The sequence below is a fragment of the Numenius arquata genome, chromosome 4 (assembly GCF_964106895.1).
Source record: "Numenius arquata chromosome 4, bNumArq3.hap1.1, whole genome shotgun sequence".
Lineage (NCBI taxonomy): Eukaryota > Metazoa > Chordata > Aves > Charadriiformes > Scolopacidae > Numenius > Numenius arquata.
The window spans coordinates 8,351,300-8,639,657 of NC_133579.1; the positions used below are offsets into that span (position 1 = coordinate 8,351,300).

General features: G+C 42.9%; 2 protein-coding genes across 3 annotated transcripts; both read right to left on the reverse strand.

Annotated features, from left to right (window-relative positions):
• Positions 1-50,113: 50,113 nt before the first annotated feature.
• On the reverse strand, positions 50,114-187,312 carry CHD7 (chromodomain helicase DNA binding protein 7). Of its 2 annotated transcripts, XM_074146348.1 has the most exons (38): positions 187,064-187,312; positions 139,782-141,639; positions 109,277-109,698; positions 101,060-101,198; positions 97,577-97,714; positions 96,426-96,491; positions 91,172-91,227; positions 89,630-89,744; positions 87,856-87,939; positions 86,998-87,135; positions 86,780-86,901; positions 86,056-86,299; positions 79,383-79,559; positions 77,739-77,882; positions 75,155-75,410; positions 70,494-70,704; positions 69,748-69,943; positions 69,361-69,528; positions 68,525-68,704; positions 68,125-68,235; positions 67,834-68,039; positions 66,669-66,868; positions 65,910-66,069; positions 62,730-62,819; positions 62,076-62,179; positions 60,575-60,704; positions 60,222-60,294; positions 59,950-60,004; positions 58,996-59,224; positions 58,619-58,827; positions 57,801-58,478; positions 57,225-57,385; positions 55,334-55,561; positions 54,679-55,122; positions 53,875-54,096; positions 53,321-53,461; positions 52,756-52,860; positions 50,114-52,004 (listed from the first exon to the last, which is right to left on the reverse strand). In XM_074146348.1, the coding sequence occupies exons 2-38, from the start codon at positions 141,462-141,464 to the stop codon at positions 51,051-51,053; spliced, it is 9,039 nt and encodes a 3,012-aa protein (XP_074002449.1). In that variant the 5' UTR covers positions 141,465-141,639; positions 187,064-187,312; the 3' UTR covers positions 50,114-51,050. The 2 variants fall into 2 exon arrangements, with proteins under 2 accessions (XP_074002449.1, XP_074002450.1); XM_074146349.1 differs by lacking the exons at positions 53,875-54,096; positions 54,679-55,122; positions 55,334-55,561; ... (28 more) ...; positions 101,060-101,198; positions 187,064-187,312 and having other exon boundaries at positions 53,321-53,428; positions 109,648-109,698; positions 139,782-141,522.
• A 19,923-nt stretch (positions 187,313-207,235) lies between these two features.
• Positions 207,236-252,387, reverse strand: RAB2A (RAB2A, member RAS oncogene family). The gene is made up of 9 exons (XM_074146121.1): positions 252,204-252,387; positions 251,976-252,081; positions 241,895-241,966; positions 239,031-239,098; positions 229,049-229,131; positions 227,595-227,687; positions 223,852-223,963; positions 211,289-211,357; positions 207,236-208,932 (listed from the first exon to the last, which is right to left on the reverse strand). Exons 2-9 carry the CDS (start codon positions 252,019-252,021, stop codon positions 208,837-208,839), a joined length of 639 nt encoding a protein of 212 aa, XP_074002222.1. The 5' UTR covers positions 252,022-252,081; positions 252,204-252,387; the 3' UTR covers positions 207,236-208,836.
• Between the last annotated feature and the right edge of the window lie 35,971 nt (positions 252,388-288,358).

Sequence of the window (288,358 nt, forward strand, 5' to 3'; positions counted from 1 at the left end):
GACGTGCTCTAAGGAATTTAAAACATGTTTGTTTGCTGAAGTGGTGGCCTCCGGTTCACAGCTTCCTTGATTAATAGAAAGGTTGATTTGCAATAAATATGGCCTGGCAGGGTTGAGATTGTACATAAAATCCTAGAGTAAATATCTGCGAGGGTAGCCCAAAGGGTTAACCTTACCAATGCACAAATACTGGCTCTCCTCCTGTTACAGTTTAAATGCTGATTGGAAGGAAGAGATCATTCTAGGTCAGTATGTCCTTTACATTGTGAATAGCTTGACAGAGGCTAATAAACTCCCCTGCCTATGGAACCGATAATTTATTATATATTCCCAGGCATCACATGCAATTTTTTATTTATACACATATTGTTTGTTGGTTTCTTTTTAAAGAGGGGAAGCAGGGCAAGCCGGGTCAAGAAACGCGCTTAAACCCGAGGACACAGAGGGCCCCGGTCCCCTGCTCGTAGCCTGATGGTGGGGAATAACAGCCTGGTTGCTGCTCCCCGCACTGCTGCGGGGATTTTGCGTGGCAGCTGGGCATCGCCAAGAGCGGGACCCTGGGCCAGCGCGGGGATCCCACGGGTGCACACACAAAACACACACACACACACACATCCCGCAAACCCCTCTCACGCTGCGAAGCCATCCCGGCCGATTTACGAGGGACCTCTTGAATTGAGATAATTGCAAAAACTAACAGATTTCAAGTTTATTTCCCGAGGGGAGGGATGCTCCTCCACAGCCTGCTGCTGAGGGAGCCGTTGCCCCCCACCACGCTGCTCCGAGAGCAGCCTGCCTCGCGCTTGCTGCATTTCACATCGATGAGGTAATTCGGCTGCGGATGAGGTAACCCCGTGAGTTGCCCACGAGCTGGAAGAGGTTACCATATGATGGCTCATGCAAACACCCGGCCCCGGTCCCCCCGGACGGCGGCTGACAGCTGCGCTCTGCCGACGCGCCGCGACGCCGGGCTGGTGGGCGGCAGCAGCCCCGGGGAGCCCCCCCTCTTGCCACGGGGGGGGCCTCGTCCATGGGCACCCACCACACACGTGCCACACACCATCACAGACGTGCCAGGCGATGCTCAGCTTTCCACCCGTCTGGTGGGGGACCCTGTTTTTCCGGCACCCCTGTGGGCAGGTTCACCATTCGGATGGCTCTTCCTCGTTTCTAAATGCATGTGCCTTCTCACACCCGGGCGAGGTGGTTCATCTCTTCCGCAAGCGCTTGGGGAACGACTTCCTCCTGCGGTTGTAGGCGTTAGACCTGGGGGAAATCCCTCTTTCCCCTGCCCGAGGGGGCGCAGGGGAGAGGAGGGGCGTGGGGGGCCGCAGGGCAGCAGCGTGGGGAGCAGCCCGGGCAATCCCCACCGCTTCGGTTTGTGAGCCACTGACGTCTCGTGTGTGTGTGCTCTGCACAGGTGCTGTTCCTAGAAAGTCCCCTAATTTGCAAGCAGTGAGAAAAAGTGACTTTTGTGGTTAGGTGGGGCTGATGACTGCGCCCCTCTCCTGACTACAAGCATATGCATCAGAGGATCAGAAAGAAATTCTTTCCTGTGAGGGTGGTGAGGCACTGGAACAGGTTGCCCAGAGAAGCTGTGGATGCCCCATCCCTGGAAGTGTTCAAGGCCAGGCTGGATGGGGCTTTGAGCAACCTGGTCTGGTGGGAGGTGTCCCTGCCCATGGCAGGGGGGTTGGAACTCGATGATCTTTAAGGTCCCTTCCAACTCTAACCAGTCTATTATTCTATGATCTGCAAGCCTCCACTCGCCCAGCAGGCAAAAATCTCAAACCGAAGCCCCAAAAACCAAACACCTTGTCTTCAGGATCTCGCACCATTGCCACTTACAGTGCAGCACAGTCTAGGAGACCTACCAGCTCTGCTGTGCTAACTAATCCCAGTGCTGATCCCTACCCAAGTGCTGGGCAAAGCACACCAGTGTGATGAACTTGTGAGAAGGAGGAGGAATTCACCACAAAAAGAAAGAGACACAGGCTTGTCACTCCCTGAGCCTGATCAGTGCCAGGATTTCTCAAAGTTCCCTTGCAACTAACAGGGTGGCCAGGATCAAATCATACCACAGCTCCCAGTGGCTCCCAATAGCTACCTGTGCCTCCATGGACCCTGCTTAACCTCACAAAGCATGTTTGAGAAGTTCGTTTTAACAATCTTCATCTCAGCAGCAGCAGCTGCTGGTCTGGAAATCTGTTCTGGCAGACCTCAACCCAAATTACATGTGACAAGTGACCCAGGAGGACCCCAAGGGGCTAAAGTGTCACTTGATGCAGGCAGAGCAGCCAGGTTGAATGTCTTCTGCTCCATTCCCAGGTTAAAAAGCTCGGCTCTCCTGGCCTGGCCAGTCTGGAGGAGGTCTAACCAAGCACCGGTGGTAAGTAAGGCACATCTGTGTCAAGCAACCGAAGGAAGCCATTCCCCTCAGCCCTGGGGGTACAAGGACCAAAGAGCTCCTAGTAAGAGGAAAAGTCTTTCCATCACCCTCTGGTGAGCTTATTTGGCCAAAAATGGGAACTACTGTGAGCAAGCCCTGAAGGAAGTCATGTCTCTCCTTCCCCTTCCTCCCAGAGCAGCTGCTTGTACAAGGAACAGGTCAACACGAATGACTGTTATAACTGGAGTATATGAAGGGACACAGACGCGTTACTGCTGGAGTTGAGCTCACCTCACTACAACACAAGGGCTGAGGCCAGGATTCTTCCCCCTTCCGTGAGCTCGCAAGACTGCCAGAGGGACAGACAGACCTCCTGAAGTCTGCCCAGCAGGGATTCACAGGAGTGAGGGGAGAAGTGGGGACACATCACATTCTCCTCCCTCCCTCCCAGCTCAGAGAGCCAGCAGCTCCACACCAGAAACCCCACGGCAGGGCCCTGGGGAGCTGTGCAGCGGGATGTGTGTTGGACTCCAGACATCCCAGCTAGATTTTTTAAAAGATGTGGCTAATTTTATAAGCTCTAGTGGTTGCTGCCATGTGTAATGAGGTACAGTTAATCATATCCCCCCCTGCCTCATGCTGTAGCTGGATCATCTGTGCAGCCTCTCTTGCAGGGAAAAACAAGGTGCAGCGGGTTTGACACTTCCCTCTCTCGGACCGGGTGCTGGTCACCGTTTGGTGGGACACCAAGCCTGGCAGAGCAACGACCTCCCTCCACCTCAAAGGGGTCTGCAAACAGCAGCTGGCAGAGGCCTGGGGCATGCCTGCCATGGCAGACCTCAACCAGACATATTCTGGGTAGAGGGCAACATGGCCACAACCATGCAGTCTGGGTGGCCTGAGCCCTCCTGGAGCAGTGCACGAGCAGTTTGGGTGGGATTCACCCCTCCAATCCTTGCCTGTGGTGTAAACGTCACCATCGAAGCTCATCACACCCTTTCATGGTCCAGGGAGGGGGACAAGCAGGCCTCCTGGGGGCACAGCCGCCTCTGGTGGAGATAGATATGGCCCCGGATGAATTGCTCTCCAAAGGTGCCATTTCCTCTCTGGTGGCCAAAAAGGGTCTCTGAGGTCATTAGCTCGGACACCTCCTCTGAAGAAGCCTGTGTTCAGTCAGGCCAGTCCCACCCTTTGAACCCGCTCAGCAGACAGGCTGGCAGCCACCCCACTGCCCTGGTGGCAAGGGTCCTCATCCCCAGGGCACAGACCCCAAACCTCCACTGCCCTGCCTCGGACGCAGCTTCCCCAGGTGCCATAACGCAGGCAGGGCATTAATTACGTCAGGAGCTGATGGAGAACCAGCAGGAAAAGAGTTAAGAGAGCCAGGGCTTGTTGCTATTCAGGAACCCAGGCTACCTCACCTCCCAGGATAACCATCAGCCAGCCCTTTCTCAAGCGCTTTTTTGGCAGGCTTCGTTGTCAGAAAACCACCTGTTACTTGGGAGAGATTCAAATGCATAATGAATTAAAAAAGCATATTGTGTGTTACTATCTAACCCCCAGACAGATGTGTTATTTAAGTGTGGTTATGATCTGTGCTGTTAATTTTAAACAACATATGATCAAAGATCATGTCTGGCTTTGTGTTTTGCTTCCTTTCAGGTTCTGGCTTGTGTGTCCATGCCAGACAGTTGTGGTTTCTGTCATATGGCAGGAAAAGCTTATTTTACGTGCTGCCTAAATTTATATTTTATAGCACATTAAAACAGCCCATCAGAATTAAGTTATCGCATTGTTTATAATGGTGAGTGAGTCGCAGCCGTGGAAAAGAGGGCACCACACGAAGGGATTTTTGAGGCACACCTACTCCCCACACTAAGGACTTTCAGCCATTTTAAAGACAGCAGCAGGCTGAAGCGCAGGCTGAAATATATAAACCACATCACCGCTCCTGTGGGAAGGCTGGAAAACTGTTGGAAGTGGCAGTCCTGCCAACCAATCAGTCCAAAAGCACCAGCCGGGTCCTCGGCAGACAGGGAGACACGCTTAACAGATCATGAGATTTATTTATTTATTTTTTTTTTAAATAATACAGTTGGGGTTCTTTTGATTTGCTCCCTGGCCTGAGCCTTCAAGCTTTGCTGCCCAGCTGGAATAGCTAGACATCTGCCCTGAACGAATAGGTAAGTAAATAAGCAGAGTGAAAAAGAAAAGGGCAGCCCCCCTTGTGATTTCTGGGCTCTAAGAGGTGAGGCTTTAGCTCAGAGGCAACGTGTAGTTGAAGACGTCGGGTAAAGTTGCAGGAGCCCTGGCACGCTCAGAATGTCAGAGGGGCAAATCTTTCCTTGATGTATGCCTAACTGTGGCTGCTTTCCAAAAAACCCCACACAATTTAGGGCAGACGTAAAGCACGGCCAAAAAGTCGCTCTTGCTGATTCCGTGTGCAGAACACGGGGTTCACCCCTGCAGCATTTGAGGATACGGAGAGAATCTCAGTTCGGACTTCCCAGATAAACCTGTGAAGCCGCTGGAAGTGGAAGTGGGATTCATTGTGAGAGAACTGAAAGGGCGAGAAGTGGTTTAACGTTTGCGGTCGCGGAGCCAGACTCAGCCCTCCTCAGCATGGAGGGAAAGGCAACGCCGCTGCCCCTCGCCCACCTCTGGGACCCTTGCCCACCTCCGGGACCCTTGCCCACCTTCGGGACGTGTCAGGGCTTCAGCCCTTCTCTGGCTACCAGCCTTCTGCCAGGCTGCAGGCAGCTGCCAGGCTGTGACCACCCTCCCGGGGAAGGCAATAAGCCTCTGACTAATCAAAGGAGTTACTCAGCCCCTTTTACAGGAATCAGTCATCTCTTCCGCCCAGGTGTGCCGGGGAGGGCTGCTCTGACTCAGACCAAGGGCAGCCTGCCCCAGCTCTACCCAGCACAGTGATTTCCACCCAGGTCCCTTTCCCAGCCTTTTTAGCTGCTGAAAAACCGTTCTCTGCTTGTTTCTGGGTTTCAGCTTTGCCCGCTACCAACCCCAAGGAGGTTTCCTGCTCCCCCGGCATCGATGTGCTCCCAACCCTGCACGGAGCAGATCCATGAGCTGGGGTGTCTGCTGGCTGTCACTGTCCTCACGAGAGGCAGGCCAGCCCCCGGATCGCAGCCATCACAGGAATAAATAAAAGGAAAAGCCCCCTCCGAGGCTGTTTTGAGACATGCCATGGTGGTTCTAGCCCAGCCAGCCTCCAGCTGCGGTTCTACTACTCTCCAGCCATTTGGCAGAGGTACCACCCCTCCTCCCTGCTGGAGACAAAAAAAAAAAACATTGCCCAAAAAATCTCTCCGTGAAGGGGACCAGATGGGAGATATCTGTGATATATCTGTGCAGGCTGTCCCCACCTCTGGGAGCCCGGCTGAAATGCTGTGTGAAGGCTTGGAGGCGAAGCAGCGAGCGCAGGTTAAAGGCATCAGCACTGCGCTCCTTTAACGTAAAATACATCCTGCTCCGGGGCTGCTGCTGTGCGAAGACCTGAAAACACCCTCGCCCGCATATGTGAACATGGAGAACACGAGGGGTAAGAGGGGATTGTCTGAGAGAAGAGACTAGGGCTGAGGAGAGGATTTTAAAGAGCACAAACTCATTTCATATGGCTGAGCACCGGCAATACCAGGGGAAATTCAATGGATTTTGTTGCACCAGAGGTCAGAATATAATTGTCCCTTCTGGCCTTTAAAACCTGTGAATCTATAGAGGAACCTTGAAATGACCAGATTCCTCAGGAATTTGATTCCTGGGGTTTATTTATTTATTTTCTTACCAGCTGCCAGACACAGCATGCTCCTAGACAAATAAGGAGGTGGTAGCTATGGTGGTGAGTATATCAGTAGTGCTAAACTCTTGTGGGGCTTCCTGGTAGAATTTCTATCTCCCTCCCTCCCTCAGAGGAGACAAGGTTAAGGGATATAAGTTTCATCTTAAAAAAACTAAGAAACACGGAGCTATTTTAGAAGTGAATAGGTGCTAGGGAGAACTAAGCAACTTCGTGCGCAAGTACTCTCTGAGTAGATTTTTTTTGAACAGCACTTTCCCAACCCCCATATTGAATAGCTCTCTGTTGTCCTTGCAAAGGGCCAAAGAGCTAAAGATAGCTCCACTAATTGCTACTTCCCTTTGTCCCTTGGCTCTAGAGATTCCCATCTTCCATATTATTACTTCATCATTTTAATTGTGCAAAAAGCTTTTACGCATCACAGTATTAATTAGAATAAAATAATAATAATAATAATAATGCAAAATATAAAAAGAAACAGTTACTAGTATCTAGGTAGCATCATTTTTAGAGCAGGTACTTTGCGAAAGAGAATTAGCCAGCGCTTCTGTCTGCACGTGCTCCTGATGGGCGGCCTCATTCTGCAAACAGGGGACCGGTCCTGTGACCCGCGCTCACGCCAAGGGGCCGTGCCCAGCAAGTGCGTGGCTGTCTCCTGAGACACGCACTAAAGAAAATAGACAAAAGTAAGTATCAGGGGGGCTGTTCCAGCCCTGAAACAGCCTAGAAAGAGAAAGCCTAGAAAGTTAGAGGTGGTTTACGGCCGCTGTCGCCTTCTCCGTGGCCCTGGAGGTACAGGACAGGGTCTACTCGATAACTGATATCCACATGGGGAAGCAGCTTGGAAACATCTGACCCTCTGATACGAGGCACAGACATTCAAGCCGACCAAATTACCAGTGTCATTCATTTGCACCTTTCAACTTAATGATACCTTACAGGGAAGGAAAATTCAAATTAAAAATTGAAGCTATTAATATATCTTTGAAAATGGTAAGGGAACAAGATTAAGACCAATAGGAGGCCACTAATCTTGGCATACTTCTGACTTGTACCCTTTAAATCATTGTAATACCTTGTTCAAATTCAAACATAAATAGGATTTTTTATGAGGGCGTTAGTGCTCCTGCTGCATCAAAAGCCATATTACATTTTACGATTCCTAGAGCTGGGAATACTCATTCTCAAAATAGAAGGCCACCTCACCAGATGATCGTAATGCAGGTGACAAAATAAAGTTACATTGAAAAATGCATCTGTAGAAAGTGAAATGCAAAGGCAGAAAAAGAACTTCTCTCCTCTACACCTTTCGGCGGGGCTCAAGGGGCACACAAGGCAAGTAGGATGTATTTTGCAACTTTCTAGTGGAGATACAGTATATTCCAGAGTAACCACATCCTCTCCCTTCGGCTGCTTCTCCCTTCCTGGCAACTCGTTGTAACTCACATGTATGTGACAAGCAATAAGCCAAGGACAGGCAGCAGGAGGGAACTCGTCCCAACCAATCAACTGCGTCTTTAAATTTCTTTTTCCCCCCCTCTCCATTCTGCCTGTCTGTCTGTCTCTGTGAACGCCTGTTTCCTTGGAGGGGGGGACCCAAACAAACCCTGAAGCAATCCCGAATTTTCTTGGTAGGGGGAAAAAAAAAAATAAAATTCTGTTCTCCAGAGATCAAACCTTCAGTGAATCATTTTCTACCGCTCTGACATGTCAAATACTCCAGTGATTCACCAGTCATGGAGCTCTGATTCACCTGCAGTAAACAGGGCTGATTGCTTCCCAGAAGCGCCGTGGTTTGCATCGCTCTCTTGAAGGCTCCGCTTCCACCTCGCAGCCCTGGGCTTCCCACCTCCCCACCACACACCGCTGCCACTGCCCCCCTGCCACAGCAGCTTCGGGTCTAGTCCGAGGGGCCGAGGGAAGACGGTCTCGGGTAAATGGCCAGGGAGAAGAGAAGTTAGGAGGGCTCGTGGGCCTTCCCTCGTTCCCGTCTAAGCATGAAAAAGGGAAGGACAAAGAAGAAGGGACGGGGAGGGGGTTTGGTATTTCTTTGTGGCTCACATTGGGTTCATCTCCCTGCCAGCGCAGGACGCGGTTTCTCCAAGAGGGAGCACCAGAAATAGAACTGACGTTACATCTAATGAGCTTTTTGGTGGCATATTCATTAAGTTTGTAGAAAGGGTAAAGAAACGCAGGAAGCTTAGTCTTGGAAAGCCTCCAACTGGACCCCTTTGACTCATTAAAGGAGGGAGTAAAATGAACCGTGCCCCAGGGCAATCGTAAAAGGATAAGCAGGAAAACAGGAAAGGGTCAATTCATTAAGGACTGGGGGACCCCAGTGGTCCCAGCCAGGGACGGGGCTGTGGGATGGCCGAGGCTGGAGCCCAAGTGGCAGGGATGTCCGCTTGCCCTTGGCGTGCTGGTGGAGCCACCACTGCTTTGTTCTGGACGAGCCCCAAAAGGCAGCAGGCACCTCCCTGGCTGCGGTGAGACAACCCTGGAAAACCCTCTCTTTATCCCAGGAGGCACTGCCTGCCCCCTGAAATTGCCATATGAGTTCCCCGTCCACCACCACCAGCGTTCCCATCTCCATCTCCGGCTCAGACTGGCCTTCCTCTCCACCAAGGGGAGGGGGAAGGGGGGAAAAGTCACACAGACCCTCCCGAGCCTTGCAGGGGCAGGGGGAGGAGAGGGGGAGGCAAACTCAATTGAGCAGCTTCGCGGGGGGCCCCAGATTTGCTGAAACCAGTCACGCCAGCTGCAGCCCAGCCATGATGAGAAAGGAGGGGAGACAGTGCGGCAAACAGCTTCCACGACCCCAAGGGAGGAGGAGGAGGAGGAGGAGGAGGAGGAGGAGGAGGAGGAGAAGGAGGAGGAGGAGGCCCAGGCTGCTAAACTGACACCAGGCAAAAGTTGGCCACGTTTTCCCCCAGCCACGGAGGAATAGCGCAGGCAAGTCAGATGTGACCGTGTTACAGGAGCCAGGAGAAAATAAAAACAAGTGACAGCTGACTCTTGAGGACTTTTGCAGGGGGAGAGGAAAGGGGGGGGGAAGAGAGGGTGAGGAGGGAGGGAGAGAACTACAAATACTGGGGGAAGGGCAGAGCACAGCCCAGGAGCCTTCTGCAGCAGCAGATGGAGAGGGAAGCTACCGCTGATTCCTGCAGAGTCAGGGAAGGAGAGAGACAGCATCGCACCGAGGTGATCACATGAATAGGGAATGAAGGCGCAGAACAAAGAATGGGTTTTGGGGAGAGGGTGCGGGAGCCCCTGTGCGGGACCCCCAGATCTGGGGTGTCCTGGCACGGAGCCCCGGGGTGCTGCGGCGGTGGGCAAGGCTGCTCCGGAGGCTGCTGGAGGACAGGGTCAGAGCCAGCAGAGGAGGGACAGAGGAGACTTTTGTGCAGTTACTAAGGGGTGAAGCTCAGTAAGAACCCCAGAGAAGACATAATTCCTCAGACCAGGACCCGAACACATGGTGGGAAGGAATATCTAAATTCCCTTGCTTGGGGCTCGGGGGCTTCCCGTAACCTGCTGCGGGATGGAGCTGCGGAGGCTGGGAATAGCACTGCCTGCCTCTCTGCTGGTCCTGAGGTCCCCGATGTGCCGGCAATGATTGTTATGACAGTCATTCTCGCTGTGATTGGCACCTCCCGGTTAGATCAAGGTCACTGTTAGAACACATCTTTTCATTAAAATGGTCGAGAGCCTGTCAATGACCACAGGCCACGGCTAATTAAGGGAAGACCCAATGCCCCCGTGTGGGTCAGTAATCAGGCCTGATGCTGAGCCACCCACCCCAGGGGGAGCCAGGGAAGCAATCCTGCCCCCAGCACCCTCGTGCATGGGGAGGACATTCCCACTCCCGGCACGCCGGGCCACCCACCAGCCTCGCTGCTGTCACACCAGAGCCACAGCATCACCTCCTCTCACACAGCTCGTGAGAGGCACGATAGCATCCCAGGCACCTGGGGACGGTCCCTGTGTCATAAAAGGGGAAGGACAGATGACAACAGGCTCCTTACAATGCAATCAGGTGCACATTTGAGGGACAATGAGCCACAAGTGGGCTTTAGATTTGAAGAAAATCCTTTTATAAAAATACCTAAATGTGACCGTGGTGTTATAATAACTAATTCCTGGGACAGTGTGGGGTTCGTGCTGTGCAGGACTCAGCAAACGTGCCGAGGTCATCTTAGGAAAGGGCACCATGGGAATGGGTCCATACTACTTGTGTAAATTAGCAACTCAAACCCCAGCACAAGTGGGATGCAATTACACTGACCAAAGAAATTTTTGTTGTCAAACACCGAGGTGAAGCCATACACTGCCAGGGACCCCTATACATATTAGTGTCTCTTATTTTAGACATTTTGGATAGTACCTGCCCGTGGTCCTTAATTTGGCTAAACAGCGTATCAATAAAAGTCAGCTTCTTCTGCAAAAAGAAACAGAAATAAATCTGTCTTGAAAATCAAGGAAAACAGTGTTATTCCAAAGGCTACTGGTGTCTCATAGTCCTGTGTTACAGCACTTCTGTCCAGATCCTTTCCTGGGGCTTTCTTATTTAATTTCTCATCACTAAAGCCAGAGTTCCTCATCGTGGAAGATGGGCCTCTGGGCTGCCTCCAGACCTCCATGAATGTTTTCCATTTACTTTTGCCATCCAGTTGCCATCTTCTGGTCACACTACCTTGTATTCTTATGTGGCCAAACTCTTCCCAATTCAACACCTTACTGAGGGGTTGTGATATTCCCAAGAGCGCTACGTGAGCCTCCTGCAGTACAATTCAAAGCAAGCGAGCTCACCCATGCCTTCTCCCCTGTTTGAGCAAAACGTTTCCACTTTGTTCCAGTTCAGAATGAAAAGACATTTGGAAATCTTGACTTCTCTTGCATCATCCAGGTGTGTCTCCCTTGTTTTGTGGTCGTGTAAGCCCTGCCCAGCTTTCCATCTAGACATCAGAGAGAACCATGTAACTGGTAACATGGCGTTTAGTAACATGAATGCACAGAACGTCACATTTTTCTGGCCCAGTGAAAGAAGTTTGACTCCCTAAGCATCTTCTGATACACCAGATAGCTTCAATGGCTTCCTGGCAGAGGAGGAAAGGGAAGCTCAGTCCCCCCACCCAATTTGTTCTCAGGCTAAGCAAATGCTTTTCTGCCTTTCCATCAGTTTCTCCCAGTTACCGTGGTTTATAACTTATATATTAGGCCCTACGCCTGAAAATCATTTTGTAGAATATCCAGTGCAACTGGAGCCTGGCCTTAGCAGACCTTGCTTGGCACAAGTTAATTAAATAATGACAATAATGATGCTTAATTTTGCCTGTGATTGCGAACAAATCGCAAAAGACATAGCAGGGACTTACAGCCTCACACACGAGACAAGCTTGCCATTGCAACTTTTTAAAGCGCGCTTTAAAGAATTTTTTTTTCGAAACTGCTGCAAAAAAAAGGCAAGCTATCTGTAATGTTGTCAGCATCTCACTCTGATCTGTAACCGCCTAATCCAGGCCAGGACTTTGAGAAACCCATTACAGTGACACTAGGCACCCACTGTGAGAGTCAGTCTGGGAGCTAGACAGCTAGGAAAAACCACAGCTTTGGTCTGGGTCCAGCAGCCTAAATAAAAAGTTTCCTTTGCATGCTTTGCATTCATCGCAAAGGAGCTCTAGCTAGCTCTTTTATACAGTAAATACGCACCGTCACAGAAACGTATCGCATTAAAGTCACCCTGGTAAAAGCTCGAGCCCAGGACGTTAAAAATGAGGTGTTGTAATTATGTTATCTCAGATGAATTCCTGCTTTTTATGACTCACGGTGTTCATGCAGAAATGTCAATCCTAATCGTACAAAGACCATGTGTTGCTTTGTCCCCACCCCAGTAAAACATCATCCAGTTGGCTTTAAAAATAATGACTTAGGTATAAACATATACATTCACCTATATAGGTGTATGTATGGAATTGTGATTGTTTCTTTATTTTGCGTTTTCCATTTGCACTCCGATGATGCTCAACATGCTTTTCACAAACATGAGGGTGTTATCCTGCTGAAACTGAGGTTTTTCTGTAATTCACAGGACTCCAGAGGCTCAGGCTTAAGTAAAATATCAAATGTTATGAGTTCGCGATCAATTGCAAGAACTGCTAACACTATTAACATCTTACAAGATAAATGTTACATACTAAAGCAGAAGAAATAGGCAACTTAAAACCACAACTCACCTGAACTACCCCTGAGCTTATATCGCTAGGAATTTAACAGCTGTATCTCCTGACTGCGGTACTAACAGTGCTTTCCTAATAGCTTCCTATGCACTCAGTCTTCATGCTGCTGTTTCAAAAAGAGAGAGAGAGAGAGAGAGAAGGAGAGAAAATTGAGCACTGAAGTTGGGCACTCTCAGAGGGGAATACGGTGGGGAGCAGCGAATTTCGAGCAGCGCTAATTCCCATGCTGCTAATTGGACAGAGGCCATTTCCTGCACGCTAAAGTCAAACAGGACAGGAGCATATGGGCTTTCAGAGAGAGAGCTGGGCTTTTGCAATGGAAAAGAAAACACATGTTAGGAAAAGAAAAAAAAAAAAAAAAAAAGCAAGCACCCTAGAATCCCTGCAGAATATTGGTGATTGCAGAGAAATTACAGACAAATTACAAACTTAAAAGCTATATGCACAGATGCTGCTCCTATTGCTTCTGGGAGAGCTGCACCTTTGAAAAGATGGTGCTCATTCCTTGGGGATACGCCATTTTCAGCGCCCAATATTCTCCCTTGGCCCTACTGTTAAAATAGGATAGGGTTTTATTTGTTTTCTTTATTAATTTTTAATTATTTTTCACTTTGTCTGCGATTCATATGGGTTTCAATGGCAGGATGCGATCCTCCTTTGGTAAGCTTTTCTGAGAGCAGCTGGTGTAGCTCTCGGGCCTGGAGGAGGGTGGCATGCTTTGTAATGTCACAGTGGCCACACCAGCCAGCCACAGAGGCTTTTTTTCGGCTGCTTCATATTCAACCCAGCAAAACATTTATCGTCAATGGGAACTACATTAGGATAAGTTTCAAGCATCTCCTGCTCTTCTTTAAACAGGTTAAATTCAAGTAAAAGGGACTCACATGCCTTACACAACGAGTTTGGGACAGGCAGGGGAAGGTCACGCTTCAGGGCTGTGACAAAGCTGGGATGCTAGGGGTGAGAAGGATGCTCTTGGAGGAGATGCTGATTAACCCACTTCTCTGTATCTTCCTGTGAAGGAACGGGCGTAGGGCAGGGTCAAATCCAGGGCACTGACAGAGCATCATCCTGATCCAATGTGGCAAGGACGATGATGGTCCAAAAGAGTCGATTTTCTTCTATTAGCTGCTAATCAAAGGTGTCTCTTTTACTTTGTTTGCCAGTTTGTTCTCCCCTACAGCCGTCTCTCCTACACAACCCCCCCCCCCGGCCAAAAACAGATAGGCGGAAGGTGTTCGTGCAGGGACCGAGCATGGAAAATTTCCGCTGCCAGAGCCAGGGGTTTATAGAGTTGACAGCCACGTAAAGCCAGAGGGACACAATGGCTCTCGTGATGGAGCCGATCACGACGGGCAGCACAAGCAGCATCCTCCTCCTCCTCAGAGCACCCAGCTTCCGCCTGCAGCCCCTCAGCTGCTGGCCAACCCACCGCCCAGCTTTGCCGCTGCTGGGGCTCCCTCGGTGGCTTGTCACACCTGCCCTCCCCTCGGAAAGCTGCCGGAGAAGAGAGCAGACAAAGGACGAGCAGCACAGCTGGAGCCGCTGGAAGCCGCGGGGCTACCCGGGACTGGCTTTGCACTTGCCCAACACTCCTCTTCCGTAGGAAGCACCTTTCCTGCCGCCCTGCGAGTTCAGCTCTTCAAGCTCCCTTGTGTTTATTGCTTGCCATCGTTTTTAAGGCATTACAGCAGAATTCCTTGGGTTTTTTAGTATTATCATCACTGCTTCTGGCTGGTTTAGCTGCTGCAGACCAGACATCTCCATTGCTGGCCGTGCCCACGGAATGCAAAACACTTAACGTGGCCTGCCTTAATGCCTTAATGAATGTCCCAGGGCAGAAGAACCCTCCTGGAGCACATGGACACCAGAGCAGCAGAGAAGGGGTTAATAAAGGGTTTAATACCAAGAGGCCACACAGCAAAGCCCAAGTTAGGGCCAGCTGCACCCCTCCCCCTGGCCTCCATCCTGCTGCTGGAGCCCTGGCAGCGCTGCATCACTCAAGTGCTTCTTTCCCCACTGAGCTCCTGCCCCACTTGTGTGATGTAAAGCAATCCTTTTGTTTCCTCTTTAAGACATTAGCCTCAGGGGCCATTACAGGGAAAAAAAGGTAGCTGGGGCTCTTTTATCTGAAGGAATCCATTAGGAGGAGGGGGTCCTTTCCTTCCTCCATGCTGCAGGGAGCAGCTCCTGCCTTTACAGTGCTCCAGGGACATCTCGCTGCTCCATGGCCACCTCCTCCCTGCTCCAGGGACATCTCTTCCTTGCTCCAGGGACATCTCCTCACTGCACCGTGGCCACCTCCTCACAGCTCAGGGGCCACCACCTCACTGCTCCATGGCCACCGCCTTGCTGCTCATGGCCATTTCCTCACCCCACTCCAAAAATGAGGCAAACACAGGGTCACCGTGCAGAAACTATGAGTCCTCAGCACACACCCCCCTCTAAGTGAAGTGAAAAGGAGGACATGCATTTTTAAATCCACTTCGGTGTAGCAGGCTAGCTTCCTCTTTGCTGACATTTTGGGTGGCTGAGAGGTGTTTAGTGCTCTGTCTTTGTGGCTATAGAAGGCTGAAACTCATTCTTTCTTTGCTTATTCTTGCACTGAAAGCAGCAGTTCCTGTTCATTCACAAGACTCTGGGACCTGAGGCTTTAAATAATAACCCCAGGTATTACAAGACTTTTAATAGGCTTAAAACCACTGAAATAATAATAAAGAATTGAAAAATAATATGACAGGGAAACTAATTGGGCGGGGTGGGGGGGGAGGGCTCTTTTTGAGCATACCCTTCACATTTTCCCAAATCATGAATCACAGAATAAACGTTTGCTCTGTACGTTGCACGCCAACCAGGACCTATCTCAAGTTAATATAAATTGCCCGCATTCCAGTAAGACGTTAACAGCAGATAGGAGCCTGCCCTGCTCTGGCTCCCACCGCCCTGGAGACCAAGCAGCCGTGGTCAGCTCAGAGCCAAACCAAGCCAGGAAGCCCAGATCAGGGGCAGGGTCTATTTACCCAGGCTTGGTGTTAACTGCTAACACCACACTGTGGCTTTTGCCGCAGATAGAAGCTGGCTTGCACAGCAGTGATTCAGAAGGCAAGCAGGGTGAGGACACCAAAATAATCCCAGCCAAATGCAGCCTTCAGCACAAAAGATGCAGATCGGGGTAGAAAAGGTGCCAGCGTGCCGCGCTCCTCCTTAAGTTGTGAGGGACACGATGCTTTTGGAAGCCCTACTCAGCACCTGCCTGCATCCCTGCACGGGGAAGCACCCCCTAAAGCCTCCCCCACAGACACAGCCATGATGGGCACCGCTGAGTAGCCTAAAACAGAGGGAATAAACAAGGGCAGCTGCCGGGGCCATGGTGGGAGGGTGTGTGTGAGAGGAAATACGTGTGAACGCACAGGCAGGGCTGGTGTGAGCAGGAGCATTACCATGTCTCCTTGTCAAAACCATTGCCACCCGCAGCCCTGCCTTGCCCTGCCTGGTGTCGTGACTCCAGGACGGGGAGGGATGCGGATGGGGAGGGAAGGAAGGAGTTGCAGGGTCCCCTCTCCGCTACAGTTGCTTTATGAAACGTGGGGTCTTGAGGAAAGGTGTGGGGACACACACACACTCCTCTCTTCAAAATGCAGCGGTCATGCACACCTTGAAGCTAAGTGCCGAAGCACCAAAATATCTCAAGTTCACACAGTCTGGCAGGAGGAGGGAAAAAAACAAATGGAGAAGGAACTGCTGCTGGGGAGGACACCTGGGAAGACCAACATCCCCACCGCCTCCTCTGCCGGGTCGCCCTCTGCTCTCTTGTAAACCTCCTCCCCACTTGCCATATGTCACGCATGCCTTCTCCAAGCCCAGCCACACAATTACGCCAGGCCTCAGCATGGCTAGGGGACAACATCACTTTCCCGACAGTGCTGCCCCATGGTGGGTGCTCGGGGAGACAACTGACCCCCCAGAGAATGGGAACGGGATGAGTCTGGTTACTTGAGGCAGGGACAGACAGACAGACACTCAAAGGTAGCAGGAATGGCACTGGTGTGAAAAATAATTAAATGTGTATGACTTTGCACACCAGAAGCTACCCATTTTGCTATGATGATCCTCCTTCGGCTTAGGCTACTGCCATAAAAATGGGTGAAGATGTTTGGTGCCACTGGTAGGGTAGCACGCAAGCGCTAACCTAAGCAGCCCCTCAGGCAGGGCTCTGGCCCCAACATCCACATCTAGGGTCAGGTGTCAGCAGTCATAACCTCATCAGCAAAGTGTCTATGCCAGTCTAGGTCAATTGACAGAAGGAGAGGACCCTACAGTTGGTGTACACTTTGTAGGAGGGTCTTGCGATGAGGGAAAAGGTGCAGAAAGGAGGAGATGGGGTGCTGGAAGGAGGAGAGGGGCTGCTGACCCCCATCCAGCAAGCCTACAAACCATGGGGCAGACCCTGAGCACGTCCGGTGATGCCTGCAAAGATGCGTTAAAAGCATCTCGGTTTCCAAGCCCAGCAGATTCCCTGCAAGGAAGGAAAGCAACTAGCAAGCCCATAAGCTGCCCATTAGCGAGACCTCGGGGCTACACGCTTCTCACAGCTGTGCCACCTGTCCCTCAGTGCTTCAGGGGAGCTGAGCTTGACACCACCTTCGCAGTGCCTTGAAGTGGGTTTCTGCACCCACGGCAGAGCTGGCTGGCTCCCAGGGAGCTACATCTGGTGCTGGATGTAGCACGGGCGTCTTGCTCATCCCAGGCTGATGGTCCCAGCAGGGCTGGTGAGCAAGCAGGGGTTTATGGCCTCCCGTCAGCGAGGACAGCTGCTCAGGCTCTGCACAGCATCGTCCCCGGCCACGTAGGTATGTGCTCCTTGATCCGTGCGAGTCAGGTTGATAAGAGCCTGGGAGAACTGCAAGGGATTACATTTTGCATCCAGTTAATACAAATAAAGCAGGTCATCTTTAGGCGTATCGCAAACAGGGCTCATCTTTCTCTATCCAGAGAGTCACTGCAAACACCAAGAAACTCTCCTAACAGCTCCTACGAGATGATGGAGGAACGTGATGGAAACCCCACCATTTGAGATGTGATTGATTGGACAAAACATTGAAAATATGATGGCTCTGAAGCTGCCAGAAAAATACATCAGAGCTGATCTCATCTATGACAAGTGTATTGTGTACTTACGGATGGATCTATACAAAACCCCACATCTGTCCCAGGGTCACAGGCATAAAACAGTGGGAGTCACTGTAAACAGGCTTATAATTATTTGGGAATTTCTTCCATTCATTAAAGAAAATTATTTTGTTTCTCTTTCCACTTCCTTACTCATGAAGAACTTGAACCGCAGCCTACCAAGGTTTGCGGGACTTTGTTGGATCAAGATTTGCACCACTTACTGACAGGAGCCAGCTCTGCCAAGATGTGAAGAAAATGGAATCTTGGGAATCCTTGGGAATTGCTTCTTTACCTCCTTGATGTGCAAGCGACAAACACCACCAACAGTGATGTTTCTTGTAGCCCCACAGGCAGTAGTTACACCGGGTGCCTGTTGCACGTTGCCATCCCAGTCCTGTTGCTTCATCTGCAATTATAAACGCTCAGTCTTGGGAAGATGCAGCAGGCATTTTTGCTGAGCGCTGCTTTGTGCAGAGGCAGTTAACACTTGGAGAGGACACTGTGCAAAGGACCAGAGGAGCTTATCGACTGCACCCTGTCCCAGGTACAAGCAGATCCCGGGGCAGGGGCCAGCCCTGCTGGGAAAAAGAGAAGCTGGTTATCTTCTCTGATGGACTGGCACACATTGGCAACTAGAAAATAACTAACGCTCAGAAGTTGTTTAACCCAGCACATTTTAACCTGCTTGGGTGTCAGTTCTGGATTCTGGCCATGGATACTCCTAGTCCTCATGAGAACATCACTCTCTCTGCAGGAAAAGTGGTGCCCTCAGGAGCGAGTGCCCTGGGCGAAGGGGACCTGCAAGATGCAGGTGGGCCACCCCAGCCCTCCCATGGCCCCTTCACCCTTGTGCTCGCAGAGGCAGGAAGGTTGTTGCTCAGCCCAATCTCCGGGCACTGCGGTGGCTGGGGCTGGACTGCCTTCACCTGGACTTTATGTCATTCATTTCTCCTCCACTGGGAAATGAGGCCCTGGACATCTGCTGCTGCTCAGCCAGGCTGCGATGCTGGTATCGGAGCTGGCACCGGCTCAAGAAGGGACTACACCACTTTATTGTGCTGGTGCTGTTTTGCTGAACCCTGCCCCGGAGGCCAGGAGGATGGGTGGACAGAGAAGAGGTAGGTAGACCTGGTCCTCCACATCTCTGTGGTGCAGGGGAGCTCCCACCCCAGCAGGTGCTGCAGCCAAAGCACTGGTCTCCAACAAGAAGGGGACTTTTCCAGCACTTGACAAGTGGCTGCATGAAGGGAACTCATCACTATGGAGAAGGGAGAGGAAGTTTTCCTTGGCTTGGCTGGGGGGGGGGCTGGAGGCAGGAGTGGGAAGAAACCCTTCCAACAGGAGGGAAGGTAGGCAGGGGAGGGAGAAGATAGGAAAAGCACGAAAGTTCAAGCAGGAAGGCAACGTCAGCAGGCAAGCAACAGGACGGAGGGCACCTGTTGGAAGAGCTCCAGGAAAGTTCCCAGATATACAGGGAGTCGAGAATGTGTTGAGTCAAAGTGTATTAGGAAATAAATCTGGTGGGCAGAGAGGGAGGTCTCTGCATCTATCTTGCCTTCGGAAATACTTTGGATAGTGTCTCACAGCAATTGCCCTGAAAGGCCAAGAAACTCACTGCAAATTGCTGTATGAGCCCCAGGACAGCAGTACCCTCAGCCAGGAGTGATTTATCAGCGTGCAGACAGTGAACGGCCGTAACAGGAGCCACAAACTCCCCCCTAATTAAAGAGGGGAGATTTTTCCCAGCAGGATCTTGATGGGTCCTCCCAAGCCACCCCACAGCGCACCACTGAGGCTGGGTCAGCTTGCAGCCTTCCATCCCTCACTTGCTCTCCTTTGGGACAGAGCCCTCAGCTTCTGTGGGTGTTTCTTCAGACCTCACCAGATAAAACTCGAGGTGCAAGTGAGATGGAGCTGTGAAGCCCATTGCTGGGAGCAAACTGGCTGCATCCATGAGAAGGAGGAGGGCTGGGGCTGTAACAGCTCACCCCACGAATGCTGTGGCAAACACCACACCAAAGGATTGGGGTCTCCATTAGATGGTTTCCCAAGGATTTACAGCTCAGCCATAAAACTGTGCGAAACTGGGCGAAAGTTGGCAGCCTGGGATCAAAGTTGTGGTGTTACCGTTCACCCGCAGATTTGCCTCAGCTGTTTCTCAACCCTGGCCCTGCTGAAGAAGAGGAACGGCAGGCTCCCAGCTGGGGTGATGACGTCTGAGCACTGCGTGGCCAAAAAACCCACCCGCGCAAGGAGAGGTGGAGAAGGATCCGGTACAGGATCAGTGTTTCTGAGCCGTCGTGTGCCCCAGGGATCGCTCCGCGCTGAGAGAAGACAATAAATAACAGTGACTGATGGCGGTAGCAGCGTGCCCTGCCGCAGAGGGCTCTGCCGGAGGATGCCAGTGGGATTCACAGGGTGCAGGCTCCCACAGGCAGGATGGTGGCTTGGGGTACCCAGGTGGTGCCCAGCTCCAGGCTCCCCAGGCAGGCGCTACCCACACGCAGCAAATTAATGCCCCCCCCCCCCCCCCTCTGCATCCCACCCGCCCCTCGCACCACCTCGGTGGCCGCCGGGGAGGGGGCCTGGGGGGACGCACGCAGTGGTGTGGGGGACGCAGGTGCCCGTCACCTGCTCCCAGTGCCAGCTGGGGGAGAGGAGGATGGATGGATGGATGGATGGATGGATGGATGGATGGGGCGAGTGGCCGCATCTCATCCCCCTCTTCCCCTTCCCCTGCCTGCCGGTGGAAGAGCCTGGGCTCTGGCAAAAGGGGAAACACATTACTAAAAACCACAGCCATTTGCAAGGCGAATCAGGTGGAGTCCTTGAAATTACTTGAAATGCTTTATTTTATTTTTTTTAAAAAAAAAAAAAAAAAAAAAAAAAAAAGGAAAGTGAGCTGCGCAGCGGTCCAGGTGGGAAGCAGCAGGAGAGCAGCCTCGGGGTCAGTAAACGGCAGTGGCAGGAGATGGACCGACCTGCCGAGGCTGCAGGGTGGACACCACCACAGCATTTCATACCCCCTGCCACCCCCCCCTGCATCCACAGGGCCACCACCTCCCCGAAAGCTGCCTCCCCATTCAGCCGATGCCCGGCGCGGGGGCAAGCGGGGCTTCCCAGCAGTGAGCCATGGCAGGTTTTGAAACCAAAACCTCGCCAGTGCTCCCCCCGGCCCCCCCACTTCTCCCTTTCCAACTTCAGGCTCCTTTTTCTTTCGGGTATAAACCCCTGCTGAAATCGAGTTAAGGGAGGCCTGGGCTTGTCCTTTTAAACAGATGAAGTGGGGAGGGTGTTGCGGGTGGGGAGGGGGAGTAGGGGGGGTGGGCTGCTATAATTGGATCACTTACTGTGTGACTAATCACAGCCGCCGGTAACCACAGTGACTGTGGTTTTAACCTTACTTGGTCATTTGCAAACCACCCAGATGACCCAGCCATCTGCAGCAGGGTGGGCGGCCGCGGCGGGGGGGGGGGGGGGGGGGGCGGAGGCGTACAAGCCTCACACCCCTCCCTGACCAGCCCACGGGTAGGGTGGGGGGTGATGGGACCTCGGAAGTGGGTCCTGTCCCTGCATCTTGCGCGGGTGGCCTCCCTCCCAAATGGTCCCAAGACCAGTGGTTTGCATCAGGGATGGGCTTCAGCCAAAAAAACTGGCTCCAGATCCAAAATCAGGGGGGTTCCCCCAAATGCACGGTTCCGGCTTGGCCCATTGGACAAACCCACGTAGCTCCACACCTCCATGTCTGATGTGACTGATGGCACCCACGCTTGCTGCGGAGGTGGCATCTGGCCACCCGCATCTTGCCCTGGTACATCTATTTCTGGCAAGGGGAGCGATGGCTAGATTACGGACGACAGAGCAGATTAAGTTTTGATTCTTATTTATTTGAGTAAGAACAATCCTTAAAAGCCATCATTAACCTCCTTACCTTTAATCAGCCAATTGCTGGGAGCCCTGGTAGCCCTGCTTTTACCGGGTGACCTGGTGAACCTGAAAGCGGTTCAGGGCAGCAGCGCGTGGGCTCATCGGGAAGCCGAGATATGGCGAGAGGTGTGTGTCAGGGCATTCTCCTTTCTCCGTAATAAATTCGGGGCGGCCCAGTGGCCGCCCCGGTGGCCCCCGGTGGGCCTGGGGAACCCCCACCTGCCCCGTGCAAGCACAGCCACCCCAGCAGAGCCGGGTGGCCACCACTGCCGCTCGCTCGTTTTGAGCCCCGGCGCTCAATTTCTCGAAACGAGGACGGAAGGAAGCAACAAATGGGAAGGAAACGGGCCTGCTTGTGAAATCCAAAACCGGATCGGTAAGAAAAACATCATAAATTATGGATCCCCCTGGAGCCGCCGGCAGCCTGTCATTGTGCATGATCTGTCTCCATTGTACTTTTTTTCTGTGTGGGTGAAACTGTTGTAAACTAACACAGGGCGAGCTGGTTTTTTAATTTTTTGTTTGTTTGTTTGTTTGTTTGTTTGTTTTGTTGGGTTTTTTTTCTGCCGAAGGATCAGTGCTCGCTGCTGGAGGAGCCCTCTGCCTCCCAGCACAAACAGCCCATTGCGAACCAAATGTTTCGTGTAACCGATAGCGGCCCCAGTGGATAGGCAAGCCCTTGACGAGGGTGAAGGGGAATGGAAGGGGAGGGGGGGAAGGTTAGAGGGGGGGTGGGGGGGGTGGGGGGGGTGGTGGTTTTCAGCTGATCCTGCTCACTGGAGCTTAGCACCGGTGGCCGCGCCAGCTGCAAGGATGGGGACGGGCAGCCTCGGCCAGCACAAGGCCGCCCATTGTTCCCCAGTAGGGCTGCTGGAAAAGACAACCGGATTAGGGTTGTTGAGCGGCAGCGCAGGACACCCGGGAACCGAAGCGGGGGCTGTTCCCGGCCATCAGCCCCCCTCAGGTCCCCGGGGCTGGCCTGGGGGCGGAGGGGGAAACACCCAGGGTACAGCCCGCCCGGAGTAGCAGGGGTTAAGGCTCTTTAGGAGGGGGGGATTTTTGGCCCCCCAGCTGGACCAGCCTGCCTCGGATGCCAGATGCAGGCGGGCAGGGGGAGGGAGGAGGGGAGCGGGAGCAGGGAACGAACTCAAGGTCAAACGGCGAGGGGAGGGGGAGGAAGAGGAGGTGGCGGGGAGGGGAGGAAGGGTGTCCCCCCCACGCGGGCGGAGAATCGCTCTTTATCCACCCTCCTTCCCACCCCAGAGGCAGCCTCTCATCAGGATATTTATGAAGACACGCACAAATGGGAGGCTGAGGGGAGGCAAAAAAAAAACACCCCCACCAACACAACAACCAACCACCCCACCACCAACCACCCAACCCTATTTTGCTCATTCTCTTTCTTCAAAGAGCAGATGTGCCGTGGCCTGCAAACCGAGAAGGACACTCCCTTGCTGTTAGCTAATTTAGCCTGACATGCTGGGTTTTTGCGGTTCGAAAAGGAGAAGTTTAGTAACCAGCCGCTACCATTAACCAACACACCTTCTCGCACAACCGCCCGCGCCGGGCTCGGGCGCCCTTCGACCTTACGGGCAGGAAAAAGAAGATTTGGTGGTGGGTTTTTTTTTTTCTCTTGCAGGGGAAAAAAAAAAAAAAAAAAAAAAAAAGGAATAAAATAATAAAGGCAAAAGGCTGGGCAGCACCGAGGAGCCAGAGAGTGTGGCGGTGGCCGGCTGCGGCAGCCGCAGGAGCCAAGCCAGCAGCCCGCTTGCACGGGAGCCCAAAAAGTAGACGAACAGCATCAGCGGCGAGGGAAAGGCTGTAGCATCACCCCGGTGTTTGCCAAACACACACCGCCCCCGCGGATTCAAAGAAATAAGTCTTCCTAGCGGGTTTATTTCATCTGAACTGGGGGGGGGTGTGGGGGGGTGGTCGTTTTTCCTTTTAAGCCACTTTCCTGCTTATTTTCTCTATTTCTGGCCCCGGTTCAGCAGCTCGTCAGAAGGTGGGTTAGTCCCTCATTGCGGATTCAAACGCGCTTCTGTGCCAAATTGACCTGCTGTTATCCCCCCTTTCAGCTACTGTAACCAACACCGCACAAACAATGAATTATGAGATTAGAGTTACAGAAAAATGGCCTCATTCTGCAGATGTTGTGTCTGGAGCCGGCTGCTGCTGCGGCCTCGTGTTTGTTGTGTCATCTTCCTCTCTCCCCCTCACTCCTCCTCCTCCTCCTCCTCCTCCTCCTCCTCCTCACAGCCCCACCTTCGCCGGGTGGTGATGCCTGCCAGGGACTCTGTTTTACGAAGGGTTAATTAGCAGCTTCCAACCCTGCCCCCTTCCCCCCCTCCCTCCAAAAAAAAAAAAAAAAAAAAAAAAAGGAAGGAAAAAGAGGGGGAATGGGTGAGAAAGAAAAACAACATTGATAAGAGAATAGCCATTGTATAGACAGAAAAGCAAATAATTGACCTGGAATACAAAAGGCCATAGCGAAATTGTTTTAAGACATATTGGAGTTTCGCACGGGAGCGATGCTGCGGGGGCCAGAGAGGGGTTTCTTTGTTGTGTGTTTGCTGGGGGGGGGGGGGGGCGGTATGTGTGTGAGTGTGTGTGTGTGTGTACATGTGCGTGTGTGAGCCGGCATCGCAGCGGCTGGTACCGGTGGGTGGAAAGTCCATGTGTGCACCGTGGCAGGAGGACGATGCAGGACCACAGCCTCCAAAACAGACTCACTAAAACTGAGGAGCATCAGGGTGTCGTTTTGGGTTTATTTTTCCACAGTGGATCCAAATTTTCAGCAGTGCTTTAAAGCAGATGTGGGGACAAGAAAAAGAAAAGAAAATAAAACAAACCCCTGAAATAAAACAACCTCTTGCTGCTGAGAGTTTTGCTCTTGACTTCAGCTGGGTAAGGAATTTGCCCAGGAAGCCGGTGACTGATGTGGACCGAGCCTGACGGATACACCTCATCATTCTTCTCCTTCCCACCATGCACAGTTTACACAGCTCAATAATTATATCTTATGTGCAATTTTTAATGCACATTAGGGAGCGATAAATGGAAATAAAGGCTTTCTGCATGCTGAAGGGCCAAGGCTGTGCTCCTGGTTAGTGGTGGGACAGTTTTCTTCAAGGGAGTAATGATGTGGGGAAAAAAATGCAACCGTGGGTCGGTTGAAACTATTTGCCAAAGTTCAGTGTGTTTTTGGTGAACAGTTCTGACAGTTAAAAAAAAGTACTCCAGTGTTTCATTTGGGCTTTTGAAGTGAAAACATCTACAATTTTCAAAGTGAAAATACTTAATTCTGTATTTTAAAATGATGTTCCGTTTTGGAGATTATTTATGTTTAAGAACTTCAAGAGGTAAAACGAAATGGTCTTCTTTGGCATGAAATTCATCTTTAATTATTTCTCGTGTTGCTGAGCATTTTTTTCCAGTTGACTGAAACCTATTTTGTTGTTGTCGTTGTTGTTGCATTTGTGTAAAAGGGGGAGCTGAGAGTCCCCAGCCTGCCTGGCTCTCCCCTGGTGCAGAAGGAGGTGTAATTGCTGGGGAAGGTAATTGCCCACTCAGTGACAATAAGTCTCTGTTCATCGGGATGCGGCCAGGGATTCCTGCAAAACCCCAGGTCAGATGCCGTGGAAGTGGGCTGAGTGTGGAGCTGGCTGGAAGAAGGGCCAACAAACTGCTCCCTCCTCCTCTACTCGGTACCCCCCATCCTGGGGGGCCCAGCCCACATGGGAAACACCCCCTCCCCCCCTCCCCAGGAGGTTGTCTTGCACCAGAAAGCCAGGAGTTTCTGCATCCAAGAGCAGATGGCTCCTTGCCCCGAAGTGGGGCGGTCCCATGTCCTCCAAGGAAGACACAAGTGTCTCTCTGAATTGCCTCAGGTCACATCCATCCTCCCGCTGCCCCCCACGGGCACCCGCTCTGGCGTGCTGCGGTGCTGCCATGTGCCTTTGTAGTGACTGGGACCGCTGTGACACTCCAGAGGACGAGAGAACACGAGGCAGGAACAGGAAGGCGGCTGCAAGAAGAAGCCCCATGGAGATGCTGCATCTGCTCCATCTTTTTCATTTCGCTAGTATTTTAATCTCTCAGCTAAAGTGAACAGCACGTTGCAGAATTTGGCTTGATCTTTTGTGTTTTCTGCGAATTCTCAACCTACCATTGCATCTTGTTGTGCTTCAGGCGATGTGTAATTTTTCCAGGCTTTGCTTGACACCAGACTGCACAAGCAGGAGCTGTAGGTAGGCTCCAACACATTAAAAATATTTAGCGTTCCTTGAGGAGAAACACGCTTTTCTGAGATGCTGCAGTCCTGTTAGGCAGCAGGTTCCAGCTCCTCTCCTCCCTGTGTCTCTGGTCTCAACTTCTCAACAGCATCATTTCCCCTTCCACCTTATGTTTTTCCCCATTGTTTTTACTTCCATTTTTTTAAGGCAATCTCATATTGACATTCTTATCCCAGTCCCGTGCTGCCAAGGCAGGTTATAAACATTAGTTTCCCTATCAGCAAATTCCACTAATAACATGACAAAGCAACATTTGATAAGCATCAATTATTGAGACTCAACAGTGACAGAAAAAGGAACTAAGAGTCCAGTAGCCTGTGCTCCTCATCCTCTGTTTAGATTCTTTGACTTATATTCATAGAATCATAGAATCGTCTAGGTTGGAAGGGACCTTCAAGATCATCTAGTCCGACCATCAACCTAACTCTGACAAAAAAAAAAAACATCACCAAACCATGTCACTAAGCACTATGTCAACCCGTCTTTTGAACACCTCCAGGGATGGTGCCTCAGCCACTTCCCTGGGCAGCCCATTCCAATGCTTGATAACCCTTTCAGTGTAAAAATTCTTCCTAATATCCAATCTGAACCTCCCCTGGTGCAACTTGAGGCCATTTCCTCTTGTCCTATTGCCTGTGACTTGGGAGAAGAGACCGACCCCCACCTCTCTACACCCTCCTTTCAGGTAGTTGTAGAGAGCAAGAAGGTCTCCCCTCAGCCTCCTTTTCTCCAGGCTGAACACCCCCAGCTCCCTCAGCCTCTCCTCATAAGACTTGTTCTCCAGACCCCTCACCAGCTTCGTTGCCCTTCTCTGGACCTGTTCCAGCACCTCAATGTCTTTTTTGTGGTAAGGGACCCAAAACTGGACACAGCACTTGAGGTGGGGCCTCACCAGTGCCGAGTACAGGGCGATGAACACCTCCCAAGTCCTACTGACCACGCTGTTGAGGAACAGCAAGTTACTTTTGTTAGCGATTAACAGCAAGTGTCTTCTACCATGCTATTAAGAGCTTTGCATCCTCCAGTCCACTTGCCCGGGACATTTCAATGGAAGTTATGCTTCTGTGTTTCGGTGGAGTTCATCATGCTTGGAGACACTCCAGGAGAAGAAGATGGAAAAAAAGATTAAATAGAAAGTTCCTCAGGAGCAGAATATGAGTGTAGCTGTACGCTAGCTACTCCCCAGCCTATCAATCCAGTCTTACCATGTTTGCACAAAAAGAATTACTTCAGTTTCCTTAGAATTTGGATTGCTCCACAAAGATCTGTGAGGTTGTGCTATGGCTGAACAAAATCTGTTTGGTTTTGTTTGGAATATGGTTTTTGGAATTTTGTTTTGTTAAGCGGTTACATTTGGTTAAAGCCCTCCGTAAGAATCAAAAAGGAAACTGAATTTCTGGTTGCATTGCTGCCTTTTTCCCTCCCCCAGCCTTCAGACAACAACAAGAAGTCACTCATGAGGAAGGCTTGAGCCAGGAAACCTAGAATTAATTTGAGAAAGTTACAGGGAACGAGAAAAAGGTCTAGTAATGGCAATTGCATTAACCTGAGTGCTCAAATCCACTATTATCGCAATCCCAGTGTTAAGAAGCCACCATTTGGTGCTACGGTGCTCTCAGCAATACCCACTGATGGGTTGGGGAAGGGCAGGGGGGGGAGTTGCTCCCAGCAAGGGGGCAGTTGTGGTAGCGAGTGTTTTGGCTGGATGGTGCCAGGTCTGCCGTGCCATCGCCGCAGCCCATCCGCTTTGCCCTGTACCCATCTCAGGAGGGTCTATGTTTCCCTTCATGCTGGTGATAGACGAGCATCCAGATACCTGACAGCATCCATATCTTGATTTTATACTTTTTTTTTTTTTTTCTATCTGCATCCGAGATAGGGCTTTAACCTTTGCAGGAGCATCTTTTTTAACCCTTTTCGGAATCACCCCGTGGCTCCCACGTGACACCTCTGCTGTTTGGTATTCTCTCGCGCTGTTGCTACCCAAACGCAGTGTAATCTCTCACTGCTCATATTGTCCTTATATAGATGCCGTACCAAACTCCTCCCCATCGACTACAGCATCGAGCACCTGTTCTCACATCATTAACTTTATGTGCTTAAATTCTTCACGAATATCACTGCTGCTGGCCTATAGCACTGCTGTGTGTTGAACCCTGATGGATAATCTATGAAATCTGCAAAATAGCTTCAAGGATGTAATACAGAAGTTTCTCCACCCAGATTTACACACTGGTTCCCAACCGTCCCATTTGAGTTTGCAATATACATGCTTGTCTGTTCAGGAAAACATTTATTTAGCATCTAGGGGATAAAAAAAAAGCCCAGTTTATCCATCCATTATTCTTCCAGCTCAACTGGTGGTAAATCAACAGCCTTAATAAAGCGTTACGTTTTCCAAATGAACAAAAACCCACTTTGGGACTCCTGGAGGACAGCACAAGCGTCTTCCTACAGCTCTGCACGGTCAGCATCAACTTCAACCCTCCCGATTGCCTTTTTTTTTCCCCTTGGGTGGTGATTTCCACAGGAGCACCTCGACACGTGGCCCTGGTGCTCACCGTCCCCCATCCGACGTATCTGCTTCCTGTCGGCAGCAGCATCGCAGCGGGTCTCGGGGGCCAGCCCCCCTCCTCCCTCCTCTGTTCCCAGCTCATCCCCAGGAGGTGCTGCGTGGGCTCTCCCCACGTGACGGGGAGCAGCTGCACTCCTGCTCTGCCCCCCCTCTCCCCTCGCTCCCCCCCGCCTTGCAGCTGCAGCCCATCCTGGCTACAAAGGACGAGGAGCGAACTTTTTGTGGCATATGCTGTTACAGTCGGCTTTGCTGCATCTTTTGTCTGGATTTGTTGTCTTCGAAATAGCTGAAGCCCCTTTTGCTTTCTCAGCATTCACTGCGCCCGAGCGTTCAGCCAGCTGACGCATTAGTATTTCGTCTTCGTAAGCTCTCATGGCTGCTATGAATGTGGTTAAGAGTCGTTAGGCCTGGGACATCACAGCACCCTCTTTCCTTCTCCCACAGCATGGACAAATTGCTGCTTCATGCTTAGAGAGCTGCCCTCAGCCGGCCACCTGATTCCCATCCCATCCCTCCCCTTCCCATTGCATAGCATCCCATCCCTTCCCTTCCCACCCCGTCCCATCCCTTCCCATCCAGTCCCATCCCATCTCATCCCTTCCCATCCCATCCCTTCCCTTCCCATTCCATCCCACCCTACCCCTTCCCATCCCATCCCATCCTATTCCATCCCATCCCGTCCCTTTCCATCCCTTCCTTTCCTATCCCATCACATCTCATCACATCCCTTCCCATCGCATCCCTTCCCTTCCCATCGCATCCCATCCCATCCCATCCCATCCCATCCCATCCCATCCCATCCCATCCCATCCCATCCCATCCCCAGGCTCCCACAGAACCACGTGCTAATGAGTGACCTGAGACCCTTCACCTTCCCAGTGTCTCCCTAAGCTTTGCCTTTGCGGTGTTGCAAAGCCACCCAGGTTGGCAACAGCAAACCCTTTTCCTCTCCTTCTCCCATCTGTGCTGCTCCCTGAAAGGTTTGGGAAGACTTATTCAGGAATTATTTAGGAATGCCAGGCACACTCTCTCCACAGCACGGTGCGCAAGGAGGTTTCCCTGTGACAAAAAGGTCACCTTTAGAAACAGGGGTTGTTCTGGCAGCCCTCTGGTGCGTTCAGTGCTTGGGGTGGTTTTGAACATTTGGGTGTCGTTGGCACTTACATGGTGCCCTGAAAGCGGCACGCTGCCCGGGCTGGGCACGCGTGGGGTTTTGGAAAGCTTCCACAGCCATAAAGCTCACTGTGACTTCTGGTAAGAGCATCTGAAAAAATTATCCCAAACCTTTCTGTGCTCTCATACACACACAGAGGACATCATAGAAAAATATTCGCTTTTTCTAAACTTACTCAAAATGCAACTATTGCTTTTCTCAAATCTCTCTCTAAAGCCAAAGGGGGTGGGAGGGCTTCCTTACATCCCCAGATAAATGTGGCTCATGTGTAGGAACAGAGAGACTTTACAAAATAACACCAAAACACCTCATGTGGTGTTGTCACATACGAGAATACAAACACAGCTTTGGTGCAAAACTATTTTATGCCAGGGAGTCTGGAAGTAGCTGGTGTAGATAAATGAGTTTCAGAGGCAGTTAAGTATGTGCATATTAGGTGAGAATTCTGATGCTCAGGAGAGCGTCGCGGCACTGCGTTACACACGTTAGCAGCTGTAAAAATCATGAATGTGCATTTAGAAACAGGAATTGGAGGAAATTATGTTCTTTTCTTCAGCGCGTGTAGAGCAAAAGAAACGTTTTTTTTACGGGAACTTTTCACGCTGCCTCTTTTATTCTGCATCCTCTGTGTATGATACCGGTCTTATTAACCTCTGCCTCCTGCACTCACCCATCAAGTACAATAAAATGGCTCCTCTGATGTCCTTGGTCTGCAGGGAGTTTCCAGAAATGGCATCTGTGCTGACATTGAAATAATCTGCAGTCCGAGGCAAGTATGCAAGTTATTGACGAGGCTGCCTGGCAGCGGCGGCCGGCTCTCTGAACCGCTCCGTTCTTGTTTACTTAAAGTCCTTTTCCTTCCTCTCTTTATTTGAGAACACAGTATGCCATGCCACGATGCTATCAAATAGTGGTCCCACACACAAGGGCCAGCCAGGGACCACCGATACTCGCAGTGGCACAGAGGACTCGTCTCTGCTCCGCCGGCAGAAGCCGCAGGCTTTCGCCGCCCCTGAAAAATCAGGTTTCTGCTCTTCATCTCCTGGCACCGGTCCCACGGCAGGATCACAGCGAGAGCAGATTATACCCACCGCATGACAGGAGTCAATTCCTACTGACTCCAGGTAGCCGCCGCGGCCACCGTTTCGATCAGTGCGCCGGTAATTAAAAATTGGTCAAGGTCCAGCCGCTTCCAACTGATACGTTGGGCAAAATTGTCTGGATGAGAGGGAGAGAGGGGTCCTGAGGCACAGCCGGCAGCTCGCAGACCCCCCCACCACCACCCGTGCGGGGAGCTGGAGCCCCGTGGAGGCTGTGCACAGCTCAGACTTACCAGAGCCTGTCTCTTCCAGCAGCCTGCAGGGGTGGGAATGAACCCCCAACTGGGGTCCGTGCCACAGCAGGATGCAGCAAAAAGTCATGGGGGGTATTTTCAGCCATCCTTAAGTTGGCAGGGACAGTATGCCCCTGAGAAGGACAGCTCCATCTCACTTACAGTAACTCCCTGTACTTTTCAGTACAACAATAAATATTTATTTATACAAAGACACCAGCATGAGACCTTTCTCTGATAGCACTTGTAGTCTGCTATAGCTGAGAAATACGGAGTATCAAATTTAACCCCCACAAACATCACTGACAAACCCAGTACCTGGCCTCCCAACACACCGCTGTCTTCTTCTGAGTTATCCCTTCCAGAAAAGGGTGCAAAAACCAGGACAGAGAGGAATTGTTGCCCAGATCTCCTACGGCCACTTCCAGACTGTCAAAAACCGTGGCTCAGACACAATATACTGAGATAAACCTGGTGCTCCGACTTTGAGCCTTTGATCTTCAGCCGGTTTGCGAAGAGAGAAAGAAGAACAAGGTTAATCACAAACAGCTGATGTAGAAGTTGCTGGCCTGATACAAAAATGGCAGATCCCCCTGTAACCACCCACCTCCCGGAGCAGGAGCCTTCACCAGAAAGCAACTGCCTTCCTGTTGCAGGGGACCCGACAGGTTGTTTCCAGAGAGAAGAGTGTATTAAATAAGTTTTCCATCTAACCTGGGCACGGGCTGGTTGGGTGTACCAAGGAAGGGGCCACAAAATGAGCTCGCAGGTCTAGTGGGTGTTTATAAGAGATGTTGCATGATTTTTCCAGCTAGGCTGCCATTTGGGCTTCTACTCTAAAGGGTTGCACCTCAAGAAGTTAAATGGGATGCTGAAAAGTTTATGAATGCGGAAAATCATAGAATCATCATCATAGAATGGTTCAGGTTGGAAGGGACCTTAAAGATCATCGAGTTCCAACCCCCCTGCCATGGGCAGGGACACCTCCCACTGGAGCAGGTTGCTCAAAGCCCCATCCAGCCTGGCCTTGAACACCTCCAGGGATGGGGCAGCCGCAGTTTCTCTGGGCAACCTGTTCTGACGTCTCATCACCCTCACAGGAAAGAATTTCTACCTAAGATCTAATTTAAACTATATATTTATATTAGATCCCCTCTTTCAGTTTAAAACCGTTATCCCTCATCCTATCACTCCACCCCCTGATCAAGAGTCCCTCCTCATCTCTCCTGTAGCCCCTTTAGGTACTGGAAGGGGCTCTAAGGTCTCCCTGGAGCCTTTTCTTCTCCAGGCTGAACAACCCCAAGTCTCTCAGCCTGTCTTCATAGGAGAGGTGCTCCAGCCCTCTGACCATTTTTGTGGCCCTACTCTGGTCCAACAGGTCCATGTCCTTCCTGTGCTGATGGCCTCAAAGCTAGACACAGCACTCCAGCTGGGGTCTCACCAGAGTGGAGCAGAGGGGCAGAATCACCTCCCTTGCCCTGCTGGCCACGCTGCTTTTGATGCAGCCCAGGATGCGGTTGGCTTTCTGGGCTGCCAGTGCACATAAGCGAGAGCCCCTGCTCTCCCCCCCTTTCCATGTGGGCACGTATATCTCAGCGTACACACAGCAGCCTGGCCCTCGCTGGGTGTTTCCCCCTGCTCTCGGCACGGCTGGGCTCAGCCAGCCCGGCCAAACCTGTCCCCCATCTCACACCAGCACTGTCCTCTCGTGAGAAACTGGAACCAGGACCTTACACCTCTTCAGCTCAAAACCTTTTACTTCTGCAAACTGTTCTCCACGCCTCTGCCATGGCCTCTCCTCTGTTATATCTTTCTGGAAAGAGGGTGTCCATCGGGACAAGGAGAGTGAGGGTCTCCCCCAGACCAGACACGGTCCCTGGTGGCTGGCACCTGCTGCTCCGCTGCCCCCCAAAAACTGGGTTCATCACGCAGGACTTTTGCCAAGGAGATTTGGGTACCACCACCCTCCTTCCAACCACACTGGCTGATTTTTGAAAAGGGATTATAAGCTTACAGTTTCTTGTGAAAAAAAAAAAAACAAAACAGAAAAGGGGGGACAGCACCACGGGAGTAAAGGTGGCCTGTGGGAGGCTTTTTGTTGGATCCCTCTGGCAGCATCCGGGGCTGAGGATATCACAGAGGAGAGGGGGACAAAGCTGGGCTCTGCCCAGCCTGAGGCTCACTAAAAATCCTGCTAAGGAGGAGAAGAGCGGGACTTTGCACCGGGCTCAGGCCTTTCCCAGCTCCATCTCTCTTTGCCACCGAGATAGGCAGCACCGGCTGAAACAAAGAGAGGGCGAGAGCAGCTGTGGGAAGCTCTTCCAGCGAATAAATATTTCTATTCTTTCCCAGCCTGACTGGAAGCATTCATGGGCTGTGAGGAGATGGTTACTCCCTCAACTGCTTTGCTTATCTCAGCCGCTCTAGGTGGTGGTTGTAGCAAATGGCACGCTTGCGAGATAACAGAGGCTTTAAAGGGCTGCTGTCTCGCAGAGAAAGGGAGATGCTGACTCAGCTGCTGGAAAAAATCGAGCAAAACATGGAAAAGGCACAAAAGTTTGTTCGCGGCCCGCAGAGGAGAAAATAAGGGAGGGATTCTGAGAATAGGAAGACGCTGAATTGAGAGCGCATCCGCTGGCGAGGGGAGGGGGGAGGCCGGGCAGGCCAACAATGGAGCACAACCAAACACCACAAAGGCAGGAAATGCACAAGTTCAGGTTCACACAGCAGTTCAGGTTCACACAGCACGGCCGGGGCGGCTGCCCCACGCGTGGCTGCGGGGGGGGGGGGGGGGAACCCATGACATGGCTGCACCCACCCGGGGGTTTCGCAGCTCTAATCCCCCTCCCCGAGCTGTTGGGTGGGTGGTTTTTCTCGAAATAAGCATGTAACACCTAGTAGTGGGGCTGTGGAGCCGAACCGGGGGTGCGAATGGCACAGCGTACAAACTATCCACACAGAGACGGTTTTATAGAGCGCTGGGGAAGCGGAGTATTTTTTTCAAAGCCAAAAAATGAGTAAAAATCAAAATAGCGGATGTCCCCTGTGACCTCTGCTTGCTGAGGATTTGTTAAGCCGCTAGCCAAGTTTTACAGCCCAGCTACTTTAGCTTTTGGGTTTGATGAGGTAACCAGACCACTGTAAAACATGAAGTCTATGTTACTGAGCATCTTCAGTGCTGCTATTTCTATCAGCATTTCGGCTGCTGATATTAAGCACCAAAGCAGGAGCGTGTAAGCAGTCAATTTTCACTCACTGGTAATTGTGTGGGTTTTTCTGCTATAACGTTCTTAATGAATAATACTTACAGAGGGCTTTTAATATGCGTTGACCAGAGGGTCTTCACGGGTTCACTTTTATTGCAGAAACCAGCGTCACTAGATGCTGAGCATGACAGCGGAGCAAGGGCTGTGGGCATAAGGGGCAAAACCACATGAAACTGCGCTTGGTTAGCAGGCGTGTTTAGACTCAGAGAGAAAATGGTTCATGTAGACTTCAAATCAAAACGTAGACGGGAGCCCAAGTCACCCACATAATCCAGGGCCAAGTTGCAAATGACTGCCCTCCATCCTTTGCCCTGGTGGCGGTGGTTCCCAGGGCTACAGGTCCACAAAGCCTCCCCATTTGGCAGAGGGGAAAGGACGGGATGATGGTCAACTGATGCCCTCAGCCCACCGGAAACCAGGCTAGCAGGGCAGCATAGAATCGTAGAATCATTCAGGTTGGAAAAGGCCCTTGGGATCATTGAGTCCAACCATCAACCCTACACTACAAAGTTCTCCCCTATATCATATCCCCCAACACCACATCTAAACAACTCTTAAACACATCCAGGGATGGTGACTCAACCACCTCCCTGGGCAGCCTATTCCAATGCCCGACCACTCTTTCTGTGAAGAATTGCTTCCTGATGTCCAGTCTAAACCTACCCTGTTGCAGCTTGAAGCCATTCCCTCTCGTTCTATCGCTAATTACCTGTGAGAAGAGACCAGCACCAACCTCTCTACAATGTCCTTTCAAGTAGTTGTAGAGAGTGATGAGGTCTCCCCTCAGCCTCTTCTTCCTCAGACTAAACAGTCCCAGCTCCTTCAATTGCTCTTCATAAGATTTATTCTCCAGGCCCTTCACCAGCTTCGTTGCCCTCCTCTGCACTCGCTCCAGCACCTCGATATCTCTCTTGTATTGAGGTGCCCAAAACTGGACACAATACTCCAGGTGTGGCCTCACCAGTGCTGAGTACAGGGGGACAATCACCTCCCTACTTCTGCTGGTCACACTATTTCTAATACAAGCCAGGATGCGATTAGCTTTCCTGGCCACCTGGGCACACTGCCGGCTCATATTCAGCCGCTTGTCACCCCTGCTGCCATGGAAGTAGGGTACAGCCCTCAGAGGCTGAGAAGGGAAGGGCTGGTTTCCATGGTGGGCCTTCTCCCTATCCTTTTGGAGGTGCCGTTCCCAGTGTTTCTGGGGTCACACACAGCCCACAGCTGAGCCCCCCTGCCCGGCTTTGCCGCTGCCAGACCAGCTGAGCTCATCAGCATGTAAAGGAAATGAGACGGCAGCTCCGGTCTGCTTTGGGTGCAAACCGGGAGACCATAGAGCCACCCAGAAGACACACAGATCCCCGAGGGTCTCAGCCTCTCACCGAGAAGCAGAAGCATGCAATGATTTTTGATGGGGCGACCCCGTTTGCTGACGATACCTCGGCAAGAGGGAGATGCCTTGCTCCCGGTCGGCTTCTGCGGGAAGAGGGAAGGCAGAGGCTGCGGAGGAGACCCTCTCTCATCGCAGCCAAGGAGCAGCATCCAAACTCTCCTGAGCAGCCAAGGGGTCTTATCCAGCATCTGTAAATCTCCAGGTCAATTTATAGCACTATATAAAAGTTTAAAAAGAAGGAAGAGGCCGCCGCTTTGTAGGGAAAGGAAGTGGTGGGGAAAGGAGTAGGAACAGGCTTAATTTGTGCAGTAGCCTGGAAAGAGTCCATAGGGAGTTTGAAAAGCAATTGTATTTTGGATCCTGAAATTAAGCAGAGAGTTGCTGGCTCTTTGGCTGAGGGTGAAGTGGTCAAATGTCATAACACGTGAGGGTAAACAGCAGCTTTCAATCCCCTCCGGGAGCCCCAGCGCGAGGGGTTTAGATGGGGAGGGAGGGTTACCGCACCGCAGGAATACAAAAAACTGACACAAATCAAACAAAACAAAAAAAAAAAACAAAAAAAAAAAAAAAAAAAAAACAAAAAACAAAACAAAACAAAAAAAAAAACCAGGACAGGAAAGCATGGACGGAAATTTCAGCAAAAGGCCCAAGACTGCCACAGCAGCAACACACAGAGGCTCTAGTGTGGTTGGAGAAAGGAAGAGGATGCACGGGGGGGTAAGGAGGGGACTAGGGGGAAGGAGGGCTGGGGATTATAAACCACTGTCAGCTTAGTTTCGTTTGCCAGGAAAATAAAAAAAACCCACCAAACTATTTGTAGGCACACGGATGAGAACAAGGAGATGAGATTCAGTCAAGACAGGTTTGTCAAGAACGTATTGCAGCAAATCAAATTAATTTCCTCGTGTGGTAAAGTAATAGGCTTCGTGGATCTACTTGAGGTTAGCAAGGCTTTTGACACAGTCTTCCAAACATCCTCCTAAGTCAATTGGGGAAGCAAGATCTGGCTCGAACTCCTGCAACACAACTGAAAATCAAATTGGGAACTGTATGAAAGGATTAAGCTTATGGATAAAAGCAGATTCCGTGAGGCCTCCTGGTGCAAACAGTGTTTAGAAGGGAACAGAGATCACGCCTCCATAGAGAGTCTCGAAATATTTTGAATGGCAATGCTCACACTTAAAATAGGTCTTCATTCAAAATGACAAAGTGGATAAATGTTCATAGAGTCCGACAAGAAGCAGCAGATTACTACAATTACAGAGAAATAACGCATGGAGGGACAACCAGCCAGGGGACCTCTGGGGGAGCAGAGGATCACAAGCTGAGCATGAACCAACATCATGCTGTGACAGAAGAAGGAAGTTGGGTACCAGGAGATGGGAAGGAGAAGAGTGAAGATGGATGGTTGCATGGACTGTCCCAGCCCAAACAGCTCCGGAAAGACCTTATTGCTGCCTTCCAGTACCTAAATGGGCTACAGAAGAGATGGGGAGGGACTCTTGATCAGGGAGTGGAGCCATAGAACAAGAAGTAATGGCTTTAAACTGAAAGAAGGGAGATTCAGATTAGATCTTAGGAAGAAATTCTTTCCTGGAAGGATGGTGAGACACTGGAACAGGTTGCCCAGAGAAGCTGTGGGTGCCCCATCCCTGGAGGTGTTCAAGGCCAGGCTGGATGGGGCTTTGAGCAACCTGGTCTGGTGGGAGGTGTCCCTGCCCATGTCAGGGGGGTTGGAACTGGATGATCTTTAAGGTCCCTTCCAACTCTAACCATTCTGTGATTCTATGAAAAAGGGCTGCCAGTGCTGGGACCTCCTTTAAGACAAAACGAAGGGAGTGGTCTGGAAGGTACAACCGTCAGGGATAGACTGGGCCAACCGTGGGTCAGTCCAAAGACAAAAAGACACAATAACTGATTTGCAAGGCAGAAAACATGGCTGCCAAGGAAAAGGGATCCTTTGGTTCTCCTTGTTCATGGAGAACAGGAATAACAGTCACTGGCAAAAACTACGGCAAGGAGAGTAAGTCAAAATCATAGAATCATAGAATGGTTAGATTTGGAAGGGACCTTAAAGATCATTGACTTCCAACCCCTCCCACCAGACCAGGTTGCTCAAAGCCCCATCCAGCCTGGCCTTGAACACCTCCAGGGATGGGGCATCCACAACTTCCCTGGGCAACCTGTTCTAGTGCTTCACTACCCTCACAGTAAAGAATTTCCTCCTAATATCTAATCTAAATCTCCCCTCTTCCAATTTAAAACCATTACCCCTTGTCCTGTCACTACATCTCCTGACAGAGAGTCCCTCTCTGGCTCTCCTGTAGGCTCCCTTCAGATATTGGAAGGCTGCTATGAGGTCTCCCTGGAGCCTTCTCTTCTCCAGGCTGAACAAGCCCAGCTCTCTCAGCCTGTCTTCGTAGGGGAGGTGCTCCAGCCCTCTGATATCATTTTGTGAGCATTTTGATCCCTCTGATCAAAATGTGAGCAAAGCACAGCATGGTTTGTGGGATCTCTGTCTCTCAAGGTCTTTAAGAACAAGTTAAGCAAATATGACCAGAAGAGGGTGATTAGCCCTCTTCTAGGGCAGTAGATTTGTTAGACCTGCCAATGAGAGGCAAATGTACACACTAGTGAAATAAAATACTTGAGCGCTAGCCCTTCAGCAGTAACTCAGGGTATACAGCCTAATAACTTAATAGGACAATTTAGGTTATTTTGTTTAGGACTGGATGCCGTAAGACCAGAACCCAGATCCGAGACGAGTTTTGCTACTACCTTCAATACAGCCAACTTTTCTCTCTGGGATTCCAGCTCCATGCAGCATCAGCCACAACTCTCAGTAATAAGGTTTATATCACCTCTTTTTATTTCTCCACTGGCCCGATCAGTCGTTCCGTGAAATGCCTAAGACAGCCTGGCCTTTTAAAATTACACACAAACACGTAAGGGCTCCAACAGCTTTTCCCATACCCGTAGGCACCACTGCCTGCACCCAGGTCAATGCGTCCTGTTATCTTCATGTTTTGCTTTGCTGACATTTATGAATGCCACTGCTCAGTTAAAGAAAATTTTATTGGGCTAAGAAAGCAGGATATGGTGATGTTCATTATTGGTATAACTTCTCCTTCCATTCATCATAGCCATAATTAATTTTCTAGCATGGGGATAGGATGAGATTTAAAGCCATCCTCGTGAAATGAATTAGTCACTTTTCTCATCTTATTTGGAGTTCTCTATTGTGAATACACTCCAAGTGTAATAGAGAGGCAATTTATGAGAATGAAATCTCATCTGTGTCCTATTCCTTGCCCTCTCTCTGGTGATTTTATTATGCCAGGGTGCCTCTTCCCATTTGTTTAGAGGGCAGGCTGCATTCGTTATCCTAAGTTCAACAGGTTGCTTAGCATACATCAACACACAGCGGGGAGGGGAGATCGGGCTTGAATGCACCATGTCCAACAGTCAAAGAGCACCATTGGGGTCTGTGGGTGAGGGATGTTGCTGCACGTAGCATCTCAACACCAAGGAAATCCTTAACTGGGGCTCATGGTGGTCCAAGACTCAAATCATTCCAGGGGGAGAAGCTGGATGTAACAACTTGTGGGCATGAAGCCTGACCTGACCCCGGGTTGATACCCAGGCACCAGCACACCTCCCATCGCTCCCAGTCTGGTGGGCAGTGCAGCTGAAAATGCAGATGGGATGGATCAGCCGTTTTCATCCAAAGACGAGTGTGCTATTGCTGAATCTGCTGAGACTTAAAGCCATCCTTCTGAAATGAATTAGCCCCTTTCCTCATCTTATTTGGAGTTCCCCTGTTGTGAATATAATCACAGCAGTGTGCGGAGAAAGCTGCCGACCTCTGGGAACAAGCACTCAGCTTCGAGGGAGCTCAGGAAAGCTGATGGGAAGAAGCAAAGGTTTTTGCAAGGAATGCAATGCGATGACAACGCTCCGAGGCCCTGCTTGGGGACTCGGCTGTTTGCAAGCAGCTAAAGCTCCCCAGGCCTTAGTAGAAGAGTTTGCACCTTTCGGTTCTGTCAGAGAACTCCAGCGCCGAAAATTTCCCTGGTGAGCTGGAGGCAGAGGCTTTTTCCACGTTGCTGTCAGTTTGCAGGTGGGTCCCTAATTAAACCAAGGGGTAACTATTCAGAAACTCTAAGGAGGCCCATAGCATCGATTGTTGACTCCTAGCCTTTCCCTTTCGTTGTTTAAAGTAAACACCACGCACAGAAGAGCAGATCCTGGCAATGACACAGTTATAATGGTCCTCTTGGAGGAGGACACGGGGATGTAGCTGGAACCGAGGAGGAACAACCACGGTCCTGAGCGATGCTCCTACCAGCGGCTGGGGTGGCTGCATGGGCTGATCCACCATGGCCACCATCTCCACTGCCGCTTGGAGACTGGTACGCTGAGACTATAATGGTTTGCCTTAATGGGCTGGGCTGCAAAGCCCTGCAGCTCCCAAAACATGGAGTGCGACTGCATTTGCAAATCTCCATCCGCCTCAGCACTGAATTTTTATTCTGAAGCGACCGCTTAGGCAGTTTGCGTGCAGATCCCAGATGAGACGAAGAGGACATTTTCCTGGTTTAATTTCAACTGAGTTGAAAATAAAAATTAGCACCGGTAACTTCTCACAGATTTTTACCTTTGGAAAGCGATTGCATTTGATTTTCCAGAAAGCTGGGACGTAGCTAATTAAAACCGCACATATCATCCTAACATCATATCCTCACTACTGAACTTCTAACCTGACATAAATACATTGCATAGTGTAACCTGTTTCTCCTGATTATTAACCTTGAACATGGCAACCTATAAATCATCAGTGAAACAGCTGGTGCTCAGCATTGCCCCAAAGGTGTATGATTACGATCATTTTATATATATCTTGGTATGCAGACATGAAAAATTCATTGAAGAGCTTGGTATTGTAAGACTTATTGTAATGAATTTTCTTAAAAACATAGATCATGCTTAAAATAGGTGTCTGCTCATTATAATGTAGCCATTTATATCTTCCTGAGTTACTTGTGCATAGCTTGGCTGCTTCTTGGAGTCAAATGTGATTCCTAAACAAATTCAGAGCGGTCAGTTTGCCTGCACTTCAGGGCAAGATTTTCATTTTTAGCTTTATGCCTTTATTTCTATGGGACTCAAACCTGCAAAAATATCTAAAGGACGACAGATTTTTCCCAGTTGGAGATTCCTCTGGGTGTTACATCCATCGCTACTGGGATTTCAGTAGCTGCCGTTAGCGTTTTAGCTGTGGGGATGGTAGCTGTAGATCCACATGAGGATCGGGGCCAGCAAACACATGAATTGTGCAACCGTAAACCAATAATAAAAGCAAAAGGAATAAACATACCATAAAACAGGACATAAAACCAGAACTTGAAAATGAGCTTGTAAAAACCACCAGTGTAAACTCTGCTGGACAGGACCTCGAGGAACATGGAGAGTTAGTCCAGAGGGAGTGGGTCACCTGGTGGCATTTTGGTCTTCAGGACGGCGTCCTCACCTTTTCCATCCTCCCAACAGCCAAGTACGTATATAGAGCCTGCACCAGCTGAAAACGTGCCCAGTGATTTAAAGCTGCCCAGCACCGACCTAGTGAACACCAAGAAGCTTGTGCCACACGTTCCCATCCTACAAATGTTTTGCAGGGAGGCTCTAACTGCTCACATCCAAGGTTGAGTGGTTGTTGGCAGGTGAAGGGAATAATGAGGGAAAGGCCCTGCATTTTGCTACTGATTCATACCAGCAATTTATCATCTTGTAGATGAAACCATTCTTTTCTGAAAGGCTTTTTTCACCTCCGGCTCCTCTCCCTCCTGAGGCAGCTCTGTCAGAAGCCCTGCCTAGGATGGGATGGGGAAGAGCCTTCTTGTGCCAGTCCTGTCCATGCATTTTCCCCAGGATAATGGGATCAATGAGGGATGCTCTCCCTGTCCTTGCTGTACTCTCCATTAACAAAACACAACAATACAAGGAGGATTCCATCAAGGATTCCTTGACTGCATTGGCCACATACCCCTTCAGTCTTCACCTCACACTGGAGGAGCATCACTGCTACCTTGAACCAGGAAAGCAAATCACAGCATTCCCACAGAAATCATAAAATGGTTTGGGTTGAAAGAGACCTTAAAGATCATTGAGTTTCAGCCCCTCTACCATGGGCAGGGACACCTCCCACCAGCCCAGGTTGCTCAAAGCCCCATCCAGCCTGGCCTTGAACGCCTCCAGGGATGGGGCATCAACAGCTTCCCTGGGCAACCTGTTCCACTGTCTCACCGTCCTCACAATAAAGAATTTCTTCCTAATACCTAATCTAAATCTGCCCTCTTTTAGTTTAAAAATGCTACCCCTCATCCTATCGCTCCACTCCCTGACAAAGAGTCCCTCCCCATCTCTCATGTAGCCCCTTTTAGGTACTGGAAGGCTACTGTAAGATCTTCCCAGGGCCGTCTCTTCTCCAGGCTGAGGAACCCCAACTCTCTCAGCCTGTCCTCGTAGCACAGGTGCTCTAGCCCCCAATCATCTTCATGGCCCTCCGCTGGACCTGTTCCAACAGGTTCATGTCCTTCCTGTGCTGAGAACTCCAGAGCTGGACACAGCACTCCAGCTGGGGTCTCACCAGAGCAGAGTAGAGGGGCAGAATCACCTCCCTTGCCCTGCTGGCCGCAGTTCTTTTGATGCAGCCCAGGATGCAGTTGGCTTTCTGGGCTGTGAGCATGCATTGCCACTTCATGTTGAGCTTCTCATCGATGAACTACCCCAAGTCCTTCTCCTCAGGGCTGCTCTCGATCCATTCTCCACCCAGCCTGTATTTGCACTCCACGTTCCTTCCAGAACTCCTGGTTCTGATTTTGCCTATGACAATTTGTGTTTGCTGCAAGCAGCAGACACACAGACACTTGCGTGCAACCCCGTTGCACATTGGTCATCAGTGAGATCAGCGCAGATTTAATTTGCTTTTGCCTGCTCACAGCATATTCTCCCTTACCTATCAGAAAGAGTGAAGACAAACATAAAAACCAGCTCCACAATCGCTCGCAGATTATTTCTGTAGAGCAAACAGTCAAGTCTCAGCAAGAAAAGCTGGTATCACTGCACGCAAACGTTGCTTGGGTCACCACGGGCATGAGGCCTGAGAAGAGATCTGAAAAGTTACCTTTCCATGAGGAACGAATGAAGCGCGTGGCAGAGAAGCATAATTTGTTCCAATTTAGTTAGGATCCTCTTGGCATAGCAACTTGCGACTGCTTTAGGGAGACTTCACTCAATAGCGTGCAGGGAAGCCCACTCATCCTTTAGCTTGTATACGATGAAATCTACTGATGAAAACAATTTTGCAAATCCAAAGTCAGGTTAAAAACACCCACCTCTGAGACGGTTGTAGTCAAATGCTACGCGTGTTCAAGCGCAGTTGCTGCCTAGCGTGATCCCTACTAGGCATACAGCAGAGAAGCTGATCCAAATTCATTAGATGCTGTTACACGGAAAGGGTGCCAAGAAGAGCTGACAAACATGAGGTATTTAGCAGCACGTGCTGAAAACAGGCTGAAAGATCTTTTGGAGCTTGCCTCTCGTGCCTTCTAGAAAATTTGCTTTTTTTCCTTTGGGTTAAATATAAATATACAGTAGGTAAGAAATGATGGCAGCTCTTCATGTGGCAAGGGAAACTAATAGGGCAATGACAAAGCTTGCTCAAGTGAAACACTGAGTGTTTGGAGCCAGCAGATGCCTTTTTCTTTTCCTGAATGCTCCTTTTTAGTGCAGTTGCACAGCGCCAATGACAGAAGGTGCTCCTTGGTAGGAGCTGGTACTTGGAAAGCTGGACTTAAGGCTCTTTTAAAAGTAGCAATTTCTGCTAAAAGCCCAGCGGACACTGGAGACATCAGCTAGCCACTTCTTGCTATCTGACAGAAAGCAGACAAGGCTGGAAAAAACCCGGAATATTATCTTCTCTCTGCCCATCCCCGATGTAGCCATGAGCTCCCTTGTTGAGACAGCTGTAAATAAAGCCAAGGAAGAACTAGGGGAGGGCTTTTCAGCCCTCCCGCATGACCGGGGAGAAAGAGAAGCTGTTGGCTTGGAGTACACTAAAGCTTCAGTGATCTGCCATCTTAATTTCAGCTTTGCCCCATCAGCAGAACAATCTGTACAGCAGAAGCCTTTTTAGGAGAGCACGAAGCTGGAATGACGCGAATCCTGCCACTTAACACCGGTGTCCGAACACGCCGTTTCGGTAACCGCATTAGTCAGGTGAAGCAGCTCCACCGTCGGATCCAGGTAGGGCCAAAGGAGCATTCAAGAAACACGGACGACAGCCCACCCTCCTCCTGGAGAAGTCTGTGCCCTGATTTATGTCCCCATTTTCATGATGTACTGCGCAGTCACAACAGAAGGAGGCCCCAAGGTCGAGCGGTAGCAAGTTGCGTGTCGGGAGCGGTAGCCGTAGCCGTAGCCCTGCCCTCAAACCTCAAGGGGGGCTCAAGGGGACGGCAAGAAGCGAAACCCAAAATCTCGGCACTTGGTTTTTGCACGGAAGCGGGAGAGAGCAGGGAGAAGCCGCCAGATTTGGTATCTCACAGCAGGGGTAGGGGGTCCGCCGTGGTACGGTGGCAGCAATTGATTGAGATGGGGGGGGGGGGACAACGGGGGGACACACCTGCAGTACGACAGCCCGAGATGTAATGAAGATGTGTCACGTTCAAGGATGAGCTGAAGCCTCTTACCCAGGCGGCCCTAATCAGGGCACCTTCTACCCGGGGCCCGAGGGACCCGCTCCCCCCAGACCCCGGCGCTCGCTCCAGCCGAATAGAAAAACAGGCACAAAAGAGCAGAACGCTGCTTGCACAACAAAGCGCGTTCCCCACTGGTCACTAGAGTGCTACAAGCTGGAATCAAGGCGATGATTGTGACAGCTGAGAACAAATTCAGCTCTGTTTGACAACTTCCAGAAAATATTGGCAGAGGACAGGGAGCCCGCACTGCCCAGCAGCACCTTTGTGAATTGATTAGCCATATAGCAGATGGCAAGCCTGCTGCAGACTGAGACAGCAGAAGATGGCCAGTCTGGTGGAGAAGAACTTGAAGACGACTGGGAAGAGGAGAGAGAGAGAAAGAAGGGAAAAAAAAAAAAAAAAAAAAAAAAGCAGCATGTCCTTACATTGACAACCCAAAAATGATATTTTTGGAAATGTCAGATGCACGGCAGATGAGGAGCAGGGCTGATTTTTAACATTTTCTGCCAAGTATTTATTACGAGCACCTGTCTGGCTCATAAAGCAAAATTATATAGCTTAGTTTAAACCTTTCGCTTTCACCTCTTGCCTTCACAAAAATCCTTAGAGAAAACATCAAAAAACAACTCTTCTTTCAAATATTCTTCTAAACGGGGCTTACGTTAAGTCATTACGGAATTGCCCAATACGTTTGAGAGAACTTACAGGCTTGTGCTGCAAGCGGGCATGCCTTGAAAGTTTGTTTTTAGGGAAACATATTCCGGACAAAGAGCAAAGGCTTTGCTTCCCTCCTCCTGCCACATATTTTGGGGAGGGGTTTGGCACACGTTTGGGGAAAATTCATATTTTTAATGGTTTTAGGAAATGCCTTAGGCTATTCAGAGCCCGCACAGCTGCTCATCAGTAGCCAGCCATGGCTGAAGGAGCAGAAACTATGGATGGGAGAAATATGCCATCTTTGTCTGGTGCAGAACAATGCCGCCGCAGTGAGATACAATGGCCGTCTCTTATTTTCTACTAGCCCTTAGAAAAAAAAAAAAAGAAAAAGAAAAAAATAAAGGGGCGGGGGGGGGGGGGGGGGAAGATCATGGAGTTTCCTTGCAGGGCCTCTTGAGCGGAGGGAGCTAACGTTAGCTCTGGGCTCACAGATATGCAAATCCTTCCCCCCTGCCCCAACAATGGCAGGAGCCCTGTGGGAGGAGACCGATGGCAGCGTACAGACCCGCCGGCGGCTGCTCCCAACTCCTACGTCCTTGGCAAAGCCCACGGGTTCCCGGGACTTCCCCAAAACTGGAAGGTGAAAGCATTCTCCGAGAAGACGAGAGCCTCAAAAGCTCCGGTGTTGGAGCTCACCGGCCGCAGAGCGCACCGGTACCACCACTACTAGACATTTTAGAGCTTGTATTTGCCTGCCGTTGGGTTTGAAGAGGCAACTGCCCAAAAGATTGATGAGTCCGTGGCGTAGCACCTCTAAATTAGACTGCCCGGGGAGGTGGTGGAGTCTCCTTCTCTGGAGACATTCCAAACCCACCTGGACAAGTTCCTGTGCAACCTGCTCTGGGTGGACCTGCTCTGGCAGGGCGCTTGGACTAGATGATCTCCAGAGGTCCCTTCCAAGCCCACGTGATTCTGCGATTCTGTAAATTGCCCCTTAGGTTAATAAGGCTCACGGATAAAAAGTTGGAATTAAAAGAAAACAGGATCTTCTGCAGCGAGACCCCAATTAACAAGGTTTGCATCTATCTACAGACTCCCAGCAAACATCCTAAAGGGGTGGGGTGGGTTTTTAATGTAGGCTACAATTACCAGGATTTAATGAAGTCCCTGACTTTCAGCTATTACCGATCGCTACATTTTTTAAGCGAAGGCTGAGGGAGTACCAGTGACAGGCTGGAAACTACCCAGCATCGAGCTACCGCAACACCAACGGCTCAAACTCTTACGATTCGATGGTTTCACCAGTGCTGCCGGCCATCTGTAAAAACTGGGGAAACAAACTCCCACTCAGCGAGACGAATCCTTTCCAACAATCTATTTTTTGCACTACAGTTCACGTCAGCCGAAATATTTGCATCAAATGTGTTACCTAAAGCTGCCCGCAGGCTCAGCTGGAATATTCACCTTGCATTCCGAAGGAGGTCCTCGGTTGCTGCCAAAACTCCCGTCAAACTTTGACCACAGCAAAAAATTCAGCTCCCTTCCCGTACGTTCCTCAGCCTGCTCGAGCTAACGGTTAGAAGGGACACCTGAAACACCACCTCTGCATGCAAGAAGCCAACTCCAAAGTCTCTCCAAGGCATCACCGAGGAAGCCGAAGAGGGGTACAAGAGGTTATTTATGCCGCCCCTGGAGCAAACCCTGCCGCCAGCGCCTCCCATCGAGCCGAGTCAGGAGACACTCACGGGCCGGCACCTTCCAGGTCTCCACGGGAAGAGTTTGGAGGCAGCAAGGACCAAGCCCTCAGATGCCGAAACGTTTCCGAACCCCCATCCCCGATGTTAATGATTCAGAGGAAGCCAGAAGGCATGGTGCAGAGCAAGAGTCCTCAACATCCCAGGGAATTCAATGGGAAGCTTAATACTCGAAATACAACCCATTACCACCTTCCCCTCCCCAGATGTTCAGCCCCCCCTCAAATAAAATACGCCTATTTTGCTGCACTGACTGGGAAAGGTCCTCGGTGGAAGAGGCGTTATGTTATCCCAATAAACTTTGACGAGGAAACGAGAGAGCGGAGCCGACAGAAGACACTTGGGACTGGTTGAGGGATTCATCCGCTATTTCACCAGTGACAGTTTCCAACTGGAACCAGCTCTCCTTTACAGTCCAGCTTTGCAAAGTAAGCCTGCAAGACTCCCTTTGCAAGTTCTTTAAAAAAAAAAATAGGGCTTTTAATCGCCTGAGCAGATTTGTTGCTGGTTTGTTGTTTCCCTTGGCAGGACTGCACACCACGCACAGACAAGGGAGGTGATTCTACCCCTCTACTCTGCGCTCGTGAGACCCCACCTGGAGTAAGTACTGTGTCCAGCTTTGGAGTCCCCAACACAGGAAGGACATGGACCTGTTGGAACGGGTCCAGGAGAGGGCCAGGAAGATCATCAGAGGGCTGGAGCACCTCCCCTATGAAGACAGGCTGAGAGAGCTGGGCTTGTTCAGCCTGGAGAAGAGAAGGCTCCGGGGAGACCTTCCAAAATCTGAAGGGAGCCTACAGGAGAGCCAGAGAGGGACTCTTTGTCAGGAGATGTAGTGACAGGACAAGGGGTAACGGTTTAATGGTTTTAAATTGGAAGAGGGGAGATTTAGATTAGGCATTAGGAGGAAATTCTTTCCTGTGAGGGTGGTGAGACACTGGAACAGGTTGCCCAGAGAAGCTGTGGATGCCCCATCCCTGGAAGTGTTTAAGGCCAGGCTGGATGGGGCTTTGAGCAACCTGCTCTAGTGGAGGTGTCCCTGCCCATGGCAGGGGGGTTGGAACTGGATGATCTTTAAGGTCCCTTCCAACTCTAACCATTCTATGATTCTATGGCTGTGTCAGCACCCAGACCCTCACTGTACCTTCACACAGATACTTCCTTCTTGAAAGCGATGACAACAACAACAACAAAGAAGTCACCTGTACTCTTCCATCCCCCCGGTAACATTTCTGGGACCAGCAAAAAGAGATGGTTGGTGGCAGAAGGTGGCTTCTCATTGAGACCGACAAAAAGGGTGCTCCAGCTGTGAATCAAGTGGAGAATAGGATCTGATCTAAGCATCTTAACTCGCGTAAGATTTTATTCATTTAGACACACTTTATAACTCCGTTAAGAATCTTTGCAATAATTAACATGTAAAAAAAAAAAAAACACCACCACCCCAAAACCCAAAACTCTGCATCAAATCCAAGAAAAACCTTCATATTTTCATGTAATACATTTCTTGGACATTAGATGGCAATCCCCCCACTTCATTTTTCATACCAGGGGCCCCATAGCCCTTCCAAAAATCGAGTATCACCTTCTTCCCAACAGGCGAGCGCTCCCTTTGGCCAGTAGGAACCCAGGCTGTGTGGAAAACCCATTCCAAGCACGGAGGCTCCCCCATTACCCTGGTGGTCGTTCTTTTCCAACCATCCTCCAGTTTTGGTTTTAATTTGATTAGGAAAGGCAGATGAGTAACATAATTACGAAGGAACGCTTGCAATAGGGGTAAGAGTCACTTATTTGTCCCCTTGGACACCCTATGCCACGACTAGGACATTTCCGTGCCAAAAACCTATAGGCAGAAATAAGGGGTCACCAGAATTTCCCCCTCATTGCGGCAGAGGAAGAGGGTTTGGAGAAGAAAAGAGGGTTAGTGTGGCATTTAACAATATAATTTCTAGTCTTGCCAATTAAAGAGAGCCCTCCCAAGGGATATCATTAGTCTGTGTAAATCTTTGCTGGGAATTATAAAACTGAATTAGGAAAAAAAAAAAAAGTGAAAAAAAAAAAAAAAAGGGGCTATTTGGTACCAGTCTGTGGAATACACCCAACGGGAAGCACCTCCCAACTTTTACCGTGGGCATTCTATAGGTAAGAGAAAAAAAATAAGACACGGGGCATTTAAACAACTGAAACAGCTCAAACGAGTAAAGCAGAGTATGTAACACACCTGATCAAGCTAATGTACCTTGGCTTTCCGCCTCTTTTTGTCCTGATCTAAATGTGATGTTTCAGAAAGTGGCAGGAGTAACACACCTCGTCAGCCGCTCAGTGATGTACATGGTGGGGGGAATCCTTCCTGACCTTCATTAACTCCGTACGATCTATTTAAGCGGCGCTACAAGACACCCCGACACCTCTTTCATTTCAGCAGTGCCTGCCTGTGATTCATTCACACAAAATTCACTTCCCTAAGCCTTCAATTTCTCTACTTTCATCATTTACGAAACGTCCTTTTCAGGCCAAGTTCACCCCTTTCCACATGTCCCCCCCCTCAGGACCTGCAAATTCCCAGTGGAGAGGCGAGCCAGGTTTGCAGCTCTCCAGCATTCCAAAAACAACGGATAATACTAGTCCTCCGACTGGGGTCCACCCACAGCTGGCTACTCAAATAGCTAATTTTTCCACGTGCTCCACTGAAAATCTAAGCTTTTATCCTCACTCTCGAGAGGGTTGTGTACGCGTGTGTCAAGGTGACAACACTGCGAAAACAGGAGTTCTCAAATGGTACATTATCTCCAATATCAAAAGGTCACAAAAGGGTACAAATCGGTAGCTCTCCAGAAGAGACCCTGGTTTTTATGAAAAGTGGGTCAGTTTTAGTTTCATGTAGGTTGTTTGACACAGTGGTTTCTGGCATCACAAGCTCTGGTCTACAGGATACCACAGAGCCTTTGTATCCCTTGCTGTCACTACAGCATTGTGTTTTTCTACCCATTAACCAAGGATAAATGACCTAGATATTGTGCCTATTAAAGCCTCATTTTTCTTTTGCCCTTTTGTTCTTTAGTGTACCACATTATCACACGCTGAACACATTTTAAAGTATTCTCAGTCTCTCATGCCCCTTTGAAGGGGTAAAGTAGGGTTTTTAGTGTGCATTTCTGTGGAGTTACTTAGAGTGGAAAATATGAAGGTAATTCAAGGTTTCTCTTCCTGCCTAGTCCCTCGAAGACAATCAGTTCAGCATTTACAGCCACTAATCTATAAAGAATATAGCAGAAAAATGCTATAAAAAAGCCACAATGCAAATACAGAAAGCGAACACCAGTTGTGATGTCCCTAAACACTACATTCTATAATTACATCTCTGCATATCATGGGTCACTTTTATTAAAAGCATCATTACTACAGTTGGCAGCAATTTACATCTTATCTTACATGATAGCAGTTTCCAAAGAAAAAAAAAAATAAAAAGACATCACAACAAAGAAAAACAATACATTTACAAAGTCATGTCTGTAAACTTCAAGGCTAGTTTAGAGTTGAGGTAATGCTGTTTAGCTTTGTGGCTAAAGTAACAAAGTCCTTTAATTTAAAAAAGGTACCTGATTTTTTTTTTTTTTTTGTTTATACCAGTGCATTACAAGATCACGAGACGATTAAACTGTAGCTTTATCCTGTAAGAACCTTCTCCGTGGGTTAATTTCCAAAAGGTACTCTTCACATTCAACAGCTGCCTTATTATTGCTGCGTCTCAAGACAGAGACATTCACACTATCATGAAGATTGTCAGAGAGAGAGTGTGTGTGTGGGGGTGTGCGCGCGCACGTGAGCGGGTGAACTCCCATACAGTCAAAATGAAGCACGAGTACGATATGTATGGTAAATTTCATCTTGACCTTCACAGCAAAAAAAAAAAAAAAAAAAATTAAATATATAACTTCATCCTTCCTTTAAGCAGCACTTCCTTCTATTAGTGCCACTTGATTACAAATTGCTGCTTAATTCATAATACCAATGGTACCAAAAGAAAAAAAAGAAGCAGAGCATTATGTCAATTTCCTTAAAAAGACATGATCACCTCTCAAATTTCATCTCTCCTAGGGATAATAAATAATGCACTGCACAATACTTAATGACCAAGATACCTTTTGACACATCTGTATAACATGACTTGAACTTTTTCTTTTTTTTGCTACACTATGTTACAGAACAGCTTATAAAAACTAAGTATGGACATTAACTGTGAGTGTAAACAGTAGGACTACCACTTGTCAAAAGTTTAAAACACTTTAACTGTAACTGGTACTGGTTATTCATCATTTTCATTGTTTTCTATTTCTTCCCCCCCATCAAGTGAGTCTAATTCTTCACCCTGTGCTATTTCATCTTCTAAAACGGAGGAATCTGCAGTTTTATCAAGGCTCTCCTCTGCATCACTGCCTTCGAGATTTTCTTCATCTTTAAAGGCAGTTCCTTCAGTTTTGTCAGCAGCCTTCTCTTCGTTGGAGCCCACTGCGTTCTGAAGTCCTGCTAGTGCTGGGAAACCGGGCAGAGTCAATCCTCCCAGTCCTGGAGGTAGAAACATAGATGGATAGAAGAGGCCAGGAGCCATGGTAGACAGCAGGAAAGGATTGAAGGCCAGAGGGTTTGTGGGCAATCCAGTGTTGGTGGTGGTGGTAGTGGTGGCAGTGGCGGTAGTCGCCGCAGTAGCAGCACTGACAGATCCATTTGCAGAGTCAGTAGCAGAAACAGTGTCTGTGCTTTTCTCAGAGTCTTTGTTCTCCTCTTCGTTCTCATTTTTCTTCTCTTCAGCTTTTGAAGCGCCATCCTCAGTCTCTCCTTGACCAGAAGCAGTAGTGGCATTTCCAGTAGTAGCCGTTATCGGGTTATTCAACAATCCGCTTAGTCCAAACATATTGGGCAATCCTGCCATCCCTGGCAACATCAGAGGCAACATGGCAGCCGGATTTTTAGCGTCCCCCCCAGCGGCAGCAGCTGTTGCTAGCCCTGGCGGGAAGCCCATGAGGCCTGCGAGCTGGAGAGACTGCAGGTTCTGTAGGTTCTGGAGGCTTGTGAGGTCCATTCCAGCAAACAGACTGTTCATTAGTAGTGGGTTGATTCCCGAAGTTGATGCTACAGCAGCAGCTGCTGCAGCTGCTTTGGCAATTTCACTTTTTGGCCTTCTTCCTCTTCTGCTCGCTCCTTCCTCCCTCACGACAGGTCCAGTGAGAAGACGGTCAAACATGGACTCTGGAACAAAACCCTGAAAAGGGGATGCGAAAAACAAGCTTTATTCTCCGTTAACTGCTGAAAGCTGTAAAAGCTAACTGATGGCGATAGAAGAAACAGAAGGGATTTCAACATACTCCAGAAGTGGTTTTTCAAATCGTGACTAGGCAGCTACTAAACTCAATCGCAGTAGAACACGTAAGAAAAACTAAAGAAAGCAAAAGTCACACATTTTGTACATTTGAACACAGCAGTGAAACAAAACATGCTGAAACTCTGTAGCTTCATTAAAAAATTCCAAACCTACTTCATACTGAACTTCAGTATAGCAATATTTTATTAAAATGAGTATTTGCAGAATTGTACCCTTTATTTTCAAACAACTGTTATAAAATAAAAGGCAGAAAATCTCATCTTTTGATGCTGCCTGTTGCCCAGATGATGAATCCTATTTCTGTTATGGATATGACAAATATTTTCTTAATAGTTCCTAACGTATGAATACCTGTGTTTATTAAGGATTGTTGCTTATAAGAAAAAAAAATAATGCTAAACAAATGCTGAAGGCTGCCTTAATGCAGCTGATTTTTCGAGTGTGCTTCAATCCCGTTCTGCAGCAGCTTCCTATCACCACCCCCCCAGAGCTGGGCAACTCCCACCCTGAGACTACAATTTCCTCAGCTCAAAACTAGCTATGAGATAAAGACTTAATAATCAATTTACACAGCCTTCAACTTTTCCGTGCTGTAATCTACAGTGAAGCGTGGAACAAGAGTTTCACTTACAGACTGTTTAACAATGTCAGTCCAATCTGGAGCAACAGCAAATTCAGGATTTTCTTCCAGCCATCTTGGCAAGTCCTTCATTGGAGGGGCCATAGCTCCACCCATCTAATGCAAAGGACAAGGTTAATACTTAAAAAAAGCAAACCAAACCAACTATTTATGTGGATATTTTCTATCTGTGCTCTTTCATCCCCGAAGGACGGTAGTAAAGACTTTCAGTTCAGACTGTGGAAAACCACAAGGAAACCAGCCAACGATACCAGAATTGAGAAGATGATGTTTTGAAAAAAATACAGTAAAATGCTGCAGCTTAGGCAGGACTAGTAACGAAATTCGTATCTGAAAAACCGTGCTATATAGTTTCAAAAAGTAAGAGTTATTTACTCAAGTGATTAATATGAACATATTAATTATGGAATTAAAGGAACTAGGTGGTACATTCTAGTAAGAATAACTGCTGGTGCCGAATTATTAAACTTTTTAAAAGAAAGCTTGGAGTAGAAAACTGGCTTTCCGCATGCAAAGACACTGTTAAAGGCTGCCACTGAACCAACTGCATTTTTACCTTCTTTCCATTTCGCTTATTTACAACAGGTACCCTTTCTTCTCCTGTCAAGGTGTTTATATCCAGTTTATTAGGGTTTCGACATCTATGTCGTTTTTGTTTCGGCTTCTGAAATGGGGAAAACAGCACATCTGCACTCTTCTGGAAAGAAGAGAAATGTATTGCTTTTTAGATTTTCCATTTTCTTGACAAAAATCACCAATCATGGAACCCCTTCCCACAATGGTTTTAACAAGGAGCCAATTACTTTAGCCTCAGATTATCTCAGAAAAAATCGTTTTTCTTATTAGATGAAGAAATTCTACAGAACTTGACACAAACACTGCTTTAACACATTGTTATACACAAATATTAAGAAAGGAAAAGCAACCCATACACCCTGGTGCCACTTGGGTGGCTATACTATAGTAAGTGTGGCTGAAGAGAAAACCTCTACTGAAACCCAAAGTTACAAAATCCAATGACTATGCCCAACGTGAGGAAATTCATTTTAACATCTGTAAAATTAAATTTTGTATTAATATAATACAATGCTCTTAGAATCACATACTTACTGGTACATAACTTGGCATATCTACAGTGTAAGTAGGATGCAATTTAAGCCATTCCACTAAATCCTTGTTTTTAGGAGCATCCTCTCCCACCAGCCTGGTCCCATCCTCTAGATTGATTACAGGGATGCGAGTGTCTGGGTCCAGTTGACCAGGAGATGGAATGTTCCTTGCTGGTAGGGCTTCCATATCTTCTTCAAAAGCTTTGGTCACTTCTGCATCCTCCTGAAAACATTAACATCTGTATTAATTCTCACTTCAAGAGAACAGTTACCTGGGAGAAACAATTTCAGGGACTGAAGCTAAATATTCAAGGAGATTTTGCATATGCAAGAGTTAATGGGGTTTAAATATTCATACTACGTAAAGCAATACCATTACATGAGGGAATTTTGTAAATTTAGCATCCTTGAACATTAAAGAACACACAGCTAAAGACAGAGCAGTTTTTGTGCATTTACAGTTAATGGCCCCCAAGACCTTCCTTTTTCTACACAGTAAGAAAGACGTACTTAAGCCTCAAAACATACATTGTTATAAATATGTTTTGATTAAAAAAAAAAAAAAAAGAAGGTATTTTTGAAAGTACAAGACACTTAAAAGAGCTACAATTTGGTATAGTTAAAACTTGATGCGAACAACATTTTGTTTGGTTCAAAAAGAAACAGCAGCTCTGAACACAGAAAAAGCTGATTGGGTAAAAACTGTACATTACTATCAGAGAGAGTATAACAACGCTTTAAACTCACATTCAGAAAGTACTAAACACAGAAGAACAGATATGAAACAAAAAGGTTGCTCTCTTACTACAGTCAATGATGTCCGTTTGTTGCTCATAAATAACAGATCAAGCCCTTCTACATTTTTCCTCCTTCCTCTCCTCCTCTTCATGGGCGGTTCTCCATCTATTAAAGAGCCATTTAGTAGATGCCTTGTGGGTGTGCGTGAAAGACCTGCTTGCAGCAGCTCCATTTGAGTTTTAAAGGCATCAGACACGGGTGTGGAGACATTAGGCAAGATAAACTTTGAAGTAACAGATGAAAAATTTGAGGTAGAACTTGTTGCCTCTCGTGAGGCCTTTGATAAATCTACAACCTTTTCTTGTCCATTTTCTGAGACCACCTGAGACTCACGTAACTGGGCAACCATTTCCATAAGATTTCTCCTCTTGGCAGCTCTCTCAGCCTCAATTTCAATCTTTCTTCGTCTCCTCCTCCTCTGACGTGGAACCGATAAATTGAGTGCATCTTCCTAATGAAAAAGGAGCATTTCCAAACATTAGCAAACCTCTATTTGCTATTCTGAATTTAAAACAAAAACCCAAACATATAACTCTGAAAACAAAGCCTTCACTTTATTCAAAGAAACACTTTTTTTTCCTATTTTATTTAAAGATGTGATATTTTTGATTTTTTCTATTACGCAGGACACAATGTTTTATGTAAGAAAAACGCAGCCTTGCCTTTGATAACTGAGGAGAAGCAGTGATATCTTCGCTGCCACTGACGCTGGCTTGACCAACCATGGAGAGCTCTGCAAAGCTCCTTTTTTGGAGAGGGCTGTCCACAGCTGTTGGAGTATACCCAGGTATGAGCCCCTGGAAATCAAACATCTGGCGCCTATTTACCGGCCACTTCCCTTTCAGCACCGCTTCACAGATGTTGTCTAATCGGTTGATCATTACTCGGTCCTGCATAAAGGAAAAGTACGTAATGAACCTTCAGTGTGAAGGTCGCCTTTTAAACTCAAATGAGTATAATGACACAGTCCAGCTACCAAAGCTTAAGAAATACATTCAAAAACAACTATTCTTGCAGGTCAGGATAAACTGATCGCCCTACGAGAAGCTAATACACAGATAATTTTGAAGAATAAAACATGACTAGAATTTAAAAGCTGCATTTATACTGGGGGGAAAGAGGAAGACAGACCAAGTTTTCTGTACGACAATGTACTGACTCATTTAACAGAAAGTTACTATTGTTTTACACTGCAAAACTTCAGTAGTTAGCAAAATCAACAGTTAGGAAAGGAAAACCAAAATATTTGCAATCAGCATCTTAAAGCTGCAGTTCTCAAGAACCAAGAGGCTGGATCTGCAATTCTGTCCTAGGAAGTGGATCCTCATTAGCGTCACTATTAATAAAGTTCAACATTATGAAACGGGCACCAACCTAGGGACATCTAATGAATGTCAATTTTCATTCCACGCCCATTATCACTTCAAATTTCACTGAAGCGTGTACACTAAAAATCTCTAATTATGTTTATTAGTCTACTTATGCTGAACCTATACAGTTGAAGGATTTTTTGTTTTACTTTTACACTACGACCAGAATAAGATTTTAGTCCATGTTTCCAAAATCCACGCTGAAAGCAAAGAAGATGAGTTATCATTTGATTTCTTCCATTGCAGCATTCAAGCGCATTCTGTTCTAGCCTGCCTGAAGTAGCAGAAACTTCAGAATGATGAGAAATACTGCTGGTTAGGGAATACGAGCATCAGTTAGCTTCCTGAACAGCAAAACAGCGCGAAAGCCACTAGCAAATCTCAGCAGCTGCAACCGACTGCTTGCTTTCCCCAGGAATAAGCCTATTAAGAGCAAGGTCCCACCACCCTGCCCCCCCCCATCCCAAACCAGATGGCCCTGTTATGGTGATTAGTAAGCTTAAGACTATTACTACTTTATTTCTCTCTCTCTCTCTCCCCTCACTGCAAAGGAGAGTACTAAATTATGTATGGATTTATTACGAGGTTACGGTTTCATATTTTTAAAAACATTTTATATTAGATAATTTTCTGCCTGGTTACTAAAATAAGATATAGCTTTATCCTATCTAAAACTGCTGCTTATGTTTGCAGGATACCTTAATACAATTACATCTGTCAACATTACATAATGGCTTAGATCATCTAGGTCACCAATACTCTTCTCTACAATCTCCTCACCCCAAATAAAAAGGTGATCTTACAAAACCTCTGCTCTTAACACTGTAGGTTGATCTGCAGACGAAATCCGTAATTCAAAATCATAAGTTTTCTTCCATCAATGGAAGTGTGAGAGGTGTGATTCTGCTGACATACAGTTATGGAGTCTGTAACAACTCATGTCTGTCAGTAGTTTGTTGCTTTACTAAATGACACTATTTACAGTAAAGCAATTCCTTTCATTTCCTCTGCTAATTTGAATAAAATGGAAGAATAAAATGCTACTCCACAAATCATTCATAGAAAAAAGACCCTTGCTCACTAGAAGTGCAGGATCGTACAAAGCTCACTGTTATTTTGCAAACACATTTCCCATATTTTATCTGTACTGAGAAAGACACATGCCATTCTACCCCTAACCAACCTTAGGCCAGAAAGAGAAGGCAAACGTTCTCTCATGAAGCAGCTGAACCACAGAAGGATCCCCATCTTCCATGTAGAATCCATCGCGTGTTTCGTCCCTTGCGGTACTCATAGAGGCGTTGCTTTCTTCATCAAAATTCTTACCCTGAGAAACTGTTCCTGCTGAATAACAACCACAGCCAGACATAAACTACAGAAGTTCCCAACCACCCAGTGTCAACCCAACTAGATAACGTTAAGACAACCAGGCTTGACGCAACATTTCTAACTCAGGTTTTTGTTCAGTGATTACTACAACATGGGCTTAGTCTTCTGCCTTTGGCACAGAGACCGTGCTTATTGGCTCAGAACGCTCTCTTGGAAACCATGCCTTGTGGGGGAATACCCCGCTGATGCTGGATGGTTTTTCTGAAAGCTTATCTAGCCACCTGATACATGGAAGGGCAGAGGAACCGCTACATGTAGCCCATCCTGGGCTCCGTAATGGCTCCACGCGTGCCACTTACCAGCTGGCACAAGCTGCAACAGCTGTGGGGCTCATGCTAAGCACACAGAATTGATCTGACCAAAGCGTTACCTTCAGGTTGGGAGGATTCTTCCGATTTATCATCATCATCCAGTTTCTCCTCTTCGTCTTCTTCCGAACCTTTCTCAGAAATAGATTTTGGGTCTACGTCTGTACTCATTTCTATGTCTTTCAATTCACATTTAACAGAGCCAGGCTCAGCCTCAGCATCACAGTCTGGTTTAGTGTCTTTATCTGCGGTATCTGTCTCCTCTTTGATATCAGGCTTTTCTTTGGCTGCTGGATTTTCAGACCCTTCAACTTTAGACTCTGTTTGTTCTGTAGTCTTTTCTTCTTGTACTGGTGTGGATGGGACAATAGGTGGTGTTTGACTGCAGCCAGCACCCAGAGGGTTTACAGAAGAGACAGTATTTACATTACCCGTCCCTCTGTTTTGAGCAAAGTTTTTGTGAGCCTCAAGAAAAGAGAGTTCAGGATCATTCAGAATGTGATAATCTGTCCTACTGACTCCATGTTTAGCAGCACCAATCAGTAAGTCTTTGTCATGTTTACCACACTCCCACCACTCTGGCAGGTCCAAGCTCGGTTGGCAAAGTTTTAGCCTCTCCCCCAACTGTGGGTGATGGAGAACCTGTTCACGGATTTTCCGCAACAGTTCTATACGATATAAAGTTCTAGAAGCACGCTCTTCTGTGATTGGCTCAATCATGGTGGAAAGATCAGGCGGTTCTGTAACGGCAACGATTTGTATTGTTTAACATCGATTGAATGTACACCTTTTTTGAAATCAGGACACCTGGACATGAGGTTTCAACAGTCCCCCTGTCTCATAACAGTCATGTTGATTCCTACAGTCAGTTAAAACTTACCATCATCCGGTTTGACCGGCATTCGGCACACTCGTCTACACATATTCACAAAGCCATTAAAATACTTTTCCAAGCTTTCGTCGGACTTTTTATCAAGCCTGGCAAATGCTCTGAATTGATTCCAGTCAAATTGGTGTTTTACAGGATCGAAAATAATTCCAAAAGTAGACACCACACGATAAAAATCAGCTTCTTCTCTTCTTGTCCATCTAGTCAAGGAAGAAGCAAGAGAAGTGAGGCCACTGAATAAACCAGAGTCCAAACATAGTTTGGACGCCCCCAAGCCCCCTTAGTTTATTCTTTCAAAACAGAAGGGCAGTACCAGTGACACACAAGCTCAAACGAGATTTAAAGAAAGATATCACTGAGAAACTCACTTTTGTCGTTTTTCCGTTATTATAGCTTCCCTTTCTGCTTCTAGTGCCCTCACTTCTTCCCGAGGCCGACGTCTCCTGCGGTCAGTCTTCATTAGTGCCTCTTGCCTCATTTGTTGCCTTTTATAGCTGCGCTGATAGGCAGTAATGAGGCGACGCAGACGGGTAGTCAGGGTTGAAGTGTTGGGCCAGTAGAGTTGGCCTAACTCAGCGTTGCTTTCACTCTGCTTGTCTAGAGAATAGAGAAGTATTTGTGCACTGCAAAACCACCACTAAACATTTCAAAGTTTCTACGGCTAGAACTGGATTCCTGTTTTATCTGATAAGAACATATGCCTCATTAATGTTGGTGCATAACAAATTAGAAACAGGATAACTACATTGGTAGGAAATAAAAAAAATAGAATCACACCATCCAACTCTAAGAAGTCAGAAATGCTTGTGAAGCATTTAGAGATAAGCATCAAGCATTATTATTCAATGTTATGAATACAAACATATTATGAATACTGTAAGTATTTAAATTAATGCAATGCATCTTTAAATTTATTACTAAGAAGATCGTTCTGCCTCTGAGGAAACACCTATGCTTATGAATTCCCACTTTATTATTCTCACTTAAGCTTGGCAATTTTCCTCCACACTGAGGAAACAACATATATGTAACTTCCAAGATTATCTCAGCAAAAACATCAACGGGTGCATTATGAAACATCCGGTCTTCATCATCACAATTTCTACTATGTAATTAGAAACCCAGAAAGCCATAATGTGGATTATTCAAAGACAGTAAATAATTGTTTTGAAAGACGTGAAGCATGAGGAGAATTGGCAGTAGAAAGTTTACTGTGATGTTTCCCCAAAACACAAAACTTATTCCCTCATGTGGTAAAAAAACAGTCCATCTTTTACTGAATGGTCCATATTTGCTTTTTAATTTATTTGCTATAGTCTTACTTGGGTGTATTTCTATGGACTCCTCTTTGTCTTCTGGAGGTGAGTTTGCAAATTCCTTGGGGAGAAGACAGAAGTTATTTTAGTTTTCAGTTTTGACCATATGTTATCCTTTCAGGAGAAAAATATGTCATCTCTCAAACACAGCAGCAAACAATCTTTGTAAGGTGTGTTTATCTGGTAGCTCTCAAACTTAAGAAGTGCACATTTAGATAAACGCAGAGAATCAGTTATAATTATATATATTTGTAATTACAGAAAGTTGAAGTTCTTACATCAATTTCATCCTTGAAAGGAGTTCTGGTTGGCTTATATTCTGGATCTTCATCCTCTCTGTCAAATTCACCGCTATAAAATATTTAAAAGAAATATTTTCAAGAAATGTATTGTTTCTGAGAGGGGGCTGATTTTCTGGACAAAAGCAAAAAAGCTACAAAAGCCATCAGTACAGTGTACTGAGTTACACATTTATATTTCATGCTCAACTGTGTAAACAGTTCTATGTACTTTTTACATTATATGACCACTTCAGATCCTCAGGCGAGATGTAAGCAAAATATGACATATGAACTCACGCCAACATATACAATGCTGATAAAGTTTATTAATTTTTTCATGTCCTCCTTACCCATCACCGCCATCTGCTAACATGTCTGTCCCTCTCTGTTCAGCAGCTATGGCCTTCGCATCAGGCATGCCAACCCGTTCCAGAAAGCACAGTGCTGGATCAGCTCTCATAGAATTGTACTTCTCATAACCTGCATGCAGAGCAGGAGACAAATATTATTTTTTTTTTAAAGCTATGACCAACTGTGAATACAACAGGTTTAGGCAGTAAAAGTACAATTTTCCAAATTAATTTATTTACTTTTAAATAAAACAAAGGAGCTGTCACCGTGCTGGAAAAAACCATTTCATTCATTTTTCATACTGGTAAATTCCATCAGCACAAAAACATCTTCACATCAATAACATTAACGAATAGTAGATACTGAAGAAAACATTCAATTTAATGTCTTTATAAGGTAAAGTAAAAACCTTTCACAAGTGAAAAACTTACTTTAAGTTTCCTATATGACTTTGGCAGTAGTTCTCCACATTCAATACTTCCTACCGGAAACATGCAGACGCGAATGGAAACACACACACATGCATTTTCTATGGCTCCAGCCCTGCTGGAACCCTCAATGTAGGCTGCAAAAATGCTGTATACATGGGTTATACGTAAGGCCAACGAACCTGTCTTATTAGGTTTAGGATGATGCATGTCAGTAAGATGACACTGTTCCCTCTATGGTTTTCAAACTGCTGTTTGCTTTTTTACTGCCCAAGTTGACTAGATGGAAAATGGCAGATCCCAACAGTGCACTGCAGGAAAATGATTTTTAGACTAGACTTGCCTCAGCTGAGCCCACAAAACAGAGCTGCTGTACATAGGCAGAACAGCACAATTCAATTAGGATTTGTACTACAACACACTGCTCCTAACTGCTGTAGAGCCTCAAGCCAAACTGTAATCATGAAAGGTTTTATAAGCCATCATTCTCCCCTTTAGTCAGGCTGGGCTGCTGAGAATACCTCTGCGACCTCCAGAGAATTGGGATTATAATCAGGAATCGCTCACTGTATATATCATGCCAGCTCTGCATCCCCAGCCTTTCAAAGTTAACAAGGCTGCATCCCACTCAAGGGAGCCGGGAGTTCTCAACACTGACATTTGTGAAATATTGCTTGGAACAAAGCCCAGGAGGCACTTGTACAGATTAATAGCAGAGGTTAAGCCCACCGTCCACTTTGACACTGGTTGGCAGAGTTAGCAAGTGAAGCAGCGCTGGAAGCAAAGTTTATGGAGATCTATCTTACTATTTGGCTATTATTTAAACAAATATGGTTTTGTTTTATTTACAGCCAAGAAAGTAATGTTTTCTTCTCAAATGTTCTGCAAACATTTAAAAACAGCATCTGATATTTACAGCTCATATTAGGTTTTTAATGCAGGCAAGAAAAAAAAAAAAGGGAGATACAAGCCAACAGTTCTTTGGAACAATACTTGTTAATATTATGACTGAACAGTCCTACACACAGAAAGCTTTACAACTGAGTTTTGTTCAGAGTGAGACATCACTTACCGTGTTTGAATACTCCAATTAAAAGGGATTTATCCGCCTCCTTATCCCACCAGTCTGCAGGAACTTCGGCATGGAATGGCTCAGGTATCCATACATCTACTTCACTGTGAAGAAGTGTTATATACATTCTCAAAGGTATTAGTGGGCAAAAAAAAAAACCACCACCAAAAAAACCAAAAACACCCAAACACGGTTCATGCTGTTCTCTAAATATGAATTTTGAGGGGGCAAAAAAAGGACCCAAAACCCAACACAGAAATTGAAATACCTTGAAAAACAAATAGGATGGTAAAAAAAAAAAACCAACCACCAAACAAACAAACAAAAAATCATTACGCTATTTTGGGAGTGGAATGCCAATGGTTATCCAAATAAGATTCATTTAAGGTCTTAGTATATTTTTTTTCTTTTTTTAAATTGAGATAGAATAGTCCTCCATTACTAGCAGAACTGAAAATCCGCCTCTGTCATTTCCCACATCGTTTCCTCCCCCAAGAAAATTACCCACCGCGCTTGGTAAAATAATAAGGCTGCTTGAGAACAGACATTTAAGAGATAAAGTGTGACAACCTTTAAATGCTGCATTATTACAGTACGTGTACTTTATAAAAGCCAGCGTCATAAAGCAAAAAATAAACCTGCACTTGCACTAACCTTGAGTCAGCACCCTCTAAGATCTTGTCTGCTTGGTCCCCTATAACTTCTTGTCGTAGATAGTAGAGCATGCGGACACGCAGCAGGACCCTGGAGAGGAAGGCAGAGGGGGGAAAAAGTTCTTAACTTCAGGACTGTTTGCCAACAGTGGCTTTTGGCAGCTGCTGCTGTTCATCCATCATCCTGCCAAGGCTGATTAGCCATGCTGTATGGTAGGCTTGAAGCGTGACAGATGGTGGCACATAATCACCTCTGTGTGGTGCTTTCTGCTGGCTTCCAACAGGCCTGCCTGGCAACCGCTTACACTGCACAGAGAGGGACCCAGCTCAGCCCGGCCCCGGCGCATTTCATTTAGTTCTACCTAGTGCAGCTTGTGAAGTTTAGACACGTACTCTACCACTGCCTCTGAAGTATTGAAGCAAGTTTGTAAACAACTGAGCAGATGGCTTTCAGTAACTGTTCTGCTTCATTATCTCATAAAATTTCCTCAGCTGCTGCCTTAATACCATTTTTGGAAGCACATCAGAAGTTGTAGGAATAAACGAGATATAAAATCTGGTTTTACTACCTTACAATAAACCCTCAATATGGAATGTCAGGTTTTTCAGATTATACAACTTTTTGCTTCCGAGAATTGAGGGGGGGAGAAAAAAAAAATCCCTCATTTCCCTTGGGACATATTAACTATTTTTACTCTTTATAGTTCAAACTGCTATTTAATTTCACCTGTGCACAACCTAAGCGCTACAAGGAAGTGAAAAATCTTTAGTGCCCATGTTTATTTTTCCCTATCTCTGCCACACTACAGTGGTTTTGGGAAGTGCCGTCAGGTGGTGTGGTCACACTTGAAGCTGGCAGGAGAGAATGGCAAACACTGGCTTTTCAAGGAGACTAGAAAAGAGGTCATATCTCTGTAGAAAAAGTACCTACCTGAAAATAATCCTACTTTCCTATGTTTACCCAATTCAGGGCACCCCCTGCTGCCTAGTTCATGAAGTAAAATCAGTACCAGCTAAACCGGAGATTATTCAGCCTGCCCTCTCACTGTACCCAAATCCATCATGGCAACTGTTGAATTGCTGCTGCTCCTGGAACAGCTAAGGGTGACCTGGGAGGCAGAAATCTGATCGCCCACTTGCATGAAAAATTTAGACCACCACCAGTTTTGAGAGCTCCCCATTAGAGATCTGATGCAACCGGAGCAATACGCGGTTCTACACGTGTTATTCCAGAAACCCTTGGAAGAGCAGGGATTTGAATGAAGGTCATGTCTGCAATTCAAAACATGTCAGACATGCTTCTTTTTGTATGCATGATAACTGGGACCAGTAAGGTGTCCCTGCTCCCTGTGTGGCTATGTAAATAAGCTGTTGAGGGTCTCTATCATCTTAGTATTAAGTAATAACAGCTGTTACATCAAGCCAAAGAGGAGGAGCAGGGGAAAAAAAAACCAACATCAACCAAAAACCAGAGGATCTTTGCGCCTTTCCAGAGTCCCATCCATTAAAACAGCATTTGTGTTAGATAAGGACAGGACACCAGTTCTTACAAAGCTTTGTCACTGTTGCCTTCTGAAGGAAATTACTCAGACTATTAATTGGCTTCCACCTCGGGCTAAACACATTGCATTTACCTGGGCTAAACACATTGCTTCTACAATTCACATAGTCCTGGTGGAAGTGAAGGAAAAAGATAGCAACTGAAAACATTCTTGCATAATGATTTATCAGTCTTTTCTATCCTTGTAATTGTTCTACTGCATTATTACAGGAGCCATATTTTAAAAATGAGTTTAAGTCTGATCTGCAAACTGATATAACAAGTAATGAGGACATGTTACCTGAGAGATTAAAATAATGTTACAGGAAAGAATTTAATTACTTTAAAAGCAAGTGAAATGTAATAACAGATCGGAGTAACAGTTTAGAAAAAAAATCAGAACACAGCTTATTTGGATGTGCACTTGCTAAGGTAATTCTGTAAGTATCTGTTTTCATCAGCTGAGAATTAAGCTTGGTTAGCATCTGGAAAGGAGCTAATAAACCCCTTAAATGCCTTTCCTCCTTCACATCACACCCCCTATTGACAGGCCACAGGTACTTTTCAAATCAATAATTTCTTTCCAATAAACAGTATTAGTAAAACACAATATATATTAAAAAGACAAAGTACTGATGACCTTTCAGTAACACCGCATTACAACTGTATGGTATATTTATACAATGAAAAATATAAATTTAAAACCAGAACAAAACAACCCCCCCTCAAACCTAAAAAGCAAACAACCTTCCCCTGAAACCCAAACCAAGACATTTTTGGGATAAGAGTTACGTTCAGTGTCTGTAAATGGAGACTATAGTAAGCAAAACTGAGATTGAGAACCAGGGCACTGTGGACAGGAGCTGACACAAAAATAACTAAGACATTACAAAACATAACCTAAAAGAATGTAAAAGAGGTTCTAAAGAGACACTTGTGCAACAATAAAACAACATAACATCCAAATCAAAACACAATGATCTTTATCCCCAAAGGCTGTCAGTTTAGTGACACGTTTAGAGTTGCAAAAATGAAATCAGGGCACTGATTCAGGTAAGAGAGCTCGGTGAGAAATTTTCTCTCAAACAAAAGAGAAAAGAAAAAATATTCTGTATGTTGTGGAGAGCAACAGAGGAAGGGAGAAAAAGAACAAAGAGAAGAGATATACCCACATATAGGTGAACTACTACATGAAACTCTGGAAAGGAAGAACTGGACATTTCAGTTTAACATTTAAGGAACAGAGCTTTCAAGGACATCAGCCTGAGAGACCCCACAAGAAGGGTAAGAAACAAACAGCTTTTGTTTAAAGATAGCCAATTGTCAAGAAAAATAGACAGTGTAGGGATACAGTCTTTCCTTTATATGGTAAAAAAAATAACCTCATCTGATTCCATTCTTATTTAGTAAGTAGAAAACAATTTTCTTCAGAACTGTGTTTTAAGCGCTGATCAGTCATAAAGAGTTTACAGAAGCATCCAGATATCTGCTATGATGATTATTCCCAAATTAAAAAGTAATGTCTTTTACATCCTATTAAACAGCCCAGTGTTCTGTTAAAAACATCCAAAAGAAGTTGCGGACTTTTCAAAAGCATGTCGTAAAAAAACCCCTCTAAATGAACTATTTATTAATACTTACTTATTACAGTGATGTTTGAGATGTTTCCTATAGCTGTCTTCTTGAAATAATACATCTGGATTACAGGTTGTGAGCCAATCGGCATCTTGCAGCATTGGCTGTGAACTCTGGGCTTTTACTTTCTTGCCTTTCCTCCCTCTGGGCACAGGTGCAGACAGACCTACATAAAACCCCAATATTTCTTAAATAGTCTGAATAGAAAAGCTTTCACGCCAAACTGCATTAGAAATATACATTTAAAGCTAAGTATCAATATGATATTAATTTCTTTGTGAGCAACACAACCACCAAAAACTGAACAGCAACATAATTCAGTACAGGAAATTGCAAATAAAATCAACCAAAACTTTCATGCAAATTTAGGTGTGAAGATTTCAAAAATTCAGAGCGCTAGCCAGAAAATGGTGTTATATAAATATTTCTTGTAAAACCTCTCATGAATCTGAATGGCCATAAGGAAACAAGCCTTCTGATTTATGGCAATTCGAAAGAGATTAACTCCAGCAGTCGGTGCCACTTGAAAATTATGCTAGAATATTTGTTCAAAACTGACTGAAGGGAAAGAGCACTGTATCCTACAAAGTGTCTAAGGGAGACTTCCCCTTTAAGTACAGACCAAGTCAAAGCCCACCTTACTCATAAAATCTGACAAGATCCTACGACATGTCAGAATGGCTATAGTTTAAACTAAATACATAGCATGACTGAAGCGATTCTTTCCTATTTACTAGCATCATTATTTGATTGTGGTAGACATACCGGAATGATTAACCAAAGCTCGAGTTTGCCCATCTGCAGTTGGAGTGATCAGATCCCAGATGAAACTTTTGATATTTTCATCCCCTTTGTAATGATTAAGACAATATACCAGGATAGTCCGGCAGATGGTTTCCACATCTTGTTCTGTTAGCTGACGTTTATAGCGCCCATGTGAGAGGATGTCAGTCCACCGACCCCAGCTATAAGAAAAATATGTTCAATACAACAGTTCAATACCAAAAACTGGTATTTTAATTTGTGACTTTCAATTTAAGTCCCAGTACCAGGCAAGTTGGGACCTCCTATGTTAGTGCTACTGCATTTTTGCATTTGCAGGTTACGTCAGGGAATCCAACCTCCAGCACCAAAGAGTTAAGAATGTTTATTTCACAGAATAGGCAATAAGTTCACTGCTCGTAAAGCTGCAATTGAACTACACTCAAAATAATAAAGTACATATGTTTAACTAATGGTCCCTGTAAGCTACGAATAGGAAATTCAACCAATTCCTACAATCATGGGATTTGGGGAATCATTCTCATTTTTGATCCTGAAATACATTATTAGCAATTGTTGTAGACAACTTCCTAAAATAAAGACAATCATCTGAAGCCCACTGTGTTAGCAGCCAAACACAGCTACTCACTTGCAAAGAGATAAAATTCAAATGGGTAAATCCAATGGGGAAAAATATAAACTATCAAATAGCTGCATTTAACTGGTGCCAAAATACCAGAATCTATGTAGAAAACCTCTAGACTGACTGTTGGTTTCACAACCACATCGTTCTTTACAAATACAATTTGTTATTCTCCACAATATTTAGAAAAGAGATTAAACCTGGATAACTCAGGAATTCTTTACGCTAAGAGAAACCAGAAACAAATATTCCATCATCACAAAACTACGTAACTTACCAGTGAGCTCACAGCCATCTGTGAGACACTCAGATACTTTAACTTAAGTAACACATATATAAGCAACTTATATACATAGTGATTTAAAAATCTCACTGGTATGTATACAGCGTAATGAGGTAACGGTTACAGAGGAAGAGATTATGTGAACATGTCCAAGAAAAGGACAAGTTATTTACTAGATATAATTTCTGTACTTTCAGTTCTTTAGCCACAATCAGTATACTTAATCTCCTTCATATCCTTACCCATAAACTAGCAAGTTCTTCTCCACCCTGAAACATTCGCTTCTTGCATAACCCTGTGATTTGTCCTGAGGCCTACGGGGCTTTGTGCTAGGTTTTTCTTCAGAATCACTTTCCAGGTCTGAAAACTCCATCAATTCATCCTCTTTGACTGCACTGTAGAGTCTGGTTTGCTTTCTTACTCTTGGTGTATCAATAACTAGGTTATTCTAGAATGAAAGTGAAAATGCAGAAGTTTAGGATGGGGGAACATCTTCAATTTAATTGTACTAGGAACTATCATAAAGCTCTTACCCTTCCATTTAAAGCATCAATATCCAGCTCAGCTTTCTTTGCCCACTTCTGCCAAAAATTAGGGTCATCCAAGGAAATGTCTGTCCTGTTCCCAGATGCAACAAAACTAGCCTAGTAAACGTGAAAACATAGGCATTGGTTTCTTAACTGCATGCTACAAAGAATATCTATTTTCACTCGTAAATACAATACTTAGGACTTATTAAGTGGTAGTTTCAAGAAAGAAAAAAGGCAAGCCTGGAAACTATCATGACTGGAAATACAGATATCCCAACATTTGTGAGGAAAATATCTGGGACAAGTACATCGAAAAACTAAACTGACACAGAAGGCAATTTAATACCACTTCCATTTATCCCGGTCACACTTCATTAATTTTCCTCTGAATGTCAATGCACACCTTTGCAAACGTTGAGCCTTTTCCTTCAGATTCAATAGTAATCGTGTGTGTTCGCCTTAAGAGAATCTGATCGATATCCTCTTCACAAAACTTAGACCCTTCATCTTCCTCATCCATCAGAGCACCATATGCCCCCTTTCGAAGAAGATCTTCTATTTCTTTCTTAGAAAGCTGTTGCACCTGTAACATGTAAGAGAGGGTTTGGTTCTTTTTGACATCAGCCAATGCGTACATCTGACAACATAATCAGACTAACTGTCCTCTTATTTAGCATTTTAAGAACTGAAACTCTAAGATAATGTGGTGTCAGTCAATTAAATATTCATGCTGAAGTCACCTTCAAAAGAAGAATACGAACAACAAAATTCTTAGCGTGAAGTTACAGGACTGGCTTAAACAATTTAATAATTCATTGTCACTGAATCCTTTTACTTTGGCTCTGATGACTGCTAAACTCCTCCTGGGAGCAAATTTAGCTTACTAACACGACAAAAAGCTAAAGCAAAAAAAAGTCCAAAGCAAAAAGGCCACACTGGAAAAAGCTGACTAGAACAACTCCAAAAAGTGCCAGGATCAACACAATGTAAAGGGTGGAATGATGAGAACGGATGAGGATTGAGGGAACATGACTCCACCTGCCCCATTTTGGCAATAAGTGAGCCATTAGATCGGCTAAGCCAGTTCATGTAGCCTCGCCCTTAATTAACCCTACTTTAAAATACACACCATACTCTATCTGAAAACCACTGTTGTCCAGCTAAAACACAAACAAGCAGGAAAAGTGCTACACATTCATAACATTTGTTGACCGTGCACCTTAATACATTAATTCTCACCCCATTTGTAGCGTTTTCTCTTCCACTCATAGATTGTAGCACAGCCTTATCAAGGCCAAGCTTCAAGCTAGCTTTGTCAAACATTTCCCTTTCGTAAGAATTCCTTGTTATCAACCTGTAAATTTTCACTGATTTGCTCTGTCCTATTCTGTGACATCGTGCTTGAGCCTGATGAAACAAAGACAGATTGTCAGTTACAGGTCACAAAAGGAAGAAAAAAAAAATTAAATAATCAACACAGAACTTAGAGTTATTGCTTTCAATATAAATAATAATCTTTATGATTTTAAGAGAGGAACAACAGGTAACTTCTCTTGTAGGTGAAGAGAATTTCACAACAAAAAGGCAAAGAAAAAATTTCAATAAAATCATCTCTTGTAATATTACCTGGAGGTCATTTTGGGGGTTCCAGTCTGAATCAAAAATGATGCAGGTATCAGCAGCAGTAAGATTAATGCCCAAACCTCCTGCCCTTGTGCACAGCAGGAAAACAAACCTATCAGAATCAGGTCTTGAAAACCTGTCAATAGCTGCCTGACGCAAGTTGCCTCTTACTCGGCCATCAATTCGTTCATATGGGTACCTGAAATAAAAATGTATTATAAGGACAACTTTACTACAATGGCATTGTTTCTTTTTAAGAATATGCCATTAAGAAGGAGGGGGAAAAAAAAAAAAAAAAAAAAAAAAAAGGAAAATATGCTACTATAGGGTCAAAGTAATTACAAAAAACTCAGACACCGTTCCTGTATATACACACTTCAGCAGTGGAAGACGTACTACTTTGTCTCCTGCTTTGCGCCTTTTGGTAAAGAGCAAACTTTCACTCCAAAGAAGGAAATAAACATTCAGGCTTAAGCTAAAAAGCTCTAGAGCCACCAAAACATTTAACTGAGCAGTAAACTAAGAGGTTTAAAGCCCTTCATGTGAGGTGATTTTGTACTCACCCAGAAGAAAAATCTCAGTACTTGCAACTTACAGGTATCATTTTCCTTTTAGCCAGATCGCTATAGAAAATACTGTAAATTGCTTGCATTTCATCCCTTTTCAATATGGATTACTCACAGGTTAAATACTGTGGCCACTGAGGAAAGCACAGTTTATTTAGAATTGTATTATATTGTTGCTCTCACCGTCTTTGAATGAGGTAGTCTTCCAGTATGTCCAAGCAGCGCACCATCTGGGAAAAGATAAGCACCCTGTGGCCACCAGCCTTCAGTTTTGGCAGCAGCTTGTCAATCAGTACTAGCTTGCCAGCAGCCTGGATCATTGCCTGGAGCTGAAAATCTGGAGAGTCGGCATTGTGTGTTTCTTTAAACTCTTCCAAAATTTTCTCTTCAGCACCTGCAAAGATTGGACAGCAATACATGAACACTGCAAAGGGCCTTATTAATAAACAATGAGCTCGCCTTCAATACCCTATAGAAACCGCAGGAATGTTTGAAGCGTTACGGGAATAAACATTTATAAAAAATATTAACCTGAAATTTAAAGCAAACACACACACAAATACAGCATAAATAAAAAGTAACTTTGAACATTCTATTTTTTTTTTCCTCTTTTAAATGGGAGTAAACCCTTTCCTAAATAAATTCATGCAGCTATTTGATGCACACAAATTAATGAAAAATTAAATAAAAAGATAAAAAAATAAATCATATTCCAACTGATCAAATGATTTTCTGTTCTTTCTTAAATGCAACATGTAAGAAAAAATACCTCGTTTCCACAGGAAAACACAAGGAATACAAATCACTTTTTACGTCTGTGCCTCTAAAAACATCAAAATCATGCTTAAACACACGCATGACCTGGACCTGCTCCTTCCATTATTAGTTGTAGAATCAAAATCCAAACAATGAAAAAGCTAATTGGGGGTGGGGGGTGGGGGGGAGGCAGGAGGAATAAGCAGCTGTGAAATTATTATTTTACCTTCCATTTAGTTTTCTTTTCTCACTGGATGTATTTTTTTTGTTCTGTTTGATGAAGCTATCCACTGTATATATTCTCTCCAGAATTAGTCAAAAGTTCTTTCTTGCCATTCCCCTTGCCTATGAATGATATACACAGCAGCAAATACTTCCTTCTACTGCTGATTACCTGAAGACTGTAGGCCAAGATCAAGTTGTCTCTTCAGTCTCTCCTATGCTTTTATTCAATATTTTGTCACTTCTACAAAGAGCGAGCTATTCCAAGACTTATCAGATTACTATTCTTGGCTATTTAAGGAGTTAGAAATTTTCACCCTAATCTTATTTTATATCCAAATAAACCCTTTTTTAGAGCTGTCTTTTTCAGTCACTCTGGGATTTTTTTGTTTGGTTTTTGTGGTGTTTTTTTTTTCCCCTGTTGGTTTTTTAAACAAAATGTGGTTTGTAAAGTATTGCTGGTTTGTAAAATATTCAGCTTCAATGCTGCTTTTGAATAACACAAGGAAAGGTGGGAGGGCTGGGGGAGGAGGGAAGAGTAGCTTATTGCCAGGCTTCTGCTGAGCATCTCTCTCATATCCCAGTTCCAAGTAGATGCCTGTAAACAAACACGCAAACGCACCCTCCCTGTGTGATCGCTGGTTCAGTGCCTCCTGTAAGGTGGTGTCTTAAATAGATACTACCCGAAGCAGGCTGTCCGACAGCTTTGTGTTACTCAATACACTTGCACTTCTAGCTTTTACAGAATTTAACAGACTCAAAACACGACCACACTTAAAGCTAGTTTTACATCCCTGAATTTTCCTTATCTGGACTTCCTACTCCAAGCGTTACTGATCCTAAAGGCTTGCACATAAGGAAAAATAATCCCATGTGAAAATAGTACCATCAGACACTTCTTCAAGTTCCCTTCAATCATATCGCTTCCCATCTTGTAAAACAGGCAGGATTTTGGGTAGTAAATCTCAGCTGAGCTTAGGCAATTTCAGGATATAGCAAGCTGTCAAGTAGTTCATACGCAGTAACTTCAGTGCTCTCTCTCGGTTACTTCATTTATTTCTTACTCAACTGTGATATCCAAATTCAAGTTTCACTACTATAAAGTAAACCAATATGCAAACTCAGCATCTGCAAAAGCAAACCACCTACGCCAAGCACGCCACAATAAACCCACAAACTGGTGAATTTTCAGTATCAGAGTTTGGTCCCAGCAAGATCCACTTCCAGAACAGACCACCACCTCCAAAAATACAGTCTTTCAATAAACCTATCCTAGCTAAACCCTGTGAAAGACTGCCCCGTTTTTTTTCATTTGTACTTCAACTGCAATTAAGTGATGTACACTGAACTGCCTGTTACCCAAAAACTACTTGATGTAGTACCTGTAGCTCTGTAACACTAGTTTCTATCGTAGGTGATTTTTAGAAGGGGAGGAAAGGAAAGTATGTGAATGTGTGCTTGATCCATCAGGGAAACCCCCACTTCCACTCATAATTGAGAGAGGCTTCCAGGGGGTCAAGAGAGTATAAGGAACAGAGTAAGGAACCTTCCCAATGTTCAACGCTGTAGATGTGTAAGTACGGAGGCACTCCCCACTGCTGACTCTTGGAGACAGAGAAAGAGGAATGACGTATAAACACTTGAGAATGGTTGCTTGGGGTAAAACAAGGAGTCCAGCTCTAGGAAAAAGTGACAGTGACAACGCTTTGCCCAATTTGGTTGGAGAATACCCCAAATGCATCCACTCCCTCTAGAAGTCTACTCAAAGACAGCCTCAGCAGACCATCATTTTCCCCTCTGCAGAACAGATCTAACAATCAAGAAACAAACTGAAAAACCCACTCCATATTCAACTCTTACCGTACCACTTCCATCATATAACCTTCTATGGCTCTTAACTGAAGATTATCTAGAAGACCCGCTTGCAGCTTTTATGCAAAACAAAACATATAGTGTTCTACTTGGGTATTCAAATACACATGCAGTACTGCTTGCTCACAAAACCCATAAACTTGGAAGAAAACGAGAAGGATTCAGAGACATCTTTATGAAAACAGTTAAGCCTCAAGAACTTGCTACTGCAACAACTCACTCATCAGGAGAACACTATGCAACATTATGTACTAGCACTGCAAGACCTCTTGGTAGAACTACAATAAACTTGTGCCGTCGCTCTAAGTACAAAGATATTAACTATTGACCAACAAAATAAAACCTCAGGCTCAGACAACTTCAGGATGTAAGAGTATTTTCTGTCCTAGAACTACAAAGGACGTATTTGTTTAGTTCCATCCTCCACACTAACAATAGCCAAGATTTATTTATTTGTCCCTCAAAACCGAAGGCTTGACCCACCTGCTGCACGACACCAAGTCCCAATGTTCAAAAGCCACAAATATGTTATAAAGGCTAAAGTACTCAAGAGACAACCCTACCTCCCTTTATTAGGGTTAAGATACAGTCACCAAAACCCACTTGAAATTCTCTACATAGCCACCTGGACTTCAGCAGTCTCTAACAGACACTAAATGATACAACACTTGTGAGGAAAAAACAAAACACTGCTGTAGGCAACGTTGCAATTACTACTCATGAACTCTAGTTGACAAAGTAGCAGCAAAATAGTCACTTTATTTCTTTTAGCAAACATGAAAATAAGGAAAAAGAATGGCAAGGTTAAAGCTAGCCAAAAACCAGGAAACATAAAAAGCATCAAGTTTAGAAGCTCATAACCTGAACATCCGGAACTATTTTCTGGTAAACTCATTTATAAAATGGGTTAACTTAAAACAAAAAAACAAACAGACAAAGAACAAATCCTACCAGAACCACAAAGCTACTTTACTGTATGTTTATCTGAGTTTAGAAACTGAGCAGCTCACCAGCATGGTTAGGCTGAAGTACTTTGGAGTAACCCTACATCAAGTCTTCGGAATGACTACTTGTGCAGGAAATACAATTAGATGTCATTTTGTGAACCAGTTTAAGCATTTTCCCCCCAGTTAAACAAAAAATGTCAAAAGAAAAAAAACGTAAGCACTGCAATATGGAAGTCATACAATAAAAACCTGAAATCACATACGGCTCAAACTAAACAGTCTTTCACCATGAAGCTGATAACCAGCATTAAGCCAACTATAGCATAAATCATATATAGTATATATATAGGGAGGAGTTGGAAAACACCAAACTAGTAGAATACAACCCTTTATAGAGAGTTACATCCTCAAAGAGATTTGATTTGACCAACCCATACAGTTTAGCATACTTCAGACAGCTATAGGTAGCTGGCTCATCATATACCACCTGCCATAGATAATCCTGATCTAAAACCAACAGCATCCCACTGAGAGGATTCATCATGAAGTCTAATACGACATTCAAAAAAAATCTCGCTAGTTAAATTACAAAAACGAACTGACAACACACGGCCATAAAATTAACATCATTTCTTACCCCACAACTTCTGCTCAGAAATTTTAAGTTACTATTTCATAGCTGCTAATTGTTTTTTTTCCACAGAGTATTAACTGCAACTTGAAGAAAAGACTCCCATCTTTATGCCAGCATCCAACAACCTGCACGATAACCGATGCCTTGTTTGTCAGAACTAAGAGAAAGGAAAACTTGATAATACCAACACTAACTCTGCCTGGGCTAGGAAGCCTCAGAAAAGAGCAGCACAGATGTCTTCAAAAGCAACGCCATCCTGACTAGCAAATATCCACATCTAAGAAAAACTGAAAGATTGTATCACTTTTCTACATAAAATACATGAATAAATAGAAAGACATACTAGAACATAATTCCTGATTTACTGAACTTCCTCACAGCCATTTTTTGAATGAGAAAAATAGGAGGCCTACCATTAATAAGGTACGGATGATTGCAGCATTTTCTTAGTTCCATCATAGTGTTTAAAAGATTAGGTACATTTGCCTGCCCTCCACCCTTGGAAAGAAATGTGAAATTCTTTTCAAGAATAGCACGATAGTATTTCTTCTGAATATTTGTCAGCTCAACTTCAATGATGGTTTCCTCTTTGGGGGCCAGGTTCTTTTCTACATCCTCCTTGAGACGTCTCAGCATCATCGGCTTCAAAATTGCTTGGAGTTTTTGCACCTAGGAAACATAAGTTGAACAACTAACTGAATTTAAAACTGTAGGGCCTCAAATATTTATTTTTCAATTTCCTTAATTCTAAAACTCCTGTTTCCTACCTCAGATCACAAGTAGAGGCCACTTTTAAAAAAAATAAATAAATCTTTCCTCACTGACCAAGAGACCATGTTCTCTTTGATAGCTCAGTACACACTTCTAAAGTACATTTTTAGTGTGCATCACTTCTGTTCAGTGAATGTTATTAAACAGACTTCACTTAGAACTCTATTTCTGAACACGGACAGTACTGCATACCAGTCATGCAAAGCTAATCCTAAGCAAGCACAGCTATATAAGCAAATTTGACTTCAAGATCAAGTTTTGCAGTTAACTTCTAACCACTAAACAGAGTGTTTAACGTTATTTTTTCCCTTCATATACCTGCTTCCCATTATTTTCTTATTTCTTTAGTTTTGGCATCCACTGAAGTAGAAAACTATTTAGGCCTGGTCTCAAAATGAAAACATTTTATTTCTGTAAATTTTTAACACACTGATAATTTTTAGTGTCAAAAAGACATGCCATAGATGGTGGGGACAGGTGGGAAATGCCCATTTTCCTCAAAAAAAATTAGCTAAATTTCATCAAGTTTTTGTAATACCCCCTTACATAAAAAGCTGAAGAATATTCCATATAGAAAAAGACTGGCATTTAGGTTGTTTCAGGTTGCCTCTCAAAATACAGATCAGCTCAGTGTTGAAGAGCTGATAAGTTTACCCTGAAATCTGTCATCATCTCCTGATGCAGAGCTGCATAGCAGAAACATGAGCAAAAGATAATTTCTCCTGAACTTGCGTCATTCCCTTAGTAATAAAGCAACTTAAGGAGAAAGAAGATAAATTAGTATGGAGGGATGAACACAAAAATACATTGAATAGGATTGGAAAGAATGGAGGAGAAAACAGAATTCACTAACACATAATATCTCCCATCACTTAAAAGATAAATCAAATTCCAAAACATCTAATGGTGTGTTGGCAGAGAAGGCACTTCTTCCAAAACTTACTGGCCCAAGCAATCCAGGCTCCAATTCTGCTCATGGATGATGGCATTATTTTAATAATATTCCCATGTATGGCTTCAAAAATTTCCAGTTCTGCTCTGCTGACATTTTGAGCTCGCCATACAAAAGCTGTGTTGAGAGTCAGGATATATTAACTCCAGCTCAAACACTATATTAACAGGACTACATGGCTTCTGGATCAGAGCTGGCTCACTTCCAATCAGGTCAGAGTCCAGCCTGACTGGCGTGCAACTGCCTGCACAATCTGTGGAAATACATCCTATGATTTCCCCAGGACACGATTTCCCCATGATTTTTCCAGGAGGTAAGGGGCTGGGGGAAAAGCTGTTTTGTAATTTAGACTATTACCTATGAAAGAGTTGCTCTCAAAGAAAGTAAACAAAAAGTTAAGATATCAGAAATTTTTCAAGCAAAACCAACATAAAGTTGCACACAAAAATGCATGCAATCATGAAGTTAGATTATCATAGGGCCAAATTAAAATGCATACATTAAAACGCCATGCTTCAGTTCACTGCTAATGTTAAGGTGATTTGACTGTTACCCGTTGCCTTTTAAAAACATTTTCATACAAACAGAATGTATGTTTGTATGAAGCAGAAATTTAAGTTTTATACATGACCATGAGAAGCTTTCACATTATAGATCTAAAACACGCTGCACTGAGTCTTTCATTTTGAATTGATTTATTATTTCTTTTATTGGACAGCTTGAGAAATCTGTTTTTGAGTCAGTCAAAAAACCCTCCCTCCGTTTGGTTGCCTCTTGCTAAGCTAGGTTTCACTAGGAACTTGGTTCCTGTTTGCACAGAAGTCATTGATAAAACTCCCAGATGTTAACTCCATGGAAGTTATGGAGGACAGTCCCCTCACTCTGACACCAACACTTAAGGAAGAATGTCAACTGACAAGTTAATTCTCTTCAAGCAAACAAGCAATTCTAGAACTATTTACATCCAACAACTGTTACAAGACACCCCACCCCCGTTTTTAAACACCACATTTTAACGAGTGGGAACTTTCCCCATTTCTGCATGACCAATGGACAAAGGATAAAAAAAACCCAGTGATAAGGCAAAATGACTTCTGGTCAGAAGCAAAAAAACAAACAAAATGAAAACAAACAAAAAAACAGTGATAAAACTACTGTGGTCTTCCAAAACGTAAATAGGTACTACTCGTAAAAACAAGTAATGAAGTTCAGATATAACACAATGGATGTATTTCACATCATCTAAACAGAAAAGTGAGTGTGCAGGAGTTTACCTGTTCTTCAGTTTTCAGATCACCAAATTCTTGCATGAAGGTGGTTTCTGACGGGAAGCGACCTGGTTCCAAGAAGTGAAGCAAGCTAAATAGTTCTTCTACTGTATTTTGCAAAGGGGTTCCAGTAAGCAGCACTTTATGTTCCTGAAAGGTTAAGAAATAAGTTGCCTACGAATCCATCTAAATTAATTTTCAATGGAAAAATAAACAAAATTATCTCTTTTTCCCCCCATGTATCTCTCATCTTCGCCCCTCTGCCAACATATACCTCCCCCTACCTATGGCTCTTTTCAACACATTTCTAACTAGCATTCTGACCTTTCTCCAACGATAGCCCAGAAAAATACATCAGTAATTAAGCACCTTCAAAAGTACCCCAGATATAAGAAGAGATTTTACTGACCCACAACATTCCAGCTCTTTCACAAATATAATGAACAATAGCACAAATACAATACAATGGCAAAATAACAGCTGAACTTATCCCATCACTTTCAGTATAAATCCATCGATTTACTACACCTCCAATACATTTCAGTTCTCAAATCTCTTCAGGGTAGGCGTAAGCTTCTAACATAGGAAACCTGAAGCAGAGCCCTGCTTCCCATCTACACACAACAGAGCACGAGACTGGCAGAGCCAAGAGGAAAAGCTGGATATTGCTTTAGAGGAGGAGCCCAGAGAGATTAAGCAATTAGCCCAAGGTCATGGTAGTAGAACAAGAACTGAAGTGAGAAGTCCCATACCTCCATCTATAGTCACGCCTATAAGCTCGGCTTTTCTCTAACATCAGCCATAATAAGGAAAATAAATGGTAAAGAGCATTTTCATAAAATTTCATTCATTAAGCCTCAAGACTCCTTCAAGAAAAGTACTGTTTAACAAACAAGGAAAAAGAAACTAGAAGTGATCTATAAGTCACCAGTGCTTGTGTAAGCTAATGTTTATTTCTCTTCATTCTTATCAGAAATAAGAGGCTTTGAGTTCCAGGTATTAACTTAGCATGACTGCATTCCTCTCACATTTTTAAAGAATCTTCAGGCCAAAAGAAAAAAAACCAAAATTTTTGCCTTTTAAATGGTAAATATCTTTAAAAGCCATCATTCTATTTTTCTCTGTGTTCTTAGGTGCACAAAATATGTGTATTAATGTAATACATATTTATGTAAGCATCATAAACCAACTCACTTTTCCTGTCCTTACCAGTCTGAAAGAAGCTCCTTACGGCCACAATTAACGTTAGAGCTGACATTAACGCAGAGCAGTTTAACTCTCACACCCGTATCTGGCCACCTTACTTAAAGGTATATTGTGGTTAAGGTCTACATGAAGAAGTGACTAGAGAGTAAGTCACATGAAAAGAGAAAGGGAACGACAAATTTATCTTGATTTTCTTAATAAAATCCGCATAATTTTTGGTCTAAATCCACGAAGAGACTTATGAAATGTCAGCATTCCAAAATTCAAGGTATGCCTATGCTTCCAGCCATTTTAATGATCTTCTCAGCTGTATTCCCTCATTCTTCTGAGCATTTGATGCTTTCACTTGAGAAGAAACTCTTTTATTTTACTTTTTGATGAAACCATAAATCAGGAGTAATAAAAATACAGAAAACACAAATGTAAAAAGATGTATAAACTGACCAGGTCCATCATCTTGAGTCCTTCCAAAAGCTTACAGTTCCTGTTTTTCAGCCTGTGGGCCTCATCAATGACCACGCAACGCCATGGAATGTTACGCAGCTCCGGGCAGTCAGTTAAGATCATTTCAAATGTTGTGATAATGGCATGGAACTTGTAGGACCCCTTTATCACACGACCCTAAAAAGAACAGCAAAAGTTAAAGTAAACTCCCTGGCGAAAAAAGGAAGTACATTTGTTTCATCTCCAAAATTCATTCTTTAGAAATACAGAACAGCACAATGGGCAAGATATTTTAAGTAAACAAGGTCATTACTGCTGACTCAACAAGGGAATACAAAAGTGTAAGTTTACTACCAGCTTCACGCTAGCTACGTTTTTAATCCTGTGAAAAGGCCCACAGAATCACTGCATATTCATGCCAAAGATGTTATACAAGTATTTCAGTCATAATTCATATGGATCATACTAATGCCTTGAAGCATTAATGTGTATTGCTGCAATATTCAAATAAGATTTTCAAAAAAATTTTCTTTTTCCTTTTAAATCAAAGGTATGTGACGGTCCTCCCAAATCCAAATAAGCCAGGAGGCTTCATTTTTATGACTATCATAATATTTTGCTCCCAATAAACATTATTTTTTTCCTGGTGGACATCAAGTATCCAGAACACCTACAATTCTAACAAACAGCTTTAAAAAGATGCAAAATTCTGAACTCTTAAATGGAGAATGTATATCCTTCGCATACATATTTTCATAAATTTGCATGAAGGAAAGTTCAACAGGATGATTTACCTGATGTTTGGCACCATATTCAGTATTTTTTTGGTTAGTTGACAGTCTTATTTTTCAGGGCTGATACTAAGACTCTGTTTCAAACTTTACTCAAGATCATGAAACGAATATCTTTCTGGCATTATGCTATATTTCTTCCTAATGCTGTTTGAAGAAAAACATAACTTGGTATCTCCAGTGGCACTGGGTCTGCACAGGAACACTGTCTCTCTAAGGATGGGCCTCACACAAGTTCAAGGCCATTCTACATTTTCAAAGCAGGACTATGTCGTGGGTTGCATATTGAATACATTTCAAAAGAAACATACATTTTACATTAAGGTGACCATTTCTTTCTTCAAACATGTGCAAGTCTGAATCCTTTTATAAGTGGTCTGCATATAATCCTCTCCAAACTATGGGGATCAGAAATGGCTACTGACTCAATAAAACGATTGGAAACCTGATATCCTGAATGTAGAAATCTGTCTATGCACGTCAGGAGTATTTCAGAGGAAGTAATGACCTGCTCAACAGTACTGTCTCCTGGCATAGTCCAGAAACGTTTATCTTCTTAGTTAAAAAAAAAAAAAAGAAGAGTTGTTACCTAACAAATAGCAGATGAAAATACACCGAGTAGGCAACTTAGCCAGCAAATTGAAATGCTATAATCTTTTCATGATCCAGATATAACTGTGAAGACATGAGAATGCGGTCCAAGAGATTCTTTCCGAGTGGTGGAAAACACTTCCATGAGCAACCTCATGACTGCATGGCAAGCAGTGCTCTTCAAGAACGATCACTACATAAAGGAGCACAGCCGGGTGAAGCAAAAGTCGTACGACTGATCCTTGATTATATATTTAGAGCTGTCTAAATCTCACATTAAAATATAAGCATAGTGGTCTTGCAACAAGAGCTCATTTTATTTGAGGGACAGTCAAATGCTGTACTGAAGTACACAGGAGTAAATCAAATAGAAAGTTTCAAGAGCTCTCCCAAGAGCTTTAGAAAATGAATTATGTTGTTCTTCAACAGTTTCAGGCCTCCAACACTTGGGGAAGTATGGGAAAGAATCCTAAGTAATCCTATTGATGTCACGTTGGAGAAATTTAAATGTAAAAACTATCACGAAAGTGGCCTATAGCTTTGTCACAGGTGAATTCTTAGACAACGAGGAATCAATTTATCCTGTTGCAATGTGGTATCTAAATGAAGTTCTCTGATGTTGGAACCATAGAAGTTTCATATCCATTGACTCAGAAAAGTTCTTCTATTTGAGGAAATCAATCTTCCTAACAGGTAGCAGTTTCCTATTCTCTGTGGGAAATTTTTCTGGAAGTAACCCAAGCAACAGAGGTGGTGTACAACAACTAGATATGAATATAAAATTTGGATTGTGGTTTAGAGTATTACCTCTTAGCAGATACAAACTGAGAAGATCAATTAGATGTGTACAAGAAGTGGACTTCTAAAAAGATGCACATTCCACTAACGGGAACCATGAAAGATTATTATGGTCTTTTCCCACCAACCTCAGACTCCACTTTGAGGAACAAGAGAACAGATGCAAGAAATGTGCATGTTAACTAATTATAGCCAGAAGGCATCTGGAAAGCTAAGTCACAGCCACTTTGTACAATGCAATTCGATGTCATCTTCAGTGAAAGACAGAGTCCCTACTGGTGAAATACTGCCTTCAACTGTTGTATGCTAAACATTCTTTGCAGAAATCTGAGGTAATCCTGTGCTGATGACATGTTCATAGATCAGTAGCTTCTCCGCAAGAAAGAAAACAGTGCAGGCAAGAAAAAACTCTCTTAAGCCAACACCCACTGAGCCCAAAATGAATGAACCAGGTAAGAGAGAAAAAGTCCTAAATATCAAGAGCATTATTTTGAGTTAAAATCAACCAAGAATAAGGTACTCTGTTTCTGCAGGTAAGCCAAGTGGTTTCTCTTTTTAGTCCTCATTACATTGCAAAGTAAATTTCCCTCACAAACAAGTCAACTCTTTTACAGGGCTCTGTCATCAATTTTATTTGGCATATACAGTTTTCCTGATAGTAAAACAGAACTCTTCCTCAGAGATAGAATACTACCGAAAAGCAACTGCTTTATTCGATATTCCAACCAGGGAAGGTCCGCAGAAGGACCTTTCAGTTATATTGCTCAAGAACACCAGAACAGGCTTCCTTCCCTACATGACCCTCACATCAGTAAAGCATTTTTAGGGAAATGTCTCCTGTAGCATGGTGTCCTTAGTGTTGAAGTCATACTACTGCAGAAATGTATTTTGTTATTTTGTTACTTTCTAGATTTTCACAACAACTTGACTCTGGTTACTGGTGTTGACTCTGAAAATCATGCTACTGCAGATGGGGTAGGTGCTTCTTGGGCTGCATCAAGAGAAGTGTGGCCAGTCCAGGAAGGTGATTCTGCCCCTCTACTCCACTCTTGTGAGACCCCACCTTGAGTACGGTGTCCAGCTCTGCAGTCCTCAGCACAGGAAGGACATGGACCTGTTGGACCAGGTCCAGCAGAGGGCCACGAAAATGATCAGAGGGGTGAAGCACGTCTCCTATGAGGACAGGCTGAGAGAGTTGGGGTTGTTCAGCTTGGATAAGAGAAGGCTCCAGGGAGACCTTATAACCCCTTCCAGTACCTAAAGGGGGTCTACAGGAGATGGGGAGGGACCCTTTATCAGGGAATGGGTCGATAGGACAAGCGGTAACGGTTTTAAACTGAAAGAGGGGAGATTTAGGTTAGATACTAGAATTTCTTTACTGTAGGGGTGGTGAGGCACTGGAACAGGTTGCCCAGAGAAGCTGTGGATGCCCCATCCCTGGAGGGGTTCAAGGCCAGGCTGGATGGGGCTTTGAGCAACCTGCTCTAGCGGGAGGTGTCCCTGCCCATGGCAGGGGGTTGGAACTCGATGATCTTTAAGGTCCCTTCCAACTCTAATCATTCTATGATGCTATGATTCTTACGCATGCTGTCTCTACTATTGCCCTTCAAAGCCAGTCAGACTTTCTCAATGTTCAATTGTCTTTTGGAGAAACAGCTCAGCTTGAGAGGCCTCTTTTCACATTAGGGCTTTAAAAGCTAAAGATGCCAATGTCTGGGTTGATGTGTTTGGCAAGGGGACTAGAAATTATACTGCCAAACCTGCCTTCTCTCTCTTCCTGTCCCCCATCGTACACCCACTGACGGTACTCAGAGGACGCCAGACTGAACACTACATGGGGATTCTTTTTGTCAGAACATGAAGAGATTTCTTCCCGTAATTCAGTTTCTACCATGCGTTTCACAGCTCACAGTGTCTTACAAAGAACGGAACACAGAAAGTGATTTCGTGACACATCTAACTAGCTGCCACCAAAAGGATGAGCTCACTCCATTTCTCCTTTATCCCCAACTATGGCAATTGTCTGATTCTCCTCTTAAGCCAGTTCAGGGAGCAGAAATGATTCATTTTTCTGTGCCGTGAGTGCTTTGCCATTACTCACTATGGGGTCAAATGACTCCCATGGTCATTACAAGAGGTGAGTTAAGAATACGGCAACAGAGGGAACAAAACTTTCTGCACCTGCATCCTTTTAGTTTAGTTTAGATCCTTTTAGTCACCTTCAGATCAATGAAACGACATTGCCAAAATAATAAGAATCTGCACAGTAAGTGGGTTTTTTCTGATGACATTCCTTCAGGTTTCATGCAATGTAACTGCTGCATCCTAAGGGGAAGAACATGCTGAGAACAAGCACCACTTAAATAACAAACATACATGATTTTTAACACAGAAACTACTTCAGTAGAGACAGTATTTGTATAAACGCACATTTTAAAATTTGATACAAAATATCTATCTCTGATAAGAAATAATTTTGGAATCAGAAAAAGTACAAATCAATTCCAGTTAATTTGCATCTAGCTAAGAAGCTAAATGTAATTATTCTTGTAAGGAATACAAGCCATTAGACCTCAGTATAACAACCGTTATTCAAATCAATATTCTTTAACAACAATGAATATGATTTTCATTTCAAACATTCTTTGATAAATTGCTGAGAAAATGGTTATTTCCTAGGCCAAACAGATGTAACTCCTAACTACTATACATTACTATGTGCTTTTCTACTATATTTAGGTACTTGGTCATATTTCTGTTTGCCCTTATGGCATGTCAAGTTGTGCCACAGTCATCACCTTCAAAACAGTTTTTACAGTTCTTTTCCTGTAAAATTTTATTTTCTATCTCACAACCACCCTCATAGCTTTGGTCTACGGACTCCAATTTTTCAACGCTCTTCAAGGACAGAAAGTGAGAACTAGGCAGAACTGGACTACCCCCTACATCACTGACAAAGAGAAGAATGCTGTAACTTTTCTACTCTTTAATAAAGATTTCTTTCCTCCTACACACTTGCACTACACTACCCCTTTTAACCACAGTCTTACAATATTAACTCATGTTTAACTGGTTGTGTGTCATGACAAAAAAGGATCAGCATTTGTCTTACAGCCTTCCCAGAACCGAGCTCTCCCTACCGTAAGAATCATCTCCATTCCTTGTCCATAGATAGCCCTATATTTAGCTATTCTGAGTATTGTTAGCTTGGATCCAATTTATTAAGTAATACGGCTTACTCTGTATCCATGAACTGTCTTAATTATTTACCACTCTCCCCATCTTCGTGTCACTTGAAAACTTACTCAGTAATGATTTTATGTTTTCTTTCAGGTCATTGATAAAAGTGTTATATAGCTCGTGTACAAGAACCAATCCCTGAAGAACTACACTGGAAATGCAAATCATTTCTCATTTACAATTACATCGAGAAATATCAGTTAGCCAGTTTTAAATCCACTTAATGTGTGCCATATTGATTTTATATCATTCTAGTTTATTAATCAAAATATCCAGTGGCATAAAATCAAATGCTTTACAGAAAATCTAAATATATGAATTCACCACTATCACTTCTTTAAGCTCAGCTGGAAAGAATACTCCACAATACAACAAATCAGGTTGAACTTCCACTCTTTTTCTCTTGAGTAAGATTATGCTGCTTTGCAGTAACATTTGATGTATGCTCATTATTTTTCCCAAATCCCGTTTACTTACTCTGAGCAAAGGAATGCATTTAAGTGTAGAGATCTGTTGCTCTTTATAGCTTCAGTTTTCCAAATAATTTTCTGGTTTTACCCCCAATCTTTTCTGTACCTGCTCTCATTCTCTTGTAAGAACTATTCAACATGAGTGCGGTAACAGAGATTCAAAATATATCTGACATAAGATCTGATAAAGAAGCACCAACAAGTTTAATTTCTGCAAGCTGGTCTTTTCCTGGAATGGTAGGCAAAGATTGATTTTTAAGCTTATTTCCAATTAAAGTAGCTTCTCCATTTGAAGAATCTTTTCTGCCAGCTCTCCTCAGGAATGCAAAATAATGAAAACCTTGTATGAAACAATTAGGAAGAAATTCTTTCCTGTGAGGATGGTGAGACACTGGAACAGGTTGCCCAGAGAAGCTGTGGATGCCCCATCCCTGGAGGTGTTCAAGACCAGGCTGGATGGGGCTTTGGGCAACCTGCTCTAGTGGGAGGTGTCCCTGCCCATGGCAGGGGGGTTGGAACTGGATGATCTTTAAGGTCCCTTCCAACCTGAACCATTCTATAACAAGAGTTGCACCATCTCAGTTAACTCTTGGTCCCTCTCTATTTCCAGCTGATCTCTTGGCTACTATTAAAAAGCATTCTTTTTATTAATACTTATGCCTTCATTATTAGCTAAAACCTACTATATCAGTACTAAAAACCAAATTGATGCTTAGATTAATTAACAACAGTAAAGCACATACAAAAGCAAAGAAAAAAAAAAAAATCATTAAGAGCTTTTACCTGTGGATCTTTGAAATACATTTCATACAACTGAATGGTCCTCCGGCTTGCTTGACTCCCATGATACACAACCACATTCAACTCTGTCCAGGTGCGGAACTCCCTTTCCCAGTTGGGAATTGTGGACAACGGTGCAATAACCAAGAAAGGACCATGGATTCCTTTCAAATATATCTCATAGAGAAACGTAATGGACTGGATAGTCTTTCCCAACCCCATTTCATCTGCTAAAATGCAGTTTCGTCTGAAAACAATAATGAAAAACAGTCTGCATGATTTGTTCCTAATTTAAAACACAGAAAACCAGTATGAAGTTAAACTGAATAAAACAGAATTTTTTAGAACGGCAAGTTTATACTGAAAAGACATCGTAATCTTTTTGCATTTTAAATAAAAGTTATGATTTGTGATGCAATGAGCATGGATATAGCCATTTTATGTACCTCAAGTTCACATGGGGGAGGAAGGGGCAGCAGGGGTGAGCATGGACACATATACATACAAAAGCTTTTGCCACAAGAATCTATCTGAAATATGCATGTTTTATGTAACACTATGTTATCCACCTGAAGTTAGTTTGTATATGACTCCTGCAGCAAAAAGTGAGGCGCATAAATAATTCTAAAGCCTCACTTTAGAAAGTTACTTTAAAAGGTTATTGTTTCAAATAAACTATGAAAGCCTTTCCAAAGCAGGATGTAGCAGTAAGCAATATTTTACGTACGTGTTGTACCAATTGAAAAGAAGCCAGTTTACTCCCTCCAACTGGTATTCCCTGAGTTTGTTATTGTTTTTATACTCCCTGGAACTCTCCGATTTCTTCCAGTCATCTGCAGGAGGTCGCTCCTGTTTCAAATACAGCAAATCCCATTAGTGGTTTCTGAAAGACCACATTACTTTACTATTTTCAAATAAAATCCTCTATATGGAGCCAATCCTTACCACACGCTCCATTTCTGGCTCCCTAGACATCAGTTTCTCAAATTCTTCGATCTTAGCTTGGTCGATGTCTTGCTTGAGCTCCCAAGTGCTGTCTTCATAAGGAAGTGAACACCATTTCACCAGATAATGCGTTACAGGCTTTGTTAAGACAAAAATAAGGTGACATCACAATTTAAAAAGAATAAAAGTGTAACCTTTTTTAACAGGAGATCTGCAGGCTATATACAATTCAAAAAGCTTTACCAGACCTGAAGGTCTGAATTAGCCAAAAGGGTAAGCAACCTTGACAATCTTATCAAGATTGGAACGAGGAGAACGCAGGCTTAGCACTGAAACGAGAAGAACACTACACCTGAAATCCCTAAGGTTAAACTAAAATTTAGAAGTAAAACAATACTCGTTTTTCAACTGTTACAATTTCTATGCTTTACCACATATTTAAACAGTCAACTCTTTTCTCTTGCCAGTGTCATCAGAAACTTCCCAGCAGACAACCCAAACACCACCATTCACTGAGCAATATGGAAACACTGACACTGTTACTGAAGTTTTTTATTCTCCCAGGACCTAAAAGGAGTCTCCTGGAAGACAAAGTGATCTTATTCTGCAGAACAAGTCATTAAAGAGTAAGAAACAGTGAATTCAGGACCTCTTCTGGAATCAACAGCCTAAATAATGTCTAAACTATTAAGACATTTAGCTAAGATTCTTTCAATTTTCATTTCAATTCTGTATTACCTGCACAGACATCATATTTTTGCAGTATTATTAATATGCTGGAAGCTTCTGAAGTGTTTAATACACTCACATTTCAAACAATGTCTATATGACTACAAAGGGACTAAAAGTTTTCTTTACCTCTCCATTATCATCTGTGCTACGTGAAAAATCCATGATTCGATCAACTTCCACATAATCTGGATTAAAAAGCTCATCATCAATCTGTTCAAGGAGAGAGGCAAAAATAGAAAAGATATCTCTATTAGCCCTTCCTGAGAGGAAAAATTATTACATATTTCACCATGCAATAATATTTTAGGTCACGGTGACACAGAATTTATATTTGGCAAACTTCAACATGTTAATTGAAATGCTACAATTCAGCAAGATCATTCCCCGTGAGGGAATCAGACTTCTCAGACTTTGTTAACTGGGCCTCTTAATTACTGTGTGAAACCTTTTACTGTGAGAGAATGTTTAAGAATATTTTAAATGAAGTGTGAAATTACAATTCACTAATGAGCAATCGAAAAGGCTTATGGCATGCAATGCATTTAGCATTCTTGAAAACTACATCTTGCAATAAAGAAATTAGAGCCTTGTACACTAAGTGCCTTTGGATTATTTTAACTACAGGAATCGTCTAACTGCTTTATAAGCAAGATTCAAAGATATTATTTCAAAAACAGAGAAAAAACACAGCATGCATACATGGTTTCACCAAAAATCACAATTTCTGTTCTCATGCCTTCAATAGCTTAAAGGATTCTCTTGCGTACTAAAGTGTTTTCATCTTATACTTTTAAGATCCTCTCCAGTAGAAAAGGCAGACAAAAGGACTAAAAGACTACGCACATTTTGATAGCTTTTTCTAAAACAAGAACAAATTCCAAGTATTTACAATAACTTGTGTGGAAACAGATTTAAAAAAAAAAAAGATAATTTAAAAAAGCAGCAACTCCAGCCATCTTCACTTAGAACAGATGTTAGATTTTACAATGCTGCTCCTTAATGACACGATATGCTGTACTGTTATTCCAAATTATATATTTATTAGCTTCTCTAAAAACTCAAATATCGGGAGTCTTGAAAGTTAATTTAATCTAGTTCTTTAGGCATTATATGACGCAGTTAATTCTTTATAGATGCCACACTATTTTATAATCATTTCAAAGCATTTTGGATGCTCTGACATAGTGCTCAGAGCTGTTCTGTACACTCCTAGAAGCACAACACATCAAGTCCTCCTCCCCCCCAATTCCTGTAAATTTTATCAAAATATGTCAATCAGATGCACTTAATGAGAAAGCCATGCTGACTTGATGGAAGTTCTCAATTTGCAACAGGTTTTGTTTAGCTTGAACTACATAGTAAAAATAAATATAAATAAATAAATACAGTAGTAGCACATGAACTTGTTTTTGTTTTCTCAAAAGACAGTATTTTACTGAAAGGTAAGCTCTCAGAGACAAAAACAGCAGATCTGGTCTTTTATTGACAGGACCCCTGCCACACTACTGCTTATGGCTCCAAGTGAAATTAAATTGATGATAAAAAGCTTAGAATCCCTAGTGAGCAGCAGTCCATAACACAGAAAAATGTGATGCATTTTTCTGGCATAATCAGCTCCCGAGAAAAGAAACCTGGTACTGATTCACTAAGAGTCATGCTTACAACGCAAACAACTAACTTCAAGGAAAAAAAAGCCATCAGTAAAAAGCATAAAGTCAGGATAAATCACATTGCGTTTCATAAACTCGCAAGACTTGGATCAAGCACGGTTATACTTTATAATAGAGTGAATGCTACTGATATATCACACAGTTGTTCAAAATCTTCTGCTGGTACGCAGAACAAGAATTCCTAAGAATATTCCTTAAATACCTAAAAGAAAGAAACAAATAAATCATACTTCTGAAAGGAATTTGTTCTGGCCCTGTTTTGCCTTAAACCGCTTGATCTTCTGCTGAATTCTCTTGTCTTTGTCCAGCTCTTCCACAGATGCCCACTGACAATGAAGGTAAGAACTAGAAGATGAAACAGAAAAATATTACTCAAAACTGTGCTTCCATCCATTGCATACTCCTATGTATCGCACCAGTATAGCCAGATCCTTCCAGCACATCGGAGTGACCATGCTTGGAAAACCGAACATGATCTTCTTCATCATACAAGTTATTAACCAACCACCTCTACTGGAAGTAACTACACTTACTAATGGAGAAACTTGTAAATAAAAAGAAGTCTCACTCAAAATTTAAGCACATAGCCCATACATTTATAGTGTTTGGCACAAAGCTAAGATGATTTTTATTGGGCATACTTAAAACATAATTACTATACGAGACATTTACCCTAAATGTCACTATCTAACACCATACTCTAGCAAAGAGTAGAGGTTTTAGAAATTAATAAAATATGCAAACATTTCAAATACTAACATGCTAGACATTGTTTTTTGTGAAAATAGCATTCTAATTAAAAGTTGCATGAGTCAACTGAAGTTTTAACACTGATAGAAAGAAAAGAAAAACCCTTGTAAATGCAATTCCATGGTAATAATTCACCTTTAAGAAAACACAAAGTAAGGAACAGCATCTCTGCCAAAATGCTTAGTCCCACTGTATAAATTTAGAGTCTGTTGAAATTTATATTACTAAGAAGTCTAAGAACATGAATAGTTAATACAAAAACTACATGCCAATGTAATAAAACTAAACAAAGCATAATTAAGCTATTAAACATATATATATCAATAATCAACATAGTGCAAAAGGTACAAAGGTGGCAGCAGACTGAGTGAAGCCAACTATCTGCAGTTGGCTGCCAAGAAACTCACTTTAAGTGAATTTCTCTCTTAGATGGGAAATTTGCTAAAAGTAAACAAGATATGCTATTTTTCTAAAAGCTGTGAGGTATCTTATTTTAAATACCGATTGCACTGCAGTTTCAGCTCCCAGAAGTGAAACAACATGCTGCTCTCACCACTATTAGATGTCTTATAGAGAGGCAGCTATCGGCTGGAATATTGGAAGCCATCTTGTTTGTTATCTTAGACATTTTGTTGGACATCAATCATGTTTTTGAAACAAAGTTAAGAGTTATTTTTTAATAGTTTGCAGTCACATTACTCTATGGTTGCAGTAAGATCTACATGGCTACATAGGTATGTGCTCACAAATCTGCATGCATAATAAGCTGTAAATTATGTAAATAAGCAGAGCAATTTTACCTGCGGATTTCGTTTTGGAGAGAACACAAATTATGATGACACTATCAAACCCACTACCACTAATGCAAGGTACTTCCCCATTTATTTGCCACTGTTTTGGATTAAACATTAGAAATGTTTAAAGCTGGATAGTAACAATTATATCATCTATAAAACCAGTTTTTAAAAACTATTTGAAAATTACGTGAAAAAGATAGTAATCAAACCTCTAACTTTACTTACAAGTTTTTGTACTTTACATAGAATTCCTCTACTTCTACCTCCTCTCCATTCTCCATCTATAAGAAAAGAATTGTTGAAATGTGAATTAAACCACTAAACAGCCCGATTTAGTTAATGACTAAAAACTAACCGAAAGACGGACTACGGTCCCCACATCGGCTCGACAAGCGGAGGTGTAGGAAAGCGTTAGTGGGGGGGAGGACATGGGTGAGGAGTTTCCTCCAGCAGCTTACCCAAGTACATACTCCACTGCTTACTACAATTTCCAAGACATGAATCATTTGAACTCCTCCCTAACCACATGCAGCTTCATTCACAACCTCACCCCAAACCTGGCTCTCTGCCAAACCCACAGTGTTAAGTAGAAGCCAAGTGTACCATTTTCTCAGGCAGCAGCCAATTAGCAACTGCACTCCTGAATGCCATATGTATTATTTTTGGCTGGCTCATGGCAACTTTACATTGTGGGTTTTGTAATGTTTTAAAAAAGAGTTTTAAAGGGGGTTTATTCCTCCATATAGTTAATAACTCCAAACAAGAAGCCATATAAAACTAAACCTTATACCTCTGCTAGAATTTTAGTGCATCAGTGTTCATGGCTTTAGTTTTACTCAATGGTGCAATTAAATTCACTCAGGCAAGATGTCTCACATACAGAGCAGCCAAATTAAATTAACACCCAAAAACTACATTTAAAGCAAGGTTAAAGTTGTGATATAAACCAGCAAAACCAAGGGCATTCAGTGCTAAGGGTTGAGACTACCCTTAACTCATCCCTAGTGCCAAAGTATTGCATAACATATGGCATGTAATACTTTGTTGAATTACTCCTGAACCCAGCCATAGGACAAACTAAGGACAGTGCACCAGGCACACGCTTAGAATTCAGTTTATGTCACAACATTAACGGTTTGTGTTTACTAATGAACTCTGGAACAATTTTAAATAGAAGAGGATTTTCTGTTTGACATACTTCATCAGGGACAACAACATCTGTAATAAATATTGTATGTAGCACTAAACAGACAAAACTGTTGATTCCTGTATAAATCAACATCCTCCATCGTTTTTATATATATACACACATATGTATATCTAAAAAGAGAGAAAAAAGTATAAAAGAGGGACTACTCTAAAGCTAGAGGATGAACTGTCATCTTCCAAATTCTCTCTCAAAAGAAAAGTTGCTGGCTAGACATTACTTCCATAGCAGTGCAATTAAAGAACATCAGTATCAGCTGTATTAAACTCTGCTCTAGCACCGTAAAGAAAATGATCCTAATCCCTGATTTACATAGTATTCCTTCTCTTCCAGATTAGCAAGGGATTTTATCATTTTAGCGTTCATATCACTCCAGTACAGTCTGCTTGTGTTCCTTTCTAGAGAGAGGAGCAACACCAGCTTCCACTTAGTTCTCCCTGAAGAAGTGGAAGAAGATAAGGTATTCCTGGTGCTACTTCTTGATTCCTCTGTTAAAGTAGATAAAACTATGCCCTAACACTAAACACAGGGAAGAAGCTTCTCTGTCACTTACAAAGATACTGTCAAAGGAAGGAATTTGAAGACCATCAAGATCTTCTATTTTAAACAAACAAACAACCCCCCCCCCCCCAAAAAAAAACCCAACAACAAAACGGAGTATTTTTCAAGAAGGTATTCATATTTAGTGGTCAACACTAATAAAAAAAAAAAATGGAGATCCCATTATTTGAATCTATTCACACCTCTCAGACAAAATCAGTCTTCAAGAAGTCATCCCTAATTTTAAGACTTTTTTTTAATTATTATTTTTCTGAAATGCATTACGGCCAGGCCTCTTTGATTAGTTTCAAATCAGAATCCTTGAAGACACATCAATCTTACAATGACACCATAGTTAAACACCTTTATATAAAGGTTTTGTGTTAGCCAATTTAACTTCCCTCAACAGCATTTCAGTCAAGTATATTTTCTGTCAACTGCCAACTTAATAACAATAATTTACAACGTAAATCTTGATAAATCCTGTAACTCTCATAAGCAAAGTGTACTTTTGTATTGTCTAATAGGTAATAACTGGTCTATGTTATTACATGTTTTATGAGCAAGCATCAGAGATTCTCCTAAATAAAAAGTATTGGGCGGGGGGGGTGGGTGGGGTGTGTTTAAAAAAATTCTTACTCTCCAGCATTCATGCTTATGGCCAAAAAAAAAAAAAAATCTAATCAAGTTACAATCAGCAGCACTCAAGTAGGGTTTAACAATACATTAGTTTAGGATATATGAGACAGAAGCTTATGCCTTTGACATCACTGTCCAACCCCCGCTACATGTACATTTACATTAGCCATTAGCCAGGTAAAAAGGTGAAGTAGAACATTTATGCAAAATTCTCCCCAAAATGATTACGCATCTTAGAATAGCACATGGCAGACTTGGGCAATGCAGGACACTTCCAATTATCATTGCCTAGGTGCAACCATGATTGACAATCTGATCCACACTTTCTGAGAGTAACTGAAGAAATAAATAATCCCTTCCTTCAAGCAAATACTTAAGAGCACACGGTCTTGCACTGCCTCTGCCACAGAAGTGATACAGTAATACCTGCTCATGCAGAAGTTGTTTCAGCAAGCCACTGGGGTGTAGAGACAAGAATGAGCTTAAAAAAAACAAACAAAAAACCCTAAAACCATAACCAGAAATATCAACTGCTAGAAAAAGAGCAGAGCAAGCACATTAATAACTGATGCAAAGCAACACATAAAAACCAATCACCTCAATTGATAACACTACACTGTAAACTAATCAGTTTGTGGAAGAGATATAGGCATTTGTATGCAGCTCAATTAGATCTAATTCTCACCATGTACTGGTAGGCAAAAAGAGAAATTCAGACGTATAACATGCAGGTATGATTTCTGCAGGCTCCACGTCTTTCCATGTTATCTGCTATTTGTGTTGAATAGCTTATTTACTTCTAGTCATTCCTTTTCAAAGTTAAGGAGCAGAAATTCAAAGGGGACTGAAGCTGGCCAAGAAAATAATTAGAAAAATGAAAAATTTCCTCGTACAAACTGAAGATGTCAGGACCGTGATGGTTTGGAAAGAGAGTGATATGTGTACTTAACACTTTGTGTAAGAGGGAAGAGTATTCAACAGAATTCAAAATTCCACGTTAAGAACAAGAGGGAAGAACACTGTCTTTTATACTTCAAGCATGAACTAAAGTAATTTCTACCTTTTATTCTATACATTTCAAAAAATGGTTAAGTACAGTGCTGCATCATATCTGGTAGCTCCAAAACAAGACTAAGATTACTTTTGAGAAAAATCAGCACAACTTTATGATAAGAATACTGTTCCAAAAGTGTATTCATTATCTAATGTTCTTTACTTGAACGCAACATCTTTGTTACAACCTAATCCACTGAAAGGTTTCCTAGTGAAGCCTTTCCTCATGTTTATTTTATGCACTGGTCCTGATCGCAGCAATTTTACTTTGATTAGTAATCTAACAACCAGGGTTTTGATGACGTTAGTAAGAGTGTAAAAGACCTTTAATAAAAGCACAGTTGGATACTTTAGATGTTAAATATTAACATCCTGAAATCCATTTTTTTTTTTTTTTTTTTTTTTTTATTTTGGAGAGGAGGGTTGGGGAGAAGAGCAGGGAAAGAAGAGACACCCCTCAAACCTGCAAATACAATCCATAAAAAACATTAAAGAAAGAGCTCAAAATAGAGCTTGCCTCCAGCAGAGCTTGCAATCAAAGACATGTAGGCAGCAGACCAACCACTTCCCACAAACTGCAGCAAAATACACACTCCCCATGAGTAATCACACCTTTGTTTGCAGGGGAGAGGAAGAAGAGAAGAATAATTGGTGAAAAACAGCTTCCAATGTAAAGACATTTATGAAAAGACCACATTCTCCTCTCCTGCCTAGTAGACCATCAGGACAACTAATTACTGAGTTTATATTACGTGAAGTTTATCCAAAAAAATAAGCCTATGGTATGACATACAAAATATAGCTCTAGACTTCAAAAAAAGCCCTAGAGGTTTTCTGCTATGAAAGCTGCAGAAACAGGTCAAATTCAATCACAGCCAGTCATGACATGGCATGAATTTAGGTTTACAAAGCTGTTAATGATGAGAGTAGTAATAGAATTAAAAAAAAAACCAAACAAACAACAAAAACATCCTCTTTCCCCAAAACAAAAACCCTAACATAAAAAAAAAAAATCCATGAATAAAGGCAACTTCCCCTCCTCAAATTTGAAAATTAACATTTTGAGGAAAAGAAATATTTCTGGTTAATGAAGACCAACATGAGTACCATATCTATATTGATCAGACAGCTTTCTGCCCAACTGCAGTGTAAGTCAGAGAATTAGCTACACAAAAGAGTCTACAAAATATAATAATGCCCTCTCTGGAACAAGTTCTTTTCTATCTCCTACTCAGAGTTTAATAGTTTGGAAGTGCAAAGGCCAATCAAGTTGTGAAGCAGATTAGAAGAATCCATAAGCAAAATAAAAACATAACTAGCAACTAGGGCAGAATTAAGAGAGAACCACGCTTAGCTAAAGAGTGTTTTTTCATAGATTCATAGATTGGTCCAGGCCGGAAGGGACCTCCAAAGGTCATCTAGTCCGACCTCCCCGCAGTCAGCAGGGACACCCCCAACTAGACCAGGTTGCCCAGGGCCTCGTCGAGCTTCACCTTGAATATCTCAATTTTTTCACCATCTTAGCATAGTTACAAGGAAGGTATTATAGTTACAAGGAAGGTATTAACCACACGTGTACGTAACATTCCTGATCGCATGTAAAGTTGTTTTAGCTGCTAAGCACACCCACTATCAAAAGATGCAAAAATTATGGACAAGGATTTTTCTTTACTAAAAAAGGCAGAAACTTAGGACGCAGGAGACTTCTCTCACTCTTCAAACTCCCATGAAACATCACTCTGAAGTGAAGAGCACCAGAGATTTCCCCCAGGTACGTATATTTGCAAAAACCAAAGTTCTCATCTGAAACAACGCCAGAAAAGAGTAGAAGACTAAACAACTAATCTGTTTTGTGTATATCTATCCAAAAGCTTGTAAAATACCATCTAAAGACACTTTCAGGGAAGCTCCTCTATTCAATAAAACAGTTATTGAATTTGGAATATCTGAGGTATTATAAGAACTTAATAGGGGCTTCAGCATAAACACACTTAGCCTGTTTAAAATTAAGGAGGAAGAAGGGGTTTGGTTTTGTTTTACCTTTTTCTTGACTGAACGGCTACTCATGATTTTCTCCACAACAGGACCTTCAGCATCAGCAGATTCCTACATCATAAACACCATACAAGAGTTACGGGAGTGCACCTTTGTTATTTAAAGACTTCCTTCATTAGAAAAACTTCAAATATTTTTTTTGCAACAGGAGTTTAATACACAGGAAGACTGTTTCCCCCTAGCATGAGAACTGAGATGATTCAAATAGTTTTAATACGTAATATAAGATTGAAGGATACTTATTTAAGCCTATTTTTAAGAGCTAACACAACTCCAGCTCTCTCAGTAAGGCTGACATGCACAGGTACACAGACGTAACTACAGAGGCAGTTCACCTCTCCTAGAACAACACACACTTTCAGCATCATACAGTCTAAATATCAGAAGATATTTGAAAAGTCTAGTTGGCTGTGTAAGCGTCCACACGATAGCTATCAAAATAGCCTGCAATTCTCTATTACATTAATTCACTGTTACAACTGCAGGCAAACCTTCCAAATTCTCCTCCTGATAAGACACGATCAACAATGGAGATCACATGCAATATTTCACAGGGCTTAACAAATTGCCAAATGAAATACCAAAGAACATGTATATATTCTCCAATAGGTCATCAGTTAGTTAAGTGAAGTAGTTCTTTGAAAAAGCACTACAAAACAATGAGATTGTTACAACAGTCATTCCTACGTTATTACCCCTCATCTTATTCAAACTATTTTATCCATCATTTACATTGCACAGAGAATAAAGTGTACCCTGCTGGGTACTACAAGGCAGTAATTTCATAAAGGGGTTCTTATGGAGCCTAGCAGCAGGGGACAAGCTTGAGTGGTTTATTAAAGTCACAGAAGCCACACCACTGAATTCACAGAAGTAAATTCAAGACTCCTAGCAGTCCAGTTTAGGTTTCCTTTCAGGTAGAGACCATTAATTTCAAAGAACTGTGTCAAATTGTATACCATTTAGCTTGTAAACAAAGTCATGAATTAATATATTAATATATATAAGAAGGTAAAAAGCTAATGCCTTCTAGCACACTGTGCCAACCACTGATGAATATCATTCAGGAAAAGGGCCCATATTTGAACTTTGAACGTTGCAGTTAGAGCCACTTTTCCAGTCTGTTCACATCTGACCTGTTGCTCTGACTGAGAAGTATTTGAAGGAGAGTCTCTTCCAGCAGCATCAGCATCATCAGCCTCCTCATCTGAAATCTTGAACTCCAGGTCTTCTGTGTAACGCTTCCTTTTCACCTGCCTGCTGGAGCGTCGCTTCTAAATAGAAAGAATTGGTATTTTTCATGAGAAACAAAAGCGATAAGCAGCAGAGTAACTCAGAAAACTTGTGTTTCTCAAATATACTAGTGTGTAGTGAACGCTATTATTTTTACAGCATTCTGGCAGAAATAGTGTAATCAAGACACAACTATTCTAAATTCCTGCCTGTTAGCTGCTCTTGAATTTTGTAAAAAAAAGAGACAGGAAAAAAAAAGGAAAAAAAAATTTAAAAATTCATTTCATGTTTGTTCTGAGTTGGAAAGGGGTATTTTACTTTTTAGGTTTTTAGCATTACTAAAACCACGTTAGAAGATTAGAAAGCATATCTCAGAAAGCAATTAAAACCCAAGAAGTTGCACCTCTCAATTCACATCTATGACAAACTTTGACAGATGGCCGATGCAGGAACCAAACACCACCTTTCCGCAGCACAGCCCACAGTGTTGCTAAGCAGTGACAACACACTTTCTTGCACTCCCCATCCACACAGTTGTACACAGATTATCTTGTAGGGAAAATACAATGAAATATGATTTCCTCACTCCACTGACCCAGCACTACTCAGAAAGGCTTCCTGCAGCACAGCATAGGCAAAGACCCCAAACTAACAGAGGAGAAGGAAAAATTTGAACCACCCCAAATTGAAAACATGGGTTTCTGTGTCCCCATATCCTCATCTCCAGAATGAGAGAAAGCTTCAGAGAAACTGCAGAAAACAATCTGTAAAACACACAAGTGTGCATTTGACAGAATTTGCAACTTGACACTCAGTGCCAGACACCATTTTCTGCAACAATAAAATTCAAATTCTCAGATATATAACCATCAGGTTATATATTTTGAGAAGCTGAGAGCATATGCTGAAGGAAACTGTCAACGGAGCATTAAACATTTCAATGGACTGAGGTATATGTTAAAAAAAAAAAAATATTCTCGAATATCAACTGTTAAAAACCCATCTTTATGAATTCATATACTACTTATTTTTACATCTTTCTTAGCTTAACACACACTTTCACCAGTACACGCAAATACTTATGTAGCTTGTTTAACAGATCTATGCACCCAGGTCTCTCAATGTACATAGACAAAGTCAAATATTTACTTTTAGATAGTTAATCATACTTTTTAAAGCACAAATAAAGCACACTTCACAAAATCAGAAACTCTTTCTTTAACTGAAAATGAAATTTTTGAGGAAAGGTTAAGTTTACATCACCTTTTTAAACAATGGTGACGTAGCATCTACCTTTAACACAGCCACTTACAGGAGGAGTTCCCACAAAACTGTAACAATATTTTTATACTTGAAAATAGGCATCACTTGGCAAATTTGCACCCTCATTTCCATAATCACTGATGGGAGAATACAGATTTTCTTTTGGCTCAATAGTTAAGTCTTACTATTGTTTTTGGAACCAAAAATCTCTTCTTCCCTTTCCCTAATAGAAAGGATACCTAAAACGTAATGGCAAACCTCTATTTGATTTCTATTGACTTGGTTAGCTTCCTGTTTCCTCTAAGCTTCACATGAAGCTTTGCAATTGTTATGCATTGTTGTCAGAAACTGTGCATACATTTACCTGCATCAGATTATCTTTTACTCATTAACTGAATATCAAATATCAAAATATCAACTTCCTTGATAATGGAATATTAAAAAAATCTGTATGGTAACACACAAAAGTAAGTATTTTTCCTCTCTAAAGACAAAAATGCATCACTTTGTGCATTACTACATAATATTCTTACAGAAGACTCTATATTTAACACAAAGAACGCAACAGTGGTTTAGACAACTGCATAATATCAATCTCAGTTGAGAAATGCATAACAAGTTTATTAGTTCTACCTGTCTTAGCATATGGTTGCAACCCTTCCCTAAGTTGATGCAACAAAGTGTGGGTGCAGTATAACAGGCACAATGCAAGAAGCTATTAAGAAAACAAAAGTTACCTGAAATATTTTATTACATTTCATTAAGAAGTGAAGCAAACACCCTAACACTTGGGTTTACAAAAACAAAAAAGTATTTCAAATTTAAAGGTTATCACCCAATTGAGTTTCACAACTAGAAAGTTTTGTCCCACTAAACTGAAAACAAACAAAACATGCATATATATTGAACTGTAAACAGTATATAATCACCTGCAAGTTAATCCCAAAAAACCATCAGCCCCAAAAGTTTCTTCTACATCCTTTGTCAGCACCACTAATCAGGCTGAGAGAGACTCGTGGCACAGGACAGAAAACTTATTCTTCAAACTTTAACATTTGCATGGTGTATCTCAACTTTTCTAATTCAGAATACATGGCTTGCACGAATCGGAAATAACACTCTTTTTTGTTGATGCTTTTTTATTTAACTAGAGTATGCTAGATTGCTCACATTTCCTTATACTCTACATCCTTCTGGAAAAGCTATCTATCATCTTTAGGAATTGATATACTAATGTCCATATTTATGCTATGACACCAACCTTCTCAGTAGGCCGATTTGACCATTCTCAAGCGACCATTAGTCTCAACATCTCTCATAACTAGAAGCAACACATCCACAACCTTATATGCAACGGACAAATACAATGGATTTCAGTAATACCAGCATGACTATTTAGGAGTTTCACACTTTCTCCATCGCAGTTTGCCTCTACTCCCTTAATGAAACAATTCTCATTTTTAATGTCCGCTCTGCCCACGACCAGCAGAAGCAAGCCAGGAGCTGACCACTTCTTAACGAAGCTAATGACAGAGCATGCAAAAGTTGTCATATATGCTATTTCTATTTCCAGATTTTCTTTACATGAAATAAAGTTTGGACAGAAAGTGATAGGTGCACAGTGGTCAAGAGAAATTATCAATGTTAGTCGATGACTGGCAACCCTACAAAAAAGCCCTTCAACCATTAAAGCAGCATATTTACAAGTCCCTGCCACGCACATTTCTGACATCCTGCTTTGTCACGCCTTATTCTTGATTTCAGAAGGTTTGCAAAGTCAATGCAAGAAGAAACACAAGGCTTATAAGCAAAACCTCATAACAGTACATTAAGTACACAGAGCAGAAAATTCAGTTCCATAACTGCAACAGTAATGGAAGAGAACACGTGAAAACTCAGCAGCACTGTACACGTCTGCAAGTAAAGCAGAATTATGAAGAGGAATACTTGTTTTAGTAAAACAGTCACCACAGTGACTTCTAGTTCTCACCTTCTTGACATGTCATTCTAAACAACACAGAAAATGCACAAATATCCATATCACTACAAGAAAGACTCCAAGAACTACTGTGTTACACACCTAAACTGCCAAAGGCTACATTGAACTTGAAACATAGCATTACCTGAACCCCTGGGTCATCTTCATCTTCAGGATGAGGTGATGGTGGCGGAGTTTTTTCCAAATCGGAGTTTTCAGAACCTTCCTTTCCCTTGTTTACCTTTTTCTTCGCAGCACTAGTTTCTGAATCTGATTTCTTGTTACTGAAACAGAGGTATTTTTAATGAGTAGTTATACAAAAATGTAAGCAAAAAAAGTGCTTACCAAAACAGTTAAAATCTATGAGATGTTTATTTTCAATGATTTCATTATTTTAAAGTATTTAAACATAACTGTATAACCAATGATGCATGGGCCATCGCTATACATTTCCCATTCCTTAATAACAGACACTTCGCTTCTCTCCTTCAAGATCTTAAGACAGCAATACTGAGCATGTATTCAACAAGAAACTAAAAATGAGACTGGAAAGGAAAAGCTGCTCTCTTCAAAACCTGAACTTTCTGAAAGCGGTATTTGGGCAACCTGACACATGAGAAGAGAAACAGGACTACACATGCACTTGTCTTGATATTAACTGTGTGGACCAGGCAAACAGAACCAGAGAAAGCGTTAACAAACAAAGGACCGAATGAGAAAATTCTGCATTTTCTTCTACCATCCCTGCTATTTCCAAGCAGGAAAGGTGCTTTTGTGTCAGCTCTGAGGGCACCCATACAGCCTCAATGCATGCAACCGCAGCCTGTATGAGGGGAAAAACCACTCAGCTGATATCTCAGCACCTAGATGATCGTAGAAAGCTGTCGCTACTAATGGTTGAGAAAGGTTTTGGGGATTGTTTCTGCCCCTTTTCCCCTATGAAAATGCTCGCCACCTGAGGAGCTAGGACCATATCTCTCCAACTGCACTTAAAGGCCTGGAAACAGGTGGGGACGCACATATCAAAATACAGCTTTAAATGCATTGTCACCAAATCAGGCACTGAGACCATCTTCAGCATCGTGGGCGTGAAACTTTTAAATGGCAACAAAGAAGAACTGATGGTAAAAGTTTGTACAGTTAAGCACATTTGGCCTTTGAGTCTCGCGTGGGTTGTTGCTAGTGCTTTTTTCCTCCTCTGTGGTCAACCCGCCCCAGGCCTGTTACTGATCTGACAGGCTGTTTGCGGACAGTTGCTGAGACATTTAAGAGCAGGGCAGAATTACACGCTGGTACCCAACAAACAGCGAGTACAGGTCGCCGAAAGCAGCGGACGTAGCTTATGCACCCTCAACGTTTTAATTTAATTTTAATACCCGGGATGCCGCCTGGGGTTTGCTTCCCCCTCACAACCCCCAGGCCTCCTAACTCCTCAGCCGCACACCGGCTTCCAAGCGCCATCGGGGCGTCGGGCCCAGCGAGGGAGTCCCCCGACGGGGTGGGTTACGTGGGGAGGCGTCGGGGGAGCGGGGACAGGCCCGCGTTGCCACCGCCGGACATGATGAGCTCCCGAGCCCTGAGGAGAGGTGGCGGCTCCCCCTCCCTCCCCTCCCGCCCCGTTTGTTTCCGCTCTAGCTGCCACCAATGGGACAAAAGCCGCCGCCGAGGCGGGGGCCCCCTCATCGCCTTTCATCCGCGCGCCGAGAGCGCTGGCGTCGCCCGGGCAACCCGCGGCCCACGTGACCCGCACCTGCTCGGCTGGCGGGCGGCCACCGACTGCAGCCATCTGCTTCCCTCAATCAGCGCCCGGCCGCTCCCGCCACCTGCGCGGCCGCGGCCTGCGCGCACCGCCCCCCCCCCACCCCCCGGCTCCTCATCGGCTCCCCACACACCGCCTTTTATCAAACCACCGCCAAACCGCTTCCAAATAATAAAAATAAAAATAATAATAATAAAAAAAAAAAGCAAAAAACAATCCCCGCTTTACACATTGCTCGGATTTGTGTAAATCGAAAGGTAAAACCCGGCTGAGGGGAGAGGGAGGGCCGCCAGGTGAAGCCACCCGGCAAGGCCGGACGGCGCTCTCTGACCCGGACCCACCACCCCCCCACCACCACCCCCCCGCCGTAAATCGGAGCGAGGTGCGCAATTAAGTTCAGTCGTCGTTACCGCGCGCTGGGCGCACCGCCGCCGATGAATAACAGGCTTAAAGTCGGGAAGAATAGCGCGGCCCGAGGTTCAATAAAATATCAATTTGCTCAAAGGCCAGGAAGCGCTAACGAGGGCCTGGCCTGCCCCGGGCGGAGGCCCAGACAAAGACCCCGGCAGCCACTCCAGCCCCGGCGGCAGGTCCAGCCTGACAAAGGTTCCTTTCCATCCTCCCTCAGGCCTTTCCCCGCTCGCAGGGACTCCGAGCTAAGAGTATTTCATGACCTATATACAGCCCTGAGCCCTGCCTCGGCGAACGGAGTCACCCTCGGTAAGGAAGACGGGGCCCAAGCAATTCCGACACGGTTTCACCATCTCCCCCCTTGCCAGGCCAGTTAAAATCTGACACGTGGAAGAGCCACCAATTTGGGGAGAACAAAGCCCATGATCAGCTCCACCGGGAATTCTAAGTTCTAAATTCAGCAGAAGAATTGCTCTTTTTAAATGCACAGCTACAGTTTCTTTCAGGGAAAGGAAGGAAGGTGAAGTAACAAATAAACCACAGCAGGACAGCGCTGTCCCCTCCAGCGAGGAGAGTCCCTGCTTCCCAGTGCATCCCGCACCCAGGAGCTTCACCTGGCCGGTGGGAGCGTCAGCTTCCTTGAACTGTCAGCAACTGTTCCTCTCCATCTTCCCACAGAGCCAGTGCGATCTGTTCCTGACAATTTAATGCACCCGCTTTTGACTCTGCCTTTTCACTTCCCAGCAGATCATACTCGTGCCATTCAGGAACGGTGTTAGGCTGGACCACAATACCTTTCCACGTGTAAGCACAGGCAGGTAAAAACCTGTTCTTAGACACTCTGCCGATACCATTAGGGTCTGTGTGTCAATGCTTAACTCTGGATGCACATCTGATAGTACTTTCCAGATCTGGCAACAAGGAAGGCAAACTGTAATATACACATTTAGACAACTATCTCTCGTATTTGTTTTTACACATGCATGAATACCAAATTTAGCCAAGTCCCACTAGAGACAAGATAGCATCCAGTCCCAAAACAAGAACTAGAAATCTGGGAAAAACTGAAGTAGTATTTGCCACACACAAAACACAAAAATATTTTAAAACTGTCAGTTAAAACTAGTCCTTCTATTCAAGGGATACAAACCCAGACATTTCAGATTAGATGTCAATCTCTTTGTCCAATACCACCAATGTTTCTGGTTTCATCCTCTTATCCCCGAGGACTGCAGAGCATACTGACCAAAGGGGATCAGTAAGACGACAACCTGCAGAAGGTCAGACGAGCAAACAACGTGAAGGAAAACGGGGGCTGAAGAGGAAAACAGTGCGTAGGATAACTGAAATGGAAGCCTGAATTACAATCTGAGAACAAGTATCCAAACTTTGACAATGTGTTTTGTGGCAGCTAGTTAAGCAGCCACCTACAGAGCTGGGTCAAACTCCAGGAACTTACCAGGGCCAAACCGTCTGACTCAAAAATACCCCCAAAAAAGCAGGATGTGCTTAGCAGGATTAAGAGGGGAAGTAATTAGCCAGTATGTTTACATTGTGCAACTATTTCATCTGATCTGGGTAACTGACAGATCTGTTTGTTAGTTAATTTATGGTGGCTATCAGGATTTGGACGATGGTTTTCTCTGTAATTTAAACATTTAAAATAAGTCAGACAGTTTATTGATCCCTATTTTACCATTTGGGAACACAGTTCTGTGACAAATTCATGACTGGAACCCGGCTTTAAAAAAAAAAAAAAAAAAACCAAAAGTGTTACACATCCACTGTGGAGCATCAAAACCGTAAAAGAAATAATCCCACCCTCTCAAAACATTAGAGCTGCCAGACTTTCTGTATTGCCTTACCAGAGGAAAACAATTTTTTTTTTTTTTAAAGTTCCCAGCGTACTCAAAGCCTTTTTTTTTTTTTTTAAATCAGTTTTTATGTCACAAGATTAGGAAAAACAATAGGACAACAAGGTTTTTTCCAGCCTGAAACCTCAGCCAAATTACTAAGAAGTATACTTTGGTACCAGTGAAGCCCACAAAGGCTGCCTGCAGCAAAGGCAAAGGTAAATATCTGGCAGCTGGGCTGGTTCAAAAGGGAGATGAGGACAGGTGTGAACAGGAACAGCCTTGGTGGACGCGCACATGGAAATCTCGCACGGTTTCCTGTTCTCTCCCACAGGCACCCCCTTCCTGCCTCGCTCAGGATGATGTGAGCTTGGGAGTGGAAACTACGACTACCGCCTCGGGACCTCTCTTCCTGTCCTCCAGCTCCCCAGGGTGCTGCGTCCCTCTGCCCGCACTGCTCCCCCGCGCAGCAGCCTCTTCCCGCTTCCGCAGCCTGGAGCCATCCCCTTTCCGATACAACAAACAGCGAATCTCTGCGCCAAAAAAGCCCGTCTCCACCTCCCTCAACAAGAGGTAATTATGCTCATGCTCAGCACTCCCCTTGCGAGCAGCAACCCACTTGCCCTGCCCTGCATCCCAGGCTGCTGCCGTATGTGTGGGAAGGACGAAGAGTTTCCCCTGCCACAGGGAGGGGAGGAAGCAGGTATGAGCAGCCCTACAATGCACAGCACATTGCTTTGAGGAGACAGAAGGAGGGACGAGGTCCTAAAAAGAGCTGCCATTTGGCCCTCGCAAATAGTTACCGCTTCTCCCACCATAATCAGTGGCCACTCTCTAGGGTTTCATAGGAAGCAGCAGGACAGATATCAGCTGTGCTGCAGCGTGATCTTCTCAAACAGGTGGTCCTCATCTCCTCCAGGGACAGGCACAGGAGGAACAGACATCTGAGCCATGACTTTGCAATTCAGTAGGACTACTTGCCTTTCCCTGTCCATCTACTTTTGGAAAAAACTGCCTGCTTTGCATGTGCCTGTAGCTAGCTCTGTAACATTAAGAGCCCACATAATACTCAGCACCCACACATGTATTTAATTAAAACCTTCATTTGCAATCTTAGGTATACCTACATTTTGCTTTCAAACCCAACTAGTTTTGTCCACAATTGATTTGTTTTGCAAACGTTTTTTTCCAGCCACCACTATATTTGTCTTTCTGTATTGGCAGGATTGGGCTGATATCCGTTACAAGTGTACTAACACAATATTAATGCGTGGTCTTTCTTTTAAAATCACCAACTATGCACTATAATGTCCTAGCAGCCCATTTGGGTGTTTTCTTTCTTACTAAGCTGCCATGGGACACGGAATTCAAACAAGCATGAAATTAATCAGCTTCTTCCATTCTCCAATCTGCCTGTTGTCCCTCACATGAAGGTGCGTTTCAGTGAGACAGGCTGCTCGTTTTGTCACAACTTACACCAAAGATAGAAGATATGTGAAGGATAAAGTTTCTGGGGTTTTGCCATTGTTTGTTTAATAAAAGGTTAATACTGTTAGTCAAAATTGGAACCGAGGGTTAAATCATGAGCTATATTAAGTTACAAAATGGTTAAGATACTTAAAATATGAGATTTTTTCATCCATTTGCATACTGTAATACAGCCTGTGTCAAAATTAACTCTCAAGGGCTTGTTATGCTGTATCCAAAAAACCTGCTCTTCAATAAATACATTTCCTATGTCTTATGACTTTATTTACCTGAATTTTACCTGAGTGCAAAACTCTACTATTAAAACTGATCAGCTTATTCAGGAATGAAAACCGTTAGTTTTGCACAGCATTTAGAAATCTAGAAATCAGTTACCTTTTCAACGCTTAGAAGCAAGATAGTGAGCAATATAAGAAAGTAGTAGTAAACACATGCCAGATACTAACTTTGTCAAAATATTTTACTTCTATATAATCATCCATAATCTATATTAATTTACATTAATCTCAATCATCTCAGCTACTGTAATATTTCCTTTCCAGAGTTAGTGCTGCTGAAATACTGTGGCTCAGATGATTAAATGTTTGGACTGTTGATTTATTTAAAACCTTGATTCAAAGATCTTGTCACTGGACAGGCTCCCCAGTCTGTGATATTGCCAAAGTAAGCAAATTTCTTTCACCGATTTAAAACTCTTTGGCAACACAGCATCCCAACACAGTCTCAAGAGTTCTTCAACGAAGTCTGACACTGAAGCTGACAAGACCACAAAATGGAACAACCTTGTTTTCAAGAAGGCATTCGGGAAGAGACACACAAGCCCATTATGGAAAAAGTAGGACTCTCTCCACACCCCTAAGCAAACATAAAGAACAGCAAATGCTCTTAATGCTGCTCCAAACATTTCTCTCACAGGTAAAACAACAGGGCTTAGTACTTACTACGATACTGTAAGTCATCTAGCAGGGACAAGAGTCATTGCATGGGAAGGAAGATAAAGACTCTTGTACAAATACAACTAAGAAAGCTGTGATTTTTTCCTTCAAAGGAAACACTGCTCCTTGAAGCATGCTTGAAGCATGAAGCTCCTTGAACACTGCTCCTGCGTGGCACGTCCCAAGATTTAGAGAAGACGTGCAAAGAGAGACTAGGATTGAATGGACAGGACAGAGCAGCTGAGGTCTGATGTCCAGCACAGCCACAGAAACCCATGCATGGTTTTGAGGCAGACTCCTTCTAACCATTACTTATTAAATGAAACTTCATTGAAGTCAAAACCTTGTAAAACTGCACCAATTGAGAAGTCCTGCAGTAAAAGCTTTTTTACTTCTCAGTGGCAGAAACTGCTGGGATCTGCTCAACACCACACAATACGGCTTGGTCAGCCTTTAAACCTATGAGTATAGGGAAACGGGACAAAAAGGTTGTTTTAGCTGATATAGTATTTTGGTTTCAAAAACACATACTGAGAGATATGTAACTTCAAGAGTTTTTCTAAGCTGCAAATTGCTACATATGTAAACCCTATCCTTAGGACAGTCTGGAACACAGCCAAAGTAACTTCTGCTATAGGGACAGGCTGCTCAACAGTAATTTATCGAACAGTTAAAATAACCTGTTCAGGACAACATTTGATTTTACAAGCCAGTGTTTATAAATTCTACAAGAAACATCACCTCTGCTAATACAGAAATTTCTTTTTCTTGCTAAAGGAAAAAGTAACATCTTACTGTCCATGCCTCATTTAGCCATACAGCTGTATCAAACCTAACCAACAGTCAGTCTCGTAGAACGTATGCAAAGCTGATTCATTAACTGCAATTTTTAAACCCTAATACAAATGGATTTTGCAAACTGATTTGGATTAACCAAGTCTGGCTGTGCTTCCATCTGGAAGTTATATTTTATAACGCTAGCCACATCTTGAAAAACAGATTCAGATGTTTGGAACAAATTCAGAACAGTTGTAAGAAATTCTAGGTACAAATGAAAAAAAAATTGAGCTTTAATGTCTTTTTCCTCTCAGTTTTCTTTCAAGTAGGCATTTATAATCATGGTGTTTAGGGAGTTGAAGGGTAAGGAAAGAATCTCTGTTATTATCTATGACGTATTTACTCAGAACAAACTGCCATTACACATTTCTCATACTACTCTGTAGCATTTTTAAGCCTATCCTGATAAAGGGACACGATGCTGAGTGAAAACAGTTAAGAAACAGGGTTGAAGCATCTGGTCTACCCACAAAGATTTTCTGCTAGGAAAATTGTCTTTACATGAAACAGCAAAATGAATATAATCCCTACAGCGAGGACACATCAATATCCATATAAAAATGCCTTTTTAACAGCAGAGCTTATAGCCCATGGGTTGTATCAGTATAAAATAGTGTCTGTAAGGACTGTACAACTTGTAACAACGCTAACTGCCTAACCTCTGAATAGAGAAAAAAGTCATCAAACCTTTTTACTCTAAGCTTTCATCTCTGGATTTGGTCAAACCTACACTAATGTTGAAGCTATTTAATTTCTTAATACACAAACCACACAAGAAGGCAGGTGAGCATTAGAAGAAAAAGAGTTACTTTTGAAATCTAACACATCCAGAAATTTTTATGCCTTGAAAAGAATTAAACTTCTGCCTTTCCCGCTTGTTTAAAATAACTGTGAAGCCATAAACAGGAAAGCCAAACAAGAGACATGCACCCAAGTTCCTCAAAAACACGTTGTAGATGGTAGAAGGCAAACGACAAAACAAGATTTCCTCTCCACCCACGCCATTTAGCACAGATGCTGTAGAAATCCCACAAACACACTGTTTTTCTCTGATCGCATATAGAAGTTTCCTGACTTACCTAGCCTTTTTGCTGGTCTTGGGTTTTGGCGTGGTATTTTTTGCTTTCTTTTCCTTTGGCTCTTTAGGGGTCTTAGGGACTTTGGGGGTCTTGGGTTCCTTCTTTTCCTTGGGTTCTTTAGGATCCTTCAGTTCTTTTTTTGCCTTGGGCTTTTTCTTTTTCTTCTTCTCTTCTTGAGAGCAATCCACCGAGTTTCTGCTTAGATTCTGGCTGTCAAGTCCCCCAGGAAAGTCTTCTTTACCAAAACCTTTACTGGGACCTTCTGCAGCAATGTGATTGTTTTTCTTTTTCTTTTTCTTTTGCTGTGGCTGCGGCTCAATTGATGGCAGATAATCATCGCTTTTCACTAGCTGGGAATTCGGTCCACTAACCTGAGTCATATCCGGCACTGGTTTCTCTAAAAAGGGTTCCGACGGAGAATGCTGAGAGAGACAAATAGAAATAAAATTGTAGATTCGCGACTTTGATTTCTAACACTTTGCTCTTTTGGAGCAAGAGGCTACAGAGGGAGAAAATACTAAGCAGAAGATTAACCCAGTAGTATATCTGAAACATTGTACAATAAAACATTAAAACCCAAAGCCTTCTGCAGTTAAAAGAGTAGCCACATGACCAGAAATTCTTGATATAGCAAGGGTAAAATTATTCTAAAGCTTGTATACAAACTGAAAGTAGAGAAAATACTTATATAGTCTTCAACATTTAGATGCAGAAGGAAAGCAATTGCTATTTCAGATATTTCAAAATAGTTGTTAGTAGAATGAATAACCTGTTACAAATTATTCAGTTGCATTGAAATTTTGTCCTCTGGGAAAAAAATTGTTAAAGTTTGTTTCTAGACGTGCAAAGTAAAATAAAGTATATTCACAGGCTGTATTTATAAAAAATTAATCAAGGCAATTTACATTAGTTCAGCTGTGACAGGAGGTATTTTGATCAGTGCCTGAAGGATTAAGCCACTTTAAAAGGTAATATAATATTACATTTTATGTCAAACATCCACAGCTCCCTACTTGTAATTGAAACAGATTTGTTCCTGATAGAGATTGGAGAGAGAGAACTACCTTAAGTGTTTGCAAACCTGCAAAAACATCCTATTTCAAAGTCTGCATAGCGTATCAGGTTTGCACCAGACTTATAAAGTACATGAAAACCTATGTATAATTACACAAATGTCAAGTGCCTGGACTAAACATGTTGGATATATTTGCAACTCTCTTCCTCTGAATGGTTCTGTTCTACACAAAGATCCACGAGTCTGCAATGAAAAACCATCTAAGCTCTACCATGACTTTGCAGAGTAGCAAAGTCCAACCTGCTTCTCCCCACTGCCTGCTCATCGTTAGAAATGCAGAACAGCACTTTTCAGAAAGAAAAGTAGTAGCACAACACCGTACCAATGCCTTTCCTGCAACTGCATATACAGTCAGATCATTTTCCCATCCTCTTTCTCTGTTTGTCCTCCTTTTCTCTTCCCCAAAAATTAAGTCGGGAGATTCTAGGTGGCAGAGGTAGCCGTGTACATTTGAGGCGTTTGAGCCATTGAACTGGGGAAAAGAAAGGTTTATAGCAAATCAGAATTCTATTTCCAGGAACTGCAGTGCCTGTGCAACTGTCTGTAATGTTATTCATGTTTCCTTTTCTCCACTTTTTATTCAAACTGCACTTACTTAAGAGTGGCAAGCGTGCAAACGAGTGACTACAAACCCAGCCCCTGAGCATAAGGAGAACGGATGGGCATACACAGACATACATTTTAGCCACCTGGATCTAAAACAACAATGCATTTAAGACTGAGGAAATAAAATTCTTAGTATCATCACACGAGCAAGTGAATGCATGTACATTTTCTCAATTATATTAATATAGTTTTCTGAATGTAAACAAACTGAACCAGTGCAGTCCTAACTATTTACAGGATTTTTTCACAGTGCCCTGAAAACACTCACACACCCAGAAGCTACCCAAGCAGCAGAAGGAGCAAGGCTGTCAAGAAGTGAAGACAACTCTTTTATTACTGTTTGGGAGAGGTTTGAACAGTGTAAGGCAGACACTACAGTTCTTCATGGAAGAGACTCCAGGACAAGAGGGAAGGCCTGAATGCCGGACCAAAGATCTGGATCTACCCACGTTCTGAAACCAAGAACTTCCAGAATGACTTCTGCATGTTTCTTTCCTCCACCTGTTTATTAATGCACTTTTTTGTTCATCAGAGTCTTAGTTGCAGTGGAAACTCAGCTCTAACGCAAACCTGATGCACACAGAGCATTAGCACCACATCAATCAGCCCCACCTCAAGGCAGTCTTATGTCAGGCATTCTGAAGTATGAACCAAGACCTCCTCTAGAAATCTGCGGTCACCATAATGCTTACATATCTTCACGCTGGGATGTTCACAAAGACTGGATATGTGTATAGAATATGTATATGAATGTGTATAGAATGTGTATAGAATCCTGTGCAACGTGCTTTAGGCGGACCTGCTTTGGCAGGTGGGTTGGACTAGATGATCTCCAGAAGTCCCTTCCAACCCCATATCATTCTGTGATAGAAAACAATAGAAAACGATGATCCCAGGGAGTTAGTGGTGCCAATGAGTTTTCCTGTCCCAATTATACATCACACAAAATACAGGTATTTTAAAATCTTCTAACTGGTTTTGAATTTGTTTGACTGAATTGAACATCTCCTCCGATTTGTTCTGTGACACAGAACAAAACTGTCGTCTCTGTACCTCAGACCGTTACTTGTACTGTCTAACATTTTTAGGTGGAAAAACATAGGAATATTACACAGATCACCTGAGGTACTTCTTATCCATAGGTTTTCAGAGCAGTATTTTTAACCTACGTTTTCCCAAGGTAGTCAATATATTTCTATATTATCTGCTATTTCATATCTCGTGCATACTACATTTTTCAGAGATCTCGAGTGCAAGTTTCAACAATGTCTTTACCAAGCTGTCCACCACAATACTCAGTCCTCTTTTTAAATACTGTTCACTTGCTGTGTCTAACATAAAAGAAATCTAAGTTTTTCTTTCCGTTATTTGTAAAATTTGCATTGAGCAAGTACCTTGTGTTTGGCACTTCAGTATTTGTTTGCCATATTAAGAGAGACTTTTACAACTATCTAAAAGCTTATGTGTAAGGCACAACCTTCTAAAACAAATCACAATTGGTAGCTTAATTTCTTTTTCTTCCTCTTAAGCATGTGAAACACCCAAGCCAACAAATATTAAAAACCACGAGAAATCCAGTAATGCCATGCAAATTTAAGTCTATAAAATTTTCAAGGTTGAACCTTCATTAGTGACATGACTGTGTCACTGAAATCAATGGGAAGTTTTATACATGCTTGAGTATTCTTATTACCTTTTTAATCTAATTCAAAAAATTAATCCTTGTCTCCTTTATAAGATTTGTGGGGTTTTTTTGGTTTTCTTTTGTTTTTTTTTTTTTTTTTGGTTTGTTTGCTTGTTTGTTTTAGAAGTCTGAACAACAATTTTCAGCACAGCAAATGTGAACATAAGGCAGACAGCTTTCCAACCCTCCACAACAGCAACGTCAGCCCCTCATGATTTGACATTTGTAGCTTTAATGTAAGGTCTGGCCAGAAGGTGAAGCACTGAGAATGGCAGTGATTTGTTTCCACACTGGAGTACTCAGAAACTCACTCTGGAAGATGGCATCCTATGAAAATTCAGATTCTTACTACCTCAAAACACTTACCTCTCCACGAGAGTCATTCTCACACTCTAAAACAACATGAGACTTAAACGTTATGCATGAAACAAATATTAAAAAAAAAGAAACCCCTACAACCTTACTGCCTTTTTTTTAGAGTACCAAGTCATGTGCATCATCTAGCATGCAAATTAAAATACTGTGGTTTCGTTTCATATCATTCACAATCCCCAAAACATTAAGCTACAAAAAGCCAACTCTGCCTTAATTAGGCTTTGGTTTTTATCTCCTATTACCTGAAAACACATTCCTTTTTGCCATATGCCACTCCCTTTGCAGTTTGGCACGTTTTGCAATTCACTTATACGTGATCTTTTAAATTGTAGCACTCTTTCAAAGAAATGGGTGAGATTAACTTAGTTTTTCTAGGAAGTCTGTGCCTACACTTTTGCAATATGCTAAAACGGTTTATCCCTAACTGACAACCCCACATTGCTCCCTAGTGTGAAGCTGTGTAGGAGCAGCACAAATCTAGCGAGGAGAGGAGATGGAAAGCAGCTTGAAAGATGCACTTTCTTATCCCAAAACCAGTTGTCTGCTCTTTCTTAAGAGGGGAAACAAGAAAGAACAGGCTTTCACTAATAAATATTAGTGTAAACCTACCACGGGGAATTATTTCAAATAGCTCTACTTCTTTAAATCTACAAAGGATTATTTCTAGTTACAGGGTCACAATTTCTAATGAAAGAACCCCATTTTCCATTTTGAAAATTAGAAAATGTGTATTACAAGTTTTTACCAAAAGATCAAAAAATTTATCTGCATACTTATAATCATAGAATGGTTTGGGTTGGAAGGGGCCTTTAAAGGTCATCTAGTCCAAACCCCCCCTGCAATGAGGAAGGACGTCTTCTACTAGATCAGGTTGCCATTTGTTAAAAAAATATGTATATTACAAGTTTTTACCAAAAGATTGAAAAATTTATCTGCATAGTTCAGAGAAATCACTTCTCCTGCTGCTTTTAGTAATAACAAAGCCATAATTTAGTATGTTGATACCGAATTTAATCTTCCACAGGAAGGAAACCAATGAAGATTAAACACAAATAGGTATTAATCCTATTTGATATTGCAGCAGAATTATTTTTGCTATTATTTGAAATAAGGTGAAAAAGGTGCTTAAGAATATTGGTGTGTTTACTGGACCCACATCTCTTTAAATCTTTTAGAGAAAAGCTGTTTTTGTAAACATTTAACAAAGAACAGATGGCCTGTTTTAATCATGCGAAAAAACCTGGAGCTCCCATTAATACTCCTACCACCGACTACTGGGGCTGGTCACCTCCCGAACCAGCAGCACGGTACAGCCTTCAGTAATACCATTTAATTTTACAATGGACAATTCCTCTTTCAATTCCCACTGCTTGACAGTTAATCAATGCTATTAACATGCAACATCACAAGGCAGGACGCTCCTAAAGATCGCAGCTTATTAGGGCAAACTAGAAATCTTCTTCAGGAACTCGGAGGAGTTCAAATAATTTGCAGCTCAACAGGTTACCCAGGAGGGTAATATGCATTTGCATTATCAATAAAAGCCAATAATATCAGAGTAAATAATAAATGAAAGCACTATTTGAGAAATTGTTTCTGGAGTGCAAAAAAATCTCACGTTTCTGGAATTCAAACTTATTTTTTAAACTTCCAAGCATGTATCCCCAAGGTCTGAAAAAACGAAAACCGGAGCCGCCTGCCTTTCACAGCTGCTTACACGTTTGGAGCTAAGCTCATTCTCGGCAGCCCAAAGCGCAGATAGATGTCTCAAACCAGGCCTGTTACATAAAGTAGCAAGATGGACAGGATGTAGGATTAATCCAGCCAGGGTTAGTGGCCGGGAGGGAGGTTAAGGAGGAGAATCTTTCTGTTGCTTGAACAAGGATTGAACCACAATCAACTGTATTTAAGCACCGAAAGGAGCCGAGCGTCGCTTCCCCAGCGGAGCAGCAGCTTGAGCCAATATTGAGCTTTAAGAAGTATGAAGCAAGAGCAGCGAAGTATGCACCGTGACTCAGCTAACTTCGTGAAATTTAAACATCAGCACCAACCCAAAAAAAAAACCCCTCCTTTTTACCAGGACTACTTTCATTTCCCTCACGGGTATTTCCAGACTCCCTGGTCTTTTCCGTATTTTGAAAAAGATCTACTGTAACCGCACTTTATTTAAATTTTCTTGAACTTTGGTTTATGAACTAAGTTGTGTAACAGCAACTTCGAGCTGTGCTCAGTCAGTTCCCCCGGCTCCAAATTCCAAACCTCTCCAATATGATATCTATACAATGGATAATTTCACGTTAGGTAAATCATTACCGAATATTCTCATTTGCAGCCCTGTTAAATTATCACCTTCACTTTGAAAAGTTAAAACAGCAACTTGCGAGCAAAGAAAGTTGTTTTAAAACAGAAGACGAACTACAGCATCGCTTCTGGAAGCAGCTCTACCTACTGCTGGAGAGATCACTCGTTTTGAATTTGTACCCTTCCCGATAGCACAGTCCCCAAGGTGTTAAAAGCCATCACAGGTAGAAATTGCTCCACAATTCTTCCTTTCAAAGGTTAATGAAAGGATGCATCATCCCTCCGGATTATTTTGAGCCGACTACTCATCTCGACTATCCTCCAAACAAATCACTTGGAAAATTTCCACGTCATGTCTCTATACATTGCTTTGTCCCTGCAATTCTCAACTTGTCTCATCAACACTTTCAGCATCAGGCCTGCCTTGGTGCTCCCTCCATCTGAAGCACACTGTGGCTTTTCTAGACCAACGTACATACTCTGCAGACAGACAATGTCTAAAAAGCTCACAAATCAGGAAAAACTCCAGAGTAAACAGGAATCAAAACCATGTCTGAAATCGCAAACAAATACCAGTACCTACATGCAACAACAGTACAGCTGTACAGTACTTTTTTCCTATAATAGCTAAAGTCCAGAAACATCCCCAAGACTATGTTCACACCCATAATTCTTTTCAAAAATCTGTTTTATCGATCAGTTTCTTCTCCTTTATTGTGCATGATGATCCCTTCCCTTTTCTGTGAAACTAATGCCTTGAACTGAAGGTGTATACGTCTTTTTTACTTTCCTATATGAAAATCCTTACTATTACCTTAAAATATTTTGGCCAATAGGATGCTGTTTAGGAAAAACTCGTATCTTAGCACTTCAGAAACCCCTCTAAAAAAATCATAGTTCCAAAGTGACAACTTGCATTTATAAACTAACAAGTCTTGTCAGTGATTTTCTCTGTAATAAAGGGAAAGGTATCACAGCAGATGAGAATAAAAGTAGTCTATTTTGCAAACAGACTTGACAGGAATCTTGTAGTTTGCTAAATCTCTTGCCATACTTCTAAAAAACAGATGAAAACATATGGAAAACAGAAGTTCCATTAATACCTTCTTAGCAAGACATCACTTGACAATTATAAATCACTTTGAATGAAAAAAGTTCATGGTTTAGTGCAGTGCTATTGCAATACCGTTTTATTTCTTGAGCAAGTCAACAGAATGGAATGGAATATTCTGAGACTATGCTAAGTCTTCCTGCTCTGCTACTACTAATGGAGACCATCTTTAAAAAACAGGCACAACTATGAGAAAGTTAAAACTCGCTGATCCAAAGTTTTCCAAAAAAACTCTGAATCAAAACAACTAGAATTTTGCTGCCAGCAGCATCTTAAGAGTGGAGTGGAAGTGACTAAACCCAATCTTAATGCCCTCAGCCACCACTGCAGAAGTACACTCATTGCTGATTTGGTGGAGCTGAAAAATATCACCCAACTACTGTCCATGGAAGAATAAAAACATTCTACACAAAAATACAGAGCTCCTTAATTGAGTCTCGGCACAGCTACGGCATTAGAATTATTTATTTTCTGGTCATGTACCCCATGTAGTAACACAGACTACAAAATATGAATGATACTAATGTGGCTATCCAAAAAGCAAACATCCCATTATATTTTACAGTAATCATTTGTAGCAACACTGTTTCATGCTCACATAAAGTAAGAGATATTGTTAAGCCTATGGAGTATCAGCCAGTGCAAGGAACGCTGGTGGGTTTTATTCACAGCTCAAAAACAACTAACTTGTGCCAAAAGGGAGCTCTATGTTGCTGCCCATCGATCAGAAACATCAATGTTCATCAGACAATCTCAGAGACAACCGCCACCCCTACGATAATGAAGAGTGTATGCTCCAAATTAGCTTTCCACGTAAGAAACTGCAATAGCTACCCCATGGATTGTATATAACTGCTGATGTGGTGCTCCACAAGACAAACATTTTATTAATACTTTTTTTTTTTTTTTGCCACAGATTACTTTGTCATATATACTGGCTTAGACGGCAGTGTAGGATTGTTCCTAATGCAAGCAGGGCAGGTCCTAAATATTACACACCAGTAGCCAGGCTCTCCACTCTCCATCATCACCATGTAGAACGGCCAAGGACTCACGATTTTGGCAATTTTTTACTAGCTCTATCTGTAGAGACACGTAGAAAGGGTAGGACAATTAGGGACCAAACTCTACTGGCAAAAGCCATATTGCTCGTGTTAAGAATTCATCTAACCTCAAGCCTGCCTTCCCTGCACAGCCACGGTCAAAGGAAACCTCGCTTCTGTGTACGCTCCATTACCAAGCAGTAGACATACCAGAAACACACCAACATGAGTTCTATCACAACAGTTTTGCAGAGTTTATGCTTTGCAGTCCATACCACAGATGGGAAAAAGGCAAACCAGCAAGAGTTCCACTGTAAAATGGCCCACAAGCATCTTTTTCTTAACACCTCACTTCTGCTAAATAGAACCTGTATTTAAAAATGTGGGTATCTTCTTTGTGAAGTTACATCTGTGAAGTTACGCCCAAGCACGGCCATCAAGATACCTAGTGCTTGCGAGAGAATTCCTTGGATTAGAGAATATACAGGAGGTCTACCAGCAGTCTTTTCCAATCCCTCTAAAACAAGGTGGTGGCCGCACATCTCCAGGCAAGATAGAGAAGTCACACAGTAAGGTAAGAACATGATGAAACGATTTCCAGGTGACCTAGTACAACACTTCAACTTCTCCATGAAAGGGGATACAGGGAAGGAAACACCTTCACATATTCAACCAAAACAGTAATACTGAAACCGCTATTATTAAATACAGAAGCTTTATAAAAAGTAACCTAAGATTTTAGCATATATACTGGCTCAGTTGTTGCTCTTGGGCTTGCCTCCATGTTCCCCACAGCCCTTCAGCTCCACTGTGAGAGCAAAGCAGTTCCTCCAAAATAGTAAAATGCGAACATCCATGCTTTGAAATCCAAGGTTCTGAGGGAAGAGGGGAAGCAGACTGCCCTGCACTCATAGCCTACTCTCTCCGCCACCAGAATTCACCCCACTTAGTTACTGAATGACAAATATGTAGATATCCATCCTCTCTGAGGGGTAACCTGTTCCTACATCACACTGTATTGCCATCACCACAGGCTAATGACTCTCTGGTACACCCCATGATTTCCACTTAACACGCTGTCCCCTACCCAGAAAACCAAACAGTCCTGATTGACTCGCTGTCAGCCCCCCCGTAGTAATTAAAGACATGAATGTCCCCTACAATTTTGTTTTTCTACTTAAAGTAAGTCAGAGAACCATTTTAAGAGGAACCTGAAGAAGCTCATATCTACTTTTATCAATATGTTTCTCTACTGTTATCAAATCTAAACCACAGCGACACAGAGCAAACGGCATAAGGTCTATGACTAAGAAGAAAAATCAAAGCCCAGCACACGGTGCAGATGCTGCTTCTGACCACAGACAATCAAAAAAGTTCTGCCTGTGCTTTCACCGCTGCAAGTAGCAGCAACAGCAACAGCATTACAGGCCACAACAGCGAAAGTGTTTCTATTCTGGTACTTTTTTTTCCCCCCTCTCTAATCCCCAAAAGAGTTAGCAGGAAAACTTATTTAACAAACTATATTTGTAAATATATGTGGTGTGAGGTAATAAGACATATATGTATATTATATAACAGATACATACGATTAAAAACGTAAAAATATAAGTTTATATGTAAATTCAGAAGTGATACTTCTTTTTGATTTCCAAAATCTTTAATAAAGTATGTTTTATCTTAATTCAGGTAAATTACACTTTATCTTCTTATACTTTACATCAAATAAAGTGCACTTCAATCTAAGGATGGGAGAACAATAGCAAGAAAATCAGCATGTTTTGTTGCCCTTTTTTTTTTTTTTTTTAAACCAGATGCAGCCGAAGGCTAGCAGGCCAGGAAATTTTTTATTTCTTCTGCCTGCTCTGCAGCGCCTAAGGATCAAATAAATACGAGCTTCAGAAATACCACCTGTTTGATGGACATCCTGCGAGCCCTGGTCCGTTGCTTGTAAGGGCAGTACGAAATGCTTTACAACTTTAACAATAAATCAAAAGGACCAAACTGCAATAAAGTAAGGAAGTACACCAGGAGCAGAGATGAGCACAGACGGGAGCGGTGTGGATGTAAGTGCACACTGCCCCAATCTATTTACTTGGCACCATCAGGTGTGTAAGTTACTTTTTTTTTTTTCACAGCATGCCTGTGCCAGAAAGTCTTCAAACTCAGCTTTATACACTTCATGCCCATAACTACGTGCCACACTTGAGTACGTGCACCATCACGTCCTCTCTTTTGCACTTGGATATCTTCCAGTCGCTCCCTACCAGCCTCGAGAAGCCTTAGAAAGACACCGGTCACAACCAGTTCTGTGGCTTACCAGGGGAAGGCCAAAACTCTGCTTTACCGTGCAAACCTGTCCTGGGGCAGCCTCCCACCCCTCTTCTGAGGTCACTCAAGTGCAAGGGTCTGCAATGGGTCTAGCCCACCCCTGGGGAAAGCCGGCTCTCGGGAGGGAGGCTGGGCACCTCAGCCACCCACCAAGCCCTCTCTTATAGAAATGAATGAGGGCAGCAATTGACATTCGTAAAAATATAAAATATAGCAACCACCAGAAAAATGGTTTTAAATGTAGTTTGAGAAAATTAAAGTTTGTTAGCATACGGTGTCTACTCCAATACTTGAGTATGACTTTAAGATATACCTTCTCTATGATTCCATGATCTCTTTCCTAACCTATCCCTTATATACGTAGGAAAACAGAAGCCCAGCATTTTTGTTTTCAAAGTTCTCCCCTCTCAGATTCTAGACTTGCTAAACATGCATGTTTAAGAAGCTTGCACATATCAAAAAAGTATCAATCAACAGTTTAATGACAAACACGCATCAGATTACGAGGCTGATGAAAAGAGGATGCAATTCACAAGAGCCTTTACCAACAACTTTATCACTTCTCCTATCTGCAAGCCCTCATGAAAAAAGAGCAGGTTTTCCCCAAAGGTATAAATATATATCACATTCTAATAGCTCAAGAAAAGGGCAATGGCCTTAGATGTTTAAGATTTCAACAGCTGCAACAAAGGACTCGAACCCCTGAGTTTTTACTCCTGTAACTAGAAAGGAGGTCCCAACTAATGTCCCACGATGCTCTGACAATACCATCAGTAAGTATCTTAATTAAATGAGAAAACATTCTGAATTCTTCCACAGTTTGTAGCAAGATTTTTTCAATTTTACCAGGGTATCTTGCAGCTAGAGTGTACTAGCACAAGAAAAATGAGCTTAACGCATTAGAAGAAAAGATACTACACCTCCATCATCAATATTTTTATTTGGATGACTTGCAACAGACCCCACTAGACAAATAATACACTACTCTTTTTCTTACCTTGCCATCTGCCCCCTCTGCAAGGTGAAGTTGCACCGTATCCACAATCAAAAGATGAAATCTTTCTGGTTTTTTTCACCTGAACTAGTACCTTTTCCTAGCTACAACTTGTACTCAGTACTTTTCTACTACAGATTTTTAAAAACACACAGAATTCCCCATTCCCGTGGACTTCTAACACTCTAAAATACATAAGGCACCGCCGAGGCAATGAAAGTTAAACCCAGTGTAAACCAACTTCTTTCATTATTTTTATGCCTTTTCATCTTTAAGTTTGTTGACTTACTCTGATGAGAAGGGTTTAATTTCAGAACTTCTGCAAAAAGGCTGTATTTGGTAAAAGTTTTCTGATATCATAAGATGATATCCATAGAAGCTCAATCATCCTGTCTCTATTGTTTATGCCCACTCCAAATGTGTTTTACTGGTTGCTGTTTCAATCTCACAGTCCAGGTGAGAATGTTTAGTACCAGGAGATTCAAAACTTAAAATGATCTACAAGTTCACATTTTGTTTTGACGTTCTAAATGGCATTTCCTTAGTCACAAAGAAGTTCAACATCAGAAGAGAAAAAGAAACTCCAAAACCCCATTACCATTTTTATTTAGATTAGCTGTCCCTAATAAGTAGGAGTGACTATTCTAATGCATTTTTATCCAATGTTAAACTGTTCTCGTCCAGCAAAAATTCAAGAGCTTTCTCCAGATGTTGACCAAACGAGTCACCCTGCAAGTGAATACTAAACACATACTGTTGTCTTGGGAAAAGAATATGTAAAGTTCCCTGTAACTCTAAGAAAAAATATTAGAAACTATAAACATATTTTTCTTTTTTAAATGGCAGTCTAAATTAAGTATTTCAAATAACTGAAAACAAAGAGTGTTGTGTCACTTGTGAAACAAATTCTACTTCCTACTACTTAACTATTTACATTAATGTCTCTAACACACAGGCCGACTCCTCCCTAGTTACCTCCAGCTTTGATGCCTCACTCAGCGTACAGGCTGAACCAGACTCCTAGATTAAATCAGATCTGAATGACTACGATATTATCCTGAAGAGAAGGCTCATGTTACCTTGAAACCTTAAGTACAGAAAAGGGAAAGACTGCAAGGAGATGGTCTGTGATGAAAGCAGTGAACATCAGGCAAGATCATTTACTGTCCTTTTTTCCACCAGTCTCAACTCTCTGATACTTTTCTATTTTTTTTCCAAAAAGCTTTTTTTTTTTTCTTTTAAATTTCATTTCTTTCTAACACGGATCTCCACCAAAGGACTTGCCATCAACCCTCTTCTTGACAAGTGCCCAACCATGGCTGCAAGAGAGCACCTACTTGGATAACTACTGGCTTCAGCTTTGGGGTGACACAGCCCAGCATAACGCACACTAAGCAGCCCTAAATCCCATGTCTATCACTCTGGCCTCAGGCAACCCCATGTCCCCCTCTCTTGGTTTTCTCATGTGTGAAATGGAGAATACACATGGCAGGAGAGTTTAGAAGATGAACGAATTAGTGGTTGTTGAGGTTTTTCTCTGTTATGATTAAAATTACCATAAAAAAAAGTTCATTTAGCTATTCATTCTTTACCAAGATATGAAGAGAGACAGTGTTTGTAGGAAGAGTCAGTTTGTTTCATGAGATTCTGTGATATTCAAGATAGGGTTTACTGGAAAATATACAGTAAATAAATTATCAGGCCATACCTCAAATAATAAAAACCAACTAATTAAACAGCTACTTATATCACAGAAGATCTTTTGCAAGTAGAAGAAAGGGAACAGAGAAAACATGGTTGCATACACAGATTACGTCCTAGTTCATAGGCACAAGGAACACGTAGGGACAATCCTACTTCAGATCCTTCTTAAGTTCCAGCTTTGCACCTTGATATCATTCTGTAAACACAACTTAAAATGTGTGTATTAAATTACATAGCTGAACATTTTCTATAGCTTACTTCCTTGTTTCTTGATACTTATTTTCAACAGACAAAGTATACACAAACATAACAACCGAAGACTTCTTGCCAACTGTTCATACAAACAAGGCAGACTCTGCAGATGGTAACAAAAAATTAAAGTTTTCTGGAAGTCCTCATCACACCCCTCTTTCAGAGGCATTGATGCTTACAGCAGTATAAATACCTAAAAGCTCTAAGGTGTCACGTATTAAGTATGTGGGGAGACAACAAAAGAAGACTTAAAAGCTACTTTTTTTTTTTTCCTTACATTAGTATATATTTGTAAATATATACTAATGTATTCAAACATCTAACTTCCACAGTGGTGTTTAAATTTCCTCTGCTGATACCTGATCCGCTTCCCCCCAGCTGTTTCCATGTTTGCTTTCCAATATATTAAAAAAAAAAACCAAAAACCAAAAAAAAAAAAAAAAAAAAAAAACAACAAACCCCAACCCCAAAACCCTGCAACAGGAAAAAAAAAATAATCGGCTAAATCATGTGTTTTTTCCCTGGCTACATACTCAAGAATCAATGTTTTCCATACTGTCATGTAGAAGATACCTAGTTCTGAGGTTAAATAAGTTCTATGAAAATGAAACAAAACATGATGGAAAGGCAGGTTTTTCTTTTCCCTCTCTCATCTCTAAACAGAAAAGGAAAATAACCTTAAAGCATAATAACTTGTGAGATGGCTTTCTTATATTTTGTTTTAGATACACTCCTGAACAGTTAAGGAAAAGCAGTAATTCTAGAAAAGTCTCTCTGACCAACCAGCCTTTAAACACCTATAGTTGATCAACTCATACAAATCAGAGGGCAAAAGGTACAATATATCTTCAGCAGTGATGCACTTTACACCAACGATACCTATTTTATGAGCGAAAAACTACTAAAGATTTAATGGTGCCAATTAAAGAAGCCAAGAGTTTGCATGGCTCAATGGCTGAGTCATAGACCTTTTGCCTGTAATAGGTTCCATTATAGCCCTGAGCTCAAGCTGTGGGAAGAGGATTGCAGATGAGTAAGAGGAATTAGTATTTTTAAATGTTATTGCAAAGGAAGGTGTCCTTTAAGCATTACGCAGTTGCGACTCCAGCAGCAGTAGAGCAGCTTGCGCTTACTCAGAATCCTTAGTTTGAAATGAGATGCTCGGAAATTTGTGGACACCTCACAACTTCAAAACGCTACCAAAGAAATTAAGCCCACCAGTGTAAAATTTAACTAGCATTTCATATGCATTTCCAAACTTGAAATACTTCAGCACTTCTAATTTTTGTGCTATGTTATTAGCCCCAATTTTTGGTATTGATTTATGTTTACATAAAATAAGTTCCGACTATGCAGCTGAAGACTACAGTAGTTTGTACTCAATGATAGGATGTCTATAAACAACTGGTGCGATGTACAATGAGGAAAAGAAAATCGAAATGTTAAAGTGCCTCTCAAGACGGCTCCCAGTAAACTCACTGAAGTATTTGTCCCATGGTACAATACTGTACACGATCTGATTGTCCACATCCATAACAGTTAGACCTCAGACACAGACAGGGATTATCTTGAAGGGGAAACATAAAATGGTTTGGGTTGGAAAGGACCTTTTAAAGATCATCCAGTTCCAAACCCCCTGCCATGGGCAGGGACACCTCCCACCAGACCAGGTTGCTCAAAGCCCCATCCAGCCTGGCCTTGAACACCTCCAGGGATGGGGCACCCACAGCTTCTCTGGGCAACCTGTTCAAGTGTCTCACCACCCTCACAGTAAAGAATTTCTTCCTAATATCTAATCTAAATCTCCCCTCTTTCAGTTTAAGACCATTACCCCTCAAACTATGGCTCCACTCCCTGATCAAGAGTCCCTCCCCATCTCTCCTGTAGCCCCCTTTAGGTACTAGAAGGCCGCTATAAGGTCTCCCTGGAGCCTTTTCTTCTCCAGGCTGAACAACCCCAACTCTCTGAGCCTGTCCTCATAGGAGAGGTGTTCCCCTGATCATCTTTGTGGCCCACCGCTGGACCCGCTCCAACAGGTCCATGTACTTCTTATGTCAGGGGCTCCAGAGAAGGCTAAAGGGAATTTTACTTACTTTAGACAGATTGCTATTCATGAAAACATTGGCAGATCCTAATACAGGAAATAAAAAGAATTAAAATGGGTAAAACTGGCATCAGAGCAAATTGGGTATGAAACCAGTGACTAATACATTTTGGATAGAAAGTCAGATGCCTGTTCCAACATTCGGAGTAATCTGATTTGGGTCAGGATTTCAAAAAGGAGGGAGCATTGGGAGTAAAAGCCAAGTGCTCTTTATATTGAAGTTTGATAAGGTTATGAAAAGTAGTTCATAAGATGATACACGTGACAGCTGGAGGCTCAACTCAATGGCCCAGGCAATCTTTACAATCACTTTACTTCTAGCAACTAGTTAACAGTAAAAAGCAACAGCAAAATATTGTATAGATTAAAAAAATTATTTTCACAAATGTAATTTGGAATATGACAAACACTGAACATGTTAGTTCAGAAACGAGTTAAATATGCTTAGAACAACCATTTATGTTTTATTTTCTAAGGGAAGGAAATCTCTATTAAGCAGACTAATAGGGCTGGCAAGAGAAGCTCCTGGTCACAGAAGTTTTACCTTCAAACCTGGAAAAAGGGGTTGGTTACCCAAAAAGCTTTTATACTTACACTGGCCAATATAGCCAGGAAAAAAAAAACAACCCTTTAAGTATTACCTCTTTTATAAGCCTTACTTTGCTCACATCCTCAAATTATCATAGCTATGCATGTGACTGCTCAGATATCCTAAGGAAAACCTCTATGATTTCAAATTTTTGTATTTATAACATCTTTCTTTGACTAGAAATTGTCTTGGTTCACATCATGATTGTCATACAAAATGCAACAGTGCTGTTTAAAACAGAGAGGGTTACTTTTTAAATAAAGATGCCACAGTCTCAGTGTCCTCTTGCAATAGCTATTCCAATTTGGACAACATAGCTATTCTTGCAATAGCTATGTCCAAATTTGGACAATTTTCCCAAAACAATGCAAAAATCATTTTTATTTTTAGGTACTCTAGATGATAAGAGATTTGAGAAAAGCAGAAGTAAGCAATTTAATTAAATTACTGGTCATCAGTTGTTCATTTACACAGTTACATTATTTAAATATGAGTGATATATTTGGAAAGAGTTGGGTTAGAGCAGGAGATGCTGGTACCCAATTGCTGGGCACGTGTCTTAACTTGAAACAGGAATACTGCAACTAGAAAGGCTCCTGAGAAAATTTCACTTCTTTCCAATGATGTGTTGGAAGACTCGTTCTTCCTCAGGAGCTTCCTATATACAATATTCCTAACACAAGAGATCTGAATCGATGAGGATAAATTAAGGCAGAATAAATTCTTCCCTTAAAAAAAAAAAGAATCTTTTTCCATAGAAATTACCCCAGAGCTTGCAGACCAGAAGGCCCCGAACCTGCTCTGAAGCTCCCCAGACCAGTTAATTAACAACGTAAACCCCTTCTCCCATCCCCACCCCTTGTGGCAATTAGGTGGTTTACAGGAGTGCTTCATTTTGGTGTAAGTTTGTACAAGCTGGTGTAGAGACACTTAAAAAGAGATGGATAAGAGCAAGGGTTTTTATCTTGTGCACCTACTGGTGAGCACATCAGACTTAAGCAATTTTTCACAAAGAGCAAGACAACCTGCAGATCATACTTCAACTACTTCCAGCCCAAGTTTTCTTGTATAATATATATTATGTCCCCCACACCAATGTTTTCTTCGCTTTACTTACGAAGACGAGCATCTACCTCTTCAGCAACTACAACTCAAAAAATAGTTCCCGAGTTAAAAGGAAAGTATGCTGATCAAGATTTCAATAAATCCGTGTTTATGACTTGCAAGAAATAAACTGGTGGTTTTCTAGGACTGAAGTAAGGTAGAAATATCCATATGCACTGCTAATATTCATTTTATTTATTAGTCCCCACAGTTCTGCACGAGAACTTTTGATTATCCAATTAGAAACAGTTAGTAAAAGCCCTTTAAATGCAGAAAGTTACTTTCTGAAGCTGCAGTGGTTCTATTTTGGATATACTAAAAGACAGAACAGAAGACTACACACAAAGGCTTTTTGCCTTTTTGAGGACATACAAATGCCCAGGAGAAGTCAAAGTGGCACTCAAGAAAGCCTGCAGGAGCTGAGGAACAAGGGGTGTTAACCCTTCTCAGGGGAGGGCTCCTGAGGCAGGCACCCTCAGAGCCCCAGGCAGCCGAGCAGGACCTGCGCGGGGCGGAAGAGGGAGGAGGTTTGTGGCCGCCTGCGTAACCCCCGGCTGCACGTTTCCACCCTCTGAAATGGAAACAGTGATCGCGTTTGCCTGCCCCGCCAGCGTATTCCCACTGACTCAAATTACTCAAAGGTTCTCTGATGGAAGAAGTTAACGGACACAGAGGGTACGTACCACAGGCTAAAGTCACCTTTTTCTAGCTGGCTTACTAATACTAACCTGTCAAAAACTCAGGTAACTGTGGTTTCATGCTGTCACTTTCCACTACCAGATTTGCAGCTCCACAGAAAGGCTCAGTTATGCCTGCTTCCCTTCAAATCCATAGGCAAATGGAACATTTTTAGTATACGTTCTCTTCAGTCTTTCCATGTCCTTTTCAACACAGGTGACACTGTAAAAGCCATTGCTTCCAGGTGAGTGAGGATACACCATCTTGATCCGCACTGTCAGGACTCCCCCCTTGAAGAGATCATAGGATGGCTTGGGTCAGAAGGGACCTTTAAGGTCATCTAGTCCAACCCCCCTGCAACGAGCAGGGACATCTTCAACTACATCAGGTTGCTCAGAGCCCCAACCAACCTGACCTTGAATCTTTCAAGGGATGGGGCATCTACCACCTCTCTCACTGGCACCTAACACCTGTGCCAGTGCTTCACCACCCTCATCGAAAAAAATTTCTTCCTTATATCTAGTTTAAATCTCCCCTCTTTTAGTTTAAAGCCATTACCCCTTATCCTATCATGAGAGGCCCTATTAAAAAGTTTGTCCCCATCTTTCCTGTAGGCCCCCTTTAAGTACTGAAGGGCCACAATAAAGTCTCCCTGGAATCTCCTCTCCAGGCTGAACAACCCCAAGTCTCTCAGCCTGTTCTCATAGGAGAGGTGTTCCAGCCCTCCTCTGGAGCTGCTCCAACAGGTTCATGTCTTTCCTGAGCTGAGGGCTCCAAAGCTGGACACTATTCCAGGTGGGGTCTCACCAGAGCAGAGTAGAGGGAGGAGAATGAGTTCCCTCAACCTGCTGGCCACACTTCTTTTGATGCCCAGGATATGGTTGGCTTTCTGGGCTGTGAGCACACATTTTCGGCTCAAGTTGAGCTTCTCACCCACCAACACCCCCAAGTCCTTCTTGGCAGGGCTGTTCTCAATCCCTTCATCCCCCAGCCTGTACTGATACCGGGGGTTGCCCTGATCCATGTGCAGGACATGGATGAACCTCATGAAGTTCACATGGGCCCACTTCTTTAGCTTGTTTAGGTCCCTCTGGATGGCATCCTGTCCCTCAGGCATGTCAACCGCACCACTCAGCTTGGTGTCATCTGCAAACTTGCTGAGTGTGCACTCAATCCCACCATCTGTGTCACTGATGAGGATACTAAACAGTACTGGTCCCAATACACTTTGCCAGGACAGGAGGTCCCTACACTGTGCCTTACACATTTCAGACACCAGCCTGAGCAAATCCTGCCTGAAGAGAGATTTACGTTACAACACAGACCTCTGTTCTGTCAATTTTTTTTCCCATTTTTTTATTGTTGAATCTGTAAGCCTGTAGTAGTGGAGATGTAACTCTCTTTAAAAATTTCCCATCCACATATTGGTGCTTAACATATAAACCTGCTCTCCTTAATCACCTTTCCCAGGCCACTAAAAAGCAGTCCACAGGGGACTTCAGAGTTATACAGACCACAGGTTGAAACCACCAACTCACAAGAAATCTTAATGGATACACGTGACACACAAAACCAAAAGAGATCATCAGTATCAACTATATTTTTCTCCTGGGGTGGAAAGACAGCAGTTCTCCAAATGGCCTTTCCATTGCAGTATTTTATTAACTTCAGCATGACAAAGTAGGCTCGAAATCACGGAGTTGTTAAAAATCCTTTGATGTTATATATGCTGCCCAAGATCCATTTATGTCAGAGTCCGAGATACTTCTCAAGCTCTAGGTCTATAGTCACAGCAACAAATAAAAAAAGCCTTTGAATATGTTATCCAATATGTAGTTGTGACATGTCACAGGTAGGCTTTTTCCCAGCTCCTCTAATAACTGAACTAAACTAAGAATTAAATCAGAAAGTGTCATTAAAACTGGAGGGGAGGAAAAAAAAGAAAGAAATAAAAAAACCCAACCAAAAACCTCACACTTCCTTTTCTGTGGACCAACACCTCATTTAGCAGTACCAATTAAGGTACCTCGTAATTTTAATATCTAAATCATACTTCAGGTCTCCAACCAGTTGGATTAACATTGTTCTATAAAACATTAAATACCTTATCTTTAGTATCCTACCTCTGGCCGTTCTTTACACAATCCATAGTAAAAAGTAAAAATCCCTATACACAGCTCTTAAATCAGACGTGCCTACAGCAATATCAGGTCTAAATTTTGTATTATATTGTAATATTACAACCAGAGAGCTGTGTCTAAAGCGACCCTTTATAAGTAGCTTACCCACCACTGCCAGTAACAGTTTCTGAGCTACATTTCTAGGTGTTGCTGTACAGCGCTGCAGGGAACCCTGCTCGCCCCTGCTGCAGAGCACCTCTCGAGCACACCCGACAGCAATACAAACACGAAACTACTGGTTAACAACCTGAACCCCTGTCTAATGCCCTAGTCACACAATCACCTGGTTTTCAACAAGTTTTCCTGATATATTTCAAAGGAGGCTAGCGGGGAGAAAGAGTTAAGAACTGATTAGTCTTCCAATATCATAGGCGTGTATCTCTATTTCCACAACTGACGATGCTTGCCCCAGTAAACATGTGCAATATCCCATTAACAAACTGAGTGAGATATGAATAACTACTATAAAGCCCAAATTTTTAGACTAATTTTAATGACTATATATTCAACATATAGTCGTACAAATAAACTGCAAGGTCAACTTTTTATGGTAAGGTGTCACTTTAAATTCAAACACGCACTGTATATTATAAGCCTCCCATTATATTTAGCAACAATTGGCTGGTACAGAAAGATTTCTTCCAAAAATAAAATAAAGCACTTCTTATCATTTCAGCATTCACGTGTAAGGAAAATTACAGTATTATCACAGTTATCAGAGTCTTGCAGGGCCAAAAAAGATAGGAAGTACCAGAATGCAAGTGGATGGAGGGCCATCTGGAAAGAAAGGAGACGTAGAAGGAGAGTGGAAAAAACAGAGTTCATATTGAATACTAGATATGAGGAAGTTTGTTATGAAGCTTGTTTTGAGCCCTCTCTCTCTTTTCTTACAGGAACACTAAATCCAAAAAATCTACAGAAGTATTAACTTCTTAGTTACTGTGGTCATTATGTTCCTTTGGTTGCGAGTTACATAGACGTAATAAACCACGATTTAATTAGCACAGTTAATATTGACTAATGTTTTTTTGATTCAACTGTTGAAGTCATTCAGTCTGTTTCAAGAAAAGTCTATTGTAGGTGGGTATACATTCCTTTTGAAAACTCTTGTATTACATATGAAAATTTCCTCTCCGATCAAAATAACAAGAGTTTATATTTAACAAAATATTAAAAAGTGAAAGATTAAACTTCAGCACTCCCCTACAACATGTTACATCAACATAGCAAAGATACATTTGGTGCTGTATACTGAAGAATAAGTGTTGCACTCTTGAAGACAAATGCTTGTAACTTTCCAAAACTAAAAGGTTAGTAATATTCTCCAGAAGTTAATATTTCTTGACATTTAATTTCTACAGCAGCACCCCATGCAGTAAAAACCCACACCCAGGAGTTCTCAATTTCAGTGCAAAATATACAAGCCGCTGTCTCCTAAGTTTGGCTAACACAATAAATATACTGGAGGAACCCGGGACGCTCAGTACCGATTCAGGGTTGAACAGGTGATAGAAAAACAGAAGCAAAGGAACAAAGATTCCTCCCAACCCGACAGTGGAAGATCAGAGAGAGATACACTCGTTTTCTTCCACAACTTGTGTAACTGCACAACTCTCAGGTCAATCTCTACAATGACCAAATTCATATGCAAGAAGTGGGATTTCCTGCATTGAACTGTTAAGACTGGTCATCTCCATCTTCTTGAGATGCGCTCTAAAGCAAGAGAATTGGAATTGGGAGTTTTATGAATTTGGGTTTTCAATAAATAACAATCTTTGTGCCCATCATCTGTATGTTCCTCTTCGTAAAGGGGAACGCTATTACCAACATGGCCCAGTAACTGAGAAAATGCTACCTAAATAGGTGATATATCAAGGTCAGTAAAATCAGAAAGAACGCTGCTTCCAGAGTTTGTACATCAAACTGATCCACACTGGGATCACTAAGCCATCCTATTTCTCGGCTCTCTTTCCTCATAAAGAAGACTAAGAAATTAATCTGAGTTTTATTTCTAACTTTTCATGCTTTTAAACGATTCTCTATGTTGAAGACAAAAATCCCATTCAGTGCTCAAGGAAAACAATTAATTGACAGTTATTGGAGGCATCTTCTCTCATTTCAATGCACATGACGCACATCTAATGAAATTGTGCCAAGTTTCCTTTGCTAGAAAGGGGATGTTCTTTCATCTCTTCAATGACAAAAGAGCTGCAAATACTTCAGTTGGAAGAGGAAGAAAGTCCTTCTTTTCTAAAGAAGAAAACACACCTCTGAAATCAAATCAGTCATTTATATTTGTGTGAAAAAAGGAACACAAGGTGAGAGTTAAAAAAAATTTGGGAGAAGCTGAAAAGTGACCTGTTTGCCACTAATTCAGTAAAACAAGACAAAGCTTTGACTCCAAATGAAAGTTTTAATTTATCAAAATTTGAGGGAGGCCTCAAGGGCTGGTTACTGAGGGCAAGTGCTACAGAAACTTGAGCTGTGTAAGGGTATTAAAGGGCCTTGAGAGGGCACTGCCAGAGGAAGAGGCAGTCCCCATCTTCCCTCACCCAGCATTCCAGCTCTCACACCACCAGCTTGGGTGATCTTGTGGTCACGCAGTGGAGTGACGCTGGGAACGTGACCTGGCCAGAAGCAAGCTGGCCAGATAAGCCGGTTCACCAAACCAGCGGGCGTGGTGATGCAAGGAAGGAGCTAAGGTTTGGTATCCCAGACCTCAGCCACCTTTATTTGCAGGGATTATTTTTTTTAAGCAATTAGATATTGAGTTCACACAAGGATGCTGGGAAGCTGCCAGTGGACTGTCCGCCCAGAGAAGGGCAAGAGACAGCATGGTGAGATGAAGGTGCACCCTGAAGCAGCCTGTGGAGCAGTAACGGGCACCACAGTGCCAAATGGCTGCCTCTGGGCAGGGCTCATGAGGTGACTCAAGCAGCCGGCAAAGGAAAGGTGGGGCGACTCCCTCAGCTTCTCTGTCTCCATTTTAACACAGATGTTGGCCATTTCCTCTCTGTTCCCACTGCTCAGCACTGCTCCATCAGCTCAGCCTTTGGCTGCCCCCTCCCAGATCACCTCTTCCTGCTCATGCTCCCACCACCTCCCGAGAAACTGCTTCACCATCTTTAAGCCAGAAACTGCTTCATCATCTTTAAGCCAGAAACTGCTTCATCATCTTTAAGCCACACCAGCAAATTTGGGAATTTTTCAAAAGAAAGATCTGGACAACCAGACGCTTTAATCACCGTGAAACATTCAAGGGTGTTAATCTCGCTCCTTAGCTACCAAACTTTACAACTCTGTTGAGGAAAGAAGGCACCAAATATTTAGAGACGACATCTCTAAAGAAAACACCAAGCAATTTGTTCCCAAAATCCAGGCCACATTACCACTTGTATAATATATGCCCCTGTATAATGTATATCCATACAAGTAAAAGAATATTGATGCCTAGAAAGGAAAGCTCTCAAAGAGAATAAAGGAAAGGGAGGGGCACATAAATCCATTCTAATACGTTGTTCAGGCAAGTCCTGAACCTTTTTAAAAATACCATTCCGGTGGTAGCTTCGTAATAGTTTGATTATCAGTTCTCTCATTATAACTCAAATTTGAAAAGTCAAAAGTGAAAAGCACTAGTTCACTGAACTGAGGGGAAAAACCCTCTGCAGACCAAAGTTAAAAACTGAACTTCAATATGACGGTGTCCCATCGTAGTGGGAACTGAAGACATACAGTCTCCCCAGAGGAAAAAAAAAAAAAAAAAAAAAAAAAGGACGCTTATGTAAGTTTGTGACACTTGCATTCAAGATACAAGCAAAGGCAAATTAGTTTAAAACAAATGGATGCCTCAAATTCCACATGAAAGAGCAGGATGGAAAACCAGAAAGAGGATCCATAATAAAAAGGCAGGAAATTATTGCTTCGCCTGCAGCTTATTCCTTATTAAGATTGTTTAAAGAAATAAAAAAATAAATGTAAAATAAATAATCAAGCATTTCTCCTTTCATTTGCCCCAATTTTCCATCCTTGTCAGTTATGCAGGCTGACGATATAGACATGAGAGTTGATATTAGGCTATCGGCTTTCAGTCATGAAATAAAGCTTCTCTGAAACAACAAATTTAAATTTGTTCAAATAAATATAAAATAGGAGAATGTGTTCAGTCATGGAAAAATAAGATGGTTGCCAAATCCTACTGGAAGTGACCATCAGCAGATAAGAATACTGCACTGAAGTACTGAACAGCAACATTAAATTTAAAAGTGTTTCTAGTTAGGTGATTTCTCAGATAATGCCAATGGTTTCAAGAAAAAACACATTCAGGTCACTAACAAAACATAGGAACTTTCAACATATTCATGCTGAAGAACAAGTCCTGTAACTCTTAAACCTACAAAAATCAGTATACTGATGCAGGCCTGTGTTTTTATCCTAATGCTGCAAACTGGCTTTAACCAAAACTCCAACGCAGATAATTTAATGGCACAAATTATTTTAATCACAGTCAAATCATGGCACTTGAGGGAAGAAGTATTCTTCAAGTTGCCTGTACCTCCTGAACAGTAAAAAAGACCAAAAAAATCCATAGCAAAACCACCACAAAACCACAAGTCTCCGGCACAAAGGCCTATTCACTGCAACCCCTTATTTACAAAAGAACATATAGCCTTCTCAAGGGTAAAGAAGAAATAAGCCTTTGGATATGTTAAATATTAACTGTTAGACTAGATTATATCTGAGGAGTTTTAGAACATGATTTTTTTTGTTGGACAAAACATGTTATATTAATTATTATACCCTTTGAGAGACCTGCATGAGAACTAGCTCACAGATGGATCAGGTTATCAGCATAACAGACTATTCTACTCCACAGAGGTGAAATAACTTCAAATAGTTTTAACCCAAGGTAGCTTTAAACAGTATGCATGTCTATATATAAAAATAATATAACATTGTAATCAAGCTTCAGCATTAGTGTGTTGGTTTTTTTTTTTAATTCCGTTTAATCTAGCACCTTCAACAATCTTGCCAACATACATCAGTTTGCTGGTCTATGAACAACCTGAAAAGGGAAACTACACTTTCCAGGAGCAGCCATGACATTTTGCTGAACATGCAGTACATACAGTACCCCAAAAAACCAGCTAGAAGTCATGTGAAATGGCCTCTATCAAAACAAAAAATACCCAATAGTGTTTACAAGTTTTAAAAAAATCTGGAGTTTTTCTACTTATTCACAGGAAAACAGACAAAAAGCTAAACACTCAAGGGACGAAAATGCGAGCAGTTCTCTCTAGAGCTGTTGGACATTGTTTATGAATATTAATTTATGGGGAAAATCCTAACCATTTGAAATTATATCATTTCTTACCAGATTAAAATTATAGGACACACATTGAAAGATAATCGGTTATGCAAAGACAGTAAGGAGGTAAGTGAGAAGTTGGTCTCTTCTTACTGCTCTTGGGCATTAAAACCATTAAACACCCAGGAGAAAGGCAACTTCATTTTACTGTGCCAGCAGTGACTGACTTAACACGCACCCTCTGCTGGGTTAGAATATTGCGTCAAACCACTCCAGCTGACAGCACTTTTCTTTAATATGCCTCTCCATTCAGGTATATCCAAGCATAAATTAAACTGAGGCAGCAACACAGGGTTTGAAAATGCAGGAAGAGTCTGTGATGGGGTGACCCAGCCGGTGACTCAGCAGGACTTTCCCTGCCTCTTTCCCTGCAAGGGAGGGCAGGAAACGTCAAAAGAATGTGTTCATACCAAACACAGCTACGAGTTACGATTTAAAGCAAAGTCACATGCCCAGAGATAGTAAGGGTAGCGGAGTAAACCCAGCAGTGAACCGGTAACACAGACAAAATTAATTCCTTCCCCACAAGAAGCTGGACACCCCAACCCAACACCCTTTGACACTGCCACTGCCCAACAGGGAGCTCTACCTTTTAGTCGAGCATGGAGGCTATACCGTAACTGTTTGTCATTTAAATATTCTTATGTTTGACTATAAATAACGTAGATCACATTTGTGGAACATGATTAATCAACAGGACTCAAAACTTCAGCCCACACAGTAGCTGTGGGTAAATAAGAAGTTCTGTGTAACAACACACCCAGGATTGCCTATTCTTGGCGGAGAAAACTCCTACACTCGCCCTACCACTAAGCAAGTTCTCTGAAAATAACAATACATAAGAGCAACTGCACGGCATCAGACCCCCAGAGGCCTCTCTAACCTGACATCCATGTCTGATAAAGTCTGTGGAAGGGTAAAAGAACTGGACACACGGTAGATGCACCTCAATAACAAACACTCAGCCACTTCTTATTTATGGCACAGATCTGCTGAGGCAAATGTGGTGCCTTCATGTTTATCAAGCGATGATGCATTTTTCTGCACAACATCTCGGAGATCAGCATCTTTGCGTGTGGTTCTGAGCTCACCACCTGATAATTTGCTGAATACCCTAAAATAATTCAAGGGGACAAAAACAGGTGACAAACAACCCTTTATTTCACATTCATGTTCTTCACGCACCCATTATCAGTCAGAATTTTAGAGGCTTTCACCATCTCTCTCTTTCCCTTCCCTCCCCTCCTAAAACGCCTCCCTCTGTGCTTCTTCAAGTGCTACTCTTTTCTGAGGCCTGAGGAAGGGACCCAGAGCTGCACAGCACTTGCCACATTGGCATACCACGCATACATGTAGCGACATGATAACAACCTTTGTTTTGCTCTCTACTACTTCCCCAACAATTCCTACCATTTCGTTTCTTTGACTGCCATAGCACATTTTCAGATCGCCATCTAACACCAAGACCCTGATCCTAAAGAGAGGTTTTTGCTTGCCATTTTGTCTGCCATTTCACTTGACCTACACAGCCTACGGCCAAGTGACTGACACTCCTGGTTGTATTTCTAATTATTTAATTTTATTATTGTTAGGCTCTTCACCATACCCGCACCTGGCACTCACAGAATGATATGGAGTTGGAAGGGACCTCTGGAGATCATCTAGTCCAACCCCCAATCCAACTCAGCTTTGAGTATGTTCACAGCAGCAGCAAACTTTGCCATCTGACTTTTCACTCTTTTCCAGATAATTTATGAGTATTTTGAAGAGCACAAGCTCACCAAGCCATCTCAGATGACTCCAGTGTGAAAAGAAACAAGCTGCTTCTACCCTCTGCTTTGCACCTTGGCCAATTACCCAGCCACAGCAGAACCCACCATCCTACCCACAGCCACCGAGCTCTCCCAAAAGCTTTCACTGAAGAACATTTCAAAAAGGGCTTGAAGAACTAAGCACACGGACTGAATGCCCCAACGCTATGGTGGTTCTTATGAGTCTATCCAACCCCGCTGAAGCCAGCAACTCACTGCTAAAAAGCTCCTAATAACCATGTCTAGTTTTCAGCTATTAACCTAAACCAGCTGAATTGTCAATCATCAGCTCTATCTCCCAGCCAGAATAATTTGCAGTTTTGCACACATAAAAAAAAAAAAGAAATAACAAGCCCCACAATCGACACGGCAATTTCTTTCAAGTTAAAAGCAAAAGAACTTCACTTTCCTTCCAACATATCTAAAAACAAAACAGTAATTTGGTTAACCACAAGTATTACAGCCTTCCCATGATAAGGCTAACTTCAAATCACTGAAAAATAATTACTAAGATGGCTTCTGTTGATTTAAAAGTACATAGTGATTTCCATTTCACTGACTATATTCATTTTGTTGATTCATTTTATACAAATAAAAACAAACCAGCCATTTAAATAACTGTTCTTCAGTGAAGAGTATTCTGCCAACTGACACGAAGGGAAAACCACGACAAGGCAGCAGAGCTACAAATTCTGTTATGTCAGTCTTAAGAGCAGGGGTTTCGCACATCTGCATGTTTCCCCCAAGGGGTGGGGAGGAGCTGAGTTTTCATTGACTTGAACAATATTTATTTCACCCAAACAGTTTTCAAGGGGGAAATGCCTGCCTGTCAAAGAGTTTCATTACTACAGTCAGGTCTCAAACTAATTACTTAATGGGAAGGTATGTTAACAGTAACTTTTACCAAATAAAAACGGAACATAAGTAGTCTAACAGAGAAGTTACTTGGCTAGCAACAACTGTTTGAATTACTGATTTTAATCAAATAACGTGAGTTACCATGCGGTTTTCCTCCAATTATTTAGTTCCAAGCACTTACCTTTGTTCATGCTACTCATCTGCAGTTCAGAACTCTGTAATAGGTCACATAGCTCATTTAAGGGTTGAATTACCTGCATTTTACCTCCTCACTGATTAGAGGGAAATGAACACCCCAAGAACATCTAACAAGCCGGTTCATTCTACAAGTAAACCTTTTCCTCCCAAACCATGTCTTGTTGCCAAAAAAAAAAAAAAAAAAAAACTTACTGGATGAAAATAAGGAATTAGTGCCAGTGAAGAACACTACAGCTTTAGGGTAGAGTTGATCTCAAACCTTCCCTTCCCACACCCCCACCATCACTAGTTGTGAAAAATCCCGGTGGCACTGGTTTTTGTTCCTTTACTGTCTTAAAATCTTCATTACCATTCCTACAATTTTCTGTCAATTTTTTTCAGCTAGATGTGTCAGCCATCATCTTGACGGTAAAAACCCCACTTTTTTCTGATCCCCAGTATGTCTGTATCGATTTCTCCATGCTGTTATAACCCCCTCTCCAAACATCTGCTCATTTGCTTGGGGTTTTTCATATAGTCTTGAGTTCTCTCCTTTTTCACCCTTACCCGCACAGTCAGTAACAGAAGAGGCACTCTCAAGAGCTGCTCTCTCAAGAAGGAACACACAACTCCATGTGTGTGCGAGAACTGTAATTTAGGTTCTCCAAACAAAGCCTGTGCATGGAGGTTGTGGCGGTGTGTCACAGTGGGGGGAGAGGAAGGGTCAAGACAGGGATAAAATTTCACACCAATTTTCAGGAGGGCAGGGGAAAGAAAGACCATCTTGAAGTTATTTTTTTTTGCCACTTCAAGAGTTCAAGAGGAGAGATTCCTCCTCCCTCGCCCCAGAAAGACAGTGTCCTTCCCCTTGCCCAGCTTAGTCCCTGACCTCTCTTCCCAGGGCTTCCCCACCCTAGGGCACCTCCAGCGCTCCCCTCCTCCTCTCTTCCACAGGGAATGTGGAAGCCTCTCCCAGCTGCTGAGCTGCTCCATCTACCACTCCTTGTCAGCTGCCTCTCTGCAGCCCATACATCTGATTCCCAGACCCACCTCACGCTGTGCGGAGCGGCTAACAGAAGCAGCCGGCAGGCAGCAGCGGAGGGGACTGCTGAGCAGCTGCTTTCCGCACAGGCCTGGGACACGGGCTGGGACAGCTGTTTTTATGATTTATTAAGCTTATTGTAGCATCGTATCATTATGACTGCATTCCAACAATTGTCTCCAAATATTTATGGGCAGAGCTACTTGGCATCAATTACTGACTGGTTTTAAAAAAAAATAAAAATAAAAATTAAACCTCTGATATTTTGACCACCTATTCATTCAGTACCAAAACCTCTTGAACGATGACTGATAGAGCCACTTCAGAAGGAAGCAGTGGTAAACAGAAAGATCCCAAAAGACACTTTTTCAGCTGAAACTTAACATACTAGCATGTATGCAAACCTGCCAAGCTACAGAGGATCAAGGTGTTTTAACACTTTTAGCTTTTAATTGAAAAATAACACGGAAGCAATATATTTTCATCAAAACACGGCAGATCAGAGCCTCAGTAAAATAAAACTTCTATCCTATTTGAGATTTCATTTAAGCCTCAGAAAATTTGATTTCAGACTATGATTCACATCTGCTGTCTTCTCCTTGCATAAACTGTTGTTCCATCACTTCTCAGCTGCATTACTTAGTGCTGAAGAAGTCCATCCTGGAAATTTTTTCACATGCAAAAATTTCAGCTTTAACTTAAAACCACACAACATTCCCTTAGGATTTAAAGAAAACCCTCGGTTTGCCCAAAACAAACACAGTATAACACGTACTTCTTTCTCCAAGTTGCAAATATGAAAATTAATAGTTTAAATGACAACCCTCACACACATGCTTTCCATTTCCCCCTCAAAGGAACCAACACCAAAAAAGCGCAGGTATTCAGCTTGTCCTGTTGCTGTATCACATTTTGGTCTATCCATAATGTTATCCTGTAAAAATTACTGTAAGGACATTAGCAAGCTACCTGAACCTCATTTTACCTCCAGCTCCTGTGCACCAAGAAAGCCACCTAGCCAGTAACAAACAAGGGAGTCAAACAGGAGCAACTATTTTGAAACCATAGTTCTTTTGTATCCTGAAACACATTTACAGTAAATTAAAACATTAGAAGTAGCTTACCTGAAGGACAGGCACTTTTTGTGGTGTGTTTTGTGGTGACTGGTGAAGCTGTGCCCAAGGCTGATGATGAGGATGCGGGGGCGGTGAAGACTGATGATGTATCCCTGGATGAGGCTGCATGGGAGGACAGGTTGGCATTTGCTGTTGAAAAGACTGCTGTTGACTAGGAAGCTGCTGGCCAGATATTAGTCGCTCTTGTATTGCTTGTGGATCTGCAAGGCCAACACCTGGACAACCATTTGGTCTCATGTGCCCACCCATCTCCCGGGGTGTTGAAGACATACCCATAAACGGACGATTCTGTTGCATGTTTCGGGGGCCCATATTCCTTTGTCCAATTCCCATGGCACCAGGGGGCTGGTGTGACGGCTGAGGATGGGGTATATTTGGATAACTGCCAACTTCCATTGGTATTCCAGCACTCCCAGGTCTAACCTGCGGAGGAGGTGTACCTGCTGGATTACTCATTGCTTTCATAGGTGACATGGGAGGTGGAGAGGCATAAGTTCCCTGAGGCTGTGAAGGGTGCATAGTTTGTGTGTTCATTTGGTTAAGTGAGCCACTAGGGTGGATGGGCTGCTGGTGCATTAGTCCTTGACCACTGTTTGATGGAAATCCGACAGCATTTGGGTATCTTGGTACAGATTGATTCATTGGAGTGTTATTTGTAAGGCCTAAATTCTGATTCATCCCTGTATTATTAACTAATCCCTGATTAAGGTTACTGTAAGGATATCGAGAATACTGCCCTGAGTTGTTTATAGTAGGTGAGGGTACCGTCTGGCTCCGAGAACTAAAATTAAGTGTTTGCGGCCTAACAGCACCCTGCTGGGGAGGATTAGGGGAGAATCTGGGACTGTGGGCTACTGATTCTCCATGGAGAGCAGTGGGGGGATGGTGGTGAAATTGCTGGACTGAGTGTCGCAACGAAGGTGCCATACTGGGATTCTGCTGGGGCACATGAGACAAGTGGCCAGGTCCTGAGGTGGCAATGAAAGGGTTTCCCTGATTGAGGCCTTCTTGGCCTTGAGAAAACTGGTTCATCCTCTGCTGCTGCGACTGACTGTGCTGCTGCATTGAAAAATCCCCACGAGCCATGTAGTTTCCCATCTGCTGCATGTGCTGAGGATGGCCCTGCCCAGGGGGTCCGGAGGGCGCCTGTGGCGGCTGTGTCGGTTGGGGCTGCTGCTGCTGTTGCTGCTGGTACGGTGCTCTTATCTGGTCTGGCACTTGGACTGCCCGTGGTCCCCACATGGAGCCACTGTCTACGAAGGGTTGCCCGTGCCTTTCGTTCTGCATGCTGGGATAGACTCCCATCTGACCACCAGCACCACTGCCGTGAGGAACCTGAGGAACTGGAGGGTTGTGATACTGCGAATGAGGAGACGCGATACCATTCCCAGGCGCATTGCTTATCATCCTGTTCGGCTGATCCATCAGGTGCATTTTCTGCTGTTCGTATTGATTATAGTGATCAAAATGGGTCAACTTGGCTTGGTTTTGATTTGCAGGGGGATGATGAAGAGATGACTGTAAAGAGGGAAATCCTTGATCCATGGGCATTTGCTGCCCCATAGGATTTACTGTATTTTCAGGATATCCACATTCTCCAAGACCTTCCAACCCTTCACTGAAAATATTCCCATCTTCTCCAAACAGACTCATCATTCCTGGATCTGCCATCGTTTTTCAGCACACAGCTCCTCGGAGCTACAACTAGAACGCTAGTCTGTGCTTCACCTCGGCGAGGTGTTTTGTCCTCAAAGCCTTTAATCCTCAACTAATCTCCTTCATGTCATTCCATATTTCCTTAATTCTTTTGGACCATGCAGTGTCAGGCAAAGTCTGGTTACTGCTCCTAGAAAAAGCGGGGGAAGGGAGAGAGAGAGAGAGAGAGAAAGATATTGAAATAAATAAAGTCAGGCAATATAGAGAAAACGTACTTGACTGTTTTTAAGACAATGCTAGCTAGTTTCAGCCCTTGAAATACACCTTATAAATCTATTTCACTTTATGAAGGATTCATTAGCTTTACCAGAAGCTTTATTATGATAGAGAGTTAGGAAGCAAGCAAAATACTAGCCTTAACCTTAAATTAATCCATTCACTACACTTCCTAGTGCTCCTTTCTTGGGTGGAATAGAACAAAAGAACACAACATGCAGCAGCAGCAGCTGCCACAGCAGGTAGGCAGATGTATGAATATAGCCAAGCAGCCCATCTGCCGAACTAAAGCCCTGAAAACTCTCTAGTTACCAACAGCATGTCCTTAACCTTATTCCCTTGAGCTGCGTAATCAGATGAGCAAGCAGAAGCACCAAGTCCTATGACAGACTAAAGTTTGTTACAGGGACAACAGATTTTTTCCAAACGGACACAGGGATGACCCTCTAAAACATATCAAATGCCAAGACTTAGCATTTACAACGAAAAAAAAAAAATATGTTTTAAACACACAATTTATCTTAATTTAATGACGTTGTAAACTGAAAGACACGGCGCTTCTTCCCATTTAAGCAAAACTACATGCTCAATTTGTGCAAGAAAATTAAATTCAAAAGCTTCATTCAATTCTGAAATGTGTCCCCTGTCCTCTCCCCAGAACAACTCGAAAGATTTTGTTTGGATCTGTGAATTATGAACAAAACTAGTCTAATGCTGTCTTTCCTTTTCAAGATCACAATTTTAAATGCTATGTCTTATATCTCAAAATAAACTTTAAGACAATAGTCAAGGAAGCCCATCCACGTAGCAAATAAAACCAGCTATTTTTGCATCTCTGCCGTAATTTAGTAGCAACTGTACTTGCAGACCCCAACGTGCCCTTAATCAGCGATCAAAGAAAAGAAGATTTACAAGTTTGTACTTTCACATCTTGCATTTTGCAGAGGAGGGATGCTTCCAGTCACTTTGGATGCAAAATGCCAGGCCAGACTATTTTAACTGAAGGCAATTTGTCCCAGAGAAGTTTTAGATAGAAAGTATCAGCACATTTATTACACTTCTTGTAGCCATTGTCAAGAGGACCTTCTACAGCATAAAGCAGAGGGCAAGAGGAAAAGCACAAGCATTTATCACTCCTCTTAAAATAGCATTTGAATGTCACCTTTAAAACCACGCTCTTAAATCTCTTTAGTGCTTGGCTGGGATATTAACACTTATATTTCTAAATCACTTGGGGGAATATTCCTATGAGCCATCTTCATATTTCTAATAACTATTTATTTTGATTTCATTTTCTTTATTAAGCAGAAACCATCTGTAATATTTACCACCTCGATCAGTTTATTAAAGCGCAGCATAAGGGATTTCCAAAAACAAGGGGAGAATGAGCCTCCTTCACCAAAACAAGCAGACTGCTCTGTCGTGGTGTCATGGTTTCAGCTGGGATAGAGTTGACTTTTTTACTAGCAGCTGGTATAGTTCTATGTTCTGGATTTGGGATGAGAATGGTGTTGATAGTGCACTGGTGGTTTTGGTTGCTGCTAAGAAGTCAAGGCCTTTTCTGCTCCTTGCACTTCCATACCATCATTAGAGAACATGTCATATGAGAAGAGTCTGAGGGAACTGGGCATGTTTAGTTTGGAGAAGAGGAGGCTGAGGGGGACCTCACTGCCCTCTACAACTACCTGAAAGGAAGGTGTAGAGAGGTGGGTGTTGGCCTCTTCTCCCAAGGGAATAATGACAGGACCAGAGGAAATGGTCTGAAGTTGCGGCAGGGGAGGTTTAGATTAGGTATTAGGAAGAATTACTTTACTGAGAGAGTGGTCAGGCACTGGAACAGCCTGCCCAGGGAGGTGGTGGAGTCGCCATCCCTGGAGGTATTTAAGAAACGTGTAGACATGGCACTTCAGGGCATGCTCTAGTGCCTGGGATTGTTGGTTTGTGTCTGTTTGTGGGTGGGTGTGATGTGTGGTTGTGGGTGTTTGTTTTGGTTTGGTTTTGGGGGTTTTTTTTGTTTTGTTTTGTTGGGGTTTTTTTGTTGGTTGGACTCAATGATCTCAAAGGTCCCTTCCAACTAAGAAGAAGATTCTGTGATCAAGTAAGCTGGCGGTGCACAAAAAATGGGGAAGCGACACAGCTGGGACAGCTGACCCCAACTGACCACAGGGATATTCCATACCATTTGATGTCATGCTCAGCATATAAAGCTAGAGAAAGAAGGAAGGGGGGATGTTCAGAGTGATGGTGTTTGTCTTCCCAAGTAACTGTTACGTGTGACGGAGCCCTGCTTTCCTGGAGATGGCTGAACACCTGCCTGCTGATGGGAAGCAGTGAATGAATTCCTTGTTTTGCTTTCCTTGTGCATGCGGCTTTTGTTTTACTTGTTAAACTGTCTTTATCTCAACCCACAAGTTTTCTCAGTTTTAGTATTCCGATTCTTTCCCGCATCCCGACATGGGGAGAGTGAGCGAGCAGCTGCACGGTACTAAAATTCGCCTGCTGGGGTTAAACCATGTCACCTGGTAAAGATCCCTCCAGTGATTCAAGATTGCTGGAGGAGTTCTGACACTGCTACCTCCGCCGATGTCCAGCTTTGCCAGCTCCTGCTGGCAGTGTGCATAAGTGTGTACTGAGAGTCTCCATCTAACAGAACAGTCTCTTTGCTTGCAAATGCTAAAAAGCACAGAGCACAGATACGGTTACCTCTCAACCACCGACGTACTCTGGGCAATACCAAACTCCAGCCAAGTAGCGGACCTCACCCCTCAGCTAACCTGTTAACAGCCACAGAACTATGAACAGGTAAGAATTTTCACTCATTTTATTACATAAATCATGCCTACTAAAAGAACCATTTCTGAAGACAAGCATGCTCTACTCTCTTGAAGCACTAACAAAACCTTACAATAAAAATAACTAAAATCTACACAGAACTCCTCTCTTCGCTGTTACAGACAAGCTAACAGAGAATCTCCAAAAACAAGGTTACAAGCATCAAGTGTGCATTTGAACCATACTACTTCGTTTACTGGTTTTCAGCTGAGAGGCTTCCAGTAAAATTCAGGCCAGAATCAGCCACCGATAACAGTCAACATAGCTAACAGTAGTTAGACCCTGCTACTATACCTAGAAAACCAAATTAAAATAAGGTAAGGGCTTCTGTTTAATTTTTCTGCCCAGCTGACTACATCCCAATTTGCAGGTTTGGGCTAGGGACTGCCCCTTACAATGAAGGGGACGTGCTACGGAACCTAGCACTCACCCAGCTTCCTGAGCACATGCCCTTCCAAAAGAAAAGTAACCTCTAAATTTATTATGCAGTTTGTATGCAAACAAATCCATCATCTAAATTAAGAGCAAAAACACCGTTTGCTACTATTTATGATTTTAGTTCTGCATTTTTACCTGAAGTGTGAATAGATTTAATGTTTGAACTGTTGATGCTAAAGCTATTAGGTCTGAAACACGGCATGAGAACGTGTTTGAGAAGATGTCTTGAAATTGTAGTAATATTTCTTCAGTTTTAAATTTGGCCTTAAATGTAATGACCACAGCCCTTTAGAGTCAGTTGTGCTCTCACCAAACCTCCTTCTGCTTCCCCAAATGAAAGTCACACCTCTGATGTGATATATGACGAACAGCAACACGTTGAAGAATGAAAGACAGTAGCAACTACAGCCTGATCAAAATAAATACTGGAATTACCTAATAAGCTCTCAACCTTCTCTGCTAACAGGATAGGTGCCTTCTAGATAGTTAAAGCAAGTCATTAGAGTCACAGCCTTATTTTAAGTTGTAATCCATTCTTTGCTTCTTTCACTACAAGCAATGCATTTTCTCTGCTTCAAGGCTGATCCAAAAAAAGTAAAAACAAAAAGAGTGCCCACACACAAAGGTAGGACCTGCATCAAGCAACAATTCTAGGTAAAATATTCACAAAGCGCACTGCTCACTTCCCCACAAAAGCAGACATACCAACAGCAAGACTGACCATGAGGAACACAGGTTAAATTTTTCTTTTTTTCAATTAAACATTTTAAAAATACGAGTTTGTGCATCGTCTTTTCTACTGTCCCGTAAGTTAAAACCAACAGAAATTCATGAAGCAGTGACTATTTTCCAGGCACAAAGGAGAGAATATCTGAACCCTTAGAAAGGTGGATTGCTGAGTAAAAGTGTGAATGTATGAAGAGATAGTGAACTTTAAAAAAAAAAATAATCTTAAACTAACTATACAGATTCTGCTATAAAATTCTATAGCTTTTCTGCTCCTGAACATGAAATGACTGCACCAACAAGACTGAACTAAAGAGTCGATGACTGTATTTCCTTAAGACTGCCAGGTCAACCTATCTCTGTTCAAAGCAATGGTATGATCCCAACTACCAGGACACAGTCAATTGCTTAACAACCCTGTTGTCTCAACAGACAAAGCGTACATTTACTCCAGTCTGCAACATTCCAGTCCTGAACAGCTAGATCTCAAATTTAAGTAGTAGTTAACCATTGCTCAACTTAATATTTCAGAGCTACGTGGACTCAGTAGCCTTGGGCAGCTTCCCACTTTTATGAGTGGAACAAAACTGGCTGCTGCATACACATAACCCAGTCTAGGGCTGCAAATGCTGAAACCTGAACTTCATTAGCCTTGGTCCCAAAGCAGCAGATCCAGGCAGTCAAGACCAGGAAGCAGCAAGGTCAGCACACAGATGCACATGCCCTCCACAATGCCATCCTCACATTCTGCCGCTCAGAAGAACTTTTTATACATCAACAGGTTCCTTGATTCAGCTATCATTCCCTTTATAAAGAGATTTAGCAGCATTTCTTGATGGCCATGCAGCAAGTAAACTGAATAACCAGAATGTGAGAAGGCAGCTACTACTGACTGCTTCAAGCTTTGAGGTGTGTCGTGCAGAGTTGATATTTTTACAACTATCAGTTGGTAACTCAGATAAAACTCAAGTACGTGACAGGCACAAACAAAACAGTTACTCATATAATGGAACTATGCACCTTCAACAGAATACAATAAACACTGCACATACGTGCTATTTTGAAGAACTAGGCTAAAAAGACCTCTCATGCTAAAAACCAAAGCCATGCCAAAGGTCATTTTGAGACTGGAGCCTCAAAATGTAGGATTAAACGTTAGGCTACTAAATCTGCATTTAAACATTGCGTATTTAAACTGCTTTTCAAAACTGCTAAGCTCCTGCTGGCTGTTAGGGGTAGTAATTTAAGCATTTGCTGCATGGAAGTACATGACATAAATGACAGCAATTAAAGTCACATTCTTTTTTTGTGAACAAAGGTGGAGGAAAACATTCACCAAAAACTTCATAAACACTTGTAACACCCTGAGAGCACAGCAAAAGTCATGCCAAGACATTCAAACTGGGGAAAACAGCTGATGAGACTTCTACCTTTCAGCTCATTTACCTCCTGAGCTAACAGCGCTGCTGATGCCAGGACAGTTATGCAAGTGCCTGACCGCGTCCGTGGGAAGCACGCCTAGACTCCTGCGTGTTTAATGCTTAGTTCTCATGGCTGTCACAGACAACTCCTCATGCACAGTACGTTCCTCCTGCATATAAATTAGTCAAAACAGAAGAGCAGATCTGTACAGTGACTGCAACACCATTTCTGACTGTAACTTCCAAAGAAACCTGGTTATCTGAATGCCTAAAGACACTTCTTTTTTTCCCCCTTCATAGAAAAAGCTTTCCTAGTATGCACTTCACACAGTACAGACAGCTGTGTTAAAAATTAAGTCCGTATAGTTTGTATCAGATCAAAGGATGGCAGGAATCCCGTTCCCCCCCCCGCCCCAGGAAAGGGAGACGACACTTGCAAGGATGAAAAGAATGACCTCATGCACTTCTGCCTTCAGTGGGAAGAGTCAGCAAATATGGTATAAGCATTTCTGAAAAGTTTAATTTCACATCTATCATAGAAAAATTCAGTTCCTTAGAGAAACACATCCTTACAGAAATTTTTAGTGACAAATTTAAGGCAGTCAGCATCTCATGTTAAACTAAAAATTGGAGAAGGGGGGTGGCAGCAAAAAACTCACATGCCTTTCCTCAAAAGTCAGTTTTTGCATACGTGCAGTCAGCTAAAAGCCATGAATGCTATTCAGTAACATTTTTCGCACAAGAAATCCATGAAATTGTGAGTTTCCCATACAATATTTAGGTAGAAACCAGATTGTATTTTATTTCCTTAATGCATCATGTACTTTGGCAAAGAACAGGCATTTACAGAGGCAACTGAGGGCACAACAGCCTTCGAATATTTGGCAGCTTGCTGCTGTCAAGCAGCTGATGCAGGAATGACCAGCTAGAGTTCAGCCTGTGCCACACATTTGGAAACAATATCCTGCGTCATTCAAGTTCACAGGAGCTCCGATACGAGACCACAACAGCACCACGTAGGAGTACTCTGATGCAAACCCACCGAACCTCATCGTTACATCATACGCTCCCTTCGCAAACGACTTCGGCATTTGCCACACCAGCTGGGCTGCAAACTCCTTCCCTAACGTGGGGCACTGCTAATTTTAAGTCAGCAACTACAGCATTAAATAAGATGCCTCAGCGCGTCTTTTCTTTTCAGTCCAGCAGAAAAAGGGGAAAGTTTATAGCCAGTTATTAGAAGTACGTACGTGGAGGAGGCTTTTAATGAGGTAACCAGAGGAATAAAGAAATGTTTTTTACATTTAAGGACAACACAAACACAAGGTGGGAGGAGAGGGGCCAAGCCGAAGCCAGAAACACTTCAGTCTTAGTGTTACACAGCCTGGAATTTTAAGAGGCCTTTTTTGGTCATACGACCACCCTTCTCTCCCAACGTAAGTTTAAAATACAGATGTGAGGAGAAGGAGGTTTATCTAAAAATAGCCCTAGATAAGCAAGAGAAACAACCGCAGCCACAAAAATATTTCAGGAATACCTTTTTAAAATATTTGATAGCGGTGTTATCTTGCAAATGGCTCTAGAAAGGGGGAGGCATTCGACGTAAGCCTAAATGAAGTTTGAAGGCGACAAGAGCGGAGGTTTGAAGGTGACAAGCACGGCCCATGTCCCCGGTCCGGCAAACAAAAAGCCCCGGCAGGGCCAAGGGAGGTGGGGGGAAGGCAGTGTCAGGGAGAAGACTTATATTGTTGCCATCAGTCCCCAAGAAATCTCGCAGCAATTACATTCTCTTATAAAGCTGACACTAAACCGGCCCAGGGATTCAAGAGGTGGGGCCAGCGGCGACCCGCTGAGGCGCTGAAAAAACACCCCGCGCAAGTGATTACTCTTGTTAAGGGCCGTGCTTTTTGTGCACCTACTGCAGTTGTCACTGATTAACCAACTGATCTGGCAATTTCCTACATTCTTTTGCATTTAAAAAGGATCTGAAAGGCCGAGAGTCATCCCCCCTTTCATATTCCAGAGTGGGGGAAAGGGAGGCTGCGCCCCGTCCGGAGGGGCCCCCCGCTCCAGGCCGCCCTCCTCCCCCAGCCCCGGGCCTGCCAGGCCTGCAGCTGAAAATAATTTATCTCTTCGCTCCGCCGGGCTCCCGGCACATGCGATTGGGAGGGAAACGTATCCATCATGAATAAACTTGAGCACAAAGACAGGCCGAGTGTCACAGGATACAGAAGGGCAGAGGTCGCCGCGGCGAGCGGGAGGGTCGGGCCTTGGCCAGGCCCGCATGGCCGCCTCAGGCCGCGGCCCTTCCAGTTTGTCACATCCCCTGGAGTAAACAAAGCCCCTGCCACGGCCCAACTCACAAAAAAAAACAAAACAAAACGAAACACACACAAAAAAAACACCCCAACAAAAACCGCCCCACAACGTTGTAAACAACAAAATAACCGGAGACGTGACGAAGCTCGAGGTGAAACGCAGCCTTTTCTCTTCCTTTCGCTGGAAGTAGCTCGCGGTGTTTACACCCAGAAAGCTGGGAACTGTAAAAATTCATGAGGTGGATACTCAATGGTTCCCAGGGTTTCTGAACATGTGATTTTTTTCACTGAAATGTATTTTTTTAATCACGGGCAGGTTTTAAGACTTAATCGTATCCCAAAAGGCTATTTCCAGCTCTAGAATTATGAGCGCTTTAAAGTAGCCAGACCCTATATTTTACTTTACCTGTTATAAGGCCAATACAATCATGTTTCATTCATAGTTTATGAAGTCTGAAAAACCACTTGATGAAATTACAGTCTACCGATACCACACATGGTATATTTGTCCACGTATATTCTATAATCATTTCAATTTATGACTTGTACTTAAGAGTCATTTTCCTGTACATGTGTTCTTCATAAATACTGGTAGATCACAGTCTGCACTTGTACAGGAACCACATATCCACACTCATTTCTGTGAAGATAAATACACCTTATACATCCAAAGTGAAAAGCCAGAGTTTTCACAGAACTAAAGAGAACATATTTCAGGACTGTGGAACAAAATGGTAGTTCTCCCTTACGCTTTTTACATGTGGCAAGACCAATCATCCTACATCTGAGCCTAAGACCTGACTTAGCTTCCAGTATTGATAATTTTTGCCCAGTACACTTAAGCATACGGTCTTGAACCTTTCAGCAATGAAAAAAAAAAAATAATTACATATTACATCGGGAAAGGATTACAAATTATCTTTTTTAGAAAAAAAATAACATCAATGTTTCCTAAGGTATTTTAAATGAAATCACACATGATTCTATTGGATTTTACAAATCTTAACTTTGTTAGAAAAAAGACCTGTAGTACCAGAAGAATGATGTGTTTTATCATATGCAATAGACTATTTAAAAGTAAAGTGTTAAATTGTTTCACTAACAAAGTCCACCGTAAAGAAAAAGGGTTGGGGAGGGAGGGCTGCGGAGAAAGACAGCACACTGCAGGACACAATGCAGTAGATGGAGTGAATAGAGCTCAGTAACCTTCATTTACTGCCTGGACCGTTAAGGAGGCCAAATAGTGTCCCAGAGAATATGAGGGACAGCTGAAATACAGGACAGACACCAAAAATACCTTCCACAATTACTGTTTGTTGGACTACCTAATTTTGTTAAACAAACAAGCTCAACTAAGTTATGCATCTTGAACATCCTATTGTTTTTTTGAAGAAGGATATGCAACAAAAGGTGGTTTTCCTTCTTGGCCTGTGGAATGGAAGCAGGCTCTTGCATGCACAAATGAAGTTTGATTTTTGGGTGTTTTTAACATAATGCCTGGCTCACAGTGATGATCAGTGCTTATTCAGACAGACCACAACATAAATGACTGTATCAAGCTGTCCTCTGCAACAGAGAATGCCAAAAGGAAAAGAGTTCGGAGCTCTCAACAGCTCCCACTGTATAAGGCTAAGATATTTAAGAGTAAACAAACTGCTGTGTTCAAGTTCACTTCAATATGGAAAAAGGGTGCCTACACAGTACAAGCAACGGCGCCAGAAGTTACATATTGGAATGGGGACTGTCAGATGAGTGCAACCCTCATCAGGCATCGTGTGCAGTGTGGCTTTTCCTTCCAGGCAGGACTGAGATGGAATGCTTTTCCTCTGTAAAAGCAGGGGAGATTCAAAAGGAAGAGAACCAAATTTTCTTGTGCAAAACACTTAATGGGTCTCCAGTTTCTTCTTCACAAAGAAGAAAACTAACTGGGATGTTTTAAGCGTGTTGCTTAACTGATACGCACTTCTAAAATGACTCCCACATAGTTACATTCAAACAAGCAAACAAAAAAGCCTTCCAGGGAAAAATTTGTCATTTAAAGTTTTAGAACTATGCAATCTCAACCCCCTTCCTGTTAAGGATTGGGAAGAACTTGGAAGCAGTTTCCAAGTCAAAGATAATTACTGACCCAGTGCCCAGAGCCATAGTCATTCAAGCTATTGCAAACAGTAGAAGCAGCTGAGGTTCACCCACCACAAAATCTTTTACGCCCAAGGCGTTCTTGAGCTACCTTCAATTTTCCACAAACTTTTCAGAGATTGACAACGAACATACAAGAGCAGCATGCATTCGTCAAAAAGATGTGAAAGGAAATTTTTACTCATCTGAAAACAAACTTGGAAACTCGTTCCGTTTCATGGTAGGTAGTTCCACCTTCTCTCAAAAAGCAGAATCTCTTGATTTTATAACAGAAAGCACTATCTTCACTGTTCCTAATGATTCACGTTCCATTTAAATTTATCTTTCAAGCTTATCAATCTTGCTACACTATCTACAGTGGACTAGAAGTTTCCAAGTTCTTTTAAACAAACAAACAAAAAAACCCGAAACCCCAAAAGTTACATTCCCACACTGCCCTCCCCTCAACAAAACCAAAAATGCATTTCTACTCACTAGAAACCTAGAAGCAAATTAAAGGAGGGGGACAGGCTGACTAAAAGATTAGAATACTATTTTACTAGTGTGAGAAATAGGAAGATTTATTTTACTAAATATTGCAGACTTTGTTGGACTAGCAATTTCTTTGTGTTTGTAAATACCTGGAAAAGTGGAAGTCTGATGGATAAAATGGCTCGTGAAAAAAAAAACAAAAACAAACAAACAAAAAACCAACAAACAAGCCAGAACACTTAAGCAGCAAAGATCACAGAATTACAGAAATCAGAATTCTCAGAATTCAGAACTCAAGTACTGTATGAAGACTGCTACCATACAGATTTGTGTAGCCAACCAAGTTTAGAGCTGTTTCACTTACTGTTCACAGTCTGGTTGTCAAAACAAGACCATCAACAGCTAGTGTACTATCTATGCTACAGGGCATTGCAGAAATGCTGCTAGGAGAATCTTCATTCTATCAAGGGTCAAAAACCTGCTACTTAAAGGTGAAAAAACTCAAGACAGCTAAAAACGTATTCTTTTGCTTATGAACTATGTAGAGAAAGAAATTAGAACGAGTACGAAGAACTTCAAAGTACCAGTGCTAAACATTTCTACGTTTATCTCTACAAAAAAAAAAAAAAAAAAAACACCCACCCTCATTCAGAATCCAACAGCCATCAAAAGACTAAAACACAGTGTAAGGGTTCATGCTTTTACTTAAACAAACAGTAAATGGCATTATTACAGCATCCTTAGTACATCAAGAACTGTCCTGATGGCCTGTCTTTCCAAGTTAGCGTGCAAAGACGTACATCACCTGAAGCAGACAATACAGTGCACAGCTGAGGAAAAAGCACGGATGAGGTTCTGCTACAGACCAATTGATTTAGGATCACAGGAGTTAGTGGCAGATGAAATGCTTATGCTGTATAATCAAATATTATTTGGACCTACATCTGAGACTAGGGTAACTGTTTCATTAATGATGCTTGAAAAGCAGTAAAATCTAGCTCCTTGTCCCCCCACCCCACTTAGAAGGACTTGAAAGGGATGAGGAACTACCTGCTGCCACTAATTAATCCTCCACAATAGCTTTCCTGACCAACTTTTTACAGCACCTTTTAAATTACTATATCCAATCACAAAGCATCATCCAGAAAGCTGAAACAGGTAAAATTGTGATTCTTCCTTTCCTACCCCGCTCAGCAGCTGGAACCCACCTACCCCTGTGTTTTCAGACACCAGTGATCTCTGAACCTAGTTCTGAAATAAAAGCAAGAGAGAAAATCACCTCAAAAAGGTACATGTTATGTCCTCAGCTGAGGCTGCAGCTCCACAGCAAAGCATGAAATGAAACTTCTCACCTCAGTAACAGCCAGTCATCAGAATCAGGTCCCCTTGGACACAGAATCATGGAATTGTCAGAGTTGGAAGGGACCTCTGGAGATCATCTAGTCCAACTCCCCTGCCAAAGCAGGATTGCCCAGAGCACGTTACTCAGGACTGCATCCAGGCGGGTCTTGAAAATCTCCAGAGAAGGGGACTCCACAACCTCCCTGGGCAGCCTGTTCCAGGGCTCTGTCACCCTCACCCTAAAGAAGTGTTTTCTCATATTGGAATGGCACTTCCTGTGTTCCAGCTTGTGACCGTTGCCCCTTGCCCTGTCACTATATTATATTCCAGTGTGCCAAGCTTAGACGAAAAGGAGTTGTTGAGGGAAAAAATTCTATTTGAGAAACTTCAGAGCCTTACCACTCTAAAATACATGAAGACTTAACTTGGTAGACTGATCTTCTACCACCTGCTCTTTATAAAAACTGTTAAGGAGGCGCTTTTGTTCGGATTTTTTTCAAACCCAGGTCTCACTTCTCAGTGTAAATGGATGCTAAAAGAAGGACCTAACACCAACTGCACCGATCGTATCCCTGTAGCACCCAACACATTCCGCACAACCCTGCATATTACTCAAAAACCAAACGGGAAGAATTAAGCGAGAGATACTGGGACCAACTTAATCAAGAGATGTCTGCAAGGCAGTAGCAGCAGCAACAGCTGTCAACCGGATTTGTTCATGGGGATTGTCGGGAGTCCCAGCCTGCTTCTGAGCATCCAGGTAAACCAGCTGCCACCTTCCTTTTCAAAGGCACTCCTCACGAGTCAGCCATGCCTCTCACGGCAAGCTTGAGTTACAGCACAGGCTGCACTCTCAACATATTCAAAAGCTGTTGCTACCAAAAACTAGAAGTATTTATTTAAGACTTTTGTGTGTGTGTGTGTCTTTTTTCCTCTGGGGAAGACTGCATTTGTGTTTGATTTGTGGCTACTTATAAAGTAACTTCCTAGGGGGAAGCTAAGTGAAGGTTTTATTGAACAAATTCTAAGCCTCAGACGACTATTCTGACAGTCTCTTATCAAAAAAGAGAGTATCTATACTTATCCAAAACCGTAAGTGACAGACTTATTCTTCTGATTATTTAATACCTGCATTTTTAGGTACCTGCATTTACAGAAGCAGTGGTTAGGTCTTAGTAATGCTAAATGGTGTATGTACTCCAGTAACTCTTCCTGACACCTCCATATAAAATGGATTTCCTTTAGAAAGGATGATAGATGTTATGAAATAAGAATTTCTGTGTATCTATAATCTTTTTAGTAAATAGTAATTGACACATTAGGTAAAAAAAAAAAAAAACACACAACAAAAAACCAACAAAAATAGAACAAAAAACACACCAAAAAACCCAACAAAACCACTTCATCATCTGTCTGCTTAAAAGGAAATTCCCCTGTTCTTTAGGGATCTCAAGACTGTAAGCAGCATCACATCCAGGAGGCATTATTAAATTTTTTTACAACATCAAGATGCTCTACTACGAAACAGGCTAAATCACTTTTTCTGTCTACAATAAACACGCAATTCAATTTAGTTCATTTAAACCAGGAGAGTCAGCTCCATGCTATCAGCCCGCTCCGCCAACAGCCCTTGTTGAAAATCTGAGAATTTGAGATTATTGCTGTGGCCATGACAGATTACTTTACCTGAGGATGAACAGTTAACTTTTCATGTCTCACCCCCGTTCCCTATGACTTCTTCACAACAAGGACAAAACTAGAGTTTCCTCTCACACCTTCTAACGCACTGAATGAAGTAACAGCGTTAAAGCTGGGGTGAATTTACATGTAAGGTCCAGAGCAGTACCATAAAAGCAGTAGTACCTTTCTTTCCAGAGCTGAAGCCAACTAAAACAGGTTTAAAGACAGAGTTTCATTTGAGAAGCAAGGAGGAAGTATACATCAACAAAGCAGTGATGCAAGGAACATCTACAAGATAAAAATCTATGAAGCACCTCTATTTCAAACCTATGACGGCAATATAGTCCAATCATTTATACTTTGTTAGAAAAGCGGTGTCCATCTGTTATTTCACAAAAGACATATCACCTTTTACGATAACAGATACAAATGAAACAGGGCTACAGAACACACTCTGAAATCTTCTTACAGTTTTGAGAATTAGACTGAAGATTTCAGTGCTTACTACAAACTTCACATTTCACTGGAGCCAGGAGACTGTCCAGCCGGTTTCCCCTACTTCTTTTTGACCCAGGCATCTGCAGCTTTGGCTGAATTCAAACCCAGATAACTACTAATTCGGTTAAATTGATTTCCCATTTCTGCTGCACCATACAGTAGCTACTTAGTCTGAGAGCCTTGCAGCTAGACAGACCAGCATACCAAATAACCTAACTCCTTAAACCATCAGTGGATGCTCACTCCACTGTTGTCTCTTCCTGAACTTCAGAAGTCACAAGTTGGCTTTCCCCTTGATCCTGATTTTGTATCTTCCCTAGTAATGCTCCAAGGGCAGATGGGGTGGGGACGCTTCTTTCCAAAACAGTGCAGAGCCCCTTACCTGACATACTGTGTCCAGTTCTGGGCTCCCCAGTTCAAGAAGGACAGGGAACTGCTGGAGAGGGTACAGCAGAGGATTACAAAGATGATTAAGGTCCTAGAACATCTCTCTCACAAGGAAAGGCTGAGGGACTTGCGTGTTTTTAGTCTGGAGAAGACTGAGGGGGGATCTGATCAACACCTATAAATACTTAAAGGGTGGGTGTCAAGAGGATGGGGCCAGTCTTTTTTCAGTGATGGCCAGTGACAGGACAAGAGGTAACAGGCACAAACTTGAACATAAGAAGTTCCATCTAAACATAAGGAGGAACTTCTTTACTTTGAAGGTGGCAGAGCACTGGAAGAGGCTGCCCAGAGAGGTGGTGGAGTCTCCTTCTCTGGAGACATTCAAAACCCACCTGGACACGTTCCTGTGCAACCTGCTCTGGGTGGACCTGTTTTGGCAGGGGGGTTGGACGATGATCTCCAGAGGTCCCTTCCAACCCCATGTGATTCTGTGACATCTCCATACCCGTTCTCATTGCTCAGCTAAACTGCTAAACTATTTACAACACGGTGCTTGTTCACGACCGAGCACACAGCTGAGATGCTGAGTCGCACAACTGTTATCCACCAATACAAACATTCCTGTTCCACCGAGTCTTCTCCTTCTTGGTCACCGTTTGATTCACTCCATGTTTTTCAAGAAGGCAACGCATCTCATGGGCACAGAGCTTCTCTTTGCACAGAATGTGTGGCAGCTGCACTGACAGTCGTGCATTTGCATAGAAAACCATCCAGAAGTATATTACACCTCTGATAACGCAATACATTTATCCTCCCAAAAGGCAAACAAGTCCTCCTATCAGCAGCTCTGTAATGTTTCATTTCTCCATTATCAATTTCTGCCAACATCAAGCTAATGAATGCATGATTCCCAGTTAGAAATCAGTAGTTAAGTTACCTATACCGTATTAGGTGGGATCTGGGGGCAGAGGGGGGCTAATTTGAGAAATACATAGAAACCTTGCTTTCAGGAGAATAAGCATTAGCACTTTTAATGTGCTCTGGGATTTCAAGTTGAACGTATGAACCACTTAAAAAAAAAAAAAAAAAATCACTTTACAGTAATTTTCAACTGGTTGCCTAACACCCATCTCCTAAGTGACTATCATCAAAACACAACCATAACACTAGTGATGAATTAATATTAAAACCCTTCAGTGAGATCACAGAAGTCCTCAAAAAACAGCCCAAGCTGTCAGAGCACGCTTCTCCCACACGCTGAGTAGCAGTCAGGTTCTGGAAATAAAAGCTTTGTTCAATTACAGAAGTGGGTGCTAGGTACATTTCTCATTTACACATATAATTTTGATATCCAAACCAATTTGACAGTGTCTAAACAGATTTTTAAAAGCCAAGAATGAATACTTCCAAAAGGAAGAACAAGCAATAGTCAGAAAAAGGGAAGGTACTCACTTACTGGGACAACTTGACTAGCAAGGGACTGCACTCTGACAATTTTCTATACGTCGGCGGGGATAATTAACGAAGTTTTTGCAGGGCTTCTGTACACCAGCAAGTAAGAAGCGGTTAAGATTCTCCACATATAAAATGGGTGTTTTATCGTTCACCTATTTTGCTTCACAGGAATACTCCTGTGTTGCACGCCTGCGTTGCCACCGTCTCTGCCGCTGTCGGTAACGGACCAATATCACTCAAGAGAGAGCAACAGCCCAGCGCCTGTGAAAGGGATAATCTAAGCCACTGCAGGATGGAAGAAGTGCTAAAGACAAGAGCAGCCTAAAATAGCAGCCTGAAGATGGGCAGCAGGCATCTGACTGCCAAAAGAGAAGACACCTCGCGGGGTACAGTTCCCCGGCTCCGTGGGCCAAGAGAGCGATGGCCACTCCAGGGTTTCCTAACGCCTCCCTTGGCTCTCTGCTTCGCCAACAGCGTATTTTTGTCTTCTCAAATAGGGCTTCAGCTATTTCTCTGTCTGCTGCAAGTTAACGTTTAGCACCACTGTACATCTCTGAGCCCCATCACAGACGGAAGCACAGCGCTCCTCCCAGAGCAGGGGGCACCACCACGTAGAACAGGCCTACACCATCACATACGCAACTAAGATGAGTTAACGTGTTTGCTACAAAGAAATGAAAATGCACCTAACGAAGTTTTTCAAGATATTAGATGTGCATGTGTTGCATGCCAAGTTTCTGAGAGGAAAGGAAAATAAGCATGCGAGCCATTTTCTCCAAAACCACAACCCCCTAATTCCCGGGTCAGCGCAGTGTCTGGTCCTTCAACATTTTCCTCGGCTCAGCAGATGAGGAAACAGTCGCACCAGAAGGCCCTGTAACAGATGGAAACCAGAGCAGCTGGAGAGCAGGGAAATGTCTGTGGGGGTGAGGGGGTGGGGGCAGAAAGCCCATCCCCGCTCCCGAGCTTTAAAGCTGCACGCAGCCATCACGCCGTACTGCAAACTCAGCCCACGGGGTCTGAGCTGGGGGAAAAGTTGAAGGAAGTGGTACGTGGCCAGATGATTTAGTGCTTCCCAGACTTCCCATCAGGAGAGCAACACTGAGCCACGCAGCATTGGACCCGCAAGCACTGGGTACAAGCTCCTCCGGGGAGCAGGAGGTAGCGGAAAAGAGCAAGCTGGGCATTTGGCTGCCTTCGTGGAAAGCACAGGAGATGAAGAACTGCCAGCTCCAGAAAGCCTAGAACTGGAAGGGTGAGGGAGGAGACAAAAACTACACATGCATACTGGAGAGACGAGTAAGGAAAACAGTAAGATCAAAACTGATCAAGGTTTGAAGGATGCTTCTTTTTTTTTTTTTTTTTTTTTTTTTTTTAAATAAGAGGTATTACAGAACCAAACCAGCACAGGCATACATTTTTAAAGAGGAAAAAACCAAACACAGTAAATGAGGAAGAATAAAAATTGAAGGAAAAAAATGGCATATGGTACAATTATTCCACTACAGTTTAGACTCACAGCTTTACAACACCTGCACACTTAATACATACTTAAGTCATACATGATGTCACCAGCATTTCCTTTCTCAACTTAGTTAACTATTAGGGAAATACATCTAACGGGTTTCCACACTTCTGGAAAGACAAGTGACTGTCCAGGATTAAGATGCCCACCCCCTGGCACAGTCTGGATGGCAGCTTGCCCTCAGTCCCCAGATAAGGGAAACACACCAAGCCCTTTAAGGGGAACAGAGCCATTAAGCAGAGAGTGTTTTATAAACAAGAAGAGACAGGTAGGGTTGTGGTGGGGTTTTTTTTCTTGTTTGTTTGTTTCTTTTAATCCTGGCTGTAACTACCTTCTGCAATCTTTTTGGCTCCTCGAGTCAGGAGGACAAGAAACTAAACTGATCAATGTGTAAGACGGAAGTCCTTCCTATGAGAGCAGCAGATTACAGTGTTAACCCAGATAACGCAAACAAGGTCATTCAATGCTTGTAAAAGGCACCCAGAAATACTCCATTATATATAACTGTTCTTTACCTGGCCTGCCATGTAGAATTAGACTTTGAACATTGATTTTCAGCAGCTGTGAGCAAGCGCAAAATTGACAGGGCAGCGGAAAGTTTTCATGACAATTTTTCCTCCTTAGTTATTCCTGTTCCTAACCACAAACAAGATGCTTTCGTTCCACTGCTTACCCCAAACGTCTCAAGAAAATGTTCGGGGGTGCAGTGTGACACTAGAGATAAGCTGATCTAACCATTAGTTGCCATCAGAAGACCGTCACCACAGGGGCAGCTGAACAGCAGTGACAGCACAAGGGAAGAAGCAAGAGTGGTACGGGCTGATTTCAAGCAGCACAACCCATTGGATCAGCTTATTACCGTACCACTCATTCAAATTGCCTTCAGGCCACAGCCAGGTGGTTCAACAACTTAACCTGAAAAGCACAGCACTAAAACAAGCCAAGCATTTGCTGTATAGAAAGGACATGAGAAACCAGTATCCGCTGGTATGATTTCCAGAGGGGGGGGTGGGGGGGGGAAGGAATTCTAATTTGATCAAATACGTGAAAAAATATTTTGCATCAAACACCAAAGACTACACAAAGCATGGAAAATCTCGCCATTACCACAAGCTACTCCTGCTGGCTGGAAGGGAAGATTGCTGACTTGGACTCATTTCATACCAATCTACAACTCCAGTGAAGGATGTGCAAATACGCTGGGATCTGGCATTCGGATTTGTTTTAGACAAGAAATGTTATATCTCAGTGTGATTTAGGAAAATAAAGGCCATTTGTGAATACTAAGGATATTTGTCAAGAGAGTCAAAGAACAGATTTTTAGTTAAGACATTCCAAAAGCAATTAATCCATGGTGCTCAGAGGAGCGCCTTCAGCAGCTCAAGCCAAGCAGGCGCACAGTCCCTCAATGAACGGCTGTGAGGGATAAACACGCTACTTAAAGGGAGAATATTTCATCTACGTCCATTCAACACCTCTGAAGCCTTCTGGACACAGAGAGGTAAAACTTTCTTACATTTCTCATAACGCTTCCCCTACTCACATTGTACTTGTCTGCAGTCTTCCCTAAAACCCCATATGAAAAAGGTCTTATTAGCATAAGATTGGGTTTTACATGTTCTTTTTTTAAAAAACATATTCACCACAAGAATTTTTAAATATATCCCACTATTTGAAACACTTTTGTTCCAAGAGCTGACCATTACAGACTATTTTCTAGATATGGCAGGACAAATTCCTTCCTGTCTGAGAGTTTCCATGGTAATAAAAGTCCCCTTTAAACACATTCACGGTGGTTTGGGCAGGCCAAACAGGCAGCCTTTGTACTGAAAAGCTCCCTCTTTGTACTCCTCTGTGCTGATCCTGCACAAACTACCGTAAAAGTGTATTTTAGTGGAGGCAGAGTAAAACTAAGGCTCACATCAGTTTCACACGATGACTGTTTATGCCGCAGCACAGATACAACCCTCTGGAAGATTCCCTTCCCAAAGAATTTCAAGTGGTTGGAGAAAGCAAGCTAGGGGACAGCCTACGACACATTTCGAGCAGTCCTAACCCGAGCAACTTCGCCACTTACACTATTAGAAAAAGATGAAGTGAAATGACCGTCCTCCCTTTCCCTTCCCCCCTCCCCACCGTGCAGTCTCATTGCTATTTGGGAGATACCGTCTTTACACCAGTGCATCCATCTAGTTAAACAGGAGTAGTCCTAGTTGATACCTCTATATCCATATGCAGACCTGTCATCAAAAGGGACTGGGAGAACTGTGATTCAATTTGCCATTTGGAGGAATAAATAGGAACAAAAAGTGGTTTTAGGATGTTCAACAAGGCACCTCCCTTTAAATTTCTATCTATTCACATTTGTATTGTGTCACCTTTGAGTACTAGCATAATTTTTAACACCTTTAGGTCTTGCTACAAGTGGAGCATTTTTGTATTAGGATTGTACATTTCAGTAAATCTCACAATTTCAGGTTTAGAAAGATGAGTTTTTTTCACTGCCACTACAGCAGACCTGCTACGGAAGCTGGATCAACTCTACAAGCAATGGATTCTCTTAAAAAACTAAATCACAAAGCATAAACATGCAACTTTAACTCACTAAGAAAAATATTTCAGCTGTCCTTTAGATTTTTCTTTTGTTAGCTTTTCAAAATTTGTACGCAGATTTCACTTTAGATAAAAAACTCTCTATTTCCCGACCAGACCTGTTCACCAGACTTCTCAAACCCTGCAGCTTCAGACATCTCCGTAAGACTAAGTGCAGCTCAGTTCCCAAGCCAGTATTTCTTTGCTTACGGTATACTAAGGGAGAGAAAATTTAAGCATGTACGTTGCTCAGTGAGCTTTTCCCCAGTGCTACCATTAAAATTTGTGCTTTTTTTCCATCCCGCCTAGTGGAAATTTCAGCATAGCACAGACTCTCTCATCCAAGCTATTGAAAAAATGTATGAAGAAAGAAGCAAGAACAGCAGGAATAGCCCTGAGGAATCAACGTAATGCTTCATCTCTCTCACCTCAACAGTTTTTAAAACACCCCTCAAACACACACACACTCCCCTTCTCAGTTCTCCCCCCCCCCTCCACGTAACTCATTTCCCATTGAGTGCCCCCACCCCTGAGAGGTCCAATCTCAACTACAGACTCTCTTTGCTTCCCAAGAATTGAAGCACTTCGTATGGAAAGCATTATCCAGATGAGTGGGGGGAAAAAAAAAAAAAAAAAAAAAAAAAAAAATCAGCCTTGTGATCACTTTCACAAGCGTAAGAATGAAAATACCTGATCTTTGTCAGACCTCATTTAGAGGCGTTTTAAAGTTTCCTTTTCGGCAATAGAGGAAACGGCCTTAAAATTACAGCAACTTTAAAATTGGTGGGAGGCAGTCCACCAACATTTAAGACAAGCAAATTGAACAGAAAGGAAAGGTTTGAGAAAGGCATGCTATGGAGAAATATTTGGACCCATAAAGCCAACTATAACTTTTTGGAGAAGGTTTTCAGTGGGCTGATTTTAAGAACACGATCAGAGCAGACACAGAAAAACCAGAAGATAGCAGAGCATTCATGAAAAGCCTCACAAAAAGAACAGGTCTAACAGCTCACCGACTACTTAAAACTGAAGAATTATGGTCTTAGCTTCAGCAAAAGCTAACAGCATTTATTTTTTTTTCCCCAATAGAAAATTTCAACTTGGGAAAAGAAACTGAACAGAATTTGTTTTGGTTGCCAGCAAAACCTGGTCTATCGCTTTCGTTGAAACTAGTCCAATTTAAACAAACATCAATGTAACATCCCACATTTCTCATGCTAGCAAATCTTATTAAGAATACTTTCCACAAACACATGGTATTGCTCAGTTATTAACAACAACAAAAAAAAATTCTTACACAGTCCTTAAGGATCATTTGTAGTAAATCCATCTACTTCAGCAATTTAGCTATCAATCTATCTCCTTAAACAGATGCAACATGTTAGAAGATTTTCACTGTAGGTTGTAATATTTCTGAGTGTGTTTAAATTGCCCTCAAATTATGCTTCGTCAAGCTATCATGCTGATTGTAAGATAACTGAATATAATCTGAAAAAGTAAACTGTAGCCTCTATTTCTTATGCACCCGCTTCTTAAAATCAGAGTCATCGTACGACCAAGATTTCATTACCACCCTGTTCTGACAGAAACCAATATTAATTATTATTTGAATTAACCTTTGAGCCATAGTTTTCATCAGTACTCAGTAAAGACATGGACAATTTCTAATTACATTCTACTCTCATTATAAGTCACTAGGCTGTAAAGCTGTATCTGACAAGACTGCTATACTTGGCCTTGAAATGCTTTGGACTTCACTATAAATCTTTCAGGAACATCTAAGAACTCATTCAATACGAGACCTATCACACACAGGATGTTTCTCCAACAATTTAGAAGTGTTTTTAAAGGGATACCAACTGTGATCTCACAGAATTGCAATACTATTGCTGAAGGAAAATAAATTATTAGTGGCTCTAACTTTTATCATTCGGCATCGTTACACAGATATCTTTTACCTGAAGTTACATACAGTGGATCCACTCAGTCTATCAAGTGCAACTATGCAGTGATCAGCAACCGAATCATACTCAACAAATAGTATAAGAAAATGAAAATTTGCAGACTGACAAAAATCTGATCCTAAAGCTTACAGCAGATACCTACATCGTAGGCTATATTTATTACAGACTAAAGAGCGAAATTTTTATCTGCTAAAGAGTTATTAGTTCTGTAGCAGGAAACGCGGATTTTCAGGGTCATAAATGAAGAATAACCTGTGATTAATATACAAAAATTAGTCCAAGAGGACAATTTTTCTCTTGTAATTTTTCTGCTTTATCTCACATAATCACTTTGCTGCGGTCAGTTAGCCAGCCAACAAAAAAATGAAATATATACAGGGATATAAGGAAAGCAAATGCCGCTCTGGAGAACAGGTTTCTACCCTTCACTATGCCAAATCTCTTGAATGAACAAATTAAACTTCTGAAAGAGTGATTTCTGGCTCTATAACCCAAGCCTCATTTTCGCAACTTCACAAAGCTCACATCTATGACTACCTCCAAAACGTTTCATCTCCGAGCAAAAGACAGTTTTATTTGAAGGAATACCAGAGGCTGGGATCTATCAAGTTTCAAAACCAGAACTTGACTTAGCTGCTGACTCAAGACATATTTCAAGATAACAGGAACGTATTTCATGATACCATTTTTAACCTTCCACCGTTGAAAATACCTGTGTCTTAAAACAGAAGCCTCAGTATGAAATCAGTTTAATTCCAGTGAAAGACATTTCACGTTACAGAAACCTTGACTCAGACTAAGATGCACAATAGACGCAACTTTAAATTTTATTCATCTCAAAAAGAAAACAACCAACCAACCAACGATCTTTCCTCCACAGATCACTTTTATGGATGCTGTTAATTGCACAGAAGATCCAAGTTACTAATTTCATAAAGATTTTAAAGAGAAATTACAGGACATAAGGAAACCCAATAAGGTTTGGAGCTGTTAACACAGAAAATGCCAGTTTTGCATGTATTTAAACATATTATGGGTCCATCAGTTAACGCTCCACATTTGTGCTTTGTAGTCACATAGGATAAATGGTGGTCCATGATCAGAAGAATAGTGAGATACAGTCAGGCTTATCACCAGACAGAATATGCTAACAGAATTCAGATCTCTTGATTTTTGGGAAAGGCCAGAGATGATGGATGGGATTTCAGTCTCTGAAAATGCAAAGTGTTTGTAACATTGGCATCAACAGTGTTACCAATTCTAAACATACATCCATTGAAACGTAAAAGTCGTATTTTTCCTTCCAACCCAGGTGACTAAGGTCTTCAATTGCATCCCCAGACCCTTCACCTTAAGGCCCCAATTTGCCTGCCCACTCAAAAAAGCAAGAATTGGCCATACTGATTCGTTAGGTTTTTTCCTTACAGTTGCATGCTTTTCACAAGTTCCTCTAAATTTACATCTTCTTTGTATTACAGTAGTATCTACCTGAATATTCAGATAAGCATCTTCCTTTTATACCTGATACATTAGGTGGCTGGATTATTCTTCCACTCCTCCAGCTAAAAACACTGTTAGTTTAACTGTTTCTTTTGTAGACACAGAAGCGTAAAAGGGGAAGAAGAGAGGAAAGAAAAAGAATCATTCTTAACCCTGCAAAAATTGTGCTTAAACAGAAACAAATAATTTTATTTCCTTCCACTTATCTATCTTATTAATAAAAAAATGAGGCTGTAATGGGCAAATGTAAATTAACTCATGCTGCAATCACATATGTCTGTCCGATTCAGATCAATAATTGTACAGAGGGAAAAGGAGGCATCAGAACCACAGAGGGACAGTCTTTATGAACTATTTTAAGTACCTCCCACATAAAATTTCCAAAAGCTTGCTGTTGTAGTTAACTCAGGATGAACCCTACCGCCCTGTTAAACTTCAGGGTAGACCAGAAGGAATAAATACGTATTTGAGTCTTTGAAAAAGCAAGGAAAACTGACAACTTACTGTCAAAGAGTCAGTTTTGATTTTATCCTACAAACAACCCTACATTGGGACTCTATTCTGCTAATGCATAACTACTCCATAAATCCTGTAAAACGAGGACACGTGGAACCCAAAGCATATGATTAGGTGCTGGAACGGGTCCAGAGAAGGGCAACAAAGCTGGTGAGGGGTCTGGAGCACAAGTCTTATGAGGAGAGGCTGAGGGAGCTGGGGTTGCTCAGCCTGGAGAAAAGGAGGCTGAGGGGAGACCTTCTTGCTCTCTACAGCTACCTGAAAGGAGGGTGTAGAGAGGTGGGGGTCGGTCTCTTCTCCCAAGTCACAGGCGATAGGACAAGAGGAAACAGCCTCAAGTTGCACCAGGGGAGGTTCAGGTTGGATATTAGGAAGAATTTTTACACTGAAAGGGTTATCAAGCATTGGGATGGGCTGCCCAGGGAAGTGGTTGAGGCACCATCCCTGGAGGTGTTCAAAAGATGGGTTGACATGGTGCTGGGGGACATGGTTTAGTGATGGGGTTTTTTTGTCAGAGTTAGGTTGATGGTTGGACTAGATGATCTTGAAGGTCCCTTCCAACCTAGATGATTCTATGATTTAATTTCATACCGCTCATCAACAGCCTTTTCCATTTAAAAAAAAGAAAAAAAGATAATACTAACAAGATCATTAAATCATCAACACCAAACTTATATGAAAGACTTATCTGGCCTGCAGAAAGGCTGTCCTGCCTTTTAGTTTGACACCTTTTGCGTATTTCAGCCTGAAAACACTGAGCTTCTAACGTAGTTTGAGATAAAGAAACCTAATATACAGTCATCTCCGTTTTCAGCAATTCAAAGTTACAATTTAATGAGTAATTGTCATTTGTGGTGCAGTACCCAGCTACTTCGAGGTCTTTGTTAAGAATGGACTTGACGGAGCACAGCCTTTTAAAAGCCTGTTGCCAGCCCCAAAAGATATTACCTTATTGCTGGGGGACAGGGGTAACAAAAGTGATATATGCCTTTGACAGGGATCAGAGAAACAGGAGCAGATACCTATAATCCATAGCTTTGTTCATGCTACTAGATTAAGACCTACTTCCCCCACCCGATGCCACTTTCAGAATTCCATGTGTGTGGGGGTGGGATAGGGGACAAGGAGGTTAAGGGAGGAAACGACAGCATTACACCACCTCGTTTTGTTTATCAGCTATTCATAGACTGTGACGAAATCTTCTCCAACTGTCTTCATGCCATTTTTTTCATATCAAATTTGCCAGGGACACTTTTAAACAAGCCTATAAGCAATGTATTCTAATAAATCAGCCTATAAAAGCCCTGATTCCATTTAAACCTGGTCACTAAATGACTGATAGCTTGTGATCTTCCAACAGGGGAGATACCTTGTATCTTGTATACTAATATACCTTGTATCCTAATGCACAACAACTACACAGTTTTTAAATCAAGAAATTCCAGATTTCCCCTCTATTTTTCATGGAAGTTACTTAGGAGAAGTTAAAAATGCATTACTTTAAATGGCAAGAGCCCCCCACCTTAAGCACCACCGGAGAGAATTCGCCATCTCACAACACGCTGCTTTTGACCGTGTCTAGGCTGGATCTGTTTTAACCCTTGTTACTTCAAATTTTGTTACGAACCTTTACTTTGCAGACAGAAAACCACCCCTCCACTGTCTTGTAGGTGCTTTACTAGTATTATTTGATCTAAGAAATAACCTCATCCTAGAATTCCTTTAACTTCTTTCCGAAACCAAAACCCTGTATTTCTATATAGTTTCTTTTCCTGTTACCCTCAACAAATTTACCTATAAGCACACTGATTGCAGTTTAACTTATTTTAAGCAGAAAACAAAACAACTATGAGCTTATCCTGTACCTATGGCATGCTATCTAGAAACTGAAGTAAGTTTCATGTGAAAGTTTAAAAATTAACTTATCAAAGCACAACTGTGACTCCTCAACAATCAGAATGGGCACAAGCCTTTCATGGCAGCTGCATTCTTGTTGGAAAGAAAACAAAAGAATTTTGTAAGGTCTCTCTTAAAATTCTGTTTATTTCAAAGTGTTATGAACTCATAGTTGCCACCTTTCAGAGCATCCATTTTGGAAATGCAACTGCTCCTGCTTTATAAAATCAGTTTGCCTATTTCCATGACTATGGGGTCTGAAATATTTCACTATCTTCATACGGCAAATGTTTTTTCCATTACTGAAGCGTAAAACCCCCCCAAAATTCAGTTGCTTACACCGAAACACTGCATGAGCACATATTACAGACTACTTTGAAAGTCCAAGAAACTTTCAGGAGAGGAGAAATTATCAAATAAAACACAGAGGTAACAGTTGACACCTATGACTTGACAGTTACTGACTTACTACACTCCAAGTACTTCTCAGCTAAGCAAAGCAACATAATTCTCCCAAAAAAGTGGTTATTATTTGTGCAAATATTTTTCTAAATATGGTGCTCCTATATCTATACATGAAGACATGAATAAACTCTTACTGTTCCACCACTGCTTCAAGCACCAAAGGTTTTTATACAGTGGTACTGTAGCATGTCACATACTATGATAAAACAGAGACCTCAGTACTAAACAATTAAATAATATACTACAGTACGGGTTTTCACATAGGAAGCTAAGAAAAAGAAAAGTCAAAGTTATGGTTCCCATGATAACTACAGCTTGATTGTGATACTGTTTTATACTGTATATCTGAACAAATGCATCAATTTACAATTGATGGGGAATTATAACTGCAGGACACAATCACATACTTTGTCTCACTCTTAAACAGATCAGTGGCAATCAAAATAAATCTCCATGCCACTTGTACAACTCGCTAAGGTGACTGGTTTGCTGGCAAGAAGAAAACAAGTTATAAAAGCATATAAAGCATATTTATCAAACAACTTCTCCGAAGTTACGGTGAAGCACACAGGGCAACACTGCTGCATTTTAACTAGATTACGGACTATTTCAACATCCAACAAATTATATTACATTCAGATTTGTCCATATCATATTTGACTTGACTATACCATGACTCACAGCTACTGTTAATGAAATCCATTAAATACATTTAAGCTTAGCATTCCTAAAAGAAAAGCAACAGCAACAGAAAAACATTATTGGAGTTCTTGCTTTCAAAGAGAAAAACACATGAAAATGAGGAAGCTTGGCAACAAAACCAAAACGAGACAGTTGGACAAAACATTTGCAGACAACAGGCAAAAAATACTATGACGAAAATGCAGAGATCAGAGAAGAAAAAAAATTCGTTACAAAAATCACAAGTTAAACCACAAGCAGAGGACACTCTTGGTAAGAATGTTTTTTCCATCAAGAAGGGAATAAACAAAAGGTATGTTCATAAAGAGGCAAAGTAATAAAAGGTCCTTTCACAAAAGCCTGCTAGAGAATCCACTGGGATAACATATAACCATGATATGAAGGCAAAAATCTAAGAAAATAAACAAAAATTAAAGGTTTTTGCATCTACTGTTACTGGAGAAGCTAGGGGAGGCTCTCACCTTTTTCATCGAATAAAGCCTCAGAGGTAATATTGGTCAAACCAAAGCAGACAGCAGCAAGTTACCAAAGTGAGATGGTATTCACCCAAGAGTTCTGAAAAGCTGAAGGATAAAACAGCCCATCTATCCACTGTAACACGTAGTATCTTGGTGTCAGACACTGCTTTCACGTCAATGGTGCTTCAATTCTGAAAGGTGGGCACACCTTTAGACCACCAAGAACTACTGACCAGCAAGTCCAACCTGTCAGCAGGGCAAATGGGTAGAAAATTTCCCCCTGTACTCGGCACTGGTGAGACCCCACCTCGAGTACTGCGTCCAGCTTTGGGCCCCCTACCACAGGAAAGACATTGAGGTGCTGGAGCAGGTCCAGAGAAGGGCAACGAAGCTGGTGAGGGGTCTGGAGCACAAGTCTTACGAAGAGAGGCTGAGGGAGCTGGGGTTGTTCAGTCTGGGGAAGAGGAGACTGAGGGGAGACCTTATTGCTCTCTACACGTACCTGAAAGGAGGCTGTAGAGAGGCGGGGGTCGGTCTCTTCTCCCAAGTTACAGATGATAGGACAAGAGGCAATGGCCTCAAGTTGCGCCAGGGGAAGTTCAGGTTAGATATTAGGAAATATTTCTTTACTGAAAGGGTTGTCAGGCATTGGAATGGGCTGCCCAGGGAGGTGGTTGAGGCACCATCCCTGGAGGTATTCAAGAGAGGAGTTGACATAGTGCTTGGGAATATGGATTAGTGTTGGGTGGTGTGGTGGTGTGTGTGTGGGTTGCGTGTGTGGTGGTTTTTGTTTTTGTTTTTTTGTGTTGTGTTTGTTTGTTTTGTTTTTTTTTTTTTTTTTTTTTTTTTTTTTCATTGGTTGGACTAGATGATCTTAAAAGGTCCCTTCCAACCTCTGTGATTCTGTGATTCTGTGATTCTGTGAAAATAAGAAACATTGTTCATAGGCACGTAGCTAAGTAGACTATGTTTAAGCAGACATTGATGCTTTCCCATAGAAAAGTCCCATCTTACTAACACATAGTAATTGTTTGAAGCAACTGCTAAGTGGTCAAAGTCCACTTTGGGCAGTGCCCAGTTAGGGCAACAAAGCTGGTGAGGGGTCTGGAGAACAAGTCTTATGAGGAGAGGCTGAGGGAGCTGGGGTTGTTCAGCCTGGAGAAAAGGAGGCTGAGGGGAGACCTTCTCGCTCTCTACAACTCCCTGAAAGGAGGGTGTAGAGAGGTGGGGGTCGGTCTCTTCTCCCAAGTCACAGGCGATAGGACAAGAGGAAATGGCCTCAAGATGCACCAGGGGAGGTTCAGGTTGGATATTAGGAAGAATTTTTACACTGAAAGGGTTATCAGACATTGGAATGGGCTGCCCAGGGAAGTGGTTGAGGCACCATCCCTGGAGGTGTTCAAAAGCCAGGTTGACATAGTGCTGGGAGACATGGTTTAGTGATGGGCTTTTTGTCAGAGTTAGGTTGATGGCTGGACTAGATGATCTTGAAGGTCCCTTCCAACCTAGACAATTCTATGATTCTATGAAAGTCTGAGCTAACTGGGATGACCAGAACATGTACCATCTGCTGAACAACGGTCCTCCACCAATGGTTCCTAAAGAAACTAAGCTACAGCAACAAAAGAGGGAAGGTCTCCACATGGATAAGTAACCAGTTCAAAACATGAAAAAAAAAAAATGTGAGGAAACATCCCCCGACTTTTCCCAACCTGTATTGTTTAGCACATACATAAAAGGTTTAGAAACAGCTGGTGAGCCTTGAAGTGAGTTTGCTGATAGTATTAACGAGTTCATTTTGCTATAAATGAAAATCAACTACGCAGGAAGCAGCAGACCTTCATCATACCCAGTGAAGGTGTAATAAAATGCAGATGAGATTCAGTGCAGGTAAACAGAAGGCAATGCACCTGAGAAAATACAATCCGACTGTTTTGCATACATTTTCCTGAGCTCTGACCCCATTACCTCATTGTCAAGAAAGAGGTTTGGGAGCTAGAATAAACAGATCTAGGAAGACAAGATTAGTCAGAAGGGTAAGCAGAATGTTTAAGAAAAAAAAAAACAAAACACCAAACTCAGAATCGTAGGAGAGATGAGATGCACAAGTCTGTGAGATACCCAGACCTTGCTACAGTGCCTGTGCTTGCTCTGCCCACCTCCACTTCAACAGTAAGACTATTGAAGGACCAAAGGGGGGTGGGGTGGGGTGCGTGACAGGCACTTAAACACCCTTCAGAATCTCCAGCCTCGAGAAGGGACAACCAGGGAGAGCATAAGAGAGTCTACAAAATCAGTAGATGGAGCAGGTAGGTAGCGAACCATTGTTCACCTTTTTCTTTTAACAAGGAAACTAGAGAACATCAAACAAAACTAGCAGGTGGTAGGTTCAAAATAAAACAAATAAAAGGAAGCAGTTCTTCATACAATGTGTACTTAAGCTGCAGAACTCATTGCCACGGTCCCAATGGAAGCCAAGAGTTTACACAGACCAAGAAAAGACTAGATTAATTCATGCAAGAAAAATTCATTAAGTGTTACCTATCGCTTTTTTTCCAAAACAATTCTGAGCTGCAGAGCTGTGGATGCTCTAAAGTGGCTTGCTCTGTTTCTGGATAGCCTCCACCATGGTCACAGTGAAATAAGGGTTCTGGATGATGGTCTCAACAGGCAGAGCTATTCTCTGGTACTAAAAAAGCAAGATCATATTCGTAACATAGTTTTAATCGCTCTTGATAAATACGCTACTTCAATAATACATTATTTCCAGTATATCATTTCACCTTCCTTTCACGAAGAAACTGTATTTCAGCCCATGTTATCAGTACTTCATGAATGCAAGTGAGATTGCAGCGTTTGAGAGGACCACAGCATGAATGAGACAAGGACACCCGAAGTAGTATCAGAGCCTGCTGAAATTCTACTATTCCTGTACGAAAGATTACCCTGTTCCAACAGCAAAAAAATCAGAGAGTTTATGATCTATTTTTAACCCCTTGAGGCAGGAAAAAAAAAGGGTGGATAAGGGTTGTAACAGAAACACTGACAATACTGAATACTGTGGCACAAGCAGCACTTCTCTGGATGCTACTCAGTATCTACAGCAGTTCTTAAGTTCAGTTTGGGAATAACTAAAAAAAAAAGTTGTGTTATACATTGAAATTTAAAGAATTCTGACCTTGTATTAAAAACATCTTTTCACGTTTGAAGGAGAGGAAATTAAAAAGAACACTAAGCAGTGAAAAAATTAAAATATTCCTACTTTTTCTGATTTAAACAGCAGTTGTAAGAGAGAATATCAACTGAAAGCACTAGTCTGAAGTTTTACCACTGTTATAAAAAGGTACTTAAAATAACTACAACATATTTAGGTTAAGCACTTAAAGGAATTACTGGAAGACTGAATTCAATCCTCAGCTCCAATCCACAAGTCATTGTGACATGTCTTAGCTGCTGAAAACAAACCCTCTCTGTTACCTATAAAGTGGGGGTGATGCTTGTCTCCTAAATTAGGGGTACAGGTTTTTCCTTCGGCAAATACAGAAGAGACGGCAATCGCTGTCATAAGCAATGGAAGAACTCTGCCTCTCTGTACCTTCCACCCTACGCCTGCTTCCTCCAAGACAAGAAAGGTTCTGCTGCCACTCCATGCTGAGCACAGCCCGAGCTCCATCACACACAAGGCAGCAGAAGCCAATGGTTTATTTTCAAGGACTCATAACGATCAAAGTTTTCACAGGTACAGTAAAATTCACCTTAACTCCCAGATCACACCCAACAAATTACATACCCTGGCTTGGAACCACACGGTTCTTCAAAGAGATTGTTTGGTTGTAGTTAAGTTAAACACTTGACCTGAGATGGAAGAAAAACCTCACAGGAAACACTAGTCAAAATGGCTAATAACACAGCACAGAATAGAAAATATACTGTCTAAACTCTTTCTACTCCTAAGCGTAAACTCAATATTTAACAATCACAGACTATTTGGCAGAGCTTATTCAGGAAGCTGTGTAGGACAAGGGGAAAGCTAATAGTCCCTAAACTCAATACACAACATATAACTGTTCAGAATTTACTCCTGAGAAAAATATTTAAAGGAAGAAGTCGTACATTCAGAAAAATAGCAGACTATTCAGGCATAGACACTAAACACTTAGAACAGATTTTTTTTAAAGTGCTAAATATCAACTGTTTTTAAGAATAGTATTTCTCTACTTCACGAGGGCAGTAGCAAGGCCAAATTAACACTTGGTGAAGAACCAAGATCATCTGACGAGAGCTGCTGGGTAAACAGCAACTACTACAAATCCCAATATGGCAGACCTCAAAATACACCATTATGAACCCGGTATACCAGTTTGGAGCAGCAGTCAGGTTCCTGGCTTCCGACCATCTGCTCAGGCCACCAACCTTGAAAAGAAGACAAACCATCCGAACACGCGGAGGTGCTTCCAACTAAACAGATATTTTGCCTTCTACCGCTTCCACGCGGAACTGAGACAAAGAGCATCACATTCACTCACTGGAAATGAGTGTGCTTTTTTCTTAGGGCAGAGCAGAACTACGCTCTCAAAATTCCTCCTGACCTTTCCGCAAGCCCTGTGCTACCGCCCAGACCATACATCAGCAAGTGGGAAAATACCCCCCAGAGCTGCTCCTATTCCCCCCCCATCCTTTTTTTTTTTTCTGAGGCAACGCTGTTTCCGAGTTCCTCTTAAACCCTTCCTGTAGCAATGCCCACCGCTCCAGACACCTCCAAATTTAATCCACTGGAATAAGCAGCCTTTAAATTAAGGTGTTATAAGGTCATATAGCAAGCAAGATGATCGGATTAAAGAGGAAGTGGAGTTAAGTTAATACTGAGTCACTATTTTAAGTTCTGCGTTAAAGACAACGGCATGATAGCCTTTCAAGAGTAAACCAGTCTTCAATCACGACAGCTAAGAACTTTTCTATTAAAAAAAAAAAAAGTTTTATTTCTTTTTTTTTTTTTTTTAATTTGAACATGAAATGCAGGACGAAAATTCATCAGACAGACAAGATCTGGTCCCAGAGACAGATGTTTTACAGCTGTGCTTTGGGCTTCCTAAAGCCCATTAGAGCTAGCACACACAATTCCTAATGTAAACAAGCTGCTTTTAGTAACTACAATATTCGCTCTGAACACACACAACGCTAGTCAGGGCCACCTCTCCTCACACAGTTTTCACCAAAAGTAGCTTGCAATAGCCTCGGTGCTAGAATTTCTCTGAGTTCCCTCTCTCCTGCTCCTCCTGCCATCTCCTGTGGCTCCCAAAAGAGAAATTTTTAAGATGCAAAACCTGCAGAGAAGAATCTAGATGGTGTACCGCATTGGGGTTTTTGAGTAACTATGGCAAGGTTTTGGGTAACTATGTTTACCTTCCATCAAGGCACATACAATTGCCCAAATCTTCAGAAAAACAGGAATGAAAGCATGAGATCCCACTCTTCCACCTGCTAAGAAGCCCCTTTCTGTCTCACTGCAGGCACTTTACACAAATAACTTCACAAGATAACCAGGGCTCCCCAGAAAGCCAGCAGTTTCCCACGCCACGTTCCTGCCTCGCTGAAAGAGTCCCCTCAAGCTGGCAGGTGGCCTGAGCAGGAGCGACAGTCAGAATCCCTCGGTTTTTGTGAGGTGTTCATTCTTCTGCTGAGCCACACAGCGTAAACTGCCCGTTTCTCTCTCTGGAGAGCAGCAAGAGTACAGTATTAACAGGAGTAACTAAGCAGCATGTTATTTTACTTGCAATGTAATTTTTCCACCGATTTTAAGTAAGTGTGTTCATTTCGTTATGAGAAAGCTCCAGACTACGATAGGAAGTAACAGTCTTAGCCATCTACTACCACCAAGAGCTCTCATGCCATCTCAAACTAACAGCAATAATGGAGATACTTGAGATTAAGCTCTGAATAACTGAATCAAACATAGATTTCATAAAATTTGAGACATACAAATTGGCTCAGAAGGTTGATGAACCTAATGGAGAACTTCAAGCTTGCCAAAAAAAAATAAAAAATAATTAAAAAAAAAAAACCACACACACTCCCAGCAGAACAACGTACTTTCTTGTGAATAGATTGTTTCAAAGATTAAATACTTGAAATTTGAAATATCAGACAAGCCACTTATACATCAGTAAATCTTTAAGGCTTTTGTTCCCCTAGCTCAAGAGGAAAACTGATTTCTGGGCAGGAGATTATTAATTCTAACAAACTGTTTATAGCATGCAATCCATACCACCGCTAGAATAAACAAATTTTAATATCAATTTGAACTCAGGCCAGCAAATTTTTCTTTTGGTGTCTTTGCTTCACAGATGATTACTCTATTTCTCTTTCTCCCAAGAAGGTTCCCAGGCAACTGATCCAATCCACTTGCTCACTGCCACCAAAATGAAAAGATGAAAAGGGCTTGCTGCTCTCCAAGCCACCGACCCCCCTCATCCTTAGTACCAGCTCTGGTGTTCATCAGATCCTTTTATGAGCCAGTTTGATTCATTACAACAGCAAAATGCTCTCCATTTTACCGAGTTATTTTTCTGCCATTTTAGTGAACTAAAGTGGTTCACAGAAGGACCTGACAAGCACTGCTGCTATAACAAAGTAGCAGAGCCATGCGGTTGGGAGGAAGGGTGCAGGGGGACAAAGGCAAAGAGGAAACTTCTCCTTTCAGAACAATGTCCGGTTAAATTAGCTCACTGCATTTCTCAAACCATACCCTGACTTAGAAATGATTAGGTGGACCACAAGAAGACATTCAATAGCTTTCAGCTATCTTCAGAGCTACAAAAAAAAAAAAAAAAAACCACCACGATTGTACAAAGACTGTAATTAATTAAAGTACAACACTCCAGCGGAGAAAAAAAAAATTCTTATAAATATAATAGCAAGATAAGAATAACTTAATTAGAAGAGGAAGGTAAGGAAGAGCTTTGCAGATTTCAGCCTACTTTAAAAAAAAAGAAAACCCTCAAAAAAAACCCTGGAAAAGTGACCATTAATCTCAGTAAGTGTTATGATGGAGAGAAGCTACAGGTATTTCCAATAAGGAGAAAAGAGCAAGAACACAACCAGGGAGGGTGTGGAGTCCCCTTCTTTGGAGATTTTCAAGACCCGCCTGGATGCAGTCCTGAGTAACACGCTCTGACATGCTCTGGGCAATCCTGCTTCAGCAGGGGAGTTGGACTAGATGATCTTTATGGTCCCTTCCAACTCTAAAAATTCAGTGAAATTCAGTGAAAACTTTGCATTTCTCCCGACGTTGCCACCAGTATCCAAGCAAGCCAGTGACAGGAAGGCTGACGTGCCTGTTTTCACAAGCTCCATGAGAAAGAACCTGGAGGGAGGCAGGGGAGCCAATGCCTTGCAAGGTGCTGTACCACAGGCGAGTGACAACGCGTTCTAGATGCCTGGTCTCCAGGCTTCCTGCCCCGTGATTTCCCTCCAGAGATCGATCTGCCTCGTTCCGTGATGGACTGCCTACTGCGGACGTGCCATTTCACTTGAGAAGCAAGAAGTGAACATGTGTCACATATATCACTCCCACAGCCAAACGGAATCGATGACAGCAGCAAACGGGGCAGCTCGGCTGCTGGAGTTCTTATCTCGCTATTCAAAGTTCATTGCCTACCTGGAGGCACCTCAAACCAGAAACAATTCATTTCAGTACGCACTGGAGAGAAAAAGCACCCTGCCCCACACCACCACCATCCTTCCAGCGTATCAGGTTAGACAAGGGGGTTTTCAGCCTTCCAGATTCTACCAGCTGCCCACCAAAAACCTTAATGTTGGGCGGCCACAGAGCACACCACGCATCTCTGGGTGCCACAGAGACAGAGCCACGTAGGAAGACAGCAGCAGATCCCAGAAGCCCCACCGGGGGATAAGACGGGGCAGGCAGCCTGCATCCCAGCTGGTTCTGTAACACCCGCCTCCAAGAGCCCCTACGAGTCCAGTTCCTTCTCCCACAGCAAAAATTCAGGTTGCCCAACCATCCCCACACTGCACGGTCCAGTCGTGCCACCAGTCACGCCACCATCTCAGCAGGGGAACGGCTCGGGAACTGCTGACAAACCGGAGGTTGACCACCCTTCATCTGGAGAGACAGGCGTTCTGGTTTCCTTTCTTTTGGGAGAAGGAGTGGGGGAAAAGGGGACTGACTGGTGGTGGAAGGAGAGAAATAGATCAAGGAGATTAATCTTTTAAATAACTGCAATGAAAGCAATTCCTTTCACCTGCCATCTTTCTTTATAGCCAAAGTTTTCTTTTTTAACACCCCAAAACGAAGTAATCGTTGGTTTGGATGGGGGGAGCAGGTGTGCGAGGCATTAGCTCCATGAGAAGGAGCCACCTTAACCATAGCATTTCTCTGAATCTAACCATGATAAGCGAAAAGCCACACAAAAACACCCCCTCTTCCATTTTTCTCTTTCCTTTTTTATTTTTTTTTTTTTTTTAAAAAAAAAAAAAGTTTCAGTGCAACATCTAACACGCTTGACTTCTAAAACTACCTACTACAACAATTATCGGACCCAGGTCGGAAAGCCTGTTTCTGTTCTAGCGCTCGCCTTTGACAGGCCAATTCTCCCAACAGCCACGCCATTTCTCCAAAACAACCCCTTCCCTCCCGCACGGCTGCCCCGAGGTTCAAATCCTGTTTCAAAATACAAAAGTACGTTCAGTAGGAGTCACTTCCGCGAGGGAAGGCAGCCCGGGCTGGGGAATACTGCGGAACCGCAGCAAAGGAGAAACGCAGGTGGAACCGATGCAATTTTTTCAGTAACCTCTGAGAAGGTTACAGTGGAATTAAAGAATCACGTAACCGCCTTCCCTTCGCTTCTGTACCAAAAAGAAACACAACAAAACGACAATGTACCTTTGCAGAGATCAAGAGGGGGGGAAGCGAAGCCGAAGGCTGCTTATTCACTTCCCCAGCGATGAAAGACTGATGATTAAAGTGAGGATGAATAAGGCCGTACCCCATTCACAGAGCCCAGTGAATGCGAAGCGCAGCAGACACCTCCTAACAGTGCTGATAAATAAAGTGAATTACTTAACGGGTCTCTCCCAGACTTACCTCCTGAGGCAGTCAAGAAACCCCTATTTAACTCACTTCCTGAATGATTCCTTCCTAAATCAGGAGAGAGATTAAATTGCTCACTATAAACTCTCAGTTTAATTCTTCACGGTTAAAACAACTCGAGGCAAGAATTATACTCTTACCGAGAGTCCCCCTCACCAGAGTTTAAAGGGATCTCTGAACTCACATAAGCAACGGCTACAATGACACGGTGCCTTCGTTGAAGCCGTCCTGCCATGACCGTACCACCCTGTGAAGTCTGCGAGATCCTCCCAGGAACTACCGACATTGTCCAAGTACCTCTCGAACCGACCACCGGAGATGCCGACCCGCCTGCTTTTTTGCCTTGCAATAAAACCACCAAGTCCAACAAGCAGCTACTCCAGCCCGAGAGCAGCGCAAACCGGAGCACATCCTCAATGAGCCACAGGGCTTCCCTAGATATACGCCGGACAGTTGAGGCAAAAAAAGGAAAAAAAAAAAAAAATAATCATATTCTTTAGATCTTATTTCAAGCTAATAACTACAGCTATGGTCGTTTAGGTATTTCTGATCCCACATGAGCAAACAAAACAGATTCAAATACAGAACTAAAAGCAGCAAGTTACCCAGGATGCCAAATTTCTGGACTTCAGATACGCTCTCCTGCCCAGGAGTAGGTAAGGTTTTGAAAACATTTGTTATACCCTAAATGACTAATTAAGATGCATCCTTGAAATTTATCAGTCTCTTACCTACACACAATTTTATCTCAGCCTTATCAGAGCGATATTTGAACATCCGTTAGCCTCATCGTTACCCGCCTTCCTTTAATCCTTCTATGGAGCATTAAAAACAAAGTCAGTCGTCTCTCCTTTCTGGTCATCTTATTTTCAACTTGGAAGAAATACTAAACTGCTATTCTCCACAGCCCAGACCATCACACGCTTCCCTGCAACACATCTTACCAAGTAACATTTCAGCTTTGGATTTCAGCCTCAACAGCTACATCGATGAATCCTCTCTGAAGTAAGGAATATTTTCTTATGCTAAAGTTATTACCCACTCAGACTTCCCGCTTACTAGCTCACCCAGGCTGTTAATATCAAAGACTTTAACTGAATTTCTCCGTTCCTCTCATGTGAGGGCTTGTTTGACATTTCTCCTGGAGCAGCACTACCCCAGTGCTTTCTCCGATGAAGACTTCTTCTCCTTGTTTTGTCCTACCACTGATACTTCTAAAATTCCAGCTTTCAGTTCAGTTTTAGTTAGTTTTCCCCGAATCCTCTCCCAAAGAATGACTGGTATTCCCTCGCACCTAGAGACTACCCATTTAACAAAATCCTGTTTACCCTGTAAATAAATCCACAGGCTTCCTATTTTAAGATCCAGGACAAAAGTGCCTTTATTAAAGTCTTCCCTGGACTTGCTCCAGGTTCTGATCTGCTTTACCACTGGTCACATCATCCTCCGTCTCCAAACTTTCCTTTTTCCTTACAAAAATATCACACTCCCCCACAGGAGCTCCTCCCCACATCCCAAATTCCTCTGCTGGGCAAGGGATATCCCACAACAGCCGTCCCCGCGTCACGCGGAGTGTGATGGGACAACACTCCCCCTACTCGCAACTACTCCACGCACAGAGCAAGAGAAGCTATTACAGCTGTATTTCTTAAATATTAAGCGATGGGGGAACATCATTTTCATGCAAACAAGGTTTGAAATGACAAGAGGCCGATCCCATTCAAAGGGTCAAGAAGAGCCATCAGAAAGTTGCCGCCAGGCTCCAGCACCCAAGTGACCCCCCCCCTTGACAAGAAGCACCCAGGGTCCAATGTCAGAGTTCAGGGGGCTTTGGTGGAACCAGCCAGCTCTTCCCACACCCCCAGAAGCATCCTCCACGCTTTGGGTAGAAAGCAGTATTATGAGGAGTCGAAACACATGTTTATTTTGCAACATGTCCTAATTATCCAAGGCTGGCAAGAAAATGCAACTCCGCTAAGCAAACAGAAAGCAATATAAATTGGAAAGAAGATTAAAAACTCCATAGGAAAGGGACAATCTGAAGAGGAAGAAACAAAATCTATGGGAAAGCTCGGAGGGGGGGGAGGGGTCAGGCAGAAAAGAGAAACAGAAATAAATAAAAGGTTTAGATTTCAGAGCAGGACAGGTTTTGCTGTGTAAAAGGAATTACGCTTTGTACATATGACGTACACCTCCATAGAATGCTTTAAGAAGTGATGCTTACTTCATAGATAGAAATCAAAATAAACTGTAGGGCAGGCCAATTTCTTCCCCAAAAAATCACGAAGAAGAAATTTGAAAGGCAGCTACCTGTTGGAGTTCTTGCAGTAAACAGAAAGCTCAACTAAACGCCTTAAAAAGTGTCTCAAGGACGTTAAAACGGAAGTGCTTCCAAAACTATTCAGCACTGGATTCTCCATATGCCGGCTACTCCCAGGCAGGTAAGTTGCTGCGCCGCTCGCTATGATCACCAGCCCGTATTTAAATGAAGCCCGAAGAGAATAACCTCTAGGATCAGGACCGTATACGTGAAATTTAATTTTCCTCTCGGAACCATTAGGAAGAAGGCAGACATTTTGGCTGCAATGACTTTTTTCCAGACAATTGATTCTCCAAGTTATTTATTCCCCACCATTCCCCTCAAGGCCCTCTCGTCACAGCAATTGTCTATGTCAGAGGAAGGTTGGACGCAGCTCCCATGAAAGCCAAGCAAAACCACACCCAAAATAGCTATATAGGTCACTACAAAGCAAAGCCGGCCCTACATCATGCCAGCAAGGGCTTCTGGTTAGTTCCTATACGCCAATAAGCTTTCAAAGTCACGCGTTACAATGCTCTACTAATACACTACCTGATTTGATAATTAGCACTCTTTCACTGAATTTCAACTTTTAAATGAAAATGGTTAAATTAAGTACTATCTTCTTTTTGTTGGTGGTTTTTTGGTTTGGTTTTTTTTTTTGTGGTTGGGTTTTTTTTTTTTTTCCTTTTTAAGGAGAATGCATTTAGCGTTAACAGCAACAAAATAATCAGGATGTTTAGAAAGCGCTTCCGAGCGGCATTCGTGAAACGAGGAAACCCAACAGGACGACGGGGATCCTTGGGTTTGACTCGGCTTCTTCTAGGTGCGTGTTTACATCTTTGAAAAGTCACAATGTTGGAAGCTAAGAGCTAATCAGCTTTTGTATACTTAAGAATATCCTTAAGAGCTTTGTTGTCATATTCAGGCGCTTGGAATGTGTCCTTTAGGTCACAGCCTTTTTTTTTTTTTTTTTTTTTTTTTTTTTTTTTGTATCATGCCTTCCAACCTCATTTTTCCCAGTGAGAATTTCAGCTTGCGGCCACGACGTGGTATTTCCACGTAAGACACGAACCACTAGAAGTTACAGTTCTGTTCTGCGGACGGAAAGGAATCAAGAGGAACACTCTTCCATCAGGGTTCAGTATATCGTCAAGAGTCCTAATAAAAACATGGGATGTTTCTGCGTATTGTACCTCACTCCTTCCTCTGAAAGAGCTCTAAAAATAAATCATACCGGGAGCTTCCCTTCGCCTTTTTATCGCTGCCAAAACACAGACAATATCCGAGACTTTCTTCCATAAAAAAGAAAAACCAGTGGTTTGTACTGGTGCAAACGAGGTGTCCACAGAAATATAAACGGGGAGAAGCGATGGAGTTAACGTCCGCCTCAGTAACGAAGCTGAACAGATGCGGTAAATTAATACAGTAACTTTTCTGTTGGAAAAGTGAAATCTAAAGCCTCGCCTACACACAAAAAGACTCATTTGTAAAAAAGACAGTTTAATTATTTACTAAAATTTGCCGGTTTCTCACGTAAAGGGGGAACGTAAAAGTAACATAAAAGTATCCCCCGTGTCACTTAGGGGCATGGTTCAACCAGCTCGTAAATCTCAGCAGCGAGTGATCCGTTCGTAGCAGCCAAATACAAAAGGGTTTGGAAGTTGGGATTTAAGGGAACCGGGGGAAGGGGGCTGTTTGGAGACACACCGCTTGTCAGGCAGTTGCCCGCATCCTCACAAGCCACACAAATTTATCGGAATAGCGCTAGATTCACGAGAGCAAATACCAACCAGCAGATTCTAAAAGCTTTCCCTCTGAAAATTAGTGTAAAAAGAAAATGAATGGGAAATAAAGGATAGAGCTAAGGCAGGGGATTCTAGGCAACGCATGTGTTTATTTCCATCCTCTTCCTTTCTGGTTACTTCTTTCCTCCTCCTCCCACCTCACCAAGCTTTACGTATCACGCCATACGCTAAAAACAAAACAAAAACCCCCAAGCAGCCAGCTGCTATGGGATGCCGTGGACATGGCAAACCACACGCTCCCGCTGCCAGATTTCAGCAGCTCTTCGAAAACCTGCAAAGTTCCTACTGCTCAAGCCTCCCGCCTTTACAGCAACATCACGCCTGGGTCGGGTTGGTTGCTTCGTTGAGGTTTTTAAAGCTCTGTTGTGTTCTTAAGCTGAGGATTCTCCTTCGGAGAAGGGCCTAGGTCACCTCCTGCCCGGGCAGCCGCCGTCTGCCGGGCACCGGGCATAGACCCTGTGCAGAACCTCCCTCTGTGCCCGGGCAGGAGGGACACCGGGAGGGACACCGGGAGGGACACCCGCCCCACATCATCACCTTCCCTATACCTTTCTCCCCAGCTTCACCAGCGGTCTCCGTCACCTTTACTTGTGAATAACTCGGTTTACATCTTATAAAGCCCCGATAATATTTGAGCGTCAACGGGAAATGCCGTGGACGTTCAGCAAAAGCTTTTTCAGTGCAAAAAAACAGCGACTGGCCTGAAAAAAAAAAAAACACCAACAAAAGCGACACTCTTGGTTAACTGACCCCTCTACATGGACCGGGAAGTCTTTACAGCGCTCCTTTGACCTGACTCTTCAGGTTTCCGCATTAACCAAATTCAAAAGAAAATGGTTACAAGTCAAACCTCCCAGCGCTGTGCAGAGGTTGGGTTGCAAGAGGCAACATTCCCCTATACCTCCTTTTGACTGATATTTTTACCGTTTCCTTAGAAATTGTGACTATCCCAAAAGGACCGTGTGATCTTTACCTACGAGCAAAGGTTTCCTTAATTACCGAGGAAGCAATGAAATAGTTTTGGGTTTCAAAAATCTGAGCAAGTTTTTCCCCCCCGTCCCCCCACTGTGTAAATAACCTCACCGGGATTTACAAGTAATAACAGAAATATCATTACATTGTTAAATATTTAGTAAGATATTTGGTCAAATACATTATCCAATTAGTATCAGTGAATCACTAATTCAGTTAAACTTGCGATCGCAAGCATTTAATGCTCTTCTAAGAGCGTGTTCTACAGCTTTCATAATCATCTCTATATATTTCTTATTAAAAAAAAAAAAAAGGCTCAAAAGAGACTGAAAATAAGTGGTTTGGGTTAACAGCAAAGCAGGACAGGGGACGTGTGAATCTGTGCCATTTTCCAGTGCTGTAGCAGGGGGAATTTTGTTTTGTAAAACTGTTTCAAACTTCAAATGATGTCTCACACCAAAAAAAAAATAAATCACTTTTTCCAAGCAGTTGTGGTTTTATCCTAGAGGAAAACAGCACCCTATCAAAAGGATCTCCGCGAAACCCTGAGCACGTTTACAACACCCAACAAGAGGAAACAAGCACCGTTCCCGCTTTTAGGAGCTGGAGATAGGAAAATGTAAAGAATGTAATTGTTCTAATCACCTGTTACAAACCTCAGAAACAAATGGTTAATTTTCCCCCCGGACTGCATCTTACTTCAAAAGGCATTACTAGAATTTTTCCGCTGCTGTTAAAAAGGCAAGACCTCTCGGAAGAAGCCCTCTCTAACTATCTCCTCACCGTTAAGTTCGTCAGCTGCCCTGCCGTCTAGAATGGGGTTTATGTAGAGTAATTCTTATTTTTTGTTTTTCTTTTTTTTTTAACTAAAAAAAAAAATTTAAAAAAAACCAACAAAAACGTGTTAGAAACTTTCAAGATGATAGAAACTAGAGAGCGTCGAAGTTCCTCTCTGAGCAGCGCCTAGCAATGGAGAGAGTTCTGCAAACGTGCCCCAAGCATCCAGCTACATTTAGCTTTCAGCCTTTTTATTATCATTGTCAATGAATGGGCCCCAGTCAAATTAAAGCTGCCATTTTAGGTTAAAGACTAGAGAGCCTCTGTTGTGCAACAGCGAGACAAAAACACTCCAAGCGACAGATGCAGCGCTCTCCCTGGAAAACGACGGATTTCAACTTTTAGAAAAAAAAAAAAAATTATCAGAATAATAATCATCATTACCGATCATGCTTTTTAATATGAATTATATATTGATACTCACACATTACCGCAAACTAACGGGATTTATAACTGGGATAAATCAGCTACCCATGCTGCTAAGGTCATAGTCATTAAGATTTTTTTTTTTTTTTTTTTTTTTTGCCGTCGTTAGAATGGATGATCTGTGAGGAAATGAACAGAAACATTTTTTCTTTTTTTTCTTTTTTTTTTTGTTCAACTTGCTGGTTTGTATCTCCGCTACTCCCATATACCAGCAGAAAAGAAAATAAGAAAAAGAGAACGGAAAGAAAGAAAGAAACAAAAAAAAAAAAGAAAAAAAGAAAAAGAAAAAGAAAAAGAAAAAGAAAAAGAAAGGCACGCACGCTCTCCCGAAAGCCATCTTCTAGGATAAACACAGCTCGCAATCTGCTTTGATGAAAGTAAAAATCGAGGTGCACATCGACACAGAAACAAACTTATCGCCTCGAGGTTATTCTGATATTCCCCCAGTCAAAAATCCACCGAAAACCAAGCGGCTGGGAGGGGGGGGGGGGAGGATTGTTAAATATAAAAAAAAAAAAAATAAAAAAAAATAAAAACCCAACCACAAAACCTTCTCGCAACCGAGAAAACCGCCCAGCTCCGTAGTTGGGAGACACGCTCGGTCCCTTCCCAAACGAAAACAAAGGCAGAAAGTGGGTAAGTGCGGGAGAGTTGCGCGGCGGCCGAGCGGCCCCGGCGACGGAGGGGAACTCCCGGGCACCGCGACTTTCCTTTTGTCCATTGTCTGTTTAAAAAACAACTACTTTAAGCCCGGGCTGCGAGGAGCGGCTCAGCCGAGGAAGCCGGCTCCGTTTCCACACACACACACACACACACACATCCCCCCCATTCCCACCGCCACCCCCTTCCCGTGCTCTCCGACACCCCACACCCCCCCCCCCCCCACCAACACACACACACTCCCCCCCGCGACACCCACCCGTGGCGGCCGGTCCGGCGTGGCCGAAGGAGCTTCCCCCCCCACACTCCTCCCTCCGCTCTGCTCCCCCCCCCACACGCACACCACCACCCGCCCCCCCCCCCGATGTAACGCTACCGGGATAAATGAATGCAACGTAATGATGGCTGCTCATTGCCTGCAGCGCCTTCTCCCTGAGACTCACTAACAACCCTGCCCCCCTCCCCCCGCCACCGCACACACACACGCACACACACACACACACACACTCACGCGCGCACACGCACACGCGCTGCCCGCTCCCCGCAGGCAGCGCCCGCCGCCGGCCCCGCTCCCCCCACCGACCCCCCCCCCCCAACACCTCCCCCCTCTCCTCAAACCACCCCCCCCCCCACCCCCCCCCCCACACACACCCCCGGCCACCCCCCGCCCTGACCGCTTGGCCTCCAACCACCTTTTTCCGCTCACCCTCAAAATGGCCCGGAGCGGAGCGGGGCGAAGCTGGGGGGGGGCGCTGGGGGAGCGCCCCGGTACCCACCCCATGTGTGCGGTGGCGGAGCCGCCCGGCCCCGCACCGGCGGAGCGCGGTGCCCGGTGGAGTGAAGCCTCCCCCCCCCCCCCCCTCCCCCTTATTATGCGGCGTCCACCGGCACCGCTCCGGTTGCCTTTAGGTCGCGTCCTCCCTTCCCTTCCCCTCCCTCCCCCCGCTCCCCTTTCTTCTCCGGCCGCCGGAGAACCCCGGCCGCCCCCGGCCCCCTCCCGGTGCCGCCGCCGCCGGGGCAGGACGATCCCCCCGCCGTGCGCACCGGCGGCCGGAGCGGCACCTCGTGCTCCCGCCTCCCTCCTCCTCCTCCTCCTTCTCCTCCTCCTTCCCCGCCCGCCTTCCTGCCGCCCCGCCGCCACCCACCGCCCGGCCTCCGCCGGGGGTGCCCCCGCCGCGGCCCGGCCGCCGGCCCCGCCGACCCACATGTGCCGGGGTGCGGAGCGGGGGAAGGCGGCGGGCGGTGCCGGGCCGGGCCGGGCCGGGCCGTGAGCGGCGGCGGCGGCGGGGGGAGGGGGAAGCGCCCTCACTTTGTTAAGCGCTTGTTGTGCCGCCGGCGGCCGTCAGCGTGGTCAGCGGGGGGAAGCGCTCCCGCGGCCATCCCGGCCGGCGCTGGGCCCCGCCGCCCCCGCCCCGCAGTTTCCCTTAACTTTTCCCGGATTTTTAGCCACCCTCTAAACTTGCGGAGAGGAGCCGGGGCGGGGGGGGCGGAGAAGGGAAGAAGGGAAGAAGGGAAGGGGCGCCGCCGCTCCGGCTCCCCGGTGCCCTCCCCTCCCCCGAGGCGAGGCAGGCGGCCGGCCGGCCGCAGCACAACAAAAAGCCATTTACACCCGGGGAAGTGCCCCGCTGAGGCACCCCCCCCCCCCCCCCCCCCACACACACACACCGCCACGCCTCAACCGGAGCCGCGGCGGGGAGCAGCATCCCCCCACCCCCCCACACACACATACACACACACACACACATACACCCCCCCCCCGGGCCGCCACCGGCAGCCAGCACCCCCCCGCTCTGCTCCGCTCCGCCGGGGACGGAGACCTGCCGCGGGTCCCCGGTTCCATGGCCGGCGCTCTCCTTCCCTCCCTTCCTCCCTCCGCGCCCAAGCGAGGTGCGGGGTCACTCACCGGGCCGGTGCGTGGCCGTCGGGGACCGTCGGGGACCGGTGTCCCCCGCTCGCTCCCTCGCTGCCCTCCGCCGAGGGGCCGGGGAGGAGGAGGGGACACGCTCCGGAGTTGGTGCCGCCGGTCGCAGGGGGAGGGAGGGAGGGGGGGGGGGTAAGGCGGGGGGGGGGGGTAAGGCGGGGAGCGGGTCTCTCACACACACACACACACACACACACACACACACACGGAGTTGCTCGTTCGCACCGGGGCTGGGCTAAGAGGGGAGGAGGGGGGATCCCTGACCGGGGCGGGCGGGCGAAGGAGGGGTGGGTGGGTGGGTGGGAAGGAGGGAGGGGAGGGAGAGGAAGGGTCAGCGCGGGTCTCGGGTAGTTTCGGGGGGTCTCCGCCGGGTCCCGGCTCCGCTTCGCTCCTTTGTGTAATTTCACTCGATTCAAGTTTAATCCGATAGTTCCCGAGCGAGCGAGCGAGCGCGCCCGCCGGAGCCGAGCCGAGCGCGACACCAGCCAGGCGGCTGCCGCGGCTGCCGCCCCCTGCGCCGCCCGCCCCCGCCGCCGCCTCCCCCCTCCCTCCGCCGCCACAAGGCGCGCCCCCGACACCGCCCCCTCCCCGGGGGCGAGCGCCGCCGAGCGCCCCGCCTCCCTCTGCAACGTCACCGCCCCGCCCGGCATAATTTATGCAACGAGGAGAGAAAGGGGAGGGGGGGGGGGACGGGGGGACGGGACGGACACAAAAAAAAAAAAAAGGGGAAAAAAAAAAAAGGAGAAAAAAAAAAAAAAACAACCCCACCCCGCAACCGGCACCGTGCGGGGGAGGAGCGGGGGTCACTAACCTCCCCGCCGCCCGGCCCGCCAGCGCCCCGCCGGGGCTCCCCCCGCCGCCGCCGGGCGAGGGAGCGCTGCCGCGGGGCACGGCGGGGCACGGCGGCTTCCTCCCGTCCGCCTCCCCCGCTCCGCTCCGCCCCGCCGGTCACCGGGCCGGGGGGGAGGGAGGCGGTCGGTCCCGCATCGCCCCGCACGGCGGGGTCAGCGCCCGGCCCGGCCGTCGCGGCGCGTCCCGTCGCGGGAAACTCCCGGTGAAGCCCGGGGTTGTCCCTGTGTCGTCGCCGCCGCCGCCGCGCTTCAAACGTCCCGAACGCGACGGCGAAGTGAAACCGAGAGGCGGCTCGGCCTCCCCCCCCCGCCGCCTGCCCCGACCCCGGCCCCCTGCCCCCGGCCGGGCAGCGGGCACCGCGACCCCGTCCGCCGGTCGCCTCCCCGCCGCCGGGGCCGAGGCGGGGCGGGGGCAGGATCGCCCGAGTCCGTAATCTCGGGTGGACTTTGTCCCGAGCGGGTCGGGTTTTCAAAGAGAAGCGGCCATTAGGAACTGCCCGTCCCGGCGGGCCGCTTCCCCCCCCACCACCCCGGGACCGGGATCGGGACCGGGACCGGGATCGGGATGGCTGCCGAGCCCTGCTGCTGTCGCGTTTGTAAGCCATACGTTCAAATCGGTGATACAAACCGAAACAAACTCATTCCGTAAGTAAATTAGACAAATCCCACCAAAAAGTGATTACCCGCAGCACGCTTAACGGTCTTCCCTGCATCGCTCTGGAAACTAAATAAGCGTCTTAAAAGTGTAACGAGATTAAAATGTAAACCCGGTGTAAAGACACACTCTGCGTTACAGGAATTTTCGGCGAGTCATTCGCCGAGATAAGTTTTCGCCATCCTTGTTTGTAGCAGGTTGGAGAAGGGAAAATAAAAGAGTTGGGTGCTGCCGAGCAGGGGCACCCCCACATACACACACACACCCCCCCCACATACACACACACACCCCCCTCACACACACACACACCCCTCCAGCACCTTTTTGGGGGCTGTTTGCTGCACCCACCCTCCTACCTCCTCCGTGGGAAAGAGAGAAGGCGTCTTCATTGGATCTCTCACAGCTTTTCTTCCACACTCTCTTAGCACAGAGTCACGGAGCCGGGAGCCGGACCTGGCCAACGTGGATGCCAAAAGCTCCCTTGGCTTCTTGGGTCGTTGGCTCCGTCGGATCCAGGTGGCGGTGAGGGCCGCTACAGCCCCCAAAATATTTCGGGCCTCTCTGGCGGAAGCCTGAAACTCTTCCACATCGTGTCGTTCGGCGTCCGGCCTACCCAGATCTCTCTTGGGTTTTCGGGGGAAAGCACCTTTTCGGGAGAAAGGGACGGTTTGCGGATGGAGAGACGTCACCACCTCCCGTGCGGCCGGGCCGGCGCAGTCAGGCAGAGAGGGGCCAGCAGCCGGGGAGGTGACACGGTGTCGTGCCCCCCCCCTACCACCCCCCCTCCCCACCCCTCCTTTCAACTGAAAAAAAAAAAAAAACCCAAAAACCAACAACGTGTTGAAAAGCTGATTGCACATGACGGTGCGGTATAATACCTTCCCTGTTCTTCACCGTGGTCTTCCAGAAAGATAAAAATAGCAAGTGGAAATAAGTTTTTTTTTAAAAAAAAAAACCCACCCCAAACTTTGAAGCAGCGCATGCCCCGCGTACACCTTCACCAAATTCGCTCGGTTTACGATGGTTCTATTTTTAACACACATTTCTCTACTTGGTGAAAAAAGAAAGAAAAAAAAAGCACAAAACCTACCAAGAACTACCCAGAGGTATCCTCCCCAGTTACTAAATGTAACCGGTTTCAGTTTTCTCCTGCAGCGTGTTGACAGACCGGAGAGCAAACAGCCCAGAGACGCTCACCCACGAGCCCCTTTTTCTGCCCCGTTATCACTTAATTGCTCCCCTAATCTGGCCGCCGAGCGCCCCGGAGTAGCGTAAACTCGCCTGGAACTCCCCGCGCGCTTTCAAAGATTTAAGTTCTCCAAGATTTAGGGGCAGGAGAAACTCATTCTGAGAGACCAACTGCCAGCAGCCTCGCTGCTCCCCCTAGAAACTCGTTTCAGTTTCTCGTTGAGCAGAAATCAGATTGCAGAGCTTTCCCAGCACGAAAAGCCCTTAAAGAATATCGCGGCGACAGCGCAAGGCAATCAAAGAAATGCGGCGTTTCTTTAAAAAAAAAAAAAAAAGGAGTATTTTAGCATGGCACCAGGAACGAGGGGGCCACACGGGTAGGTGCTCGGTTAGATGCTTGTTTCCAAGCCAAAACAAAAAAAAAAAAACAAAGTCCCAGTGTCCGGTGCGTGCCTCTCGCTGGAGGCACAGAACCAGCTTCCCGTGCCCCATAAATCATAGAATCGTAGAATGGTTTGGGTTGGAAGGGACCTTAAAGATCATCGCGTTCCAGCCCCCCTGCCACGGGCAGGGACACCTCCCACCAGACCAGGTCGCTCAAAGCCCCATCCAGCCTGGCCTTGAACCCCTCCAGGGATGGGGCAAATCCTCCTCAGGCCGTGGCCTGTGAAATCAGCTGGTTGACTACTCGGGTGATACAAATGCGACGGGAGTCTCCCAATGTTTTCCAACGTTACAAGGGACAGAATCGGCAAACGGCACTTTCGCCGGGGAGAACGGGGAGAATTCGGGCTGCCCTCCAGCTCCTCAGCGACAAGAGGAACCGGAGAGTCGGGAGAGGTGCCACGGGGGCGCCACCGCTCCGAGGTGGGTTACGCTGTCCTGGCGTGGCATGTGTTCACACACGTGGGTATGGACGGTGGCACCGGGCAGGGATGAAACACATCACTAAGTAGCTGCTACGGAAGAAAAAGTTTTGAAACCTTAACTCGTGCTTCAGAGAAAGTCATAACTCCCCGAGTTACCGAGAAGCTCTTGGCAGCTCGGCAGGAGAGTGAGGGAAGAGCGACAACGACATGACAGTCTTCACGATTACCCCGATGGGTAACAGCTTATTAAAACACCCCAGAGATGAGAGGGATGAAAATTCACCTGTAGCCACCCAACCCTTTGTATGCTGTTGGGACGAAGTAATCCATCTGATGCGGGCAGCCATTTGGCTGGCAGATTAGGAAGAATTTGCATTAATGGCTGAGAATTTCACCAGCAGCTGCAGAGCCAAGGGTATGTGCACCAACAGAACCCCGCGGAATTGCTCCGCTTCGCCCAGCGCCGTAAACTTCCGAGGTGGGGATAGCTTGGACAAAGCTGAGCAAGTCGCTCTGGGTATGACAGGCATAATTAGGCAGAGACAAGTTAAGGTACTCCGTAAGAAGTGCGGCACAGAGATTACCCAGCGGCGTTTACATCCGTTTTAAAATATCAGTGTTGCAAAATGCAAATGATGCAGCAGCACATGAAAATAGGGAGGGAGGTTATTTATTCAGCAGACTTTGAAGAGCCAGCATCTGTTTTAAAAGGTGTTTTAAAGCCAAATGTGATCTTAAGGTCTAGACGCTCTCGCTTCCCAAGGTGGCAGATGACACCTCCCGATGCCAAGTCCCCACACCTATAGTTCCCACATGTCCCACCAGGCCCCAGCGGCCCGTGCCTCGTGTCTGAGCGCCCGGCCCAGGCATTTGGCTTCTTTGAGAGCTGCTGATGCCGAGGGCTGCGCAGGGAGAGCCCAGAGCAACCCACCCCGCTCCAGAAAAGCTCTCTTAAGTGCATCTGCCTCCTCACCTGCTCAGCGCCGCCATGGTCCACACTGTGCTTCGGTTCTGACGGGAAGTACTTGTGTTTTCATGCCATACCCTCCAGCTGGCTCCTTCCAAAAGGCTTTTTTTTTTCTTGCTTTCGTGAAGGAACCGGCAGCTCCCAAGGAAATTCTGTGCAGATGTACCCACAGCTCAACAACTTCTCATCTCACGGCCTTTCTTCTTCTGTTTGTGCAAGGAGGGACGTCAAACTGCAGCAGGAGCCCAAGCTTGCGCTCGGAATAGCTGCCCGGCCGGCACTTCAGGCTTGGTGGTTGGGATGCCAGTCCTCGGCCTCAAACACCGGGTTGTATCCCACAATTGATCGGTGGGAAGCGGCTTCGAAATGGCACGACCCTGACACACACTCACGTTTCATTCATCTCTGAAGGTTGTTTCAGCCAAATGAAGCGAAAAAAGACAAACGGTTTCTTTTTCTTTCACAAGTGAAAGTTTTACTCAAAGTTTCTCAAAAATTAGGCAGCGATGGAAGCACACGAGACCGAGAGGGCGAAGTGGCCAAAAGGGCACGGACCGTAATGACATGCCCCATGCTGAAGGAAAACAATGTTCCTTTTTTAGAAGAAATTGGTCACCAACGTACAGCACGCTGAAATACTGAGAGCACGTGGATTTGGGTTAGTACCAGGAAGCAGCAGGCTGCAGTATCAGAAAGAACAACCTGAACGATTTCAGCTGAAAAGCTAAAAGCGTCAGAAATACAAGTGCTACAAGGAGCCACCCTGTGGCACCAGCAAGCTAAGGGAAGAGAGGGCAAGCCAGGGTAGACAGTTGTGTGGGTTGGTGGCTTTTTTTTTTTTTTTTTTTTTCCCCTGAAACTCAAGCCAGCCGGAGTGAGAAAAGCTGGAACTGGCCCAAACAGCTACTTCTGTGGCAGGGAACTCCGTAACTGAGGAGCTGAACCAGAAAAGCAGAGGGGCAGCGAGCTCCGGCAGCTCGTCCCCACGCGCCGCTCACCTGCCAGGCCTTAGAGGGGCAAAGCTCTCGGAGGGACGTCCCGTTGCATCACCCTCGGGAACCCAACGAGAGCACCGAGAATTAATACCATTCTCAAAATTCATTCTTTTCTGTAGAGATTTTTTGATACAGCAATATCTCTCAGAACAAGGATAACAAAAACGCAGTGCTCTCAAGGCTAACTTCAGACTCTTAAGTGGGGGAGAGGTGGAGATGCCATCGGAGACAGCACACCGGGACTCCTCACTGTGGGTCGGGTGGGTACACACCCAGTCGTGGGGCCAACCTGCCCCCAACCTGCTCCCTCAAGCCTCTCAGAAACGCTGCCCGGGTACTGCCACTTGCCCGTGACGATCTGGACAGCTGGAAGGTGGCACCCACCGAGGTGCCAGCGGCACAGAGGTGATAAACAACTCGCTCTCCTTCCCAAATAGACTCAGCGCTTCGTTTACCAAAGGGGCAGGATTGCTCAGCTTTCCGTCTCAATTCTGATTTAACAGGCCGGTGCCCGGCTGCTCACCTCAGCCCTCCGGTTCCCGTTACCACCGGAGAGAAGACACCCGGTTTGACAGGCCACCTCTTTAATTGGGAACAGTGGTGAGCTCTGGAGGAGCTGACCTACTCCACAGCATCCCTGCTCGTGAGGACGTTTGCTCTTGGACCGTGACGCGAACTGACAGTTTCACGGTCGGTTTTGTTTTCACCGTGCAGAAGCAGCACTAAAGGACTCCCCTTTCCATCTTCGGTGGCTCAGTAGGACATGCCTCTTCTTATCTGGAGCGACACAGCTATCGTGGCGCTGACGATTTCTGACCTTTGTCCTTAATAAATGGAAGGCATCATATCTAAGAATGAAGTCACACGCCCCACGGAACTATCAGCTGACATAAAAATACGGCAACTCATCTGCTTAGTAACACAAGCTGCCACCAGCTTCACTTCCTCCTTGCGTACAAAGTTCAGTTCGCGGGCTCCACCCTGACTCAGAGCCGCCCGTAAAATTGGATCTGACTCGCCGAGAGGTCACGTCTCCAACGCCGTGAGCAGGACTTTCCACAGCAGCTATATTTCACTGGAACTTCCCAGCGCGCAGCCCCCGGGGGAGGCAGGGAGGGAGGGCGGGAGGGAAACGCCGCTGCAGTCACTGAGTTCACCTGCCGAAGAAGCGAGGCGCTGACTTTCCCATTTCCATTCAGCTTTCCTTCCAGGCGGATTCTGCAGAGCAGGTGCGGAACGACTCGTTCCTTCTGTGGACTGGGGAGCAGCAGTGACCCGTCACCATTATCTCCTGGGTCTGCACGTGCAAGGAGCACCCAGGTGCGACGTTCTCGGACATGGTCAGAAATACCTACAAATACAGCCATTACTGGTTTTAAAATGGGAGCCAATTTAAAACCCACGGCCAGACACACATTTATGATATCCTTGACAAATACCTATGAAGTTGTTATTTTTCTTTCTTTCATTCATTGCGAAAAAGATGTGTTTCAAATTGTTTCTTGAAACTGTCACACTTACAAATGCAGTAAGGAACACCTTAAATGCGTTCAGTTTTATAACTTTTCCACGGATTTAGTTTTTTGTAAATGCTTCATAAAATTGCAAGTCCACAACAATCTAAAAAATAAAATAACCCATTTTCCTTATACAGTTAAGTTAGAGGTGGTTTCTCCCTGATTCTTTTTCTGTTCTGAAAGAGGATCAACTAATAGGATGATACCGTTTTCTCATTAAAGTCAGGTCCATTCCCCTCCCTGCTTAGTAAACTTCTAGGAAGAGGACTGAGAGGGATCTGAAGAGACCATCTGGTCCCCCCTGGCCACACAAAGACAGGATAAAGTAGCCCCAGACAATCCCCAACAGATGTTTGTCTAACCTGTTCTTAGAAACCCTCCGTGAAGCAGATACCCCAACTTCCTAAGCAGCTTGTTCTGGTATTTCACTGTAACGATTTTGTTGCATCTTGCCCCCACTCTCCTAATATCCAATTTAAATCATCCTCCCACCCTCCTAATATCCAGTCCCAGACATCTTCCCTCTGTAAAGATCTGATTTATCTCATCTTTCCCCCCCCCATTCACAAACAGTTGATCAAACCTCTTCTAACCTTTTACACATTGGAAAATTTATCCAGTTCCCTCTAAAAAATATTTTTTCAGGCTCAACAGCCTCCTTTCCTTCACCATTTCCTTTTATACTCTATATCTCTTATTTTTCCTTGCCCTGTCCTGTACTTCATTTTTTCAGCACAGAACATGAAACGGAAGGCAATACCGCAGTTGAGGCCTTACCGGCACTTAGTGGAGTCATCTTTACATCTTTCTCTATGACTTACATATGCCACCTATTGATAAATCCTAAGAGAGCATTGCATTTTGCAAAAGCATTGCATTGTCCCTTGCTATTTTGTTAGCGATTCTCTACAACATCCCCCCACTACCTTGGGGGTAGCATCTACCTTGAAATCAAGAAATCAAGCATCTACCTTGATTTCTGCAAGAAATTGATGATTGTTTTAATTGAATTTCGCTTTTGCATTTATTAAGCTTATTTTGATTTCTAAGCTGATCATCCCCAGTGGTCACCATCCTCCCAGCTTGCTGTAATTGAGCCACTTCATAAACGTGCTCTGCATTACGTCAATCTATATTATTCTTTGTGTTTCCTTACACCACACTTACCACAGTAGTACCTTAGTGCCTTACAACAGAGTAATTGGCAGTATCTCTTCTGCTTCCCTCCCTGTCTTGTTCTTCCTCTCTGTAGAAGGGCGAGCGTAGAAAATTTAGTTTCAGAAGGATATAGGGACATGCATAAAACCACTGCGCCCGTATATAGAGGAGGAAAAGTTAAATAAATTGTTCCTTTCACTATTTCAGACCCACCCCTGAGAAAACGGTCTCATACATGGTTAAGTTTAAAGCTTATTAGAGTTGTGCTGTGACAGAGCAGCAAAGTTGTCAGCTGCGGTCGTCATTTCGTTGGCACAAAACTGCTTGAAGAGAAGGGCTAAAACTGAATATGAATCAATACTCCACGGAAACAGCATAATGCGGAGGAAAAGGATAACACGCTCACACCGTAGCCTGCATTAATTATTGTGGGTACTGGGATGAGACATATTCATCAGACAAGTAAGGACTTAAAGTTCCTTGTAGGATCTTCACAGTTTCTCACAATCCAGCCAAACGTGTATCCCTCGCGCAGCACTTCACTGCAAGAATGGAAACAACTGCCTGGGTGAGCAGAGTTTGATCATCAAAGTATTTAAAACAGCGCACTGTTAATCGAACCTTAGAAATATTAAATATAAACAGAATTTAACAAAACGTACTTTGATCATACTAGCTCGCAGATAAAGGAACACCTGACTTCATCCATACGTTTCATAGGGGAAATGTTAGATCTGATTCCACGATATTCCACGCGATTCCATTCGTGCACTTGTCATTCGTGCTGACGTGGTTTGAAAGTAGAGCTGTTCGAGACCGCCGAGTGAGGAAATAAATCTAGAGCCACAGGTCACTGTGAAAAGCACCACCAGCACCAGCACCAGACACCTCATTTCGTATCCCTCCGTACTGCGCCTTTCCTGTTTCTGTCTTGCGTAAATATCTAAAATTTGTCTTATCCTCCAAGAGGAACGCCTCAGCTCTGCAGCGCCGAGGGAACTCCCCTGGAAACCCGCCAGAAACTCACCTTTCCGAGGCACAAGTTTGTTTACACTTTGGGCATTGCAAGCAACTTACACAATCCTTATATTTACTTGTACGTTCTTGGCGGGTGAACAGAACTCGCTTATTTCAGGGAGGGCAGAAAGAACCTCGCGTCTCCATCCTGCGGTTGCAGAGGAGGGAGGGGATGTGTCACACGTTGTGGGGGCTGCACCGAGTGGCACAACTTTTCAGCAATGGACCAATTGTTTTCTCTCTTCAAAAAATGCAAGCCAGAACACGTCGGGTTTTTTTTTTTTGCTCTGAGAGCATTGATTATATCACTGCTTCCAAAGCAGCAGGATTTTACTTGAAGCTCTTCTACAAGGTAACAGAAAAGAAGATGTAAAACAGTTGCTAGAAGATAAAGACGACAGATCCAGTAGCACTAATACTTACTGTTTAATCTTCGGTGTAGATTACCAACACGACTTTTGAGTCAGAAGATTGCACATGCTGTCAGGTTTTTTTTTTTTTATTTAATAAATAATCTACCCCACACCATTTCCACCTTGCATTCTGTAAGGAAATTCTGTACATGCTCTAGGCAATCCTGCTTCAGCAGGGGAGTTGGACTAGATGGTCTCTATGGTCCCTTCCAACTCTAAAAAAAAAAAAAAATCAGTGAAAAAATTCAGTGAAATCAGAAATGTTAACAAGGGAGCTAGAAAGCTCGAACACGGTAGCAGCCTTATTCATGCCAACTTCTTAGAAACCAAGTTTAAGAACCCCTAAGAGCTGCTTGTTTTCTTTCGAGGTAGGCTTAATTTTTTAAGTTGCATTTGCTGTTGTGTGACCACCGTAAGTTGATGTGCTGCATTATATACAAGGGAACTCCCCAGAACATCAATGAATTGATGTAAGTAAAGGTAGATATTCTAGTTTCTCGGTCAAGTGCCCCCAACTCTTTTACATTTGCAGCTCAGTCTGAAAGGCAGGCAGGTCTCAGGGCCTGGATGAAAGGGAATTGCAGCAGGACGAAGGGAGGAGCAGGAAAAGGCCCACTTCCACCTGGAGTTGCTTTTTAGGAGCCTCCTTGCTACCGAGGATTGCCCCGTGGGAGCCCTGCTGACAAAGGCACAAATACATAGTTTATTCTTGATCCTGAAAGAAACAAAAGGAGAGCCCTCAGAGAAATAAAGAGAGGGATCATCTGTTCAGTTCGACACGCTGAAAATGTATTTTTCTGTCACCACTCTTCACAGAGATTTAAGGCTGGCAAGCCGCAGATTCCCAGATACAGGAGCAGCGGCAGTTATTGCAATGAAAGGATCACTGTACCTGGGCCTTGGATTTTTGTCAAGCAGAAAATAGAATGACACTCAGGAGTTCTCCAGCGCCAAGGAGACCAGCACATAACACTTTACGCTGTCCTATGTCTGTTTTACATGCACAATGGCATTGTAAAGGTTATCATCAAAGCCACTAAGTCCTTAAACTTTCCTACCAATTCTCTAGAAACAATCTTCTGAAAAACAAAGATACCACTACACACAGAGACACGAAAGTACTGAAAACATTACAGGTGATATATATTTTTAAACCCTCACTGTTCTTTTCCCTAGTCCAAGTGACATAAAATCCCAGGAGCTTAAACTGCTGTAAGAATTTAAAACCTATCATTCACCTCAAATCATAAGTTTTGCTATGCTTTTTTCACCTCCTTTAAAAACGAAAAACCCAGACTCAGCTTTTAGCAGAAGTGAGACTGTTGCTTCACCGTGATTAGATACAAGCAAAGGAAAACAAACAAACGAACTTGGGGCCCGATGTTGTCGCCATTTGTTCTGTACACAGCGCTCCGCTGGGCACGCCTCGGCGCTAGCACACATGGTAGTTTTTGCAAGATCACGGCCTTGTTTTAGTATAACACAATCAAGATAATTTTTACAAGGTCAGAAAGTTGGAATAAGAGGAAACAAAACCCAGGCCGGTTGTGTCTGGAATCAATTAGGCTTACGGCTTTTCACATGCTGCTTGTCTTTCTATTAAATAGTATTTCAATGTGTACCCACTATTAGCGTGTACCTAAAAGTATACATTGCACATGATACGTTTCTCCTTTTATTTAAACCCACCTAAACCAGGGACGTCAGGAAGTCAAAAAAGGAGAAGACATGCTCATCTGTGAGCGCTGAAAGAGTTTTGCTTTGAGTTTGCAGTTTAGTTACCTACCTCCTCAGTGACAAACTGCTCAGAAGGGCCAAACGTCCAGGCATGTCTGTGGTGTGCTCTACCTGTCCAAAAAGCAAATTAAAACTGAAGGAGTTGTCCAGGCAAAAGCCGACTATGCCCACTGTCGACTTTTAAGCAATTCATTGCTTCATTTAAAGCAAAAAGAAAACGTTATTTTACCTTTGTAAGATGAAACTTCACTGTCTAAGCATCACATTTAGTACAGAATCATCCACAGAAGACTGTAATTAATGAAAAGTTGACTTTATGGGGAATTTCCATTTTCTCTATGTTGTTTTCTCTCTAGATGGGGCCAGTCTAGTTGATACTAAAATTAAAGCCAGTATCAGTACAGAAGGCATGTGCAGGGGTGTACAACCCAGGTAGATTCTTGCTGCATTCACAAGTAAAACAGGTGACAGTGAAAGTTACTTGTTGATAATGTGAAAAAACTGACAGACATAAAAGTTCAATTGTCTAGCCACTTTGTGCCCCTTCCTTTTGGTTTGTGGAGGGCTCTCACGCTTGCCAGCCCAGTGCTCCTGCTCTGGAAGAGAATAAATCTCACCTTCTCAGGCTCAACCTTCTCTGCTGGGCTGGGTCTTGGGGTCCTTCGTGGCACCCTTCCACCCCCAGGCCCAAGCAACACCTCACAGCCTTGTGTCACTAGGCCTGAAACACTGGACCCATTCCCTCAAGCCACGGTTATATAGAAAAGAATCATAGTTTGGGTTGGAAGGGACCTTTAAAGGTCATCTAGTCCAACATCCCCTGCAATAAGCAAGGACATCTTCAACTACATCAGGTTGCTCAGAGCCCTGTCCAACCTGACCTTGAATCTTTCCAGGGACGGGGCATCTACCACCTCTATGGGCAACCTGTGCCAGTGCCTCACCACCCTCATCAAAAAACAAAAAATATCTTCCTTCTATCTAGTTTAAATCTATCTTCTTTTAATTTAAAGCCATTACCCCTTGTCCTATCACAACAGGCCCTGCTAAAAAGTTTGTCTCCACCTCTCCTGTAGGCCCCTTTAAGTACTGAAAGGCCACAATATGGTCTCCCTGGAACCTTCTCCTCTCCAGGCTGAACAACCCCAACTCTCTCAGCCTGCCCTCACAGCAGAGGTGCTCCAGCCCCCTGAGCATCTTTGTGGCCCTGCTCTGGACTTGCTCCAACAGGTCCACGTACTTCCTGGGCTGAGGACTCCAGAGCTGGACGCAGTACTCCGGGTGGGGTCTCACCAGAGCAGAGCAGAGGGACAGAATGACCTCCTTCGCCCTGCTGGCCACCCTGCTTTTGATGCTGCCCAGGATGTGGTTGGGTTTCTGGGCTGTGAGCACGCATCGCCGGCTCCTGAGGAGCTTCTCATCCACCAGCACCCCCAAGTCCTTCTCCTCAGGGCTGCTCTCACTCCCTTCACAGAATCATCGAATGGTTTGGGTTGGAAGGGACCGTAAAGATCACTTAGTTCCAACCCTCCCCCCCCCCCCCCCCCCCCGCCATGGGACACCTCCCACTAGACCAGGTCTAAAAATTCAGTGAAATTCACTGAAAACATGTATCGCGACAGAACACACACACACACACACACACAAACACACACACACACACACACACACACACAAACACACACACGGTTTGTGCTGGACACGGCGCTCACGGGCCGGGGGAGCAGCTCCTCTCCTGAGGAGACGACGGTGACCGCGGACCGAAGCACCCGGCTCCCCTCGCCCCCCTCCACCATCGCCGGCCGATCGCCTCGGCTCGCCCCGTCACGGCGCCGCCCGCAGAAGCCCCCCCGTGTGCCGCGGGGCGAGCAGGCGGCGGGGAAGGACCAGTAACCGCTGACAGGCGCCTCCCGGGGGCAGGCGGCGACCCCGAGGCCTGTGGGGGGGGGAAGTATAGCATGGCAGGCCGGGCCCCTCCCCCAGCGGGACCCAGGTTGCCCTGGCGACGGTCGGCGCTCAGGCCGTGGCCCGGGCTACCGGGCCGGGCTGTGAGGAAGCCACCGGCGTGGCCCCCCCCCGGGGAACCCCCGCCCCGCCCCGCGTCACGCCGCCCGGGCTTTCCTTCCCCTGACGGCGCTGATTGGGCGAGGCCGCCGGCCAATGGGGAGCGCCGCCCCCTCACTCCTCGTCCCGCCCCCGACCGGCCGCCGAGCCCAGCGGGGATCGACCCGCCCCGGCTCGGCTCCCTACGGTCCGTGCGGGAGGAGCGCCCCGGCCCGACCGACCGACCGACCGACCGACCGCGGAGAGCCGCCGGAGACACCCGGCAGGGCCGGGGTCCGGCGGGGCCGCCGTGTGCGGTGCCCGCCGCCGCTGCTGCGCTCCCCCCCCCGCGCAGGCAAAGCTGCACCCGTTTAACTTAAGCCCCCTATAGACGTATTTATTTCGGTTTAATAGGTGTTTATGGTACGTTAGTCCGGACCTGTTCCTAATCAATCCGAGCTAAATCGAAATAATGCAGATTTATATCGGCCCCAGAGAGGCGGCGGAGGCCTCGTTGCCGACCGGGCAAGTTTTTACCTCACACGGGTGGATAAACGGGCGGTTGCAGGGAGCGGGCAGGCCCGGGCGCCCCAGGCAGGCCCGGGCAGGGCGGCTGGTCAGGCTGCTGTGCTGGCGGGAGGATGATGGCTTGGCCTGGGCCATGGTGTTTTGCCCTCCCGTCCCAGACTGACCGCTGTCAGGATGGTGAGAGCGAAGGCCTGTGAGGCAACAGCAGCCTTCCCCGGCGGGATGGAGAAAGAGGAAGTCACGGCACGTGGAAATCAGGGCAGGCTTTTTTCATTTTCTGTCCTGGCTTATGGCAGGAGCACATGGTCGTCGCAACAAGCCACAGCGCTGGGAGGAAGAATTACCTCATGGAATTGCAAGCACTTTCCAAGCAAAGGTGGAGTCTGGAGCAAACAGCAGATCCAGCTGATAGTGGTTGATAAGCCTGGGGAGTATCACATTGCTGCTTTGCGTACCTCAAGGAGACGCCTCAGTCCTTGTGGAGCAGGAAGAGGAGACGGTTCCAACCGACTGGCTCCCAGCACCCAAGATAATGAGAGACGTCTCCTCCTTCCTGCAGCATGAAAGCTTATTCTTTGGCTCACAAAGCAGTAGTTTCAGTAGCAGCTTTTCCTCTACTGCAACCCCGAGCAGATCCTCTTTACATTTGGTGAGCAACCCAAACAACTTTAGAACTTCAGAGTTCATCTGACATTGAAGGAAAACTGCTTTTCGCTTTGTATAGCAATTCAATTAAACTGGAAAGCCAGTAGGATAGAATGAGGTTACGTACACCTTCAAAATAAAGCCCAAAACAAACAAAAACCCCACCGCTCCGATGGTGCTTGGCCAAAAACATTGCTAATAGGCAACTGCATTTTTCCTCCATGATCGTATTGAAGCTTTCTGCTGCTTGGGGATGACCTAGGAGAGAGGATTTAGCAGCCTCCACGCAGGCCTGTCTGTAAGGCAAACCTTCAGCCTTGCAAACCACCTACTGCTCCATGCCCGGGGTTCATACCGCCAGCTACGGTTCCCCAGCCTTTTGCTGCACGTCTACAGCTCCGAAAACTTTCCCGTGTGCCCTCTACTTCTCCTGGGTCCTCAACAGAGCTAAATAGGTGGGTCTATGACCAACTATGTATGTTAAGTTTATGTAGCGGCATTGTTATGAGCAAACATCACTTCATTCAAAGTAGACAAACTAAAGGTTTTTTTTTTTTACCAATGACAGTTAATAAAGGTCTTGCAGAAGAATAGAGAACTGTAAATAACGCTGCTTCTTTTCTTTAATCATTTCCCCCAAACAGATGCATCCCCTCAAACTCCAACCAGGAAAGGAAAAGGTGGGAGAAGTAACAAAAAGGCAGATGTAAAGAAACATACGAGAAACAAGACATGGAGCTTTGGAAACTGGAGTGAGACCTGGATAGGAATCCAGAGAAAATGTCCAAGTATTAATTTACGATGCTCAGTGGTCACTCCTGTGATACAACACAGACTTTCTGCAGTGGAAAGGATGCCCTTTTCTCTGAAGTTCTGTGGCTTTATGGGAAGACAAATCAGACAGGATCACAATACTGCATGTATTTTACTTCACAAACTTTATTTCTGCTTCATAGTAACAGCTACAGGAAACGCCGTGAGTGCTGTAGTTTCCATGCAGGGATGTTTTACTTGCAGGGATCAGAGCTGACCACCACAAGGCAGAGAAAAGCAGCACAGCCTGTCCGCTGGGTTTTTGTACCCTCCTGACGGCTGACAGACCTTCGGTGGTGACCCGTTGAGGTCAGTCACGCTTTGCTTAGAAGTCCTCTCAAGGATACCAGAAACAGATTCTTTTTCATTCTGATATTCTCCATTGTAAGTCCATTTGACATGAACCTAACCAGCAACCCATGAGTAAGGTCCAGTCATCGTCACTAATTAAAATGTGATAGAAAAGGAAAAAAAAAAAAAAACCTGCTTTCAACTACATTCAAGACAGGCATTTTATGTGGATTCAGGTATTTTTTGAGCCAGCGCTTGAAAAGATAATTTGCCCCATGCTGCTGTTTCTGTTCCCATCTCTCCTCCTTAAACCACCGCGTACGTGTCTTCAAATTCTGGGCGCTGCTTCAGTCTCAGCGTTCCTGATGCGCACCTGGCAATAATTGGGCGTCCAAATTTACAAGTCCCTTCGTCCCGGCTGCCGTTCCCGAGCAGCGACACCTTCCCAGACGTAGGTGGCAGTGTTCGGCCGCTGGGTAACGCACCCCAAACCCACAGCCTCTCCCCACGGGAGACAGCGAGCAGCCCCATGCGTGTTTGTTTTCCCCGGTACCCTTGTTGTTTAACTGTCTTGTCAGTCACGTTATTTTAGACATTCCCTGCATCTGAAAGAGATTTTTCCCGAGCCGTAATCAGAAAACGTTCTGTTCGCTTGACTGCTTTAACTTGGACGAAGTTAAACTGACAATTGCTCTCTTTTGAACTGTCCTCCCATTTAAGCATTTTCTTGCCTCCCACTATTTTATGTCTAAGTCCAGGAAAATTAAACAATCAATTTCCAATTACGATACACGGTACTGGGCTTCGCTTAAGTAATAAAGGCTAATTAGATCCTGCTAAGATTTACACCAAATGTACTGTAGTTCCCAACCATCAACAAGATTCTGCCCGATATAAACATTTGCGTCTTTGGCTCTTTAAAGAAGTTTTAAAAATCATAACTATGCTGGGGGGGTGTGAGGGTGTTGGAAAGAACCCACAAAACACGCTGATGCGTTGTTTCCTCTGCGTTCAGGCTGCCATGGACAATTTCACAAGAACCGTGATTTGGGATGGGAGCTCAAATGGCTGCACAGACGCTGTAGTTGATTGGCCTCTAAATCAACTTCCGAGTAGGTTTTCCCTACACCTTGTTTCTCCTCTGTGTCACACAGAGCCATGGGACGAAGCAGTTCGTTAGGTCCCGGTCAGATTGTTGGTCCGGGAGGGGTTCGTAATGATTCCGAGGGTTCCCACGCAGTTAAACAGTATGTCTGAGTATCAGATACGCAGTCCAGTTAATTTGTTAAAACCGGTTTTCAGAAATACTCATCACCGCGACAGGGAGATTTGCAGTATTGAAGGTTACAACCAAACACAATTTTTTAAAATAGTCAGGTTCTCCCAATGCCTGACAGTAGAGAGTAATGAATTCTTCAATCAAGGCTCCGGGGACAAGTGCCTACTTCTTTAGACTGGGGTAAAACTGACCGGAGAGCGCTGGTTTTGCCCTCTCCAGCTGGGATTGCCTGGGGTAAGATCGCTACAGCAACAAACCCTTTCCTCAAACCAATCCCGAAGCAGGAACACTTCTTTTCCCCCACCCCCTCCTCCAGCTGCCAAGCAAAGAATAAACTTTTAGCTCAGCCCCTCCTTTATTGGAAGGGGAATAGGGTAATGTGCTGTAATTGGTTTTCCATGTTTGCCAAGAATCTGTTTCCTCTTATCATCCACGATATTTAACATAAATCTTGTAATAGTTCCAAAAATAATAAAATCTGTCCCAAGAATAAAAAACGATAGATCCACAACATGCTAGGGGTGGGTTTTTTTGTTGGTTTTTTTTTTTTTTGTCATGGTCTTGGTTTCGTAACATTCTGTTAGTAGTTTTTATTGCCTAATGTTGTGGTTTCTTTCATAGGCAGCGGAGCCAGTAAAGACATTTCAGCAGCTACTTACACAGCAGCAGCCGGGATTATTTACAAATGGAGATTTCAGTACCCTATTCAAATAAATCCCCACTGCAGACTCTTAACCTTACGCTGCAGTCACACGGCAGGAAAAAACCCCAGAGGTTCTAGGGGGAGGAACGTTAAGAAGATACGATAACAGCAAACCCAGATATTAAGATACCCCAGTAAAACCCGTCAGTCTTCCTCCTCCTCCCCGTCTCCTCCCATGCAATACTGGAAGAGAAATAAGCAAATTACACCTCCCCACACACACGCAAACCAGCTACACGCGATACGTCTTACCAAGTAACTTGGCCCATGTGATACTTCCCTCCTGATCTATACCACGCAGTAACATATATCCCCCTTCCAGCCCCTCCCGCCCCCGAAGCAAATGCCCCGCGTGGGGCAAGTTCCCAGAAGCGTAGGTGTAACGGAGGTGGAGCGGCGAAGACGGGAGAGCGGCGCTTTGCTCGCTGGATTCACTCTGAATGAAGTAACACCAGGACAAGATAAAAAGGAGATAACACACAAGAGAAAGCTGATACAGGAGGGGAAAAAACAAACCCCAAACCAACCAGGAGAGCTGTAGGACAATGAGTGGCATCAAAAGAACAGTCCATCAAGAGGAATCACTAAATCAGGCGTCAGTTTTTACAGAAGCACCACCCCACCGGTAACAACTCTGAGAAAAATGCGGGTGTGTTGGGGTGCCCTCATTTAGAATGATTACTTTAAAACAAAACCAAACCCTTAATGCAAAAAAAATGGTCTTCTGGTATTTCTAAGGTGTTTTTAATAGGATTTTTTCCCCACTCAGGTTCAATTTAACTGTAACTCGGAGCCTGGTAAGAGCTTTTCCTTTCTCCCCAAGAACAGACTTCGTGCTGTAACACTCACAGGTAAACTCTTAAGGCAGAAGTAACTTTCCCAACTGAAATGTTAAATATCAGCCTAAAACCCATCTGTGCCCTCCTAACCCCACCCCTACATAAATATTGCAGTTGAAGACTCCAACTAGTCAATGCCACACTGAACTCAAGTGTCACAAACAGCATGACGCAGCAGAAAGGAGGTATCTCTGGAGCAGGGTACCTGCCTGGTAGGGGCTTCAGAGCACCCCTCGTTATTTCAGCTTATCAGTGAAGTGTTTTACCTTAAGTCACGGCTGAGTCTGACCTGAATCTACAAGGCTACAAGATTCTGAGTCTACAAGGATAAATCAGGATGATTGAAGTCAACAGATTTCTCGTTTTAAGTAGAAATAAGAGAGACAAGCCTTAAAATCACGCTTAGAGGATTTGTCACTCCAAATTTACTCTTTTGTAAGTTAGCTATGTATTTTACTGTATGCTAAACTGGGAGTACAGGGAAACTGCGCCGTGGTATGATTTTTCGGTATCGATAGTAATGACACGTAACAGCTGTACGAGTTGCTGGAGAACAATTAAATGTTTCAATTCTTCGGTTATGAAAATGCAACCGATAAAAGCAACTGGAATTCAAAGTGAAAGCTCGGCGAGTTACCAGTCACTTACGTACAACTAAAACCGAAACCTGTGAAAGAATAACCTCGTAAAGCACACGCTCTAGAAGTAAAACCTGCTGCTATATAATTTTTGAATTCTAATAGGATAAAATAGGATGAGGGGCTTCTCAAAAAACAACAAAAATAGAGATTTCTACTTGGCAACAGGAGGATTACACCTGCACAAAGCCTGTGACACGACGCCAGGCAGAACGCGAGGAGACTTCAGATTTGCTCTAGCTCCTCTCTGAGGAGCTTTACTTCTTACCATAATGCACAGCGTTAAGACCGCCACAGCACGGTGCCCCTGCCACTCACCCCCCAAAAAGCACCGGTGGCTCTCGGCTATAACAGACCTCTCTTTCTGCTCAATTCTATACATCTTCCATGCTTTCAGAAAATGAGCGGCTGTCAGACACTTTAGCTTTGTATATCAAGCCTCATCACACAAAAAAGCGTGCGTTTTTGTTCTCGGGACAGGGTGCACATTTCCCTCCTCTGCTCCCTTAAACAGGAGAAATTTTTATGGATAAGAGGAATTTACTCCCATTTGTAAGGTAGCTGAGGCTGCTATAGAAGATCACGCTTTTCTCCCATCTCGTTTCAAGGAACTGAGTTCCAAAAAAGGTTGCCAATTCCAAAAAATCCTCAAGCAGCTCACAGAAGCGAGCGCTCCTGTTCATTCACTCCTTCCCGGGAGCACCTCATTACTACAAGCCAGTTTTCCCTCTGCGTCGATGCAGCTCAGTCCCGTGGCTTTACTGTCGCGCAACGCAATTTCCAAACTTCAACCGAAGCAGTAAGTGTTTGCGTTTTATAAATTTAAATATTATGTGATAAGCAGTTAACGGCTGAAAGCAGGTAAATGGAGTACCCTCTTATGAATTTAAATTGAAAATAATTAATTACATCGCTCACAATACTGCTGAATGCGTGAGACAGATTTGAAGTCGGCAACTAACAGAAATCTTACCAGTTGTCCCTTCCCCTGGACACAAACAAAAGGCTCCACACATCTTTGAAACTTTATTTAATCTCAGACCCGCTGCTACGTTACACCCGTCAGGCTGAAGTTTATTCCCTTCCGATGTTAAAAGTTCTGACAATCAGAATGGATGACACACGGATCCGCGTCCCCCAGTGCCGTGCTGCAGTCGCTATTGGTCCGGTAAGACGAAAGTTTTGCAGTCACTTCCCCCCTTCTCCCCTCAACGCCCCCCCCCCCTTTTTTTTTTTTTTTTAAGGATACCCGAAGCATGGCCTAGCATCAGAGTCACCCTTTTATCTGCAATTTCTATAAATAGGATGAGGTGGAAACTCAGCGGTTTCCTCATTTGTAGGAAAAGTGACATGAATATTCTGTACTTTAACAAATAAACACTTCAAGGCAGGCTTTTGTTCTGCGCTGTTGCAAGCCTTTTAACTTGAGGTAAAAACATCCTCCCTCCCTCCCTCCCTCCCCCCGCGACCACCACCAGGTGTAATAAGTACCAAAGCATTTCTTAGTTTTGATTTTCATCAAGATCTCCAAACTGGCAGATTTTATTTTCACACCCTCTTCACAATAGACAAGATGCTTACCATATATTTAGGATTACAAGTTGTCACTAAAAGAAAACTTTACACAACCACTGTACATTTAGGTTGAAAAACTGTCCTTGCATGAAAAATATACCTAGAAATCAAGTGGTAAACAAGAAAAAAAAAAAACATTAAGAAAAGATTAATGTTTTTATAATGTGCCATTTTCAATTTATCAACTCCTCCTCTACTTTTCATTCGTACTCTGTTTTTACCTATAGTATTCGTTAAGGCAAACAGCTAATCCATTTCTGAAGAGGTGCTGTGGAAATTGTGGACAAACAGCAAACATTTGGCATTAAAATAGATAGCACGTATGTAGCCTCTAGTAATATACATTAAGCATTTTTTTTTCTTGGACTTCAGGATAATGAGAGGGGAGGATGAACATGCTAACAATGTCAAAAAGGCTTAAAATTTAGCGTCCAAGCAATTTCTATTAATGCTTCTGTAGTTTTCAAGCTCTAAGTAGTATAGAATTTATGCAAATGCATTAAAGAATTCTAGCTTGGCAAGTACACCCAAGCAGGTTATTAAACTATATATACAGAAAGTGATAAATACAGAATTAAAAGAGTCCTTCCGCTTCTCTTTATAGCCTTGAAAATTGACAAAAAACTTGAGGACAGCTCTACAATATTAAACATTAGGTAACCGCGGGAGCTGGGAAACCTAACTACACAAACTGATTAAAATACTCAGATGACTTTGTAGTGTTTAATACAATTCAGTTCGGAGTCAAGGGCACAAGACAACATTTAACAAAAATAATCACATCAATTGACCTAGAAATCAAATGTAAATAGATATGAATACAATCTCCAAAATCTGTCTTTAAGTGAACATTAACCATTTATTCAAAGTTATACAAGAATTTGAAGGATAAAGTCTTCTTCTGCAACAGGAAACCGACTTACAAGTTTCATGTCTCGGTTGGATCGAAGTGGAGGCGAGCGGGGCAGGGGGAGGGAAGGGGGAACGAACAAGTTAGTAGCCCCCAGCCAGGCAGCTAGAAAGTAAAAACAGGCTCAACAGCAGCCTCCTCCAGCTTGTTGTCCTCCCTGATTGCCTGCGAGCGTTGCGTTAGTAGCAGCATGTTGAGGGCCAATTTTTATGCCGTTTGCCTGAAACGGAAGTTTAATACACAGCGTAGTTAGTTCCGGACACCAATAGACTCCAAAGGCTTTTTCTTTTTTGTTTGAAAAAGATCACATAGCAAGTTCTAATGTATGCAATAAAGATAGCAAAGTTTATATTTTTTTTTTTAATAACACATCCTTGACGATTATTAAATCAACGTTAAACAGAATTTAAAGGAAGACGCTTTCCTTCTCATTTAAATTCTATCCCTGTGTTAAACTCTGTACCTTAAACTCCTCACCCAAAAACACAGAGCGAGAACTGTATTTGAGTGCTACTTGGCATAAGGCTTTAAAAAAAAACAAAAAAAAAAAAACCAAAAAAACCCACAGCGTTTGCTAGGAACGTATAACCTCTCCCCTCTCACCAAAACGTCCATTAGTTTAATAGTTTAATATAAAACTTTTCCTCTCTAGACAGCATTTCTTTCTGTGTTGAATCAGCTGCGGAGGCTAAGGGCATACGAGTGTTCTGTGTCATCAATAATTTCTGTGATCCCGAAAGACATGGCCACTTGCCAAGAACCCACACACGGCGCAGCTCTTTTCATTCATCAAAATCGCACTTATATCTTAACCCTCACTCCCTCAAGTGGATTTTACCTAAAAATACAGCACTTTGAGAAAAGTAATACAGTAGCTTCAGAAATTAAGCTCTTAAGGAAACTTTGCGTCACAGTAAAGCTCAGATTTATAGCGCTTGGCAGTTGTTCTGCAACAGTAGTAGCCTTGGGGTTTCTGGCACTAGCTCAGTATTGACAGCAGCTGATGTGGTTTCTTTTCGCTCTTTGACTCCTCTTTAATAAAAAGCATGCCCTATGGCTCATTGGTTTTGCCCCCTCTGGGCTGATAGCAACTTCTTGAGGAATCAAGGAGCCAGACTTGGCACCCGGCCAAATAAATAGCACGGACTGTTGGCTCTTGACAGCATATTGCAATCAAAGCTCCATAAGGCACAGTAAAGCAGTCAGCTACTATATGAAACTCGACAGATACAATGAGCACGCTTTTTGCAGACACTCTGATTACTGGCCAATTTATATTGCGCTACCGAGTCTATCCTCTCTAGAAAAAACATTAAAGGAGATTTAAGTTTTTCATCACTACACTGAATTTTAAAAGTGTTTCACCAAAACACCATATACACACACACACATTTCCCAGTCAGAATTAGTGTCTTTGAAGGATTTCTGTTCAAGTCTTATTCAGCTACAAGTTTCCTAATGCAAATACTTTGCACACCACTAAAGTTTCTCATTATTTCCTCTCTAAAGAGCAATATTTTTAATAGTCTAAACTTTCTCATGTCGAAATAGCGAAGCTATTAAATTGAGTGCTGCCGATTCCCTCACTGCTCTTTTAACAACTCTGTGAGGACTATCATGCTTTAGGAGAAGCGTCAGAGTGACAGTCCGGGATGGAGAGCGCACCCATTCCCAGCTCAGGCACAGAACAGAGGGTGGCAGCGTGACATTTCCACACGTGGTTTCACTCGCCACCTCAGCAGTGACATTTAGGGACTCGCAGGATAAAAAAAAATGGGGCACCAGAAATGACTGACCACTTCACACTATCAAATTTAAACTTTTTTTTTTTTAACATAAAAAGCCATACCACATACACGTTAACCGAGAGCTTATAGGATCCTAATATTACTGTACAACCCTAATATTTCTATTTATTATCACTGGATTTGAATCTGCTTTTTCTCTGGCCACGAACCTCTCTCAACTGCTCGAGCTTTCCAACAGCACAATCCTTTCAGAATTGAAGAGAGACATTAGAGGTCCTTCTAGGCCCTCGCACTGCAGAAGTGCTCCCAGCTCTACCTCCCCACCCCCACCCCAAACGAGCAAAGAGACAGGCCCCGATAATCTGTAATTTCAGTAATGTGCACAGGCAAAATGGCTAATCTTTTATTCCCTACAGAATCCAGCCACCTAAACCAGGAACATTTCAAAAGTCTTTTATGTAACTCTCAAAGCAATCCCTCCCCTCCACTGGACAGCTCATGGAGTGCATCTGGCATATCAACATGGTCCCCCATTTACATAGTGGGAAATTATCTTTGAAAACAGATGACACCATATGGAGAAGTGGATGAAAGTGGATTTTCTTCTCTTTTGGGGATTTATATTATTTTGTGATGCTTCATGGATGGATAGGGTCACTTATTTTAATCCATTTTTATCACAATGGCAGACAAGTCTATATCCAAATGGAACAGACCAATATTTTACTGTCCAGCCTTCTAGGGAAGGTGAATTTTGTACATTTAAAAAAACCAAACAAACAAACAAAACCCAACCAAACAAAAAGTGTTCAGAGTACTAAAAGTTACCTCATTATTAATGTCAAAAACTCCTTCCTGGATTTTCTCGTAGATAGACTTTGCGGTGTTAATAAACGCCTAAAACAGAGGGGAAAAAAAAAAATACAATGAATGCGATATCCTTTGGTATAAGATGCACTAATTGGAGTCCAATCTCATTTGCAATTGTTTCAGCGAGACTTTTCCTCCTGACCTCAGCAGGAACAGGTACGACAACCGCATCCTATAACCTTCCCTGAAGTAGCAATGGATCACACGCTGTTTACAGAAACAGTGGCATTTTCATAACAGCTGTATTCTACAATCTGTTGTCCAGTAATTACAGGGGAAAAAAGTGGTTTTTAAGATATATAAATTACTTTTAAATTATTTATTTCTGACCCTTATGGATAGATTGTGTGGCAGATGGCTTCCCCTACCCTTAATATCTTTGTAATAGGCCACTCTAGATTAGAGTGCTTAGCAACATAAAACCACAGGGTACTTACAATGATGATGTAAGGATGCTGTCTGCTGGATGAAACCTTATGCTATCATTTAATATTCACCTAATTTTAAGAACGTATTCTCTTTAATTAATCTTGCACACGATAGGCAATAGACATCTTACTAGTAGAAAGGAGAGCCCCCAGGTTTTATTATGGTTTTTGAAAATCTGTTGTTTTAATTCAGAGAAAAGACTTTGACATTCAGGTCTGAAAAAGCGAACGATATAAATGTTTTTAGTTCAAGTTTACAATCAATGATTCAATTTTTCATCTCTCATTTAACTTTATAGGTCAAGTAATGCCTAAAATAATGTATAATTTAAGAGGCGATTAACAACAGCTAATAATTGCAATCAATATCAAACAGCCAGTTCTTTTTGTTTCGAACTACCAACCCCACACCATGGTACAAGATACGCTATCTGCCGCACAAGCCTATTACAGCAAATACAGATCTAATTCAAATATAAAAAAGTAAACAGGGTTCACGGAGAGGAACAAATCATACCTTTCCTCATTTCTACACTGGAAGCATTTGACTGCTGAACTTGCCACCAGAGCTTTGTTTCCTAATTAACAGGACTGATATGTTTTCACCTTTAAAGGCCTTACAGCTCCCCAGAGTAATCAATCTACTGCAGCTCAATTACTGCACCAAGCACACACCGCAGCCAGTGAAGGAGACTTGAACGACTGCGGCAGGAGCGGAAAGATATGAATATGCATAAACTCTAAGTGGGTGATCGAATCATCACAGAGGGTCATGAGAATTTGCAGCAAAATAATGAGAAGAATTAATCATTGCAGATTCACAAGGCACTTAGGAAGCGAGTTCGTTTTTCAAACACGCGTTAAGAGTTGAAGAGAAAAACTGGCTTTTGGCCAACTACGAATTGATTCAAATTCCTCAGAAATTCAAGTTTTCAATGTAGGAAAAAAAATTTAAAGAACTTATCTCAGTTTCTGATAACACACTAATTACAGTAATGGCCTCATACGAGAGCCTACTGAAAGGTGTAAGCCAAAACCTTTGGAAATTCACACAGCTGGAATCTGTGAGGATACTTGCTTCTCATTCACTGGGACATTAAACAGAACTTGAAGTCTTAAAAATGTGTTATGATAACTTCATGTAAACAAGCACTTAACAATTGGCACTTCTAACAATTCTAGAAGACGTTGGCTAAGTACGCCTAAGCTCTCAGAATTAGTTTCATGAGAATTACATTACATCTATAAAAATTACTTTAGACCAACAAAACTAGAATTTTAACAGACTACAAACTCCAAAGTAACACAACTGAGTATAAAATATCTTCTGGATGCTACACTGAAGAACAGATCACTACAGGAACGCATCTATCCTCACAAAAGACAGTAAAATGCATTGGAAAATAGGGTGCCATTTAACAACACTCACACCCCCCCCCCCAGTTATTACACACGTAGTGTAGAAAGAAAAAGCATTTCCCGAGTTCAGTACGGTTTATTTTAATATTAAAAATATTGCCTAAGAAACCGTTGATCTAAAAAAATCCAAATACTCGATTCATCTTGGTTCTATCATTTCAGTTGCATAATCCGATACCGCATTCCCGTCAGTGATTCTGGTGCACCATGTATTAGGGTTAAAACAGCCCCCACTGTTCATTCTGTGTGGCAAGCTGCCAGGCTACACTCGGTCACATATATATATATAAAAATATATATAAAATTCCTATTTGAAAACAATGGTTTGACAAGAATATAGCACGTAATAAATCTACCTTGTGTTTTCTTCAGCTGGTATGGATTCCAAAAAATTACTACTAATCAGCCACGAAAAGAGACTTGCATCCCTTGAGATTTCCATTTGTTTCTTGCATCCATGTATTTCAAGTTAGCCTACGCTTTGAAGCGTAAGTGGACTCAACCACCTGGGAACTTCACTGCAAACAGCAGTCTACTCACTTTAACAATATCCTAGCAGATTTTGGCATTGCATGCTAGTGCCCCAATTAGTAAGGACAAGAAGGTGAACTCGGTATAATTGACTTTTTCTAAAAATCTCCTTTTATACCGCATGTTCTAACTCTTATCTGGAACACGCAGTCTACTATAAACTCTCAATTATTTATGGGCAGTTTATCCTATTTGCAGATTAACTGAGCCAGGGACGCGGACAGACAAGAGCGGTTTCCCCCTCAAATCCAGTTTGGATTTATTAGATCATGTGCAGGGGCCTGCAAGAACGCAGCTGTAGCACTTCACACTCCAACTTGGATCCAGGTGCAGTTTAGCCACTTCCACACCACACAAGACCTCGACCAGTAAGCCCACACGGGCCCTGCTGGCCGCCGACCAAGCCTACTGTGGTTGCACAGTATGTTCCCGTAACGCGGCTGTTACTAAAGATACTCGAGGTACCTCCACCCCAAACCAGCTCAGGCCCTGGTTTATTCTCCCCAGCCCAGGAGAGGCAGTAACAGATTCAATCTGGGTTTATACTCGGTCACCTGAAAGGCGGCCAGGCCCCAGTACACAGTACCTCCATTACGCATAAAAGGGAGAAAGAGAGATTTTTGCAAAACCAGTATGCTGGACTTCCAAATATAAAAATTCTAGACTAGATTTCAGGAAAATTGAAGAAGACAATGTAACTTCAGGAAAATGTGTATATTTAATGTTTAACTTTTGGTTTTAGTCTCTCTAAATCAGAAATTACTGATGCTTTTATCATAGAATGGTTTGGGTTGGAAGGGACCTTAAAAATCATTGAGTTCCAACCCCCCTGCCATGGGCAGGGACACCTCCACTAGACCAGGTTGCTCAAAGCCCCATCCAGCCTGGCCTTGAACACCTCCAGGGATGGGGCAGCCACAGCTTCCCTGGGCAACCTGTTCCAGTGTCTCACCACCCTCACAGGAAAGAATTTCTTCCTGACATCTAATCTAAATCTCCCCTCTTTCAGTTTAAAACCATTCCCTCTCATCCTGTTGCTCCATTCCCTTTTATACGTGAGACTACAGGATGCATCAGTACCACAGTATCAAAAAAAAAAAGAAGGTTGTATACAAGTTATTCAGCGATTTGTTTTAATATAGCATGTTTTTCGATTGTCTTCCCATTAGAACTAGGTTCTCAAATAACAGTAATACCCTGCCGAGGAAAACTACATTACTGTACGAGTGGAAAAGCGAGTCTTGTAAGATGTGATCTGCCTGTTGTGTCACAACCTGCACCTACCTCACAGCTAATGAAGGATGTTTGAGTCACAATATACCAGTATAATATCACTTTAGATGATCTGTGTGAGGAGTTCCCTAGATCACATTGCTACATGGGAATCAAGAAGTCAAGTCTCTCAATGCTCACCTCAAAAAAACAACCCAAAACACAAAAACCCAACTACCAAACAGTACAGATGCTGCATTTAGGATAAATTAATCCTAAAAAAAAAAGAAAAAAAAAAAAACAAAACCCTGAAGGCAGAATTAAATCAACTTCAACATCCATTTTGTCACACAAAATAAGTAAGTAATGTAGGTTTACTACCTTTGAGACAAAACCAGAAGAATGAATTCTGTAACTGGTAAAAACAAGGCAGGAAGTGAGGCAGTAAGTTCCTGATACCTCTGTCTTAACGGCAGTTGGATGCAGGAGTAATAATAAACTAAGGGCACCAGAATGAGAGTTATAGAACAGCTACATTTAGTTTTCACTTGGCAGATGGCAATAATATCTCTTCTCTTTCCCAGAAAGCTAATGCCGTGACAAGTATTTCAGGACTTAGCGACGAGCTGAAAGTAACAGGAAAAACTTGTAAGTGAGCCACTGATACTTTTCGAAACCCGGATTTTACAAGTTCATCTTTGCTTAAAATCAGAATATACCAGGCTCTGCACTGCCAGCTCATGTAACATGCTGCCCTCTGCTGGCAATATTAAACTTAAATACAGTGCTTTGAAATACATGCTTTCTTACAACTAAATGAGGAATGCTTAAAGGTTAAATATCTTACAAATCCTAAAGCGTGACGGTCACCTCTGTGGTCAACCAACACCTAGAATTTCCTCCTCCTTCCCAATTTCCTTTCTTATCTTTCAGCAGTAAGATAACAATATAGTTAGATTTCTCTAGTATTAAACAATGCCTTTGGAAACAGTAACAACATGGACCGCAGTTGGATTTACCCCTGGAGCATTCACCACCCCAGTGCATAAGCGGTGCTGGATGGTCACTTCATGGAGTGAGATCCCAAAGCTCCGAGCAGCTGCTTTACGCACAGCAAGACAACACTTTCTACAACTAAACGGTCCTTCAGAAAGCAGCCTAGGATGCTGAACAGGCTACAGAGGGGTTAATTATCAAGCAGTTGCAAAGTGTGATGTAATGAACCTGTACCCCTAAATGCACCCCAACGCATTTGTAGCCTTATATTTGAAGTAAAGGTGCACAAGCACAAACCAGAAGTTGACAGCGATTTGCTGATATGAACCAACTGAAGTGCAATCTTTCTGACAAACTCACTGGGAAGATGCGCGTTACGAGAGCTCCAAGTGTGTTGAGAAGTGCTGCAGTTGCTGCCGAACAGCTGCAAAGGACAGAGCACCGAGGGAAAAAAGAAGATAAAACCCCAGAACTAAGGATCCATCTCTCCAGCAGAATTCACAGCCCAGCAGGCAGCCATATCACACTTTTCATGCTCTTCTATGAAGCCTGAAATCTTTGATTAACTGAGACTTTTTATTCTGATTATGCCTTGGGATGCCCAGAAGTCTCAAGAACCGCGGCAGAGCCAGTGTTCCTTACTGTGCAGCTGGGGCACAGTCCAAGGATTTTGCCACAAGGAGGTAAAGGCTGTGAATTTTCACTGGTGCCAGGTGTCCTGCCCCTTCTCTCTCGCAAAGCTGAGCCAACATGAGCTTCACCTCTCCATTATCACATGGGAGAAACTGGCTGAAGCGTCAGCTTCATACAGCTGAGACATCACAGAACTAAGATTTCAAGGAACTTGTAGCAATACTGATTTTGATACAAGTTAAAATAAACTTAATGTTTTTGTTTGGTTTTGTTCTTTTAAAGTTTCATGAACTAGAAATCCTGCTCTTTTGCAAATTCAGATTACATCTTGTCTGCCGCTTAACCTTACTATAAAAGCTACCAGTATCTTAAGATTTTCAAGTTTTATTAACTAAATCCCTGCTAATTATATTACCAGGTCAAACTACAGTTTGTTTGCCAGTAATTACTTGAGGGGAAATAAAAAACACTTCTAAAAATCAGTTCCAATTTGGAAGCTGTTAAGAATCTCATCTTTCCACAAGATTTTAATTTTTACCCTTCAGAATATTACAAAGGCCATCTTCCTTCCCTTATCTGTGATCAAGTAGTAGCACTATTGAAGCAACAGGGGTTTTGAATATTCATCATCCATTTAAGCAAAAGTATGAAAGAAGCTGCCGGAAGAGAAAATTAAGTTACAGCTGAAACAAAACCATTGAACGACCATCCAGCTACATGGAGCAGAAGTGCTCCATTGCTCAGTCAAAACCGTTACTCTATTCAGATTTAATCCTAAATAATGATTCCATTATTGCATTCTATTTATGTGCAGACAACTTGGAATAACAAAGACGATACTCTTCAGATGAAAGCTTGGCATAGGGCTATATAATCCCCTCCATATGGGAAACAACTTACTAAAACCAACTCTCCCACCGGTACAACTCAAGTGAGACCAGCTTCTGAACAGTGATGGTGTCTAGTACTGGTTTGACCAGTATACAGGAAACTCTCCCACTTCAGGTTGATCACATTGATCATTACTAAAAGTAGCAGTCTGGAGCGCAAGAAGAATGCACAAAGATATTGCAGATTCCCAAATAAAGCCAAGTATCTTTACTTCTTGAGAATCAAGAGAATATAAATGGACTCAAATGAATAATATTCCGGGGACACAAAGAGAAGTGCTGTAGGGAACTGCACGGTCACCCTGAGTTTGTGCAGGTGATTCTGTTCTGCCTCTACAAGTGTCAGACACTGCCCAAGCAGAAAGTACTCAGCAAGCTCGGAACTGCAGCTGTCAGGTAAGACTACAATTTACAGTCATATACTGTTGTTGAGCTACCGATGAAAAAGCCAATGTGATAAAATTGTTAATGCCTCTTGCGAATGAGGAAAAAAAAAAAAGTATTACTTGTAGTTTTAATGCAAGGTGGGAAAGTGACTGACGGTATAATTAAAACAAGTGGAAACATGACTTATTTGTATTCAAGTGAAAAGCCTACTGATAGGCATCACTGTGCTTTCTTAGAAAAAAAAACCCACAAAACATAAGCGGCACTGAATTCTGCAAACAGTACTTCAGAGCGTACATCCCCCATCCACAATTAAAGAAAGTACAACAGATATGATAACCAACATTCGAAAAGTTAACACTAGATTCCTTTCACTGTGAATTAAAAACAAGTTCAATGTTTCAGGTTCAATTTAACTATGCTTTCTACTGGGAGAAAGCCAAAAGCCATGCTTAGAGTGCACGTTACTGAACATCTCCAAAACATACTCAAGATTTTTTTATTTTCTTAAAACAAAATTGTAAAGAAAGAAATGCACTAGTGATACTTGGGCCCCTTACTACAAAAAAGACACTGAGGTGCTGGAGTGGGTCCACAGAAGGGCAACGGGAGCTGGTGAGGGGTCTGGAGCACAAGTCTTATGAGGAGAGACTGAGGGAGCTGGGGTTGCTCAGCCTGGAGAAAAGAAGGCTGAGGGGAGACCTTCTCACTCTCTACAACTACCTGGAAGGAGGGTGTAGAGAGGCGGGGGTCGGTCTCTTCTCCCAAGTCATAGGCAATAGGACAAGAGGAAATGGCCTCAAGTTGCACCAGGAGAGATTCAGATTGGATATTAGGGAAAATGTTTACACGGAAAGGGTTATTAAGCACTGGAATGGGCTGCCCAGGGAAGTGGCTGAGGCACCATCCCTGGAGGTATTTAAAAGACGGGTTGACATAGTGCTTAGTGACATGGTTTAGTGATGGTTTTTTATCAGAGTTAGGTTGATGGTTGAACTAGATGGTCTTAAAGGTCCCTTCCAACCTAGACAATTCTATGATACAGCTTAGAAATCACTGAGGAAGAAAAGCACAAAAATTCCACTGTGTTTTGGTAGCTGGGTACCTTGATAGCTTTACACAGAGGCTAAAAGGAAGTCAACAACATCCCCTCCACCCCCGTCGAAATAAATGATACTGCTGAAGAGACCAGTATAACTGGCCTTGAACTGCAGTCAAGTTGTACTTCCTGTGCTTAACCCCCCATGCCCAATAATCCTTCTATCCTCCCAATTGATTCAGAAACTCTTCTCACCCAATCCCATTCCATATCAAACACAACAATTTAAGTCTGTGACCACAATGAATTCTTAGAAGCCTCCACAGAAACTATGAAGGAAGAGCCTACATCTACTCCCCGCTCCCAACTATCAACTATCTATTGTGCAAACAGGGTATAAACATCCCCTTGCACAGGATAAACAGCTCACAGGATATTCTCCACTGCTAAACATTTCTATCCAAGATGTAGGTTATGAGACCTCACCCAGAAGAGCACAATACACGTTTTTAAATTGTCTTAAGACCAAGCACTGAAGAGGTCAATGTACTGCTACAGCTACAGATTAACTAAGGCATTACACAGTGTGGAAATCAGGTTTAAGCAAGGGAAACAGCTTAACACGTTTGGCCAGGATAAATGGATCATAGATGGTTTGGGCTGAATGGGACCTTTAAAGGACATCTAGTCCAACCTCCCCTGCAATGAACAGGGACATTGTTAACAACATTATGCTGTTCAGAGCCCCATCCAACCCAACCTTGAATCTTTCCAGGGATGGGGCATCTACCACCTCTCTGGGTGACCTATGCCAGTGTTTCAGAACCTTCATCGAAAAAAATTTCTTCCTTATATCTAGTGTGAATCTCCCCTCTTTTAGTTTAAAGCCATTACCCCTTGTCCTATCATGAGAGGCCCTATTAAAAAATTTGTCCCCGTCTTTCCTGTAGGCCCCCTTTAAGTACCAAACAGTTGCAAAAAGGTCACCCTGGAGTCTTCTCCTCTCCAGGCTGAACAACCCCGACTCTCTCAGCCTGTCCGCACAGGAGAGGTGCTCCATCCCTTTGAGCATCTTTATGGCCCTCCTCTCGACCTGCTCCAACAGGTCCATGTCCTTCCTGTGTTGAGGACTCCAAAGCTCGACCAGTACTCCAGGTAGGGTCTCACCAGAGTGGAGCAGAGGGAGGAGAATGAGTTCCCTCAACCTGCTGGCCACGCTTCTTTTGATGCAGCCCAGAATGTGGTTGGTTTTCTGTACTGTGAGCATACATTGCCGGCTCAAGTTGAGCTTCTCGTCCACCAACACCCCCAAGTCCTTCTTCGGGAGGCTGCTCTCAATCCCTTCATCGTCCAGCCTGGATTGATACCAGGGGTTGCCCTGATCCACAGGCAGGACCTTGCACTTGGCCTTGTTGAACCTCATGAGGTTTACATGGGCCTACTTCTTGAGCCTGTCCAGGTCCATTGGGATGGCATCCTTTCCCTCAGGCGTGTCAACCACACCGCTCAGCTTGGTGTCGTCTGCAAACTTGCTGAGGGTGCATTTGATCCCACTGTCTACATCATTGATGAAGATACTGAACAGTACTGGTCCCAATACAGACCCCTGATATTCTTAGGAAATTCTTCCTCATTCTACTTTGGACAGATACCTCGAAGTTGGATATATTTCTCTTAAATGGGTGGAAGGAGAGTTTAAGCCCTGGATACTGTGCAGCTTCTTCGTTGTCACTTTTCCTGGAAATCACACCTACATTAGTTCCTTCAATACCCAGAAATACCCTTCCATTGCTACTTTGTTTTGTATAGCAACCACTAAGCAACACAACACAGGCACAAATGCAGCAGCCTGAGGCTCTGTTAGTCAACTACATGATCTCAGTATGGTGAAATCCCTCTTTCGGGAAGGGAAAGAGGAAACAAGACATCACTCGTTATCTAGGAATGTTCTAGCCTGTTACATCTATGCAGTTCCATACATACAAATGCATGTGCCTTACAGTAACAGTGTCTTTCTCCAAAGCACCCTTTTTGAGTAGTATTTCCTACTGATGGATGAAGGCTGGTAACTGAATTAAAAATGAATCTTAAATGTTAGCTTTATCACTCTATGACTTAAATACAGAGTAGAGAAAAGAACAGAGGCCTAATAGGTGCGCGTAATTCCTAAATATTTCTGAAACTGTATTCATGTAAACTTTTGTTTGCGTAACTCTGCTGGTAACTATCGTTTCGCTCTGGAGCTATATCCTTCTCTCAAGTAAAATCACCTGCTCTTTCAACACCACTGACGCTCTCTCTTTTATGGACATGTTTGACTTTAAAGATTTCTACAGGTATCCTGACACTGTAATGGTTAACTACGTAACCCACGTGCGATACACTATAGTCACCAGTAATTTACCAGCATGGATTAAAAATGCTGTTGAGTAATCAAGGGGATATTCCTTCCCCTCCAAGCTCCACAGCATTTTTTCCCCCTCATTCCCCAATAACCTCCATACAATTAAAGAGAGCCCCTGTGACCCCACTAGTTCTATCTAAAAAGTCTAGTACTTTCGCAAAAGATAAGCATTTCAAGACTCAAATTAAAAGCATAAAAAGTATTTTGACAATTTATCTGAAACCTAAGCAAGTAGAAGTGCAAAATGCGTTTGAAAATATCTGACATTTTAATCCAGATGCAAATTCAGAGACTCGCAATGTCCAGCTCTTTAGGTCCAGCGTATTTCCATAAGTGCAAAACTTCAACATTATTACTTTCTTAGCCCTCAGTTTCCCAAAGCAGCCAGTAAACATGTTCCCCATTGCCACTGCATAAGATAACATTTGGAGACACAGGGCCACAGACTTCTTCTGCTTAAAAATTAATCTAATTTCAGCTGAATTACCTCAAACGTTGTTCTTCCTGTTTGGTTTCTACATCCTCAGGCAGTTCCAAAACTATAATTTCTTCGCAGTCCTGAAGTCATGGACTGAAGGTTTGCTGGATTTGCTTCCGTTTCGCATACTTGTTCTTTCCTCAAATGTTGCCCATTCCACAGGATTTATTTCCTCGTTACCTTCTATTTTTTTTTTTTTTGATACTTAACAGTCCAAAATCAGCATTAAAATGAAAACGGTCTCTTCTTTTGTCCACAAAGTGGTATCTTTCACCTACCGTGTCTACTACTTCTCCTCACTTACTTCTACTGGCTCAAAGAGTAAGATTTTGCTCCTTCAGCTGTAACTATTCTGGATCCTGTCACTTCTTTTAGTGTTGACTGAGAATAGGACTTAGGGAATGCATTTGTTTGTCACTAAAAAGGATTATGTCCTTTTCCATCAGAATTTGAAAGTTAGTACACGCACACAATCACTCACTCGTATCATCAGGAGAGGACTCGATTTGATCCTTTTTGAGAAAGGATCTATGCTCTCTATGCTCATTTTCCTCCTGATAAACAGAGATGCATTAGGTACTGGACAACTCATTCACCAGCACGTATTTTTTGACATGGAGAGAGGTGCTAATGTTAGAATCGGGTAGTAACAAGCCAGAATGAAGTCAGTGAAAGCTGTTTTCTCCTCTTATTATAACTTTTCAAAAAAACACTAAATATTTCAAAACTAGAGGGCTTTACCACCAAAAGAATACCATCAGTTGTCCACCATTTTTGCATTTAGAACAATTTTGGAAGAGAGTAACGGCAGATTACGTAGTATGAGAAGCTGAACTGTGTCATGCTATTATAGAAAAGGTTAGTAAGCGGGGACGTACGAACAGAGTATTGGCTTGAAAGACATGTGAAGTAATCTTTCTGCTTTACACAGCACTAACATCTCAGCTGGAGCTCTTTGTCCACCACTGCACTGTGGCTGGCTGGGATGGAGTTAGTTTTCTTTACAGCAGCCTGTACGGTGCTGTGTTTTGGATTTATGTCTATAACAGCGTTGATGATAAACCAATGTTTTAGCTGCTGCTGAGCAGTGCTTGCACAGCGTCAAGGTTTTCTGTTTCTTACTCCGCCCCTCCGCAGTGATTAGGGTTAGGATAGGCAAAATCTGGCAGGCGGGATGGGGGGGGGTGGGTGCACAGCCAGAACACCTGACCAGAATTGCCTTAAGGGATATTTCATATTGTACAACATCATGCTCAACAATAAAAACCAAAGGGTAGTCTTTCCAAAATAGCTGTTACTCAGATTTTGGCTGGGAGTCAATCTGTTTGTGGGAAGTTGTGAACGACTGCCTTTTCATCACTCTTTCCTTCATTTATTAAATTCTTTATCTCAACCCCCAAGTTTTTCTTGCTTTGGCTCTTCTGGTTCTTTGGTTGGACAGGGAGAGTGAGGGAGCAACTGAATTGACACTTACTTGCTGACTGAGGTCAACCCACCACAACCACCCTTCAAAAAATGGTGTGCCATAAATCAAGGTGAGACACGTAAGAACTCACATACGTCCAGATATATGGACGATACGCAAAACTTAGAAAGACTTAAAGTTCTTTAAAGCAGAGAAGGCTGAAAAACTTAATTGCGGCAAAGGAAATTCCTGCTAGGTAGCCGAGGGGAAAGATGACAACAATACAAATACCAAAGCACTGCAATAGATTGCTCTGAAGAGCTTGTGAAATATTAGAGGACTTTAGAACAGGTTAGATTGACATCTGCCAGGGATACCAACAGCTTGGCTTGCTTTGGACTAGCAAATCTATTCTAGTCTTACTTTTTAGATTTCAGGGCAGACAGAAGTATCCATTTCTCTGATCAAATATTAAAAAAAACAACCAACAACATGTATATTAATCACTAGAGTCTCAACAATATAATTAGTTTTATGCAATCAGATAAAATGTAGACATTGTCTTTCTCTCAATATAAATTAAAGAGTAGTTAATTCAAATTAAGGAATCCAAAAAATAGAGGAATAACATCTGTACAAGTAACAAAGTGCAATTCAAAACAACTGTTTTACTAAAATAGCAGTGTTCAGCAAAGTTACCTCCTCTACGTTGGAAGCCGTTTTGGCAGAGGTCTCCATAAAGATAAGTCCATGCTCTCGTGCAAATGCTTCACCTTCTTCTTTCTTGACTTCTCGTCTAGATTCTAAATCACTGAGATGGAAAAAAAAATAAGTTAGTTGCAAGGTCTAACCTGCCCACGTAAACCTTATTCTTCAAAGACATGCTTAAAAGCCAAGAGCCCCCATTAGAACGTACATACATATGAGTATCTATGAATTATAGAGTGGAATTATTGTAAGCCTTTCCCTTACAGTACATGGAATGGCCACAGACACCTCGCTTGCCTGAGCTATCAGTCCTAGCTGACACAGATCTTATCAAAGACTTCATGAAATGGCTTTCAACAGGATGTGTATATACGTATCTAGCTATTCAGTGAAAGCTAGCTTTAGACATTGTCATTTTAGGTAAATATCACTCTTTTCTAGTATAACGTTATCTACCAATCCACACTGTAAAGCTGAACTGATAAGGGACTGCTATAAATGATTTCTTAATGATTTTAAAAACAAATTTCATTTTTCCTATCCAGTAACAAAACTTCATACAGTCAATTTCTGTTCTGATAAAAAGACTTAAAAGTAAATTATTTTGAACTACAATAGCTGTTTCTCTCCCGATAAGCCTGCATTTAGGTTTGAAACTCCAGGCCTGGCGCTCCAACAGCAGAAGAATTTGAGGTGACTGCTACACAATTTCTTCTTTCTTGCCTTCCAAGCAATTTAGATGAAAGTTATATATTATACAAAAGAACACCCTCTTGGGCTGGACAACTAAAACCAAATCTGCTTCAGTAAATCATAAGACACATAAGTATTTCACTCTTACTTTTTAAAGCTCCTTTAAGAATAAGGAGTACACAGTTTGTCCTTTGTAAGTATATTACATCTTGAGCAATAATAATGCTACATTTATAAATAAATAATAAATATAACATATATATTCAAATAAAGTTTCATTTAAGTTGCGCATGTAAATATATTTTCTCAGATCCACATTTTTAAACTAAACAGCATGCAAATACAGACGTTTAACTTGCACCCAGAATACCAGTAAAAAATATCATACTGGGCTTCTGTGCTGCCAGCCTTGTAATTATACATATATTAAACATAAATGATACTCACTGTGGCATCTACTTTGCAGCAAAGCAGGTTTTTGTTATTTTTACAACTACAACTCAGCACATCATTTAAACGTGGGAGCATTTGATGATACGGATACAAGAAGTGTCTTCTCAAAACAATTTTAAAGTTGACGTTCACTATACGTAAGCGTTCCCAGCATCTCAGCCTCAGGCTTAAGATATCTTAACAAGGTGTTCATTCTCATGTCCCTGAAGTAGCTATCTGGGATTGTAGTTTTGAACTTGAGCAACATCTTTGTTTGCTATTACCATGCTACCCTCAAAAATATCTTGTTTAAAACCTTGATTCACTACAGCGTTATCTCCACGATAGAACAGAAATAAACAACTATTGACTTGAAATAGCACAGCTGCATCGAAAACTGCAGCGATTACCCAGTCAAAACTCACTACTGATACTCTAAACATATTCTTAAAGAGTTTTAACTGCTTCTACTAACCACAGTTGTCTTCCTCTCTCCACTCCAATAAGCTGAAGCATTTGGTCTTACTAGATCAATATAGCTATGTTTTGTTCTGGAAAGAAGATTAAGTACAGTATTTGTCATGTTTTGACACTAGTATTTGTAACGTTTTCAAAAAACAGCTATTATATTTCAGATTAAATTCTCAACACTCTTCAAATCCAGCAATAAGTCAGTACTACAAATGTATACAAAGTGCACTTTGGGGACTCATAAGACCAAAATTTATTCTTTCAAAAATGGTATGCTAGTTTACACGTTCTTCCTTCCACCCATCTCTAGGAGTATGCCCTACCATAACAACTCCTGTAACACGCTTTCAGGATAGCGCAGTATAACTGAGGGAGTTTTCTTTCCATCCACCTCTTTGAAGCTTGAAAATAATTCCCTTTAAAAAGCTTCATAAAGAACTTTAACTTCATGTGGCACTTTAATCTGTAACTTAAAATACATGATTTAAGTATATTTATTGTTTGAATAAAACCTAGTTGTAGCTGGGAATTACTGAGGTAGCTGCAAGTAGCATATTATAACATAGTCATGTGGTATCGCTTGCATCAGCAGAATGCAAGACCAAAATTTAACAGTTAAGAATAATCAGGAATAGTTACAGATGTCAACTAAGTATGGAAATTTATGGAACACTTATCTCAAGTAAGCAGTACACTTTACTGTTTCTCTCGGTCCCATATTTTTACTCACATCAGCATAAAAACAGTAGGTGAGGGACATCACGGGCTTACCAAAGCATTTAATAAAAGAGATTACATTTTTATATTAGTTTGTGAAGACTACGCTTATCACATTCCTCAGAAAGAACATCGTTAGTAATTTTGCAGATTATGTATAAAAATGTGGACAAGCTTCACAACCACTTAATGCTAAACATGTTTTTCGGAGGGAAGTAGAGTGTTGGGGGCAGAGGGAGGAAAACAGAAGGGAGAAGAAGGGGGAAGAAGAAGAAGAAAATAAGAGGTGAACAGGCCAGAGTAGCAAAACCAGACTCTCTTTACCACAAGGCTGTTTCTCAGTAGTATCTAAGAAATGATCTGGATGTTCCTTAAAATTTTAAGGGACAAGCACACACACCATGATTTCAACTGGCAGCTTTAGCTTCAAGAATTGCTGAGGCATGGAGACAGTTAGGGTCAATTAGGTAAAGGCCCATAACTAATAGGTTATTAAATTCTGAGATGATGCTTTGATATCTGGGAAAACCCTAAGTCCAGAAAAAAAAAAAAAATCTAGCCATGAAACTACAGTTCACTGGCTGAAGAACTAAAAAGATTACAGATAAACATAATGTATTTACTGATGTGTTCTTTATAAAGACCTTTAATACAGATCAAAGTCTCAGCATCAATAGGGAACCATTTTAGAACCCTGGACAGTCTAGCTGATGAGAAGAACCAAGTAAATAATCATTTACAAATTGGGTAACACACTTCCAAAACTTTTAGTTGTATTTTCATCACCCAGTGTCTAAGAGCAGCCTGAGTTCACCAGAAAATGGTGGAAAAGCTTTCTTTGCCCCAGTTAAAACATACAGAATATGAAACAGCCTTAGAATTCAGAAACATCTCACATAATCAGTGAGGTGTGCACTTTTTACATTTAAGAAAAAATTAAGTGAATCCTGTAGTATGGGCTTTTTTGTTTTTTTTTTTCCTTTTTTTAATGACATTTTCTCTTCTGTGATTCTTAACCAAAAATTAAAGCACTTTAGGACACTTAAGATTTGGAGTCATATTCTCTTTAAAAGGAGAGATCTAGATGCTTCTAAATGGTGATTCCAGTTGTAAAAAGAAAAGTAATGAGAAAAATAATTCCTATAATCCATGATTTCATGCATTTACAGTCAGTTCTTTTAAAATAAAATTACTTTTGAAAAAGGTACTCAAAATACAGAGTAGTTGATCCACACGTGCTGCACATTGTATCAATCTAACTAGAAATGGAAAGGTTTTAGATTTACCATAGAACTACATCCAGACTGAAAGTAATTTAAAGCTAACAGACTGCCTACAGATAAGAAACCCCAAAAGCTAAAATCCAGAGAAGACTTCAATCTTTACCACTTACAAAACTGTAGTAACTAATTAAATTTTACCTTTTATTTCCAATAAGCATTATAACCATGTTGGAATTGGAATGCTGACGAGCATCTTCTAACCAAGTTGTCAAGTGGTTGAAAGTGTCCCTCCTAAGCATGGAAGAGAATGAAAATTAAAAGCAGTATTTCAAGAAATCTCCTTCCCTTCTGTTAAGTCAGCTTCTCTACTCGAGTAACCAACTCATTTATTAGTACACATGCTCCAGGGATAAAAACCTAGTAATCCCTTTGTGAGAGGGAGAACAGGCGAACAAAAATTTAGTAAACAAGAAGCATTAATGAACTCTGCCTAAAAAGTAATTGAAAACATGTTTGCTACAAAGAGCAAAGAGGATTCTTATAGCTGTAATAATCTGTAATTTTATATACATATAAAAATCCGCTGAATGGAATTTTAAAGCTCCCTAACAACCACAACCAATTCAAACAATGGTACAAAAAAAAAATAATCACATACTCCTATCGTAACATTTGTTCTACTGAAGGCAGAAAACGGTTGATAATTTTCTGTAAGTTTATAAACTGAGTAACGAATTTAGCAGCAGCCTCTTAAAGTATACAAATATGGCATGTTACAGGTTTTACAGAATATGTACAGTAAATATGAAATCACATGCCTGTAAATCTTAAGATTTCACTAAAATCATACATTTATGAATCAAAGATTCATCTGGTGGAAATTCAATAGAAAGAATAAGTTGCTTCCAGATATTAAAAAAATAAATGGGGAACAGAAGGAAAAATGTCTAGAAAATCTCTAGTAAAAGTTGTTGTTTATTTCAGCAATGAGACCCAGGATCCACAAAAGGGAGCCACGCAACCTAACAGGATCTCGGAGTCTGAACGTTTTCTTAAACCAGCCACAGTACCCCCAGTTTTGCAGATGACAAATTGTACAGAGACTTAATTCAATACAGCAGGAAAACCTTCTGAACAGCTGCTACAAAAATCACACTAAAACCTGTACTTTCCCAACCTCATAAACACAGCAATGGTAGAAGTTGCCTGGTATTTTTATGTAACCAAACTTTGATGTTTTACCATTTCCCTCCTTGCAGGATGGCACTTCAGTAAAAAATCTGCTATCATTAAAGAAAAATTATAGCTCATGGTAATAAAAACACTAGAAAGGAATTAATGAAATATTTTAAGGCCTTTCTCAATAAAGGCCATCCAGAGGTTCAAGGTCAAATAGTTCATTAAAATATTTTATTTCATTCTTCTCGAGACTTTATGTATACTTTTTCTAAACCACTGTACAGAGAAAATTGGAAGTATATAGATTAAATATACTTGACTTTGAGCACTTAAGGGAAGTTGGCAAAACATTCAATTACAAATATATATGCAAAAAGCCAAACTAAATTAGACAATTTAACACCCCCATATACTATAGCACAATTCTACAAAGAAATAATTTTAATCCAGTTATACCTCCTTGGTATTCTCACCTTGTAATGTCATACACTAGTAAAGCTCCTGCTGCCCCTCTGTAGTACGACCGTGTAATGGAACGGAAGGACTCCTGCCCTGCCTGGAGAAGACAAAGTTTCATTACTTCGTATCTCAAATTTATTTTTTGGTGCTGAAAATCACAAACTTAGAACCACAGAACCATAGAATTCTACTTTTGAGAGGACAGGGACGAGAATGAGTATGGAGGTGAAATCAGAGAGGGCACAATTGGGGACAAAGTCTCGAACACTAGCAAGAGAAGGCACACAAGGAGAAGACACCAACTACAGCACAGTGCTGTTTAAAAAAAAAAATAATAAATAAATAAATCGGAACAAGACCTCTAAACCTTTTTTGGCAATCCCTGACAACCCAATTTACTGAATGGCTTCACAATACATGAATCATTATTAGAGCACAGAATGGACTCCTAGCAACTAAGCTCTGAAGACAAATTTGAAAGGAAGCAAATAACCCAGAGCTTCACATTTGAATTCAATAACCCGCTCCCTGGGGCAGCTGTTGACACTAGAATAAATAAAGCCCATTGTAAATAAATGATGAATGACATCTTTACGCCCACCATCTGCTGGTGTAAAGGTTGTTGGAAGGCCAAGGATGCAGATTTTATCCGTTATATCATAAACTGCAGCCAGCTTTCAACAGTCTTCAGATGGAATTCTTTCAGTAATCATTTTATTATGAAAAAACAGAAAATGGTTCTGAATCCAATTTTACACAATTCTGCTCCACAGTTAATCAATTTCCTCTGCACTTGATAAATAATGCTTGTCAAACAGCTACAGGATGCAAGAGTCATCTTCATATGCACTGGTGAAAAACTTCAGAGATCCTACATAAATTAGATAGTTCTCACAGAAAAGTATTATGTAAAAATCTCAGCGCTTGCTCAAAAAAACACAGGCCTGAAAAATAAATATCCATAATTGCAGACCTTGAGCTCCCCATGCTCGTGCTTTTCAGAAGTGCTATCTAGCACCTGACAGTTGTTAGAAGAAACGTTTACTTCTAATATTTATTACTAACAGAAGCTTTAGCATAATTCAAAGATAGAACACGATTAAAAAAATACAGATATTAATGGTGAAAAAAACCCTTTATGCAGCAAGATAGTTATCTGCAGAGCTACAGAAAATTACCCTGATTTAAAACCATGAAAAGCAAGAATGAAATATTTTTCAAATACAAGCTATCCTTCAGCCCTACCTAAAAAGTTAGTGTACAGACAACTTTCCCTTCTCACAGTTACTATACTTTTCTTCATATAAGGTCTTCTTGAATTCAAGGACAACTTGATCTAGATTCTGTCGTTGAACAACAACAGCAGCGCAAGTTTTGACACGTTCAGTCTTCAGAAAGCATCCTTATCTTCCAGAATAATCATAGAATACCACATTGAAAGGGACCTCAAGGATCACCTGGTCCAACCTTTCCTGGCAAAACCACAGTCTAGACAAGATGGCCAGAACCCCACCCAGCTGAATTTTAAAAGTGCCCAATGATGGGGAATCCACCACTTCCCTGGGGACGTTATTCCAATGGCTGACTATTCTCATTGTGAAAAATTGTCCTCTTGTGTCCAATCAGAATCTCCCCTGGAGTAACTTGTACCTATTATCCCTTGTCTTTTCCATGTTAACTCCTTGTAAAAAGGGAGTCCCCATCTTCTTTGTAGTCACCCTTTATATACTGGAACATGGTGATAAGGTCTCCCCTAAGCCTGCTTTTCTCAAGGCTGAACAAACCCAGTTCTCTTAGCCTTTCCTCATATGGCAGGCTCCCCAGTTCTTTGATCATCTTGGTGGCCCTTCTCTGGACCCTCTCCAGCCTGTCCACACCTTTTTTCTACAGCAGCAACCAAATCTGAACAGAATGTTCCAGCTGTGGCCTGACAAGGGCTGAGTAGAGTGGGATAACGACTTCTTTATCTCTGCTGGTGATGCCCTTGTTGATGCAACCCAGCATCCCGTTGACTGTCTCTGCCGCAGCAGCACGCTGTTCACTCATACTGAGCTTGCTGTCCACCAGAACCCCCAGGTCCCTTTCCACAGAGCTGCTCCCCAGCTGGGTAGATCCCAGCCTCTGCTGCACTCCTGAATTATATTTTCCCAGGTGTAAGACCTTACACTTGTCCATGTTGAATTTCATAAGGTTCTTGTTAGCTTATTCTTCCAGACTATCTTGGCCTTCCTGTAGGGTGGCTCTCCCTTCTGAAGTGTCCACTTCCCCACTCAGTTCGGTGTCATCATCAAACTTCATCAGGGTACACTTGATCCCATCATCCAGATCACTTGTAAAGATACTAAACAGCGCTGGGGCCAGTATCGATCCCCGGGGGGACCCCACTTGTGACAGGTTACGCAGTTACTTCAGTTTAAAAAAAACCAACAACACACACTTTGTCTCAGCCATTCCAGTGGAAAGAGTTACCAAAGACAGACAATGTATGTAAAAGTTTCAACATGATTAGAACTCATTAGTATATGCACCTGGCCGAGCGCCCAAATGCATCTTTATGTAAACTAAGGTAATAGAATACAGACAATCTGCTAGAATGCACCAAGGAACAGCAAGAAACCAGGTTTTCAGTGCAATACATGGTTCCCTAGAAGCTCCACTAAGGTCTACAACTTTTTGTTGGTGTGGTGACTAGCTCACTTTCAGAGTTACACTGCAGTGGAAGCGGGAAGATGAAAGACCTTTTGGTATCAGACCATGACAGATATTTCACGTGTAGGAACTCCAGCTCAGACAAGGTTGTCTCCAGGAACCAATAAACACTTACTGAACAGGCCTGAACACACACTCTCTCTCTTCAGAGAAAAAGGTGTGGGCTCTGACGTGGGTAGGTCACTAATCATGAAAAAATGTGAGCCTCTGATAAACAAGTGATGTTTTAAGTGCTAAGTAACATTCCTGTTGGCTGTTTCCTGGACTGTAAGCTTTTACAATTCGTATCATATTGTTTAACAAAACCAATCTTTCTGAGAGGAGAGACTTACAGAATCATAGTTCTAGGAGTTACAAGTCTTCAAAATAGTACAAGCAGGGATGAAGATTTTTGAACTCTGGAACTGCATGGACATATATCCCATGTGCTTCTCTAAACATACCTCAGTACAGAGACGAAAACACAATTTCAGAATAGTGATGCAAGCAGAACGTGAAACATTATCAATCGCCTTGGGTCACTAAGATACACAGAGATTTAGGGTGTGCACTAAAGCTTTCAGGTACATTTAAACTATGGACCATTGACATAGTATCAGATTGAAAAAAGACTCCAAGTGTTACTATTACTACAGGAAATCTCATCATCATTTCCGAGCGTGTGGCATAGTCACGCAGGCGTCAAGTTGCAAAACGTTTAGGCAAGTTTTTGCTATCAAAAAGGGTTCCTTGAAAGTTCCTTAACTGCATATTTGTGAATGTGTAAACTAAGGAAAATAAAAGGAAGAGCCATGATGCAGTACAAAGTTAGTTAGATAATGAAATAGGATCCACAACAGCACATCTCCCTAGAAAAACAGTCCATTAATTTTACGGAATTCTCTATTCTCAATGCTGAAGAAGTTGGCAAGTTTCTTTAAGGCCAAAGTTATCTGAGTACATCCCAGCAGGTCTTCAACATCCAAGCTGACCAGTAGTTTTTATTGGGAGGAAACTTTACAGTATCCATCTACATGAGAAATGAGAAATTCTAGTGCACCACAGCTAGTAGCTCTGGACTCCTCCACTTTTAAAAGGGGCATACACATGTGGTGTGTTCGAACCCAATGACACAACACCCCATTCACCCTGGGAATTAGTACTCATTTAAACTTATTTACGCTTTCGTAAGCTTTATAAGAAACTAAAAAGACATCTAAGAAACAGCAACTCACACAAGCGTCACACTACCTGTGACAACTGCCAGTTGGGAACTACTCCACAAAGTTGATCCCTGGAACAAAATGTTCCAGAAAGAGAGAGAAGCAATACATATCTTTGAATATAGTTTTGAAAGTTATAAATAAATTAACAGCCCTTTAGTCACAGGTCAACTTTTTCATACAAATGCATTAATCCTTCTTGCAATCATGTCTCTACTCCAGAAAAAGAAGAATTTTAAGGTGATTTACTAGCTTATAGTACAAAAAATAGGCATAAAAGTAGTATAAAAATGAAAAAAACACCCTGCTGCTTTTCATGGAATCACGGAATTGTCAGAGTTGGAAGGGACCTCTAGAGATCATCTAGTCCAACTCCCCTGCCAAAGCAGGATTGCCCAGAGCACATTACTCAGGACTGCATCCAGGCGGGTCTTGAAAATCTCCAGAGGAGGGGACTCCACAACCTCCCTGGGCAGCCTGTTCCAGGGCTCTGTCACCCTCACCCTAAAGAGGTTTCTTCTCATATTGGAATGGAACTTCCTATGTTCCAGCTTGTGCCTGTTGCCCCTCGTCCTGTCACTGGGAACCACTGAAAAAGAGGCTGGCTCCATCATCCTTCAACCCACCCTTTAGATACAACCTTTTTCAGAAAAGAGGCTCTTGAACAGGAACAGAACTAAAGACGAACCTGTAACAATTTAAGAAAGAGTCAGAATTTATGTGGAGGATTCAGCCAAGTAACATGTTGCTTCAGAATAACCCTGTCAGCATCCTAATAAGAACTGAAATTTCAAGAGGACTAAAGATCCCTAAGGGTGAAACTGTACATATGTCTAAATACAGATCATTTGTACATAAGTCTTCTCTTCTGACATTGTTGAATCTATGCCATTTAGACATCCAAAGCAATTCTCAACACATGACAGAAACAGAAAGCTTTAGTCCTCTCGTATTAGAAATATCCTTATGACTTATTTCAGCTTATAAATATATTTAGAATCATAGAATGGTTTGGGTTGGAAGGGACCTTAAAGATCATCGAGTTCCAACCCCCCTGCCATGGGCAGGGACACCTCCACTAGACCAGGTTGCTCAAAGCCCCATCCAGCCTGGCCTTAAACACCTCCAGGAATGGGGCATCCACAACTTCCCTGGGCAACCTGTGCCAGTGTCTCACCACCCTCACAGGAAAGAATTTCCTCCTAATATCTAATCTAAATCTCCCCTCTTCCAATTTAAAACCATTACCCCTTGTCCTGTCACTACATTTCCTGACAAAGAGTCCCTCTCCGGCTCTCCTGTAGGCTCCCTTCAGATATTGGAAGGCTGCTATGAGGTCTCCCTGGAGCCTTCTCTTCTCCAGGCTGAACAACCCCAGCTCTCTCAGCCTGTCTTCGTAGGAGAAGTGCTCCATCCCTCTGATCATCTTCGTGGCCCCCCGCTGGACCCGTTCCAACAGGTCCATGTCCTTCCTGTGTTGAGGACTCCAGAGCTGGACACAGTACTCCAGCTGGGGTCTCACAAGCACAGAGTATCTTTTGATGCAGCCCAGGATGCGGTTGGCTTTCTGGGCTGCCAGTGCGCGCTGCCGGCTCATGTTGAGCTTCTCATCCATGAGCACTCCCAAGTCCTTCTCAGGGCTGCTCTCCAGCCATTCTCCACCCAACCTGTATTTGTGCCTGGGATTGCCACGTCCCAGGTGCAGGACCCTGCACTTGGCCTGGTTGAACTTCATGCAATTTGCACGAGCCCATCTCTCAAGCCTGTCCAGGTCCCTCTGGATGGCATCCCTTCCCTCCAGCATGTCAACCGCACCACCGAGCTTGGTGTCGTCAGCAAACTTGCTGAGGGTGCACTCTATCCCACTGTCCATGTCTCCGACAAAGATGTTGAACAGCACTGGTCCCAGTACCGACCCCTGAGGAACTCCACTCGTCACTGGCCGCCAACTGGACATTGAACCATTGACCACAACCCTTTGAGTGCGGCCATCCAGCCAGTTCCTTATCCACCAAGTGGTCCATCCATCGAATCCATGACTTTCCAATTTTGAGACCAGGATGTCGTGTGGGACAGTGTCAAACACTTTGCATAAGTCCAGGTAGGTGACGTCTGTTGCTCTGCCCTTGTCCACCAAGTCTGTGGCAGCATCATAAAAGGCCACCAAATTTGTCAGCCATGATTTGCCCTTGGTGAAGGGCATTTGACACCTTTAGGATTTAAGTAGCTACCCTCACTAAAATGGGAGTTCCACTATGGACAAAAGCAAGTGATTCACCCTCCTTCCATCTAAGGCTTTATCCTCAGTAAGAGCTCGCTCTGTTATTGTAGAAAGCCACAGCTTAACTGACAAGAAATCTATAACCAGTCAGAAAATAAAATACCAATAATGTAGCATTTCAATACCCAAATACTTTTAAGCACACGACAGATAAAGGTTTGTGAACACTAAGCTAGAAGGTGTATCAAGTGATCTTAGCTTCCTGAAGTGCCATCATGTATGTGAACTGTAAACTGGCTACTTGCCCTGAAGTTCAGATGATGGTCCTATTGTGTAAACTGCAAAAGGAATAACTATTAAATGGACAAATTCTCCCCTGATCCACGAATCCAGAAATAAGTTAATGCTCCCACATAGCAGCAAACGCAGCCTGCGAACTGATGATCAAACTAGTTTCAGGAACCAAAATAGATCCTCTACAAGTTCTTGTTCCTTCACAGCAGTAAAACGGAGAGCCAAGAGCACTGAGTCATCGTAACTCGAGCTGTAAGATGTAGCCACGCTCTTGCAGGTACAATGGATATAGAGTCAAATTAGTAAAAATATAGCAGAAGAACTCACCAACTACCCATGAACATAAAGATATGCTCTGACTACCAAAACAAGTAGAAAATATCATGAAGTACATCCTAGCAATTGTCAGTATCATTAAGATGAAATGAATATTCATTTCATGAATTAGACACAATTCACGAAAATACATGAAAAATACACAAAAAATAACTGAATTTCCAACTATTACTATATTCCAAATATCTGAAAGTGGACAGACAAGTCACACCATGGTTTTAGGGAAGAGACACATGCCTGCAACAATTATCCCTTCTGTCTTGCACAAACACACTTTTTCGTGCAAGCTCTCAACTACTAGAAGATACTGTCCATTTCATTCGAAAGCTCACTTGTATGGAAACCAAGAAATTACTTGAAATTAGCTTATGAAAAAGAAAAGATCATTTCGGATATATAGTCTTAGTCTGAGCAAGACTAGTCTTAGGCTAAGCAAAACTAAGGTGTTATAGGAACATATTAATGAAAAACACATTTATCACAAATTTCCATGAAATGAATCATAGAATGGTTTAGGTTGGAAGGGACCTTGAAGATCATCTAGTTCCAACCCCCCTGCCATGAAGTAGAAATAGATATTAAAAACATTATTGCATTTAAATACGCAGGAAAAATTCTCATTCCTATCAATTTAGAGAACGTAAATAGTATTACTTAGTATCATCACTGATCTCTCTCCCTGCAGCATCTGAGAGAACTTAAATTCCCTCTTTCAACTACTGCTCATTTTTGCTCATCAACAATGACTTGTTAGTAGCAGTCAATACAATACAGAACATCCCCCTCAACAACAAAATGAAGGCGACTGACTCAGCCTGGTAACAAGCCCAGTATCTCTCTAAAACAATGAAGTTTTTCTGAGGAGAAGCAATTTTAGTATTTCTTAGTGTTACGCTGCCACAAGACAAATAACCTCACGTACACAGCTTGTTTCAACTCACAAAGCTTAGTACCTCCCAGAACGGTAATTTTGATCCTTATCAGCTTCTGTAGACCACTTCTAGTTCCCTAAAAGTTATTTTTGCAACTGACACTAACTAGCTCAAATACCACACTTTCACAAAAGAGTAGCTTAACTTCTCATTGCAGGCAATCACCAACTAACCAGTTGTGACAAAAATATTTATAGAACCATAGAACGGTTTGAATTGGAAGGGACCTTAAAGATGATAGAGTTCCAACCCCTCTGCCATGGGCAGGGACACCTCCCACTGGAGCAGGTTGCTCAAAGCCCCATCCAGCCTGGCCTTGAACACCTCCAGGAACGGAGCATCCACAGCTTCTCTGGGCAACCTGTTCCAGTGTCTCACCACCTTCACAGGAAAGAATTTCTTCCCAATATCTAACCTAAATCTCCCCTCTTTCAGTTTAAAACCATTACCCCTCATCCTATCGCTCCACTCCCTGATAAAGAGTCCCTCTGAAGAAAATAATCTAGAGACTAAAGAGAGACAGGACAAATGAACAATTTGGTCCAATACCTGCGCTCCCCTTAAGTGATCTAAATGCATTAGAAAGGAAAAGTGAAACCCAAGGATTCACAGATCTAAAAAGCTAGGGGTGCCAGAGCACACACAGCAGCCAGGTTGCAGAGCCCAGCAGTTGGGAGGTCAGGAGCAGCCTGCAGCTGGGAGAAAACAGGACATGCTATTTGCTGGTGTGAACATACGATCACCAGCAGAGCTGAGATTGCAAAACCTATCACAAAGTATGGAAGGGCAACATCGAATACCTTTAATGGAATGTGGGGGTTGAGGTTTTTTTGGGAGGTGGTGGTGGTGGTTGCTGCTGGTTTTCATTTGGGCTTTTTTGTTTGTGTGCAGTATTTCTCTTCAGGGGTTTTTTGCATCCAACTCATTTTACTAGACTACCAGCTCACAGGACTAAATACTGGACTACAATTTCGAATGGACAGATGACCATTCCTTAAGTGTATCTTCCAGTTCAGCCTCATGCAAAAAGAATTCCATTTGTACGCTCCCACATGAAAACCAGAGTGCAGTAAGCAGAGCTGACTTCTGTAACGCACTCCTGATCAAAACTCAGATGCTCATGAAAAGTCAAACACTCTCAAGTTACGATAGAAGAGCAGCACACAAATGGATCTCACAGACATGCAACAGCATTCAGCTGCCCCTGTAAGTTACGACATACTCCTGCAGTGAGGTATGCTGCAGGTTCCATATACTCCCTTTTTAAAATACACCTTTCCTTGCCGTGATCTGCTGAAGACAACACAAAATGAGCAGCATTGCATACAAACATCTGGCCAGAAAAACCTGAATTAAAGTGTTTGGGGAGGGACCCTTTTATCAGGGAGTGCAGTGATAGGATGAGGGGTAATGGATTTAAACTGAGAGAGGGGAGATTTAGGTTAGGTATTGGGAAGAAATTCTTTCCTGTGAAGGTGGTGAGACACTGGAACAGGTTGCCCAGGGAAGCTGTGGATGCCCCATCCCTGGAGGTGTTCAAGACCTGGATGGGGCTTCGAGCAACCTGCTCTAGTGGGAGGTGCCCCTGCCCCAGCTATCATCATAAAGCTGCTGCATCACGACGACTGTGGACACTGAGGATGACTGCTCCACGGTAATGCTATGATTCTACGTTCTTATACATATGTTCTTAACCTGAGCCCCCTCAAAAGTCACAGTCTGCTTTTAGTAGGCTTTTTGGAACTTTAAGCTTTTACTAGTCTCTTCTTGATTGCCTGAAGAATTTATTATCTTCATGATTATAGTGAACTTGAGTTCTTAAGTCATCTTCTGTGACAACAGTGAGCCGTATCTCTTCTCCTACAGTGGAAATGCAACGTTTCCTCTAGAGAATTCTTCATTAAAGCTAGTATGTACATCACTATTTCCCAACAGGATGCTATATTAACAAGACCTTGCATGAATGCACAGAAAAAGACTATTTAGAGAAATGTAAGTTCTTAATAGTATAGAAAACTTTTACAAAAAAGTGAGGCAGCATGAGTTCCAGTCTTACAAATCTGACAAAGTATTACTGAGGAAGTAAAGTTACAGTTCAAACAGCTGAAATTTGCACTGTTTTAAGAATACATCACATCAAAAAAGGAAATTTTAGCCATTTTTAATCTTCACAGAAACCAAAGAAAGCTGGGAGATAAAGTACATAGTCTGACGTAGGTGCTGATGATAGAGAGCTTAACCAGAACAAAGGGAAAGCCAGCAGAGCCATATGTTTAAATAATTTTTATGATTTATTACTTACCGTATCCCATATCTGAAGCTTTATCTGTTTTCCATCAATAGTTATCATTCGAGCCCCAAATTCTACACCTGAATAGATTTTACAAAAGATTACATTATTAGCATGTATCAGAAAGAAGAATGTCAAGTACTATGAAAGCAAGAATATAAGTTTAAGTTAACTCAACATCGGATTTGTAGGAAATAATCTCTTTCACAATCTGCTTTTAGTTAATTTTCCAGCTGGAAAATTGGCTGGTTTTCTTCCAGGAAGAAGAACATGTCTATTTGAATGCAAACAGGAAACTGAAGAGTCACAGTTATTATAACACTCTACCAGTGAAAGATTGCTGAAACTAGTTTAGAAGAAATAAAAGCTACAATTCTTTATCAATAAAATATTCTATTAAGTGAGCATACAAATGTCACCTTCGACAAGATAAATGTTATTACTGTATTAATTAAAACTCATCTGCCTTTATGAAAAAAGTGCTTCCAAAATTGTAGCTAGTTAAAGATCAAATTTAATAACCAAGGCAAAAAGTTAATGTACAAAGAGTTAATAAACAAAAGAAATTTCTTCAATAGAAAAATTTAGCCTTCTGTACTGTCTTTTAAAGCAATTTTAAGATCATTAACAGTAAATTAAGCATAAATTGAGGCTATTACTACAGTAGTTAAAACCTGACAAATGCCTAGAGATAGTGGACACATTTAAAGGCTATCAAATTTCCATTAATCTGTGCTTCATATATCCATTATTTCAGAAAAAATAAAGATCTGGTAGCTTTTGTCTAAAATTGGTTACTGTCTAGATTTGGACTGAAGTCTTCCAATTAAGCAGTCCTGATGTGAAGTATTCCAGATGTCTCTTCAAAAGCTTGTTTAGAATATCTGCGGGGGGGTGGGGAGGGGGGGCAGTGTTGCTTTATGCGTAATGTCTTTGGGGATGGAGGCAGGGAACCACCATCCCACACACACTCCCTCGATAAGGGAGTCAAATAAAAACCTTGGGCCAAAGAACACTGTGCTCTCTTCAGCGTTCCAAATAACTTGCAGTAACTGTATGCAAATGAGTTGGAAGATTGGATGGGGAAGGGCAGAAAGGAAGAGGCACGTGAAGGCCAATGCTCTCTCTGAAACTGACTGCAAAGCCAGGGGAAGGTCCTTGGGCCACTACAAGTGTCAACACAGCAGGTATTACTTGATCTCAAACTGCAGATATAGAGCTGCTGATTTAAATCCAGCAACAATCCAAAACGCTTAGTTTCTACACACAACCCCATAGAAAAATTAACAGGATGTTTATCCTGTTCCATTAAAGTATCTGCTGATAAATTCTGAATTTGAAACAACACACATTTTGATGGTTTGTTCTCTTAAAGGAGGAATAGAAGCTGTTCGGTTTACAGTAAGGGCATGTCCTAAGGGCAACGGGCAAAACAAAGAATATTTACAATGTTTTTGTCACCCATATCTACCTACAAACGTTGTGGGGCTTTTTTTCTGTTGGGTTTTTGTATGCATGTTTGGGTTTTGTTGTTGCTGGGTTTGGGGTTTTTTTTTGTGGGGTGGGGTTTTTTGTTTGTATTTTTTTTTTCCCCCCGCAGCTACATCATGCATCTGCTCCTAGACTTCACCTAGCTATATGCCAGGCAAAGAACTGGCACTGCAAACACCCTGCTGAGGCGAAGCTCTTTCCCACAGCCTATCAGTTTGCTGCCGTGACAGGGCTGCCAAAGACATATATATAAGGCATCATATACTTGGCAGGCCTAAAGAAGATGACAATAACTCGTGCCTCCCTACAGAATGCAGGCTCTTTATTCAGCCAGCCTATCTGCTGCCAAGACCCCAGAAATATTTGAAAACTGATGTTAGCCTAAGAATTTGAATTGTATTAGACAGCCACACACAAGGTGTGGGAGGACTGTCAAGAGAGAAAGGGAAGCCATGACCAAACCACCTGATACATTCTGTTACACAAAGAATATTTGTTTATATTTCAAGCATTTATTTTGGTACTCCCCAACCCAGGAAGCCTACCTGTTCCAGGGCACAAACTAAAAATAGATAGTAGAAATACATTTCGTGCGAGACTTATATAAATTGCCTGAAATAACATCAAGAAGTTCAAAAGTTCTGCAACCTTACCAGAGGCTAGCATCTGGTAAGGTTAACATTGAAATTGATCTGAACACTAAGCTTGCCTACAGGGGAATTAATTCCTACACTATTCCTCGTATTTTGTGTGGAAAGATAAAGAAAAGTTTGTATCATTTACTGTAGTTAGATCAGAGGCAATGCATTCTGTCAACATTTGTTTCCCCTAGTATCAATATCAAATTATACCTAACACAAATGGTCCATATCCAACTGAGGAGACAGGAAAAAAACCTCTGTTGCTTCCAAACAGCAAATACCTTCACACTTCAAATCCTTCTCTATCCAGAAGTTAGTCTTCCCAAATAATAAATTTGTTTATTCATCTTTAAGGTTAACTTTGCTTTAGTTTATTTGTAACTTGTCTTCAAGGTTCTGTGGCTAGGCTAATATTCTGTTCTCCAGTGAAAAATCTGTCATTTGCATCACTATCAATGCATTTCAAGCTCAGCCAATTCTGCTTCCACCCCCAGTTTTTAGCTCTTCTGAAGGAACAGTTGAAATACTACAGTTATGATTTTTTCTAATTGTTTCAGATTGTACCTTCCCAATAAGAAAAACGGCCTCCACTTGGCTTTATTAGCTAAGAAATTAATCAGCTAAAGATTCACCGCTACCTTAATACAACACAAATCTTACATTACCACAGCACAAACTCATACAGGCATGTGAGGTACCCGAGCTGCTTAACCATCAGCATTGTGGGGGACAAGAGAGACCTACCAATAGTGAGATCGTGGACTGGTTGAAACCGCTTATCTGTGAACTGTAGCAATAAACATGATTTCCCAACACCTAAAAAAAAAGAAAAGAAAGAAGTTTTAAGCAAATTAAAAGAGATCTGTTAAGAACCAATAGAAATTGATGAATGGTAAAAAAGGAAATGGTATATATTGCTTCAAAGTCATTACCAGAACTTGAGATACTAGATTTCACCTACTTTGAAGTATATGCAACTTTTTTCATAACATAACAGCTTTTAAAGTTCCAGAAACACCAGAGTCAAATCAGGTATTTTCAAAATTTGAACAAAAATCAATTCTTCTTTTGAACTATTCTGCCTTTAAAATTAAGCAGAAAAGTTTCCTAGCAGACCTTCGAAGTATCATTTTCACATCCTCTCTCCACAGTACCTACAGGTCTTGCTGCTCCTCACAATCCTATATCTGCTTCCATTTCAGTACTTTCAGCTTTCTTCCAAGCTAACTGGATCCTCAACAGCACCCCGCTCCCACCTATCTCTTAATTTATCAGCTGGGGTAACAGCAGTACATATATGGCTCTTACAACCATTATTTGTTACTGCCCATAGGTTCCCAATAGGCCGAACAATAGTCCAAGCAGAACTGGCAACAGCTGAGTTCACATTACAGCCAGACAACACCAACATCACCCCCCTCAGATATCCTGATTTCAGACCTAAACAGGTTAACTGCTTCACATTACGTGGAGCAAAAGGGCAATTTCTTCTGTTGGTGAAAGCACAGAAAAGCAAAAGTTAGTAAGAGTCAATAGTACTCAAACTACTCAGGTTTTTAAGCATAATACACTTTACAGTTAATTTTTCTTCTTCCTTTACTTGGAGGGGTCATTCTTCCCATTCTACTCAATCAAATTTCCCATTTTCAGCCCTTTAAAACTCAGCTGTCATACATTTAGTTTACATACATTTAAACTCTGAATTATATCACATCACATACAACACTGTAGCATCCAAGTTCCCCCTGTACTTTGCTTTACCTGTCCAGTAAGATAAGACTATTTTAGCCACATACTAGAGGTCAGCAACAGCTGATCAGGAGTGACATATCTGGTAATAAAAGACAGCAAAGGGATAAAGAAAAGAACCGCGCTGCAAGACACAAGATATGCATACCCAAGGTTTGCATATAGTGACATTGATCTTTCTACTCATAAATTCAGCATTCTTAAAGTTAGTAAGGTTTCATGAGGAAAGAAAGCCTATACACTCACAATCACTGCCCACCTGTCATTTTGGTCTTAAAAGCTAAATGGCCTTTTTCAATCACATCTAACAGAAACAGGAGATTTGACACTCATTTTGTGACAAAATTAAATGCATCAACAGACTGACAACACTCTGAGATTAATATCCCAAGCAACGCAGCAATTCCAGCAGCCTAAGCCAGCTGTTGGTGCTGCTATCCCTACTCTCTTCCCTACAGCATGTTTGTGCCCCTTTCTCCATATTGCTTGAGACTCACCTAAGCCATTTCGGCTGCCTACTGAGTTAGCACGCTAGCCTGACAAGAAGAGTGACAAAGCAAACAGAAATGGCTTCATATGAGGTCAGACAAGCATAAGAGTTCGTTCAAATGAGGGAAGAGAAATGCAGCAGCCGGCAGATCAACAGCTTAGAGTGGCAGGGAACTACAGCCCAAGGCAAAGTTTGCAGCATCAACCTTAACAGATCTCTTTTCTGTAGCTCTCTGGCTTACCACAGCAAGCTGCCAGAACACAAGCAGCTTCGAAGTAGGTATAGAATTTCTTCACCAAAAATTAGTGGACATAAGAGAAATGGATGAGGAGTGGGGGAAAGCGCTGGAAGTAAGAAAGAAACAGGGAGAAGAACAGGCAGAACACTGGAGCTGTAGGGATGGAGAACACAAATCACTAAGGAACCGTAAAATATTAATAGTTGTTCTACTCACAGAACACTGTTTACATATACAGGTAACTTTTATACCACAAATGAAATCCAGCTGCCCCATCACAGAACATAATCACCATCCTGTTTACAAAAAACAACCTATAAATAAAACAACCTATAAATAAAATGAGAAATAGAATGTAGAATAGCTTTTACCATTAACCTCACAAAGTGACTTCAGTATCATCGGATAAACCAGATCCTCAAAACTATCCAATATTCCTGCACAAATCTTGCAAACATTAGAAAAGTATTTGAAAAATCTAATCAACAAAATGACACGTGTCCCATCACCAGTTCTCGAGTGGCAATCTGATATTTCTTGTTTGTGTAAGGCCGGTGACCAGCTTGTTGCTTCATGAGAACATCGGAACACTGGCGTCAGCACAGCAAAGACGACAGACAAGCACAGCCCCTTTGATGCAAGCGCTGTCTCAAACTGGCACAAGATGACTTCACCTCTCGTTACTTCCATGTGGCAGGCCTTTTAGGAGCAGACTGCAGACTGATGGGTTCACACATAAAAACAGAGGAAATAACTAGTTTCTGCTTAATGCCACTCCTGCTACTTCAGCAAAAAATCATCTGGAAGTCCCAAAGTTTTGTACAGCTGTTGACTGAAAAAGAGGGTCCAAAAACTTGCAAACAAAGCTGTAGTGCCTCTTAAATTTAGGTTAGAATCCGTTTCAGATAGTACTCGTAACTATTTTATTGCCTACAACTAATAGTAATATTTAAATTTTATAGTTTTAAGACATTGCAAGTTTGTAATAGGAAAGTTGTTATGAGAATAGCTTGTGGCCCGCTGACACTCAGAGCCCGAGCAGACTGTGCTATCACAGACACAAGGAGGAGCCTGTATCAGGCACCAGAGGTGTACCTGAACTCCCATGCAGTTTACCACCTTGTGACATACACAGATGCTGCAAAGACCAATTAACAGTTGCATGGCAGATAATTCCATGGCATACAAATGGTTTGAAGTAACTACACTGCTTAACTCTAAGAGCAAAGTGGCTTTTTCCCAGTTATTCACTTAGCACTGTAAATCTTATACCTGAAAAGAGGCAGACACTCTGGGAAAAGTAGTTGAGCGTGTCTTACGATAGTCAATTGTAGAACACAAAAGGGACAGATTTAGTTATTTATTAACTCATTCTCCATTTTACTGCCACAATTACTTTAATACAGCTTCAGATAAACCACCCCCAGAGAAAAAAATCTTAGTGTCTTAAAACAAGATTTTTTGAGCAGAGCTTAGATAACCTTCACCAGCGAACACGGTAAACAAAAGCTCTTGTTTAGGAACAAATTAAAAGAACAGATTATGTGCCCAGAGGGGAGCAGCGTGCTTCTCTGCTAGTGCCTGTTCTGGGATCTCTTCCTCAATTCTTAGTACCCAAACAGTGATGGGAAGTGGAATTTGTTCTAAAAGAGTTTTAACCTCCAGCTCTAAATTCCAAATTACCAGCCTGAGTTGGTTCTCCAAATTCCTCTGCCCTCCCTTAATAGCTTCCCTCTTTATCTGGGTGCTGCTCTGCCATCAATTTCCCTAGGGAAGTGTTTGGCCCAGCCACACTCCAACACCTCCCTTCCTCGTATCAACACCAGTGTGCATTTCAGTGCTAACCACTCCCTTCTCACTCATGAGGTTATGCAGTGAGCTAAACCAAGAAATGGATCCAGCATAAAACTACACTCACCCAAATCACTACTATGTGCATGAGATTAAAGCCACAAAATATATAGCAAAGAGACAGATTGTTCTTTTCAGTAGCAGGCCGCACTCATGGCAATTAAAAAAAGCAGCTCTGGAGCCGTAGTACCGATGATACAGCCGAGCCACTTACACAGCTTTTGCTAAGAAAGTTGACTTGCTTCCTTCTCCCCTTCCAGCTCCTGTGACTCCCTCTGTGTATAGGGCAAGGAAAGTTCAGTTCTCAGCTGCAAAGTCAGAGATGCATTACTGTCAACACAAGGAAAACTTCCAGGCTTTTCTTACCACTAGACAACACTCTTCTATGGTCAAGATTACAGCTAAAAAGAAAAGGATTCACAATCACCAATCTAACCAACTGCTGCAGTCCTGTTCCTTACACTGAACTATGTTTGAGTATCGTAGAAAGCTGATCTGGCTCAAAACTAAAAATGCCTCAAAAAAGGTGGGAGCGGGGTCTAAGATCATGTCCTTAACTATTCACATAAGCACCACTCTAGCCCAAGAAAGGTGACAGAGGAAAAAACTGCAACAGTAGTCATCCCAACCTAGTATCAAAACCGAATCCTGAAGGCAAATATCTTTCTTAATCTGCTAGCTGCCTCTGATGGGTAGACTCACTCCTTCCCACACAGTTCCACCTCCTTACTCAAAATGGCTCTTAGACTTTTCTGACCGTTCCTGCTATTTGTTTGGTTTTGTTTTTTAAAATCACCTTTGTGAGCTGAATTGGGTGTCTGAAGGATCAGACAAGCGCTGATGCTAACAGCTAAGACGCAGAGGTTCATAGCTGAGAGGAGTGGTAACCAGGCCCACCCTTTTTGGCAGCAGATAAACATTGGCTTAATTCAGCCATCTCACAGAAATGTATTTTTCTTGTTGTTGCTTCACAGGATAGGGTGATCAATTGGCTCACCACGCACAGAGATGAAGACCTACTCACCCTTTGATATCTTGCTCTCACTGATCCTCCTAGGTCCAGTTTCCTCCCTTGAAAGTACTCCAGACCTTGGTAAGCACGTCCCCAAGCCAACTCAGCTGATTCAACCACCAAGTAGTAAATTAATCCAAAAAAGTAGGTAGTTTTCTACTGTGTTAGCAGATTGATTCACCTCATGATAAGACTATCGAAGTCACCACAAAGCAAGGGGAGCAAGACCTCCTCCTGTCACGTGTAATCAACTATGTCATCTTGGAAGCCCCAGTATCAACTGAGCTGAAAGAAGATTCCCGCTTCTCTTACCTCCCTTTAGAAAAGAAAAATAAATCCTTAAATAGACTAAGGATGGTATCAAACAACAGAGAAGTCTCAAAAAACATAGATTTTAAAACCAACTCAGATTTAAAACAGGTAATTAAACAGTACAAGTGTCACAAGATACACACCTCTAACCAGACTTGTGAATTACTTCTAGTTTTTTCTAGTTTGTTTTTTTTTTCCCTAGTAGTCTCCACAGCTCCATAAGCCCTTTTCTTATCACAGGCTCCAGCTCCTTCTCGCCCTCCTTCCTTTCCAACCACAGCATCTTTATGCAACTCAGCAAAGTGCAATATTGCCCTTTCACAGACCTATGCATTATAAGACATCAACCTAAAGCAAAGATTTTTCTTAACCTCTTTTCAGCCAGTTACGTTAGTCACAACTCTGACATTAAATGGGAAAATTTGATTTAAATTAATAGGAAGGACAAACCACAAAACTCCAAACTGCCAGTTACAGAGCAAAGGGACTTCACACACCAATTATAGCATGGACAAGAAGGGAAGAAAAACCACCTCCAAAATCCTTCATGATGGCTACACAGGCTTTGGAAAAGTAGTGTCATAAAAATGCCCTTGCAACTGTTTTAAAGATAATTCAGCTTCAATATTAAATAAACAAACAAGCATTGCTGTACATTATTTACAGCAGTATCTGAAGTCAATGATTTCAGTTCTCCTTTCTACATAAAACTTAGCTCAGACATACAAACTGAAAGGAGCTGTTCAGCTTTATCACTTTAACACTATTTAGTATGGCACTACCCAAATGCTAACTGCAGATTTCAAAAAAAAAAAAAAAATAAAAATTCTTTCTAAACAAAATTAAACTACATGAGACTGCAGAAAACCTCTTCTGGATGGTCACAAAAGACTTAGAAATCTGCCAGCTATTCACTAAAATGAGGGGAGAGGGGGCTGGTGAGGTTTTTTTGGGGTTGGGTTTTTTTGTTGTTGTTGTTTGTTTGGGGTGTGTGTGGTTTTTTTAATTAAAGGTTAGAATTAGTACAAGGGCACACCGTAAGTCTCACGAAACCACCTGTATGGGCCATCTACTTACAGTTTGGTATTTCTAGTTAACTTCTACGAGGCTAACAAGATGCACAACACCTAATACCTGCTCTTTTAGGAATCAAAGCACCACTGAAAGGGTCTCAAAGCAAGATATAAGCAGTACAGATCAGTACGGTGATTGTCAGTATGAACAAGTTCTTACACTATCACAGGGTGTTAACACCAGCTCTAGTAGGATCAAAACCTGTTGAGTTAAGAAGTATTGTTACATACTCTTAGAAAATAAGGGCAAGAGCCTCTGGGATGCACATTGCCAGCTAGTGACAGCTGCTGTTCCAGAACAAAGTGCACTGACACTAGAAACATTTCACAGGGAGGACTGAAAATTAAAGCCAATTCAATTGCTTAATTTCAACATTTGAGAATCTCCTAGACAAGTGAAATGGTTGACTAGACATCTTGCTTTACTCTAGAGAGTTAGGAGAATTAGATCACCAAGCAATTATACTTTCTCTCATCATCTTCCCCTAGTAAGAATAACTTTTGGTTTATAACCGGCAACTATCAGCTGAAATTGAAAGCCAAGTGAAAGTTCATTATGCAAGAAGCTCTGAGGGTTGCTGGACTAACACATTCAAGAAAAGCAGAAGACAGACTTGCTCATGGAAGATGCAGCAACACTGATCATAAAGAGACATTTAGATGGGATACAAATGACAAGTTATATTGGTGGCAAGAAATCTGACCATTGCAAAACTGGTATTTCAAGTATACTAAAGTTAAGTAGCATTCTCTGGTGGAAACTAGTAAATATACTCTAATATAAGAAAATCTTGTTTAATGCATATCAAATATTGTGGAAAAAAAAATAATCCAGCTGTAGTCTTCACAGAAATCTCACGTATCATTCCCAAGTGGTACATGGCTGGTAAAGATAACATTTAAGCAGACAAGAGGATTTCATCATCATACAGAAAAACTTTTAAGAAAAAAAAAAAAGACTTTCAGTCACCAACTGCAAAAACAGGCAATACTTGTGTGTTAAGTGTTCACCCTGGCTCAGATAAAAGTTCATCTCAGTGGCCAAAAGCAGATATGTAGGGAAGAGTGGACGAACACACCAACTCTTACCGGGAATCAAAACAGAAGACACACTATCAACCACCAAGGCAAAGGTCTTGGAGCCCTAAGCAGAATGCACAACTTACGCTTCCAAATGCATATGCAAAATCCTATAATGTTTTGGAAATATCCAGAGCAAAAATCTTTTCCCAGTTAACTCTCACAGCAGTCAGTATTCCACAATACTTGCATTTTTTGCTTAAAGATACCAACTCCATGGAATTCCACAGCTCCTGTCTCACTGATACAATGTAAAACCCATGTAGATTTATGACAACGTTGTTTTAGTACCTGAAAGACAGCCATGCCATTTCAGGTCTCTCCCACAACAGAAAACTAACTAGGTCTTAAAACAGTTCTGACTATATAGAAAACACTTTTTAAAAATTTATTTATTAAATATATATAAGATGCAACAATCAGAATAGAATAAATCCTAAGTTCATAAAGCTACCATGTCTGAAGTACCAGCAAAAGTCACTAAATGTCAGTGACCAATGAAGCAAGCAATGCAAGGGGACAAGAGCTGTTGAGCAAAAAGCGGTCTCGCACAGTCAGTTTCTGTGGCTGTCATTTTAGGAGACTGAGATCATACAGAAGTCCTGTGTTTAAGTAGATGAAAGCATGTGGAATCACAATTCAGAGAAGACACATGCAGGTGTCTTGTATAACTGCAGGGGTTTTTCATTGGTTTATGGCTTGCATAATCCACTTTGTTGTGTAGTGCTGAAAAGGAAGAGGAGCTAAATGTTAACATCTGTCCTCAGCTGATGCTGTCTTTCTTTTCTCCTACAGTTTGTTTACAACTAATTGCTGAGTCACCAGGCAGCTGATCCATTTCCAAAGACTCTAAATCAAGTCCCAGAGACAAACGTCTTGATCGCTATGAAAATTACATGGCCTACAGGGCCACTGGAATATCTTCACTGGTTGGAATGCTGTGGCAGACCACTGCTGCAACTCAACAGGACAGCCCCAATCCACTCTTAATCTCCATCAGCAGAACTGTGAGTTCAGCTGCCTTCGTCTGAGGAACAGTAGTAACACCTAAACCATCACAGTCATTTTGGCAACGAACAACTGTGTGCAACATAAATTGGCTCTTCAGTACTAGCTATATTAGAATACTCAAAAGGCTCATAGGAGATCTAAATAAAAAGCAAAGCCAACTTACCACTACTGGCATATTTAATTCACTTCAACAACGATCGCTGCAGTAGTTTTAATTAGCTTCCTGTAGCAACTGAATAAAAGCCACAGGAATTGAAAAAAAAAAAAAAACCAAGAAAAACCCAAAACAACAAAAAACCCCCAAACTTGCGAGCTGTTTTTCTGTTTCCCTTCTCTACCTCACTCTTCCCATGTTTGACTCTTAAGCAGCTGAAACAACTTCAGAAGCGACAAACATTCTATTCTGTATTTCACATTTCAAGCAACTGAAATGCAGAAGTGCAGCACAGACCATTACACTGAGGATATTTCATTGTAAAAATTTGATCAGTATATGATCAATGTACCAAACCAATCGTTCGCTGCCGTCTCTACCACTCTAATGATTATAGTTTTTAGAGATGCACCAGAATTGGCCACCTGTTCTGAAGCACTATCATTGTGAATTCTGCACTACCATTTTGCATCACCCTGGGCAGAGAGACCTCTTCTTACTTCCCTGAATCTGATCAGGTAATCTCCTGTCCTCTGGTTTAATGAGCTGTCACTAATCTGAATACTCAAGAAAAATCAGAATTTTTTGCTTATCATCTACAGCCTAATGCTTCCAACATGGTCATTACAACTGTGTTGTTTCTTAAGATTCATTTGTACTACAGCTGCTACTGCAGTAGTCTAAAAATATTCTTCTAGAGTTTAAATGTAGGTTTAAAAAAGATAAAAATCACATAGTAGTTGCATCTAGTGTATTTAATAACCTCACGTGTAATGCAACTATAGTGTATAATTACACTCTAGCAACAGATAATTTAGTTCATAGGTATTAAGTACAATTATGCAGGTATCCCTACAATAGCATGTAGAATGACAGCTGTGTCATCAAACTTATTAAAGAAGGCATTTATTCAGGTATGAGGAAAACAGCAAGAAAGACGCACAATAGAGGCACAATAGTTAACTATGTTAGTTACCTTGTCCTGACAACAATTTGATGAAAGTATGCTACTGACATCCACACTACACTGAGGAAGCACAGAATATACTGGCAAAGGGGCTTCAAACAGCAATTCCTATCAGCATATGGTTACACCTGCAGCATTTGTAAGCGTTATTATTTGTAACACAGCAGCCAATGACAAATAGAACGGTGCAAGTTTTTAAAAAGTGGCAAGAAGCAACTTGAAACATCTGGGAAAGTAGTAGTCAAAAAAAAAAAAAAAAGTCCCTGTAAATTAGAAGGAAAGAGGAAGGGCTTTTAGTTTTCATTTGACAGCATGTCTCCACACTTTAACAGTTTGCTACAGCACCTCAAACGGGGGCTGGAAAGGGCATCCTTATGGCCTGAGCTGAAGGTACCTCACAGCAGTAGCCTTTGCCTCGCCACAAAATTGCGGGATGGCATGCGGCGCCTCCCAGGCCTCACCGCTGCGGGGCTGCAATCAAGGGCCACTACCCAGGTACAAGTTTTGCAGTGACAGCGCCTTCTTCCCCCCCCTCCCCCCTTCTCCCTCGCTCAGATGCCGCAGCCAGGGGCGTGACACAGCCCGACCTGCCCCCCGGCCTGTCGGCCAGGCCCGGCGGCGGCTGTCGGGCTCCCAGGCCTGCCGCGGGGCCCAAGGCCGCCGGGCGCGGAGCCGCCGAGAGGCAGGCCGAGGCCCCGGGCGGGGCCCAGCGCGGAGGCGGGGGAGGGAGCCGCCTCTTCGCGCAAGAGCCACCACGTCGACGACGCCAGCACTGCGGAAATGGGAGCGGGCAGCCGGGGCCCTTACTCTCTCCGCTCCCCTCCGCTCCGCTCCGCCCGCCCGCTGCCGGGGCGGCCTGGCCAGGCCTTCCCCGCCCCCGCCGCTTACCTGTGTCCCCGATGATGATGTACTTGAAGAGATACGCGTAGGCCATGGCCGCCCGCTCCCCGCCTCTCGCTCGCTCCTTCCTGGCGCCCCGCTGTCAGGGCTCGCGCTGCGGAGAGGTGGAAACGGTTAACGGCTTCACCGGGCGGCGGTTAGCGGCTCCAACGGGGGGCGGCCCGCTCCCGCCAGGCGCCTCTCCGCGGGCACCCCTCGCTCGCTTTCCCTCCCTACCTCCGCCCCGGCGGGCTGGCTCGGTGGCTGCTGCCCCCCCTTCCCGAGGAGCCGGGGAAGGGCAACGACGGCGTCGGCGGCGGGAAGAGCGGGCGGCGAAGAACAATAACAGGCGCCTGAGCGGCCCCGGACCCCTCCGGCAACGTCACGCACCCTCCTCCTCGTTCCGCTCCGCCCCCTCCCCCCCCTCCCAACCTCCGACCCGGAAGTGCTGAGGTAGCGGCTGGCCCGGGGGGGCGGGGCTCCGCCGCCCGCACCGCCCGCTGGGGCTGAGGGGAGGAGGAGGAGGCCGAGGCGGTGGCGGCCCCCGGAGCCGGTGGGGGCTTGGCTGAGGGGGTTGCTCGGGCTGACCCCCGCCTCTCGGCTGCTCTAACGGGGGCTGGGCCCTGAGGCCGCTGTTTGTGTTTCGCCTTGGTGTGAGGAATAAGTGACAGGGTGCTCCGTCCCGGGGGGCCGGGGGTCTCGTCGTGGCGTCCGACCGCCCGCCGTGACCCCCGAGCGGCTCCGCGGGGAGGGGGGGAGAAAGTCGGCTTGGGCGGGGAGGGGCTGGGGCTGGTGAGAGGAGAATGGCGGTGTCTGGGCCTGCGTTAGGTGCTGCCGGGTCTGCAACAGGGTCGGGGGGGCTGAAGTACGAGGATGCGGCAAAAACCCGACGTGGGTTTTTGGGGCAATTTGTGGTGTTTCTGGCTGAGATGTTCCAGGAAAAAAAGCTTAATCTGCGAAGCCAGCTCTGAGCTAAAGAAGTCTTTAAGCATAAACAATGAACGAGCAGTTCTGTACAACTTTATTTTCATTGCTTCCCAAACTTGAGTTCTGTCTTGGAAATGGGTTTTTATCTTTCCGTTTCTGCCTTTCCTTATCAGACTGGAAGCAATGAGCCGGGGTGGCAGCCTAAGTTCACAGCTGCTGTTTAGGACTTTTTGCTTAGAGTTCACGTGGGACTGGTGAGTTGGAAGAAACTTTGAGGTTTTCCTTAGCCTAAGCTGCTTCACGAAGTGTCCCGCGTACCCAGACCTTTGGCCCTGGAGCAGTCAAAGGTAGCTTAGCTCATAGGTTGGTTCCACGCCGAGGCTACGTCAGATGGGAATGTGGTAGGACTCTCCAGTCAGGTGCTAAGGCTGATGATGCTTTGGGATGCCCTTCAGCTTAGCTCTTTGTTTACTGTGAATTGGTGGGAATGTTGAAGAGCTGTTGGCATTTTCTTCATGTGAAGTCACAGGTCTACCTTTCTGGCTGTACCAGTCTGGTAGCGTTTAAATACATAAAGATTTTTTTATTTGTGGTGTGTCAGGTCAACAGCTTGGACAACATCGACTTACACTGCCTCTAACAGGTGTACATCTAACTCACAAAAACCTTCAATAAAGCTGATTGTGCAGTCTACCAAATTCTGTTTCCATATTTCATGACTTTTCTATGAGAAAGATTTCCCTGTAACTCAAAAATAAGCTTTTTATATATTTTTTTTCCTCTTCCCTCTGGACAGACAAAAGAAATCATTGATATTAAGAGAAAGGAGCTCCTTTATATATTATACAACTATGTCTATCTTTTCCACGTGAAAAAAATCATATTTTCCATGTTCTTTTATCAGGCATTTGTCTCCTCTTTTTTCTCTCCCCTGTACTTCTCCCAGTTTCTCAACTTTATTTGTAAAGTGTGGAGTCCAAAATAGCAGTTCTCACACGTCCATAGCTGGCCCTGTCACCTCACAACAAAGTTTTTACCAGAGTATCTCCGGTCTTGCTCATCTGTGTGATTTTTTTTATTTTATTTTTTTTTATTTTTAATTTTTTCAACAGCATCTGAATTTTTTCATCCTAGATCCCTCTTCTAGATGGTTACTCCCGAATGTATCCATGCATCTGGTATCTCTCTATTAAGCACTATTTTCCCGTTGCTAAATTTCAGTAGCTTTAAACAGTTCCACTCAGTTTGTCAAATGTATTTGAGTTTTTCTTTTCATTCTGTCCCAGCCATTTTGTTACCCAGGTTGTTCATGAAAATAGGTCTTGCCTGGACAGGACAGAGCATTGGAAAGCCGTAGTTGAAAATTTCTCCTAGTTTAAAAACCCTTTACAATGTTTTTTTTTTCAGCCATACTGATTCCTTTTCTTGCATTTTTCTTGTTTTTAAGAATGTGATGCAAAGAGTGTCACAGAATCACAGAATCTTCTAGGTTGGAAGGGACCTTCAAGATCATCTTGTCCAACCATCAACCTAACTGACAAAAATAAACACCCACAAAACAACAAAATGCAACAGCATCACTAAACCATAGAATCATAGAATCATCCAGGTTGGAAGAGACCCTTGGGATCATCGAGTCCAACCATCTACCCTACTCTACAAAGTTCTTCCCTATATCATATCCCCCAACACCACATCTAGACGTCTCTTAAACACATCCAGGGATGGTGACTCAACCACCTCCCTGGGCAGCCTATTCCAATGTCTGATAACCCTTTCAGTGAAAAAATTTTTCCTAATATCCAGCCTGAACCTCCCCTGGCGCAACTTGAGGCCGTTTCCTCTAGTTCTGTCGCCCGTGACTTGGGAGAAGAGACCGACCCCTGCCTCTCTACACCCTCCTTTCAGGTAGTTGTAGAGAGCGAGAAGGTCTCCCCTCAGCCTCCTTTTCTCCAGGCTGAGCAACCCCAGCTCCCTCAGCCTCTCCTCATAAGACTTGTGCTCCAGACCACTCACCAGCTTCGCTGCCCTTCTCTGGACCCGCTCCAGCACCTCAATGTCTTTTTTGTGGTAGGGGGCCCAAAACTGGACACAGTACTCGAGGTGGGGCCTCACCAGTGCCAAGTACAGGGGGACGATCACCTCCCGAGTCCTACTCGCCACACTGTTCCTGATACAGGCCAGGATGCTGTTGGCCTTCTTGGCCACCTGGGCACACTGCTGGCTCATGTTCAGCCGACAGCCGACCAACACCCCCAGGTCCTTTTCTGCCAGGCAGCTCCAGCCACTCTGCCCCAAGCCTGTAGCGCTGCGTGGGGTTGTTGTGACCCAAGTGGAGGACCCGGCACTTCGCCTTGTTGAACCTCATCCCGTTGGTCTCAGCCCATTGATGCATCGAAGATCCCTCTGCAAAGCCTTTCTACCCTCCAGCCTTCCAAAAGCCCTGTCAAAAGCCTTCCTGAAGTCGAGATATGTCACACCCTCTTTTTGCTTTCATACCATGTAGCTTTGTCAGAGGAGGAAATAATAGGGTTCGTTTCACCACTATTTATTCTTGAGAAATCCATCTTGTGTATTTACCGCCTTTTGCAAACTGCTGAACTTTATTCATTGAAACTTTTTTAAGCCAATCATATTGCATAATTCGGCCTTCTTCAGCCAGTGTTTGAGCAAATCTAAAACATTGGCGATCTTGGAAATACAGGTGCTTTGTCACCACCAGAAGACATGAAGTGAACAAGTCAGAGTGGAAAAACTCATTTCTTTGGGAGCACCTTACTCTCCACACAGAAGAAAGCCACTTCGCCATTATTTTATGTACAAGAAGTGTAGTTTTATTAATTAACTTTTTAAATTGTTTTTTCATTCATTAACAATTCCTATCCAGAGGTTTCTCAGAAAAACAAGTTTTGCCTTTTTTCCTATTAAAGTTAGGCTTCTGCTTTCACGTATCCTTGTGTGCAGGGTTTTGCCTCTGTGATCCCTGTCCTAATAATGATCATGGAACCGGCATCTGGAAGGAGCAGAGGACCTTGGCTGAAGGAAAAGCTGCAGCTGGGGTCAGCTGTCAAACCCGATCAAGAATTCACACTAAAACAAGTTTTTCCAAGCGCTCCCTCTGCAGGTAGGAACTTCAGCTGGCGTTCACCCTGCTCGCATGGGTTGGTGTGACCTCAACCACAGGAAACAGCGCTGCAGGAAACGGGGCCGCAAGAAGATAAGATCTCACCCAGTACAAGTAAAGGTTGCTGCTAATAGAGATGGGGCAGCTCAGCCCCCACTAACCCGCTCTTGGACCCTCCCTCGTTCTGGCACCAAGTTCGCTGCTGAATTGGGGAACCAGAGTGGCTAAGCTTTAATTTTTCTATATTAGCTTTCAGGCAACTCCATTCTTGTCCCGCAGCTACACAAACCATGCTTTTGTGTGCTTTGACATGCTTTTGTGTGCTTTTGATAGCTTTGCCAGATGGAGCCCACCTCAGTTGGCTTCTCAAAGAGGGTCCTGTGGTTACACCAGTCATGCAGACAGATATCAACTCCGTCTCCTCTCCTACAGGATCCTCTGCCTTGGCTGTATTGGGGAATATGAAGGAGAACCCTGTGAGCTTCTGTGTTCTTCACCACCTTCTCCAGAGCTCTGCAGTCACTCATGACATGCTCCATGTCTCCATTGGTAGTATCAGGGATTCCTACATGGTTGAGCCACAAAGAGTGTGACTCCGAGGGCTGGTCAAGGCTTGGCAATATCTCCTCAGTATCCCAGGGTAAAAGGTCTCAAGTGTATTTACCTCATTGATGGGTTTTGGTCTCTTAGTTTCCAAATGATGTGATCCTCTAGACTTAAGGTTTGACACAAGCAAAATTGACCAGACATGATTGAGTTAAATCTGATTCTGCCCCTTTACTCTGCTCTTAGTGAGACCCCACCTGGAGTACTGGTAAAGCTCTGGAGCCCCCAACATAAGAAGGACAGGGACCTGTTGGTCCATGAAGATGATCAGAGGGCTGGAGCACCTCTGCTATGAGGACAGGCTGAGAGAGTTGAGGTTGTTCAGCTTGGAGAAGAGATGGCTCAGGGGAAACCTTGTAGCAGCCTTCCAGTACCCAAAGGGGGCCTACAGGAGAGATGGGGAGGGACTCCTTATCAGGGAGTGGAGTGACAGGACAAGAGGTAATGGCTTCAAACTGGAAAAGGGTAGATTTAGATTAGATCTTAGGAAATTCTTTTCTGTGAGGGTGGTGAAGCACTGGAACAGGTTGCCCAGAGAAGCTGTGGATGCCCCATCCCTGGAGGTGTTCAAGGCCAGGCTGGATGGGGCTTTGAGCAACCTGGTCTAGTGGAGGTGTCCCTGCCCATGGCAGGGGGGTTGGAACTCTATCATCTTTAAGGTCCCTTCTAACCTAAACCGTTCTGTGATCAGAAAAGGGAATTTCCATTTTGTAAAAGTGCAGATTGTTGACGGCGAGAGCACAGACACTCCAGAAATGGGAGGTATCTCTGACACCCCTGCTTAGCCATCTAGCAGCCTGCTGGTGGGACTGACAGCTCAGGGAGAAGGCAACCCTGCCTGTTTCTGCTCTGGCAGCCGGGTAAGGCAGAGAGGTAACCAACTTGCTGGTGACCCATGCGGCGGGGCTATGTCCCACCGGCTGGCTTGGTGGCTGGGGTCAGCAGCTGCACAGTGGAGAGATCCCCAGGCCTCTCCTGGTCCGCCAGGCAGCCGGCAGGGCTGGGGAAGTTTCACGTGTGCACATCTGTGGAGTGTTTCAGTCTCTTGTGATGCTGCTGCTGGGATATTTATGGAATCAGTGTTTGGTAGAGGCTTGCAAGGATAACACGCAAGAATTTGTTGGTTATGGTATCCCATGGTAAACGCGGGCTAATTTACAGCTGGATAAGAGACCGACCATACACCTGAGTTATTGAGTGTTATCAGCTGTTCTGCAAATCTGAGATGCCTCCAAGTAGAGATTAATGTAAAATTTATTTTCCTCCGAGTTATGTTTAACATGCATTTGATTAAATGCGATTAAGAGGCATGTAAGTAAATAGGTATTGTATTTTTTTTTTAATTTTTACCTCTCACCTGTCTAAATTTCTGTTTTCCAGACAAATGAATATCTTCTTTTGTTAAGCATTAATACTTTACCAGAAGGCTACTCAGTCTCACTTATTAAAAGAACTATTAGCCAGGGGATATAAAAGAAGCAGTGGGAATTCAATATTGAATCATAATGCTTGCAGAAGGTTCCTTTGCTTTTGGTTTTTTTTGTTGTTTGTTTTTTTGTTGTTGTTTTTAATGTTCTCTCTAATACATGTTATCTGTTAGTGATTTTATATAACAAGCTCTTTAGAAATATAATGAAATGTTTCACTAAAAGGACAGAATCGGGATTATGTTCTGAGAAATTTGGTACACTTGAGAAAACTAGAGTTTGCTCTTTTTTTCTGTGTCGCTCAGTTTTCCCCTAAATTTATGTGATTTATCACTGTGCAAACTCACCTGGGGTTTATAGCAAAGCCTTAGGTTTTGCAGGATCCTTACCACTAATAGTAATATTTAGGAAAGAGCCACGGAGGCATCCAAAGCTCTAGATACACTGCAGAGCAAAGCATTAGACAGGAATTTTTTATGAAAACTAAACCACAAAAGCAGAACCCTAGCACAACATTTGAATACAACCACACTTTAATTATAATTTGAACGGTACTATCATTTAACTGTTGGAAGTCAATCTCTACACCTTCTTCAGTTTCGCTTACAATTTTTAAATCATTCCTTTGTGCTGTCAAATTATTTATACAGATGCTGAATAGGAAATGTTATTTTCTAGTGCCTGGTATTGAATCTATCTATATGTACTCTTTTTGAACATTATTTATATGCTACAAGTTATCTTATTTGTGAATTTTATTTAATGATTTTTAGATTATTTTATGTATTTTATTATTTTATGTATTGTATGTATTTTATGTAAGTAACAAGGCAATATATAACATATTTTATTTATTATAAATGTTGAGAATGGGACCCCACCTCATATGTAAACATGCAGAGCAGATCCTGCAGGTAGACAATCAAATGTATATAAATCTCAATGAAAATCTGCCTTTGGAAAGAGCATTTCTGGGTCTCTGTTAAGCAAAAGAAGTGATCAGCCCCTTGTTAGCCATCCAATTTTTTTCCTTTATTTATAGAAGATATTTTGAGGTCTTATAAATTCCATCATAGATGCTCTTTTAGATGTTATCAAGGTTAGGGAAAATAGGGACAATCTGGCCTATTGATAAATCATAGAATCATAGAATAGTTAGAGTTGGAAGGGACCTTAAAGATCATCGAGTTCTGACCCCCCTGCCATGGACAGGGACACCTCCATTAGACCAGGTTGCTCAAAGCCCCATCCAGCCTGGCCTTGAACACCTCCAGGAATGGGGCATCCACAACTTCCCTGGGCAGCCTGTGCCAGTGCTTCACCACCCTCACAGGAAAGAATTTCCTCCTAATATCTAATCTAAATCTCCCCTCTTCCAATTTAAAACCATTACCCCTTGTCCTGTCACTGCATCTCCTGACAAAGAGTCCCTCTCTGGCTCTCCTGTAGGCTCCCTTCAGATATTGGAAGGCTGCTATGAGGTCTCCCCAGAGCCTTCTCTTCTCCAGGCTGAACAAGCCCAGCTCTCTCAGCCTGTCTTCATAGGGGAGGTGCTCCATCCCTCTTATCATCTTCGTGGCCCTCCGCTGGATCCGTTCCAACAGGTCCATGTCCTTCCTGTGTTGAGGACTCCAAAGCTGGACACAGTATTCCAGGTGGGGTCTTATGAGTGCAGAGTAGAGGGGTAGAAATCACCTCCCGTGACCTGCTGGCCACACTTCTCTTGATGCAGCCCAGGATGCAGTTGGCTTTCTGGGCTGCCATTGTGCACTGCCGGCTCATGTTGAGCTTCTCATCCACCAACACCCCCAAGTCCTTCTCCTCAGGGCTGCTCTCTAGCCATTCTCCGCCCTCTGAAGTTATAAAATGGTCATTACGTTAATGCCATAAAGACAGATTTGTTAACTGATCAGTGTAGTACCTCCTCCTTCCAATCTAGGATTTTAAGTCTAGTACTTTATTTTTAGGTTCATATCACTTTTACTTGTCCCAGACTTGTAAACTGAAGTAATGGTAGAAGACTATGTGATATCTTTGATGTACAGTGTCAAGCAGTGGTATTTACTGACTTTTTATGTTGTCTGTGGTGAAATTACAGATATTTTACTTTTATATTGGTGGGTTGGATTATCACAACCACCACCCACACTGGATTTCTTAACTTATTTTTTCAGATTTTTCTTTAATATGAATGTATGCTCAGATATGTCCTTGAGATGTGGGAAGACTTGTAGCCAGACAGCTGCTGAAGTTGCTTGTTTTATTTTTTTGTCCTTAACGTTGAAATTGGCTGGCATAATCTTTCTGAAAGAAATTCAGAAATTCTGTTTCGTTTTCTAACCCCACTCATTGCTGACTGGGTCTTACATGAAGTGCTCCAACCCACACCCTGGACTTTATAGCTGAGTCCAGTAATGAAATTCCATTTCCCCCCCGCAATTGCAGGGCTTGGGATTCTTGATTTTGGCAGTGCAAGGTTCTCATTTACTGTTTGTGTTTGGTTTAATTTCATGACAGGGGCTTTGGAAGCATCAGGAAGGGCTCAGATGCATTTGGTCTCTTTACCTCCCACAGATGGAAATCTGTGTTCCCCTCTTCAGGTCAATCTGACAGATCGTTGGCCATCATGAATGGGTGATTTCATGCAGATTTCTTGTTTGCACAGGAAGAGTGAAGCACATTAGTCTTTTAATTCCCAGTCCTCCATCCCTTGGGCTTCATAATAGGATACTCACTTGTGGAGCTGGAATATAGACTTGTCTTCCATGGCTTTTAAATCTTTGTGTTCAAGAAAGTGAGCATGGCTTAACAGTTGAATGATGTAAAACTTTGCACTCAGATGGGCTTGCTAGGTATGTAATCCATAACATAATTCATAACATAGCAATCATATTAAAATCTCGATTATTTTTTACAGCAGCAGAGGGTGTATACACAGAGAACAGCAGGACGAGGAGAGGCCAAGTAGCAGGTATCTGCTGGACTCTGGGACAAGTGGTCTGGAGCAAAGAAGTGAAAATGCTGACGTGTTCCCACTCAGGTATGAGGAGAGTGAGTGCAGGGAATAGAAAGAGGCCTCTGGGCTGGGAGAAGTTGGAGATTGGGATGAGAGAGGATTTGGGGCAATATGAGAAGAAATACCTCCAGTGAAAAGCTGGATAAGAGTACTGGAAGACCAGGGGGTTTAGGGGCAAAGAGCTGAGAAATTAAAATTTTGGAGTGGGGAAGCGGGAAACTGGAGACTGGGCTTCTGAGCAGAGTACCTAGAAATACGTGCCTGAGAGAGACAGGCAACTTGGGCTCTGAGTGTCCTAGTCCAGGCAGCTTTGGCTGGGATTCCAGCTCACAGCAGGAACGTATGCACAGAGGCTGTTTCCCCACAATTTCTGTAGCCTCTGTTTTGCTTTCAGAAATACAGCAATTTTACTAAAGGCCAATTAATATATTTTTAAAAGACCTAAGCTAAGTTTCATTGTTGCTTTTGATCTGCTGAAAAACATTTGGAAATGGGTGTCTTTTTTAAAACCTTTGTTTCGAATAGTGTAGTATTTAACTAACAGCCTTAGTTAAATGCTGTTAGTTAAACACTAAAAATAACGCATTCTGAAAGACACCATATTTCTCCAGTCACTATAGTTATTTAATATTTTATTCCAGATCAACTGTGTTGACAAATAATTTTGGGGGAATGAAAACATCAGTTTTAATAGCATTTTTTGTTTCCAAAGTACAGTCTTGAGACTACATTTTCAAGCCAATGCAACAAAAAGTAAAAGTATAGTTCTTCAGTTTCCCAGCTGTATTAATATTTTAGATTTTTGCACCTGTGGAAATAGTTACATGACCTCTGCTTTATCCCTCTTCATTTCCTAGTGGCCTTTGCCACTGTTATCTTTGCACCCTGTTTTTCCTTGCAAATAACCTTGTTTTTCACTGGCCTGATATAAAAAGAAACAGTTTGATAAAATAGCATGTGATAAATTTTAATACATTTTCCCCCTAAAAACTGGGAAAACAAAAGGGTCCTTGAAATAACCTTGAAATGTCTAACAAACACACTGAAAAGATATGTTGATTTTTTAAATTTTTTATTCTCAGAAGCATTAGAAAATGTGTACTCGAGTCACAAGAATCACAAGACCATTAGTGCGACACAGACAATGTCAGAGATCACAGAATCACAGAATCACAGAGGTTGGAAGGGACCTTTTAAGATCATCTAGTCCAACCAATGAAAAAAAAAAAAAAAAAAACACAACACAAAAAAACAAAAACAAAACCACCACACACGCAACCCACACACACACCACCACACCACCCAACACTAATCCATATTCCCAAGCACTATGTCAACTCCTCTCTTGAATACCTCCAGGGATGGTGCCTCAACCACCTCCCTGGGCAGCCCATTCCAATGCCTGACAACCCTTTCAGTAAAGAAATATTTCCTAATATCTAACCTGAACTTCCCCTGGCGTAACTTGAGGCCATTGCCTCTTGTCCTATCATCTGTAACTTGGGAGAAGAGACCGACCCCCGCCTCTCTACAGCCTCCTTTCAGGTACTTGTAGAGAGCAATAAGGTCTCCCCTCAGCCTCCTCTTCCCCAGGCTGAACAGCCCCAGCTCCCTCAGCCTCTCTTCGTAAGACTTGTGCTCCAGACCCCTCACCAGCTTCGTTGCCCTGCTGATCAATAAAGAAGTCTATTTAAACTGGCATAAAGGCAAATTTTCAATTTTTTTTTTACTTTAGATGAAGAATTTTTCTTAATTTTCTTGAGATCTCTCCTTAAAATTGTTTCAACAACGGTTTAATAAAGAGAAGGTAGAAGGTAAATAAAGAGTTACTGTGCAGACTCACAGGAAGTGAAAATCATGAAAACTTCCTGTTTACTCACAGCAAGAAGTGAGAAAACTTTAAGGGAACTGGTTTGCTTAAAAGACAATAGGAGTAGGCAAGCCTGGTCACATTTCTTTTCAAATTGAGAATATTTTGGTCTGAAAGGGTTAAAAAAGCTTTTTTTAAATTTTTTTTTTTCCAGCCACCTCTATTGATGTCTTTTGGCGGCTGTACAAAGTAAGGCACTGTCTAAGATTCTGGAAGTCAGCAGATTTGCTAAAAGATTCGAGTAGAGGAAATCTTAGGGTCAGTGTCACAGAAATAATCTTCTTCCACCAAGATATTGGCAGACAACCCACCGTACATTTTTGTCTGAAAGGTATAATAGCAATGTCTGGTAATTCTAACTAAAACGCTTGTTGCTAAACCATAGCTAAAATGATGTAAAAAGGCTTTAAGTTCCTATTGGAATTATTTACATGTTAACAAACCAGAAGAGCATGAAACTAGAGGTTTATTTCTGTAAGTCCTTGTTTGTTGTGCATTTTGCTGAATAGCCTTCATCTTAAGAATTTTAAATTAGAATATGTTTTACTTTAAGGAATACATATGTATTCAGCCATTGTTGATGTAGAGGGCAGCACGTGCTTCTGCATGTATTTTCCTTCATTTGATTGAGTCTGTTTCAGAACTGCAGCCTTTTTAAGGTTATTTCAGCACAGTTTCCCCTCCCTTGTCTTCAGGCTGTGAAGGTCACACCGAAGTTGTTATTGCCTGCATGAGCTGTGCCATTGTAGCCTTACATTGTAAGCTAGGGCATCTTTAATTCCACAGATCAGAAGGTGGGCAAGTATGAATTTTTTTTTCTTCATTAAGGTTCCTATATCAGTATCTGCCAGCCATTCATACATGGCTGAGAAAGGTAAACAGTACATCCTAGAAAGGCAAAAAACCAAGAGGAATGAATTGTAATGGGTCAACACTCCCCCACCCTGTCAACTTAGATTCATTTCAGATGGCAAATTATCAGGTGCTCAATTTCTACCTGTTTATTCAGAAAATATTGTTGCTCTGATCATGAGATGTCAAGTGGTACGAAATTTTGGATGTCGAGGATTCTGCCTTATGTTTCATGGCAATAACTGTAGGAGGAAAGTAATTCTACTGGCTCCAAGGTCCAGTTTATTTTTTTTCAGATTTCTCTTTGATGGAGAGTCTCTGCCTTTATAGTTCTATAGTTTACTTCTACACCACTTAAAAAAAGGGATTTTTCAATTCTTTACTTTTAGTCCACATATAAAAAGAAGGATTGTATCACATCTTGACTTAAGAAAGCTCTTGTCTGCTCAGACTTAAATTCAGGTGATATCACTTGCCACTGTAATCCCATCCTTTTTAACAGTGAAGCTTGTTCAGTTGTCACAACCTTCATGTCACCATAATTACCCAGCATAGAAAATGCTTGCAGTTTATAGCAGTACCAAGCCCTCAGCACCATAAGGCTTGCCCTGTGGTATGTTGATAGTCTTTTTCGCCAAGGTCTATTTCCTATTCAGCATTTTTTTTTCCTGCTGTGTTTCTCAATCCTCAGTATTTTCCTCAAAAAAAAAAAAAATCCTCAATATTTTCCTCAGAATTACCTTTATTTATTTTTTTTTTGTTCAAAAAATAAATTAAAATTGACAAAATGTCCTTCTAGGTAACAATTTCAGTCATGGTATTTTCTTCCTATGTTTTCAAAAGCTGAGATGACCAATCTCTTTGCAGAACTCCTTGGTGCTGTAGGAAAAAAAAATACACAGTATATAGTATTCCCTAGTATGAGCACAGAGTGGCCCACAAACTATGAAAAGTAGTACAGTGTTTCAGAAATAAAACCCAAACTTGCTCCTTTTAGGAAATCCTGAGCCGTGTAACAGCTGCCAAGGCCGTATAACAACAGTGTGCTACCTTATTCCCTGTAGGGACTGGGAGCCTACCTCTAGTAGTTTTCTTTGACAGAGGCAATGGAGGAGCATACAGGGAAGAGCCTGAATGCATTTTTCCATGAGCAACCAGCAATGTGGAAATTTTCCACAGTTCTTCTTGCCATACACGTGAACCTAGCCATATGATGGGGAAAAGCAGAGCTGTCCCTGACAAAAAGAGCGACCAGGAGCACACTAAATAAGTTCTTTTTGTATTAGCAGTCAGGGCATAGCCATCCCCTCATCCTCTCCGTCCTATACACTCTGTGCAACATATACACAACCAGTCTTTACCTACTCAATCAATGGGGTGCTCCCATAGTGTATCAGGCTTCCTATGCCGAGGGTATGCGATAAAGTTCTGCCACGTATTTAGGAACGCAACTCGTCTTGGCACACAAAGAAATGAAAGACCCAGCCTTCCCAGAAAGGTACGGCGGCACCGATTCTGATTCACATGAGTTAGACTAAGTAGAGAGCAAAATATTTGTATCCTGATGACTCAAAGCGAGGTATTAAAACAGTTCCCTTGAGTGAAAGCAATGAAAATTATAGTTCCTCTCTTACAATCTCAATTGAAGCAAAGAGAAAACACAGAGAAAAGCTTATGACTATTACAGTATTTATGTCCAACAAAAATGGAGGCAATAATGCAATATCCAGTTTAAGTAGTACAATATCATGTATAAAAGAAAAGCAGCCATTTTGGAAAAAAAATACATTGATTACAGTAGACATTGAAAGGAAGAAGAAAAGAGAAAGAAAAGGAAGAGATAAGGTCAGATCAATTATATGGATTGACTGGTTTCCAAAACGAAGGGGCCGTACAAAGATTCATAGGCTTGTTAACATTGCCCAGTAAATTCATCCCTAATTTGTCTGAATTAAGACTGCTTCTCTTTCCACTTTTACTGGAAAAAAAAATGTAATTGAGATTTTTTGGGGCATGAACTGGATGGGTTTGCTGAACATTCCATGCACCCTGTGGCTCATTCTTTTGGTTTTCATCTTATAGTAAGTTGGATTTTCTGCTGGTAATTTGCAAGTTATGAAAAAGATGCAGAAGATTTCATTGTGCTTTCTTACATGAAAATTTTGCTGTAATCACAACAGGCATATTTATTTTGTTTTACATGAGGCAGTTTGGAACATAGGTTTGTCCCATTGTTTGGAATAGTTCAGTAGTTCAGCTTTACAAACACTAAGTTTGTGAGTGTCTCTTAAAACATGCAAACATTTTATCCTACGTCTCAGATAAAGATGAAATAGGTTTAAATACTGTGCTTGCAGTAAGCAGATATTTGACCTGATGTTCTAAGGTGAGTAAATTCCATGCATTTTTGTATATATATAAGTTGGACTCTGCCTTTTCCGCCAAAGAGAATTACAGAGGTCTAACTGATGCTTAGTAATGCATGTGATCTAGCTGAGGTTTAGATAAAAGTAGACTGGAACTGAGAAACGAACCAATAAGAAATGGTTCTTTGCTGAGCCTTATTTTAAAGTAATTACCTTCATCAGAATTGAAGTTCCGTTAATCCTGTCTATTGAATGGCAAAAAATGAAATTACAAATTTAACTCTCACGTGCAGTTCTGTGAAGGGAAAAATACATTACCTATTATATATTTATTTATAACAAATTAATATGATTAGGATCATATTTGATAAACAGAAATTATAAAAGTCCAAAGAAAGCTGTGACACAGTGTATGTGCTCGTTCATATTTAGGGTAAAAGTGAGACAAAATGATGTACTGGAGAGGATTCACAGCACTGTTGACTAAAATACTGCCACGGACTGGAAAACACAGAAGATATGTCTCTGTGGCATTAAGACATTTTGGAAATGTTCATGTTGTGTATTGGGATGAGATGGGAATAATGACATTATTTCAGAATATTTTTAAAATTGACGCAAAAAGAGTGACGCAAAAAGACTCATTGTTCCCCAAACCTACTTTAAATTATATGCATGAAGCACTAGATGTTATTGTTAAAAGAGCAACTATGCTTTCCAAGAAATAAATACAGCTGTCTGTAGCAAAGCATCCCTGACATAGTTTTGTCATGTGAATAGTGTTCTTTATTTATGAGAAAATCTGTTCTGTCAGAAAAAAATACGCATTCCTTATCCTGCTCTTTTAAAAATACCCAGTTAATTGTATCTGATATTTCTTTGTATCCTGTCTCTGATTTTCAATACTATTTCAATACTACTGAACAAGTGTTTTCAGTATTATACTACTACTTCTTAAAAACTGTTACCTCTTCATGGAGGAAATAGTAGGTGATGCAATAAAGATAAACTTAACATCATGTAGAGTACATTGCAGAAAACAAGCAGCACTTTGTGAATGAAAAGCCTTAAAATGTAACCAAGGAGCATCGGCCTGAAGACTTCAGATTTCAGCTGATGAAGTTGGCTCAAAGTGTATTTAGCACGTCTTGACCTTATTCTACTGACTAAGAATCTGAATCTATTAAGGTAAATCAGGTAAGCCCCTGGCAAATTTCCCCTGATCCTGAAACAAGACCAGATTTTAGACTCGAGTTGAACAGTTTAAATTCTTTATCAAACAATAATGGTCTTCGCATCTGACAGTGACTAGGGAACCATTGCTGAAAGGAAGGCAGTACAAGGGCAAACATAATCCCTCATCAGAGAAGGCTGCCTTGTGGAAGCGCTGGAGGGAAGGGGAAATGAGCACCCCAGAGCCCTCTCACAATGGTGGAACAAGGTCAGCCAGCACTTCTCAGTCCTTTTCAGTCAAGACAGAGTTGTGGAAGAGCAGTGGATGTTTGGTACAGTACCCTTGTTATGGTTGAAAAGTGCAGAATAAGAAGGGAAGGAGACCTTAAGAATCATTTGAGTTCATAAGAAGTTGCAAACCTAAGAAGGTGGCATTTTCTGGAGTGTTGCTAGTAACCACAGGAAAGAGGAGCTACTGGAATGTGAGTGCGATGGTCCACTAAAGTAGAGTCTTCCTCTAAGTATCAAGAGCCAAGATTTGAAGTATGGAAAAGATGCTTCACTGAATAATTTAGCTCCTTTAACTGCATGGATTGCAGTTGCATGCAGACGTTTCCTAGAGCTGCAGTTACTCCAGTAAGGTTAAGAACAGGCTGTGGAATAGTTTATATGATAGCAGCCTCCATTGAGAAACAGAGGAAAGAAACCACCTAAAATTTTCTAATAGCTTCTTTTTTAACTGGATTGAATTCACCCTCAAAACCTCACAGATTCCGAAGGTTTAAACATCGTCTGTGATCTAATGACAGAGCCATAGATTCTACTTGCTGGAACAGTCAACCATTCAGAGCAGCCTAACACCTCCCCGAAGATGCATTTTGACTTATGTACTTTTCCTGGCGTGTTAAGTGATGCTGGATCTTTAAAAGAGGAATTATTGAGAGTTTAAATTGCAAGAAACCTATCCGTGAACATCAAGGGAAAAAACAAACCAGCCTTGCCATTGCATATGCTGAGCAGTGATGTCTGTCTCGCAACTAACAGCCTGTCTAGGTATTGTTTGTTTTTTTCAATATGCAATGTCTTCTCTTTTCGGTTAAATCATTTAAAAAATTGTGTATATGGAAGCACACCTATACTCTCATGGATATACTGCCAGGAATTTGAATTAAGAGAGATGAGAAATAGACAGCTTAGATTTATATAACGAACTCAGGGCTAAGCAGTGCAACTCCAACTCCCTTGAGGAAGCCTAAATGTTTGAGACGATCATATGGATGAATAATAGCTACGTAAAATCTTTCCAGGCTTTGCTTCTGTAAATAGCAGCTATAGTAACCCCTGTAGTTTAGTCTTCAGTGGAGCATATTCCTGCTTCACTGTAATTATTTTATTACCAATGGAAGGGATCCAAATAATATGATTTGCTTTTAAAATCTAAATGCACTGCAGTTGTTTCCTACAGGCTACCATTTTAGTCTTTGGGTGCTCTTACTGCAGAGAGAAATTCTGAGATAACCATTAAAAACCTTCAAAACACTACTACAGTTAAATAACTATGGTGATTTGATACTTCAGAACATAGAGCTTCTTTCCACAAACCATGATTTATGGCTAACTATCGTATCCAACATTGTCAATACCTCAGATATTAAATCATAAAACTGAAACTATTGATGTTTCATTTAATGCAATATTGGCTTCTCATTGTTTCCATGGGCCAACACTGTTTAAGGAGCCGTATGTTTGTGTTCCTCCTCCCCAAATCCACAGAAATCAAGGTTATCTTGGTGTAGTTCCCCCAATAACTACAAAGATTGATATGCATTTCAGAACGACGACGTTTAATCTTCGGTTCAGGTTAATTTAATTTAGTCATACATGTTGACAGTTATTCTGAAGTACACTGTTTTGACATTGCATTCCTTCTAGGTATTTGGAGAGTCTGAGTCATTTGGAAGAAACCTTGAGGAAGGTCAGCAGTCATGGCTGAAACATCACTTTCTTGAGCGACTGTCAAAATAAACAATTTAGGCTAGCATAGGTTATTGAAGTCAGTGTTTCTTTTGCAATATTCTATGTTAATTGAGAGGCCTACATTACAAAATGTACTTTTATTATACACAAAGAAGTTTCAAGGTCACTTTTACCATCCCCCCAGTCACATCTTCCTGGTTAAATAATGAAGAAACAATGAAGAAGCTTATTGCTGCCAGCTTCTCTGGCTGAAAAACTTCACTTAAGAGTGGAAGTAGGATATTTTTAGGATGGAAACTTTAAATTTACTTAGACCATATGTTGGAAAGTTGGCTTAAGAACTGGGACATTAGCTAGTGACTTGAGTTTACTGCTCTACCACAGATGTGCTGTTGTCTTGGTAAAAATTCTGGTTAGCACTTTCTTGCATTACACAAGTATCACCAGGATCAAGGAAGACTGAAGAGCTCAGATGTCACAGCAATGGGGGCAATGCAAGCGTATTGGATGTGTAGCCAACTGAAACTAGATAACTCAGTAGGAAGTATATACTTCCGTAACCAATAGTGAGTGTAGAAGGACAAAGCCACCATCATCTACTGCGATTCCCAGGCTGGAATGTCTAAGTCTGTTTATATTTGAGCCAGATTTGCAATGATGTTTTGACCATGGTTACAGATTACTCAAGATCGTTCTAGATCTTCACTATGATGACTTCCTGTAGTGTTGTAGAATATTATCCCAGAGACAGATGGATGTTATGTTGGTCCAGAGAAGGGCAATGAAGCTGGTGAGGGGTCTGGAGAACAAGTCTTATGAGGAGAGGCTGAGGGAGCTGGGGTTGTTCAGCCTGGAGAAAAGGAGGCTGAAGGGAGACCTTCTCGCTCTCTACAACTACCTGAAAGGAGGGTGTAGAGAGGCGGGGGTCGATCTCTTCTCCCAAGTCACAGGCGATAGGACAAGAGGAAATGGCCTCAAGTTGCACCAGGAGAGGTTCAGATTGGGTATTAGGAAAAATTTTTACACTGAAAGGGTTATTAAGCATTGGAATGGGCTGCCCAGGGAAGTGGTCGAGGCACCATCCCTGGAGGTGTTCAAAAGACGGGTTGACGTGGAGCTGGGAGACATGGTTTAGTGATGGTTTTTTATCAGTGTTAGGTTGATGGTTGGACTAGAAGGTCCTAGAAGGACTAGAAGGAAGGACTAGAAGGTGCCTTCCAACCTAGACAATTCTATCATTCTATGATTCTGTGTTGCTTATGTTGTTTATATAAACATCCTCAGAACTTGGGATTGTCTATATAAATATTCTCTCTATATGGGATACAGCTATATTAGCAAATCTTTTCTGAATTTACTATAAAATGTAACCAGAAATTTTGTAACAGAACTGAATTGTCTTTCACTTAAAACAAAAACAGTGATTAAGCTTATCCTCTCTGAAATGTTATCACTTTTGTACTGTTCTGAACAACTTAGAAGTAATTACTAAATATTTTGAGTTATTAAATGTATATTCACCAAGAAATTTAGTGCAGTGCCAACCTTTTATCTAGAAAAAACACCTGTGCAAAGTAATTCTTGAGCTGACCAGTTGCAGAGGGTAATTTAAAAAGCCATTTTGATAATATATATCCTTTCCCTCCCTTCCTTCCTTTAGTGTTTTTGTACGTACTGGTGCTTAAAAAAATTTCAAATGTACTTCTGGAAGCAGATGAGGAAGTTTAGCAACTTGTATCAATACTATGCCAATGAACCTTAAATCTCTTACAGGAGGATGAATTTCAGTTGATTTTAATCAAGCAAAAAGGTTTCTTTGAAGGCTCACCAACTTCCAGACGTATTTGATCTTCTTATGACAGCCACAACATTTTTCTTACACTCACCACATAGTCTTCAGTGGTGATATGACAACAAGAAGGCTATTCCACATTTTGAATACATATCCCACCTTGAAATTATGGCTGATATTTTTATGCAGTTACAAGTTTCATCCATATTTGCTCAACCAAATAGGACTTTTGTGCCTATGGAATATACTTTTTTCAACTGTTAACCATTAATGGTAGGTTTTTTCTTGTTCTAAGAGTGAGTAGAAAGACTTGCCTTCTCAAAGGCCTGGACTTGAGAGATCTGTTGTATACTAGTATGTTTTTCTCCAGTTTCTCAGAGCTTGAGTTTATCATTCTTTTTTGTTTTCCTCTATCATTTGGTATATTAGGTAAGACATTAGTACGTCTTCTCTACAGGAGACTGGTCATATTTCTTAATATATACATGCTAACTAGGGATGCAGTCTAAATCTTCTAAGGCGTTTGAATACTCTTGAGTATTTTGTAAGCTATTTTCCCGTACATCTCCAATAACTGGCTTACTGCTGATTCAAAACAGCCATTTTCTGTGTTGGCTAATCCAAGGCACAAATTCTTTCTTTTTCCAAATAGATTCCACCTGTACATGCTGAGTGTCCACTGCAATGTCCTATCTGTAAACTTACCAACAGTCTTGTCTTTTGAAAAATAACGCCAATATAGTTATTTAAAATAATTAGGTTAGTATGTTTTATTTTCTCTTCTTGAGTCACTGAGCAGTAAAATTTCTCCAAAATACTGCTGTTAAATTTTCAATAGCAAGGTCCTCAAGTCCAACATGCCACATTAGGGACTTTCTCTGGGGACACAATTAATTCTTTCTCCTTTTCTCTCTGCCTAAATTACAGGAACGTGAGGATGTCCACAAGTGCCAACCTGATGAAGAACATATTCCACAGTCTTAGCGAGGCCGATTTTGATACCACACTAGTGAACTGCAGCCATATTATTTACTATACTGTACTGCACTATGTTTATAATTTCAGGAATATTGTAGCTATTGATCAAGTGCCCAGTCCAGCTGGGGACAATTAAGGAACTAACTCAGTGGCCTTTGTGCTTAATTAAAATAAGATTTCCCTCTGTACTTTCTAATATATTTATGATCGCCGATAGTCAAGCACACTGTTTCCTTACTCTCTAAACTTTCTAGGGCATAGCCATAGAAAATCATCTGCTCATGGCCTCCAGTGTCCCACAAAACCTCATCTTTTACTCTTCTCTTTCCAACTAAATTAGTAATTCTAATTTATTCAGAGTATTTTAGGTGCCAGTGCTGTCTGCTTTGTGCCTGTTCACTTGTTATTCTTCTGCATGGCATTTTGGATACTACGCTGTAATCCTGTATCTCAGCCACCGGTCCCAAATACTAACTTTCACAGAAATAATACTCCTTTTTTTCGGTTATCCAGGATACCCTGGTCAAATCCAACTTCCATTATGATAAACCAAACTGGTTAAAGCTGAGTTATTTGTCCATTTACAGGGAGCTATGATTTTAAACTGTTTTATTTTAATTCGTCTGGTTTTGGTTGCTGATGGTTAACAGATTTTCCACTGGCACATCGTTTCCTTTATGCTATCCTGGAACAGTGTGTCAATTTTAGTTTTTCATTATAGTGTTTCTGAATTCTCCCTTCTTTTTTTTTCCCCTCATTGAAGTTCATTTCCATTTTTCTAGCTCTTCTTCTGTAAGTAATTTAATATTTGATTCTGTGATAATGGATTTTTCCTGTAATTCTATGCCATTTCCCCCCAAATAATACTCAAAGACTTCTCTGAAATATTATTTCTTTAGCTGATGTATGAGTCCTCCTATCCCAATGCAAAAATCTGTCAACTATTCATTAGATTATACTTGTGAGTAACTAAATCTTCTGCAGTAACTTCTCCTACAGCAATCTGCATCAGGTAAGTGAGACTCTTAACAGTTCAGCTTCTCCTGCCAGACCAGTTAAATGCCACAAGAGGTGTTTTTAAAACTAGAAATCTATTAACTTGAGCCACGTAAAACCCCTTTTACCACAGCTTGCATGGGTACCTGTCTTGCCTCTCGGTTTCCCAAAAACCAAACCAAACACAACTGCTACAGTCCTGCGATTACTCCCTTTTACCTTTTTATGTTCCAATCCTGAAAAAAATAGGATGTTTATAAGTATAATTTGGCTTCCCCTTAGAAGTCCTGTGACTATCCCACTAACCGCCTACAATACAGAACTTCTAAAATATAATTGAATATTGGTCTTTCAAAAAACCTTGTTCTGCACCAGTCAGCACTTCACACTGAGCCCACTGGCTTAGAAACATGTCCCAAAGCCACAGATCTAGAGGGACTTAACCCCAAAGGGCCAAATTAATGGCTAATATCTTGCTGAAACTGTAGTTCAGACATCGAAGATATAAATTAATTAGAAATTGCTCTCCAAATGGCATCCTCCTTTTCCTGCTTGCTGTAATTCCATGTACTATAAAGGCCACGTTTTAAAGGGAAGGACTGAATCGGGCTTTGTGCTAGTTTCTGGAAAGATACCCAAGATTGCCTGAGTTATGTGGGGCAAAGTGACAGCAACAGTGACATCTGCAGAGCTAGTACTGTCACTATCAGCAGCACAAATGTGTTCTTGCATCTTTTATGAGTTTAATTCAGCGGAGGATAGAATGGATCTTTTGACAAATTCTGTGCTACAATTACAAGTCTCTTGCTGAAAGAAAAGACTGTTTCTCAACTGAGAAATCAGAGACTTTGGTCATCTGTAGGCTGAACCGCTACAGTAATTTAACACAGAGGCAAGGAACATATAATCCAATTATGGGGAGTAATATCTAAATCACTCCTATTCCTTTTTTTAATGGTTTGCTTTGGAATCCATTAGGACAAAAGGATCTTTATGTATGTAAAATATTAACAAAGTGAAAAATTGAAGTGATCGTACTTTGCTGTAAGTGAACAAAGTGCGTTCATTTATGTTCCCTGTAAGTCTTGTCATTCTTGTCCAGAGTATGTTGTCATGGTAGCCACTATGGCCATCTCAAAAAAGTAGTAATAACAAATGATGGTGGTTAGAGATATGTGGCAGATTTCTTCTCCAGTTTGGTATGTAATGTGGGGTTGAATAGGCAAAGACAAGGGTCTGTTTCAGGTGCAGAGGTAACAATATTTTGAGGCTGAACTCTGGAAAAGTGGGACCTAACGATGCTGCGAATGCATGAAGTAGAACAAGTAATAGAGGGGATTTGGATTTTTTTTTTAAAGAAATGTATAGCTCTTATTATTAAAAAAACCCTTGGATCTCAACTCCTATAAACTAGTTTAACATCTTTAAATTAATAACTTTTATATAGCCAGATTATACAAGTCAAGATTTGGAGCCCTTCTCAATTAAGAACGCCTTTAGGTAAGACCTTGGTTGTGTTTGAGGTGGAAAAAACCCCTTTGCAGCCTGTGGCCAGAAACAGGCTGCTCTCCCAAGTTTTCCAACATGCAAAAGTACACTGATTTAATTTGAAATGTTACATTAAATTTGTTTACTTAAGACTGTGATAAAGGAAATGTTTATCAGAGTCTCCTCAGTCTTTGCCTGGCCTGAGACTCAAGACCAAATATTCTGGCCAATATTAAGGGTGTAGAATTACTTTCATATGAATGACATGAATGGAGAGATTAGTTGTCTTGGAAGAATTATTTTTCTGTTGCAGGCTTTTAGAAATGTTTTCTAGGGTGCTGGGAAATCAGTGGCTAGTCCAAAAGCAACACAAAGGAATAGTTATAAATATCCCTCTCCTTCCAAATCCTGCAGAAAAGATGGCAAGATTAACATACATGTGGCTGCATAATTTTTTGCTGCTGTCAGTCACCATTAATCTCTTCCTATTTTAGGGAGGCAGGAAAACACAAGGATTTGAAGGGCCAATTCAAAGGTGGCAATTCATTTTGCTTAACTGTAAGACTGCAACTGTGAATGGAAAGAACATTCAAAAAATCTGCATATCACAATCTTAATGTCGCGACAATAGCAACCGCCCCCTCACCCAACTAAGCCTTCCATTGCTGCTTTCATAAGGAAGATGATCTCAGCCTTGCAAATAGAAATATTTAGCTGTTGTTGCCCCATTAACAAACTTAGAATGTATCATAGTTACTTCCTTGAGGCTATCCTAATTTACATCAAAATCTTCCCCCAAACATCTAACTTTTTTTCCCCATCTAGGTTTAGCCATCAACCCCTCTAAGTTCCCTCTCCAGCCAACGGAGACAGACGGACATCTTCAGAAAGCATTTCAGAGAGCTCCTTCACATAGTAGTTTGACCTGTTTTCCTCCATGATCCATATACAGACCCATGATTTTTACTTTAGGCAGTATGAAATCAACTCCTTCGTGTTCTGGGCTTTATTTTAGCAGGTAACAAGCAAGCAATGAACCTGTGGTACTACCCAATAAAAGCTGAAAGTTTCAATTTTCTAAAACTTCTCTTGTAAATCTTCAGTTAGGGATTGTGGTACAGATGAGAGGGAAAAAACAAGTCATATACACATAAATAGACTACATGTCTCCCACGATATCCACAAGCATAACTCTGAATGTAATCCTTGCCAACAAACAACATCCGTCTGTGAAAGGCATTTTAGAATTTCTGAAGTACTCAGTAAATGGTCAATTCATAAAAGAACAATGTGACAGATTTTGTCCATGTACTGTAGATAAAAAAGGAACAACAACTACTTAAGATGTTTTACATTTATCATCTTTAGGAAAAAAAAAAATTGGAATTGCTGTCCAATCTCAAGGGATACTTATTCTGTGTCCAGTATGACCCTAATTATAATCATAATATAATGAAGAAATGTTCCCTCTCTTCCTGTAGCTGCACAGTGGCAATCTGCAGAAAATTGCCTTCAGCTGTAGATATATGAATATATGTTTTCTAACAGTGAGCAGTGTTCTTGTAATGGCACATGGGTTTTTTAAGGGTTCCTCTCATGAACTGCGATTAAGAAAGGAGAATCGGCCATGCTACTAAGAAAGTTCCAAGTAGCCCAAAGTCAAAAGCAGGTGCCAGCTTAATTTAATATAACTGCAAAAAAACCCCACCCTGTCAAACCCAAAAGGGCACCAGCATTGATAAAGTGTGAATTATAGATAGTTGTAACCTATTCCAAAGTAAAGTCCATAGCAAGCTTGCACACTCCGGTGCAGTAGTTGCAAGTCTAACTATGTTTAAATGTGTCTTTTCTTAGAAATATTTCCATGTATTAATCACTTCTAGAAACTTCCATTTGCCTCAGTTGCATTTTCTGATTCATAAGGGGGTTTTTTTTGCACAATTTCACAGAAGAATTCAGCTTGGTTTTTTTTTGGTTTTTTTTTTTTTGGTCGTGACAAGTAAAAAAATATTTCTTCCCATAGTGATTTATTTTCAAATTTATTGCAATCCTAACACCGAAGCTGTAAGTGGTAAGCAAGATGAAATTTGGCAGGGTGAGATTTCCCAAACTTCATTTTGATTCCTTCAGTTTGCATTGCTGGCACACTGAAAACATCATGCAATACCATACGGGAATTTAAAAAAAAAAACCCAGAGCTGTGCACTTGCATTAGTTCTTACTCTTGAAGCAGTGCCTATAAATGACTGGCTTCTCAGTGTCAAGAGATTACTCAGCAACGGTTGCGTGAACGAGTATAAAAATCAAGGCATACTCCTCAATTAAGGGTATTTTTTTTTCAAATGTCTGAAGATACTTTCTTCTGGTTATTTGCATTTTCACAAGGAATATAAGGTCAGTTTTCATTCAGAAAACAAATTTCAGTCAGACTACAAAAATTTGGGACTTAATTGAATATATACGTGTAGCATGTGAACTCCCTCCTTTGCGGAGAGCAGGATGGAAGAATATTGCTGAGGTTTTCTAGCTCATTACCAGAAACCTCGTTGTTGCAATCTCAGTGGAAGGAACCTGGCAAGCAGGGAAGGTCATTACCCAGTCTATCTTCCTGCCTCTGAAGGACAGTAATATTTATTGATTTTCAGGAAGAAATAAAGGGAACTTATAAGCAGGAGTAGCAGATGAAATCAGTAGACCACTGACACTGAAGAAGAAAAGCTGAAGAGCAGTGTGTTGGCAAAAGGCCAGCGTTGCTATAAGTGAAGAGCAGAAGTCATGTTCCCAGGCAGGAGAACAGTGGAGTGGGGTTATGAATTTTGCCCTCTTCCTTCAGCCTGATTGCTCATATGGTCTCACTTAGTTACCCAGTCTCATCTTTCCTTGTCGTTGTGCTTGGGATATTTGCACTCTGGTTTGTGGCAGCCCTTATTAAGCCTTTTTTTTTTTTTTTTTTTTTTTATGTCAACCATGCAAATGACTACTGGAACATGCCAAAGGCCTGGATGTGGTCTTAGGGTACACACACTTGGCTGAGCGTGTGATCAGGCAGCCCCGGCTCCCTGAGCTGCCCTCTGCAATAAGAGGGGTCACTAAATTTACCCCTTGTGCATTGAAAACCAAGGGAAGGGTTTACAGCGAAGGTTGCTGAGAAGGCGAGGAACTCTTTTAGCACAATGGTTTGGGGTCTGTTAGCTCCACTCCTAGCCTTTGCTATGCACTTGTGTTCCTTACAGGCTCCAGTTGGGGAGGTGGTAGTGGTGGTGGGTTCTGCGATTTAACTCGTTTCTTTCCAGTCAAGAGCTGCTGGGCTTTTAAAGCCTGATCTCCAGAAATGAGAAAGAGTGATTTGGTCTTGGTGACGGGTCATGAATTAGAATCACAGTAAAAAAATGTACTGAAGTTGCTGTGAATGTTCCTTGCTTCTGGGTGGCCAAAATTTGGTAGGAGCTCAGGGAGATCAGTAATTTAAAAAAAAAAAAAAAAAAGCTGCACAACTCCATAAGTTACATAGCTCTGTAGTTTAGTTTTTCTCTAAGGAAGTGTAAATGCAACAAAATTCCCATGCTAAGGTTTGTGCTACAGTTGAAACTCAGGCAGTGTAAAAGGCAGTATTATGTGTATGTCCCACGATCACAAGGAAAATCCCCTGTCTTTTCTTGCTTCGTGTCGTACCCTGCAGGATACCGTGTTTAAGTTGCCTAATCTAGCATTAAGAAATCTTTTGTGCTGGATTAAGTACTGTCTTCCTGCCTGGAATGATGATGCAGTGTTTCTGAGGGCTATGTGCTATTAGTGTACAGGAAAAGATTTCAGTTAAGTCTCTTTCCTCCGCTGCTGCTTGTTTGCGATGTCTTCAGGTAAGTCTTAGCCTCCTGCTGTCTCAGTTTCCCCTCCTGCGCCGCAGGGACATCTGCCTGCTGCTGCTGTGCAAGCAGCGCAGCGTGCACGTGGGATGGTTGGGCTGGCTGAGAGTTAGGTTACCCAAGGAAGTCTACCTGCATCTGCAAGACTTGGTGCCGCGGCGGAGTCAGCCAGTACAGTAAGAAAGACTAAACTGGAACTTCATCAGCTTGAGGGAATATGATCTCCAGTACCAGCAAACTGAGTCCTGGTAAGTGCACTGAATGAGTCGAGGCATCTTTCTGATGCTCATGTTATATGAGATCAAGTTTATAATGTAGATCTGTATCGAGTCAGGACGTGTGACCTCTTCTGTCTGATGGGGGCTCTCTACTATAATCTATACCTTCATTATCTCCGGTGCAGGAAAACTGTAACCCACTCTTGCTGTCAAGTCGCAACTAAAAACTACTGTGAACTGGAGGTGACTTGAAACGCAGCCATGCAATTATTAAGTAATGTGTCACGCAAGGAGCATAGTGCATTACACCAATTGCTTTGGGAGCGCACTCGGCAGAGGTGAGAAGGGAGGTGAAATTCATATCCTCTGTTTTGACCTTTGTCTCCCGAAGTAGCTCTGGACCAACCTACCTGAAGGGTCATTTATTTCTCTCTGCTGTGTGCTACAGTTGTGATTACAGGCGATGGAGCTGGGGGCCAGCTTAAGTTTTGATAGGTCTGAGATGTGAACTGTGTATTTTGCCTGAGCACTTCTCGCCCGTGTATTGTTTTTTCCAAGAGGCTGTTCTTCGTAAGCACAGGGAGGAACGTTATCATGATTCATACGTTTAAGTAGAGAGGAGGATTGTGTTCATCTGCTTTGACTTGCTGCATGGCAATGCTCCTTCTGCTTTCCCCGGGATTCCTGCATGATGTATGTGCATATGTATATATGAAGTCAGACCAGAATACGTATTTTACAGTCCCAGCCAGCCTCCAAGTAAGATCTTAAAGTGATTTGGAATTTACTGTGTCCCCTGATGAGTTGCTCAAATTGCTCCTTTTTACTCTGGCACGTGTATGAGTTTGTTCTGTTGATGCTATATGAGCAGGTATGTTGCCTGCACTAAAATTTTCCTTAAAAGATGATTGTTGTTAGTATTTGTGAAGCTTATAGGATTTTCTAAAAATAGAACTTCGCTTAACCACTAAAACCTAGATGCAAAAAATATCTGTTTTGTTCAAATGATTTTTGTGGGTACATTTTGATTGTTGTGACTGAGTTTTCTTTTATAGTTCTCTTGGCCTTTGTGTTTTCCAAAGCTATTGTAAATATTTCAGTCACTGTGTGAAATGAATTTTAATTTTGGAAAAACGTATGGCATAGCTTAAATATTTATAAAATATTATATAAATAAACTTTGTTATTACTCCTTAAATGAATCAGAAATAAATATGATGGCATGCAAGGAATTGTGATCCTTTGGAGCATTAAAAATTACTCCACTAGGTGGAGAACTTGCATCAAGTATGCAACTAAAAATATTAGCACTAACTGAAATCTTAGCCACGGCTGCAAAAATTAAACTCCTAATAACTGAATAGCTTTTGTATCATACTCTCTTTTTATCATTTCTGGTGAAGAGCACTTTTAAATTTGTACAGTATAAATTCTGAGGTTGTAGAGCACTATATTAATTTATGTTTAAAAATTAATAAAAGGATTAACATATATTTCTTGATATATTAGCTGAAGTTGATTTCAGCAGTTATCAACTTTTTTGTGAAATGTATTAATGTAAAACATTTTTCTTTACCATCCAGCTCATTCTAATGAGGTACTGACCATGCAGACTGTCTGGGGGACGGAACTGAAAAATCTTTGCCAAAAAGAGATATTTATTTTTTAAAAAACCTATTTAACTGGATCCTAGTTAATAATAAACTAAGGAAATGTCATATTTTATTATTTTCCCTGTTTGTATCAACATGGCCAATAGTAAGTTATCAAGTGCCTCAGAACTAGGAAGAGGGCAAATGCTGGCAAAAGGGAATATTTTAATGCGTCTTTTTATAGGTCCCAAGCATTAAGTAGAATCAGGACTGGGTTTAACTTTTCAGTTTCTGCATATCCAGGAGCCATGTGCATTGCAGTATTCTGTAGGGCCCATATAGATGGGAGGGGAATAAAGACTAATGGGGCCAGTTTTTTTTTAATCTGCTGGGACAAATCTTCCGGGAATTTGCAATCTCCACATTGGTCTGCTGGAAATAATTAAAAAGTGGTATTATGGTTTGTGTAGGAGTCAGAGTGTAAATCTTCTTGGACCCACATGTTCAGAAGGAGACAATTCAGAAAGGGCCATTGCTTGTTTTGGTGTGCAAGTTAACGTTAAGCTTCAAGGTGTGCTTTGAGTTGGGGTTTGGGAGAATAAAAGAGAATTGGAGTTTTTTGGTTTTCTCATGGGAGTGAAGAATCAGGAAGACAGCAGAAAAGGGTAAATGCTCTATGTTCTTCTTTACTATTTACATATGTTTAATTAATGCAAGTGTTAGCTGGGGTTTGGGAATTCAAGTCTCCGGGTTGTTCATGTCTTTATTCTGGTGGTCTGACAGAGTTAGGAAGAGGGCAGGTGATGGCAAGGTGGAAGACTGGACGTACTCTTTTATTATGATCTTAACCCTGAAAATAATTAAGGTCAGACATGGGATTTGGAACTGGATTTTCAAGACTATAATCTATTCTCTGTGGCTTGCCGAGTTCAGAAGACAAGATAATAGGTGCTAGTAAAGGCAAATGCTGGGTCTTTTGTTGTTTGGATGCATACTGGGTTATAACTAAGATTAGGGCTAGTGGTGGGCTATGTCTCAGGTTATGACTCTAACTTGCTTTAAATTTAGGACTGAGGTTAGGTTTCGGGTTAAAAGACATTGTCTCTTTTTGACATATGCCTTCCTAAGGGCCCAGATAATTGCTGCGGCTTATTACTAAAGAGTTGAAAGCGGGCAGGTTTTGGAAAAGATCAATGCTCTTCGTTGTCTTGTAGAAGCTGGATTTATACATCTGTACTCACTAGGGTTAGTGTTAGGAATTGGGAATCTAAATTTTACTGTTCCCAGTTTATGGGTGGATTCTCCAGGGACTAGGGAAATACAAAGATGACCTGTCTCTTTACGGGAATACGCTTTTTATTCGCTTTCATTGCTGTGCTCATTGCTGATGTTGATATCAATGTTAGGATTGGAGCTAGGGTTAAAATTCTGGGCTTAATGCTTAAAGGAACTTCTTTATCTTTTTCATTCTAGAGGGTGTGGATAACTACAAATAGAGAAAACAGTTGGATGAGTCAGTGCTTTATGTTCTCATTTACTTCTGGGCATCCTTCAATTCATTCATATAATTAAATTTTGCATTAGGATTTTCACTTTGTACGGCTTACAAAGACAGGAAAAATTAATATTTGTTGATGTTTATTTATAGTAATAATTACTATAAAATAATAGCTTTCAAAAATAATGAAATAATATAGGAAGGAACACTAGAAGGGACTCCGGCTAACAATTAAGTTTAGGTTCATGGCTGGGAGTAAATTTAGAACTTAGGAAACTAAAGCTTCAATACTACAGTATATTCTCCTCTTATGTAAGGTCTACCCATGTGTGGAAAGGGCAATTTCTTAAGGATACTACTGGAATTAGAGGCCCTATCTAATTAAACATAGTTAAGATTGAATTTACAAGTTATCACTTAGAAAACCAACATTTGAAGAGTCGAGTTCGTTACGGCATTTTGTAGGGCCCTCCAGGGTATAAAGGGGAATTGATCATTAGGGGGCAACGCATTATTTTCTTTCCACTGATGAGAGGGGACCCCCTGCCAGGAATTAAAGTCAGAGTCAGGGTGAGGGTTTGATCACATTAAGACCCCAGTTTATTGCTGGTCTTCACAATGCCCAGAGCATTAGAAGAAGTGTTGAAGCTCTGTTTCTGTTATTTTAAGTGACAGTCGCATTGGTATAATTATGATTAGGGGTAGGGGTATGGCTGGGGTTAGAGTCCGGGATCTGAAACCCTCCAGAGCTCAAGTGACGGCTGATTTTCTCTAATGCTTCAAATTTAGGAAGGGCATCAGCGTCAGCAGTGGCTGATTGTGTTTTTCGTTTCCCGAATTTGTCAGCTTCCCAAGTAAAAGGCAGGACGTGGTTTCAGGTGTGGGCATCGCAGCTTGCCCGTCTCTGGTGATTGCTGAGGGTTGCAGGGCTGCCAAGTTGTCAAAGAGGAGCTGGTGAATACACTTTGTCTTCATTCACAGTGCTTGTGTTCACTTTTACAGTAAGAATTTATTCCCTGGCCACAGCCGAAGGTAGGGTTGAGGCTGAAGTAAAGGTTATGTGAAGCTAAAGCTTAGGTTTGGAGTCTCCTTTCTGCCCCTGCCCAAAGGCACTGCCAGCCCTGCCCGTCCCTTCCCAGGGCCCAGGATGCCATGTCAGACCCCCTGGGGCCACCAGTGAGCAGGGCTTCAGCAGGGCTCTTCTACAGCTCCCCACGGCCCTGCCCTCCCTGGCCATGGGCCCTGACGAGATGGGCACACCTGTGGGCCCATGTCCCAGCCTGTCCCCAGGGAGGTGCCCGATGCCCAAGGCTGGGGCTGCCCCGCTGCCCCCCGGCTGCTCCTGGATGGGGTGAGATGGGATGGGATGGTCTCCCAGGCCCTGCCCCACCGCCCCGGGATTTTATCGTCCTGTAAGAGCGCTGCAAGAACCGATGCGAGATGGACGATGTGTGACAGTGATAGTTAAGACTTAGGTTTTCTTGTAGCCTATGAATTTGCCTCGTGGGCACAATGAAGGCCTGCATTAGTGTTGGGGAAGATGAAGGTATTCTCACACTCTCTGTCTCACTCGTTCCTTGTTTCCATTTCTAGGCCTCATTTTCCTTGATGAACCATCATCCCCGCCTCCCTTCAGAAGACGGCAATTATTTCACCCAGACGTAGATCCAGGCCCGGTTGACAATTTGCTTTAGGGTAACTCCCAGACAGTTTGGCAGAGGGCTGCGCTCAATCTGACTTTCTCTGCCAGGACACGTACCCAACAACCTGCTCCTGTCCCAAAATCCCATCGCATCGCTCTCTAGGACATGCTGTATTACACTGGTGGGCAGTGAGTACGCTTTGAACCGAAACCCCCCCAAAATATAGGAGCCTGGAGAAATTTCTTGTGCTTCATAGGAGACACTGCAGTTTTCTTTGGTCCAGAAGGCCACTGAGCTGGCTGTCACAAAGTCTGAACATAAGAAGGCCCCTCTGCAAGGTATGGAAGGGAAATGGAGAGTTTTTAAATTTTTTAAAATTTCTATTTTGCCTGGTTGAATCACTTTGAGTTTCCTGGATATAAAAAACCCAAAGGATTCAGTTTTCTAAGAAAAACTGACTTCTTTGAATTTAAAAGTCTTTTTGGTCTTTTTTTTGGGTGGAGGGGTGGTGGTGGGGGAGGCACTCATCACTGTAAGGAAAAGGTGTAGATCAACCCATCCCAAGATCTGGTAAATCATAGAATCATAGAATCACAGAATGGTTAGAGTTGGAAGGTACCTTAAAGATCATCAAGTTCCAACCCCCCTGCCATGGGCAGGGACACCTCCCACCAGACCAGGTTGCTCAAAGCCCCATCCAGCCTGGCCTTGAACACCTCCAGGGATGGGGCATCCACAACTTCCCTGGGCAACCTGTTCCAGTGCTTCACCATCCTCACAGGAAAGAATTTCCTCCTAATATCTAATCTAAATCTCCCCTCTTCCAATTTAAAACCATTACCCCTTGTCCTGTCACTACATCTCCTGACAAAGAGTCCCTTTCCGGCTCTCCCATAGGCTCCCTTCAGATGTTGGAAGGCTGCTATGAGGTCTCCCTGGAGCCTTCTCTTCTCCAGGCTGAACAACCCCAGCTCTCTCAGCCTGTCTTCATAGGGGAGGTGCTCCAAATGCAGACTGCTTCTCAGAAACCTAGATTACAGAAACTCTTCTGACTCATGCGTTGTACTGGTTTTGCACCTTCTGGTTTGACGATAATGAAATACAGACTTTGAGCTTTTCCTTCTTGCTTTCTGAGGAAACATATCCTGTTTGTTTTCATAAATGCTTAAAAGTGTTCAGAAGTGTTTAAATGGGGCACATGTCAGTCTACCAAATTAACAAGGTAGGCATAAAGAGTGCTATCGTATTTATATCACAAATCACCTCCACCTCATTATCTGCTTTTTGAAGGAATGGTCAATCTGGAGTCATCATTTAATAAAACAGTAGCTACCAATTGCCGTTTTCTTTTTTTTTATTTTATTTTATTTTTATGGTACAGCTTTGAAAAGTATTAATTGGTCAGGAAAGCAAAGCTCCTCTAATTTCAGTATGGGTAAGGAGGGTTCATTAATGTCTTTGCTATGTTGAGAATCGTTTGGTCCATTTTCTAGCACTGTGTTCCGTGTGTAAGAGTATTCTTGACTATTCTTCACCGTAAGTTTTGCTCTGCTAGCTCTTGTAACCGTTGTAACAGCCTGTGTGTGCCAGTACAGGTAACGCTACAGGAGTCTGATGTACTTTCAAATCTTATGTGATGGACAGAGAACAGAAAATAATTTATCTCAGTTGTGCTTCAATGCAACAGAAGTGAGAGCCAGACTGAGAAAAATCTCCTGTTTGCAGTTCTCCGTGTGGAAACATTCCAGATAGCTGGACAGTCTGAGTAATTGTTTTCCATTTAATTAAGGTAGAAACAAGAGATCATGAGCCAAGATGTCCGCAGTTGGAGATAAAATCGTGGGACACAAAGTTCAAGTGTAACGGTGGAGATTTTTGTTTGAAAGTGTGACATCTGAACACAAGTGAAAACCCACAAGGAGGAAGGTTGTGAACGCCTTCCTCTTGCCACAAAGCAGCTGTGCAAAAGTGACTTCCACAATACCACTGCACAACACAATGAAATCTATAAGAAAAATCACTGTCTGCTGGAAAGTGAAAGCCTTACTTTGTGTTCAGAAGACAGCAGATGCAGGCATCTTTTACCTTAACCTGTCGGTTCAAACATGTTTTCAAGCGGACTTTTTTTGTTTATTTTGCAACCGGTTAAGAGAGCCTGCATGACTTATTCTGTGTAAGGGAAATAACTGATTTTCAGTCCAGAAGTACTTCATCAACTCCATGTTTTCATGAATACAAGAGCATTTATGCAAGTCCCAGAAGTCTTATTTCCCCAGAAAAATATTTTAGCAGTCCAGTTTCACGCTGGGGTTATTATATCCCATTTGATCAGTAAGATTAGTAATTTAGAGCTAAAGTGTGACAGGAAGAAATTCTGTTTTCTTTTATTCTCTGTGCCTGTATCCTCCACAAGTTAAAGAATTTTCAGGGATCGTCTTTTCCATGTGGAGAAGTCAGCAGTTAAGCAATCACACTATGTATATGGAGAGTTAGGTGTGCAAGCTGGGGCCTAGGGGAGCCATTTGTCCATGTGCAACGATAACAAGAAATCCCAAGTGAGCATAAGCCTCACTGCATAAAAAGCTAAGGCTCTCCATCTTCAGTAGCTCTCTCCTGAAGTTAGGTGCCCTTTCTTAGAAATCCCAACAGCGGGCAAGAGGCAGATCCCCTACAATTTATTCATTATTTATTTTATGAATAAATAAATTTATTCATAAATAAATCTATTAATTTATTCAATTCATAAATCGAATACAATTTATTCAATATTCTCATATTTCAGAACGAAAACATTCACTGCTCTATTCAGACCTAGTTTTCCGTCTTTGGAGGTGGCAGCACAGGGAGAGTTGAGTGTGGGTTTTATAGTTTCTTCTGATGCAAATTTTGCATACTGTGAGAAGTAGTAGAATGGACTTAGACTGTTCAGATATTTTCAGTCTTTGAAGTCCTCTCAAATTGCTGTATGCGAAGTGGAGACTGTTTTTAAGAGGACTAATTGAGACAATTTCAGTCTAGTTTATTTGAGACATGGTGATATTTCCTTGGGAAGTGGGTGTTGTGATTCAAGTCATCCTGAGATTTAACCTTGAGTGTCAGATATATCCTGGATGAGTTATTTAACCTCTAAATTTTTAGTAAATGATGAGGCCATTAAAAGGTAAGGACAAAAATGCAGTACTTTTTTCTTGATTTTGTGGAATAAACAGTGTTTTTTCTTGTGTCTAAGAATATCAGTCACATACGGCCTCAGAAGGGAGAAAGGCAATGGTATTTCTATCATTTGGGAATTCCCTTTGAGGTCATAAGCAATTCTGGGTGTGCCCCAGACACTTTATTGCCAGAATTTAGATATCTGGAAACTTCAGGCCTTTCTGGAGCAAGGAGCTGCTGACTGAAGGCTTCGGGTAGGTGTGTAAATCCTGGACCCTAATCTTTTAATCAATCTAGCTTTATTCATATCCTTGCTTTTGTGCTTCTGATTGTGAAAAAAGCCCTGAGGAGCAAGAACACCCCCTTTCTGTAATTGCAGGGTGAAATCCCAAACAAATGGCAAGGCACCCACTGACTTCAGTCATGCCAGGAATTCACATGTGGTTAAAAGATAACTGGTTTTGTTTTTATTGTACGTCTTTCCCCTTTGTTCATGAGCGTTGGCAGTGAACCTAACATAATGAGACTTACAGAGCTTCCCTGGACAATATTATTAAAAAAAGAAAAAGGAAGCTGTCTAATGTATCTAATAATAACTGAATGATAGCAAACTACTCACACGGTTGTCTTTGTCAGCAGGGAATGTATTTAGTGACAAAAGGGTGGGGGGCTTCCAATCTTATATTCCTATGAAATATGCAAAGCACTGAGCAATAAAGGATGGCAGGAAATACGCATATCCATGTCAAATAATATAAGTAACCTTTCATTAAAAAAATTCTGAAACAGTTAACTACAAATACAGACTTTTCCAGCCATTACCAATCAGTCTGTATTTATACGCGAATGACATTTTATGACAAAAAAGGTAAATCAGATGCTTTTATGACCTAAGGATATTGTGTTTAACCCAATTCAGTTTAAACTTAGTCTAAACATTTTTTATCCACGAAAAAATTTGTGTTGCTTGATCAGAAAAAATGTTTATGCCAATATTCAGCTTTGCTCTCACACCCTCAAATATTTAAAAATTAAGTGTTGTGACTACTATGACTAATACTTTGTTTTCTATTTGTTCTTTTTCAGGCTGTAGTGCCTTAGTTTGTTGTTCTTACTTGTCATTATGTCTTTTACACTACCTCCTTGTTTTGTTACTAATTAAAATGTAATTGTTATGACCAAATTGTTCCTGCCAGTTAGAACACTGAACATACAGCAAAAATTCTAGCTCCTACATGTCGCATGGGATATTTTAAACTATCGTTTTACTTCACATTAACTGATTATAAATTGACTCAATATAGTTATTAGTTTTGTGAAATTGTTCTACATATGGCCTGCATGTGTGTTTGGCTACAGGCACTTGTCTGCTATTAAACCCAAATTGGTTGTTGTTTTGGGCAAATGTTTGTATAATGTCCAAAGTGTTCTTCACAACAGTGTTAACAAGTAAGTAATTGATTTACAAATTACCCTAAAATCTGTCTACTTTGGATAGTTCTCTGAGTTTATATTGCAGAATAGCAGAAATGTAGTCCTTTATCAGAGAGTGCTTTGGCTATTGAGCTGGGCTCTGCGTTGTATTCTTTTTCTCCTGTTTCCTTATCCCCTCATTTAGTGATATGCTTTACAGGAGATACTTATGAAGAAAGCATTTGAGTCTATGCCATCACAATGATCAAGAATTTGACGCTGGATTTGGTTATGTGCACTGGTTTATTCCAATTCCCATCCTTATGAGAAGCTAGACTTGCTTAGAAAACTAAAAGGTTTTTTTCTCCTTGTTATTTGTCTTTTATATTTTTCAGTGAACATAGCATCTGCTTACGTCTT

Excerpts from the sequence above, each read along its gene's own strand:
- RAB2A (XM_074146121.1), bottom strand. The coding sequence starts at position 252,021 with ATGGCCTACGCGTATCTCTTCAAGTACATCATCATCGGGGACACAG. Across the intron at positions 227,688-229,048 it reads CTAGTGTATGACATTACAAG|GAGGGACACTTTCAACCACT; the intron begins GTGAGAATACCA and ends TTCCATGCTTAG. Across the intron at positions 223,964-227,594 it reads ATGCTTATTGGAAATAAAAG|TGATTTAGAATCTAGACGAG; the intron begins GTAAAATTTAAT and ends TTTCCATCTCAG.
- CHD7 (XM_074146348.1), bottom strand. The coding sequence starts at position 141,464 with ATGGCAGATCCAGGAATGATGAGTCTGTTTGGAGAAGATGGGAATATT. Across the intron at positions 101,199-109,276 it reads AAGACCAGCAAAAAGGCTAG|TAACAAGAAATCAGATTCAG; the intron begins GTAAGTCAGGAA and ends CCTCTGTTTCAG. Across the intron at positions 86,902-86,997 it reads AGCCAGAAATGGAGCGTGTG|GAGCGACCTCCTGCAGATGA; the intron begins GTAAGGATTGGC and ends TATTTGAAACAG.